The sequence below is a fragment of the Eleutherodactylus coqui genome, chromosome 2 (genome assembly GCF_035609145.1).
Source record: "Eleutherodactylus coqui strain aEleCoq1 chromosome 2, aEleCoq1.hap1, whole genome shotgun sequence".
Taxonomy (NCBI): domain Eukaryota; kingdom Metazoa; phylum Chordata; class Amphibia; order Anura; family Eleutherodactylidae; genus Eleutherodactylus; species Eleutherodactylus coqui.
The window spans coordinates 71732903-71978099 of NC_089838.1; the positions used below are offsets into that span (position 1 = coordinate 71732903).

At 43.4% G+C, this 245197-nt stretch overlaps 2 protein-coding genes across 4 annotated transcripts; one reads left to right on the forward strand and one right to left on the reverse strand.

Annotated features, from left to right (window-relative positions):
- Positions 1 to 12319: 12319 nt before the first annotated feature.
- On the forward strand, positions 12320 to 199907 carry LOC136611470 (rho GTPase-activating protein 7-like). Of its 3 annotated transcripts, none has more exons than XM_066591111.1 (14): positions 12320 to 12503; positions 176533 to 176604; positions 177933 to 178014; positions 180035 to 180098; positions 180335 to 181680; positions 182461 to 182604; positions 183058 to 183217; positions 183652 to 183850; positions 184349 to 184568; positions 187358 to 187472; positions 188296 to 188517; positions 188752 to 188972; positions 195150 to 195323; positions 196513 to 199907. In XM_066591111.1, exons 1-14 carry the CDS (start codon positions 12386 to 12388, stop codon positions 196631 to 196633), a joined length of 3258 nt encoding a protein of 1085 aa, XP_066447208.1. In that variant the 5' UTR covers positions 12320 to 12385; the 3' UTR covers positions 196634 to 199907. The 3 variants fall into 3 exon arrangements, with proteins under 3 accessions (XP_066447208.1, XP_066447210.1, XP_066447209.1); XM_066591113.1 differs by lacking the exon at positions 12320 to 12503 and adding an exon at positions 156658 to 156759; XM_066591112.1 differs by lacking the exon at positions 12320 to 12503 and adding an exon at positions 156680 to 156833.
- Positions 199908 to 205721: 5814 nt separating this feature from the next.
- Positions 205722 to 233617, reverse strand: RARS1 (arginyl-tRNA synthetase 1). The gene is made up of 15 exons (XM_066591114.1): positions 233510 to 233617; positions 229716 to 229850; positions 227960 to 228148; positions 227425 to 227533; positions 222864 to 222964; positions 220993 to 221114; positions 219926 to 220046; positions 217108 to 217237; positions 215590 to 215694; positions 213358 to 213536; positions 212108 to 212217; positions 210379 to 210484; positions 209690 to 209862; positions 208630 to 208877; positions 205722 to 205925 (listed from the first exon to the last, which is right to left on the reverse strand). The coding sequence occupies exons 1-15, from the start codon at positions 233552 to 233554 to the stop codon at positions 205816 to 205818; spliced, it is 1983 nt and encodes a 660-aa protein (XP_066447211.1). The 5' UTR covers positions 233555 to 233617; the 3' UTR covers positions 205722 to 205815.
- Between the last annotated feature and the right edge of the window lie 11580 nt (positions 233618 to 245197).

Sequence of the window (245197 nt, forward strand, 5' to 3'; positions counted from 1 at the left end):
ATACACGCTGAAAGGATGACAGGCCAGCAGCATGTCTACCCTCACCAGTGGGCCAAGCTGTGTCTTCCCCCTCCTCCTCATCTTCCTCCTCCTCCTCCTCCTCACCACGCTGAGATATAGACAGGAGGGTGCTCTGACTATCCAGCGACATACTGTCTTCCCCCGGCTCTGTTTCCGAGTGCAAAGCGTCTGCCTTTATGCTTTGCAGGGAACTTCTCAAGAGGCATAGCAGAGGAATGGTGACGCTAATGATTGCAGCATCGCCACTCACCACCTGGGTAGACTCCTCAAAGTTTCCAAGGACCTGGCAGATGTCTGCCAACCAGGCCCACTCTTCTGAAAATAATTGAGGAGGCTGACTCCCACTGTGCCGCCCATGTTGGAGTTGGTATTCCACTATAGCTCTACGCTGCTCATAGAGCCTGGCCAACATGTGGAGCGTAGAGTTCCACCGTGTGGGCACGTCGCACAGCAGTCGGTGCACTGGCAGATTAAACCGATGTTGCAGGGTGCGCAGGGTGGCAGCGTCCGTGTGGGACTTGCGGAAATGTGCGCAGAGCCGGCGCACCTTTCTGAGCAGGTCTGACAAGCGAGGGTAGCTTTTCAGAAAGCGCTGAACCACCAAATTAAAGACGTGGGCCAGGCATGGCACGTGCGTGAGGCTGCCGAGCTGCAGAGCCGCCACCAGGTTACGGCTGTTGTCACACACGACCATGCCCGGTTGGAGGCTCAGCGGCGCAAGCCAGCGGTCGGTCTGCTCTGTCAGACCCTGCAGCATTTCGTGGGCCGTGTGCCTCTTATCTCCTAAGCTGAGTAGTTTCAGCATGGCCTGCTGACGCTTGCCCACCACTGTGCTGCCACGCCGCGCGACACCAACTGCTGGCGACGTGCTGCTGCTGACACATCTTGATTGCGAGACAGAGGTTGCGGAGGAGGAGGAGGAGGGTGGTTTAGTGGAGGAAGCATACACCGCCGCAGATACCACCACCGAGCTGTGGCCCGCAATTCTGGGGGTGGGTAGGACGTGAGCGGTCCCAGGCTCTGACTCTGTCCCAGCCTCCACTAAATTCACCCAATGTGCCGTCAGGGAGATATAGTGGCCCTGCCCGCCTGTGCTTGTCCACGTGTCCGTTGTTAAGTGGACCTTGTCAGTAACCGCGTTGGTGAGGGCGCGTACAATGTTGCGGGAGACGTGGTCGTGCAGGGCTGGGACGGCACATCGGGAAAAGTAGTGGCGACTGGGAACTGAGTAGCGCGGGGCCGCCGCCGCCATCATACTTTTGAAGGACTCCGTTTCCACAACCCTATGCGGCAGCATCTCCAGGCTGATAAATTTTGCTATGTGCACGTTTAACGCTTGAGCGTGCGGGTGCGTGGCGGCGTACTTGCGCTTGCGCTCAAACACTTGCGCTAGCGACGGCTGGACGGTGCGCTGAGAGACATTGGTGGATGGGGCCGAGGACAGCGGAGATGAGGGTGTGGGTGCAGGCCAGGAGACGGTAGTGCCTGTGTCCTCAGAGAGGGGTTGGATCTCAGTGGCAGGTTGGGGCACAGGGGGAGAGGGAGCGGTGCAAACCGGAGGCGGTGAACGGCCTTCGTCCCACCTTGTGGGGTGCTTGGCCATCATATGTCTGCGCATGCTGGTGGTGGTGAGGCTGCTGGTGGTGGCTCCCCGGCTGATCTTGGCGCGACAAAGGTTGCACACCACTGTTCGTCAGTCGTCTGCACTCTCAGTGAAAAACTGCCAGACCTTTGAGCACCTCGGCCTCTGCAGGGTGGCATGGCGCGAGGGGGCGCTTTGGGAAACAGTTGGTGGATTATTCAGTCTGGCCCTGCCTCTACCCCTGGCCACCGCACTGCCTCTTGCAACCTGCCCTGCTGCTGCCCTTGCCTCCCCCTCTGAAGACCTGTCCTCAGTAGGCGTAGCAAACCAGGTGGGGTCAGTCACCTCATCGTCCTGCTGCTCTTCCTCAGAATCCTCGGTGCGCTCCTCCCTCGGACTTAATGCCCTTACTACTACCTCACTGATAGACAACTGTGTCTCATCGTCATCGGCCTCCTCACCCACTGAAAGGTCTTGAGACAGTTGCCGGAAGTCCCCAGCCTCATCCCCCGGACCCCGGGAACTTTGCAATGGTTGGGCATCAGTCACGATAAACTCCTCTGGTGGGAGAGGAACCATTGCTGCCCAATCTGAGCAGGGGCCCGAGAATAGTTCCTGGGAGTCTGCCCGCTCCTCAGAATGTCTCATTTTCATGGAGTGAGGAGGCTGGGAGAAAGGAGGAGCAGCAGCCAGAGGATTCTGAGTTGCAGCAGTGGACGGCGCAGAACTCTGGGTGGACGATAGGTTGCTGGAAGCACTTTCTGCCATCCACGACAGGACCTGCTCACACTGCTCATTTTCTAATAAGGGTCTACCGCGTGGACCCATTAAATGTGCTATGAATGTGGGGACGCCAGAAACGTGCCTCTCTCCTAATCCCGCAGCAGTCGGCTGCGATACACCTGGATCAGGAGCTCGGCCTGTGCCCACACCCGGACTAGGGCCTCCGCGTCCTCGGCCGCGCCCACGTCCTCTAGGCCTACCCCTACCCCTCAGCATGCTGTATTACCAGGAATGCAGAAACACAACACTGTAATTTAATGTGCCGCTTATTGGCCTGTGGTTGTAGGCTGAGTTCGCTTACGGAACGCCAGGAAATAATTTTGCGCAAGCCTGCTGTAACACTTAGCTGGCTGCGTATTTATTTGGAGAACTACTACCCCCAGCAGACACAGACCCAGAACACTGAGCAGAGTGACAGGCAGGCCAAATAGTTTTTTTTCAAATATTTTTTTCAAAAGGACCACTGCGTATATTCAATCTATATATGTCTTCTGGCCCTGCCTACACAATTCTGTCCCTGATGTGTGTGTCACGGAACTGCAGTGTTGCACTGTTATTAAGTGCAACAGAGCGGTGATTTCAGAGCCAGGAAATAATTTTGCGCAAGCCTGCTGTAACACTTAGCTGGCTGCGTATTTATTTGGAGAACTACAACCCGCAGCAGACACAGACCCAGAACACTGAGCAGAGTGACAGGCAGGCCAAATAGTTTTTTTTCAAATATTTTTTTCTAAAGGACCACTGCGTATATTCAATCGATAATATATGTCTTCTGGCCCTGCCTACACAATTCAATCCCTGTAGTATTACTGCAGGGCGCAATGCTCTGCACGGCCGATATACCAAAAAAAAATAAAAGCAGCCTCCACACTACTGCACACTGTTAGATGTGGCCCTAAGAAGGACCGTTGGGGTTCTTGAAGCCTACACTAACTCCTAACACTCTCCCTGCCTAACCACCACTTCTGTCCCTGTAGTATTACTGCAGGGCGCAATGCTCTGCACGGCCGATATAGCAAAAAAAAAAAAAAGTGCAACACTGCTAAAAGCAGCCTCCACACTACTGCACACTGTTAGATGTGGCCCTAAGAAGGACCGTTGGGGTTCTTGAAGCCTACACTAACTCCTAACGCTCTCCCTACAGCAGCTCCAACACTATAGCACTGTCCCTCAGCTATCTCACAACGCATCTTAGGCGAGCCGCGGGAGGGGCCGATTTTAATACTCGGGTGACACCTGATCTCGCCAGCCACTCACAGCAGGGGGTGGTATAGGGCTTGAACGACGCAGGGGGAAGTTGTAATGCCTTCCCTGTCTTTCAATTGGCCAGAAAAGCGCGATAACGTCTCAGAGATGAAAGTGAAAGTAACTCGAACATCGCGTGGTACTCGTTACGAGTAACGAGCATCTCGAACACGCTAATACTCGAACGAGTATCAAGCTCGGACGAGTACGTTCGCTCATCTCTACTGTACATCCTTAACCGAAACTGAAATAGCAAAGAATGAGATTGCAAGTGTAGTGGCCCAGAGTTAACAGGGCCGCTCCATAAGTATGAATGCATTTGTCTTGCGCCTATGTGTTGTCAGTGTCTTCTATGTTGCATGAATTTGATGTGTATTGCACCTCTGCAGCACTAAAAGGGTTACTGTCTGGATTGTGTCTGGAAAATGTATCTTGTTGTGTGTCATGTGACCATGTCATATATGTGATTGCAAGGTGGAATGCAAGGGAGAGTAGAGTCTAAGAGAGATTCTAGTAGTCTACGTAAGTCAGTCTAGCAGAAGTCTGGAGGGCTGAGAGATGTCTAGTGAGTGGGAGAACTTGTGCTTTGCGTTACGAGGCACCCCAGGATGGAAGAGGCTGAGCAATTGCCTTGTGTGTGCCCTGGGCCCAATTCACCCAGGCCTTCCTGCTATTAACTTGGAGGACTGAGAGAGTGGGAGGAACCACTATGCAGCGCTGAGTGCCCTTAAATGTGAGTGTTGACTGGCAGAGAGCGAGAGAAGGAGAGTGGCCAGGAACAGAACCCTGCAAATAACTTGGACTGTGGACTCGTCTGTTAACCTGTGAATCCTTCCTGTCACACCACTAACTTGCTAGCACCAGTGTCCTGATGGCTTGTGTAAACTGTTTGGACTGGTAATCGTTGGTACAAGTAAACGAGCTTAACCGATCATTCCCGGTTCTGCTCTAAAATGTTATTCCTGTGTGTGGACTCTTTATTAGCAATATCTGGATGCACCGCAGAGCATGGAACTCAATATATTCAATGAATTGCTGTGATTAGTTCATCGAGCGCTGGCTCTGATTGGTTCAGGTGGCACTCCTGAACCAATCAGAGTAATCGCTTGATGGAGGCCAGGTATTCAAGCCATGTCATTAACAAAGGATGCTCTGTCGGCATTGAGGACTGTACGGAAGCCTGCCAGACCGCCACAGCCCAATGGGAGGGACCTGAACGGCGCCTGCTAGGTGAGTATTGTTTTTTTTTTCATGTAGCTAGGGCTTATTTTGTGGGGAAGGGCTTATATTTTAAGCTCTCCCCAGAAATCAGGGTAGGGCTTATTATCGGGATAGGTCTCATTTTGGGGGGAAACACGGTATTAACTCAGAGGTCCGGAAATCACTAAGCTAAAACCTATGCAGGCAAAGCACACAGAAAAGCACCAGGGGCCCTTACATTAAGCAGTTAATGGGGCTCCAAGTTTGCAGGCTCCTACTGACATGTCTGTATGAAGTTTGTTAAAACCTGAGCATCATTTCTAGAGTCTGCACTACACCACTTCTCATTTTCTGTGCAGGGTCTGTTTTATGACTACACACCCTAAACTACCACCCACCCTGTTTACACATCTGTGCAACAAGTTATGCAACTGGCATATACAGTACTTCTCTTTTGCAAACAGAGACATTGTATGACAATGTTAATATATCAAGTTCTTTTGTTAGACCAAATTTATTTTACAGTCTGTTATAAAAATGGTGTCAGACACTGTAAACGAGAGAAAGTCGTGCAAAGTCCACTTTGGAGTCATGTGAAAGAATGTATTAGGGAACTGCCTAAAAGAAATTTCCTAATGTAAGGTCATAATCACAATCACACACTGATTTCTACTGATTCTGATACGAACATTTAGACTTTACATTCAAGGCCTGTTGTCAGGTTATGCTATTACTTTCTGATCTGTGGGGTCAGGACTCTTAGAAGTCAATGGAAGCCATCAATACCCGCAGCCCTTTTCTAGGAGACGGGGTGACCAAAAAAGCATAATTCTGATGTGTATATTTTTTTTCTACTGATGATGTTCACCATATGGATAAATAATGCATTACTTTGATGGATTTGTCTACGGAATCAGCGATACCAAATATGTTCTTTTTTTACTATGATTTTTTTATTATAAATATGGGAAAATATATTTTTTTTAAATTTTATTACTTTTTTTTTAATTACTAAAACTTTTTTCGTAATCACTTATACATCCTTTTTAGTCCCCATTAGGCACTTGATCTTGCAATCGTTTGATCGTTCCTGCAGTATGATGTAATAATATAGGATTACCTTATAGCACGATCTGACAGAAAGTCTATCAAGCCACACCATAGGCAATCTGCAATGGCACCTGGGCAGCGCAGAAGGCCCCTGGCTGCCATGGCAGCTGAACAGCACCCCGCAATCTCGTATGGGGGATGTTGCCTCCAGGACCACTGAACTCCGATCATGGCATTTAAATGCTGCTGTCCAAATTGACAAATTGACAGCGGCATTTAAAGGGTTATCAGCCACGATCAGCATGAACGCTGTTTGCGACTGTTGCGGGCAGGTATTGGCTGTAAGTAACAGCCAACATCCGCATTCTGTAGAGCAGCATCGACCACCAATCCCCCTCCATACAAACTCCGAATCTCCATGATGTAAACTGTACGCCATGGAGCATTAAGGGGTTAATAGAGAACAGCCTTCGCTAGCAGGAGAGACACAGTCCTTATATTACAAATGCAGACTAATAGGAGCAGGGTTCTCAGTGCAAGCTCCATCAGTCCTGTAAATTGGTCCTGTGTCGGTAACAGGGGCGTAACTATAGAGGATGCAGGGGATGCGGTTCCACCCGGGCCCAGGTGCCTTAGGGGGCCCATAAGGCCTCTCTTCTCCACATAGGTAACCCAGTACTATGAGTAAAGCGTTATATTTGGGGGCCTGTTACAAGTTTTGCATTGGGGCCAGGGAGCTTCAAGTTACGCCTCTTGTCGGTGATCTCACGCTCCCAACTCTTGAAGACCTGATACCTCTAGCTCCAGTAGCAGTCTTGATTGAGTTACCTATTGCTGTTGTAGACACTATATTCAGTCACATGCCACTCCTGGACCTGTCTGTGGTACCACTCTTCCACGGTTAGTCTAGGCACTACTACGGGATCATTATACCCAACCAACTTTTTTAAGGGGAAGGTGCATATAGGAAGGGTGATATTATCCAACAATGGCTCTGGCATCATCTAATCCTACTAGGGTTGCTGTATCACAACTACTTCTCATTGCTCTCATACACTGACTACTTGGTGGTAAATCTAACTCTCTATTATAAGTTACGCCACAGGTCCACCTGAGCTGACCACAGAGAGGTTCCTCACCAGTTATGGTGTCTATGGCCGTTATTCCTCAGTGCTAAATGGGACAGGGCATGGTCAAACTATCAATGCTGAGAACCACCGCACCCTGCAATGTAGCATTTAGCCCTGTCACATAAAAGGCATTGCACAGGCTCAATACACATAATAACTCCTGAGGACCACCTGCAATAGAAAAGACATATAAAACAAATATAGTATAACATGGTCATAAAATCAGATAAACTGTCCCAAATTTCCACGAGGGACATCTCCACCCTTGACATGCCCACCAGCTCAAGGAAAACTGATATTAGAAATGCAGTCTGACAGCTTAGTTTGAAAAGTCACCTGAAACTACATATATGCTCCATATGCTCCAACACATATTTGTTTCTGGGGTACCTTTTCCAAAATATAGTACACTTGGGTGAAAAAATGCTAAGAAAACATTGGCAGCCAATGCTTAGTAATAAAGGATGTGAGAATGCCAAATCACATTTCCTGGCTGCCGCCTTTTTAACTTATAAACAGAATTGAAGGAAAAAAGAAAACAGATTAAAAAGCCATGTTCTTCATGCTAAATCAAATCTTGTTGCAATTTTTTTTTCTTGCCCAGGGAATAGCTAAAATTGCACACAAGTAGATAAAAACTATTACACAAAGTGCAAACTTGTCCCCATATGACTGTCACTAAAACACGCAAAATCTTTGAAAAAAAGCAATAACGGAAATCGCTGCCAAGTCCCATCTGCACCATTCTACAGCAGAAGTTTCTATTCATATTCTTAGTTCACCCCCTGCTTTGAAGTTTTCTTACATTTTCCCCACCTTGAAGCCTAAAGATTTATTATATGTAGCTGAGTAAGGACACAGAATTCTCATCTTACATGTGCATTGCATTATGCCCATATGACATTTGTAGGTTTTCTTACCTTAACACAGCAATGTACGGCAAAAATGCAAGACTGTGACACATATCCTATCTACATACTGTGCTTCAATCACATTAAACTCATTGGAGGGAACTTTCAAAATTTGTGTTAAAGAGGTGTTAAAGGGAATTTATTATTGATGATCTGCATTCAGGATAGGTCATCAGTGGGGGTCCACTGCTCGGGATCCCCGCTGATCAGCTGTTCGCTGGGTCCTCCATCATCGCGGACAGAGATGAACACAGACAGCTCTGTTTACAGTGCAGTGGCCAAGGTTCCTATTGCAGGCACAGTTCCTACTAAATTCAATGGGAGCTGCACCTGCATTACCAAACTGAGCAACTGCACTGCAGACAGAACTTTCTGCTTCTGACTCTATCTGCAATGACAGATGGATAATATCAGCTGATTACCAGGGATCATGGTGGCAGACCCATACTGATCAAACAATTTGTGCTTATGCGACAGTCAATGTGTAAATCATTTTACCTAAAACATCATTTTTTGAATCAACACACTTTTTAAAGAGAGATTTGTGAAACACATTAGTTATTCTCATAAAACTAGGAATCTCCAAACAAAACTATACAGGATCAATTTTTCAATGATTTTGAAAGAGCCGATAAATCATGAGCCTAATTTGAAGGACTGTCTGAGTTTTATGTTCTTAGTTGATAACCACACCAAGTCTCCCACCAAGAAATTAGTTCCCTCAGAATGCCTATTAGCCGCTACCCGCTTGAAATTTTGAACCGTCCTCTCAAGGTACCTCTGAATAACCTCCCACACCGCCTCAATATTAGAGGAAAACTAATTTTCCTCTGATACTTCTGACAACTTCTTGGAGAAGGGACCAAATATGGATGAAACCCATAATTATAAAAGAAAGATGATGTCCCCGTAGATTCCAACAATCTATTGTTGAGTGAAAAGGTACTGTTCCAGACTCTGGTTACATCTCTCAGTTTGTCTATTAGTCTCTGGGTGATATGCCGAGGAAAAAGAGAACTGAATTCCCAACTGAGAGCAAACAAAACACCAGAACCTGGAAAAAAAATGTACCCCACAATTGGAGACGATATTTGCTGGCAACCCATGCAATCTCACAATATGAGTAATACACAATCTGGACAAGGTTTTAGCATTGGGAAGACTGGGAAGAGTCACAAAATGACACATCTTGCTAAAACAATCTATCACAATCCAGATACAGTATTACCTTCAGAAATCAGCAAATCTGTAATAAAGTCCATAGACAAATGAGTCCAAGGTCTCACTGGTATCGGCAAAGGCATCAACCTCCCAGCAGGGGCATGACGAGGCGATTTTGTTTCGGCATAAACCTCACAAGAAGAGACAAAACTGAAAACATCTTGTCGTAATGACGGCCACCAAAAAGTTCTTTTGAGTAATTTTCGGATATTATTAATCCCTGGACGACCAGCTAATATAGAACTATGTACTTCAGACAGAACCTGCAGCCTTAAATAAACAGGGATAAAAAGCTTTCCCATTGGAAGGCTCGCTGGGGCTAAATCATGTGCCCTAAAAACCTGTTCCTCCAAATCTAGTGAAACTGCTGACACTACAACCCCCTCAGAAAGAATGGCACAGTGGGTTCATCTGAAACCACCAGAACAAAGCTCCTGGAAAGCGCAGGGGCCTTAACATTTTTACTGCCAGGATGATATGTAACCATAAAGCCGAGGCACAAAAAAGACAGTGACCACCGCGCTTTTCTTGTGTTGTCTTTTAGCTAACTCTAAGTAAATCAGGTCCTTGTGGTCCGTAAAAACTGTCACCTTATGCCAAGGCTCCTCGAGAAGATGACGCCACTCCTCTAAAGACCACTTAATTGCCAATATCTCTGTGTCACCAATATCATAATTTTGCTCAGCGGTAGAAAATTTGTGTGAGAAAAATGCAAAAGGACAAAGATCTTGTAATGTACTAGTTCCCTGAGACAGCACTGCCCCAACCCCAACTTCTGAGGCATCAACCTCCACCACAAAAGCTCTGGAGGAATCTGGTTGCACCAGAACTGAAGCCGTCGCAAAACATCTCTTCAAAATCTGAAAAGATTGTAATGCACTTGGGGACCATTTAGAAGGGAATCAACCCTTCTTTGTCATATCTGTCAAATGTTTGACCCCTAATAAATTTCCAAAAATAATTGGCGAACCACAGAAACCTCTGAAGCGCCTTCACGGTCTCTGGTAGCATCCAATCGTGTACCGCCCACACCTCCTCTGGATCCATCTTGAACCCTCTTGGGGAAATAATGTGTCCCAGAAATGTGATCTCTTGTATGGAAAAAACACACTTTTCCTTTCTTCCAAACAAATTATATCATGCAAAGCTTGGAGGACCTGATGAACATGACAAATACGTGAATCAAAATCCGACAAAAAATGCAGGAGCATTTGTTAAACCAAACAGCATCACCAAGTTCTCGAAATGTCCTTCAGGGGTGTTAAATGCAGTTTTCCATTCGTCCCCCTCCTTAATCCGAATCAAGTTATATGCTCCATGTAATTCCAAGTTTGAAAAACAGTTGGCGCCATTCAACTGTGAAAACAGATTGGGAATGAGCGACAATGGGTATGGATTATGCATGGTGATTTTGTTTAGCTCTCTGAAATTAATGCAGGGCCGCAAACCCCCATCCTTTTCCTTGACAAAGAAAAACCAAGTGGGCAGTGGGGAATTTGAGGGACGTATGTGCCCCTTTTTCAAACTGTCCCGGATATCAACTTTCATATACTGTCTCTCCGGTGTAGTTAGATTGTACATATGACATTTTGGAAGTTTACACTCAGAAACAAGTTCAATAGCGCAATCCCCCTCCCTGTGAGGCGGTAACTTATCTCCCCCCACCCCCTCCCCGGAGCAAAAACATCAGCGAAACTAGCAATATATTCTGGTAATTCCTCAATTTGCACTGAAGACACCCTTACAGAGATACAAATGGAATTACAGTATGGACTCCATTTAGAGATGTCTCCCAATCTACCACAGGATTATACAAATGCAACCACAGTAGGCCTAAGACTATCTGTGTTGGAAGGGATTCCATGACATATAGAGTGCTGATCTTGGTATGGAATAATCTGATCTTCAAACATATATCCGGAACACAAAATTTCAAGCACTTCTGTGATAATGGATAGGCATCAATGGCGGACACAGGAATGGATGGATCCAGAGGTTTTACCTCCAACTGCAAGCATTTGACCGTCTCATGATGAATTAGGTTAACACCAGCTCCACAATCAAGAAAAATTGACAGACTATCAGCCTGACAGCAATCCCAAAACCGCCACAACAGCCCTTTAGTCGTTCAAGACCCTCAGCGACTCTAAAGGTGAGCTCCCTCCATGTTTTTCAATAAGAAGCAGTGCAAAACCAAAAAACATGGAGGGAGCTCTCCTTTAGACTCCCCGAGGGTCGTGAACAACTAAGTGGCAACAACAATCAGTATGGCTTTTAATGCAAGGGAGCCCTTGGTGCCAGGGTCAGTGTGGTTCACCTGTAAGGTGCAGGGCAATCCAGTGGACTAATATATGGTGTTATTACTAGGCTGTAAGCCTGCATGGTGCACTACACGTACTATGTGGCCTGACGCCCAGTATATGCTACATCTGTGTACAAGTATAGTGCTAAGCAGCCGCCCCCCTCAGTATAAGGAAGGTGTGTGCGTGGTTGTTCATCAGTACTTTGCACCTGTGCAATGCTCCTCCGTGTAGCAATAATAGTTGCCGAGAACAATTATCTAAATATCACTAAAACTATTCCTTGTGATGATTGCTCCTATGACTTATCAGCTCAGATTGTGGCTCCAATGATCATACAGGGGAACTGAGCATGTGCTTATGTCAGCAGAAAAGTTAAAGTTTGTTTGTTTTATTTACTTTTTCCCTGTGACTAACAAAAATCCTGGAGTAGGAGATGATGGGAAATTGGAAACAAGTATGATGGGCCCTTAATTGCTAATTCAGAGAGTCTAGAGCAGAGCCAACTATAAACGAGACTCGGGGTGGCATGTTCCTTCTTAGTAGTAGGATAAAAAGGACATCAGTCCTGCACTATCATCTATTCCTTCTACTGTTCAAGTTGGTAAAGCAGAAGTTCCTGAATTTATCAGATTTCCTAACACTATTATTTACGGATCTGATTGGAATATGTTTAGAATATCTGTCAGCTGAGACGCAGAGCTGCGCTGGGCAGGGGGGACCCTAGTGGGCTGCTATTTCCTTTCCAATCTGGCCTGACCCCAAACAGTTTAGAGGGAGGTTTTCTGTTAGAGAGACTCAGAGAGGGGTGTTAACAAGGCTAGCAGATCACTGGAAGAGACTCAGCCTGCATTATCCTATACACCTCTGCTTAATGCTATTGGGATTAGTCCTCTGCCTGGATTCTAATGGGATAAAGGGACTTTGGATTTTACAGAACACATGATGGCATACCCAGGGAAGTCCCGTCTGAAGAGATCTTTTAGTGAACACATCAAGGATTCCACTAACAAAGCTTGGGATGTGTTCTGGAAGAGTGCGAGAGAAAGAAGGTTATCAGGTTAGACTCAATGAAGGGACATGAATGTAATGCATGCCTTTGTCCGTCCCCAGAAGTGGTGACATGTAATGTAATGTAACATAGCTGTTTGAGATCTTACTTCTTGCTGCTGATGCTTTGGATTGACCTTTTGTAAATTGATGAAATATACAGTATGTTACGTAATAAGACTGGATACACAATGAAATACTACTGCTGCTTCTGATCTGACTGGTCCAGATCTTTAGATACCGTCATTTTCCATCAGAACAGCCTGTTGAGAAAATGTCACATAAAAAGAGTAACTTTGTGAAAAGTTTGCAGTGTCACATGTGTGACTTCTCTAACTGCAGCAGTCCCTCTTCAATATTTTGAGTTCTAATTGTGCATGCAATCCATTGCTGGGTGCAGGGAACTGGCAAAATTATAAATATGCTGCAATATGGCGGCTACCTAATTGCATTTTTTGCTTTTGAAGGTAGTAAACTGTCAGAACTGTTGGTATTTGATTATGGAAATGGTACAATTGGGACTTAAAAAAAAATTACATACTTAAAATTGTGGAATCTCGGTGTCCGCCACTAGAAGCCCTGAATAAATCGGTGGTATATGCAGTTCATTGTGTACATGACCACTCAGCCAATCATAAGCTGAAGCCTACGATTGGCTGAGGGGTGACCTGCACAATGTATGGTATGTGACCATGACGATCACCAGGGTTGCAGCACTGAACAGGGAAGTAGGTGAGTATACCATTTTGTTATTTTTGTACAGCATTTTAAGTCTGGAAAACAGTTTTGAAAATCCTAGTAAATCCCTTAAAGGGACTTTTCACATGGGACGGGATTGTCCGCAGGACGCAGCGCATATGCAGATTATGTCAATTAGTGCAGTTTTTGTTGCAAAATGTGTTCCATGGAACGTCTTGTGAAATTTCGTGCATTTTATTCTACAGACTTTAATTCTTTAATTTTGGAATTGGAAATCTGCAACAACAATTCCGCCAGACGTCCTTAAATCTGCAGCAGAAAGCTTTTCCACTGCGGAATTTAATCTTGGGATTTTGAAGTAAAGATGTGTTTATTTAGGTGCAGAATTTAAGCCCCATAGGGATTAGGGATCCTTCACATGAGCGATATGATTGTCGGCCGCAACGGAGTTGGTCGCGGCTGCATCTCCCGTTCAGACGCCCATTCAGATGGGCCAGGTGCAGTGTATATACGCTGCAGCCCTGAATACCGTTGGGCAGGGTAAGAGAGTATAGCTCTGCTAATCTCCCTCCCACTCCCCGCCCGTTGCCGGCTGCCGGCAAAGGGAGTGGATGGGACGGGGCGGGAGCGAGTATGTCAAAGTCCCACACCCATTTCTGTGTCATAATGTTATTACTATGGGGCTCGAATTCCCCACCTGTTAAAATCCGCGAGTCTTTACTGCAAAACTGCAAGAATCAATTCCACAGCAGAAAAGGTTTTTGCTGCAGAATTAATGGCATCTTGTGAAATTGTTGTTATTGATTTCTATTATACAAGAGATGTACTTTCAAAATCAAAGTCTTTGGAAGGAAATGCAAGATTTTCCGCAACTTTCTGCAGAACACATTCAATGGTTAAAAATGTAACAAAATACACAATTATTGACAAAATCTGCATCTGCACCGCATCCAACAGACAATTCCATTCCATGTGAAAGGTCCATGGTTCACAGTAAGGCGGGTTACTGGTGATTTGCAAAGTACTTCCCAATGCCTGATGTATTGCAGTTCTACCTATTACAGGGACTCTCAGAGATACCCTCATAATTGCAGGCACAGCTCTCATTGAAATCAATAAGAGCTGCACTTGTAATTGCAGGCTGGGGTCTCACTGTTTTCAATGACAGCTGCACCTGCAATTACAAGTGCCAGCCACAACACAGGGGTCGAAGCAGCAGCTTCCACTACGATCCCGGTGTAACCGGAGCACTAACAACTAGCACTACGCGGACATTTTGGTATAATTTATGCCAGTTTGTGGCTTAAATTATACAGAAATCGGTTGGTCTAGAATGGCCACGCCCTCTCCTGACAAGCCCCACACATGTTTCAGAAAAGTGGTGGGGCTAGCGCAGGAGGAAGAAAGGTTGCACAAATTTTTTGACTTTTCTGTCAGAATTGCAGCATAGATCCCTTAATAAATGTCCCTCCATATGTTCTATCTGAGTACCCTTCCAAGTCTGCCAAGAAAACATGACAATGTGACGTCACCCTAGGAGTCAGTTATGACTCGGTGCTTGCACCAAGGGACTGTACCTTACATTACTCTTCCATTTAAATGGATGAAAGCTCTGAGAGGAGGATTATGCAAGTTTGCATTCCTAGCTCCAAAGGTGCACATGGATGGTCATGTAAATGGGATGCTAATAGAGATGAGCAAGCATACTTGCTAAGGACAATTGCTCGATCAAGCATTGTTCTTAGCGAGTATTTCCCCGCTCGGAAGAAAAGGTTCGGCTGCCGGCGCGGGTGACAGGTGAGTTGTGGCCATGAGCAGGGTGGAGCCGGGGGGGAGAGAGGGAGAGAGAGATCTCCCCTCCGTTCCTCCCCGCTCTCCCCCGCTGCTCCTCGCCCGCCGCCGGCAGCCGAATCTTTGCTCCCGAGCGGGCAGGTACTCGCTAAGGGCAATGCTCGATCAAGCAATTGCCCTTAGCGAGTATGCTCGCTCATCTCTAGATGCTAATCCACATAAGCACAGTAAGCACAGAGCTGTGATAATGGAAGTAAGGTCTCTCTTATGTGGGCAGATTTTGGGCAGTATTTTGCAGAAGTATTTGAAAATCATATCTTAGGCCACTCACACATTTTTACTTAAAGCAGACAATGAACTTGAGTTACATTTACTTGCACAGTTGATGACAATTGAAATATAAAAACACTTACCTTAGATTTGAGAATTTAGAATTTGTTCTCTCCTAGTCCTTGTCCACGTGAAGCATTCACTATAGCTTTACTTAGCTGGCATGGACTGGAAAGAGTTAACCTATTACCTGCTTGCTTCTTTGCTGTAACTCCTTGTTTCTGTTTCTTTTCACTAATACTTCCTCTTCTTCTCCCTTTCTCTCTCCTCTGCTGACTCTCCAGAATAACTTGGCTTGCTACTCACACCTTTTAGATGTTCTCCTACCCACCCCACTGACTTTTGAGTAAAGATGTTCTCTTGGTTCCTCCTCGGTCTCTATCTCCAGCTCCCTTGGACCAGACTCTCTCAAGGCCTGGACTAGACTCACTAATTCCCCTCCCACACTCTACCTTTTATACCTTCATTCTCACTTAATCCTGAGCTAGTAAAAAGCTAACTAACCAATCCCTGTACTAGCTACGGGTGATTGGCAGGTGTCAGAGCAGGTTAGAGTGTATTCTACAAAGTCATGCCTGAGTAGGTTGCATTAACACACAAATGTAACATATTATTGACCACTTAAAGACATACACACACAATTAACATAAAAGGCAGTAACAGTGCTGTGGGACCCAAACTCTGGGGTACTACAATGCAAAATACTGACTACTCAAATAGAGTAAACGGTAGGGAAGATAGAGTAGGGAGGTATATGTGAATGCTGTGAGCCTACCTTGGGTGACAAAAGCTTTATCACCATGATGAATCGACTACTTCTTTCCCTTAAAAAAGTTCTTGTGTTTCTTTTGAAATACCTGCGTTAGCAAATTTTCATAATTTCCCATACAATAACAGTTTTGGGGCATGTATTCTTAGAAATCTGCATTGTAGCTCTGTCATTCCTCCTGGGATTGTATGACCAAGGGCTGGTTGTACCAACCATGCTAACGATCCAGGTTCCGTTTAACTGCGATCAGCTATTAATATTGGTTTAAGAAAAAAGTCTTGCACCAACACTTTTTGATCTAAGATTTGCAAAACCAAGTTAACTTGATCTGTGATCAAAGGTTAAACCCAGATGAAATGTATTGCACAAGGTGATTGGTGACTGTAGTCAGAAGAACTTCCCAGCATTCATAGCAATAGTAAAAACATGCAGCAAATGTGTGTGTTATTTCACAACCCACCTCAAGCTAGAAGCCTAGACCGACATCTTGAATTTCGGCTGCTAAACGAAGCTAGTTTGAGCCACAAGAGTCGGGGGGATCAAATTCAACCTAGATTAGAACCAAAATCATGGGGTAAACCACGTTGGTGCAACATTTTTCTACTTGATCTTAGATCAATTCTTGTTGATCTCATATCAAAACTTTGGTGTAACGGCACTAAATTGTCAAAGTCTAAAACTATTAAATCTGTGTCCAATCTGGCAGTTTAACAATGTCAGCTTCGTGCTGTTCTTTCTCTATCTATTTATTTGATGCTTGGAGAACCAGTAACTCAATAAAAGCAGCACTTCTTTCTCTTTAGATGTGGAAGTAAAGAAGTTATACCAGTCACATCATGTCACTGTGAAACAGCGTAGGAGGGTTTTTTACCCCTTAAGGACCAAAGCGTTTTTGTACAAAAGGACCAGACACTTTTTAAGGATTTTAGCCATGTGGTGGTTTTACAGCCCCCTTTTTTTTCTTCAGCTACCAAAATTATTTAGCTCATTTTTTTAACATCTATGTCCCCCATGACATCATAGAAGACCTCTGGGGGGTCATTTTTTTTATTTAACCCTTTCTTCACACTTTAGCTTGGGCATCCATATGAGCCCCAGTTAGGGCTCAGTCAGACCAGCAAAAGATAGGACATTCGTACCTCTCATGTGCAGCACGGACCTAACCGGCGTGCATAAAGAATCCCTGCTCTCATCACTGAACACTGTGACAGTACAGTAATGAGGGGAGACCCTGCGGAGGTTAAAGAATCCACTGCCACACCTTTCACTAGCTGTGACAGAGAATTACAATGCTAACACGTTGCTTTCAATGGGACCAGCACTGAAGCTGGCCCCTTGAAAGCAATGAGCTACAAACAACCCTCGCAGTGATTTTCAGGGAAGGGCTTGAAATATAAGCCCTTCCCTGAAAATAAGCCCAAGCTGACAGAAAAAATAAAAAATAATAATACATCACCTAGCGCTCCGGCGTGGCTTTTTTCTGCAGCTCCCCGGCATTTCTTCTTCTGTATTCTGGTAGCCAGGGATTTAAAATTCCCCGCGTCCAGAAAGCACTGCCTCTAATTGCCTGAGCACTGTGACCAGTCAGAGGCCACGCTCAGCCATTGAATGACAGCTGAGCACGGCCTCTGATTGCTATCCTGTATGGTGGGACACACCCATCTTTGGCTGACTTCTTTGGTATCGTTCACATGTGCAGGCTATGTTTGTTTGCAGTCGATCCTGCCCACTCTGGGCTGGGTTGAGTGGGTGGCTGCACATTAGTCGACATTGAACAATTTTCTCCTCCAAATTATAATCTGGCTGACTGCATTCTATTAGGGTTTACGGCAATTACGCCTGCCCTATAGCGAGTGTACCTGTGGCGACTGTACCTATCTTATGGTGATTGTGCCTGCCCTATGGCGATTGCGCCTGTGGCGACTGTGTCTGCTCTGCGGCAATTGTGCCTGCTCTGCAGCCTATCAGGTATTGCATTTTTTGGCTTTTTCAGTGAATGTCTTTGTTTTTTCTCTCACCTCTGTGATTTTAGTACAAACATTGCATTACTTTCTTGTATTGATCCTGAATGATAGTATTTATTACACTGATCTCCTATAATGCAGTGGAGGAGTTATGTTTCCTAATTCAGATTAACGTACGGTCCCTGGATGCAAATCAGCAGAACAACCTCTGTGAAGACATTCACTTGGCAAGGAACGCTGGAAGACTTTGAGCTCTTAAAACTGTAAAATTGTGAAGATAAATAATGCACTGTATTTAGAAAGTTACACAACTTTAAGGGCGGTTTAACATATTGCGCTTTTTGGTACCAAAGCCAGAAGTAGATCCAGCAGGCAGGAAAACTATAAAGAATCTTTCACATGGAACACAATAATGTTGCAGGATGCAGCAAAATCTGCAGCTGTGGCATTCCACAGCAACATGTACAAATTCTAACTGCAGATTTTGATACAGAATTGCAGGCTGGTTTTAAGTCATTTTCAATTCTGCATTAAAATCCACAGATAGCCTGTGGATTTTGGTGCAAAATTTACAGCAGCGTTCTATGATTGAACAGAAGAACAAAAATATCAATGGAAATGTGAATAGAGCCTTATAGTCATTCCTTTATATTTCTCATTCCTTTTGAATCCACTTCTGGAATTTACTTTAAAAAACGCAAGAAACTACTACAACAACTGTGGTGTATTTCCAAAAACCCTTGTTTGTGAAACCTCCCTTAGGCCCCGTTCACATTACAGATTGTGTTAAGGATTTGAAATGGAATCTGCACCAAATCAATGGCAAGGAAGCATTCAGTGCATTCTAATGGACCGGATTATGGTGTGTTATTTTCTATTGTGGCAGGGCGATACGCAGAATGGCCTGTAGGGTGCATTCCCACGAACGTATATCAGCTCGGTTTTTACGCCGAGCCAATATACGTCGTCCTCATGTGCAGGGGGGGAGGATGGAAGAGCCAGGAGCAGGAACTGAGCTCCCGCCCCCTCTCTGCCTCCTCTCCGCCCCTCTGCACTATTTGCAATGGGGAGAGGCGGAACGGGGCGGGGCTAATTCTCAGAACTTAGCCAAGCCCCGCCCCTTTCATTGCAAATAGTGCAGAGGGGCGGAGAGGGGGTGGAGAGGAGGCAGAGAGGGAGCGGGAGCTCAGTTCCTGCTCCTTGCTCTTCCATCCTCCCCCCCCCCCTGCACATGAGGATGACGTATATCGGTTCGGCGTGAAAACCGAGCCGATATACGTTCGTCTGAATGCAGCCGTAGGGAGCTGTAAATAGGCCTTCTATTTACTAGAAGGTGTGCTAATCAGCAAGGAGAACTGTACGGGTGTGTCTAGAGGAGCTAAAATCCCCAGACACATTCAGTCCATATGTGAAAGCCAGGGAGCAGCTGCTGAAAGCCAAAGGCATGCCAGGCTCTGAGAGAGAGCTGGAGCTACTACCTGAGAGGGAGGCTAAGAGAAGGCTAAAAGCTTGGTGTCTGTGGGAGACCAAGCTTTGGTATGGTCACAAGTCTGATGAGGAAGGACGCCCCCAGGCTGACACACGGTTGGGTACGTGAAGTGGCGCTAGGTCACTGTGTTGTAGTGAGTGAGGAAACTACTGTTTAGTTAGCGCCTTGACGGGCAAGTGTTTGTTATGTTTATAGCACAAAGTATATGTGCTACCAGGGGCTGCTGTGTTTCCACTTCATTTTCGTGTTACTGCTGAGTGTTCAAGAAAATAAAGTTATTCAGATTTCACTGTGGATTTATGCACAGAATCCGTGGCTAAATTATGCCATGTGAATGGGATAATTGGAGGTCTGTCTCAAAACAGCTGTCTTTGATAACATACTGCCACTGCAGGCTGATGAGTTAAATTTATTGGTGCATACTATATCTTAGTCTTTGGTTAATTCTGTAAAGTTGTCCACTCTTGTAAGCTACATGCCAACTGTATACTACATTGAAAGTATTGTGTTGTACCTAACAGTGTAACATTTGAATGCAAAAAAGTTGAAGCAGGTGGTTACTATTCTAAGCTTTCAAAGGAAAAGCAAGCCAAACTAATATCAGGCTGTAGAGTTGCTGCAGCATCAGAGAATATTACTTGACTCCGACCCCTCAGATTAGCTATCAAGTAGTTTTCATTATTGTTATTGTCCTTTCTTTGATTTCGAAATGACTCAAAAAGAAGAAGTTTACAGTCCAAAACCAGTCTACAGTTTTTTCAAAGATCTTTTTCAGTTCCTTACTAGATTTAGCTGACTACAATTCTTATAGTTACAAGAAAAAATAAGTGAACCCTTTGAAACTACCTGGATATCTGCATTGCTTACTAAAAAAATGTTTGATCTAAGTCACAATTATAGCCAAACACAAGCTAACTAATCTAGTAACACAAACCGTTTTACCGTTCTTGCCTTTTAATGAGCACAATGAGTAAACATTCATAGTGCAGGGAGAAAGAGTAGAAATTCATCAATATTTCTTGGATGCCTTGTCTGCATAGCCCTCATCAGATCATCTAATAGCATTTTGTTAGGGTCAGACCTCTTACTTTGCGATTCTAAAATACAAATCTTCTTTTTTGAGCATTCCTTAGTTCATTTTCTTGTGTGCTTTGGGTCAAGTTTCACTTTTGTCTCATCTGTCCATAGAACATTTTTCCGGAAGCATTGTGGAACATCAAGGTGGTTTTTCTTGGACAGCAGCAGTTTTGTGCTGTCCTTTCATGAACTGTAAAGATAAGCAGCAGGACTAGGGTATACCTGGCTAAATAGACAATCACCAAAAAAATTGCCAAAGGCAAGAAAATAGCCTGATGGTCATACCCTCCCAAACACAGAATGATAAAAACGTATACTTTATTAACATATGCGCTCAAAAACCACAAGGGCACTATAAAAAGGGTTGTTTTTTTTCTCTTCTCCCTCAATCACTGAGTATGTGCAGTACCTGGCACATAGGCAAAGGGGACTACATACACCCTGCCTTGCATCTTATGTGCTGGCGACCACACTCTATCTGACACACATTGTTACTATATTCTATTGGTTAGACTATTTCCTCTGAGCTGCCACTCATTACGGAACCCGTTCACAGGTAACGATTAATGCTTACTTTTGGTTGTTCGAACAAATTTTGAGTGATAATCGTTGCATGTAAAATAGCCTTTAGTCAAGATCTAGTTCAGTCACCTATTTATTTATTTTAAAGTGTCATCGTTTTTTGAGTGCATATATGTTAATAAAGTATACATTTTTATCACGCTGTGTTTTGGAGGGTATAACCATTAGGCTATTTTCTTGCCTTTGGCAATTTTGGGGGTAATTCCTTCCATGAACATCATTCTTGTTCAGTGCTTTCTCATAGTCAACACATGAACAGAGGTTTTGCAGTTTGTAGAGTCTTCTGTAGATATTTTGCTGTTACCTTTCGGTTCTTTCTCACTTCTGTTGTGCTCTTGGAATGATCTTAGCAAAACGCCAACTCCTAGGGAGAGTAGTAAGAGCCCTCCACTTTCTTCATTTTGTAATTTGTTTAACCATTGATGTACACCGAAGTCTTTAGCAATATTTTTGTAGCCTTTTCAAGTTTCATGCATCTCTATAACACATGAGGTTTGCTGAAAATTGTTTGATTCAAGGCATGACTCGCACTAACCAATCTTTCTTGAGAACAGATTTGTCAGTAACTAGGCTTTGTGTGCCTTTATTTAAGGGACAGTGCACCTGTGAAACTCACACTTCCAATCTTATCTCTTTGGTTGAAACACCTTTTGCCAATCAGCTGTTGGAGAGATCATTAATACAAAAGTTCACTTACTTTTTCTCCCTATACTCTGGATGATCACTCAATATGCTCAATAAAAGACAAGAACAGTACAAATGTGTGTGTGTTATTAGTTTAGTTAGAGTGTGTTTTCCTGTAACTGTGATTTAGATAACAATCAAACCAGCATTTATTTGTAATTAATGCAGAAATCCAGGTTTATAAAGATTTCATGTATTTTTTTTTTTAGACTACATATAGAAGGACCTAATGCTAACTATTTATCATTCAGAAAAAGCCTTATTGGATAATATCTTAGGCCCAATGCCCACTTGCACTCACGGATTCCACTGCTGAATCCCGCAGTGGAATCCAGCCGTGCCCGCAGATATGGAGAGGGAAATACATTTTGTTACCTGTCCAGATCCAGTGCAGGTCTCCTCCATGCCAGCTGGATCTTTATTCTTCAGCACGGTGGATGCATCCGTATGCGCCGCTGACGTGCCGGACGCATGCGCAGTGCAATTTTTTTTTTTTTTAAACTCCTGCTTTGCCGTGGATCCGTGGCACGTCCACAGTGACAGCTACATTGGCTTCAATGGAAACTGTCCCGCAGAAAAATGGAGTATGCTGTGATTTCTTCCCGCATGTGTGATCCGCACATCAAGGAAAAAAAATCACATCTGCATGTTTAAAGTTCTTTTGTGGATGCTAATACATCCTTATGGGCGGCTTGATTTGTGGATCTCCCTCGCTGGTTCCACAAATCAGATCCGCCCGTGGACATTGGGCCTTACACTATCATATCATTAGCTTATATAGTAAAGAATAAACTACCTATCTGCAGAGACAAATGTAACTTCAGTTTCCAGGACCCCTTATGCTGTGACAATAAAATCCCTGTTTATCCTTTGATGACCACACGCACTGTTTGCCATAGCAAGCACTTCTCTCAAGAGACCCAGTTTTCTCTTCCCCTCTGGTCATGCTATAATAGTGTAATGAGTCCAAGAAGTCTTTAGGTTTCTCATGGAAATGATAAACACAAGTCTTTAATGGAAAACATCTCTCCAAAACTCTCTGTTATATTTCTTGGTTCAGGAAAGGATTTCAAAATAATGTCTTTGAAAGTCTGTTGTGAAACAACTACCTCTTGGGCAATGGTTAATCCAGATTTATGGGGGGAATCATTTAATAGTTTTTATGCAAATTAAAGAAAATTAGGAAAAAAATCAATATTTGATACAGCAAGATATTGGAAGCATTCTGCATCCAAAAAACAGTCAAAGTATGTACCATTGGCGCTTCACCTCACCTCCTCTGTAGGCTTCCTGCTGCCAGCAATCCCCGACTTCTGGTTCCCAGCGGCCTGTAGTGGCCTCAACTGACCAGCATCACCTGACTAGCGGCGCCATACCTGACCAGGCTGCAGGCAACTGGAAGCCAGGGAGCGCTTACAGCGGTAAGGCTAGGGAGGAGGGGAGGGGAGTGCTGCATAGTATGAAATCAGCTGCAGGTAAGCAGCTGATTTCCAGTCAGAGTTTGCACCAATGGTCCAGATTTTGACAGTTTTTTTAGATGCTGAATTTGCTGCTGAAATTTCTGCTGCGGATACTCCGCAGCCTTTCTGCCATGTGTAAATGTGCCCTAAGGCCTAATGTCCACAAACGGATCTGATTTTGCGGAATCTGCACTGGTGACCCATGCGGAAGAACTGCAAATCAAGCCGCCCATAGAGATACATGGGCGTCTGCAAGTTAAATAAAGCATGTATTTATTAGTAGTAAAGCAAGTACTGTATTTAAATCTACATCTGTATTTGCTCCTCTAAATGTGTTAAAATAACAAAAAGAGCTGTACTTACCCTTCCTTCACCAAAGGCATCCAGCACTGTAGTCCTGTTGTAGTCCTGGTGGATTTGTTGTTGCTGATGATGTCATTGGAAGTCATCTGAGCCAATCAGAGGCCACAGCATCACCATTCTGAACTCCTCGCATCATGGCGCCCAGGAAGTGAGCGCTGATGCATGGAGAATAGGTAGGGATGCTAAGGCCTCTGATTGGCTCCAGCGGTCAAGTGACTTCCGATAACATCATCAGCAACAATAAACAGCAGGGCGGTGATGGGACTACAGCACTGGATCGTGGTGGCAGACGAGTGGTAAAAACTTTTCTTTTTATTAGTTTAACACAGTTGGAGCTAGAGGGGCGATGTTGTTTGGTAACCAGACTTTTACATCACATGAATAGATTTAGTACAGTTTATATTTCAACCACATCACCTTTGTTTTCACTGTTTGAAAATTAACTAATTGATATGTCCACATATGTTGAAGTACTATACATTGTATATGGGGTGTCCTTACTTTTTCATAACTGTAGATGCTTTCTTTATGTTTTTTCCATGTTTGCTCCAGGCCCCCTTAGAAGATGAAGTACCACAGAATGTTGTGATTTTTAGTAGTGCAACAAAGTTTTGTAGTTGCACATGAGTTTTGAGTTTGGCCCTCTGGAAGTAATGCTGATAATGATTGCTTCTAAAGACAAGTTTTAAGCATCTGTCTTGAATATTGCAGCAGCTCAGTCATATTACATTGCTAGATAACAAACTTCTACAGCCTATTTGTTCACTATCTACTGCCAAAAATGCAGAGAATTAAGTCTATGCTCCTTTCCCTTTGATATGATGTGTTAGAAATAACATAGAGGAACTAACAAATATGTGAAACAAATAACTGAGTCAGACAAAATAATTGGAGCTGTAAACACAGACTCAAGGATCCCTATAGGATGGCACACCGTATACTATAAAGTCATAGCCCTGCCGTGTGCCACTGTATTGTGCCTTCACATAGTCATGTGTTCTCTTCCAGAAGCAATGCTTCTAATATCTCAAGCTATGTAATCAGATGGCACATAACACTCCATAAGAAGCTGTGATTACCAAGTGCTGTGCAGATATCAGAACCTACAGAGTTTTTAATGGGTTGCTCACTTCTGAGCTACTGATGACCCATCGTCAAGATAAGTCATCGATAGTTTATTGCAAAAGGTCCACCACTCCAGACCGCTGGTGGTCAGCTGTTCGCAGCAGCCTGGTTTGGTACTGCAAGTATTATTCTGATTTAATTCAAACGGAACAGTGCCTGCAATACCAATCAGGGTCGCTGCCATTGTCTGCGTCCGGCAGCGGTCCATCAATCAACTACTGATAAAATATCCTGAAGATAGATCATCAATGGTTCAGAAGTGACCGTGCCTTTAATATGGTTGTGGGCTTTGTGCCAACAGCCAGTATCCTTAGCTTTTTTTTATCATAAAAGCAAGTATACATATTATGGTGTAAAATGACATGTTTGGATCACTATATCTTACTTAGACTGGTTGCACATTTCGGTGTGTTTGCACCTGAGCCAGCGGTCTGTGTGCTTTCCGTACATTGATACATAGTAGTATGCCCTATTTCTTATCTGTGAAACAGACAGGAATAGGACATGCGAAGAACTGCACAGCCTCATTGGCTATAATGGCAGAGGCGTAATTTGAAGCTTCTGAGCCCAAATGTAAAACCTGTAACGGGGCCCTCTAATTGTAATACTTTATTCATGGTACTGGGCTCCCTGTGGGGAGAACAGAGGCATTATGGGCCCCCCTAAGTCTCCTGGTCCCGGATGCAACTGCATCCTCTGCATACCCTATAGTTATGCCCCTGTATACTGACACCATGCAGAGGCGTAACTTTAAGCTTCTGGGCCCCAATGCAAAATCTGTAACAGGGCCCCCAATTTTAATACTTTGCTCATAGTACTGGGCTCCCTATATGGATAAGAGAGGCCTTATCGGCCCCCTAAAGTTCCTGGGCGTGGGTGCAACCGCATCCCCTGTATCCCCTATAGTTATGCCCCTGGCGCCATGAGCTGCCTGCTAATTTACAAGGACAGCACATTGCCCCAAATATGCACCTGCAGATTTTGACCCTGAATTGGAATTGACTTAAAACCTGCCTGCAATTCTGCATCAAAATCCATAGTTAGACCTGTGGAAATTGGTGTGGAATTCTGCAGCTGTAGATTTGGCTGCTTCTCTCAGAGACTTTTCACATGGGACAGAATTACACAGCAGGTTTTAAGCTTTTTTTTTTAAATTCTGCATCAAAATCTGCATTTTAGCCGTGAAATGTGGAAATATTCTGCCCTTGTCAAAGGGTGCTTAAAGTCCAAACTGCGTTCCCTGCCGCGTGAGAATCGCATCACCTTTCCAGCAGTCAAATGGTTACTGCCTGGGGTTACAACTAGAGATGAGCGAGCATACTCGTCCGAGCTTGATACTCGTTCAAGTATTAGGGTGTTCGAGATGCTCGTTACTCGAGACGAGCACCACGCGGTGTTCGAGTCACTTTCATTTTCTTCCCTGAGAAATTTGCGCGCTTTTCTGGCCAAAAGAAAGACAGGGAAGGCATTACAACTTCCCCCTGCAACGTTCAAGCCCTATACCACCCCCCTGCAGTGAGTGGCTAGCGAGATCAGGTGTCACCCAAGTATTAAAATCTGCCCGCCCGCGGCTCGCCACAGATGCATTCTGACAGAGATCAGGGACAGTGCTGCTGGTTCCGGAGCTGCTATAGGGAGAGCGTTAGGAGTTATTTTAGGCTTCAAGAACCCCAACGGTCCTTCTTAGGCCATAGTCAGAAATCGCAGATCGCACCTATCTGCGATCTGCGATTCCTGTTCTCTTCTCTATATGCGCTGAATGGGGCCGGCGGCAGCAGCGCCGACCCCATTGAGAACATATAGAAGACAAATCATTCTTCTCTGCCACAGCTGTAACAGCTGTGGCAGAGAAGAACGATGTTTGCCCATTGAATTCAATGGAGCCGGCAATACAGCAGGTTCCACTGAAAGCAATGGGCTGCCGGCGTGCGCGGGATGAATTGTAGGGAAGGGCTTAAATATAGAAGCCCTTCCCTGCAATTCATCCAGAAATGTGTTAAAATAAAAAAAATATATATACTTACCTTGTCCCGGCAGACGGGGTTCAGGCTGAGCCAATCAGGTGGCAGGTCTGACTCACACCCCCTTCACACCCACTGTAGGCCGTGCTGAACTCCGTCTGCCGGGACAAGGTAAGTATATATATATTTTTTATTTTTACACATTTCTGGATGAATTGCAGGGAATGGCTTCTATATTTAAGCCCTTCCCGACAATTCATCCCGCGCACGCCGGCAGCCCATTGCTTTCAGTGGAACCGGCTATAAGCATGTAACCCAGGAGAAGTGGCAGTGGAGTGTCATGCAGGCAGTGATTGTGCTTTGTTGGAGGTAGTGTGGTGGTTAGCTAAGGTATGCATTGCTAATGAGGGTTTTTCAGAAGTAAAAATTGTTGGGGGGGGGGGGCCCACTCTTGCCGCTATTGTGGCTTAATAGTGGGACCTGGGAACTTGAGATGCAGCCCAACATGTAGCCCCTCGCCTGCCCTATCCATTTCTGTGTCGTTCCCATCACTTTCTTGAATTGCCCAGATTTTCACAAATGAAAACCTTAGCGAGCATCGGCGATATACAAAAATGCTCGGGTCGCCCATTGACTTCAATGGGGTTCGTTACTCGAATTTACGCGATAATTTCGTCCCGAGTAACGAGCACCCGAGCATTTTGGTGCTCGCTCATCTCTAGTTACAACCGAACACATTTCATCACGAGATCAGAATGGCTATGCAAATTTATATATATGTATATATATATTCCAAGACATTACCGCAATAAATAAGGGGAAATGTCTGTTTGGCCGTGGTTCCCTCTTTTAAAATCAGCTATGTGCCAGGTGCTGGGTGATGTAACCCCTTTAAGTTTTAATTTCCCTTCATCAAGCTACTCTTTCTTTTTTTTTAGCTTTTTACTGCCAATAAAACTAAAAGAAGTCAGTGAAAAAAGACTTTAAAAAATATCTCTGTGTGTCACAGTAAAAAAAACGCAGCAAAAATAATTTTGGAAGCTTAAGAAAAAAAAATAGAGCAGTAAAACCGTCATATGGGTAAAATCCCTAGTGTCTGGTCCTTTAGGGCCAAAATACTGTAGTCTTAAGGGGTTAAGTAAAAGAAGAAACCATCTTCCGCCTTTATATTTTTTACCAATCCATCTCTGCCCATTAAATAATTTAAATGATTGTCCATCTGACAGCTGCCATGCTATACTTTAGGGACCGAGGGTGATGGGGTGTATCTGAACCCCCCCACCATGATGACTTGTTTTGCTCCTGAGCAATAAAATAAGTTAAAAGACCAGTAAGACTGTTGGGCATTATTATTGACAAACCCAAAGAACAAAACGGGACAGCAGGCGCAGAATAGTGATGGCGGTAAGTAGATGTAGCAAGCTTTTCCCCTCAGAGTCCTCCTATTATTCAATTTTGTAGTGTTCCATTTGGAAAATCTTTCATTTTCCAAGTATAAACCCTGTTGCATTGTATTATCTATTCTTGTATTGCCAACAAGCCGTCCGCTCACAAGGAGTATCAGCGTGTTTGTTGGATCACGGAGGAATTAGTAGGGCCAGCTCTGGCTAATGATTGTCTGCTATTTATTTTCTTCAGTGCTGGCAGCTTTTTAGCTCTACCCCATGAGAAAACAGCTATTACTAGTGACCTCAGCTTAGCTGTAATGGGCCTCCTATCAAAATTGGCTCGCAAAAAGGGAATTGTGTTGCCCATAACAGCCAATCAGAATTCATCTTTAATTTCCAAAATAATATTAGGAGAATAAAAGCTGGTTTACAGCCCTAGAAACAAAGGTCATGTCTTCTGTGCAAATCCATCTCATGCTGAGTCCCTTTCCCATGCTTTACACTGCAGACCAACTTACTTAGTAGCATCAATGAACACTGGCAGAGTCATCAGTTTCTCCTCCAGATTTCAATGGGCTTAGAGTGTACATTATTGGACTTAGAAGTAGTCGTCCATTTTAGTCTTTTGTAGAAATAGTAACATCTGAGGTCAGTAGTGTTATTGTCAAGCAGCACTCTCTTGTCTTGCATCACTTTGCCCACAGGTTCAGGTCCGACAGGGAAGTTTGTATGTACTTCCCATATTTGCATGCATTTCCTCTGAGTTTTCTTCTTTCCTCCCACACATCAAACACATGCTCAGGTTCATCATAGAAATGGTTGTAGGAATTTGTAAGCGAGCCAGAAGTACGTGGGAGAACTGTTGTGAGGCTCATTAGGGAGACGGATGCTTATGTAGGTGGATAAGTAACACTAAAGTACTCAATGGAAATTCCAGATAAAAGGATTGACTAGAATTAGAAAAACATGGCTGCCTTCTTCCATAAATAATGCCACACCTGTGCAGGGGTTATGCAATTGCATCTTGGCTCTAGAGCTATGCTGTAATATTAGAGGCAACCCATGGACAAAAGTTGCGCTGCTACCGGAAGAAAAGACAGCTGTATTGTTTTTTTCGCGTGCCCCTTTAATCTTCCCTAAGTAATACAGATAATAGACAATAAGGCCTGTGCCATACGGGGGCATTTGTGCATATATTTGTGCACGAAAATATTGCACACACAATACGCAGAAAATAGAACCCATTGATTTCAATGGGTTCGCTCACAAGTACATATTTGGTGCACACAATTGCGTTGGGCAAAAAAGACATCAGAATGCTGTATTCTCCCAACGCATTTGCACAGGGAATAGATAAAAGTATATATATATAGTATATATAAAGTATAAACTAGTTCGGCCATTGCAGGGCTTATTCAGATGACCGTAGACACAACTACGCTTGGCGGCACAGAGCGTAGTTGCACCTTCTCCTTTGCCGGCTTTTCGGACTCCGCACCGGAGCACATAAGTTTGAAGATAGCTGCGGGAAGACAGGTGCCGCCTGATCTTTCCAGCATGAAAGATGCCTCACATCCGCAGGTAAAACGCACGTTGACAACCGCGATATCGGGCCGTGTTTCTCAGCACGATATCACGCCTGCTTGTGTAAATGTAGCCGTATAGGTGTGTTTTTGCTGTCAAAATGCTGCAGAAGACATTGCTGCCTTCACATGATGAAGCCGTGTTTGTGCTGCTGGTTTGCAGGGGAATTCACATTAGATCTGCAGCAGACAAGTGTGCCATTCATTTGAATGGAGAGCCACACACATAGGGCAGTTTCAGACGGCCGTATGCACAATTACGCTCACCGGTACGGAAAGTAGTTGCGCCTGAACAAGTTTGCTTTCTAACCTCGCCAGCCGTTCAAACTCCACGCCATAGCATAAGAGTTTGAAAAGAATAACAGGAAGATAGGTCCTGCCCGATCTTTCCTGCACGTCGTTAATACTAGGGCAAGTCCTTGCTTTTCTTGCCCATACAATTAATGGGTGAGAATCCCGAAAGTGAAAACGAAACCATTGAAATTTAGTGATTTCATTTTGTCCTGTTATAAGGCCATGAAAAACACGTTCGTTTAAATAAGCCCATATGGCGTGTGGATTTTTTCCATGTGGGCTGAAATTTCACATTTCGGATTTTAACACCAGTTTTCTGACATTAAGAAGTTGCAAGTTTTTGCAAAGTCATGCTTGCACAAAGATCTGTGAGTTCTTAGCTTTTTTGCAGTTTTCTAAAACAGGCCTCCCCACTTGCCAGATTTACTGAAGTGAAAGAAGTCTGGACGAACTAGGACTTTGGTGTGACCTGTGCATGGATGACGGGAGAAGAAAAGCCAATGGTACAGGTGTTCATTTAGGATATAGTTTACAGAACGTGACGGATTCCTTTTAATAATCGGGCACACTGATTACAGTGATATGTCTGCTATATGTATCTATGCAGTAGGTTTGGAAAAACTTGCATTTTAGAGGACTACAGGAAGTAGTCCCTAATATTCCTGAGCTGCAGGCTAGCCATGCCCAACCTTCCCTCCAGTAACTAGATGATAGGGATCTGCTTATTATTGTGTGTAGAGAGACAGCTGTCAATTATTGGAGGGCAGGGTGGAGCTCATGAATATCCAGGACTAATTCTGTGTCTGGCTGCTCTAATAGAATGTTAGTTTCTCCCAAAATATGGCTCAGATCCACACAGCAGATGTATCACTGCAATCAATGTGACGGTCACTACCTTGTGCTGCTCTCAGAGAAGGGCGCAAAAAGATGGTGACAGAGTCTCTTTAAGAACCAGTAAGTTTTTTAATAATATATATTTTAAAAGAAAGCACACCTATACCGTCGGCTTCTATTCTCCTGTGAGCCATCACCTACCCACAGGTTACTCCAGAGCCCTGGTTCTCTGCTGAATGTATTGGTCATGTCTTACCTATACACCATCCTAGTTTTCGGGTTACTCTGCCTGTGTCTTCCTTTCTATGTCAGGATTATTGTAATTTACACCAGAAACTGGCATAAATTATGGTAGAAATCTACACAAGCACAGACTAGCAAAATGTGTCAAATGTATTCAGAAGTGTGTCCATCTTAATACATTTTACCACATCGCTCTGGGTGTTTTTTACTTAGACCGGCATATAAAACTCCAGTCTTAGGGCTCATTCACACAAGCATAGCGATTTTCAGTTGCGCTGTGTCACGGTCACAATGCAACCAAAAATCGTGTGAGCTGGCACACAAATCTGCCATGTGTGCGCCCATTCAGACCATCTGGGTCCGGTGCATATACACTGAGCCCAATTGCCGCCATGCGAGGGTGACAGTCTGGCTCTGCCTCCCCCTTTCCGCCCCCTCGCCGACTCTCGGAAAGAGAAGGGGGTGGGACAGAGAATGGCTCAAGGCTATCTCCACTGGTACCCTGCCGGCGTCCCATGTGTGCTCGGAACTCTGCTGTCATACTTCCCTTAGTAACCTTCTTACCTTGCAGCTTCGGTGCTGTGAGTTCCCTTTCCCCCTCCATTGCATTCCCCTGCTGTGAATATCCCCACCTGGCAACCCTTGAAAGCAGCACCGCTATGGCCTCCTAGCTTTGTTCTCAAACCACCCCCGGCGACCTTCTCCCCTGCCAGTGTCAGCGCTGTCATTTCCCCCCGCCCTCCGCTGCTTTTCCCCGCTGTCACTGCTCCGTCGTAGTCGGTCACCCACTGTCAGTCTCCTCGCCAGCCTCACATAATGGTTGCAATATGTGACGGCAGTGAGGAGACTCACAACGCTGGAGCCAGGAAGGAGACAAGGGACAGCAGTGGAGGGGTGAGTCAGAAATGGAACCAGAAAGGGGATAAGGGACAGCAGCGGAGGGGTGAGTGACACCAGGTGGGAGGGGAGATAAGCCTGCCAATCAAATTGTGGGTGTTGGTTGTGGGCGTGCAGCTTGTCTCCACCCATTTATCTGGTGGAGACAAGATACAACAGCACCCCTTGAATGAATGGCTGGGGGTGCTCGGGATTACAGAAACAGCCAAGCAGACTTTCCTAGGCTGTTTGCATACAGGCTTAAGCACATGGGCATGTTTATGTTTATGCGGCTTCGATAACGGGATGAAACAAAACCATTGATTTCAATGGTTTTGTTTTCATTATCGGGATTCTCGCGCATTAATACTATGTGGAGAAAAGATAGTACTTGCCCAAACTTTCTCGCACATTGTTTTCTAACATGCGAGAAAGATGGGGTACGACCTACCTTCCTGCTTTTCTTTTTTCAAATTTGCTCGCACTAGTGCAGAGCTTGAAAACTAAAAAAAAAACCTGGTTCATACGCTAATATGCTTCGTATTGTATTAACGCATGTGCTCATGTGTTTTTACCATGCCCTCAGCAAGCAGCGCTGTTCCAGCGGCTCGCTGTACTACGTTGTTCCTGTAATTCCCAATCACTTTTGCAATTACGTACATTTTATCTAGAAGGTGTCATTTTTAAACGGCTCCCTAACAGAACAGATTTTGGTACAAAATAAAAATCCCCCATTTGTAGCAGGTTTACTATTTCTCTATTGACTTCCAATAGAAGCAGAATCCAAGATTGGCAACAGCACGCAAAATAAATTTACTATCAGAGGTATATATACCTATAATCTAACCACATTAAATAATGCAAGGTTCTTAGTATGTAATTTGATCAAACTACATTGGCCCATCCACCAACGTCCAGGTGACCAAGCTCTCAGATGGGTCCTAACACTAATACCAGGTGGTTTATCTCAACCTGGGAAAGCTGAGTTCCTACCTCTCAGAATGCTCCTCTCTTGGGACTAAGCCTACAAATAAAACCAGGGAGGGTAGGATACCTTATAGATGTTTCAATAGGAGGGACAGGAGGTGAATGGGCGGCAGGTGTGCACGACCCAGTGAAGGCAGCCAAAACTTCACAATATATGTACAGAAAGGGAAAAAGGGGGTCAGCACTAACCATGGGAAATATATCCCAATAGAAATGTATAGGTGCACGTTAAACTATTGACTTCCAACTAACATCTGGTCATCGCATTTTTTGCCAAAATGAAAATAAAAGAAGAAAACACGGCAAAAACGCTAGTAAAAATGGCACTAAAAGCTGTGGCACTTTTCCTAAAAACGCTCTGTGTGAAGCCATCCTTATGATGCAAGGGACTAAAGGAAGAGTATTAGGAACTTGGCAGCAGATCAGATGCCATTCATCCCGATGGAGCAGCGCACGTCATGTCAGCTCTCTTCCCAGCACATGCCTAATAGTACATGATAATAGAATTCAGCGTTCCAGGGGTCATCCACTCATCACTTGTTAATGTCTTACAGAGTCGGGCGTTTACCATTTTGCATGTTTAATTATCTTTACAAATAAACAGAAATTCGGCCTGGAAATCTGTTCTGAATGAAAGGAAGTTTAAGCAATTTGTTTTTACTATTTGAGGGTTGTGTCATGAAACATATGCTTGCTAACAGCAAACAGCTCGGCAACACAGAACATTTTCTGGAAATGTGGTTGTACTTTGGGAAATGCAGTTTATAAAATGATGTGACGTCCAAAGTTATAAACTTTCCCACGACTGAGAAATCAAATAAACGTAATAAAAGCATTAGTATAAAAGCGCCGCTAGCAAGTCTCAACAAGGTGATTATATATCATGGGTCGCGCTCTAAATTTACGGTAACACTGGGAATTATAATGCATGCAGTTATTATGTGAACCGGATTTTCACAGCTACAAGTAGGTGGATGCGCATGTGGCATAAACATCCGGCGCAAACAAATCCACACCGAAATCCGCGGATTTTGCTTAGAATTTGATAATCATGGCCGCATAACAGGATGAAACCAAACCATTGAGAAAAGATAGGACTTGCCGTTCTTTTATTCAGACTCGCACACTACTGCGCGGAGTTTAAACAGCCCGAGAAGAAAAAAGAACGCAACTATGCTCCATAGTTGCGCACACCGCCATGTGTTTTTGCCCTTATACGGATTGCAACTGTATGTCATCAGTGTTTCACCATTGTTTAAGCTGTATTTGCTGTTGTTAGTTTTATTTTCTATAGGGCGAAAACTTATTTGTAACTTATGTGCCCAATAGAAAATAATACCAATAAAAGCAAAAATGGAGGCAAAAACCAACATAAATAGGTATTTAAACGAAAAAAACAGTTGTGTTAATAAATACATAGATTTATTTTTGCTCTTTATTATGATCCGCAAAACACAGACTACAGCGTGATTCACACGGACGTATATCAGACGGGTTTACATGCCCGGGTGATATAGGCTGCCCCTCTGATGCATTAGCTTACAATGACTCAGTGAACATGGGCATATTTCTGCAGGGTAAAAGCACCCAGCTGGCCAAGATAGGGCATTTCAGACGAGTGCTTTAACTCCGCCAGCGGCTGCATAGACTCCTATGGGAGCCTATGACAGCTGCGAAGAAGGGAAGTAGGACGGAGTTTAGCAGCGTGACTCATAAACTCCCACCCCCAGATAGGCATGTGATACAATTTGCTGCACACATTCTATGGATTTCACCCTCTGTAAGGGTGTTTTCACACGAACTGGAATATCCTGCAATACATGGGATGGAATATTCTGCTGTCAAAATCTGCACCAAAATCCACAAGTCTAAATACAGATCCTGACACGGAGTTATCGGCAAAATTCTGCCATTTTGAATTCTACATGCCTTTACCCCAAATTTTCTGCTCCATGTGAAGTAGATTTTTGGGATCTCCTCCATATGTCTTGTACTGTAAATTTCCACAGCAAAATCCACTGTGTAAATTCTACAGCGTGTCCAGCATGTGCGAAGCTGGTCTTCAAAGCAAATAAAATGGACTAGTCTGAGGATATGAGCGACTTTGACAGGGGCCAAATTTTGATGGCTAGACAACTGGATCAGAGCATCTTCAAAATTGCAGATCATCTGGGAGTGGTCATTGTATGCAGTTGATAGTATCTAATAAAAGTGGTCCAAGGAAAGACAACAGTTGAACCACTGACAAGGTCATGGATATGTTTGGTAAGCAAAGGTTGGTCCGTCTGGTCTGATCCCACAGAAAAGCCTTTGCGCGACAATTTGCTAAAAATGTTACTCTTGCCTATAATAAAATGTCAGAACACACAATGCATGGCAACTTGCTGTGTATGGGGCTGTGTGGCCAGAGACTGAGTGCCCATGCTGACTCCTGTCCAAAAGTTCCTAGAATGGGCACATGAGCATTTGAACTGGACCGTAAAGCAATAGAATATGGTGGCCTGATCTTAATGAATCATATTTTTTTATGCCATGTGGATGGTTGGGTACATTTACTTCAATAACCTAGGGGAGAGGTGTCACCTCACCAGGATGTACTATGGAGAGAAGACAAGCTGGCAGAAGCAGCATGTGCTCGGGGCACAGTTCTGCTGGGAAACCTTGGATCCTGGCATTCATATGAATGTTACTTTGGCACGTATTATCTACCAAGCAATTGTGCAGACCAAGTACACAACTTCATAGCAACAGTTTTCCCTAATGATAGTGGTTTCTGTCAGCAGGATAATGCACCCTTCCACAATGCAAAAAATCTTCACAAATGGTTTGAGGAACATGAAAAAGTTTAGGGTGATGACTTGGCCTCCAGATTACCCACTTCCCAATCCTATTGAGCATCTATGGATTGTGCTAGAATAGCAAGTGCAATCCATGTAGGCCCTATCCCAAAGGACTTAAAGGATGTGCAACTAACATCTTGGTGCCAGATACCACAAAAAACATTCAAGAGTCTTGCGGAGTCAATGGCTTGATGGGTCAGAGTTGTTTTGTCAGCACAAGAATAACACTATACAATATTAAACAGGTGGTTTTAGTGTTGTGGTCGATCTCTGTATATCTCTTAAAATGCCTAAAAGTTATTTCATATGCAGTTAATCCTAATTGTATGAAAAACATTGAGCAGATGGTTTTCAGCTCTGACAACATTCTCCTGACCGGTGTGTTGAGTACTAGCGCAGTCAGGCTCTACTCATCTGGATTGTGTCCACTTGCAAACTAATTTTCTCCTGTTTCCACCTCTTTCGTTCTGTATTATATGAAAACCTACTGAACTCTTCCGATACCTCCTCAGTGTTTATCATATCTCACAATCCTATGAACGGCGTCTGGACCATTTGTTTTATAATCTGCCGCAAGAATGTTAGTCTTATTATCTTGTAATATGCACTAGATGTCATTAACGATGGATTGATGTTGGAAGGTGACTACTTCTGACAACTCTGATCAACTCTTTTTTAGAACCAAGGTTTCAATTGTTACCTATAACTTTTTTATACCTAAATGTTCAGCTAAGGCTTATTGCTACATGGACACTGGTAGCCCTGTTGTAAATTGTGTGCAGCATTGAGCTCATCTATTGTGCCATATCAGTTGGGCAAGGATCCAAAGCTTCATTTTTTTCCTCCCACATGCAGAATCATCAAGTAACTTACTGTTTCATCCCATGGTCTTCTTATTGTTACTGTGTTGTATCCTAGATTGTAAGGGTGGCCAGTTTCCTGTTTTACATTACCCACATAAATGGTTATGAGCCTTGATCACAGAATCATGTTTGAACCATCAAACAATCTAAGAGTGTATTCACACATGCCGGTTGTCATAATTTCCACAAAATCACAGCAAAAAATGCTAAGGATTTTGCAAAATCATTCCAGAAAAAAGTGCACTCTTGCTGTTTGTTAAACTACTGCATTTTTGTCGCGAAAGCTCCGCAATATCTGAATACAACATTATACACCCAGATCCCCAAAATTAATTGAGACTCAGACCACTAAGCACTCTGCTGGTGGTGGTTTTTCATGCTCTCACCTCTGTACTATGCTACCTTCTACACCACTGTGCAAACATCACAGGCAATGACATAAGGTATTTACCAACAAGATCTCTGCAGCCAATGGGAGGCTGGCAGGGATGTCATCAGTGCCTTCTACATAGGTCAGTAATTGCAACTATCGGGTGTATCTACATCCCCCTCAGAACACCAACCAGAGCTCCATGTTTCTTCGAGACTCATTTAGTTTAAAGCGCACATGAGTCTTCAACAGGCTTTCTAAAATATACCAGGTTCTTCTTACTCTCTCATTTGCTGCTGTTTGCACCCTGTTTCATGTCTGTAAGTTCTGATTTTCAGGTTGTCTTCCCCATTTTTCTACTGTTCTGCTGTTTGCAATCCGCTTTCATGCAGGGGGCATGTAGCACACATAGCATTCTGCCAGTAATTGACTGTCCTGCACTTCCTTGCTCTGGCTTCTCATGCTGCATGCACAGTCCATGGTCCAATCAGCTGGGGGGCAGTATCTAAATGCGTGCCTCTGCTCTTCCAGGACCATTCAGGCATTCTGGCGAAACGGTGAGAAAACTCAATATAATGTGTGTATACACACACACACAGAGGAGAAGTAGAGATTTTGGAGATTGTTATCACACTGTCTAAAGATCTGTCAGCCTGCAACATCTGAGTACACGAGAGCGCCCCTGTGGAAATAACACCTCCTTTCTTTGCTAAGAAAACACCCTGTGTTCTTGTTACTATAGAAGCTCTGAACCTAACAACAGAGAGTGGATTGCAGAGAAGTTGTAAGGGAAAGGATCATTCCTTTAATGATCTCTTAAACTTTAGAAAGCAGATTACCACTACAGATAAAGTAGTGGCACCCACTGGTGGTCCTTAACTATTCAACATGTGGCGCCTCACTTCTCATGCATTTGGCTTTTCTCTTGTGGACCTGTTTGCATACACCTTTTGGAGCTGTATACTGTCTCTGCAGTAAATTCTATCACCTTCTAGCCCCAAACTTAAAGTCTTCTCTTACAATCAGAGATTACATCTGCTGCATCTCAGGCACCTTTGAATTTGTAGATCTAGTTACTAGACAGGTGATATCATCAGAAGCTGCCTCTGGGTATATATCCAGCATATCCAGTACTAGACTTTATACACTCTTTTCCTTGTATTTCTCCCTGCCACGTGTGATAGTAATAGTTTGATGATGGACACGTCTGTTTTAGTAAATAATTGTATTCCGTATAATGCCTTTTCAGCCGGCGGTGTGGGTGCACTCTCTAATAAAGATGAATGGGAGCACCAGCTAAAAAGAGTCATGCGCTAGTGTGCATGACAACTTCGAGGGGACACAGTGCTGGAACGTAGTGCTGGTGATGATGGGTTCCTCTTAGGCACATGGTACACAATAGGAATCCCCCAGAATGTCACTTAGGCCTCATTCACATCGGCGCTTGCACGAAATTATAACTTACTTGTTTTGTTCTGTTATGGGTATAGAACAAAGAAATTAACGGCGGTACCTGTCATAATACTGGACACCAGTAGCACGCGATTGAGTCTACTGATGATAATGGGGTCCCTTGGGTTCTATTATGGTGTTCTGCATGCTGTGCATATGTCCAGTATTTACAGAATGCATTTGTTAGAATCTGTGACTGATTAAGTGGGTTATCTTAAAGACAATTATCAACCACTTCACGAGTCAAAGTTTTGTCTTTCAACAGTTCATATATAAAAAAAGACTTAGATTTAGGCCGGGCTCACACGACCATATATTGTGGCATGCGACAAGAGGCACATGCACGACACCCCGGCAAATACGCAATGGCATTACATACTTGCTGGGGGCTGCCTATCGCCATCTATTCTCTTGGTGTGTATGCATGCATAATACGTACCAAGATAGAAGATGCTGCAATTTTTTTTGCATGCATATTTTGCGCAATTCGTATGAGTGGCAACATGACGGCCTATGGCAGATTGGTTTAGTGTATTTTGTGTGCAAAACCCACGTGAGATATACGCTGTACTGGCAGGATCGTGTGAGCCCGGTCTTAAAGTAGACCTACCATTTAAATAAGCAACCACATCAATATTCATAAATCTACACATAATTCACTATTAAAGCCTCACAATGTCTCCATCACAATATTGCATCTGAAAGAGTGGAATATCTTGACATCAGAATCTCTCAGCAGTCCAGCCTCTTGCTTTGATCAAGCATCTAAGGGCCTTTTTTAATTTCCAGTACCTGTCTTGTAGGACACTACATAGGTGTGAAGTAGTTGGAAGGATTACATTTAAGGCATAAATCTCCACAACTGTCCTCTTCTACAGATGCAAGGAATTCACTTAAAGGGGCAAGCCTGCATCACTATTTTTCCAAACATCCCAATTGTTCACCTAATTTCCTATTGTTATGGAGAAAATCCCCATTAAATTTGCAAATAGTCTTCATTTTAAATATCCTACTACATTGTATCTACAGCTTCTATGCAGACTCATGCATCTCCATGATAACAGACTACCAAACTTGTGTAGTCTGATCCTGTAGTCATATTGCAATAAATATGTCCTCTACTTCTTGCTAACCTAGTGAATGCCCGTGAAGACGACACGACAAATCATTTGATCTTATGAAGGTTTTGGTATGACTGTGGAATGTGTAGAAGCCTTCTACAGCTGTGCACACATTGCATCCACAAGCAATGCACAGATGTTATGGTTAAAGGGGTTGTCCAGGTCCTAAAGGGGTTGTTTGAGTTATGAAAGGAAATCTCACTGGGTCCCCCATGCTATAAAATAACAAAATAGTTGATCACCTCTCCCTGTTCCCCATTCGTCCCCCGCCACCGACTTTGGTTCCCCTGCTGATGTCATCTTTACAGGCTGAAGTCAGACTGAACCATCTACAAACAAGTTGCTGCATCCAATGACAGCGCATAGCAATTATCGCTGAGCGCTGTCATTAGCTATGGGACATAACAGGTTGACTACAGCCTGTAAAGAACACAGTAGAAACAAAGCCATCAGCTGTTTTATTTTACACCCTGTGGCGCAGAGTGTTAAGGCAGCAGGATTGCAGTCCTAAGCTGTTGCTCATAACCTGCAGGTTGCAAGTTCAATCCCTGCATGGTTCAGGTAGCTGGCTCAATGTTGACTCAGCCTTCCATTCTTCCGAGGTCGGTAAACTGAGTACCCAGCTTGCTGGGGGGTAATAAATAAATTACCTGAAAGCGCTGTGGAATAGGTTGGCGCTATACAATCAACAAGATTTGTTCATTTATAGAGAACCCCTAAGGCTGCCCTTCCAGAACTCAGACATCCCCTTGAACTATTGATGACCTATTCTCAGAATGGGTCATCAATAGTTGATTGGTCGGGATCCGTCACTCAGGACCCTAACGATCAGCTGTTATTCAAGGAGCTGTCAGTGCAGACAGAGAGAGAAGCAGATAGCTCCATACACAGTGCAGCAGCCTGGGTTGGTAATGCAGGCACAACTTCCATTAAATTCCACTTTGTGGGGGAACAGGACCTGATAGTTAGTTTACCTACTTCCTGATCAGCAGTTTTACTTTCTGGCACAGGCCACCAGGACATTTATAGTCTCTGTGCAATCAGGAAATGGTTAATTTTTCAACATTAAAAACTAAATATTTAACACATTGTTATTCTGTATATTATACCAGTGTTTCCTATCCATGTAAAAAGGGTTACATTGATATAAATATATACAGGAGCCAATCAGATCTCTTTATAAACATTCCAGCCTCTCCAAGATGTATATATGGGTGAGAAGTCATGCACTGAGGACCCTAAACCTTGGCTTGTACTTTGATGTTTTGAGTGATAGTACCATTACTTTGTACTTGTGTAACATGAGAAGTGCAAGCTTAAAGCTGAATGTACTGTCATTTAACATAATGTTTTTGGTGTAGTTCTGGAACAATATAAATGACCCAACATGTTGTACGGCATAAATCAACGCTTCATTGCTTCCTTTTCTCAGGACAAAACATGTGGCTCTTGAATACTAAAATTCCCTCCTGTGGAAGTCGTATTGCTACAAATACTTGAGGTCAAACCTTCACAAGAAGCAAATAATACCAGTTAAAGGAATGCTTTTGATGTGTACACCATGATTGTTTTCTTTACCACTGCTTTAGGGTTGGAAAAAAGGACATGGAAAGTTTAGTACCTCTACAAAAACAGTTATTGTAAAAGCAGAAGCTACATTTAGTTTTATCGAAGAGCCATAAAATAAGAAAATTGATAAAATGTTCCATTGGAGTCATACACATCAACTGTAATTACAGGCTAACTAGCTAGAGTTTAATATTATGTTTATTCATGAATTAAAAGGAATCTGTCAGCTACTTTGAGCCCTATAAGCTACGCTTATGGCTGACCCCCTAAATTCAGGATTGTAAGTTCTATACCTACCTTCTCTGCCCCCCTCAAGCCCCACCCCCCGCCGGTTTCAGTACTCAAACAAGCAGTGCAATAAGTAGTCCTCCCATGCTAAACTTAGAATGGGAGGATTATTTAGCACACCCCTCAATACTCTGACACTGGGGAAACAGCGTGGAAGGTGAGTATATAAGTTACATTCCCAGACTCATACCAAGGATGCCAGCCAGGCATAAGTGCTCCATAATATACAGGAATACAACCCCTACTAGCAAAGCAGTGGATTGTCCTGCATCACCACAGTGTGCCACACTGCCAGGGCATCCCAGGCTTCCCCAGCATCTATAGCGCACTGCATGCAAAAAAAAACACTGACAAATGCGAGTGTTAGTTTGCATTTTGGCCAAAACACGTAAGCTGGCGTCTTTTTATGTGAGTTATGCATGTGATGTTTGAGGCCAGTGATTGGTTGAGCAGGATCAGAAGCATGTGGACTGAAGCAGTGGTACTGTACGAGGGGAGGCCATCAGAGAGTTGAGTTCCTTTTTTTTTTCTCTATTTCACACTGTTATCCGCTATTTGGAATGTTATATTTTATGAAAAGGGGTTTTCCAACATTAAAAAAAATTACAATTTGTTATATCAAGTAGTTTTAATTTTTCACTGGCCCTACAGATATATGTTAAAAAAAAAATCTTTAAAGTATTCTTTCTCAGGTAAAGGGATTCAACATATTGTTTCATAAGTATTGTTCCAACTCAGTATAGGTCAACAATATCAGATCGGTTGGATCCACCCAATCAACTGTTTAAAGGCTACGGTGCTCAGGTGGGTGCTGTGACTGCTTCAGTAGGTGCCAGGAACAGTGCTGGACATTATAGACTGGCTGTGCCCGATATATTCTCTTGAATAGGACTGAGGTGTTCTTAGGCCATCCATGTGACCGATGAATGTGATATCATTGGCCTGAGAAGAAGCCGCAGTGCTCACATGTGAGCTTCTTCAAACAGCTGCAGAACCTCATCAATCTGCTATTGATGACCCACTTGAGGATAGGTCATGAATTTTTCTAGTCCTGGAAAACCCCTTTAAACTTGTCCTTTGACTTAGCACAAAGGGTTATTGTTGCAGGATGCAATTATGAAGTGGAGCTGTGGTGACATCAAGATGTTAGCCCCAGTCCACATGACCACATGACTTCAGTGCATGAACCCTGTTAATCAGCATTGGGTGTCAATGAGTGCCTTCTTCTTGTCACTGCAGAAGGTCCCTGAGTTGGCATTTGTCAGAAATTCCTCAGTGGGCTCATCACAAATCTCCTACATCTCCGGTGTTTCGCCTGGCCATCCAGTCAGCCATTATGGAAGTGTATTCATTCTAGTCCTGCCTGAGGTGTTTGGTTAGGTAGTGGACTCCTGTCAGCAAAGTACCTGTGGGTATATATTCTGTGAGGGGCTTATTGTTGTTGTTAGCCGTTTAGCGTTTCACAACCCTTGGCTACCCGAGGCCTCATGTCCACTGGTTAAATAGAATTATCAAATCCGCGCCAGTGTCCCGCACGCATGATCCGCACCCATAGGGATGCATTGGACACCTGCAGGTAAGTAAATACCTGCAGATGTCAATTTTCCCTGCCGCGTGGATCGCACGTGCAGGAAAACACACGCAGCATGCTCCATTTTAGCGCGGGTCTCCCGCGGGGACGGCTCCCGCAGGCTTCCATAGAAGCCTATGGAAGCCGTCCGGATCCGCGGTACACCCGCACCTGAATTTCTGCTCTCCGGCGCGGGAGCGCGAGAGAGCAGGAGTTAAAAAAAAAAAAAGAAGTGCACGGTGCATGCACGTGGCACGCTGCCAGCGTGCCGAGCACATCCGCCGGGCAGAGGGAATTAAGATCCGGCCGCGACGGACGGGAACCCGCAGCGTCCAGACAGGTAAGTTAAATTCAATTTTCAGGCCTCATGTCCCCGGGAAAGGAGGGACCCGCTGCAGGATTCTGCATTGAGAATCCGCACGGGCCTAAATTTCCTAGTAGACATGAGGCCTAAAGGCGAGCTCCCTCCATGTTTTTCGGTTTTGCAATGCTTCTTTCAGTTGTGTGATATCCATGCAGTATCAGCTCTGACAGTATCAGCCATCAAGTCCTTTGGCAGCCGGGTCTTCTTTTGCCACAGATCTGTCCAAGCATTATAGATTTTTCTAGCGACTCTGCTGGCATTACATGGCCAAAATATGTGAGCCTGAGCCCGGCTATCCTGCCGTCCAGTGATATATCAGGTTTTATATGATTCTGGACTTCTCTGTTTGTTACTCTTGCTGTCCAGGGGATACGCAGCAGCTTTCGCCAGTGGGGCTTATTATCTTCTACCAAATATAGTGTTATGTAAAAAAAAAAAACACAACGCTAGAATTGCGCTTTTTTTGGTTACCCCGTCTCCAAGAAAAAAATGTTTTGAAAATGATTAAAAAGTCAGGTTTGCTCGAAACTGGTACCAATAGAAGCTACAGGATTCCCCACAAAAACTAAGCCCACACACAACTATGTCAACAGGAAAATAAAAAAGTTATGACTATCAGAAGATGGCAGCAGAAAATAATATAATGTTATTCCAAAGATATTTTATTTTTTAAGAGTAGTACAGCAAAAAAAAACTATATGTATTTCATATCATTGTAAGCATACTGACCCAAAGAATAAAGTTATCATGTCCTTTTTTTCACAGTATGTACAACATAAAAACAAGACACCCCCCTCCCCACCCTACAAGATGGCAGAATTTATTTTTTTCCAATTCACGCTACTTAGAAAATTGTAAGAAAAAATTTAGTACATGATTATATGGTATCATCGAAAAATACAACTCATCCGGTAAAAAACAAGCCCTCACAAGCCACGCTGATGGATAAATAAAACAGTAATGATTTGTGAAAAGTGGAGAGCACTAACTGAAAATAAAAAAAGGCTGCGTCCCTAAGGGGTTAAAGAATCCTGCTTTCTTCCAAAGATATTGCAGCACAGACGTCCTGTGGCCCACAATGCATGGCTGTGCATATAATGTGAGAATCAAGGCAATGTATGAGATCGGTGCACATGGCTCTGAAATTCAATATGGAAGCAGAGTTAGCTCCGATTCCCTGTAATAGATGCCATACAATATGGAAGCCTGGGAGGGTGAATAGATTTGACACCGCATGCATACATTACCAAAAGACTGTCCTATGCTATGATATCATAGCAGGATGTATTAGTTTATTATCTGTATAGTGAATAATCACTCATGTTGGTCATACATTGTACAGACAGAACACGTACCATATGTTCCATCATCTCTGGGCAGACATCTGAACAATAGTTGACGGGATCCTGCTGTGGCTGGAGGGCACTTCAGAAAATGATAGACATAAGCATGTGTGTACAATCAAAGAGAAGAGTAGAACATTTCCCCTCAGGTAGCGCACATTAGGTACAGTTGTTTGAAAAAATATTTATTCCCCTTGGCAGGAGTTTATGATATTTAAACAGAGTTTAACACTAGACAAAATAGCAGGTATAGAAGAATGACTGAAGTTGCTTCAATTCACTTAAAGGGAACCCCGTTACCCTCGAAAAGCACCATAAACTAAGTTATGGTGCTGCTCTGGAAGGTGACAGGGAGTCACTTTGGGATTTATTTTTTATATCCCCCCACCCCCCTCCTTTCTCACGGTGTTCCCTTGTGAAGTTCGCACGCAGCCTGAAAATCTGACTCTTTTCAGTCTATGGGAGTGTGTGCACATGGCGGCCTGAAAAGGATTGACGATAAGTAATTGATCCCTCGGAGTTCGCCCATTCAGACCAAGAGGAATGTCATGCCCGAATCTGCAGGGTGAATGGAGCTGCAGTGCTTATGTGTGACCACTGCTCCACACATTCATATGAGTCTGATGGAGATAGCCAAGTGCTGTGATCAACTATCTTGATAGACAATGAGTGGAGCGGTGGTCACACATGCACACCCCTTCTCCATTCACTCTGGATGTGTAGTTCTTTTGATTGACCTCTGGGGATCAAACCACTGGGATTCCCCAGGGGGGAATCATTTATCACCTGTGCTGTGGATAGCTGATACATGATTTTGCTCAGCTAACCCCTTTTAAGATGTTGATTCATGAAGACAACCCTTGAACATATGTCCAGCTCGGAACCCCACTCTATGAGCCATAATGGAAATCAGTTCCCGCTCTTGCAGTTTTCCAGCCACCGCAGGAAAATGTCTGGTTTGCTGCAACCTCCTCCAGCAAAGTCAGCTGTTTGCTTGGCATGCTGTGAGCAGGATCAGAGGCCATCAGATGATCACACTGTGGAGTAGTGGGTGCATTCTAAAAGCGTACCCTTCTAAAGCATACCTCCAGCGAAAATAAAAACTTTGCAGTGCTGTTAGGCCCTCATGGGAAGCATTTTAATGGAACTTTTCCCTTCAAAGCTTAGATATTTATACTGCAGCATTCTCCTTCTTCCATAGTCAATAACGGGAAGTTGGTACAAATGTATCTTGTCTCCACCGTAAAAAGGGGTGGAGATGTGCCAAGAGACAGTGAAGGCTTGTTAACGCCCCCAAACCTCCTCATTGGCTGACGAGGGGTTGGAGGTTTTTGTAGCACGGAGCTTCCTGTGGTTGTCAGCTGCTCATGATTTATGCTGACTAAGTGCTCAGCCGACATGGCTAATAGCACGGGCAAGGGGTAGATGAAGGAGGCTGCCGGGAAACAACATCGGCATGTGTGAGAGAAGACATGGAGTGGAGATGAAGCAGTATGCCACTGTAAGCGCCGGACGTGCTTCACTAGTTTCAAAAGCCGACGTTCCTGCTCTGCCACTTAAGACACAGCCGGTGGCAGCGTCAGCCTCTGTCACTCTCAGGGACTGCATTAACACAGACGTCATAGGCTGCTTAGGGAAGGGGGAAACCTGCTGTGCTGCGAACTGTGTGCAGGCATGTCGCCGCTCCCTCACTGTCCTTCGCCACTCTGTGGTTCCAGCTGCTGTCCACTGTCACTGTCCTTCTACCTGTCAGTTGTTGTTAACAGAGACTACTCTGAGACTAGCGATTTAAGGATTCCCTTTGGGAAAGTTCATACTTTGCTCATCCTTGCTAGGGTTGTCTAGTTGTAACCCACTGATGGCCTATCCTTATGATAGGTCATCAATAGTAGATTGGTGATGGTCCATTCTCAGGGACCCCTGATAATCAGCTATTCTCTGGGCCAGTGCACTTTTACACTGAGCTGCTTTCGGCAAGAAGCAGATAGCTCCATTACCACTGCAGTGGCCAGGCTTGGTATTACAAGCCAAGTTCCCATTGAAATCAATCCCTGCAATACCAAGCTTGGTATAAACCAGAAATAGTTTAAAATTTATTGACTCAGCCTTCCATCCTTCCGAGGTCGGTAAAATTAGTACTCACCTTGCTGGGGGGTAATAAATAAAAATTATCTGAAAGCACTGCGGAATGAGTTGGCTATACAAATAACACTATTTTCATTATATATATATATATATATATATATATATATATATAGTTAATATTTTCATTTTTTGACTTATATTTTTGTAATACATGTTTAGACTCCCAGTGAAGTAATTCCCTCAGTATACCAAGGAATAGCATACTTATATAGTAAGTTGACTAGATGGCTAAATACTTTGCTTGTTTATACTTCTTTGCTGAGAAGATGGCTGTGCAGCGCTAAGCATCTCTGTAATTTTCATCTGGCTAATGTCTGAAGTGTTCGCTGCAGGGCTAGGAGTCCACATTTTCTATGCTTGCTGTAAAACATCTGACTACGGACATAAATCTAAAATGTATGCACTCATTTATTTCCACAACAGAAGTAATATCATGGACTAAGTCATATGTTAAAGTTGGACATTATCCTGCCAAGTTGCAAACCCCATCTGAATTGTGTATATGAAGAAGTGGTTTAGCTAAAGCATACTTGTTGTCTACTGCCTCCGATTTTGGAAGAAGCATGAGCTTGTTAATTTACAAGGACTGTTTACTTTCATAGTTAGTGAACCTGTTTTCACATTTCACAGCAGCATAGCACAGTTCTGTGCATGAGCCATACAAGGCAGGGATCAGATGCCCTGCAAGATCAGGAACATTTTTTTGGGAAAGGCTTTGATTGCCTAATTGATACACATCTATATAACAGTGGGTATAATAAGTCTACACACCCCTGTTAAAATGCCATGTTTTTGTAATGTTTGGGAAAAAAACTGAAATCTTTTAGGGTGCAAAAAAAATGTAGTTGCATAAATATGCACTCCCTGAAACTAATACTTTGTTGGTGCACCCTTTGACTTTATTCAGTCTTTTGGTTAGGTGTCTATCAACGTGGCACATCCTGACTTGGCAAACTTTGCCTACTCTGGCTGGCAGAAGTGCTCCAAATCTGTCAAATTACGAGAACATCTTGTGTGTATCGCCCTATTTTGGTGAACCCACAGATCTTCCATGGGATTCAGGTTTGGGCCCTGACTTGGCCATTCCAAATCTGTGTTCTTTCTGGGAAGCCATTCTTCACTTGATTTGGAAGTCTGCTTTGGGTTGTTGTTCTGATTGGCGAAATTAGTCTTCATCTTCATCTTTCTAGCAGAGGCCTGATGGTTTTGTGCCAAAATGGACTGATATTTGGAACTATTCATAATTCCCTCCACCTTGACTAAAGCCCCAGTTCCAGCAGCAGAAAAACAGCTGCAAAGCTGCCTCCACAATGTTTCACTGTGGGTATGGGGTTCTTCTGGTGATGTACGATGATGGCTTTGTGCCAAACATACCTTTTAGAATTATGGCCAAAAAGTCCAGCCTTGGTCTCCTTCATCCATAACTAGAGATGAGCGAACACCAAAATGTTCGGGTGTTCGTTATTCGGAACGAACTTCCCGCGATGCTCGAGGGTTCGTTTCGAACAACGAACCCCATTGAAGTCAATGGGCGACCAGAGCATTTTTGTATTTCGCCGATGCTCGCTAAGGTTTTCATGTGTGAAAATCTGGGCAATTCAGGAAAGTGATGGGAATGACACAGTGACGGATAGGGCAGGCGAGGGGCTACATGGTGGGCTGCATCTCAAGTTCACAGGTCCCACTATTAAGCCACAATAGCGGCAAGAGTGCCCCCCCCCCCCCACTGTCAGCATAAAGATCGTCCTCCTCTGGCACAGCTGTAACAGCTGTAGCAGAGAAGAACGATGTTTGCCCATTGAATTCAATGGAGCGGCAATACAGCATGTTCCACTGAATGCAATGGGCTGCCGGCGATCGCAGGATGAATGGTCGGAAAGGGGTTAAATATATAACCCCTTTCCTGCAATTCATCCAGAAATGTGTTACACTAAAAATATATACCGGCGTATAAGGCGACCGGGCGTATAAGACGACCCCCCAACTGTCACCTTATACGCCGGTAATACAGTGGAGCAAAGAATAAAAAGCATTACTTACGTTTTTAGATGATCTGCGGCGCTCCTGCAGGCTGTCACTCCCTCCTAATCCACGGCAGACAAGCTTTCTCTATGAAAGGCTTTAAATCCCTGCCTCCAGAAAGACACGTGCCTTCAGCCAATCACAGCCAATGACAATGATGTCATTGAATGGCTGTGATTGGCTGTGTTTCTGGAGGCGGGGATTTCAAGCCTTGAAATCCCCGCCTCCAGAAACACAGCCAATCACAGCCATTCAATGACATCATTGTCATTGGCTGTGATTGGCTGAAGGCACGTGTGCTTCTGGAGGCAGGGATTTAAAGTCTTTCGTGGAGAAAGCAATACTCTGCCGTGGACCAGGAGGGAGTGACAGCCTGCAGGAGCGCCGCAGATCATCTAAAAACGTAAGTAATGATTTTTATTCTTTGCTCCACTGTATTACTGGCGTATAAGGTGACAGTTGGGGGGTCGTCTTATACGCCCCGTCGCCTTATACGCCGGTATATATTTTTAGTGTAACACATTTCTGGATGAATTGCAGGAAAGGGGTTATATATTTAACCCCTTTCCGACCATTCATCCTGCGATCGCCGGCAGCCCATTGCATTCAGTGGAACATGCTGTATTGCCGCTCCATTGAATTCAATGGGCAAACATCGTTCTTCTCTGCTACAGCTGTTACAGCTGTGCCAGAGAAGAAGGATTTGTCTTCTATATGTTCTCAATGGGGTCAGCGCTGCTGCCGCTGGCCCCATTGAGCGCATATAGAATGCATCCATAGCGAACCGCGGGAGGGGCAGACTTTCATATCAGGCGGACACCTTATCTCCCCAGCCACTCACAGCAGGGGGGTGGTATAGGGCTTAAACGTTGCAGGGGGAAGTTGTAATGCCTTCCCTGTCTTTATATTGGCCAAAAAAAAGCGCTAACGTCTCAGGGAAGAAAGTTTAAGTAACCCGGACACCGCATGGTGTTCGTTACGGATAACGAACATACCGAACACCCTAATATTCGCACGAATATCAAGCTCGGAAGAACACGTTCGCTCATCTCTATCCATAACACATTCTCCCACAGATTTAATGTAGGTTTTGACAAAACATAGCCAGGCTTGAAAGTTTTTTTTTTTTTTTTAAAGTCTTCTGTCTTACCTCCCTACCCCACAGCCCAGACATATGTAGAATACGGGAGATGGTTATCACATGCAATGCACAACTAGTACTTGCCAGAAACGCCTGCAGCTCCTTTAATGTTGCTGTAGGCCTCTGTGAACATCCCGGGCCAATTTTCTTCTGGCCTTTTCATCAGTTTTTGAGGGACGTCCAGTTCTTGGTAATTTCACTGTTGTGCCAAATTTAATCCTCTTCATGATGGCCGTCTTCACTGTGTTCCATGTTATATGTAATGCCTTTAAAATGTTTTGGTCCCCGTCTCCTGACTGATACCCTTCAACGATCAGATTTGTTTCATTTGCTGTAAGCTCTTTACAGACCATGGCTTTTTCTGAAAAAGCAACTAAGAAACTGTCAGGAAAAGCCTGACTCAGAACCACTGTAAATAATGGCAGCCGAGTACTGACTACTATTAAACAGAAGTTTAAATGTGATTGCCTAGTTCTGAACACAACCCCATCCCCAAATATAAGAGGGTGTTCACACTTATGCAACCACATTATTGTAGTTTTGATATTTTTAATTTTCTGCCCTAAATGATTTGTTTGTTTTCCAATGGAGTTTTACAGATAACGGGTCACAATGGAGGAAATAAATTAATATAACAAAAACATGGCATTTTAACAGGGGTGTGTAGACTGTATTTCAACAGCCGGTAAAAGCTGACTGGTCAGGGTTAATGGAAAGCTGAATGGAGAAAAGTACAGAGATATTCTTAATGAAAACCTGATCCAGAGTGCAAGGGACCTCAGACTAGAGAGAGAAGGTTCACCTTCCAACAAGACAATGGTGAACACACAGCCAAGACAACACAGGAGGGGCTTAGAGACAACTCTGTGAATGTCCTTGCATGGCCCAGCCAGAGCTCTGACGTGAACCCAATCAAACAGCTCTGGAGAAAACTGAAAATGGCTATCCGTAGACAGAGAGGATCTGCAGAGAACAATGGCAGAAAATCCCCAAATCCAGGTGTACAAATCTTGTAGCATTATACGCAAAAAGACTGGAGGCTGTAATCGCTGCCAAAGGTGCTTCAACTAAGTACTGAGTATAGGGTGTGAATACTTATGTCATACCAGGCATTAGTTGACATTTTGTACAAAACGTGAAAGCTAGCAGGCCACTTCACGGCTTCTGGTTGAACTGCTAGTCCCTACACTAACCAGGAGTCCAGCAAAACCGGACAGAGTTCACACAGAACGCTGCAACAGGATAGGACACAGATAGCAGGTCACACAGCAAGCTAACACAAAACTGACAGAATATAAAAGAACAAACGGTCATGAACCAGCAAGACACAGATCACACAACAAACTTCAACAGACAAGGATTCATGACTGTTCACCCCGAACACCAGACAGAGACTCACCAGGAGCTGGGTTTATATGTGAGCACAAACTCAGGAGATTGGCTAGCAGGAAATACCACACCCAGCCAGCTCAATCAATTAACCCTGTGAGGTCTGTGCTGCTAGGAAGTTTAGAACTACAGATCCCAGCAGCACACGTAACATATTGTATCTTGATGCCACCAGGAAGTACTGGTGGAGACAAGATTGACAGGGGGTGACGCCCCCTGTACCTGATTGGCTGCATAGCTGGCTCGGCTGCAGGTCCTGGCAGCCCACTAAAGTAATCCTGCAGCTCGATTCGTTTCCATCAACTGCGGCCACTCCAGGTGTGCGTTGCCCCAGTTGAAATGGGCTGCACCTCCATTCCTTCCCATTAACGGCCCCAGCAGCAGGCGTGCATTGCCCCAGCTGAAATGGCCTTTCCCGCCAGCGACCCAGAAAGCGGCACCCTCCTCTGTGTTTAAGTGCAGAGCAGGGTCGGCATGAGGGAGGGCACACTGCCGTGAAGCGGCTTTGCCAACGGCGCACCACAAGGCGTCCCCCCCGGGAGGACACAGCGCCGGCAGGACAGTGACTCACAGATGATGGCTGCATACTATAGGGGTTACATGCATCCCCCCGCAGAGTGCATGAGCAACAGTGAAGGGGGACTGTGATTGATAGGCAGCGGCTGCATACAGCAGGGAGGCCACAGCACTGGGGCCGGGGGACAGGCAGGTAGCTGCTTTAGCTGCAGTGGAGCAGAGCTCCAGCTAACACACAGGGGGGTCAGCGCTTCAGGCAGAAATCGAGTGTAGCACCTTCTAGGACCTTGAGCTATTGAGCCACTCAGGAGCTAGGGGTGTGACAGGGATGTTTCTCCATGGAAGCCCTGTCAAACCCCTAGCTTCCGGTGGCATCAAGATACAATAATACCATTTATTCCTATATTCCTAGGAAGAATAAGAGGAACAGTACAATGCCGAGTTCTAAGAAATCATAGGCCAGAATTATTTTAATTAAGAATACTAATAATTTCGTAAAGCAGACGAGTCAGAAGAGTTCATGAGTCCTCTTTATGTAAAGTTTCTATAACAGAATATAAGGACATATGGGCTGTCAAACAATTTCTGCCAACAGGTAATGTAATGTTATTCACACTCATACATTTATATTCTGCTTTTCCCTTGGAGTTTTTAGACATAGAAGGAATCTCCTGGCAGAGCAAACACATTCCCTGCAAAACTCTGCTGCCACTAGGAGGTTCCAGCTGTATACATGTGTATATATAGCTTCTATTGAGCTCATTAGTGAGCTCCCCCTAGTGGCAGTTGTAACTGAAATTCTATGCCTATTTAAAGGGAGGCACTCTGCTGGCAGGGAGATTCTATCTGTAAGGGAGCACTCTCTTGGTGGTATTGATAATGGTGGGGCAGCCAGTGGCTATTGCTTATATAGGAGCACTCTGCTAGCATTGTTTATGCTGGATACTCTGCTGCACTACATAAGGGAGGACTATGTTGGCAGTATTGATAATGGTGTCAGCTGGTACGGTTTCTAAAAGAGCACTCTGCTGGCAATATTTATAAGGGGAGCAGACTGCCAGCACTATTTATGAGGAGTACTCTTCTGTCCCTTTTTATATGCTGGCACGCTGCTTAGTGTGAATATAGGGTTACTCTAACAGTCACTTTAGATGTGATTATGTGGAGTTGTACTTATGGGAGGCTTTACATAGGAAAAACAAATAACTGTGTCCATAAGGTTCAATTATTAGACAGATGCTATGAAGCTTACACTATTACATTGAATGGGATACTGTAAACTAACGTATTTATTTAATGGATACCATATTAACCTATAGGTCACGGATGTCACTGTATGGTGTCCATCACAGGCATCCATTAAATAGATACATCATAAGATTTTCAATAGCTTTCCAGGATGGCTCAGTTAAAGCATACCTAACTTTTCAGAATAAGCTTCTATGTGAGCTCATAACATTATTTATGGCCGTTATGTGACTAGATTTTGGTACTTTCACCAGTTTTCTCCTCTGCAGGCTCTATCTCTAATTCTCAGTTTTCCCTAAACTAATTGGTTGAAACTAGCTGCTATGATATTTCTTCTTTAAACCACACACAGAGAAGGTGAAATTAAGCTCTACTATAACAATCTTATATAAAGAAGTAACAGCAGTATGGAAGACCTTATACAGCGGTACTGAGTAGTGTAGATGTGTAGGTATAAAGTTTGGCGCATGGCTTTCGTTGGCTGACGCGGCCCTGGATTAACCAATCAGAGCATAAACTTGCTGGAGGCGGGGTATTCAAGCCCCACTTCCAGGAAGAAATGCTCTGTCGGCCATGGAGGAGGATACGGCAGCCTGCAGCAGTGCCGCAGACCATCACGAGGACCCGAATGCCAGTGGTAGGTGAGGATTGATGTTTGTTTTTTTTCAATGTAGTGTAGTTGGTTTCCCTACTGAAATGAATTGAAACGCCATTAATCCGGAACACATTACTGGCGTTTTAATTTATTTCAATGGGGAAAAGTGATTTAACATACGAGTATTTTGGGGTAAGAGCTTTGTCACGGAATGGATTACACTCGTATCCAAAGGGACTACTGTATATGGTTCTTTCTTTTAACTTGTATATTTCGCCTACATTTTATTGGATTATGGGCTAAAGCCCACGGACGGATTTCTACTGCATTTCCTATGGCATAAATCTGCAGCTATTAGGTCCTATTGAATTCCGCCATGGATTTCTACAGTGAGAAATAAGTTGCGGCATGTTAAATTTGCGGCAGATTTAAGCTGTGGGAGGTCTCCATTAATATAGCATATTAATAGATACAAACTGCAAAAGAAGACTGCCCTCGTTGATTGTGACTTTGTAAGACTCCTCTGTATGAGCTACAGTGGGTCCAGGAAAATACCCATCACTCTGCGCTCAATACCCCATAATGACAAAGTGAAAGCAGAATGGTAGAAATCTGTAAATTGTTTTACTCATGTATCGATTAATGGGGTTGTACCAAGATAACAAGGTATTCCCTATCCATAGTATAGGCGATAACATGCTGATCAGTGGGAGTCTCACTGCTGAGACTTCCACTAATCTGGAGAATGGGGCTCCTATGTGCCCCGTTCTCCTCATTGCAGGGTTACGGAACCCCTCACAGTGAGGAGGAGACTGAATGTGGCGCTGGTCGTGCATTCACTTTCAATGGGACTGTGGAGACAGGCGAGTGGCAAGCTGTTGGGTATTTCCATCAGCCCCATTGAAATGAATAGCGTTGATCATGCATGCTCGGCCAGCTTTCCCTTTATTCTGACGTCACCGCGGGGAAGAAGCGACCCCTGTTCTTGAGATTTGTGTGTTCTCCACGGTGAGACTCCCACCAATCAGTAAGTTATCCCCTATTCTGTGGATACGGCATAACTTGTAATCTTGGTACAACCCCTTTCAGTTATTTTGTTGTAAATCTTGTCCCATAATGGAACATAACTTATTCATTTGTCTCTCTCCATCTGGACTCTAACTATTGAACTCTCTAAAAGCTGTGCTGTTTGGAAGGAGATATATTGTTTGCTGGTATATACTTCTTCTGTCATGTTTTTCACTTTGTCCAAGATGACACGCCGTGTGTATTATTTCTCTAAAAGACGTTTTGTAGAACTAAATATGTTTTGTGCATACCAAACGCACACATATCTGGCCATTGCAGAGCCGACTTTTGTCTCTAGATGGTGCACTGACTTCATCTACCACAACAATGTGAATCCCTTCCAGGGATACAGAACTTTTCCAGTTAACAAATCTCACAGTCCTTTTTATTTTCTTAGTGTGAATATACATAAGCATATAGACTGAGCCTTTAAAAAAGCATGAGCTCTAGAGATGAGCGAACGTACTCGGTAAGGGCGATTTCGCAATCGAGCACCGCGAATTTCGAGTACTTCACTACTCGGGTGAAAAGTACTCGGGTGCGCTGTGGGGCGGGGGGTTGCAGAGGGGAGCGGGGGGTAGCAGCGGGGAACAGGGGGGAGCCCTCTCTCTCTCCCTCTCCCCCCACTCCCCGCTGCAACCCCCCGCTCACCCACAGCGCACCCGAGTACTTTTCACCTGAGTAGTGAAGTACTCGAAAATCGCGGTGCTCGATTGCGAAATCACCCTTACCGAGTACGTTCGCTCATCTCTAATGAGCTCATTTTTCCGCAAATACAAAAAATGCCGTCAAGTGCTTAAAGGGGTTGTTCAAAAAAAAAAAGTAAACAGCTGACCATGACTATGAGTCAAAATAACAAAGTAAACTGTAATTGCATCTCTTCTTCCCTAGGAAAAGTGTGTGGCAGCTCCCACAACAATTCCAGTCTCTGCTGACTGCAGAAGTCAGGTGACCACTGCAGCCAATCAGAAGTCATAACATCACTTTTCTGAACTCTTGGCATCATGGTATCATGTGAGTGCTGAGGCTGGCAGAACAGGTATTGGCATAGGCATAGTGTCAGGGGTCGCCGTGGTGACCCGGCCCTTGCGCTCAGGGGGCCCCTCCGCCGCCCTCCGCCATCCATATATGCACTTTCAGTGCATTAATGGTTGACCGCTCTGTCTGCCGCACGGCACAGATTACGTGGCAGTCAGAGCGGCCAACCCCAGAGGAAGCGGGAAAGAGCAGGGGGGAGGAGGAGAAAGGCAGTCACATGGGCTGGCAGGGACTGATCATGTGCTGCCCCTCCCTCCTGCTGAACGGAAGCTGCTGTGTCTCCCTACTGCTACCACATGGAGGAGAAGTGGTCTGGCCCCGGGGTATGTGTATATCTGCATGTGTGTGTGTGTATATGAGTGTGTGTATCTGTCTGTGTCTATCTATCTATCTCATATCTATCTATCTATCTATCTATGTCATTTCTATCTATCTATCTCATATCTATCTATCTCATATCTATCACATATCTATCTATCGCATATCTATCTATCGCATATCTATCTATCGCATATCTATCGCATATTTATCTATCTATCACATATCTATCTATCTATCGCATGTCTATCTATCGCATATCATTTCTATCTATCTATCTCATATCTATCTATCTATCTATCTATCTCATATCTATCTATCTCGTATCTATCTATCTATCTATCTTATATCTATCTATCTATCTATCTATCTCATATCTATCTCATATCTATCTCATATCTATCTATCTCATATCTATCTATCTCATATCTATCTATCTATCTATCTCATATCTATCTATCTACCTCACATCTATCTATCTATCTCATATCTATCTATCTATCTATCTATCTATTAAAAACATGAACACACCCCAAGGCCACTCTCACACATGTTTAGAAAACACAGCTTGTAATCGTGGCATTTTTACCGGAATTTCCAGCAGCGATTTTGAACACATGGTGCAGAGTTTGACAGCGCTTTTTAATGCACCCCATCATTGCGATAGGTGAGGAGGTGTGTTAAAAACCACGAAAACACAAAAATAGAACAGACGGCTCTTGAAAATTGCGTTAATAGCCGTAAAAAGCGATGTGTGTGAGAGTGGCCTGCAGGGCTACAAATTTTAATGTAGTGCAGGAAATGCGTCATGTTTGGAAAGATTACACCAAGGGGCAGATCAAGTATGCAGCACGAGTTAGGTATGGATACGGGGGAGTGTGGGGTAGAGGCCCAGGGGGGCCCCGAGCTGAATTTTTGCACCTGAGCCTTTAGGTATGCCCCTGGGTATTGGCACTTATGATGTTGGCAAAGACCGGGATCACAGCAGGAGCCAGTACTCTACATGTTAAGAGTGTTCTCTTGGCGAAGTTCCCGACATACTAACTAAGCTTATCTATAAGGTTCAGTTAGCCTAGCGGACGCTAAAAGAATGTCTTTTCATCTTCTATAATGCCAGCATATATCATTATAATGGAATAAAAGGTATTGTTACAGGATGACAGGAGTCGTATGCAAAGTATATTTCTACCAGACTCCAATCATTCTGTGCAGCAGGGAGCAGGCTCACCTGCTAATTAATTAATGGCCGGCTCAAGAGGAAACGTGCAGTCTCTCTCTATAAACCTGGAGAATCAGACACCCAAAGTTGTTGAAGTTGTTATGCCCTGAAAACTTTTGTGAGTACAGAACTTGTGTTGCCTATGTATTTTGGCTTGGAGAGAGTAGCCCACCAGTTAGGGCCAATTTATGTACAGTTAGAGTCAGACAGGCAGATTCTTATTTTGTGTTACTATCAGAAGTGGCTGATATCTGTAAAGCTGCACTTTAAGTTAAAGAACTTTCCTTTGAGTTTGAAGACCCAACTCCAAGCTGCTTGAATTGAAGGTAATCCCGGGTAATCCCTAGCTAATTCCCTCACAGTGTAGTAGACTATCATAATACATACACAATGGTATCCAGTAAAATATATACCACATGGTATAGGTTTTTCAACATGGGAGCCTATGGATGGTGGATGCCACTCTATGCTATCCAGACCAAAAGAACATGATAATGTCAGCATATCCTTGTTTCAATTTTATCCTTTATCCCATATTATATAAAAGTTGTGCTGTTGATGCCTCTCTTAAGGGGAGTTTTTCTGGAACTCCACTATTAATGACCTACCGCCAGCATAGTTAATCAACATCTGATAAATGGGGGTCTCCTGCTCAGGACCCTGCCACTCAGGGTTTAAAGAGACTGCAGTACTTGGTTGAGCGCCACTGCCTCTTCTCAGCCAGTGATATCATGTTCATTTGTCACATGGCCTGAAAGAGCTCAGTGCCATTCAAAACATGATGCATATTGATTCAGGTGTATAGTTTGGACTTGTGTTGCGCAGCCAACAAGTAGAGTGGTTGTAAGTCATAGAAAGGCAAAAAGATACTGTTTACTATCATATAAAACATATCAAATATTTTTGGCTTTAGCTCCATGAAACATGCGCTCTGTGCCAACGCAGATAAATATTACATTCTTGTATACACTATTAAAGCAACTATCAAAATAAAATAAGCAATTAAAATATTTCTTTATCTCGTGCTGCACCCAAATTTAGTAATATTTGCTTATCGACCTAGAGATGACTACCATTGGCTGAAGCAGGGATTATTGGACTCTGATGTAATCCCATAGCAACAGTAAATATTTTATGAAGTTAAATATATTATTTATGAAGCATGAAGTATTGCATGTGTAGAATACCAAATCACACATTTGTGTCTTTTCCCTGTTTGATTTAGACTTCAGAGCTTCAAGTGATCTTCTATTTGATCTGAAAAGAGTCAGAAGTGTTGCCAAAGTTTAGCTTCTTGCAAAATTGTTTTAGGTCTGTAAAAAATACTCAAATATCAAATGACAACCGGCCATCTATATTTTACATTTTTTGCTATTACATATCTTCTTAGCAATAAATATACTGTGTTCTGTCTTTATTGCTGAACATCACTTTGATTTCCTGCAGAGAAACTCTTGCCACTAGGGTCCAAATGTCCTTATTAGTTCCATGGAGTGGGCAGCACACACAGCAGTGACACATATGACTCATACCAAAAAAGCTCAAGTTATGCCTAGACTAAGGATCCCTTGTCATGGGCAGATAAACTGCTTGGAACAAGCGCCGATCAACAAGTCGATCAGCGCTTGTTACTTCCATTTTCATGTAGCAATGATGGCAAGGAGTTTGTATGAACACTACATTATTGTCAGTAGCACATCCCCTGTTTACATGAGCAGATGCGTTGCCAAAAATCGCATTTTTTTAACCTATAACTGTCTATTTATTACACCCATTCTAAGGAACACACAACTTTTTCTATCACCCAAAACTTTAATCCCCTTGGGGAACTGCCATGAACTTTTTTGAAATGAAGTAAAATGCTATTCGTTTCCAATCCAACATGAATATTTTACATGTTTTCTTCCACTCTAACCTTCAGTTTATGAAGAAAGCGTTCCACTTACTGGAAGCCACAAGGGCACTCCAGCATGTAGATGACACCCTACATCTCACACGATGTGTTAACCCTAAAACTCCACAGAAAAAGTAGAAGTAACAAAGTTAGTCATCTTAAAAGGCAAGTTTTTTCCGTATGTTCTTCCCACCTTTACAAAAACCACACTGTGGAAAGAGGTCTTTGCACAATAGGGGATTTTAGTAGAAATGAAACTAGATGCTAATCTGTCTTTCAAATTAGGAGCTCGACGAAAAACAAAAAGTAGCATTTTGGGAAAAACCTTCCCCAACATAGGATCACCTCGTAAAATGTCCCTCTTCTCTTCAGTTTGTACTTTCTTCTCCTTTCTTCTCTTCCTAATTCCTCTAGCTTCAATTTCTCATATTGTTTCTACAAACTTTCCCTTAATAAACAAATTCTATTGAAGGAGATTTTCTCATTCTTACTACAATTATGCTTAATTTTGCTCATTTGATTTTTTTGGAATGTTATTAATCCAAGGTTGGTGATTGCAGCTATTCCTTTCTATATAAACACTATAATCAGTAGGCTTGAAAAACTTTTCAAGTTTATTCCCCTCAGCAAAAATCGTAAAATTTAAAAAAAATGAACACTGTGCTGAATATAAGTATAATTTATAGTCTACTCACTATCATTCAGAATTGTCATCCAATCCTTCAGGAAATTTTTATCCCATCTCCACACAAACAGGCAGTTTTCTATGTATGTTTTTCATGGCCTCCTTCACCCCAAGGGACAAACTTATCCTTGATATATGAGTCTTCCCAATGTGCCATAAAAACATTGGCACAACTGGGGACATATTTTACCCCCATTACAGTCCCAATTTAATGTAAAAAATATGAATTGTCATACCAAAAATAATTATGAGAAAAATTAAGTAACTCCGTAAGGAATTCCTACTGTATAATTGGCAGCCTCTCATCAGATTCTAGAAAATGTCTAATGGACTCAATCCCTTTTATCCTGGGAAATAATTACGTAGAAAGAACTGACATCTGCAGTAACAATAAAACATTCTGAATAATATTGCCCATGTTGCAATTTCTCAATAACGTGACCAGAATCATGCAAATATGATGGTATATCTTGAACATATTTCTGGAGACAAAAATCAATATATTCCCCCATTCTGGATGTCAAAGACAAAATGCCCAATATTACATGGGATGACCAAGTGGTTTTACAACATTTTTATGAACCTTTGGTAAATAATATATCACAGGTTTTTTTGCATGTTCTATCCTCATATATTCATATTCCTTGTAGTCAATATCATCTTCTCAAAACCCATCAAAATAATAGTCAATAGTCTTTGTTATATCTCCCAGTGGGATCCTCCTGCAAGCTAACATAGATAAGGAGGTCATCTAGAATCTTTTTCATTTCTTGATGGTAGTCAGAGCAATTTAGCTTCCCGAACATATAAACTAAAATCCAGAATATCCATTTCTCCATATCATCAGAGAACTTTTATTCCTGCATCATACTTTCCAGCGACCTAAATATCACATCCAGAATGAAAGCACTGGATTTATGAAGAACATACAAAATTTGGGTTAACATTATAATTTGAATTAGTTAAATTTTGCACTGAGCAAGATTGGAAAGCACCGCCAAGTAGATTGCGTAACTAGAAGAAACATGTCCTGTCTTAGTTGGATTGAAGCAACATCATATATCCAATCCATCCAACGTCCGTTAAAATTTAGTCAGCTATGTCCCACCAGAGACCAAGATGCCTGCATTTGTGTTAGATTATCTGTCAAGCGCTGTCTCTATGACTTTATTATAGCCGCCTAACCTAAACAGACTGCAGGGAAACCGATTATCCACAAACCTCTGAAGGTAAGTAATAGGGAAATAAGGGTCAAAGGCAGCAAGGAAACAAAAAGAAACACTCTATGGACTTGTGTTTCTTTAAATGGCAGAATTTAGCCAGTTTTAGGACTCCTATGAATTCACGAATCAGATCTTTGTAAATAATATGCTGTATAAGAAACAACGTGCTGCATTCTATTTTCACCACTCAGTCTGCTTTTAACTTAAAAGACGGATACCCTCTTCTTCTGAGTTGCAGCAGCAGAGTCTGAGTATATACTGTATTTATTTTTTAATCCGAATGTGATAGGTCCATGCTCATAGAACATTGCAAAGTAAAGTCTCTGTCCATAAATGACAAACACTTTTCAAGTATTGTGTGCGCTTTCCCACCCGGCGGGGTAGGGGGATGAATTGAACTTTCAATGTGAAGGTAGTTGAGTCACGCAATGGAACTTTGAAAATTGTTTTGTAATAGTCTCCTAATCTGCGCCAATTCCTTCTTTTCCAAGGGTCATTGCCCTGTCAGCTAAAGTTCTTTGTTGGTCTTCTGCTGGTCAGGAAAACACATCAAGTAGTGTTTCCTCCACCCTTTCCTGCCTATACACTATTTTAAGTGCGAACATGCATCATGATTACAATTTCCATTTTAAACTATGATTTGACAGCCATGTGTTAAACTCGCAACCTTGAGATGGAAAAGAAGTAACACACTGATGCTCGTTCTCATTAGCACTAATAATAACCCAGTACTGAGAAAAAAAATCTGTTTCCAAATGTGCTTCTATTTCTCCTTTTAATGACTGCTAAAGTAATGGCAAAGTACACTTTTTGGTATTTCCTTTCAATGAGAATCATTTCAAAGTTAGTCAAAGGATCACTTGAGCAATCAGACAATGCTACAGCGGGTTTCCTTCTGAAATTAGCTTCCAGTGGCAGCGTTGCCAAGATGTGCCCAGTGAGAATTCAATGATCAGGCTTATAAATTGCAGAGGCATCAAGTTGGAGCCACTGTGTCTGTAAATAGGCGGTTACAGCTGCAAGAAAAAGTAGGTGAGCCGTTTGGAATTACCTGGCATTTTGCATTGATTATTAACAAATATAGTGTAGTACAATCTAAAGACCCATTTACATAGGCTGATGGTCAGGTCAGAACATTTGTAGAAAACATTCGTTTGCCTGTTCAGTGTCCAGATCCTGAGGCCGCAAAACAGCCCCAAACCACGATGCACCCTCCACCATGCTTCACAGTTGGGGTAAGATTTTAGTGTTTGAAGTCTTCTCTTCCCTCCACAGCACTGTGCATTTGTGCTAAAAAAATTCAATTTTTGTCTCCTTTGTCTGTAAAATATTTTCCAAAAACCATTATGGAACATCCAAATGGTCTCAGTCAAATGAAACAGCTGTGGCAGAGGAGTTCATGCTATCCCATTGCTTTCACTGGGGCCGGCGCTGCTGCTGCCCTATTAAAAGCAATGAGATGAAGGCAACCTCCGCAGCAATGAATTTTGGTGCGGTGGAGGGAGGCTTGAAATATAAGGCCTACCCCGAAAATCATCCCTAGCTGTAGAAAAAAAAAGTAAACTCACCTAGAAGTGCTGTTTGGCTCTTCTCCCTGGTCCCCAGCAGTCTTCTTGTGTCTGTCTGGTGGCCAGGGATTGAAAAATCCCTGCCTCTTGAAAGTGCTGGGTCTGATTGGCTAAGCGCTGTGTCCAATCAGAGGCAGCGCTCAGCCGTTCATTGAATGACAGACGAGCGCTGCCTGTGATTGGTCACAGTGCTCAGCCATTCATTGAATTCAATGAATCACAAAATGGTGGTCAGCAGCACAATCCTTTCCTCTCACCTAGATAAGACAGGGAACCTGCACGCCTGCTTTCAGTCAGGATCCAATTCAGACCGTCAATGCATATTCCAAGAAAGAAATAGTGGAGGCAGCAGTTGATACAAAAAGTAGAGAGATTTTTATTCCTCCCACATCTGTGTGGGAGGAATAAAAATCTCTCTACTTTTTGCATCAACTGCTGCCTCCACTATTTCTTTCTTGAATTCAATGAATGGCTGGCACTGCCTCTGAATGGCTGAGCGCTGCCTCTGATTGGTGACTTGGCTCAGCCAATCAGAGCCAGCGCTTTCAGGATGCAGGGATTTTTCAATCCCCAGTCATTGAATTCAATTTTAAAAAAATGTAATTCCTCTAATGTCTAATAAAGGTATTGTTTTCAAAGGGCTACACTTTTGTAAAACAAAGTCATGGGTTTATGTTATCTAACTCCTCACATTCAGTTGTGTTCACTGGTAGAAACCATACCTGACCAGACAAAGTCTTCTGCAAGGGCCTGTAGCACTGCGAAACAACCATTCAAATAAATAACTTCCCATGTAATACAAGTAAGGGCCAGGGACTCGTTTCACGATGAACACATTCTCCAATAGGGCAAATAGACAGGGCTTGTGTAATCTGTATCACCCCTTGTTTAACGAAGGGCATCTCGACAATAAGCTGATCGCTGAGTATCTAGCAGCAGAAACTCCTGCAATCAGCTGTTATTGCTGGGAGATGCTGTCGGATTCTTCAGGTGAAAAGTGTCTATGGTTGCCATAAATCTTAAATCTGTCCGCTCTGATTTTACCTTTATGACATCTGGCATTTGGACCGGGTTGTTGTAATAAAGATGACCCTTAGGGTGGCCTGTAGAGATATGGGAAAAAATAATGTGGCAGCTATACATTAAGACACCTTCCCAATTAGTTACATCTGCTAATAGTAATGTTAGGGTAAAGTTTTAACTTTACATTCCAACTGCAAAATGGAGCTCAAAGCTTATGTGTATTATGAGAAATGGCGCTTACGTTCAAGATTTCCAATTACATAAGCTACAGCATTAATATCAACAATTTGCTTTTACAAAAGAACCGCTATACTTTAAAACATTAAGTACTGACAATCGTATTTGTCCCGACAATCTACACATTTGTGCTGTTTCTACAAAAATACCTCCAATGAAGGAGGACATTACTACTGATCATAGCTGAACCATCATTTTCCTAGGCATAACCTAGCCTTATATCTAGGTAACATTTGAATATGTTATAAATGTCGCTGTCAATTCATTTTGTTATTTCAGTCGGTGATTGTGTGTCATGAATGACACTCATTTCATGAGATTCAACCCTTTTCTTGGGTCTGAAAAAACATAGCTAGCTACTGCAGCAAAATCTTCTATCTTTACTTGGTACACATGGCATTTGCTGAACAATCTGTACCTTCTAAAAACTCTTTTGTATATATCCAAGTTATTTATGCTAGTTGTATTATTTAAGGCCCTGATGGTAGGACGCTGTGCTCGCGAATATAAATAATGTTTCCTGTGTTCTGACCCCTCTGTTTATTTACATATGACATACCATACAACAGTCATTTTCTAACCCATAGTTACATTTTTATTTTCAGGAAGCTTCTTAAAAATGATCCGAGAATAAAACATACACGACACATTCTGTATAAACAAGAAAGTTCTAAACCTAGCAATTAACTTTCAAAAAGGGTGTTACCTGGAAGATAAAAATAAAGAGTGCACATAGAAGCGGTTAGTTATGGAAATTTATGGTCTTCCAAAGTGGGAATCAAAAGGAAACCAGTGGAATGTTGTGTCTATTATTTAACTAGTAATTTCCTCTAAGTGTTTGTTAAATGCACTTCTGCTCCCTGGAGAGTGGCAGTGTTTAATGGGAACAGTGAGAAGTGGAATTATCCAAGATGATTCATAATTCTTATTCAATGTTGTAGACTGTGATCTAAGCCAGTAACCTTGTATCCAAGGTCTCCTTTAAAAAATAAATATTTTATTTTTTTTTCTTGTGGAATCATCAAGAAAATATATCTCACATTAATAATGGGGGTATAGAGGTCTTTTCTTATCCTAATAGAAATTTAAAGGGGATATATAATTAAAAAATGTTTTGAATTAATTAAAACCAAATAGAGAAACAGGCTCGGCAGTGGCTACCACCCCCAAACCGAAGCTACAGATTGGGTGAGTGGAAAGCCTGTAAAGGGGTTGCTATTACTACTGGAGCCACTATGGGGGTCATATTACAACTAGGCCACTATAGGGGTCACTATTACTACTGGGAAAATAAATTAATTGTAAAAAACCTTTCTTGCGCTTCTCAGGATTTGGCACAGAATTGCAATTTTTACGGGTATTACTGTCACTCCAAGACACTTACTTCGGAGGAGGGGGATATGAAGTCCACAGCACCCCCTCCTGTTTTAAATACCGCCGAAGATTTACCCCGATCAGAGTAGAGTGTAAGGTAGATTCTCCTTTATTCCGGTAATCATAAACAGTGTAGGGCAACGCGTTTCGGTGCTACATGCACCTTCTTAATATCCCCCTCCTTCGAAGTAAGTATCTTGAAGTGACATTAATACCCATAAAAATTGCAATTCTGTGCAAAATCCTATGAGCACAAGAAATGTTTTTTTACAATTAATTTATTTTCTCATTTTACATATGGGGGGTATCCTCTTTGGGAGGACCCCTACAACCCTTGCAGCTCTCCCGTGATCCAGTGGATGCCATAGGGCATAGGAATAGCACAGAAGGAATATCCTCATAATAAAGGTGAGGCAGCCGGTACCTTAGAGTGCTGTGCTGTCCACACCAGGTGAGAACATATTAAGAATAGAGATGAGCGAACTTACTCGTTTAGGGCATTTTTGCACTCGAGCACCGCTTTTTCCGAGTGACTGACTACTCGGACGAAAAGAATCGGGGGGCGGCGTGGTGGAGCGTGAGGTAGCAGGGGGGAACAGGGGGGCAGGGGGGAGCTCTCTCTCTCCCCCCCCCCCCCCACTCCCCTCTGCAACCCCCCGCTCACCCCCGGCGCCCCCCGAATCTTTTCGCCCGAATAGTCAGTTACTTGGAAAAAGCGGTGCTCGAGTGCAAAAATGCCCTAAACGAGTAAGTTCGCTCATCTCTAATTAAGAACTTGCTTTATCTTTGCCGCTCTCCTTTTTTTTCTGAAGACTATTACTACTGAGGCTACTATGGGAGTCACTGTTACCACTACGGCCTCTATGGGTGTCACTATTTGGAGTCATTCACAAAGGTGCGAGCACATTTCAGTGGTGCAAATACGCTGCGCATTTGCGCAATCGAAAATCACGCCCATGTTTTTTGGCTGTGTGGCATGTTTAATTTGCACAAATGCACTGCTTATTCGCACACACAAAAGAGAACACAGACAAGCCAATTGAAGTGTTGCGCAAATACGCAGGTTTATCGCATATCCACTCCCATATATTTGCACCCGCCCATTCACTTCAATGGCCTATTATAGAGAATATAATAGAGAACATGAGAACAGTTGAAAGTATAAAATGTCACACATGTAGGTCATGGCGATCGATCATGGGAGCCTACTATTGGCAAACAGTGGGGCTCCTGCTATAATAACCAGGGTCAGAAATAACATTCAGTGCTGATTGTGGCATCTAAAGGATTTAAAGAGGAAACATTTACTCCATCGCCCTCCATGATGCGGGATGCTGATGATTGGTATAGTAGCTAAGGCGTAATAATGACTCACAGGTCTGCCATCTTGATGCACCTGTTATGCCCATTTGGGAAGACAGGCATTATACATTGCAACACAAAAGTATTGCGGCATATTATAAAAGTCCATCAAACAATTGCATGGTCAAGTCTCGTAGTGGTACTCAAAAAACATTTAAAAGAGTTTAATAAAATGTTAGAAAATATGCACAAAAAACATTTCCTGCCTTACTAAAAAAAAAATATAAACAGTAAAAAATAGCACATAATTGGTCATCGCCACATCCATAACAGCCAGAACTATAATGCCGTTTTCATGTTATTTAACCCATGTAGTGAGCAAAATAAAATAAAAAAATCCTTACATCCCCATCGACAGAAAAATGTTATGGGTCGTTGAATGTGACAACATGGTTTTTAAGGGTTTTTATTGTACAAAGGTAGTCAAACAAAAATATAAATTTTGTAAGTAAAGTTAACATGTCATTCAGACATCGCAGTAAACAGTGCAAGAAAGAAGATTGTAGAACAGCTGTTGGGTTTTTTTTCTCTCCAAGAAAGAGTTGATAAAACTTAATTAATATATTATATATATACCAAAATGGCGCTCACCCTTCAAAAATTCAAAGGTGAACATACCTCCTTTTATTATTTTACAGCTGTGCCTGCATGCAAGAAAAAAAGAAATACTGACAGACAACCTCTGTATTTGCTCAAGGCCGAATTTTTAACAGCCACTCCAATGAAACTGCAGCCATAGGGTTAAAGTGAGGTACCCAGCAATTAAATGTTCATCTATCCTGTGGATATCACCCAGTGTACATGGTATTGAGTTATATTTCAAATCTTTCCACAGCAGATGGCTGGTAGTCTAAACCAGAGGCGTGGCTAAAGGCTCATGGGCCCAGGTGCAAAAGTTTATCTTGGAGCCCCCTAACTTCTCTTAACCCCTTAATGCAGAGGCATAACTTGCAGCTCCTGGGCCCCAATGCCAAACTTGTAACCGGGCCCCCAACTATAATACTTTATTCATAGTACTGGGCTCCCTATATGGAGAAGAGAGGCCTTATGGGCCCCCTAGGGCTCCTGGGCCTGGGTGCAAACGCATCCCCTGCATGCCTATAGTTACTCCAGTGATCCAAAGGGTTTCTACCACTTTATTTTTGGAATCAGAGGTTTGACTGTCACTGAACTTGCAGTTACAGCATATGGTAACAATAAGCCATGACAGTATGCGATGAAAATACACCTTTAATTCTAGTCTTGCATGTAAAACAAGTGCAAATACAACATGGTTAATATGATTCTACTGTCTTTGGGAATTTATTTTATTAATATTGCTGATTAGGCTTATCTTTATATATAAAAATAAATTTCTGTTGCTCTTCTGTTGTACGGCCCAACGACTGGACCATCAGCACCCAATTCACCATATACGTATATCAAGAGCTTCAGAAGGTTTTACACTGGGTTTCGGCTCTAGGATCTACTGTTCTTGACATACTCACAAAAAATTGGAGTACAAATGCAAATAGTAAAAGCTGTTGTGCAGTTACTGGACAACCCCGCTTCAGTAGGACCCCCTGCATTAAAATAATACAGGGAACTATATGTACCCCTCTATGGCTGGATTCAGCGCTGCAGCCTTGCTGTGGTCCTGGTGATTGTTCTGCCAGATGATTTAACATGAAATTAGATGACCGCTATAGCCAATAAAAGGCTGCAGCATCATGATCCTGAACTTCTGGCTTCATGGCGCTCAGGATGTGAGTGGTTGCAGTGGTCGTCAGTTTTCCTGTGCCATCATCTGTCACAGCAGTCAGTGGGGCCAGAGCGGGACTGCAGCACTGGATCCTCGTGACCACATAGGGGTAGGTATTGTTCAATTTATTATTTTAATACAGGGGTCCTATAAAAGCGGGGTTTTCCAGTAACTGGACAACGCATTTAATGAAAAACTCTTCACGTCGCTACTGGCGAGATGCCAAGTTTCTGCACATAACAGCCCAGCCATTTTTCTTTACACACCGTGAACGGACTTTATTTTATTATATTTATTATGTTGGCTTTAGATTAGTAGCAAACAAAGTTTTTAACAATACACAAACAAATTCAAAGAACCTACATGAAATAGACACGCGCGAAGACAGAGCTTTCTACTATTACAAATATAAAACAGAAAACATTGTGTATTCTACTGTACTGGGTGCTATGATGTTATTCTATATTCATTTCCTATTATAGGTTACTTGGATTACAATTTAAGGAAACTGCATTGTCTCTCATGTACATAACGTGTAGCATCTTGCAATGTTGGCCCAAAGTGCTGTGTGCTATCCCCTAAATAGCATTTTGGCATCTGGTGAGGATGGAACATTAGGTAGTATAAAGCACGGATTGTACGCCGCGTGAGTACTGCTAATTACACATTCCATGTGGGATGGTAAAGATTAAGGAAATGTTGACACTTTATAATTTATTTCATCACCTGAATAATAATGACGAGGGTTTGAAATATTTAATAAATAGCCAAAAGGGAAAACTTATAGGAAAGTACGATGTACTTATGTGTAATAAATCTGGTCCCGCTGTGGTGGAAGTACTAAATGTCCTTCTGTTTTGCTCTACTATTTTTCAATAGTTACTTTAAGGTGGCCTGTAAACTATACGGGTTGTCCATTTTAAAGGATTAGGCAGATTTTTAATAACCAGTGACCTTTTTGAGGTGTCGCCAAACTTTTTTTACAACTTTTTTACAATATTCTGCATTATCTGCCTTAAAATTAAGCGCTGTAAAAAACAGTTTCTTAATGTAATTTTTCATCATTCGGCAGAAGTACATACGTTTGCTTGTGGATGAGTGAGACTACCACCCAGTGGTCTAGCACTCCCTCGTATACATGACTGGTCTGATAGTTCATCAAATGGCTCACTGCTTGCCCTGCAACAACCATACCAACACACTCCCCCTTGTTCTCTGTATAAATTTGAAGCAATTGTTTGACTGCTGTCTTACCATAAAAAATAAAATATAGTGCGAGCGCGGGATGAATTTTCGGGAAGGGCTTAAAAATATAAGCCCTTCCCTGAAATTCATCCAGAAATGTGTAAAAAGTAAAAAAAATATATACTCACCTTGTCCCAGCAGACGGAGTTCAGCCGCGGCCGGCCGGCAGTTCTCCTGAACTGCTGTGAGTAGTATTCAGCAGCCGGGGATTTAAAATCCCCACCTGCTGAATGAGCTGCCTCTGATTGGTCACAGCCTCACCAATCAGAGGCAGCTCTCACTCACCCATTCATGAATTTATGAATGGGTGAGTGAGTGCTGCCTCTGATTGGCTCAGCGCAGGGACCAATCAGGGGCAGCTCTCAGCTGTCATGCAGCTGAGAGCTGCCCCTGATTGGTCCCTGCGCTGAGCTCTGAGTGAGAGCTGCCTCTGATTGGTGAAGCTGTGACCAATCAGAGGCAGCTCATTCAGCAGGCGGGGATTTTAAATCCCCACCTGCTGAATACTACAGAAAGCAGTTCAGGAGAACTGCCGGCCAGACGCGGCTGAACTCCGGCTGCAGTGGAAAGGTGAGTATACATTTTTTTTTATTTTTACACATTTTTGGATGATTTTCAGGTAAGGGCTTATATTTTTAAGCCCTTCCTGAAAATTCATCCCACGCTCGCCGGCAGCCCATTGCTTTCAATGGAGCCGGCTGTATTGCCGGCTCCATTGAATTCAATGGGCTAACATCATTCTTCTCTGCCAGACACGGAGAACGATCTTTATGCTGACAGTGCGGGGGGGGGGGGGGGGCTCACTCTTGCCACTATTGTGGCTTAATAGTGAGACCTCGGAGCCCGAAATGCAGCCCTGCATGTTGCTCCCCGCCTGCCCTATCCATTTCTGTGTTTTTTACATGACTTTGGTGATTTGCTAAGATTTTCACAAATGAAAACCTTAGCGGAGCACCAGTCATATACAAAAATGCTCGAGTCGCCCATTGACTTCAATGGGGTTCGTTACTCGAAACGAACTCTCGAGCATCACTGAAAGTTCGACTCGAGTAACGAGCACTCGAGCATTTTGGTGCTCGCTCATCTCTACAAGTGACATCTTCCTTCAGTTCTGCTACACTACTTAGCTCAATGCCCTTTCAGTATTTTGAAGAGAACATATTGGCAAATACCCTGGAAAGCTTTTCCTCCAGAATGATACTCCTCTCCCTTACTAGCCATTAAAATTGAGACCGAATCCTGCAATATTCAAATTGATGGGGACTAATAATTTTGTAGTGTCTTCTACAGATTGGGGCAGATTAACTACCATGATTGGGCCTAGAACATGTCCTAAAATGCATGAAAATGTGACACAATTCTCACATATAATGATGCATCCAGTTTTAGATCTAGTTAGAAAGAAAATACACAAAAAAGAATAATTCATGGGGACTTACTCGAAAAGGGGGCATGGCTTACTGAGAAAGGGTGCATAACTTAAATGTGACTATGTGCTCCAAACTTGTGGCACAAACGTTTGGTGCAATGTGAGACACTGTAAACTTAAGACTAGGGAGTCTAAAAATGTGCCAAATTTATCACAGTGGTTCATGCTGGATGATATATTTGGCACCTCTTAAAGGGGTCATATCAAAACTGCAAATTACTTCCTATCCACAGTATAGGGGATTACTTGCTGATCGGTGGGGGTCTCAGATACATACTATATGAAACAAGGGAAAAGAAATTTGCACACTACAAAAAAGTCCAAATTCATATACACAGTGAACGATCATTTTCTTCATTTATGTACTATATGATGAAGCTACTTTGATATAAGATATATGAAGAGAGTAATCATAAGGGTTCTCTGAATGAAGCAAAATACTCTGAATTCTAAACATTTCCCATGCCCTGTTTTAACCAGGATTAACCAGACAGCTAAAATGTAAATGACAAGAATACAATTTGGTAAGAGACAAATATATAATTGTTTTACTACAGACTTGATAGAAAAACATCCAATTAAAGAAGCTTGAAGTGTTATCACTCAACAACCAGATCCGTGTCCAGCCGGTGGCTCTATAAAGGCGTACCTGGATATTTGAGAAGACCCTCCGGTCTTCTCACAGAAAGTAAATTAAAAAATTCTATCGTACTACCCGCTTGCTCTTTTATCTCCTCGCACAGCAGGAGCGCAGGAACTTTTTAGAATTTATTTCCTGCATCCCTCGTATTTTTAGTAGCTGACCAGAGTGTCTTTCAACTTTGACTTGCCACTTTCTTAAATATTAACTTTATTTGAACCTAAATTGCTGTCCTTCTTATCTTAAGAAAAGGAAGCTCCCAAAGTTCTAAATAAATCCCAGGAAGTTCATGAGTTGATGCTTTACGTGTAACGTATACAGTTTACAAATGTTCGGAGACCAGTACAGGGGAAAGAGTACACGGTCTCTGGCTACTGAAACACCCATTATGCTGCTCCGTTCCTTTAGAGAAAGCCACAACTCACAGCAACTGCAATCTATGGCTTCATGTCCACGGCCGTACCAGTAAAACACTGTGGGTGTCCCCACAGCATTTTACGGGTGTTCGTAAATATCGGGGTTTGCCAGCCGAGACCACATATGGGCAGCGGGTGTACTGCACATGCCCGCGTATCTCATGCACACGGTCATGCACAGTGTAACTATGTCTTTTCTTTATAAAATTCCCCCATCTGTTTCACAGTGGGGTTGCGTATGAAATTGCCGCCAATATGTAATGTACGGCTTATGGACATTGTGTGGTACGCCGAGTAATAGAGCATGCTGTGATCTATTTCTCGTGCGTATCTACACTCAATGTCTACAAGCACATGTGCATGGATCAATGAAAGCCCATTGACTTGACTCCATTCACCAGGTATCACGCAGCTGTGCATCGCATGCGTAATATGCGGTGAAAAAAAGCCTGTGGATATGAGCCCTAAGTCTGCAAAAAGATCAATTAAATGGGTTAACTGAGATAATTTTTTTTTTCAAAAACATGTTCCCCATGCAACAGTCTAACAAACAGTAATTTACTCACCTCTTCCGGCTCCCCATTGTGTTCTGCACTGCCGCTGTCAGGTTTCTTTCATGATATCATGTTTACAGGCTGCAGCAGCCTGTTCACAGGACACCATAGGCTGCTGCAGTCTGAATGCATCCGTTTTGTATATGTAAATAAGTAAAGGTAGACACATGATTAACTTTTACTTGAAAGGCAACTTACTCACCATTGTCAGCTTCCTAATAGCATTGCTCTACCTCGCTCCTGCATGTGTAGCTCACGCCTTTCGGAAGTCTGTCATGAAGCTTTGTAGGTTTAGATAACAGACTGTTTATAGACAGAAAACTTTAGCTAAGGATAATGAGTTGCTGGAAAAAATAGCACATTCATTGGCAAATTGTAGGTTATCACTCTATTTCCCTCTCCATAATTGTGTATGTGACCTCCTTGGGTTGTGAGGAAATATGAAAAGAATAATTGATAAGTGATTTATGTGTTTTTTCCTACTCAGATCACATTATAAAGGGATAATGTTAAGTTCAAGAGCAGTTTCATTCGAAGTAAAAACATAATTCTGGATCCAAATTTAGACTTTGTACCTATTTAAAGGTACCAAACACGGAACCTTTTTTTGAGGAATGAAAGGGTTGGGCTTCATTTCATTCCAAAAGTCCTCCATTAAAGGAGATGTCTCGAGGAAGCAGTGAATTTTTTTTTTTGCCCAGTCCCCCTAATTAAGCAAACATTACTAATTACCCCTGTAAATGACATTTCTAGCTGGTTTGTACTTACCGTTCCAGCGTTTCAGCAACTTATAAAAGTTTCCCCAAGATGGCAGCCGGCTCTTTTCCCTTCGCTCGCTGCAGCCCGACGTGCGCGCTCCCGAGACGCTACCAGCTGTGTCTCCATGGCAACCAGACGCCCCGCAGCCGCCGACCGGACCCCTGGAGTGAACACGGCCGACCAGTCACCCACCGCCAGGCAGAAGGTAACCGGCGCAGCGCGCCCCCCCCCCCCATCACAGCGGCAGCCCCCCCGGCCCAGCGACAGCCCCCCCCGGCCCAGCGACAGCCCCCCCATCGCAGCGACAGCCCCCCCGGCACAGCGACGACAGCCCCCCGGCACAGCGACGACAGCCCCCCCCCCCCGGCGCAGCGACGACAGCCCCCCCCCCGGCGCAGCGGCAGCCCCCCCCGGCCCATCACTTACCAGGACGGCAGGACAGCTGGGCGGCAGGACAGCTGGGCGGCTTCTCCGGACAGCGGGGCGGCTCTGCACCTTCCTCTAACAGAGGATGGTACAGAATGGCCGCTCCAGCGCGCTCCCGAGCAGTGACAGCTCATCTGCGCATGCGCAGAAGAGCTGTAGCGGGGAGCACACTGAAGCGGCTCGTGCTGAAAGGAGAAGACCGGACTGCGCAAGCGCGTCTAAAAAAGCAAGCTGCCAGCGAATTTAGACGGAACCATGGAGACGAGGACGCTAGCAACGGAGCAGGTAAGTGAAATAACTTCTGTATGGCTCATATTTAATGCACGATGTATATTACAAAGTGCATTAATATGGCCATACGGAAGTGTATAACCCCATTTGATTTTGCGAGACAACCCCTTTAAGCAATAGATGCCAAATAAGTAAAGCAGTAGGCAGTTAACTAGTCTGAAAGTGAACATCAAAGATAACCACTCAGCTTTGCAGTGCGCCTTTCCTCCGTTTTTTTCATGGTAATGAATGAAAAAATTCACAGCTATGTGTTATTTCCCTGTCTGCACAGCCATTCCCCTAAGACTCCTTTTACACGGAGTGATTTAGTGTTCGCACGATTGAACAATTACAGCATTCGCTCATTCTCTCATGCAGCCTGTTTATACAGGCAGATAAATAGTTTGTTCATTCACTCGTATAATGTTCATTCATTCCCATTCACTCTGCCAGTGAATGTGAATAACTAAATGATCACTGTTTACACGCAACGACATGAACGACGAACAAGAAGTAAATTGATTCTCATTTGTCGTTCAATTATTGGCTAGGTTTACACTGAACGATTATCATTCATCTAGACACAAGCCTACGATTTTCTTTGGATGATAATCGTGTTTTTTGTATAAGGACCCTCACAAGGGTCCTCTTGAATACATTTAGTAGACCATCTAAATGAACCTCGGCCCAGGGGTGTGCTACCTGCATCTTATGATGCTATTCTTTGTGCCCCATCTACCTACCATATGGACACAGAAATGCTTCACTGCTCACATATTCAGTTACGTGTAAAAGTTGTACGCAGGTGTGAAAAAAATCCTGCAAAGTAAGAATGCTTTCAAAAATAGAAGGGTTAGTATAACTACCCTGTGTCTTGTTGCTGTGCTCAGTCTTGCCATTGTTTATATCCTGTGACATGATACTGTCTTCCACAACCTCACCTTTGCAGCAGAGTTTGGCTGTTCCTCACCCAGTTTTAAGCCTCCTAAAAGGCTGTTTATTAGAGATGAGCGAGCACCAAAATGCTCGGGTGCTTGTTACTCGAGTCGAACTTTCAGTGATGCTTGAGAGTTCGTTTCGAGTAACGAACCCCATTGAAGTCAATGGGCGACTTGAGCATTTTTGTATATGACTGGTGCTCCGCTAAGGTTTTCATTTGTGAAAATCTTAGCAAATCACCAAAGTCATGTAAAAAACACAGAAATGGATAGGGCAGGCGAGGAGCAACATGCAGGGCTGCATTTCGGGCTCCGAGGTCTCACTATTAAGCCACAATAGTGGCAAGAGTGAGACACCCCCCCCCCCCCGCACTGTCAGCATAACGGTCGTTCTCCTCTGCCACAGCTGTGGCAGAGAAGAACGATGTTAGCCCATTGAATTCAATGGAGCCGGCAATACAGCCGGCTCCATTGGAAGCAATGGGCTGCCGGCGAGTGCGGGATTAATTTTCGGGAAGGGCTTAAAAATATAAGCCCTTACCTGAAAAAGAGAGATTTTAGTGTAAAAAAGAATAAAAATGCAGGCATTCTCTTCAATGGAGCCGCTGCTGCTGCCGGCGACTCCATTGAAGACAATGGTCCGCTGGCACACCTGAATTCTTTTTCAGGGAAGGGCTTTACATATAAGCCATTCCCTGAAAATGAATTAAAAGTGATTTAAAAAACAAAAAAAATAGATACTCACCTCCCTTCAGCTGCCGGGGCACAGCCGAGTGTTCTCCTGCTGTCCCCTGCACTGTGGTGCTGAACTGCTGTCATTCAGCTGAGAGCTGCTCTGAGCCAATCAGAGGCAACACTCACTCACCCATTCATGAATTCATGAATGGGTGTGAGTGAGATCTGCCTCTGATTGGCTCAGCGCTGAGCCAATCAGGGGGCAGGTCTGACTCACACCCCCTTCACACCCACTGCAGGCCAGCCGCGCTGAACTCCATCTGCCGGGACAAGGTGAGTATATATATATTTTTTATTTTTACACATTTCTGGATGAATTGCAGGGAAGGGCTTATATATTTAAACCCTTCCCGACAATTCATCCCGCGATCGCCAGCAGCCCATTGCTTTCATTGGAGATGGCTGTATTGCCGGCTCCATTGAATTCAATGGGCTAACATCGTTCTGCCCGGACAAGGTGAGTATATTTATTTTTTATTTTTACACATTTCTGGATGAATTGTAGGGAAGGGCTTATATATTTAAGCCCTTCCCGACAATTCATCCCGCGATCGCCGGCAGCCCATTGCTTTCAATGGAGCCGGCTGTATTGCTGGCTCCATTGAATTCAATGGGCTGACATCGTTCTGCCGGGACAAGGTGAGTATATTTATTTTTTATCTTTACACATTTCTGGATGAATTGTAGGGAAGGGCTTATATATTTAAGCCCTTCCCGACAATTCATCCCGCGATCGCCGGCAGCCCATTGCTTTCAATGGAGCCGGCTGTATTGCCGGCTCCATTGAATTCAATGGGCTAACATCGTTCTGCCGGGACAAGGTGAGTATATTTATTTTTTATTTTTACACATTTCTGGATGAATTGTAGGGAAGGGCTTATATATTTAAGCCCTTCCCGACAATTCATCCCGCGATCGCCGGCAGCCCATTGCTTTCAATGGAGCCGGCTGTATTGCCGGCTCCATTGAATTCAATGGGCTGACATCGTTCTGCCGGGACAAGGTGAGTATATTTATTTTTTATTTTTACACATTTCTGGATGAATTGTAGGGAAGGGCTTATATATTTAAGCCCTTCCCGACAATTCATCCTGCGATCGCCGGCAGCCCATTGCTTTCAATGGAGCCGGCTGTATTGCTGGCTCCATTGAATTCAATGGTCAGTGCTCGTTTAATCGAGACGAGTACCGCGTGGTGCTCGTCTCGAGTAACGAGCATCTCGAGCACCCTAATACTCGAACGAGCATCAAGCTCGGACGAGTATGCTCGCTCATCTCTACTGTTTATGTTAATGACTGTATTTCAACCTCCATATGAAAATTATAACCATTATCACCTGTTTCATATAACTGGTTAGTCATACACCTGACTATAATCCTACAAAATCTCAAGTGTACCTAGAAGAGTTTATGATCTATTGAAGACAAAAGGTGATCACACTAGATATTTGATTTATATTTCTCTCGTTCATATACTGATCTACATTGGAGAAAGCCTTTTCATGCCGTTTCAGAGGGAAGGCACTTAATAGGTGGTAGTTAAGAAAGTAGAACCTGCAATACAGCCGGCTCCATTGAAAGCAATGGGCTGCCGGCGAGTGCGGGATTAATTTTCGGGAAGGGCTTAAAAATATAAGCCCTTACCTGAAAAAGAGAGATTTTAGTGTAAAAAAGAATAAAAATGCAGGCATTCTCTTCAATGGAGCCGCTGCTGCTGCCGGCGACTCCATTGAAGACAATGGTCCGCTGGCACACCTGAATTCTTTTTCAGGGAAGGGCTTTACATATAAGCCATTCCCTGAAAATGAATTAAAAGTGATTTAAAAAACAAAAAAAATAGATACTCACCTCCCTTCAGCTTCCGGGGCACAGCCGAGTGTTCTCCTGCTGTCCCCTGCACTGTGGTGCTGAACTGCTGTCATTCAGCTGAGAGCTGCTCTGAGCCAATCAGAGGCAACACTCACTCACCCATTCATGAATTCATGAATGGGTGTGAGTGAGATCTGCCTCTGATTGGCTCAGCGCTGAGCCAATCAGGGGGCAGGTCTGACTCACACCCCCTTCACACCCACTGCAGGCCAGCCGCGCTGAACTCCATCTGCCGGGACAAGGTGAGTATATATATATATTTTATTTTTACACATTTCTGGATGAATTGTAGGGAAGGGCTTATATATTTAAGCCCTTCCCGACAATTCATCCCGCGATCGCCGGCAGCCCAGTGCTTTCAATGGAGCCGGCTGTATTGCCGGCTTCATTGAATTCAATGGGCTGACATCGTTCTGCCGGGACAAGGTGAGTATATTTATTTTTTATTTTTACACATTTCTGGATGAATTGTAGGGAAGGGCTTATATATTTAAGCCCTTCCCGACAATTCATCCCACGATCGCCGGCAGCCCATTGCTTTCAATGGAGCCGGCTGTATTGCCGGCTCCATTGAATTCAATGGGCTAACATCGTTCTGCCGGGACAAGGTGAGTATATTTATTTTTTATTTTTACACATTTCTGGATGAATTGTAGGGAAGGGCTTATATATTTAAGCCCTTCCCGACAATTCATCCCGCGATCGCCGGCAGCCCATTGCTTTCAATGGAGCCGGCTGTATTGCTGGCTCCATTGAATTCAATGGTCAGTGCTCGTTTAATCGAGACGAGTACCGCGTGGTGCTCGTCTCGAGTAACGAGCATCTCGAGCACCCTAATACTCGAACGAGCATCAAGCTCGGACGAGTATGCTCGCTCATCTCTACTGTTTATGTTAATGACTGTATTTCAACCTCCATATGAAAATTATGACCATTATCACCTGTTTCATATAACTGGTTAGTCATACATCTGACTATAATCCTACAAAATCTCAAGTGTACCTAGAAGAGTTTATGATCTATTGAAGACAAAAGGTGATCACACTAGATATTTGATTTATATTTCTCTCGTTCATATACTGATCTACATTGGAGAAAGCCTTTTCATGCCGTTTCAGAGGGAAGGCACTTAATAGGTGGTAGTTAAGAAAGTAGAACCTGCACCTGTCACACATCTACGGCATATACTCCACTTTTCAAAAGTGCCTAGAAAAAAATTATCACAATCCAGAGGCGTTACTTGAAGCTCCTGGCCCCCAACTATAATGCTTTATTCATAGTACTGGGCTCCCTATATGGAGAAGAGAGGCTTTATGGGTCCCCCAAGGCTCCTGGGCCTGGGTGCAACTGCATCCCCTGCATCCTCCATAGTTACGCCCCTGTCACAATCTCACTCCAGTAGCTGTGTGGGGTACAAAGTGACTACATACTCCAGATGATGTGATTAAATTATCAACATCCTGCAACATTTTGTTTGTTAATTTGTCACATTTTAAACTGAAAAAGGTAAAAAAAAGGATGCTAGACAAGTGTGATCACAAATTCCCCTGATGATAAATTCAACCCATTCTGTCCACCATTAGATCTCACAACGCGGTTCTCACTTAATCTGCCTAAATGAGCAGCTGTACAGCAGGAGGTGTATCTGTTCCTGACTAAACAGATTGTTCACCAGAAGGCTGGAATAAGTGATGACTCAAGTAGTAATTGATAAATTCTACAATATAAAGTAATCGAGTCTTCAGCAGTTCCCAATTTTCCCGAACATCCAATGTTTTTTTCATTGTATTTTTGGGTTTCCCTGAATTGCACCATCAGGGAAATATAAATGTAAATTTAGAAACCTACATTACATTGAAAACATCATCTCAAGTGCTGCAGAATATGACTTCCTTTCTGGTCTTATGTGGCGCCAGATCAAGGTACTCCCACAGAGACTCCACAGTCATATCCCAGCAGTCACTCATTCATCACATTGCAAGTTTTAACATTAATTGCAGTTTTACAATTAAGTACTGGAATACTGAGTGGACAAAATGTGTTCAAATCATTACGTGATTTTGAAATTTTTATACAGTATATTAGGACAAGTTAGAGGAAATTAGCACACAGGGTTCTCCTGGAAGAAGAATTTAGGTCCCATGCAGTTAAAACTGGCCTTAATGAGCCTTATGTCTTTATATATGGCAAAGTAGTGCAAAGATAAAGACTAGTGTCCAGCACATATAGTGTCACTATTAAGCTCGCAGCCTACCACCCAGTACCTCAAAATAAATACAGTTTATACCATTCTCATTGGGAGTGATTCCCACAGGCCTGGCACAGCCTGTCCTTCCACAACAAGGGGCACGGTGGGAAAAGCTGATCATCTTCTCATTAAGCTCCTACCCATGGCTCTTAATGAGTGTTACTGGCCAGTTTAAAGCATGGATCAATAATGTGGGAGCCTACCTTCTCTACCACATCTTGAACAACCAGGCCTTATTCTGGGGTTCAAATTCAACCCACATCTCAGAGAAATGCCTTTTTATCTAAGCTACATACCCTGCTTACAAGAAATACATCATTTTAGGGATGAAATGTGATACTCTTGGCTTATTTCAAAGTTTAACTCCGTATCTCCTTTCCAAAGTTAAATGGTCACCCACTTTGAGACAACTTTTGTTAACACTGAGGCTAATGTGATAACCAGGAAAAGTGCAAATCACTTTACTTGCCTAAAATGTTGGAGTTTTTTTCTGGAAAATCACTCTAAATTACAGACCAGTAAGGGGATTCCCTTATGACTTATTGTCTATTGCCTGCTGTCAAGTGAAGGCCATCACCAGTAACAGAGATACAGTGATGGATTACAGGAAGTGGAGGTAGAAGAGGAGAGGGGGAGGAGTCTGCTGCAGAGGGAGAGATAAGCAGAGAGACTCACCTAGATGTGGCTACTGCTAATAGTACATGATTTGCAGCTACTGACATCACATCTACACTGCTCAGGATTGTTGTATACTATCCTCCATGTTGCTGTTATTTTGTGGGTGCTGTAAAGAGTAGGAGATTGGAATCCGCTGTTTTTCCCATGTGTTGTGTATAGAAGATATCATATCAGCTAGTCTCCATATACTAGCTCAGATAAAACTGAAAATGTGAACTAGAGCCTGCTGAGGGGAAAACTGGTGATAAATGCCACATACAAATCACATAGTGGCTAGAAATAGTGCTGTTCCTCAGGTCTACACACATGGTAGCTTATTCTGAAAAGTAATCTTAAAGTGCGGGTACATTTTAAGGTTCTAGTATAAGGCTATATTTCAAAGGGGTTGTTCCAAAAAGACAATCCCCACTCATATGCCTTTTAGGGCATATGAATGTTACAGAGCAGGTTTCCCCACTTCAGACCATCCTCTATGAACCACAGTGTTCTGGTGGACTTTGAGCCATAGTTGGTATTCATCTGAATGGCTGCCATGTAATTTCACATGGGAAAATAAATGTTCATCTTCAGCTTCTCCTGGCAAAATCACCTGTTTGCTGGGGGAGCCCGCAGCAGGGGCATTCAAGTGTTTGTCCCGGGGACCACATTCTGAAAGCTGTTTTAGAGATCCAATTTAGGTGTCTTGCATGCAGTCCTATGATGGCTCCATACTACCTCCAAGTAGTGTTGAACTGTAATACAGACCCTTACAAGTCTATGCAGTCAGGTTGTATCTCAGTATGTGTCCAATTTCCTATGGAAGCATACAATTTTCTTTTCTGTTGGAGTCATACAGAATATGGCGCCTCCAAAACATAGCATCATGGCGTGCTCAACATGGTGCTATATGGTGGAGGGGTTCTTTCTTAGAAGTATTACTATAACATTATAGTAGGTTATGTATCTAATCTATACAAAGTGAATTCAAATATTATAAAGGGCCAGCTATGTTTATTGCTTTGTGACACACTGCCAGGTACTATTTCACATAATTTCATTGACCCTCATGCATAAAAAGTTCTTCCTATTTTTCCAGGACAGGGTTGAGTTGATTCCTACTGGTAACACCAACAGTGGTGGCCGAGTTTTTCTTTGTAGGAGACCCACTAAATCTTGTTGTTTTCCGTACATCCTTGATGAAGTTATTCACTTCATGTCACTAAATGATCTCATGTGGGATACATGGGAAAGAATTTCTGTTGTTTACATTGACCTTTATATGTCAATATAACCACACGTGGGAAAATCCTACTATCTAGATGTAGATGAACCATGTGCTTCTTTTTCCTACATTTACTGCTCATTTTCTTGTTGACTGAATCTTTTCTAGGATTGTATTATAAAATACTCCCCACTTGATCTATGCTACGATACTGGAAGGATATGAACCATTTGTATTTGGGGTAAAGTTACAAAACCTTGCTTAGTGGTCAACAGGAATTTTCTGCAATGCAATGTCATAGTCAAGAAAGGAATTACAACCGCAACACTTCTCAGAAATATGTTTAGGGCAAATATACTAAAAGTAATGCTTGTCTGCATATCTGAAGACAGATGGTGTACTCAGAATTCTTGGTATTTTGGGTACATCTCAATCTCTCCAAGACCACAGTTTCACTGTGTATTACTGTTCCCATTTAAGATTTACTGAAGTAGAATTATAACAAAGGTAACTAGAGATGAGCGAGCACACTTGGTAAGGTCAGTTACTCAGGCGAGCCTCGCTCATCTCGAGTAACTGCCTTCTCCTCCGAGCGTGCTCGGGGGGGTGGGGGGTGGGGGGGCGTCGGGGGGCGTCGGGGAAGAGAGGAGGGGAACGGGGGGGGGGGAGTGAGAGAGATCTTTCTCTCCCCCCAGCTACACCCCGCCGCCCCCCCCCGAGCACGCTCGGAGGAGAAGGCAGTTACTCGAGATGAGCGAGGCTCGCTCAAGTAACTGACCTTACCATGCGTGCTCGCTTATCTCTAAAGGTAACCAGAGTAGATTAGATTTTTTTCTGTATGCCATCAACAGTATGGATTAGTATTTGTTTCTGCAATATACGAGGAAAAATCCTCTATAGGAGGTATCTACTAAGTCTAGAGTGAAGAAGGTTTCACCATCATTATGGAGGAGGATTCTTTACTGTTAGAGCAGTGAGACTATAGAATTCTCTGCCAGGTTATGGGTATCATGATCCAGGAAAATAATCTAATCTCCCTCAATCTAATCAGATATTTAACAATGGAGAAAGTACTGATTACAATTCAGATATAAATATGTTAGTGTGCAGTTTTCCTGCTTTTGGAGGAAAACTACAGAGATGATGTAACTCAGACATCTCCAACACATATAGATGAAGGAGCTGCCCTAAAGACTTGAGTCCTATGGAGATAGAAAACCTAGGGTTGTAGTGACCTCTAGTCATCAGTTTGAAAAGCCACACACATGCTTGGATCCATGGAGAGGAACTGTTCAGGGAGAATGCAGGATTATGCTGCATTCTCAGTTTGTTATACTGAGTTATACGTAAGTGAGGCTGGCCTCAGTAAATTCACTGGGTCTGCACACCACTGGGAAACAAATAGAAGGTCTACTGCATATAGGGACAAAGACAATCATGGTTATTGGGTTACAGCAGTGCTTCTAAACTCCAGTCCTCAGGGATCCCCTGTTTTCAGAATCTCCTATAGTAAGAACACCTGTGGCAATCCCTGAGGCACTGACAATAATTAAAACACCTGTGCAATACTGCGGAAATTCTGAAAACATGACCTGTTGGGGGTCCCTGAAGACTGGAGTTGAGAAACACTGAGTTACAGCATTATTGATACTGTTTTATGGGTATTGATATTATTTCATACTACGCATAAAGTTGTATTGCTTCTTATTGTGCAAAAAGTATAATTAGCTCCAAGATTTAGGTTGCCATATATTGCATTAAGTTGATCTATGGTAAAGGTTACATCGCTTCGGCGCCCGTGTTACTGCGCGGAGAAGACAACGGCATTTCAGGATGGACGTCTCTCTGCAACGCCGGAAGAAAGAACACATGACCGGAATGGAGCCAGTCACATGTTCTTTCTTCCAGCACTGCAGAGATTCGTCCACATCTGCAGTGCGTCCATCTTTTAGTGCAGGAACACGGGCGCCAATGCAGCTGTGTGACTAAGCCCTTATTATGATTCCCAGTTACATTCACAAGTTTGCAGGCTACAGAGCTCAAATCTCCTATCCCTCTTTGCTTGCTCAATGTTTGCACCACAGTGGGGACTTTTTATACCTATATAGTTATATGACATAGGACACACCAATTCTACCTGAATACAGTGCCTCAAAGGAGAAATTTTAGCTCAACTAAGCTATTAGAGGGTTGTCTGTCCCAATAAAAACAAGCAAAACTGTAAATGCAGATGTGGATTATAAGGTCACATTCAGAAGATGCTTATTTATAACAGGTTTTTGGTGTGGATTACACATGAAAGCATGGAGCAAACTATATCACAACACATTTTAATATTGTTTGTTTTAAACAGCATCCACATGTAGCAGACAAAAAAGTCAGTACTGAATTCCAGGCATGCAGCAAATTTGCAGCTTTACAAGATTTCTGTTCTTTTTACAGAATTGCTGAGGATTTTCACAGTACTGTTGTATCTTGTCTCCACCAGAAGAATGGGTGGAGACAAGATGCACACCCACAAGCAACATCCCCAACTAGATTGGCTGGGCAGGAGATTGGGTGGACCTCATCTTCCCTGACGACTCCTGTCAATCACCCCTCCGCTGCTCGGCATTGCCCCCTTCCCAGCTTATGCGCTGTGAGTCCCCTTGCTGCCGTCACATATGCCTGGCATAATGCAAGGGTGGCGAGGAGACTGACAGCGGCTGAGCAAATGCGGTGGGGCACGAAGGGCTGAAGGCAGAGCAGCGGGGCCACTGACACCTAAGGCCATGGAAGTGTCAAAGTGCCACAGATTTTGGAGTGCTGATGGGAGGCTTGCAGGGACAGTCTGCATGGGGGAGGCGCTGCCCCGGAGCTGGTAGGTGACAGCTTCCAGGAGGGGGCATGAGGTCACAGTGTTGGAAATGCAACCGTGTGGGGGGTGGGGAACGACAATTACAGTGCCGGAGGCAGGAGGGGAGATGACAGAGCTGAAGCCAACAAGCTACAAATGGTAGAGCATCCACAGCAGTCACAGGGAGGTGCTGTTGTATCTACCGGCGCAGATGAAATTCTTAGTGGTGATCTTGCATGCCAGAGAGGCGTGTACAGCTGTCACACTGACCCTTCTCTACTTGTGTACCTAGCCAACCCATGTCTCCACCCCTAGTTCCGGTGGAGACAAGATACAACACTACCGATTTCACTGCAGATTTCACTCTTTGCAATGCAAAAGGTGAAATCCATTGCAAAATGCATACCAGAATCCCCACCAGAGAATTGCGCCTTATCTAAATGCACACTTATATAGACTATAACTCAATATAAAGAAACGGCCCATTTACACGAATTTGAGTGATAATCGTTCAGTGTAAATGTGAAAAATTCGCTCCCCATTCCTTCACGGTAGTTTATCGCCTGATTGCGGACTTCTCATTACGTGTAAATGCTTCCCACTCAACTCTTTATATAGAAGGTGAAGAACTGAGGGGAAAGCCAGCAAGAAGCCTGCGATCCAGTGATAAGTCTCTCAGTGTAAACGCTCTGCACGAGCGCTGACGACCTTAGTGGTGACATCAGCGCTCGTGCAGTCGTTTCAATGAAAAAGGGCCATAAGTCTGTCAGGTCTTTTTAGCAATATAAATCCTATAAACTGTAATATGTGGCAATGTATAATGAATAATACGATACCTTTATTTTCCGCGTCAGAAGCTCTCATCTGGAGAAATAACCTTCTAAGAATTTCCTGCACTGTATACTAATTAATGGTGGACCGCCTGATGGGCGTTCTCCTCATGTTGCGGTCTGGGCTCTCTCTCCCTCCTAAAAACACCCTCTTCACTGCTGATTGACGTCTACAGCAGTGACCACTAAAGACATGATACGTTCCATCTTCAGTGTGTGCCTGAGCTGCACTTCGGATGGCGCATGCACGTGACCTCATTCCAGACGAGCAAAAGTCACAGCACATGCGCTCGATCCCTCAGTGTTGCTCAGGCACGCTATAGTGGCACATATGATGTCTCCGATAGCCATTGCCTGAGGTGTCAATCAGCAATAAAAATGCAAGAGGGGGATAAAGGGGATGCTTTTAGGAGGGAGAGAGAGAGTCTAGACTGCAGTGCAGGGTGAACAGCATACAACACCATTGCTTTGCATTTAATTCAATGGCAGTATAAAACAAACAGAGAGAATATGGATGTTACATGTGTATTCACTGTGTGCTTCATGAATGTTGCTAGGAGTGCGCACTCTTTTTTTTTTTATTATGCGTGTCAAAATTCACAGTAAATATGAATGCAACTCGCATAAAAAAATGCATATGCATGTAAAAAGCACATACACATGCAGTAAATATTGTGCGTTTTTCATGGATTAAAAACACATACATCTCTGTGAACGAGCCTAAGGGCTTATTCACATGAGCGTATATCAGAAGGAGTTTTCACGGACGGCTGATATACGCTACCATCTGATACATTGGATTCCAATGCATCAGATCACACAGGCATATTCCTGCAGTGTAAAAGCGCCAAGCTGGGTGCTTTATGCTGGGCAGGAAGCCCTCTCCCTGGCCTGACTACAGCCGCTGCCATTGACTCCTATGGGAGTCAATGACAGCGGGTGGAGAAGGGAGGTGGGAGGAAGTTTAGCAGCTTAACTGCTAAACTCCCTCCCCGTTCACTTCTCCTTTCCGCCTCTTGCCGCTGTTTGTAATGGGAGGGGGTGGGGTAGAGCTGACAAGGGGCGGGGAGGAGTGGGGTATTCGCTCCACCCCCATCCCGCCCACTCTCATTGCAAACAGCTGGAGGGTAGGAGAGAGGAGGTGAGCCGGCAAGGGGAAGGGGGAAACAGCTTAGCATGGCTAAGCTGTCTACCCCAGTCCCACGGCATATACGCCGAGCCCGTGCATCACATGGTAGCGTAAATCGGCCGGCCATGAAAACGCCGGTTGATATACACTTGTGTGAATAATCCCTAAGACTGATTACTGTGCATCACTGTGGGCCTTTTTCTGTATTTGAGATACAGAAGTTGCAGCTGCACCCAGGTCCAATTGATAATAATGTATTTTTGCAGTCTTTTGCCTCTACTAAAATCATTACAGATTCTTGATTTCACTTTTTAATCCAAAGCCAGAAGGGGATCTGTAAGGAAAAAGAATAAACGAAAGACTGATATTTCCCTTTTTTGTATCCACTCTTGTGTTTGTGTAAAAAAAACAGCAACAAAAATTGCCACAAAAACCCTGCGTGTGTGATTCCAGTCTAATGTCATAGTGAGAAACTAATGATACAGTGTATTCTTCTTTTTAAACTTTGGTGTCAGTTTTTTTAGTATAGCCACATTCACGTATTCTACATACATGACATCTGCAAAGTCGCTTTTGTATATAGAATCCCAATGTTGTTTCTGCACTACCATGACACATTTGTAATTTCTGTGGCTTTTTTATAGTCTTCTGTATGGCTACACAGCTTAACTGCAAACAGTGTGGAGGCTCAAGTTACTTACGACTATTCAGAACATAAATCAAGGCTTCCTACTTTCCCAAGTGCAGATTAAGTGCTGTCACATCACAACAAAAAGGAGGTTGAAATTATATTTTAAGGGCTATCAAAAGTTAACATTTTAAGTTTGGTGTTCTGTAGTTTACTGTCATTCTATTTTCTCACTGGATTGTACAGATCAACCTTTTATGCCTCTTATGTCACCCTGTTTCCTCATAGTTCGTAAACTGTTGCAAGCCGGGCCCTCACTCCTACTGTTCAAACTGTTTATGGGTTTAACATTGTATGTAGTGTGTGTTCCCTCTAACTTGTAAAGTGCTGGTGAATATGTTGGCTAGGGTGGCCCTTAGCTATCGGTAATTTTCCTAAAGTTAAACTTTTGCTACTCCCACCCCTTAATCTTGTTCCAATCAACAAAAAATGGGATGTGCACAACTTCAGCTCAATCGGACAACAGCTAGACGACCCTCAAACGCCTTGAAGTTGGTACATACAGTAGTATACGCATTACGCAATGATTCATTCTGTTCAAAAGCCGTATACTCTTCCCTCTCTCGACCATTTTCTTTTTTCTTCTTAGAGAAGACACACCCAGGCAACCCCAGCAATTAAGTTACTATTATTGCCAGTCTATCAACCTTTTCACCACCTGTGAGTGCTGGGAGCGGGTTCCCATCCCGGTGCAACATTGATTCTGGCCAGTTGTTTAGGTTAAATTTGTGCTGAATTGCTGTGTGTCTCACTTCTCTAAATTGTTTTCTAAGGCATTGAGAAGAAGTGCGATTTATTACCAGGTTTTGAGTATCATACCCGAAAGCTTCTGCTGCAGCCATTAATATGGAAACCCCATTTCTGTGAGTGATCTGCACTATTGCTGAGGTTGTTGCTGTTGCTGATATTTGCTGAACCACCATCACTACTTTGCCGGCTTGATGTTGAAACATCAGTTCTGTTGAACCTAATAGCTCAATGTACACGCTGCGAAATTCCACAGCATGAAATTACTCGCGTCATGTCCTATTTGCCGCTGCAATACGCGCGGACAGCTTCCATTGTAGTCAATGGAAGCTGCCCGTTACGCTATACTTCCGCTGTAGCACAGCGGAAGTATAGCGTGAATACGCAACCTGCCTGCCGGCCGCATCATACGAGCCCTAAATTAATAAAACTTGCATTCATTTCCATTACTAGTGCCTGTAATTATAAATAAAATAACCCCCCAAAAAATTGAATGTCACAATGTCCAATGACACACATTTTAGGGACAATTTTCAGGGAAGGGCTTGTATTTATAACCCTTCCCCGAAAATTACTGCAGGACTTGCCGGCAGCCGATTGCTTTCAATGGAGCTGACTCTAGCGCCGGCTCCATTGAATTCAAAGGGATAGCATTGCGGTCCTCTCCTACAGCTGTGACAGCTGTGGCAGAGGATTTCTTCATCTCCGCAGGGAGTCCCCTTGTCACTGGACACTGTGACAATGCGATCTTCACTGTATGTTCTAAATGGGGTCAGCACTGCTGCCGCCGGCCCCATTGACCGCAAGGTGAAACCCCTGGATATGACAGCATGCAAGATTTGCACATCCAAAAAATGCGGAATGCCACAGGTATTTGCGTTTTCAAATCTGCTTCCCTATATTTACCGCTGCTTGTTTTTGTGCCATTGGAAAGCATTGGTTCTAATAGATGCAGGTTGCAAACGCAATTTAACTTGCACAGCCCTCATATAGCTGCATTAATAAAGGAGTTACAATTTTTTAAAAGCGGGGAGGAAAAAACAAAAATGTGAAAAAAACAGAAAAGTGTGGTCACTAAGGGGTTAAGTGTTTTCTTAATTTTTTTTTAACAACATTTTTTGAGCTGTGAAGCCAAACAATGCTTTGCTCCTTTGGGTCATCTGGGTGTTGTACCTGACCATGGAAAACACAGAAATTGCAGTTGTAATGTAAGGAGCATGTTCCCAGATTTCACTTCAACTCTTGACTGAAGAATGCAGCATATCTTCATACTGTTTGCACAACAGCGGTCACGTTTTATTTGAATAATCTTTATACAGTTAAAATGCATTTCAGTTGCTGTAAACACTTATAACCAATGGAGCCCATAGATGGATTTTCAGAAATTCTTGGCATTCAGTTGAGATGACTGTGTTGCAATTTTGAACTCTGGCTTACATTTTAATGGTAGATTTTAAGTATTATTAAAAATTACACAAGAGGCAGTTAATACGTCTGAAAAATAAATCCAAGTAGTGTTGACGAAACATGGAGAATTTAGAAACTGTTCCAAAGTTTAAAGGGTAACTAAGGGTAGTTCCCATGGATAGATACTGTGTATTAATGAAACACAATAATAATATCAAACAAAGTCACAAGTTTCTGGCTAAGATGATTAATTGGAACCTCTGCAAGAACTACCATCTGCCCACAACGAAGAGTTGGTGGGACCATAAGCCAAAAAAATGGCTCAAAATGAAGCAGTAAAAAATTGTGGGATTTATATGTACGAACAGATTAAGTCTTGGCCCATAACATGCCCAATTTGATCATCATTAAAAAGAAAAGGGTGTGGCTCGTCAACATTGCTCTACCTGCTGGTGGCAGGGTTGATGAAAATGATCAAATATGAAGATTTAACGGTTGAAATACAGTGCCTCTTGCACAAAGCGGCAGTGGTAGTTCCAGTGGTAATCAGCACACTGGGTGTTGTGCCTAAAAACCTAGACTGTCCCTTGAAACAACTCAATATTGTCAAAATTAACTTTTTTTAGTTCCAAAGGCCACACTGCTTGGTTCTGCACACATTTTATGCCAATACATAATGCCATCCTAGGTTCCTAGGTGCGCTATGAAGACAAACTACCAAGCTGTGATCTTGTGCTTATGCTATACTGCTTTTTGTTTATAAAAAATACTTATAGAGTGCCAACATTAGGGTGGCCTTTACTTTTCAACTTTCAAAAAGTTTAGCTCCCACCCTCTTATCTCGTTCCAATCAACAAAAACACGATCTGTGAAAAATTTTAGCTCAATCAGACAACTGCGAGGCGACCCTCATCAACCATGAAGTTTTGAAACGTTTGCCCGGAAATTCATTTTTGTAATGCTATAGCATTATACCATACTGCATTCTGACAGGCAGTCTATCAAGCTACCCCACAGGAATGACTTGATAGGCATTCTGCCATGACAGACCTGGGGCCTTTCAGAAGGACCCCCGACTGCCATAACACCCGCACGGCTTTCCCAATCTCATCGCAGAGGGGATGTACGGGAACACTGAACATTGTTCGGGGGAATTGAATTCCGCTACCAGATTCGACAGCGGCATTTAAAGCGTTAACAGCCCCGATCGGCCGTGTGGCTTGTCGGGGCTGTTGTGCACGGGTGTGCTCCCACTGTTCTTTCTCAGACAAAAGCAGCAGATATTGGCCATGATGCTAGCTTGATGCCCTTCTATGGCCCTGTCCAGCTCTCTTTATGTAACAGCCCATGTTCTGGTACCTGCTCCATGCTTTAGAGACTATGTTGGGAGACACAGCAAACCTTCTGGTGACAGCACTTATGGATGTGCCACCCTGGAGGAGTAGGACAATAGCAAAATACAAAACTAGAAAAGAATGGGCCAGGAAGGATAAGGAGAGTAATTGTCTGCGGCCACCAACTACAAAACTATTTCCTTTTTGGGGGTTGACTTACTGTTGACTCTTCAGTGCACCTGTTGTCACTTTCATTTGAACCAAAGCTGGTGAAATTGATTCACAATTGCCTTGGGGTCACTATGAGGCTGTGATTGATCGCTGAGATCAGTCATTGGCTGCAGCAGCCTGTAATGCCCCCATACACAGGCTACTGCAGCCTGCAAACATTACGTCAACAAGTAGAGTCAAAGCCGTCGGTGGGGGACTTGTGGGGGATGGGGTGTTAGGCAAGTATATGTTTTATATTGTTTTTGACACATGAGAGCCATTTTCACATAAGTTTTATCTCGGTCAACCCTTTTAATATAATTTGTACATCATTTTCTCACAGTTTTCAAGCTCTCAACTTTCTGTGTGGTCAGTTTTGCTGTAATGACCTATTCTTTGGCTTGTCTTTTGCCTCATATGGCCCTTATTAATAGATACTGAATAGACTGTGTATAATAATTCTGCCTCTTTTTGAGACTTTATACAGTTTCTAAATATTCTGTATTGACCAAACAACTCTTTCCGTAGACCATTAGCCCAATAGTATGAAGCAAATGGAATGAGAAGCATATCAGTCGTATAAAGTTATTTTTATCAACTTGGGACTAGGTTTAACACGCTCACAGTGATTTGTCCAGAGTTCACACAAAACTGATATGGTTATTGTCACTATCCAACATAATGCTGACCAGACAAAGAAAAAACTGAGAACATTCCAAGATTCTCAAGAGTGTCTAATATGAAATCAACAAAATGTGAATCAAAGGCTAACCTTCATTTCTTGTTTAGCTCAAATCTTGTGTGTATGAAATTTACCCCGTTTTATATGTGCGCTGTAGAAACCTGCTTGGGGCACTCTGTCCCCACAATTGTAGCAGACATTTTTTGTTACTACCGATTGGCTGCAGGATCTTCTTCCTGGTAGACTAATTTTTACATCAATAATAATCCATACCATACTAATAGTTTATGAGAAAATAAGTAGACCTACACATGTCCCAGTTATTGTTGAGACAGGGCAAATAGTGAGGTAGACTTCACATCATTGCTGATGCCGTTGAGCCATTAAATTCAAGTAGTCTAAAGCACTATGCTGGGTGATGGGCTTGTTTCTACCAAGCCTGGAATCCAATCAAGTTCCCCTGCTGCCTAGTTAAACTAGTCCCTCCCTAGGAAAGACGATGGTCATAGTCTTAGGACATGCCTGGTTCTTGTACTTTACACTGTCCTCTGTTATCTACTGGCTCACTTTGTTCCTCTAGCCTTGGTCATCAGTTGTCAACTACGCTTCTAATACATCCTGCTGGGATTGCCATTTCTGGTGTGGGCGTTCTGCTGTGCGGTGGAGTGGATGGTGCTATGACAAACCGTAATTAATGACATACACCAACACAGGGTTACACAATCTCCCTAATAAGTTATGGCAATTGTGAAGGAAATACCAGAAGGGCACAACAAGTGTTTGGAGAATTGTATCTGAATCTTCCAAGAATATGACAGATGTTTATCTACTGACTTATCTGAAAAGTCAACCTGACAGGAGAAGTTGTTCTGTATTGCGCCGTAAACCTAAAAAGACGGCAACGGCAATGACATGGCTATGCAGTTGCAAAGGCTACAGTTTTAACTCTCTTCAATCAAAATCCCACGTCCGGCGTTTGGGCAGAGCAAGATATTCAGGTTTTCCACATTCCAAATTGAATCATATTGTGAAGAGAAACAATCTTTATCCATATAAAAAAAAACACCACAGTAGCAACTTTATCCTGGAGTTGCACTATTTATTCTGACTAGCTGTTATGGAAGGGAGAACAGCATCCAGATTTCACAACCTTCATCATATGAATGGATGAGTCGAAATTCAACCGTGATGGGCTATTCAAGATGCATAATCAACATGTTTGGGCAAGACGGAACCCATGGGCCGCTAGGGCATGCTGCAACCAGTGACAGTTCAGCATTAATGTCTAGCTAGAGATGTTTGGCCAACAGCTAATCGATCTGGTCCTTTATGAGGATAATCACACTGGAGAACAATATCTGCACCTCATTCAGTAACACGTTGAAAATTTTATTGTGTTATATACCATAATTTCCAGCGTATAAAATTACTTTTTAACCCCTGAAAATCTTCTCAAAAGTCGGGGGTCGTCTTATAGGGCGCCGCATACAGTGGGGGGAGCTCAAAAATGGCCGCATCCCCGACGTATGCGGTGACCGTATGAAAGCAGCAAGTGCTGCGCTGTGCAAGGGTGGCACTAAGTCTCAGGGAAGAAAGCCTATACTCACCTTCTGCAAGGTGTCTTCCTCCCAATGGTCAGCGGCGCTGCTGCAAGCTGTCGCTCCCTCCTGTGATTGGTTAACGCAGCGCTGGCTTTCATTGGCTGACGCCACACTGAGTTAGCCAATCAGAGCATTAGCTTTCTGGAGGTGGGGCATTCAAGCCCTGCATCCAGAAAGCAATGCTCTGTCGGCATGGATGAGGGAGCAACAGCCTGCACCAGCCCCGCAGATCATCACAGAACGCCGCGGGAGGTAAGTATTGAATTTTTTTCCCCTGTATTTTAACTGGAAAAGTTGGGGGTTGTCTTATACGCCAGAAAATATGGTGTATATATATATCACTGTTCAGACAGTGAATATGGCTGTAGGTAGTTTAGGCGTATAATATGTGTGCATTGCTGAAGACTTCGGAATACCTTGTGCTGCTCTGGTAAACATGCCTCTTATACTTGTTACCACAGATCTGGATACAGACAATCTGTCACTATTTCAGAGTACTTCTTCTGTTCCAGGCATATTAATCAACACCTCTGTTCTCATAAACCTGTTATTTAACAAGGTGAGGTTGTTACGCTTCTGTTAGCACAGTATCTATTTTGAGTATAAAACCATTTTTGTTGTGCCAGCGGTGATACTTAATTCTTAAAAAAACCCACAGTAAGGTGCCTGCCGGTCAGGTAACCACATTTACAGGGGTTATAAAAAGTCTATGCACCCCTGTTACAATGCCAGGGTTTTCTCATGTAAAAAAATCTGACAAAGATTTATCATTTCAGATTTGTTTCCAGCTTCAGTGTGCCGCATCATCTGTACAATACCATTAAAAAACAAACTGAAATATTTTAAGGAGAAGTCAGACGACCGTTTTTTTTGCGCGTGCCTATGTGCACAAAAAAAGCGCGTCTGATAGAACCATTGGTTTCCTATGGTGTGTTCACATGTCTGTCTTTTATAGGCGCAAAATACTCGCACATGCAAAAGATAGGACATTCATGCGTTGGGATGGTCCGTGCTGCACGTAAAGATTCCCCGTGGGGAGTCCCCTCATCACTGAACACACTGACCGCACTGAGATGTAGGCAACCCCCGCTGTTATTTTCAGGGAAGGGCTTAAATTATAAGCCCTTCCCTGAAAAATCATTCCTATCTGCTGTAAAAAAATTTTAAAATATATACATCACCTGTCTGCCACTGTCAGGGCTCCAGCACATCTCCTCACTGGCTGCCAGCACTGCTCTGAAGTACTTTCGGCTGACTGGGGATTTAAAAATCCCCGCCTCCTGAAAGTGCTGTGTTTGCTTGGCTGAGCACTCAGCCAATCACAGGTAGTGCTCAGTCATTCATTCAATGACAGCTGAGCGCTGCCAGTGATTGGTCACAGCACTCAGCCAATTAGAGGCAGCGCTCAGCCATTCATTGAATTCAAATGAAAGTGCTTCAGAGCAATGCTGGCAGCCAGTAAGAAGACGCGCCGGAGCCCATACAGCGGCGGAGAGGTGATGTATATTTTTTTTTTATTTTTTACAGTAGTTAGGGATGATTTTCAGGGAAGGGCTTATATTTCAAACCCTTCCCCAAAAATCACTGCAGGGCTTGCCTGCATCCCATTGCTTTCAATGAGGTCAATGGTCGTAGTGCAGGCCCAATTCAAAGCAATGGGCACGGAGCTACGGTTAGGCGCATTTCAACATCCACGCAGCGCTGTTTTTTTGCGCACATAGCTGCGTAAAAAAAATGCTTGTCTGACTGAGCCCTTAGGGTGGAAAAAACTTTAATAATGTAGTTGCATAAATATGCACACCCTCTAACCAATACTTTGTTGATGTGCCCTTTTTCGTTATGACAGCATTCGGTCTTTTTGTATAGGTGTCTATCAGCATGGCACATCTTGACATAGAAATCTTTTTCCACTCTTCCTTGCAAACGTGCTTAAAATCTGTCAGATTGTGGTGGCATCTCATGTGTAGCGCCCTCTTCAGGTCAATCCACAGATTTTCAATGGTCTATTCCAAAACTTCCATCTTCTTCTGGTGAAGCCATTCTCTTGGTGATTTGGAGGTATGCTTTGTATTGTTCTCATGCTGAAAGGTGAAATTCATCTTCAGCTTCAGCCTTTTAGAGGAGGCCTGAAGGTTTTGTGCCAAAATGGACTGATATTTGGAACTGTTCACAATTCCCTCCACCTTGACTAAAGCCCCAGTTCCAGCTGCAGAAAAACATCCCATAAGCATAATGCTGCCTCCACCATCTTCACTGTGGCTACAGTGTTCTTTTGGTACTTAGCAGTGTTGGCTTTGCACTAAACATACCTTTAGGAATTATGGCCAAAAAGTCTCATCAGACCATAACAGGTTCTCCCACGTGCTTTTGGTAGACTTGATGTAGGTTTTGGCAAAACATAGCTCTTAGGCAAAGTAATACACCAGTTTTACAGGTATTGGTGAAGTACTAGTTTGGTTTGAACTAATTCGGACTAATTCAAAGTCTGTATTTATCCATCACAGATTTGTGGTACAAACCACACTATGACAGACTGCGTTTTTGACAGTCTCTGCCACTGTATCTTCAAGATCATGATGCAACTGCTGGAATAGGAAAAAGCTTTACTTTAACCCAGTCCCATGTGATTCAGTAGTTTTTTCATAGAATGCCCTAATAGAATTTTATGCCAACTATGCCAGCAGAGCTGTACTGCCCATTTGGCAATTCTGGCAAATAGTAGTCAAGCTGGAGTGCTTCTTGTTCTGTCAGAAAAAATGGTGATGAAGATCTTACACAGATGTCACCATCATGTGACCAACCATGACACAGTGCCTATTCAAAACATTGAGTTGTATAATGCAGGACAGGACAAGTCCTCCAGTGAAAGAAAGTTACGTTTTTATAATTTGTTTTCCACTTTGGCCAGTAGACAAGTATCCTGAACAGAGAACCCAGGAAATAAGTTCTCTAAACACGGCGATCGTCAGGGCCCAAACCAAGCCTGAATTCGTCACTGAAGACAACTCTGTTCCACTCCGTAGCAGTCCAGTGACATTGTTCATGACACAACTACAAATGGTGCCGATGGTGGGTAGGTGTCATAGGCGGTACACGTGAGACCAATGTCCCTCAGCCAAGCACCTGGAAAAGATTCGGAAAGCCACAGGGGTCTAAAATGATCGTGCAACCTATCTCTGGTTGGTGGACAATGAATCAGTTGGAGCAGCTCATGCTTGTTGGACAATCAGATGATCCTCTCTACTTTTGTTCTGTAGAGGTTGCCCTGTGTATATGCCCTCACGCATCAATTGATCCAACACCTCCTAACTGTCTGGTCAGAACGGCCCAGGTGGTGGGCAATTCATTGATACGACCATCAGCTTCTTGCACTGCAGTAATGTGCCCCCTCTTAAACTCTTTTAAGCCCTCCTGTCCACGGCCGAGGCAGAATATCGCTAACAATATTACGCCGTGGGGGAGGAGGGAGAGCGCTGACAGGTCTCTGAGGTAAGCCTATCTGGTAGATAGGCTCACCACGGAGAATCGTGGCAATCGCAGCATGCTGCGATTTAAATCCTGCAAGTGGAGAATCGCTCGTGGACGCCGGTGCTGCGCTTTCCATAGCAACCCTATAAAAAAGCTTTACAGATCGTGATCCACGGGCGATTTATCACCCGTGGACAGGCAGCCTAACTGGGCAAAATCTATTTGATCACGTCGTAGAGGCGTCTAGTGGTCAACTAGCTCTACACAAGTGGATAAAGGGGTCACTACACACAAGATATGAACGAGGAGTAAAGAGAGGGGTGGAGCAAAACCCATACAGTCGTGTTTGTTGTGAACAATGAAACTACATACGTGGTGAAGAGAGTGGAGTGGTAACATCAATAGTGGAGGTGCTGCCTGACCAGATGACGCACCACCCGGGTGGGTGCGATAGAGCAAGAGAATAGGACTAAAAACTGGCAGTGGAGAAGGTGCAACACTCCAGGATAAAGCAAGTAGGAAGTGATTCTCCTGCTCCTGCCCTGGCTGACCCTCACTACACAGGCAAACAGGATCTCATTATTAACCCTTTTTGGGAACCACCAATTGCTTGTATATTTTAAACACCAGCCGAACTGATGAAGGGGTTATCCCCGAAACGCGTTTTCATAAGCTGATCACGTACTTTATTAAATAAAAGGAGACGTTTTCCACACCTTTGGTCACTTCCTACTTGCTTTAACCTGGAGTGTTGCACCTCCTCCACTGCCAGTTTTTAGTCCTATTCTCTTACTACACACAAGTACAGGTGGTCCCCGACTTGCGAACAGGTTCCGTTCCAGGAGCCTGTTCGCAAGTCCATTTTGTTCGCAAGTCGAACAAATGGTTATATGGAGCGGGATCGCGGGTGGATCCCGCTCCATACAACGTCGGGTGCAGGCTGTTTCTTACAGCGGGCACCCGGCGGCAGCAGTTCCGACGAGCCGCGCCGCTTGTCGAAACTGTTAACACTTTAAATACCGCTCTGACAGCGGTATTTAAAGTGTTAACAGTTCTGACAAGTGGCGTGGCTTGTCGGAACTGCTGCCGCCGGGTGCCCGCTGTAAGAAACAGCCTGCACCCGACGTTCAGGGGGCCCGTACAGCGTCCCACGATGAGATCACGGGACGCTGTGTGGTTGCTAGGCAGCCGGGGACCTTCTGAAAGGCCCCAGGGCTGCCTATGCAGAGTGCCCATCAAGCGCACGGCTTGATAGGCACTCTTCATAGACAGCCCTAGGGCCTTTCAGAAGGCCCCCCGGCTGCCTAGCAACCGCGATCTGACCGGACAGACTTCTATCAGGCTTGATAGAAGCTTGTCTGGTCCCTGCACAGTATGATGTAATGCCATAGCATTACATCATACTGTGCAGAACAGATAGTTCGTATCTTCCAAAATTCGTAACTCGAATGTTCGCAAGTCGGGGACTATCTGTATCCTCTTAGAGCCTTTTTATAGACCAAGGGGGGAACCACTTGAAGATTCTCAGATGACAAGACTGCTCATCTAATCACCCAACAATTTTAATCAATTACATACCTTCCTGAGATGCAATTGCATGCCGAGTTTTGCAGCAAAACGACAACTTCTTCTAGAGGTTTGATTATTTTTGACAGAGAGTGTAAATGGACATCTGGAAAGGAGGCAACTACTATTTCACAAACTCAGCCCTACAGCTAGGATTACATCATTAATGTCTTGCTGCTAGTTTAAAGATGTGAGAGTATGTCCGCTATCGTATGCCGGCCCTATTTTTATTTTTATGTGTGGTTTTACAAAATTCAGGGTTAAAAGTCACAAATTCACTTGCTATTACTGAAATGAAACAGTAAGTACAATGGGTCACTCACAAATCATAAATAATCACAGGAGAACATAAAATATAACTAAATATCCCACACAAATATGGCAAAACTTTTAAGGCGGGCAGAGGGGGTGGCAGATAGAAGCCGTATGCCTCTTATAGATGTTCACTATGAAGTGCATGAAGCTTGCTGTAACCACATCTATCCTGAGTGCGGATATAACAGTCATGGAAATGTAAACAGACCATCGGAAATGCCACTCCGAGGACGGCAGCCTCCGACCACTCTGGAAATAGTATTTGTTTTTCCATAACTCCAGATGATAAGGAAGAGCCTGCAAAGCCTAATCCTGTCTTCTTTAGCATCCACGCTTTATTAATATTAAAGGGAATGTGTCATCAGAAAATGACCTATTTATATGAATCACATTTTTGTTCTAAAAATATTTTTTTAAGAACTTTTGGTGTTTTTTTTTAATTTTCGGGCACAATCTGTATTTTTACAAAACAGATCCTAAAATCCTGAATTTCTCACACTGACCACAAAGACTAATAATAGGCTGACACTTCCTGATCTGTATAAAAGGCTTTTCAGCAGTCATCTCACTAAGGCTGCCTTCACATGAGTATGAAAGGGTCCTAAAATTTCAAGAAGGATTAAACTGGTAGATAAACACGTATATGTTGATAACACAGGATCCAACATCCATAATATATGATCAGCTGGGACTATCTGCGCCCCCTCCCTGCAAAATGACCTCTGCACAGATCACCGATCATGTCTCGAACAGTCTCCTATACAAGTAAATGGGTCCCCACCTGTCCATTGTGTGAATGGCCCATGAAGCTGCTGTAAAGCATAACTAATAAATGCTGTTAAATGCAAGTCAGGCAATATGGCAGCCCGCATAGTCATGTATAGATAACACAACTGTAAAAATTCTACAATCAGAAAGTTAAAACAGAGAAACATGTTACATCAGAAAAAATATGCAATGCCAGAATTACGCTTTTTTGGGTCACCCTGTCTCCAAGAAAAAAGTTCTCGAAGAATAGAATAAGGAACCAAAAAGTCTTATTAACCCCAAAATGGTAACAATAGAACTTGCAGGTCACCATGCAAAAAAAATGAGCTCTCACACAGCTCTACTGATAGAAAAATAAAAACCATTATAGGGGTCAAAATATATATATTTTAAGGTATTTTATTTTTTAAGAAGAACAACATTAAAAAAATCTCTAAATTTAGTATATCTGTAAATGTACTGCCCCACAAAATAAAGACATAATGGTGTAATTGCAAATTTTTTCCCATATTGACCCACATAGACATTTGTAAAAGTCTTTCATTACATTACAAGATATGTTAAATAGTGCCATTGAAAAATACAACTTGTCCTGCAAAAAAGAAGGGCTCATGTAGATATGTCACCCGAAAAATAAAAAAGTTATGACTTTTTAAAAGTGTGAATAACAGATTTAGTGCATCAATGACCCTTGGTTCATCAGAGTAGACGTCTTATTACTTGTTTTACCTCCTGCTTCTTGTTTGGTGAAATTCAGAATTATCATTTATTTCTGCCCATAATTTCTGAAATATTAGAAACGCATAAAAATAATTCCTCTATAGTGGTTGGACTTCATCAGTTAGGGAGGTAGTTAGATTTCAGCTGCCCATTTCCAGCGTTCACCATCCTGTATCAAACTAAACTAAGACTTTCCTACATAAAAGTAGATTTGTGCTTCCTGTTACAGTACATTCAGTACCGCTATCCGCTACTTTTTATGTCGTCATAATCTGGTGTAATATTGTGGTTCTTCCACAAACTTATGTTTTGTTGTAACCAAGGTTAAAAACAAAGGGAAGTATGGCTTCACTGTGAATAGGCTCCTTTCAGACCTTGCCGAACACACGTGAGTGCATACACTGACATTTGATACATTGCCAACTTTTTTTAGAATGAATGTGTATTAAACTAATACCTTGGGGGCCGTGCACTCATGGAAAGGATGCTTTAAAGCATATAAAATGTGTCTGTCACAGGGATGATTGAGGCACATGTCAAGGCTGCTTCCTCACAAGGACTTGTAGTCTGTCTGAAGACATAGGCCAGGAACAGTCAGTATGATATTCTTGGCAATTATTGTTGAACTGGATATATACTTTCAATAGCTGTTGGCAGGACACTTGTTCAGTTGTTCTCTCGTTCCTGACTCCCCCCTATATATGCATGCTCAGTTCGGTCAAGCATGCATGAGTTTTCAATGGGAGAGGGGAATAAGCCATTTCCAGACAATTCTGGCAGTGGCTTATCTCCCATGATAACAAATGATCAGACATGTTTCATCTGACATCATCCAGAAATAGATATATAATGGCACGAAAGTATGGCAAGTAGCTAATTTACTTATCAATCTGTGAAGTTCTAAAAAAAGTCCTGTTACATCCAAGTCCCCTCTGATAGGTCACATTCACACGAACGACAAGTTTACAGAACATGGTGACCATAATCACTTGCTCACATGAACCTGTGCCAGTGAGTCCTGGGAAGTGTGGCATGTTGTTCCATCTTGTTGGAAAAAGCAGTACATTTTCTTCTTCTGGTTTTTAGAAGGTTGTAAAACTGTTTGAATATGTCCAGATAAACTGCAGTTATCCTTACAGTTGACTCGACGTCAGCCATGTAAGAAGTGCTTGTTTGGCGTTCACACAGGCTGACTTAGAATGTATGAGAGAGGAACAATTATTTGTGCAATCATTCGTCTCCCATATAGCTTCATCATTGTTGGTAGCACATCACATGTTCAAATGAAGAGATGTGCTGCCAACGATGGTTTTTGCCTCCACATGAAAGCTATGAACATCCAACGAATGAGCGTCCTGACGATCGAGCAAATGAATGTTTCCATGAACGTTCTTGTCCGAACATCAGGCTGTCTAAGAGGCCCTTTAGTTATAGAACCATCAAAAGAAATCTAATGACGGTACATGAAATAATGACGGCTCCAAAAAGTGAGTCTTTTCCAAACCCCTCTTGAAGTGCACTTCAAAGTTCAGGTAGTTCTTGACAAAAGTGTATAATTAGTTAACATTTGATAAAAGGGTCAGGGGTCCACTGCTGGCTACTGTTACATGTTCTGTAATTCTTTGACTTTAATAGAAGTTGCCTTCAAAACAGAGAGTACATTTTATCTTACTTCTTAAGGAAATACTTACTCAATGGCTAACAATAGAGGTTATCTTTTTATGTAATCTGGGGCTTTTGATTATGCGCAAGGTTTATCTTTGAAAATGCCAAGAGTTTATTTGATTTCCTATTAATGTACTATTAATGTACAGCTACAATACTTCTCAGCAGTGAAAAGCCATTTAGTTCAAACTCATGTTTTATCACAAAGTTCTCTGAATAGCCGATATCTTAACTGGTGCCAGAAAGTCGAAAGGAAATCTGTTTTTAATTGAAGTATTTTTATTAATATTTTCGAAAATGTATTACTCCCTTTGACAGCTTAAAAAAATCAGTTTTTAAAAACACTTTCACGTTACTTTGTATTTATCTAAGGTGGGTATACAAAAGCATGAACTACCTGCTTTGCTATTTTATCCATGGCTAACTCAACAGCTATCTTGTATGACATGCTCAGAATGTGCACAAAGCTTACAGTAAAACGGTAGTTCTACAAGCAGTTGACGACACAACTCCATCCGTTATTTAAGAGGATCTCCACTCAAAATTTGAAAAAAGTGAAATGATAGTCAATGAGATGTTAAAGCCAGAGCCAAAATTATTAAAGCACCCATGTGGTTCACAGCAAATAATTCACTCTCGGATGGGCCAGAGCTGATGACTTTAGCTGCTGTCCATCTTCTATCTTTCCCTGCAGGTCCATTGCCCTAGAAGTAGGAGAGAATGTCTCAGACTACTGAATACGCAATATATAGCATAGTTTGAGAATCTTGTAACTATTGTACATGGGTGTTGGAATGGGATAAACCATTGCAGCAACATTGAAAAGGAGACCTTTGAGTATGTTAACTATACATTTTGCATGTACAGGGTGAGGTAAAAGTTAGGACACATTCGTTCAACTGGTATAGTAATGAGAAAATTGACTTCCAATGTGTGAATAATTGAGAGAGAGGCCCTTTTTTGCGGGAGAGTGTTTTGGATGGCCATTTTGAATTCTGCCATATTGAATTCAGCTTAGGTTTTTCAAATGGGAAGTGGGTCATGTGATATATCAATCTCTGCTAGAATTGACTTGGAAACACACTGGAAGTATTAATTTTGACCTATATTTACTTGTTTAGGAGTAAGGGAAAAGTTTCACAAATTGCTTTATATGACGTGCTCAATGTGTCCAGTTTTCTGCCACATGGTTAAACTTTAAGCCAGTCTTTGTGGATATGCTGAAGAACTACAGGTGATATTTCTTCACTGCACTGTAGGATTTGCTGTCTCAGGAAAAGCATATTGTGTATTTTTTCTGCAAACACTTTGAAAGTGCCATTTGAAAAGTCTGAGCTGAATTCAAAATGGCAGATTTCAAAAATTGCCACCAAAATTGTCTGCTGTCCCAGATTAATACTTTCATACATTGGAAGTCAATTTTCTCATTATTACATCAGTTAAATGGGTATGTCCAGACTTTTGCCTTACCCTGTATAATAAATTTAGTACTGTGAATTGGGGGGGGGGGCAATATTGGTGATTTTCTATTGTGTTGTTGTTTGGTTTTTTTTTTATCAAAATAGCATACTGTAGTTCCAAAAATAAATCACATTCGAAATCGTTTCGCAATAAATCCCGCCCACTTGCCGCTTTATCAATATGAATTAATAATACATTTACAGTATGTTTTTAGCTGCTACGAGTTAATATAAAAATAACAAACAATATGAAGACAAGTTTTGTTTTCTGTTGGAAATGGATTAAAGGAGACACTATAAAGATACGTTAACCATCTAAACCTTCATTTGGCTTTATAGACCATATGGAACAGACAGTCCGATGTTTATGCAGTACCCATACAAATTATAATTTGTCAAACAATTAGAATTTTTTAAAATTGTTTCTGATGAAAATTTCTATTTGTATAATGATCATACATAGGGTGTCATTTTCTAATATTAGTCAGAACAAGCAATATTTAATTATAACTTTTCTGTATGCTGTAATAGCTATGATTGCAATGAATATTGCTACATATGATTGTTTTTTCTACTCTGACCATCAATGAAACTTGAATTGAAACAATGAAGTTTCCTGCAATACAATATTTCCTCTGCAGCATGTGGTGCTGCAGGGAAAATATGTGGCTGACTGTAACTTCCCCCTGCAAAATCAGCAGTTCTCCCAGGGGTAGAAAGGGCATATGATGAGGGGCAATAAGCTGTTTGTCCCATGCAGCTGCACTACAGGGAAAATTAATGAAGTATTTCATTGAAATTAATGGGCTATCCAATGTGTATACATGCCAGGTCCTCCAGATTGAGGGACACGTTTTGTAGTAGTAGAATGTTTGCACTATTAACCCCTTCCCGCTGCAGGGCGTAAGTTTACGTCCTGGCAGCCTGGTACTTCCCGCAACAGGACGTAAACTTACGTCCTGGAGATAGCGCGGGATCACATAAGATCCCGCGCTCTCTGGCAGCGGGAGCCGGCTGTCAGTCACAGCCGGCGTCCCGCTGCAACAGCGGGGGGGGCATCGGAGATGCGCCCCCCGCTGTTAACCCCTCCCCTGCCGCGATCTAAGTAGATCGCGGCAGGGAAAGAGTTCACAGAGGGAGCGCGGCTCCCTCTGTGTCTCCGGCCGGAACTCGCAATGTCATCGCAAGAGCCCGGCCTGTCACCATGGCAACAGGACGCCAGACACTGGCGTCCTGTATTGCCTATGCCTATAATCGCTGTACAAGCGATAAGGCATGGCAGAGCAGTAGCTCTGCCATGCCTTATACCAGCGATCATCAGGGCAGTGGTTAAAGTCCCTCAGAGGGACTCAAATAGTGTAAAAAAACAAAGATTAAAAAAAGAATTTAAAAAAATGTAAAAAAAGTTAAAAAAACAATTTTTTAATGCTTTTTCTCAGATTAGCATAAAAAAAGGTAAAAAAAAAATTAAATCCCACATATTTGGTATTGTCGCGTCCGTAATGATGTGTACAATAAGTTGCACATGCTTTTGACTGTGCATGGAAAAAAACGCAAAAAAAACGCTAAAAAACTGAGGCAAAATGCTAATTTTTAGCATTTTGCCTCACTAAAAACGCAATAAAAGTGATCAAAAAAGCCGTATGTACCCCAAAATGGTACCAATAAAATCTACAGCTCGTCTCGCAAAAAATAAGCCCTCATAGAGTGCCATACATCCAAAAATAAAAAAGTTACAGGACTTTGAATGCAGCAATTTAGAAGAAAAAAAAAGATTACCCAGAAAAAGGGTTTTTATTGCAGAAAAGTGGGAAAACCTAAAAAAAATGTAAGAATTTTGGTATCGTTGTAACCGTACCGGTCTGCAGAAAAAATGGAATGTCTCATTTATGCTGCATGAGTACCGCTGTAAAAAAAAAATAAAAAAATCTATGGCAGAATTGATGCGTTTTCTCTCCCTGCTATCATTAAAAAAAAAAAAGTTTTACCATATAGTCTATGTACCGAAAAGTGGCACCGATAAAAACTACAGTTCGCCACGCAAAAAACAAGCCCTCATACGGCCGCGTCGACGGAAAAATAAAAAAGTTATGACTTTTGATAAACGGAGAAGAAAATCCGCCAAAAATTGTTGCGTCCTTAAGCTCAAAATAGGCCATGTCATGAAGGGGTTAATACTTAATTCATGATTTGCTTAGAGTTCATTAAAAGGGTTTTTGAAAATGTTTTAGTTTTTCCCATACACCAGACAACACATTTAGGTTTAAAGCCCCATTTACACTGGACGGGTGTCGGGCATCTGCATCAGATAAGTAAATCAAACTGTACAGTTAAGCCCCATTTACACGGGAGGACTGTTGGGCAAGCGATGTCCGACATTCGTCCTCGCATGTACTCACTTCTGTGCTGTTGCACAGGAGTGAGTATCATTGGCTCGCAGCGGGACGGTTGGAGGAGTTTTCACTCCTTGCTCTCACCTGTCCCTCTACATTTACTCAATACAGTGGCTGTTCAGTACTGAACCTCTGCTGTTTACATTGAATGATCATCGTTCAGGATTTTAAGCTGCATAAAATCCTGAACGATGATCGTTCAGTTTAAATAGCAGACGTTCAGTACTGAACAGCCACTGTATTGAGTGAATGGAGAGGGATGGGTGAGAGCGAGGAGTGAAAACTCCTCCAGCCGCCCTGTTGCATGCCAACGATACTCGCTCCTGTGCAACAGCACGGAAGCGAGTACATGCGAGGACGAGTGTCGGGCATCGTTTGCCCAACAGTCGTCCCGTGTAAATGGGGCTTAACTGTACAGTTTGATTTATTTATCTGATGCAGGTGCAGGTTTATGCAAACTGTTGATAGAATAGCTCTTCATGAATAGTGTTCAGCAAATGAAAACAATTGTACCCTATTTCAAGTCAAACTTTAGCAAAACTCTGGTTCTGCACCAATCCAACCTCGCGTGGTTCGGCATGGCCAATCTACTAAAATTCTTCTTCTTTTTTTTTAAAAGAAGAAAAAAAAGAAAGAAGGAAAAAGAAGATGGAAAAGTAGGAAAAAGGATAAAATTGTGTGTGGGAAATACATAGCTACATGATACTGTGGTATTTTGGATCCCATTACTTATGAATTGCTTGTCAGTAATATTTTGGCATCACGTGGCTCTGTTATGTGGGCATTGCATACAATTTATTATTTGTCCATCTTCTCCTTCATTAACTTTGCCTTAAAAACTGCTCAAAGGTACTTAGATACCCTCCTAGACAACCTAAAAGTGTTATACAGGGTTTTGATGGCTCTTAGACAGTGTGATACACCAGTCATTGGTGAAATTGTGGTTTGGTTCGAACTGGGTTTTTTTGCCAAAATTTGGTAAACTGGACGATCTGACCTTTTGAAAAGTTCGCTCATCACTATTCATCAATTACTGAGTGGTAAATGAGTTTAGCCATGAGGTTGTCCCTGTTTATCACTAGACTTCAAAACTCATGTTATGAAAGTACCAGAAAGTCATGAAAATACCATTAAAAAATAATTTCTGTACTTATTTGTAAGTGTAAAACTCTTAAGTACTTAGGAATTTGGACAAGTGTACAGGAGTGGTAAATTATTACACAATGAGAAAAATGCACCTTTATCTGTATTTAACGGTAGAGTAGAAAAAATGTATCTCTAATTCTTAGAATTCTTCTCACATCGCACTACCCACTTGTAATGTAGTACTTGTTCAAGAGATGTGCTAATGTATCATTTGATCTCTCAGTGTTTTAGATAGTAAAGCACTGCACTTCTTGCCTTCAGCCAAGTTTTCCTGGCACCCTGCACCTAGCACATAATGCAATATCTCATGATTCATTTATAGGATCTGTTCATCCAAGTTTGAAATCTGGAGAACATATCTGTACTTGTTTTAAGAGGCACAATGAGCTTTTTTTTTTTAAATCCTAAGAAAAGATTTTATCAACTTGGTTTTCAACCTTCCTAAATATTTTTTGACCATATGCAACAGCAATCACAAAGCAGTGTAGAATACACAGAACTTTAATTGTTAATGGGGTATCACAGTGTCAGCAAATAAAAGTTATTTTTTTGTCTCACGAAGAAGTTATAAAAGTTTACAATATACTTTCTGTTGTATATTTGTCATGGTTTGAAGATTTCTGCTTGCTGTCATTCAATAGAAAACTTCTTTATTTACTTCCAGGGGTCAAAAATATGCTGGATGTGCACAAGTGCAGCACTGATTACAGTTACATTGTGCCTTTTATCACCTAGAAAGTATATCACCCAGAAATAAAAGTATTGGATGATGCAGACAATGATTTTAATGATGCATCATACAATGAATAACATTTATAAAAACTTTACCAGTGTGATTAGTGAATTTTAGTGAGATCTACAGACAATCAAATATCTATGTATTGGATACTTCCAGCTGTCTTCCCAATGTCTATGTTGAGGAAAACAAAGATTTGCCATGTTCAATTTCAACATGTTGAATCCCTCTGGTGATAACACAACCCCTTTAAGGCCTCGTTATTAAAAGCCAAGTTAAACACTTATTACATATCCACATAACAGAGAATAAGTGCCTGATTGATGGGGATTTGACCGCTGGAATTCCCAGAACAGGGGTCTCACGCACCCCCAAATCAATGGAGCTGCTATTCAGTATGTGCAGTGCTGGTCCAGGTGAGCATGTTGTTTTTTCTTATTTTATCACCCACCCAGTCATTTTTTTCTTTTCTTTTAATCACACAACACTTAAGGAAATCTTCAACCCCTTAAACACCAGGCTGTTGTGTACCTTAAGGACCAGACACTTTTTAGGGATTTTACCCATGTGGAGGTTTTACTGGACTATTTTTTTCCATTAGCTACCAAAATTATTTTTGCTGCATTTTTTTCCGTGACATATAGGGCGATTTTTAAAAAATATATCTTTCTCACTGCCTTCCCCCCCCCCCCCCCATTTTTTATTTTTATTGGGGGTAAAAAGCTAAAAAAAGAGATTTTTTAACATTTTTTTTTTCAATTGGTATATTTACACTAAAATAAAGTATGGGAACGGGTTCCTCATTTTGTTTCGGATGTTTTGATATATAATACGTATGGTTTTGGATTACAGAGCGGTTATAGCGACAGCTTTGATTGACGTCGGTTTGGGGTCATTTTCTTTCTTATGTATATATTATTGTTTTATTCTGTAATTGTTTTACTTATTTATGTAATTGTTTTTTACTATCTATGTTCCCATGACGTCACATAAGACCTCTGGGGGACATTCACATGTTTTTTGATAATTTAATACTTTCCCACTGTAGCTGGGGCATTCGTAGGAGCCCCAGTTACAGGTGAAAACATCCCCTGCAGTGACATTAGTCACTGGCAGAGCTGATCAGGGTCTACTACGACCCTGCAGCTCTGCTATAGCAGGGAATCCCGGCGGACATGTGACCCCCGGGATCGTGTGGTGAAAGAAACACTTCCACTTTCACTTTTAGTACATATCGCTCATTGAGCAATGTGTACTGAAGAAATGAGGAGGCAGAAAGGGTTAAAACCCACTTATCCCTCCTCCTCCGGGTTATCAGCTTTGACTAACAGCTGACAACCCCTCCTGCTTCTGATTTATTACAGAAGCAGGAGACTTTAATCCCTGCCATAATTTTACATACGGCTGGGTTTAAAGCCCGAGACCAGGCGCTGTAAATTTATAGTGCTTGGTCCTAAATGGGTTAAATTGCATCCTATAAAACGATAGGTATAGTTGCATCTTTGCTGTCATCTGAAACTATTGTGTTTTCCGTGGTCCAGCTACCGTCTCCCAGTTGAACTGCTTGTCCTTGCCTTTTCACAAAGTCCGTGTACTGACATTACTCTGAGAACGGCTATTTTAATTTGTGTTCAAGAACCTCGGTTAGGGAAGAGTTTAACTTAGGCTTTCTTTTTACAACATTTGGTTCCTATAATTCTGAATGAATTGATTGTAAGAAGCTCTTTTTGTCCTGCCAACATGAATTTCTTTGTTCTTGTCAAATCCGTTTGTGAAAGACTCCAAACAAAACATTTGGATCCAGGGCTGTGGTTACATAATACCTATTGGAAAGGAGATTAAGTGGAACGCTACGTGAATATTCCTTTAATGCTAAGACTTTGTTGATTTCCATTCATTATGTAACTTGACCTAAATGCATACAAAATGTGGTTATGTATTTGGATTCATAACTACAACCAGTATTTATTACATGGATCCTAGGAAATCTTGTGAATGAGGGATAGGAGAGGATGGTAATGGAGAGTGGGGTTTATTCTCCAAGTCATGTTCACATGGAGTGGATTTTCCATGCGGACCCTTCACACAGACAATCCACAGCATTTATAGTAATGAGCAAACTGGATGAGATTTTTCAAAATCTCGCTGTGTGGGAATTGACGGGGTGCAGATTTTAAATCTACAGCATGTCAATTATAGCATCAGATTTTTGGTGCAGATTTCACCACTTCTAATGAGAAACCACATTAAAATCCACGTCAAAATTTGCACCAAATGTTACAGATTTTTATGCAAATTTTCACTGTGGATCTCATGTGGAATGTCTGCTGAGGAAGCTCGGCAGCAAATTCCACCCCATGTGAACATAGCCTTATGGGTTAATGGTAAAGTGATACAGGGCAGTGAAGGTTTAGACACTCCATTTTCATGTTGTTCATGGATGTCCAGTACTGAGCATGCCCTTAAGAAATGGGGGGCTATGCAATTACCTGTTTACCACTTCCTAAAACTGTCACTGCCAGTAAATCCAGTTAAAGAGCCAATCATAGAGCTAAAAGCAGATTTACTCATCCTGTCTTATATTTAGACATTGTATACTTTGAGCAGGCATTTCAAACAGGCATCAAATTTATCACAGTGGGTTGCGGTAAATGATAAATTTGGTATATCTTTAGGCATCAGGGTTTTTTTGCACAAATTGAGGCAGACTTCTGGTGCAATTAGCTCAGTAAATCTCCCTCAGTGTACTTTATACCATGGGAACCGAACAATGTACAGTGCAGAATTACTTGCTTAAAGGGGTTGCACCACAATTACAAGTTATCCCCTATCTACATAATAGGGGATAAGGACCCTTTTAGACGGGACGACCTGTTGGACGCAGATGCCTGACAGGTCGACCCAACAATATCATTCCTGTGCTTTAACACAGGAATGAGCATTTCTCAATGAATGGAGGTGGAGCGGTCCGGGGATTATTCATAAGCAAACAATTGTCTGTTTACATGGATCAATCTATTGTTCAGTTTTCTGCATGAAAACTGAATGACGAATGAGAAGCGAATGTTTAGTCGGGGCATGCATTTATACTGAATGATAATCGTTCAGATTCCCACCAAATGCGGGAATCGTTATTTGTGAATTGTGTCTCCTAATACATTTCTCAGGCATCGGTAGTGTTGGCCAACAGATTTAACGAACAGTATTTTTTACGCTTTCCACATGACCTGTGGGCAAAATCCACCATGAAAGAGCCGTTTCGGTGTGCAGCATCCTGCTCTGCCAGGGCATACGGCAATAAAGCCAGAAATATGCTCATAAAATTAGCACTCGGATAGTCCTATGGGACTTGTCAATAAGGAAGGCATGATGGGAATTTCTAGTGAAAGCATTTTACAGCTGCCATTAAAAGCTTTTCTTCTATCATCGGTCCCTATAAATGTAACTGCCTATGTCACAGCTATGTATTTCAGTTACATTTGTGTTGGAAGTTAACCTCCATGCTTTTACAGTTTCCTTCTTCAAGTTTAGTAGGATTGTAAGAGAAGGAGAAGCAAATGATAATAAAACCTCACCTCAAGTCTTGAAAACTTGCAGTCTTAAATAATTCCGGTCACCAATAAGCTATCATTATTTAGCTACTCGCTTCAGCTTCAATGAAGAACAGACTCCTATTGAGGAGTTAGTGCCATATTTATTCAGAAGACTTTTAATGTTTATTCATTGATGATACTTTAGAATCCTACTAGCCCGAATGTAATTTAGCATTAAACCTCATACAGTTGCAAGAACAAGTAAGTGAACCCTTTGGAATTACCTGGATTTCTGCATTGATTACTAATAAATGTGATCTCATTATTATCTAAATCACCTATTATAGACAAACATAATCTAATTAAACTATTGACAAACAAACAGCTGTGAAGCCTGGTTTAGACACGATTATCGCACAAAAAATCTATTGAGTGATTTTTGAGCAATAATCATTATGTTCTTTACAGCGCAAGATGATCGCTCAAACATTGAGTGATCACCTTGCGCTCTGAGCGGGAGATGCAGAAAACAAGTGAGGATGCTTGTCTTCTGCATCTAGCTGTTCCCTGCTCGGAGCGCCCGGCTGTTATACAGCTGAGCGCTCCAAGCAGGGGATGTAGAAGACAAGCGGGGCCGCTTGTCTTCTGCATCCAGCTGTTCCCCGCTCGGAACAGTTGAGTGCTCCAAGGCTGGGTATGAAGAATGCTCTGTTCTTCATACCTAGCCTATTTTCAGGGAGCGGGATACAGCTGAAACAAAAGTATCAGCTGTATCCCGCTGTGAATTCCTGATAACTGATGAGTGACGGCTTAATGGAAGCTGCACAATGTCAGTGCAGTTAGACACAAAGATTATCGCTCAAAAGATGGCTTTGAGTGATTTTTGAGTGAAAATTGTTGTGTCTAAAAGGGCCTTAAGATTCATTTCTTTTAGTAAGCGACCCCAGTGTAGAGAGAAAGTAAGTGAACCCTTGAATTTAATAACTTCTAGTTCTTCCTTCAGCAACAATCATCTCCATCAAACGTTTCTTGTAGCAACAAATAAAATTTGCACTGTGTTCAAGAGGAATTTTGGACCAATCCTCCCAGGATATGGGTTTCGTTACATTAGTTTTTTCTGGAATGTCTTGCATGCTTAACCATCTTCAGGCCCTGCCACAGCATTTCGATAAAGTTAAGATTAGGACCAAAACACAAATCTTCTTTTTCAGACATTCCTTAGTTCATTTACTTGTGTGCTTTTGGTCATTGTCTTGGTGCATTACCCAACATCACTTCAATTTGGGGGCATGGACTGTTTTGATTGCAAGACATCCAGCGCAGAGTTCGCAAAACAGCCCCAGACTATAATACTTACACTACCATGCTTCACAGTTGGGATGAGGTGTTGGCGTTCTTTTTCCTCCAAACATAAGTTTGTGCATTTGTGCTAAAAATTTCACTTTTGTCTCATTTGTCCATGAAGCATTTTTCCAAAAGCATCGTCGAACATTCAGGTGTTCTCGGGCAAACTTGAGATAGGACAGTATTTTTTTGGACAGCAGTGGCTTCCTTCACGATGTCCTTCAATGAACACCATTCTTATTTAATGTTTTCTAATAGTGGACACATAAACAGAGGTTTTTGTAGTTTGTTGTGTCTCCTTTAGGTCTTTTGCTGTTACCCTTGGCTACTGTATTTCGCTACAAATCAGGCACAATTCAGGATGAAAATGTAAGAGAATTTCCATCATGTGTGAACACACCCTTAGGCTATCTATGTACATCAATGACACAAATACTTACTTTGGTTAAGCTGAGAATTAAATGAGTACGGGAGTCTCTCACTTCTCCTCCAATGTTTGCATTTGAAGCTATTCCTGAATCTTCATGGCTCTGGCAGTGGCTTATCCCTATCTACCTATTGAACTCGGCATAGGATTTCACTAATTCGAGCATGCATGTTCATAGGGAGATCAGGAAGAGGAACGTCAACTGGAAAAGGGTTATACGAGTAGGGTATAACAGGCACTGACCATGTCCTAATTTGAATGTGCAGGTTCTGGGGACCTGTTCATAAAAATAGTATAATGGAACCAAATAAAGTGCAATACTGTAAATCAAAAAGGAGTATTTAAAAGAAAATCTCAAATATGAAGATAGTTTATTGAAATCGGTGAATAAATGGAAATATGTTATTGTTATACAACATGCTACAGAAAAAGGCACACAACACCTTAATAAAGCATAGTCAAATTTTAGTTCTTTCGAAGCATACAAAGTTCCCGGTGTAAACAATGTACAATGTTGATCCAGGGATTTGTCGGGTTGCCAGCAGGGGTCAGGAGGAAATTATATTGACTTTAAAAGAGATTATTGTCTTCATCTGGATCAACCGAGAATTTGATAATTTGAACTTTGTGGACATGTGTCTTCTCTATCAACCCACTAACTATAGTTCAGCATAGAGACTATGAGCAAGAGCCACACTCAAAAAACAAAGTGTCCTGTTCTTTTTCCTAAAACTGCTGCTTCTCAGTAACAAGGTTATGACAAGATACTTGTCATCTTGTTTAGACTGGCAGCTAAAATATGACATAAGGGAATTTCTGAGAACAACAAACACGCAGCAGTCTTCAAATTATACAGGAGCCCTGAATTGTTTTGTTTAGTACAAAACAAAACATCAGTCAAAGACCGTACGCTTCGGGCCAGAAATAGTTAGCACCATTTACTTCTCTAACACACGTTACAAATTGCAATGTTCCAAAGAGATACTTTTGAATCTCTCCCAATTTTTTTCTACATGGCGCAGTGGCGGACATAGAAGAGATGGACCCCCTATTATGGTGGCCATTTTTGCCACCCCACCCAGTACAGGAGGGTCTGGCCTTGTGTTTGCTACTTGTTTGCTAACAATGCAGTTCCTCTTTGGAATAAGGTCTTGGCCCTATATATGTTCTCACTATCCAGTATTAGAGGAGATCGTGCAATCAGAGCTGGGACGCCCTTTCTACATGGGCCCCAGAGCAGTCGCATGGTCTGCCTCTATCATACGTATGTCCCTGATGGTGTGGAAAAATAACTGAGCTAAAGTCAGAGTAGTGCACGGAGTCCTTTCGGATTCACCCCTTGCCTTAATACTGGTTCATCAAAACTGTGACGGTGACAAAGTTAACATAATATATATTGCAAAGTGAGAATACTACAGATATCTCTTATAAGGCTCTGCAGTCTGATCTTGCAGTCATACTCCCTACCAAAGATGCCCTATTCACTGCTGCGAAGCGTATTAGCACATGAACCAAGTCAAATTCTTTTTTGTGAGGGGGTAAAAAAAAAAGCAGTCAGATAGGTTCTGCCTTATCTTTTATCGCACGTAGGAAAAGTATATGTGAGAAAGATATGGCAAGTCTTAGCTTTTCTCACACATAGTATCAATGCGTGAGAATTCCGCTTGTCTAATCAAAATAATTGAAATCAATGGTTTCGCTTTGTCATGTTTTGACATGACAAAAACAAGGCCATGTGAAGAAGCCATTAAGATGACTTTTCAGCATAGGATGCTGTGTGCGGGCATGAAGAGTAGAAGTAGTTCTGGGCATTGTATGATTTGTACATGGACTTTTTCCCCTCTACAGACTGTATCTCAGAGCTGGTAGGTGGAAACTAGCTGATAGGATGTTTCCCAAACACAGCAAACATAGAAAAGAAGACATCCTGCTCCCCCTATCTCTGTGTAGCAAAAAAAAAAAAAGCAGCATTGCCTAGTTAGCCTATGGAGATTTAACCCCTTCCAAACCAATTTGTATTCTGGTTTTCCTAGGAGGCTTACTTTTTTTCTGCTGTTATAAAACGGCGCTATATGCTGGCTAAAGCCAGTACTGCATTAGGATAGGCTCCGACAGCAGAGAGGCTGGCAATATACAGTAAGAGTACCCCGATGGACGTCTTCCAACATCAGCGCTTAAATCATAATGTCTTTAGACGTCAGACAGTGGATTGGAAAGGGTTAAAATATGCACCAAATATTGCAGATACATATACACACACATATATATATATCTATATATATCTATATATATGCGTATTTGCTCTGAACTGTCTATTATGACTCAAACAGATGGTCACATGTGCAAATACTCTCGCCACTACGGGTGTATCTGCGCATGCACCAGTCTTTTTTTTATAATTTTGACTATTCAAACTCTGCGCTATTGCGTGAGTTTGAGAGAAAAAAAGCAGGAAGATAGGCCATGCCCTATCTTTTCTTGAACTTAGGGTGAGCACCCACTGGCGTTTGCGTTTTCCGCGGGATAAAAACGCAGCGTTTTCGCCGCGTTTCCCGCGATTTTTCCGCGTGTTTTTTGCGGCGTTTTTCGCGGCGTTTTCGCGGCTTTTCCATTAATTTCCATTGACTTTCATGGGTGCATTAGGAGAAAAATAAGGACACATATGCAACTGACAGTTCCTATGTTAAAAACGCAAACGCAACGCAAAAAAAACGCCAGTGGACAGGAACACATGTTATCTCTATGCCTGTGCAGGAAAAACGCAAAACGCAAAACGCAGGTAAAAAAACGCCAGTGGGTGCTCGCCCTTAGAAAGACTACGTTCGAGGAAGATAGGGCAAGTCCTATCTTTTCTCATGCGTAGTATTAATGTGCGAGGATCACGCTGGTCAAAACGAAACCATTGGAATCAATGGTTTAAGTTTGTCCTGTTTTATGGCTGTAATTTTCAAGGCCGCAAAACAGGATGAAATCACGGCCGTCTGAGGAAACTCTTACATGGGACACATACGCCTGTATGAGTGAGCCCCAAGGCCGCTCTCACACTAGCATGTGCCTGGGTCTTCCACGTGCGAATTTCCCACACTGGAAGCATGCAGAAGTACACAGTACACTACGTACTGCTAAACGCCGGAAAATCCACATACACTATCTTGGCGCCTAATATGCTCCAAAGTAGAGCATGTCCCTTTTTTTTTGGTGTGTGCGTATTTCACGTGCTGGGTGAGAGGCACCATTGCCGGTAATATAAAGTTAGTTATTGCGTATTGCATGTGTAAGTGATACGCGGTAAACACTAGTGTGAGAGCGGCCTAAGGGTAGCAAATTCCAAATCAGTGATGTGCAAACATTCTCCCCTAACTCCCACTGCAGCATCTCGGTGTATTCCTATGTGATGCAGCTTCACACTGCTCTCCCCTGCCTCCTGCTTGTGCTAGCTATCTTCCTGTCAGCTCTTACAAGCAGGAGTCTGGGGAAAGCAGTATGAAAGCTGCATCTTATGAAAATACACAGGAGATTATGCACACACCACTCATAGATAGTATAGACTGTAAGGGCTTAGTCACACAGGCACATTGGCACCCGTTAACGAGCGCCGATGCGCCTGTGTGACTGAGCCCTTACTGCAGGAAGAAGACGGCCGTACCTCAAGACGGACGACTCCCCGCAGCACTGAAGAAGGAAGACATGACCGGCAATGAAGCCGGTCACATGTTCTTTTTCCCGGCGCTGCAGAGAGCCGTCCGTCGTGAAGTGCGGCGGTATTCTTCCTGCAGTAACACGGGCACCGATGCGCCCGTGTGACTAAGCCCTTAGGCCTAATGTCCACATGTGGATGTTATTTATAAAATCTGCGCTTGGCCCCTGCACAGGAGATCCATGCATCTTGCTGTCCATAGGGATGCATTGGCATCCGTAGGGCAGCTAAAAGCATGCAGATGGGATTTCTTCCCGGCGTGCGGGTCGCACGCACGGGAAGAAATCACAGCATGCTCCATTTTGTTGCAGATCTCCCGTACGGATGGCTCCTGCAACATTCATTGAAACCCATGGAAGCTGTCCGTATCCGCGACACAGCCGCAGCTGTTTGTGTGCTGGGCCGCAGATATGTGGGAGAGCAGGAGTTTTAAAAAAACGGCGCATGGTTGCGGCACGCTGCCGGCGTACTGAGCACATCCGCCGGCCGGAAGAAAGAAGATCCGGCCTGCACTAAGGAGAACCCCGCAGCGTCCAGAGAGGTAAGTATAATGTCTTATCCCTTAACATGGCCGCAGGCACGCACAAATTTCACTACGGGATTTAGCAGTGAGATCCGTGCGTGCAAGTGGACATGAGGCCTTAGTGTGAGTCAGGGCAGTTTTATGACTCGCAGCTAATGACTGTATGCACTCATCTAATATATCACTGCTTTCCCCGTCCCTTAATGACTATTTACACACAAAGATAATTATTCAAAAGATAGGTTTTGAGCAATTGTTTTGCATAAAAGTCTAATGGACACTAATGTCCAATAACAGCTTATCACCTTCATTTGCATTTAAATGAGCCTTGAGGACCTGTATGCAGAGAACAGCAAGTGGTCTGTTCTTTGCACTCAGTTCCTTTGTTCTGCCAAGGGGCTGTAAGCTGAATACAATGTAATCAGTGCTCCCGTGGAGAATACAGCACCATGGACAGCAAACACAGAATGCAGTCTGTGTTATCTTCTCTCTGGCTGAACGATGGATTTTATGCTCAGCTAAAAATCATAATTCAGCTGAAGAGTAAAAGATGGGAGCATTTACACACAACGATTATACCGTAGCTTTTGCGTGAATTTTGAGCGACAATCGTTGCATACAAATAGGCTTTTGGCTATAGCAAAAATGATATATTTAGAAGCACTGCAGGGATAAATAGAAAAACAAAAATGGTGAGCCTTGGAGGGTAGGCGAGGTGTCTGAGAGCTGACAAGAGGGATTTGAATGATGCTGATATAATCCTGTAGTTCAGAGGAAATCAGCCATACAGGTGACAGAGCAGTCTATACAGGAGAGTAAGCCCTAGCTGGCGATTCTGATCGTGATCACATGATACAGCTGCCCTTAATGAAAGGGTTTAAATTGTATGGATGTTGGTGTGAAACAAATTACACTGCTGGAATGTTACTGGTGAATTAGAATTACATGTGCAGAATAATTCCTGGAGCGCTCCTCTAACGTCCAATGGAAGTAAAAGCAATGGCCAAATCACATTGTAATCACTTTTTAGACCATTATGACAAAACGCAGATAAGGAGCTATTGAGAAAATATTTACTTTCCACTTCTAAGTATATTCTCTTTGTTGAATATCTCTTAGATAAGCCATGACGTCTGCCTCATAACATCAGTTTTTGCAGTCAGAGATGTTTGTATTCCTTTCAGAAATTGAAAAGACTAATCTGTCAAAAGGGCTTAATAGAATGAAAGGAAACAAAAACTAATGTAACGTCTCTAAGAACTATGAATTTTCCTTCTAAAGTGTTGCATAGTTGTATTGTGCAAGCAAAAGACGCCAATTATGACTGATTATCTAAAATGATCAGTTATTCCTACTATGGCTTCCTTTACAGACATTGTTTTTCTGTGATTCTAATATCTTTTTAAAAAATGTAATATTGTTTTATATGCATTTTTGGTGGCATTTTTATTTGTGACATGTGTTTTTCATGGTATTTTGGAAATCCTATAGAGAAGTCTATGGAGAAAAACCAGAAAAAAACACAATGCCCAGAATATTCTGCATTTTGATAAAAACTGCACTAACCCAAATATGACATCAATATCTGTTATCACCACGCCATTGAAACAGTATTAATTCTTCTTGGTACATTTGCACAAAGTTAAGGATTTTGCAGGATTAAAGTCAGGTATATGAGTAACCAATTGTGCCAAACAGGTGATAAAGATCATCATTTTCATATGTAAGTTGAATTACAGTCATTAACTGAAACTGAAACAGCTGTAGAGGAGGCTTAAAATTAGGTGAGGAATAACCGAACTCTGCTACAAAGGTGAGGTTGTGAAAGACAGTTTCATGTCACAAGTCATAGGAAGACTGGAAACAACAAGACACAGGGTAATTATGATGTATCAGCAAGGTGTTTGGCCCCCTGCACACGGGTGGAAATTCGGCAGGGGGATTTCCCGCAGAATTTCCGCCCGTGCCCGCCTGCATAGGATTGCATTAGATAACACAATCCTAGGCAGATGGTCGTGATTTGTCCGCGTAAAAAACACACACGGAAAACAAATCACGGCATGTTCTACTTTTGTGCGGGTCTCGCAGAGGCCTGTACAGAAATGGCAGTGGTGATGGGCCGGCTCCTCTCTGCTCATGCACCGGCTGCCGGCCAGCCGGCGCATAGCAGAGAATGCAGACACCCAGATCGGGTGAGCCGTAGGCCTCTGCAGGGGCTCGGGACCGCATCCCGCTGTGAGAATTCTCGCAGCGGGATCAGACCTGGCCGTCTGCAGGCAGCCTTTCTCAGGCAAAGATTTCAAAGCAGACTTGGGTTTCAAGATGTGCTGTTCAAGCTTATTTGAAGAAGCACAAAGAAATGGGTAACACTGGGGATCAGAGATGTAGTAGTCATGCTAGGAAACTTATTACAGCAGATGAAAGGCACATCATACTTCCTTTCAAAATCAAATAATATCCAGCAGTGCCATCAGCTGAGAACTGGCAGAAACTAGTGTGACCCAACAACACCCATCTACTGTTCAGAAAACTCTGGCTAAAAATGGTCTTTATGGAAAAATTGTAGCTAAAAAGTCATACCATCCATATAAACACAAGACCACGCTATTCAATTATGCATGAAAACATAGGAATTGGGATGCAGAAAAAGGCAGCAGGCGCTCTGGACTGATGAGTCAAAATTTGAAATATTTGTAACAGAAGGCAGTTTGTTCTCTGAAAGGTTGGAGAGCGACATCATAATGAGTGTCTGCAGGCAACAGTGAAGCATGGTGGAGGGTGCTTGCAAGTTTGTGGCTGCATTTCAGCAAATGCAGCTGGGGATTTGGTCAACATTAATAGCGTCCTCAATGCCGCGAAATACAGGCAGATACTTATCCATCATGCAATATCATCAGGGAGGCATCTGATTGGTTCTGAATTTAGTTTTGCCGCAGAATCACAACCCCAAACATACAGCTAATGTCATTAATAATCACATCAACATCCAGTCTGTCTGGGATTACAAGAAGAGACAGAAGGATTTCAGCAAGCTACATCCACAAAAAATCTGTCGCTACTTCTCCAAAATGTTTGGAAGAACCTCCCTGCAAGGTTTTTTTTGTTTTGAAGACAAAGGGCGATCATGCCAAATATTGATTTGATTTAGATTTTTCTTTTGTTCATTCACTCTGAGTTTTGTTAATTGAAAAAAATACACCATTAACACTTCTATTTCTGAAAGCATTCTTACTTTGCAGCATTTTTGCACACCTGCCTAAAATGGCTGCATAGTATTATATATGCGTGCAGTATAATGGGGGACATCTTAATGTTTGGCCCAAGAAGAATTGTGTAGCCACAGCTCTAGCTTTAGGCCGAATGCCCACAGACGGATAATCGCTGCCGGATTCGCAGTCAGACCCCCGTCGCGAATCCCGCAGCAATAGCTGTCGTTAGACATGCTATGGCAATAGATTGTCTCCTGCCCACAAGTGGAAATCAACTGCGATTTTCCGATCGCGGGAGAGAATTGCAGCATGTCCTATTCATCGCGGAAAATCGCACGGACAGCTTCCATTGCAGTCAATGGAAGCCGTCTCTCCCGCGATTCTCTGCGCTGTGAGCACAGCGGAAGTATCGCAGGGCATGTACACCGACTTGCCGACAGAGACTCTCGCTGCGGATCCGGAGAGGTGAGTATGGGGTGGCGGGCACCGGGTCTGATTCTACTGGGGGATTTCGCAGGTGGAATCCAACCTGGCAGTGGGCATGAGGCTTAAGATTGGTCATTTCACTCATTTCCACTTTTCAGCCCTGATGTCTGTGCTAGAATGTTAGTCATGCCTCAGTATGTATGGCAAGTGACATCACATAGTAAAATCCTATTGCGCTTCATACAAATGCATTTCACCAGGAAAGCATTTAGTTAGTCAATATTTTCCATAGACTTCTCACTAAATATTTCCCAAAGGAAAACCCAAATTTGTGATTCATGACCCTGTTTCTCATGATTTATGAAAGCATCCTTTTACATTTTTTTAACCTTGTTCTCATCATTAAATGAGTGATGAATGGCTAACTATCAGACTGAAAACAGAACACATCCTCCAAGGAATAGAATGAATTAGGTTGATATTAAATATATTTGGAGCCAGAAAAATACTAATTCCAATCTGCTCATAAAACATGATGTAATATCCACCACCCAGCTGTTGTTAGGCTGCAGTGATCAGAATAGTTCCATAGTGTCGTGACAAATTTATATTTTCCTGCTTAAAGAATAAAAAAAAAACTGCCAAATTCACTATAACTCAAATTCCTACAAACTGGGAGGATTTTTGGAATTACAGTATCTCAGTTTCCTCCCTGATACAGTTCTGCAAATGTGGGCGTATTAGAAAAAAAAAAGAAAGAAAAACATCTGTGGGATCGTTGGTGGTTACAAGTTTACGTGGGAACATGTCCAATGACATGGAAGCAGAAGTATGCACAGGGTTCTCTTTAATCAGCCATGACTCTATTTGTTGGAAAGTTGCCAGTCTGAAGTCCTAAAAAAATGTCCCTGTAGTTTTCATTAAGATTTTCCAGATTGAGTTCATAGAAATATGTACATTATATGTCAGTCATTTTATGCTTTTCATGTATTTTAATTGGTTTCAAATGTGCTCATAGGGGAATGAACAATAAGTCACCGGAGATGTGAGAAATAAGGGAGGTCTTTTCAGGACTTCGGCGTGAACTATAAAACGAAGCAGCAGCCATGAGTGAAGAATATCTTTTGGTACCTTTAATTGCTAATGGAAATGCTTGCAAAATCCATAAAAAAAATACTCTACTGCGTTTAATGTAAAATTATTTTTTATGCTGTAATGGCTCATTGTTACCTGGTGGCTCTGTGTACAAAAGTCCAAATTTGTCAGAGGAGTGTACCTTAGTGACTACCAACCAACCTCCTACACAATTAATCAAACACAGGGCAGATATGTAGCAAAATAAATCTGTGACTCATGGAGCGTAACTATTTCCTGCTGACTTGGCCTCCTACTTTAAACAACCCACCTTGTACTTCCCACTATGCTACCAGCGAATCCCCTGTGGCCTCTTACCCACCCTTACATCCCTGACACTGCTATGTACACACCTACTAAGCTGACAAATACCCCCCACCAGTCTCCACTTGTAGTCCTAATGTCACAGACCGTAAGGATGAATGCGGTTGCAAATGGATCTGGATAAGCTAGGGTTTGGGCAAAAAGGTGGCAAATGAGGTTTAACACTGATGTAAGCGCTGCAGAATAAGTTGGGGCTATACAAATAAAGATGATTATTATTATATTATTATGTAAGGTAATGCACATGGGCATGTTTGGATGACTGTACGAGTGCTGACGTCACCGCTAAGGTTGTCAGCGCTCATGCAGAGTATTCAAACAGAAAGACTTGCTGGCCGTTCGCGGGCTTGTCGTTCACTTCTCGCTCAGCGCTTCACCTACTATGGGAAAAGGAAAACTCAGCTTAAACAACCACAAATGACAAGTGAGCGATTTTTTGGCATTCACACTTAACGATTATCGCTCAAATTCGTTCGAATTCTGAGTGATAATCGTTACATGTAAATGGGTCTTAACTGGAACAACCAGTTGCGGACTACAATACCCAGAGAAGTTATCACAATTGGGATTATTTAGTTTAGAAAAAAGTCAACTGAGACACAACCTAATAACTGTGTATAAATATATCAGGGGGCAATACAGAGCTCTCTCCCATCATCTAATCGTACCCAGGACAGTGACTGTAACAAGGGGGCACCTTCTACATCTAGGAGAAAGAAGATTTCTACACCGATATAGAACCTGGTTCTTTACTGTAAAAGCAGTGAGACTATGGAACTCTCTGCCTGACGAGGGGCCTGGACGCCTTTCTTGAGCGTTACAATTACATGTTATAGTCACTGATTACTTCAGAAGGGTTGCTGATCCAGGGATTATTCTGATTACCAGACTTGGAGTTAGAAAGGAATTTTTTCCCCTTAAATTAGGAAAGTTGGCTTCTACCTCATTGTTTTTTAAATCTTTCCTCTGGGTCAACATGAGGGGGTGTAATAGGTTGAACTGGATGGACATATGTCTTCTTTTCGTTCTAACATACTATGTTACTATGATAATGCCATCCTTTGTACTCTCCTTTATGCTTCCCTACTGTGCCCCCTGTGCTAGGGCTGCAGGGCCTCTTTAATAGTTCCTTAATCTGAGCATCTTTTAGTTTGCTGAAAACAGGCATTGCAGGCCAACTTATGTTATTACTGCACAGATGATGCAAAGTATAGAAGTAATAAGAAACCTATTGTATCCATGAGAATTATTGGCGGGATTACTTTTAGAATGACAGATGTTGTGTTGGAAGAATATCCTATACATAAATAACGGTTGTTTTTTTCTTTGCACATTGTCATGTTGGGTCTAATGTCATATATCAGATGGGATATTTTGGTGCATGTATATAGGCAGCATTCCATAAATTGAATATACTGACTTCTTGGCAACATTGGGAGCCAAGACTTCCACAGTAATTTTTCATTTCATGATTTTATTTTGTTATACAGACTGCTCTTTAGCTTTTCTCAGCTGAGCTCTTCCTGAACATCTGCAATTCCTTAAGGAATTTTGTTCCTGCAAATATTTCATACAGGAAGTCTCTTTTGCATGTTTCCCTTAAAATAACCTTTGCACAGTAGAGATTTTGTGAAGAATAAGACAAATAACAACTTTATGTTGAATCATGTTGTAGAAAAATTCTGTAGATAAAAGTAACGACAATCTATCACCGACACAAACAATCCTTTGGGACCAAGGCATCAGGCATTGGAGGGAGCAAAAAGAATGAGATGTGTTCTCTCTAGGCTGGAACCAATAAAATATACTTAAAATGTACCTGAGTAAAAAAATTCAAAAGCAGTCCAGGTCTTCAGTGGCTGCTGCTTTGCTGCTTTTTGCACCCATTTAGATTTCTATCATTTCAGTTTTCCTATTTTTTGCTGCCTTGTTATTTGCAATTCACTTACAGTTGAGGGGTGTCCAAAGCCAGCCTTTCTGCCTGTACTGTACTGGCCGGGACTTCCTCTTCCACACTTCTCATGTTACCTTCTATAGCCCTACTCCAAACAGATGAAAGGCATCATGCTCCTCTACTGCATGTAGTAACTAGCAATGTCCCCAAGTCCCTGTTACTTGAGACACCAAATGCCTAACAACAGGCAGTGGATTTCAAAGCTGTTGGAAGGGAGGCCCCTAATAGCAGGCGCTTCAAATTTGATTCTCAGTGGTGAAACAAAAATTTTTTAATACAAGTATATTACAAGATTGATGATCCACACAGACTAATAGATGAGCATAAGTCATGAAAAATTAGTGTCCATTTAAAGGCGTTATATGTGACTAATATATTAATGACCTATTCTCAGGATATCTCATCAATATCAGATCGGTGGGGGTCTGACTCCTAGCACCTTCACCAATTAGCTGTTTGAAAGGGCCACGGTGCTCAAGTGCAGCTCAGTCCAATTTAAGTGAATAGTATTGATGTATGGCACACAGTGAAAAGGCTGCAGCCAATGATGGATTATAATGGGGGCAGTAGGGTTGGCCACCATGGGCCTGATGCTCTGGGGGGCCCACAGCCATCTAAACTGCACCAGCCCCTAAAGCTCGATTACCTTGCTCATCAGCTGGCAACATCAGGTGCAAGTGAACCAGCGAGACAGCCTGCCAGCTGGCTGTGTGTGTAGAATGCCGGGGTAGTGGGGATAACAGAGGAGGACATAGATCTGGCTGAGTCACGCTGGCCACTGAGAGAGGAGACTGCACGGAGGACACCTGGATGACTGGTGCTGCAGAACTGTCCCTTGTGTCGCTGACTATGTAGGTCTGTTTTATACATGTATGTGTGAGTTTGTGTCTGTGTACTTGTGAATAGCTGAATGTGTAAAAGTAGACTGTGCATGTTTATAAGTATGTAAAAGCGTACCTACGTGGTGGCCAGTCACATGAAAAAGACACTGGCTACTTAGTTAAAAATACATGCAGTGTGTGGAAATATCAGGGAAAGATAGGCAGAAGGGTTAATGCTACTAAAAGAAAGATAGTTTGGGAAATTTCAGTATGCTGAGGCATGAGGAAAACCCCTTAAAAGTAATTTAAAGGCTATGTAGACCTTTGCATTTTTTTAAATTAATGTTTTTGGAAATTAAGATTTTTTGTGATTGGTTTTCATTAAAAATTTCTGATTGTTTGATTGTTAGGTTTGTATTGTTTTCCAAGGCATTACTGACTGGAGGACTGAAATTTTACAAATTCTGTCAGAGTAAACTGATGGGTTGTTTCTCACCTCCTCCCCTAGCCTGCTTCCATGTTGTGAACATGCATTTACTGCCTTTCCACTGCATTATTACAGAGGCATGTATGACAGTGCCGGGGCATGGTGGAGGAGATCATGTGGACTGGGAGCAGAGCAGAGAGACCTACTAATATAGAGGGCTATAATTCACTCTGGGTGAATTTTCTTCTCTTATCAGCAGTTAAGGGGAACACACCAGCATATACTCAGAAAAGTGATGAGAGATAGCTGTGTAGTATTGAGTGGGCGTGGTTATGCTACTCAGCCTCTGAATGAGGAGATGGAAGGAGGAACTGAGCTTGTGCACATTCAGGAGAGAGACCAGCTGACCAGCTGTTCTCTGGGCTGCTCTGCTTGTACACTGAGATGATTTTTGCAGGAAGCTGACAGTTCAGTTCCCACTACAGTGCCCAGGCTTGGTATTTCAAGCCAAGTTGCCACTGAAGTGGATAGAAACTTTGCCTGTAACATCAAGTCAAGCCACTGCAGTGGAAATAGAGCTGTTAGCTGATTTCTGCAGGAAGCAAAGTGCACAAGCACACTGGCCATGCAAATAGCTGATTGTGAGGGTCCCGGGTGATGGATCCCTGCTGAAGTACTATATGTGACCTATCCTAAGTATAGAACATCAATACTTTACAGCTGAACCACCCCATTAAAGAAGAAAAGACTGCCAGGAAAAGATAATTTCATGCTGAAAAATCCAAGAATTAAAAAGTATAATTTTCACAAAATGTTCTTTTCTTTTACAGCATACCTAACTTTTTAGGTGACTTTTTAGAATAAGCTGCCCCGTGTGTACATGAGGAATAACATTATTTATGGCCATTACATGTCTTATATTGAATTTATCATCAGTTTTCCTCCTGTAGATTGTATCTGTAATCCTGTTTTCTCTGAGTTGGTGGATGGAGACTGCTATTATGATCTTTTCGATGCAGTGCACATGGAGATAACACCACATCTCTGCAGCACACACACTTAAACAACTGCATCAGGGAGGACAGTAGAGAAGCACTAAACAGTCTATATATGATTTCACTAGCTGTGGGATAGGAAATCACTTACCAGTTAGCTCCAGCGGAATGTGTATGAGAGTTTCTGCTTCTGTCTCCTTTCTTCTCTCCCCCTCTTCTATACATAGACTTCTACGGGCAACATGAGTCATCACCCTCCTTCACTTCCTATTATCTATCTTGCTATCTGTGTTAGGGCTTATTCAGACGACAGTATATCGGCCGGGTATTCACACCGGTCGATATACGGCGTCCCACTCTGTAGGGGGAGGAGGCTGGAAGAGCTAGGAGCAGTGTACTGAGCTCCCGCCCCCTCTCCGCCTCCTTCCACCCCCGCTCTGCCCCTCTGCACTATTTGCAATGAGAGGAGGTGGGACAGGGCAGGGCTAAGTTGCATGAATTAGTGAGGGTGGAAGGAGGCAGAGAAGGGGCGGGAGCTCAGTCTACTGCTCCCAGCTCTTCCAGCCTCCTCCCCCCGCAGAGAGGGACGCCGTATATCAGCCGGTGTGAATACGTGGCCGATATGCAGTCGTCTGAATAAGCCCTTAGGCTGCATGTCCTTGGCTGAGGTGGAATATCGCTAGCGTTAATAGAGACAGACTTGACATGTCAACAGGCATTGGACAGCATATTACAAGGAAGGAAACCCCCTGGGGGCCAGCACTTAGGGGGAATTTTTCAGGCCAAAAACATCATTATGTAAATTAAGAGATTTGCACTTTTCCTAGTTATCGACATTGGCTATCACATAAGCACAAGTTGTTTAAAAAGTTACTGACTATATAAATGCTCAAAATTGGTCTAAAGGGTTATCCAAGTTTTAGAAAAATTTTGACAAAGGGTGGCTCATGTTCAAAAATAATAACCTACTAACTTATACTCACCCCTCTGATCCCCCGCCAGTCTGGTGCTACTGGTGTCCTCCCTGCCTGTCTTTGTTTACTAGGCTGCATATACACACGTTATCACTGCAGCCAATCACAGGTCACAGTGATATACCGCTTGAGATCTCAGAAGCTTGTGATTGGCTGCTACGGCCACGTCTGCTTACAGATACAGCATGTAAACAAAGCTTGTCGGGAAGGAGTTGCTGGACCAGCAGGGGATTGGAGTGTGAGTGTAACTTAATGTGTAACTTTTTAACACATCTTTCCTACTTTCAAAATTTTCTACAACCCCTTTAAAATACTTTTACATTCCTTTATAAAGCAGGAACAAAATTTGACATGCTGCTCAGCTTCTCACAGGCTTCAGCAGCCATAAAAGAAGCCTGTGAGGGGCTGAGGAGTCACGTATACAATGAATGGCACATGACTGCCCGCCACTTCTTCTGGGTTCCGCATGGTGGATGCTGGATCTGTAGCGCTGGATGGAGAGCTGTAGGGATAGGTGAGTATTCAATTTTTGTTCATTTTAAGCCCCTTTAACTTATTTTTTTGCCTCAGAAAACCCCTTTCAGTGACATCACCAACGAGGAAAAGCAGGGAGTAAAAAGCATCTTGTTGAGACACGTGTAAAGATTCGCACAGAAATGGAAATAAAAAAAGAATGAGGGGTTCCCTGAACAAACCGTCCAAGGAACAAGAATTCTAAAAACAATGCCAAATCCGTGAGTTGGCAGAACATCAGCATTGTGAGCATTCTGCACAGGCAGCGAGACAAGTTAGCAGTACAATCATTGGACTTCATTTGACCACAATCTGGATGCTTGGCGCTGTAGCTTGGCATAGTAATTCAAGGTGAGATAATACATCTGAAAAATGTAATAAATAGATTACAAAGGTACTTCAGTTTTTCGCTCTTCCGAAACCATATGCACAGGTAGACAAACAGTATGACTTCTGAATTAGATTATTTAGGCTGCTCTCACACATAACATTAGTACTGCTAGTTTTTGGCACATTATTTTTTGATCTGAAGCCCTGCAGTCAGGTGCTTAGCAGTGTGTCTAAATGTATTCAAGTGTGTGATACATCAAGATAAAAACTGACTTACTTCACAATGGGGGTATACGAAATTTTCCCTCCCCTCCTTCCCCTAAAGTGCTTGTAAAGTATTCAAGGGTGTTGTGTAGAGATGAGCGAGCGTACTCGCTAAGGCTAACTACTCGAGCCAGTAGTGCCTTAGTCGAGTATCTGCCCGCTCGTGTCTAAAGATTCGGCTGCCGGTGGGGGGCGGGAAGCAGCGGGGGAGAGTGGGGAGGAATGGAGGGGAGATCCCTCTCTTCCCCCGGCTCCCCCTGCTCACCGCCGAAACTCACCTGTCACCCGCGCCAGCAGCTGAATCTTTAGAGACAAGCGGGCAGATACTCAACTGAGGCACTACTCGCTCGAGTAGTTAGCCTTAGTGAGTATGCTCACTCATCACTAGTGCTGTGCCATAATACAAAGTTTACTCCAAAATTGTGCCATAATACACGGAGAATCATATGTCGATCCAGCTGAAAGGTCTAAAAATAGTGTTAAGTAAACTCGAAAAGTTGGGCTCAGCTGATTCATCAATCGTCTGAAAAAGGTTTGGTTTGGTCCAAATTAGTTCGGACCAAACAGGAACTTCATCAATTAAGGTGATTATTATGAAGAGGATACCCACACAAACACAAGGCGAGCACCCAAACTCCATGCAGATGTTGTTTTTAAGTAGATTCATAATTCAGAAAGTGTTGAACGGACTAAAAGTGGTTGTCCAGTTGTAAACAACTGATGGCCTATTTCTAGGACAGGCCTCCAATAGTAGATTGGTGGTGGGCCACTACCTGGGATCCCTGTTAATGCACTGTTAGCCTGGTCGGTTTGCACATGCACTGAGCTTATTTGTGCAGGAGCAGACAGCTCCCTTCTCACTTAAGTGGCCAGGCTTGGTGTTACTGGCATAATTTCCATTCACTTCAATGGGAACTTTGGCTACAATACCAAACCTGGCCACTACAGAGACAACAGAGCTGTCTGCTTCCTGCAGAAATCATTTCAGTGCACAAACACAGAGACCTAGTGAAGAGCTCATCAGCGGGATTCCTGGGCAGCAGACCTCCGCTCATCTACTATTGATGGCTTATCCTGCAGATAGGCTATCAATGCTTTACACCTGAATAACCCCTTTAATGCCCTTGTTGTAGTATATAAAGCCATTATGTCTAGAGAAATGGAAACAATTCAGAAAAAAAAGTCAGCGCTTGTAGGAAGAATTTGGTAATCAAAAAAAGTTTCTTACTAGGTGGGAGGGGAATCTATTGCCCATAGAATTGTCAAAGTGGATCCAAGCAGTAAATGTTGAAGAAACAAGAAGGTTTTATTCTTTAAAACACAGATTAGGTAGTAAGGGGTGTTCCTGACAGGTGGTCACCGTTAGCAAGCATAACCATATCTAGCAAAGTACAACATATAGAACCATGGAGAAAATGCAATACGCATAATACTCATATTTGTCCCCTGTTGCTCCCTTTCCCAATGGCCCATTGTCACTCAAAATTTGTTTAAATAAACGAAAGTGTGCAATAATCGTTGCATCTACATGCAAAGCCATTGCGCACTTTTTGTTCACTTTATGTTTAACCCTTTCCAATCCACTGTCTGATGTCTGAAGACATTATGATTTAAGGCTGTACAGCTCCGATGTTGGAAGACATCCGTTGGGGTTCTCTTACTGTATATTGCCAGTCTCTCTGCTGTCGGAGCCTATTAAACGTGTCACCTCATGCAGTACTGGCTTTAGTCAGCATACAGCACTGTAGTATAATGGCAGAAAAAGAGTAAGCCCCCTAGAAATACCAGAATACAAATTGGATTGGAAAAGGTTAAGGCTCAGTTTCAGCCTGCATAATAATCAGCACTGGTTCGCTCACTTCTTGTTGCGTCTAAACACTCCCCCGCTCAGTGTGTCACATGGGAATGTGAAGCACTAAGCAAGAAGTTAGCGACTGTCAGCGATGATCTACCTGTTTAAACATTCTGTATGAGCTTGAACAACTAGCGCTTACATCACTCACTCCTGCGCTCGTTTAAACCAGAATCGCCCTGCATAAAAGGGGTATTATTCCTAGAATACGTTTCATACAGGAAAAATTATAAAAAAGTATTGCTATAAAAAAATTAAAGGCAGAAAAAAAATCATTTAAATTTATAAATTGTGGCTTCCTCAATGACATTTTAGAAGACTGCCTATTCCAGCTATCCCATGACCCGCCACCACTAGTTATTGCCAACAAACATCTTGAAAGTAACAAAAAGAATCCAACATTTTTCTAATTGGGGCAAATCTTCCTGTAGTTTGCAATTAAGGCAGACATTAAAGGGGTTGTCTCATGAACACAACTCTTGTGCAGTTTCCCTTTTAATGCATATGGACATAATAGAGGGAGAACTCCACTCACAATCCTCCACTATGAGCCAGAACAGATAGCCAAGCCATTCTCTACAACTGGTTGTCATTCTGGTTGACATAGGTCATCTTTGTATCACATGCACAGTTATTCATCAGCATGGGCGCCATATAATACTACACTTTCCCTGCAGTGCCCTGGCTGGCTGCCACTTCCCTTGCAAAATCAGCTATTGCTGTGATTAGAGAACTCCTTTAAAGGAAATGTGTCATCCGGTTCATGTTGCCTGAACCACAGATATGCACAGTGCCCCCATGTAAGTAATATCCTGAAACACTGTAGCGTTTGAGAATAAAAACACTTTGAAGTTTGATTGTTTGACAGGCTACATCGGCCTCTCCCCACCCACAACATGTTGACTGACAGCTCTCTTCTTGCTTGTGTATAGGGAGGGAGTTGTCAGTCAACAAAAAATCATAGAATGGTATAGTTGGAAGGAACCTCCAGGGTCATCGGATCCAATCCCCTGCTCAGTGCAGGATTCACTAAATCATCCCAGACAGATGTCTGTCCAGCCTCTGTTTGAAGACTTCCATTGAAGGAGAACTCCCCACCTCCCGTGGTAACCTGTTCCACTCATTGATCACCCTCACTGTCAGAAAGGTTTTTCTAATATCTAATCTGTGTCTCCTCCCTTTCAGTTTCTAGTCCTTTCTTGTACAAATGAAATTAGGGCTGATACCTCTGCACAGTGGACAAAATATAAAAGAGCCCTGCGCTTCTATGCACTTAGGATAGTGTGGATGATACAGGTCTAGTGAAGGGTATGACTTACTTTGTTGAGGAGCCCTATACACACACAGGACTCCTCTCAATCCAGGAACGTCCTTAGTAAGGCAGAGGGAGTCATGGGAGATTTTAACTTTTTATTGGTGGAGAGACAAACAATTGCAGACACAAGCAACAATAGAGGGAAAACCAATGGAGTGCAATCATATTGCTGGTTGCTAGTGGTGTAGCCCTCTGGCTTACTAAGGATGTTCCTGGATTGAGAGAATTGAGAGGAGTCCTGTAAGTACCTTTCACTAGACCTGTATCATTCACACTATTCTAAGTGCATAGAAGCACGGGGTTCTTTTCTATTTTGTCCACTGTGTTCTTTACTGAGGTCCTCCCACCTGCGGGCTCTCCCAGAGACGCTCTCCCTAAGGCCTAGGGATCTTGCTCTTCTGGATATTTTATCAAGTCTCTCAAGACTGACGGTGTGGATGCCTGTCATCTGATGGGCGCTCTATACCAGGTAAGTCCCATCTCTTAGATTTTTACACACTTACGCATTATTCATTAGCCACCTTCTTGAAGGAATCCCGTAGATTGGAGCCCTAGTCCGCTGATTCTCTCATTTGTTCCCTCTGCACTGTGACAGCCCTTCAAATATTTGTAAATGGCTATTAAGTCTCCTCTCAGCCTTCTTTTTTGCAAGCTAAACATTCCCAGATCCTTTAACTGTTCTTCACAGGACAAGATTTGCAGAGCGCTCACTATCTTGGTAACATGCTGTAGGCAGTGACTCGAAGGTTCCCTTCCTGATACAAATAGGGAGACTTCAAAGTGTGTTCATTCTGAAACCCTGTAGCATTTCAGAACAACACTTACATGGGGGCACAATGCACACCTGTCCTGGTTTCTTGCTTCCCATGATTTGGGCACTATGAACTCAGTGACAGATTCCCTTTGAATAAACTAAAAAAGATTATCATCATATTGGATGATGACCAAATTACCTGTTAAGGAGTATATGCAAGAAATTTCCTATTCCTCAGCCTAATTACTTAAAGTTACATGCTAACTTTTTTGAGCAGTTAGATATTTTCGGACAGAGATAAGCTCTAAAAAGGGAAATTAACATTCACCAGAGTCAAATGCGGAAAGAACACCAATGTGCTCCCCATTCATGGTATTTAGACCAAAGCCATGGGGCTTTGTTCTTATTACCATCACTGGAGAGCACATTGGTGAATTTTCTGGAAGTCTTATCTCTCTACCAGGCCACTAAATATGTTGTGTTTCACGGATGTAGCATACCCTGGATGGTGAACTGCTTTAATAATAATAATAATAATAATAATCTTTGTTTGTATAGCGCCAACTTATTCTGCAGCGGAAAGTTGGAAAGTTGAACAGCCTTTTGTATTCATTTTGGTTGCACAATCCTGAAATACTATCCAAGGAAGCGCTCTGCCCCATTCTTGTTTTTCAGGTTAATATTAGAGATGAGCGAGCACCAAAATGCTCGGGTGCTCGTTACTCGGGACGAACTTTTCGCGATGCTCGAGGGTTCGTTTCGAGTAACGAACCCCATTGAAGTCAATGGGCGACCCGAGCATTTTTGTATTTCGCCGATGCTCGCTAAGGTTTCCTTGTGTGAAAATCTGGGCAATTCAAGAAAGTGATGGGAACGACACAGCAACGGATAGGGCAGGCGAGGGGCTACATGTTGGGCTGCATCTCAAGTTCACAGGTCCCACTATTAAGCCACAATAGCGGCAAGAGTGGGCCCCCCCCCTCCCAAAAACTTTTACTTCTGAAAAGCCCTCATTAGCATGGCATACCTTAGCTAAGCACCACACTACCTCCAACAAAGCACAATCACTGCCTGCATGACACTCCACTGCCACTTCTCCTGGCTTACATGCTGCCCAACCGCCCCCACTCCCCCCCCCCCCACAGCGCACACCAAAGTGTCCCTGCGCAGCCTTCAGCTGTCCTAATGCCACACCACCCTCATGTCTATTTAGAAGTGCGTCTGCCATGAGGAGGAACCGCAGGCACACACTGCAGAGGTTGGCACGGCTAGGCAGCGACCCTCTTTAAAAGGGGCGGGGCGATAGCCCACAATGCTGTACAGAAGCAATGAGAAATAGAATCCTGTGCCACCGCCATCAGGAGCTGCACACGTGGGCATAGCAATGGGGAACCTATGTGCCACACACTATTCATTCTGTCAAGGTGTCTCTGCATGCCCCAGTCAGACCGGGCTTTTTAATTCATAGACACAGGCAGGTACAACTCCCTATTGTGAAGTCCCTGTCGACCGACAGCATGGGTGGCTCCCTGGAACCCACCGGCGATACACAAAAATATCCCATTGCAGTGCCCAACACAGCTGAGGTAGTAATGTCGTGCTTAATGCAGGTGGGCTTCGGCCCACACTGCATGCCCCAGTCAGACTGGGGTTCTTTACAAGTGGAAACAGATGCATTTATAATTCCATGTGGACCCACAGCATGGGTGGGTGCCAGGAAGCCACCGGCGGTACATAGAAATATCCCATTGCAGTGCCCAACACAGCTGAGGTAGTAATGTCGTGCTTAATGCAGGTGGGCTTCGGCCCACACTGCATGCCCCAGTCAGACTGGGGTTTTTGTGGAAACAGATGCATTTATAATTCCCTGTGGACCCACAGCATGGGTGGGTGCCAGGAAGCCACCGGCGGTACATAGAAATATCCCATTGCAGTACCCAACACAGCTGAGGTAGTAATGTCGTGCTTAATGCAGGTGGGCTTCGGCCCACACTGCATGCCCCAGTCAGACTGGGGTTCTTTACAAGTGGAAACAGATGCATTTATAATTCCCTGTGGACCCACAGCATGGGTGGGTGCCAGGAAGCCACTGGCGGTACATAGAAATATCCCATTGCAGTGCCCAACACAGCTGAGGTAGTAATGTCGTGCTTAATGCAGGTGGGCTTCGGCCAACACTGCATGCCCCAGTCAGACTGGGGTTCTTTACAAGTGGAAACAGATGCATTTATAATTCCCTGTGGACCCACAGCATGGGTGGGTGCCAGGAAGCCACCGGCGGTACATAAATATATCCCATTGCATTGCCCATCACAGCTGAGGTAATGTCATGTTTAATGCAAGTGGGCTTCGGCCCACACTGCATGCCCCAGTCAGACTGGGGCTCTTTAGAAGTGGACATATGTAGTTACAACTCCGTGTGGACCCACGGCATGGGTGGCTCCCTGGAACCCACCGGCGGTACATAAATATATCCCATTGCAGTGCCCAACACAGCTGATGTAACGTCAGCTGTAATGCAGGTGGGCAAAAAATTAATTGGATTACACTGTAGGCGAGGGCCAACAAAAATTGGTGTACAAACAGTACTATTGTACCTCAGAAAAATTGCCCATGCCCAACCAAGATGGCAGGTGAAACCTATTAATCGCTTTGGTTAATGTGGCTTAAGTGGTAACTAGGCCTGGAGGCAGTCCAGTTTAACGAAAAATTGGTTCAAGTTAAACTTTCAACGCTTTTAAGAGCTTTGAAACGTATAAAAATTGTTTAGAAAAATTATATGAGTGAGCCTTGTGGCCCTAAGAAAAATTGCCCGTTCGGCGTGATTACGTGAGGTTTCAGGAGGAGGAGCAGGAGGAGGAGGAGGAGGAGGAGGAGGAATATTATACACAGATTGATGAAGCAGAAATGTCCCCGTTTTGGATGGTGAGAGAGAACGATGCTTCCATCCGCGGGTGCAGCCTACGTATTGCTTAGGTATCGCTGCTGTCCGCTGGTGCAGAAGAGAAGTCTGGGGAAATCCAGGCTTTGTTCATCTTGATGAGTGTAAGCCTGTCGGCACTGTCGGTTGACAGGTGGGTATGCTTATCCGTGATGATTCCCCCAGCCACACTAAACACACTCTCTGACAAGACGCTAGCCGCAGGACAAGCAAGCACCTCCAGGGCATACAGCGCGAGTTCAGGCCACGTGTCCAGCTTCGACACCCAGTAGTTGTAGGGGGCAGAGGCGTCACGGAGGACAGTCGTGCGATCGGCTACGTACTCCCTCACCATCCTTTTACAGTGCTCCCGCCGACTCAGCCGTGACTGGGGAGCGGTGACACAGTCTTGCTGGGGAGCCATAAAGCTGGCAAAGGCCTTGGAGAATGTTCCCCTGCCTGCGCTGTACATGCTGCCTGATCTCTGCGCCTCCCCTGCTACCTGGCCCTCGGAACTGCGCTTTCTGCCACTAGCGCTGTCGGATGGGAAGTTTACCATCAGTTTGTCCACCAGCGCCCTGTGTTACAGCATCATTCTCGAACCCCTTTCCTCTTCGGGAATGAGAGTGCAAAGGCTCTCCTTATACCGTGGGTCGAGCAGTGTGTACACCCAGTAATCCGTAGTGGCCAGAATGCGTGTAACGCTAGGGTCACGAGAAAGGCATCCTAACATGAAGTCAGCCATGTGTGCCAGGGTACCTGTACGCAACACATGGCTGTCCTCACTAGGAAGATCACTTTCAGGATCCTCCTCCTCCTCCTCCTCCTCCTCCTCCTCAGGCCATACACGCTGAAATGATGACAGGCAAGCAGCATGGGTACCGTCAGCAGTGGGCCAAGCTGTCTCTTCCCCCTCCTCCTCATCCTCCTCATGCTCCTCCTCCTCCTCCTGAACGCGCTGAGATATAGACAGGAGGGTGCTCTGACTATCCAGCGACATACTGTCTTCCCCCGGCTCTGTTTCCGAGCGCAAAGCGTCTGCCTTTATGCTTTGCAGGGAACTTCTCAAGATGCATAGCAGAGGAATGGTGACGCTAATGATTGCAGCATCGCCGCTCACCACCTGGGTAGACTCCTCAAATTTTCCAAGGACCTGGCAGATGGCTGCCAACCAGGGCCACTCTTCTGTAAATAATTGAGGAGGCTGACTCACACTGCGCCGCGCAAGTTGGAGTTGGTATTCCACTATAGCTCTACGCTGCTCATAGAGTCTGGCCAACATGTGGAGCGTAGAGTTCCACTGTGTGGGCACGTCGCACAGCAGTCGGTGCACTGGCAGATTAAACCGATGTTGCAGTGTCCGCAGGGTGGCAGCGTGCATGTGGGATTTGCGGAAATGTGCGCAGAGCTGGCGCACCTTTCCGAGCAGGTATGACAAGTGGGGGTAGCTTTTCAGAAAGCGCTGAACCACCAAATTAAAGACATGGGCCAGGCATGGCACGTGCGTGAGGCTGCCGAGCTGCAGAGCCGCCACCAGCTTACGGCCGTTGTCACACACGACCATGCCCGGTTGGAGGCTCAGCGGCGCAAGCCAGTGGTCGGTCTGCTCTGTCAGACCCTGCAGCAGTTCGTGGGCCGTGTGCCTCTTCTCTCCTAAGCTGAGTAGTTTCAGCACGGCCTGCTGACGCTTGCCCACCGCTGTGCTGCCACGCCGCGTTACACCGACTGCTGGCGACGTGCTGCTGCTGACACATCTTGATTGCGAGACAGAGGTTGCGTTGGAGGAGGAGGAGTGTGGTTTAGTGGAGGAAGCATACACTGCCGCAGATACCACCACTGAGCTGTGGCCCGCAATTCTGGGGGTGGGTAGGACGTGAGCGGTCCCAGGCTCTGACTCTGTCCCAGCCTCCACTAAATTCACCCAATGTGCCGTCAGGGAGATATAGTGGCCCTGCCCACCTGTGCTTGTCCACATGTCTGTTGTTAAGTGGACCTTGGCATTAACCGCGTTGGTGAGGGCGCGTACAATGTTGCGGGAGACGTGGTCGTGCAGGCCTGGGACGGCACATCGGGAAAAGTAGTGGCGACTGGGAACCGAGTAGCGCGGGGCCGCCGCCGCCATCATGCTTTTGAAAGCCTCCCTTTCCACAAGCCTATTCGGCAGCATCTCTAGGCTGATCAATTTTGCAATGTGCACGTTTAACGCTTGAGCGTGCGGGTGCATGGCGTCGTACTTGCGCTTGCGCTCAAACTGTGGCGCTAGCGACGTCTGGACGCTACGCTGAGAGACATTGCTGGATGGGGCCGAGGACAGCGGAGGTGAGGGTGTGGGTGCAGGCCGGGAGACGGTAGTGCCTGTGTCCTCAGAGGGGGGTTGGATCTCAGTGGCAGGTTGGGGCACAGGGGGAGAGGCAGTGGTGCAAACCGGAGGCGGTGAACGGGCATCGTCCCACCTTGTGGGGTGCTTGGCCATCATATGCCTGCGCATGCTGTTGGTGGTGCCTCCCCAGCTGATCTTGGCGCGACAAAGGTTGCACACCACTGTTCGTCGGTCGTCAGGCGTCTCTGTGAAAAACTGCCACACCGTAGAGCACCTTGACCTGTGCAGGGTGGCATGGCGCTAGGGGGCGCTTTGGGAAACAGTTGGTGGATTATTCGGTCTGGCCCTGCCTCTACCCCTGGCCACCACACTGGCTCGGCCTGTGCCCACACTCTGACTTGGGCCTCCGCGTCCTCGCCCGCGTCCACGTCCTATAGGCCTACCCCTACCCCTCAGCATGGTGTATTACCAGTGATTTGATTTCCCAGGCAGGAAAGAAAGTGGCGCAAGCCTGCAGCCAAAATACAATTTTTTCCCTTGTTTTTCAAAGGACAAGCCACACTGTGTGTATTCAATGAATACTACTAAGTTTAGTAACTGTGTTGCGGCCCTGCAAAACTGTCACAGAACTTTACTGTTGCAGAGTTGCTAACTGTGGCAGAGCAGGTATTTCCCAGGCAAGAAAGAAATTGGCGCAAGGCTGCACTCAACCGTAGCTGGTTGCGTCTGATTTTTTCTGAACGTTCAGCGCACAGCACACACGTACACAGAGCCCTGAGTACTGTAAGAGGCAGGCCAAATAGAATTTTTTGCCTGCTTTTTACAAGGAACACCCACACTGCGTGTATTCAATGAATAATGTATGTCTTCTGGCCCTGCCTACACAATTCTATCCCTGTAGTATTAATGCCGGGTGCAATGCTCTGCACAGCCGGTTTTGAGAAAGAAAAAAAATATGCAACACTGCTAACAGCAGCCTGGACAGTACTGCACACGGATAGATGTGGCCCTAGAAAGGACCGTTGGGGTTCTTGAAGCCTACACTAACTCCTAACACTCTCCCTGCCTAACCCCCACTTCTGTCCCTATTGCAGGGCGCACTGCTCTGCAGATCCAATTTTGGAGAAAAAAAAAATACTGTGCTAACACAGTACTGCACACTAGTAGATGTGGCCCTAAGAAGGGCCGTTGGGGTTCTTGAAGCCTACACTAACTCCTAACGCTCTCCCTACAGCAGCTCCAGCACGATAGCACTTTCCCTCAGCTAACTCACAAGGCATGTGTGGCGAGCTGCGGGAGGGGCCGATTTTTATACTCGGGTGACATCTGATCGCCCCAGCCACTCACAGCAGGGGGGTGGTATAGGACTTGAACATCACAGGGGGAAGTTGTAATGCCTTCCCTGTCTTTCAATTGGCCAGAAAAGCGCGCTAACGTCTCAGAGAGGAAACTGAAAGTAACCGGAACACCGCGTGGTATTCGTTTCGAGTAACGAGCATCCCGAACACCCTAATATTCGCACGAATATCAAGCTCGGACGAGTACGTTCGCTCATCTCTAGTTAATATAAATGCAGAAATTTTTTTTAGTTATGCATGTGTGTTTTATATAAACCATTATCTAGTTTCAAAACATGCAGAAAAATAAAAAAAAGTGATAATGTCATACAAACTGATCCCAAAAGGCCTCTTACAAAAGGTCATTATAGATACAGTTTGTGAAAATCACCAGTCCAGGGCAGATTTTTCAGACATGTATAAAATTGGTATTTTAACTTGTTTTCACTAGATAATGACTTTGCATCTGGTTGCACATCCTAGCACTTGGCACAACAACATTCTTGTGGATAGTCCATATATGCCTTCTAGTCAATTGCTCAAACCACAATTAGGGTGTGCACAGTCACAACCACAGTGGAAATTAACCTAATAATATTTCAAGAATGGTACTGAAAATGTTTTCCCGGATACCTCTAAGTTTGTAACATTGCATGTCAAGTTTTAGATTTTATAGCAGGTTTTTATCAGATAGGATTGGTTGTAATTGTGCTAACTTATTAACAATATTGTTCCACTAAAATTGCAGGGACTTTCCAGGCATCGTTTTTTTAAGCATAAGAAGTCCCAGAACATCACAGTACATTTACGGGAGTAACTAAATATAATCATGCCCACAGAAAAGCTGGAACCACCATCGGCTCTTTGAGAAAAGTTACTGACAGTATGGGAAATATATTCCCCTTGATTTTCCAATACCTAGTAGTACAAAACCCCAAAGAGCAGTATAGTGGCCCAAAACACCATCCTGGTCCCCTGAATAAATGTCATACATGTTTTGTCCTATGTAGATGCACTGTGCAAGCTTGTCCTGTTATATCCTGTGTGTGTGTTGCACAGCTGCGGCGCTTGAGAGGTTAATAGTAATAAAATCATTGCCTGCATCTAAATGTACCAGTTTGTCTTGTCATGTGGTACAAGTGAAGTTATAAATGGCAGAGTTTGAGAGCGGGAAAAGCGATCCATCTTGTCTACTTAAGAGTGCTAACACAGAGCCACATGGAAGCACCTTCAGCTTCCATGTAGGTGAAGATGGAGGAAGAGGAGCGACATCCCGTAGCGTATGGAGTGTGGATGTGAGAGGAGTGAGTCCCTGCAACAGAGAGAGAGAGAGAGAGAGTACTACCTAAGTTCCTGAACAGGTACCCGTTCACACTACAGACTTTTCCTGAGATCACCGCACAGAGGTACTTTATTGTGACACCCACGCGTCTGCAGTGTGGGGTGTTTATTGGCTAAGCCTTCTTTAGTAATTGTCTGCCAGAGTATCTGCGGAGTGACCCCTACCCCCCTTCCTCCTCTATAGTGCTCCCAATCCAGGACAGGGACATACAGATAACGTGGACTGTAGGACAGTATTGATCCTGTGTATCCTCCCTACCACTGAGCTATAGCCTGTCACAGTTTAAAATTAATTGTACCTGCATAACCTGTTGTAAGAAGCTTATTATTACCAAGTGAAAGTTATACCGGGCCTTAACCGTTCCTAGGGACCTGAGGTACTACGCACAAGTCTGCATGTTCATTACTCCGCCGCATAGAATACCAGTGTGTAGGAACGGTGGCATCACGAGTGATTTGTACTACTACTCCCCCATACTGTTTATTGGCATTCCCTATCATAGGGGTATCGAAGGTAGCCTGCGATCCTGCTCTGGCCTTGGCTACATGTCATCCCTCAGGGACCAGAGCCTGGTAAGTGCCACCATGACAAGACAGCACTTATCCCTCCCAGCTCTTCACGTTAGCCAGGTGCCCAGGGTCATCCCTCTGGGATGCTACAGCAGCAAAAAGTCAAATGCTGAAGTTAGCATTTCTCTTGTAACTAATGTCACTGATCAGTCAATAGTGATACAAGTAATCATTATATAGACGCTTTTTGAAAGCAATCAATTTTCTACATTTCACAACTAAAATCCACATAATATGAACTGAATTCGGTAACTTTTCTAAATATTTTGCTTTACTTGCAGTATGTTGAACCACTACTGTTACCAGTTGTCACCATTCTTTTGTACAGTTAAATCGAAAACTTTGCTGGTTCCCTATTACCAGAGAGTAATACATTGCAGGCGCTTAAAGGGGTTGGTCACTCTTATAATATTATCAGGAAATCAGGGCTGTTGTCTTCATTTGTAGAAGTTTGTCTCCTTGCTCAATACAAACTCCTTCACAGACTGTATGGCACTCCTGTCCATAACATGGCCACTGATGGAGAGGCGCATGACCTGACATGTCCATCAACAGTCTCCGTTAAATAACATTGTACAAAGCATCTGCTAGTTACCCTTGTCATCCCCATTGTTATTCAAAGGAGGTTACTGATGTGTATCCAGTCACATGCCCATTCATCAGTGTTCATGTTCATACAGTTAGTTAAGACCTCTGTAATGAACAATAGGCAGCCATTTAAAAGAAAAAAAGGAATCAGCACTGATTCCCTAATAACATTATGTGTATAAATGTCCATTTAGACACAACGATTATTGCTCAAAATTCGCTCAAAAGCCATCTTTTGCGCGGTAATCATTGTGTCTAAATGTGCCCATCTTTTACTTTTCGGCCAAATGACGGTTTTCAACTCTGCCTGAAAACCGTCTTTCAGCAGAACAGCTGATAAGCAGGACTGCACACTGTGTTCTGACTGTGGAGAGCTGATTACAGCTGATAACATTATTACAGCTGTTCTCAGTTCTCAGCCCCACCAGCAGAACAGCTGATAAGCAAGACTGCATGCTGTGTCTGCTGTGGACGGTGCTAAATTCTTCACAGGGAGCCCGTGGCTGAACAATGGGGCTCATTACAAAGCTCAGACCTCCTGCTGAGTTCTGTAACAGCTCTCAGAAGCTCATTTGCATGCAAATGAAGCTGATAAAGTACTTATAGCAATTAGTGCCTATTAGTATTTTATGCAAAACGATCGCTGGTCTTTCAATCTTTTGAAAAATACCTGTGTGTGTAAATGGGCCTTAAGTGACTTATAGAGTAAAGGCTTATTTACACACAAAAACAATCATTCAAGCGATTGAAAGAGTGACAGTTTTTAAGCTATCATTTTGCATAAAGTACTAATAGGCACTAATGCCCATTAGCAGTTTATCAACTTCATTTGCGTGCTAATGAGCCCCCGGGAGCTGTTCGCAGAACTTAGCAGGTTGCCTGAGTTCTGCACACAGCTCCTTTGTTCTCACAGGGGCTGTCTGCTGAATACAATGTAATTTCCAACAGCTCTTGGAGAACACAGCCTGTGGTCCGTGTTATCTACTCTTCGGCGGAACAATAGATTTTAAGCTTACTTTAAAATCATCATTCAGCCGAAGAGTAAACAATGGTAGCATTCACATGCAATGCTTATCGCTCATATGTCATCGTTTGAATGAATTTTGAGTAATAATCGTTGCATGTAAATGGGGATAAAGTTATGGAAAGAGATGAGCCTGTCAGGTATTTATGGAATGTACTGTAGATATGCCCTAAATACATAGATACCTTTATATGTTTAATACTGTACGTGATTGGGGGAGTTTATTTCTTTGTTTCTTAAAGGGTTTTTCTGGGTAAATACTATCCATGACTTATTGTCAGGATGGCTCATCAATAGTCTATCACTGGTGGTCCACCACTTGGGTCCAGAGGATAGGTCATCAATAGTGCCCGGAAAACCCCTTTAAATAAATGTAATAACTTGAAAACGAATTTATTACATTTTGTTTAAAATCAGAAACCATATTACCTATATTGCACAATATTGGAGACCGCTGGAAGGGTACATTTTCATAGCACCATATGCTTAGTTTAAGCTTTGAGAGGAAATGATCTTTGCTCTGGTCTCAGTCATTTGAGCTCTCGGGTGCATTGTTTTTTCTTTTTGGTTTTCAATTCTAGGTACCATGTGAATAGAATTTTATTTTCTCACCTAGTTTATTTTGTTCTGTTGGCTTTGAGTCACTCGGTTGTTTTCCTCAGTACATGAAATGAAGCAATTAGATTGGGCACTTAAGGCTTCTATTCAGTTGCCAGATGTTTTAGGGAAAGAAAACTCCAATGTAAGTAAACAATGTACAGTATTACTTTCCAGAAATATGTACGACAATTTCAGATACGCAGCACAGAGGATGTAAATCTGCCAGGTGCTTGGCCTTTTACAGGCAAAGAATTTAAAGTCTAAAAGAGAAAACTAATCTCCAAGTAATGGAAAGTATTTTATTCTGTGTGTGCTAATTTATTTACACAGCAAAAGTTCTTAGAGGAAACATCTGTTTTTAAGTCCTGTATTCACCCAATTTTACTGCTAGAAAGCCTGACCTTGTGGAAAGGTTGAACTCACTTCCAGAGGCCACACACAGTGCTGTTCACAGGCAGTTTCCCAACGAACTGACACTTCCCTGTGGCTCCTACTTGTTAAATGGAAATAGCATAATGCCATCCGGTCTAAGTATTACTTGGTCTTCGTTTGACAATTCTTACCTGTGCTCAATACGAAAGAATATGCCTCTACTCAAAGACTATTTCTGCAAATTGGCTTGTATTTATTATTACATTTATGCCGAGTTTCATTTCTACAAGATTACTTGGTTTCTCTTTCTTTTAATTTTAGGGTGTATACGCAATGATTATCGCTCCAAATGCGTTCAAACGACAGCGAACGAGCGATAATTGTTGCGTGTAAACGCTAACATCATGCACTTTTCATCTGTACAATGATTTTAAGGTGAATTTAAAATCCATTGTTCAGCCACAGAGCAATAAAGCATCTCTCAACAGACCACATGCTGTGTTCCCAGCGAGAGACAGAAGATTACATTGTATTCTGCCGACAGCCCTGAGGAGAACAATGCAGCTGTGTGCAGAGCCCAACCAAAATGCTGGGCTCTTGAAACAGCCCCCGGAGGCCCTTTTACATGCAAATGAAGATGGTAAATCGTTGATTGACATTAATGTCCATTAACACTTGATGCAAAATGATTGCTAAAACTTTCAATCGTTTGAAAGATCATCTTTGCGTGTAAATGGGCCGTTAGGTTGAATTCATATCTCAGTTATTGTTTCCATCCAGCTTTCCACCATGGCTTCCATTTAAGTATCTGAAAATTGTATTCAAATCTAAACGACAATGGAGCCATTAACTGTACTGATGAAAATGGAGATCAAAGGTGCAAACATTGGTCTACATTTGACCTGGTTTTCGTTCATTTCTATCTTTTGTGGAGGACACAGTAGCATAGAACTTGAACAGTGTACAATGATATTTCAGTTATACCACAATACAGATATAAGGGACACAATCATGTGAGAGGACTGTTATAAAGACAGTAACAGAAACACATGCCCTAGCAATCATACACATCAAATATTTAATAATAAAATTCCACAGCTGTTGTTTATACTAACCCCATAAAAATGCAAGGTTCTTAGCTCATATTTTGATCAAAGCATTTGGGCCCATCTGCCATGTCCAGGCGAACCTAATTGGACAGATATCTAGCTCTAAAAGACACCTCTCCTTGATTCAAAGGCCTTAAATTGACTCAGGGAAAGCTAATATCTGGCTATATACTTCCATTAAGCCACCTGGGGCAGATGGGTGAATGGAGTTCAAGACAAAAATGATTGCAGTCACTCCCCCATCAATGCAATTGTTATAAAAACAGTATGATGTCACAATACAGAGCTAATAAACAGTGATATCCCTGCTCAAGAATAGTAAACATAGTGTTGTCACTGAACAGGGGTAGTGACAAATGTGAAGTGACAGCACCAAAATAATAATCTTTGTGATGTCAGAGTCCCAGGACGATGCATAAAAAAGAAATACCAAAGAGTAATGTCACAGTATACAGATAGGAAGCACTGTGAAGTTATAGAAATGGGTTATTGCATAGTGTTGTTGTTAAATAATAAGCACAGAGACGTCACAAAGCAGGGAAGACATCATAGAACAAGAATGATAAACAGCAATGTCCAATATCATAGCAAAGGACCACAGTGATTTCACAGGAATAATACAGACAGCATCATAATACAGGGATAATGCACACAGTGGTGTCACAGTACAGGGATAATTACTGCAGTGATGTCATAGCATTGAATAATAAGCATTATCACAAGTCTTTAAAGGGATATTCCCATCTCGGCTTTTGTTACCCAAGATGGCAATCCGCTGCTATAGTTACTGGCCAACTGGCCTTTAACTACAGAAACAGCCGAGTGCTTCAGTGCAGAGCTGTTTGCATAACTCCCGCTGAAGTGGCACAGAGCGCCACACTGTTTCTGTAACTAAGGAAGTTTATTGAACAGTGTAGCACGCTGTGGTATGCTGATTCTGTTGCTCCCATTGACTTCAATAAGAGCTATGCAAACAGTGCTGCACTGGACGCTTGGCTGTTTCCAATGGGTGGTCAGTAACAGAAGGTCAGGTTTTCCCCCATGAAAATTCAAGTTGGGAACACCCCTTTTAAATTAAAGGTCTGCCGGAGCCGGAAGCCCGCAGGGTGGTAGGAGGAAGGCGGCATGATAGGGTTAACGGGGAGGAGGGGGTTAATTAGAGTAGAGAATGCCGGGAGGAGGCGGGGCCTAGTAAGAGGGGTTAAAAAGAGCGGTAGAGCAGGAAAAGGCCATTACAGCGAAAAGAAGAAGAGGAAGAAAGAAGCAGAAGTTAGAAGAGTCCCGCCCGCCCGCCCGACCTAGAGGAAACCCGGGGGGGGAGGGGACCACGGGAGACGGTTTTCGTCATAGCAGCAGGGGAAGGGGAGGGGCCCTTGGAGCCCGTGTAGAAGGTTAGTGGGGGAAGGCAGGGGCTACATAGCCCCTTCCCCCCTTTTTGTGTTTGGTGAATCGTGGCCTGTCGCCTCCTGGGTTACAGGGCGGAGCCCTGATAGTTGGTGGGAGAGGCTAGCCAGGGGTGGCTAGCCGGCCTCAGGGTCGGGAAGAAACGGCGGCCGGAGGTTAATTGGGAGTTTGGTTGGTCTCCCGAGTCTGCCACCTGCGGCGGAAGGAAAAAGGTTTATGAAAAAGGTTTATGGAAATAGCGTCGCCTGAGTCAGCCAAGTTGCGGTGGGTGACCGGGACAGCTATTTCCTTGTTGGTCTGAGGCGACAGGATATTTTAGAGGTGGGAGGGGCTCCAAGGTCCTCTTCTCAGGTTTTCATTGGGGGAATGTTTAGAATGTTTAGAATGTTTAGGATGTGTATAATGTTGGGATATATATTTTAAAAGGAAAATGCGTTTAAAATGTATGTTAATGTTGTTTGTTTTAATAAATGGCTGCTGTGGCCAAATTTTATCCAACAGATGGTGTCGGTGGTCTGTACGGGTAATGGTAGGTGGGGGGGGATGTAATGGGAGGGTCATAGCAGCGACGACTCCGTTATACCCGGGTCATGCACATAGTCATGTCAAAATACCGGGGTAGCAAACATTGATGTCATAGTACAAAGGATGAACACCAGTACTCCTTTTTAATGGTCGAGTGGTTGTGGGGCCCGTCACTCCATAGGGTGCTACTGCAAGCTCCGCATACCCAATAATTACACACGTGGTCATAGTCACCCCCATGTCTATACAGGGGAGAGGCCCTGTCCACGGTTTATGACACATATGATGTGGGCAAGGCTTCAGAGAAATGTTGTTTCGCCTGTGTGCCATATTTTTCAGCTTAAATACATTGATAAATTTGTGCCAGTGCATTGATGCACATTATGTGAATGTATAGGTCATGTGTATTTGTAGCATGCTCTAGGTGTGGCATTTTTTGGTTAGCACTTCGAATATTCTAGCAACCAGCAATGAAACATTGCTGGACACTATATGGGGCTGGGTGATAATAAAATTGCGGTTATCTGCTGGCACTTTATTTGGGTTGTTTCTGGTGTGGGTGGGACCACTGGTTTAACTATAGGGGATGCAGTGGATGTGGTTGCACCCGGTCCCAGGAGCCTTAGGGGGCTCATAAGGCTTCTCTTCTTCATATAGGGAGCCCAGTACTATGAATAAAGCATTATAGTTGGGGGCCCTGTTACAGGTTTTGCATTGGGGCTCAGGAGCTTCAAGTTATGCCTCTGCATAAAGGGGTTAAGAGAAGTTGGGGGGGCCCTAAGAAAAAGTGTTGCACCAGGGCCCATGAGCTATTAACTACGCCCCTGGTTGGGACTACTGGTGCTTTTAAGAGGGCTAACACACATTGGCTGCAGTTTTGGATGGCACACGCTGTGACAGGGGCACCTGTGGCTGGCACATGAATATAGGAGCACCTATGGCTGGCACACACTTGGGGCTGAAATGCACTGTTGTAAGGGTACCTGTGGCTGGCACTGTACTGCTCTCACCGCAGCCCTTGCAATACCTTTAACATCCCCACAATTTGTTGTGACAGCTACTTTAATTCCTTAGTTTTCAGTTGTTAGTACAAACGAGTACATGAAAGCATTAAATTATTTCTTTCCAGACTGCATCATGGTTCTCATAAAAAAATCCATAAATGTGAGTTGATGTTCTTCTGCAGCTCAAAAATGCATTCAGTGTTCCTCTATTTGCTTGTTAAATATTGATGCATGGCCAAAGAATGACACCTATGCACTTGTCAGAGTGATGTCATCTGAAGGCTTGTGATAAAGGAGGACTCGCTGTACTGAAACGCCTCAACATTGTTCTCCGAATGACCCCAATTATGTTGCAACATGCAATGTTCATGCAAGAAGATCAGTGCCATAGAGACATTACCATAACAGCAGACTAAGAGGAACACATTGACGTTCCCACTTTTTACTAACGCATATAAATTTACACATAATTGTATTACATTGCAAGATTAAAGTATGAAAATTCTTACCATTAATTAAAAAAAAAGTGCACACTGAAATGTTATCACTGTTAAACCCTTAAAGGGGTTGTCTCGCGGCAGCAAGTGGGGTTATATACTTCTGTATAGCCATATTAATGCACTTTGTAATATACATCGCGCATTAAATATGAGCCATACAGAAGTTATTCACTTACCTGCTCCGTTGCTGGCGTCCCCGTCTCCATGGATCCGTCTAATTCTACTGTCTTCTGGCGTTTTTAGAAGCGCTTGCGCAGAAGGATCTTCTGGCTTCTCTTCGGTCCGGCACGAGCGGCGTTCTGGCTCCGCCCCCTTCTATGCATCATCACGTAGCTCTGCCCCCGTCAGGTGTGCCGATTCCAGCCAATCAGGAGGCTGGAATCGGCAATGGAACGCACAGAGCCCATGGTGCACCATGGGAGAAGACCCGCGGTGCACCATGGGAGAAAACAGCAGTGCATCCCTGGGAAAGGACCGGCGGCCATCTTAGGCAGAAGATTTTTTAAAGTTCATATTTCGTCGGATCGGTGAGTAGCAAGCGGCTTAAAAACCGCTTTAAATTGCTATTTTATGCCAGGGGGGTGACAGGGGGAATGGGGGAATGTAAAATTTTGATGTTTGCCGCGAGACAACCCCTTTAAGGCCAGACATATATTTCATTGTTTTCTTGTCCCTGCATTCCTAGAGCTATAACGTTTTCATTTTCCCATTGACACGGCTATATGCGGGCTTGTTTTTTGTGGGACGAGTTATATTTTTTAATCTACCAAATAATGTGCTGGAAACTTTTAAATAAGTGAGGTGAAATTAAAAAAAAAATGCAATTGTGCTTTTTTTGGGGGGGGGGGCAGGGAGGAGGTGCTGTTAGTTTTTACAGCATGCATGGAGCAGTAAAGATGACGTGTGAACTTTGTTCCGTGGGTCAGTATAATTACAGCAATATAAAATGTATACAGTTTTTTATGTTATACTACTTTTAAAAACTAAAACTTTTTGTAAAAGAAAAATTGCTTTCCATCGTCATTTTCTGAGACCCCAAACTTTTTAATCTTTCATTGATTGGGCTGTGTGAGGGCTCTTTTTTGCAGAGCAAGCTGTAGTTTTTATTAGTACCGTTTGGGGGAGCAGGCATCTTTTTGATCACATTGTATTCATTTTTTGGGGAGCCAAGGTACCCCAAAACACTCCACATTTCTGGCATTCTGTATTTTTTTTATGGTGTTCAGCATGCAATATTTTAAGAGTTCAGACACAGCAATGCTAAATATGTGGGTCTTCTTTGTTATTTATATGTGCTTGGGAGAAATGAGAAAAGGGGGTGTTGAATTTATAATATTTTTATCTTTTTTTTACTGTTCTATGACGGCTTATGCACATGACATCAGTCCAGCTGAGAAAGTGTCACAGCACATGCGCCTGTTCACTCGGTGCAGTGCAAGAGCCGTGACGCTGGATCGCATGACATCTCCAGCAGGCAGAGCTGAAGATGTGACGAAGGACTAAATGGGGGTGGTTTTTACATGAATGGGCAGGAAGAGAGCCGGACCACAGGCACAAAGGGCAAGCCCATCAGATGTTTGCACAATTTGCACAATTACTCGGCTATATTTGGAGAGTGGAGACGCATTGTAACTAGAGATAAGCGAGTATACTCGCTAAGGCACTACTCGCTCGAGTAATGTGCCTTAGACGAGTATCTCCCCGCTCGTCCCTAAAGATTCAGGGGCCGCCGCAGCTGACCAAGTGAGTTGCGGCGGGGAGCAGGGGAGAGCGGGCGGGAGAGAGGGAGAGAAAGATCTCCCCTCCGTTCCTCCCTGCTCTCCCCCGCAGCTCCCCACCCCACGGCGGCACCCGAATCTTTCGGGACGAGCGGGGAGATACTCGGCTAAGGCACATTACTCAAGCAAGTAGTGCCTTAGCGAGTATACTCGTTCATCTCTAATTGTAACACAAAAAAGTAACAATATGTTTTTTATTTCATCAGATATCTGCCAGTATATTTGGTTGGTAACCCCAAAAAAGTATGTGACAAACTTTCTTTTTTTTCTACATTTTTTTGAGTCCCACTAAAGGACTTGAACTGGCAAACACTTGATCTCGTAATACTTCTGTATGCTGTGTTTTAGAAAACCATGTGCGGCATTGGACCTGTGTTTGTTTATTCTGCATCCCAACTTCTGCGTAGTCCCCCCACCTACCAAAGGTGGATGGAACATTTTAGCATTTATGTGTATTGTAAAACTGGAGGAACAATTAATAAAGGACTTTATCTGGAAGCTTTCTTTCATAATATAGCTGGTATGACTGCTTTATTCTATTTGCGATATTGTGGCAACATTTCCAGTTCTTCGCCTTGCACTTAAAGCAGTCCACTATGTTGTCCACTATAGCTGCTGAGGACAAGTTTCATTCGTTTCAGCCCTTTTAAACCTGCTGGGTACTGGGATATATTTTAAAGAATTTCCCCTTTCTTAATATGATATGTGATGTGGGTGGGATGTTCTATGTAAGATAGGGATGTTGTAACAGAATCGGCCAATATTTACTCAAAAGGCCCAGACCATTGAACACGAGGGATTGTACGTTGTAATAGAACTGAGACTAAGGCCCCCTGCACACTGCAGAGCCGGACTCTGCATGTGGAATCCTGCAGCGGAAATCGGTTCTGCCAGCAGCGGGGTCCCCACGTACCTTCTCTGTCACCAGAAAATCGGTACTGTTGATGGATCCAGTCGGCTCGCCGTCACACATGAGCAGTACAGATTTTTTTTTTAAATTCCCCATGATGTTGCTAGGCAACTAAGCGGAATCCACGACCTGTCCACAATGTTCGTTGTGGATGGGCCACAGTTCGGACAACTTCCATTGACTTCAATGGAAGCCGTATATGCGGAATCCACGCAAAAATGGAGCATGCTGCGATTTTTCCTCCGCAAGCGGAAATTGCAGTTAATTTCAACTCGTGTGGAGGAAGCAACGAATCTCCATAGTAAGTAATGGACGGGATTTGCAGCGGATACGCCCACTGCGGATTCCGCAGCAAATATCTGCCTGTGAGCAAGAGCCCTAAGTTAGTGGGGGTTCTTTTATCTTTTTAACTTTTATTTGAGACTTGTATATAGGGGAACGTGTCTGCTTTGTTAAACACTAACATAATTAGGTTATGTGTACACCCCCTTTGAATGAATCTTTATTTAATGATGTAGGTTTGAAAAACTAAGTTTTCAATTTTAGTGAAATTGTATCAGAGTCTGCTAAATTGTGCAAGGTATATATTTTTTCCATTTTTTTATGATGTGGGCTTTTAGAGTCTAAAAGAGTATTGGTATCTGTATGTTTAATATATATCTTAGTAGTGATTATACTGTTCTCATGACTTAGAACAAGAGGCAGTAGAAGAATCAAATTCTTCCCCCGAGCCTTTCCCATACAAAAATCAAATAATCTACATAATGTTTGCTTATTGTATTGTTTTTCACATTCAACTACATATACATTCATGAAACTCAATGTAAACCTCATTCCCATTGCAGTACCTATAAATTTGTTTAAAAAGGCAAAAGTTAAAAGAAAATCGTTATTTTTTTAAGATGAGATCAATGTCTTCTATAATACAAGTCTTCTGGTTAGTCGGTAGAGTAGATTTTTGTTCAAAGCTAGAAGTAATGGTATTTTTTGCCAAATTGTGTGAAATGTTAGAGTGCAGAGAAGTTATATCAAGTGTCGCCGTCCAATCAGATGGCTGCCATTGTGTATCCGCTACGATAGTGAACAGAAATGGATTATCTTTAAGCCGCCTGCAGACGGGCGGGTTGGATTCGGCTGGGAGGATTCTCGCCGCGGGACCCGACCCAAGCACCTGCAGAGAGCAGCGCGTACTCACCCGCGGCTCCGGCTGTTTGATGTGCCGGCTTGCTGGGCAATCGGCGCATGCGCAGACCGGAGCTGGCGGCCGGGCACTGACGTTTCTGTGAGGGGCTCTGTGAGCCCCGCAGAAAAATAGAACATGCTGCGGTTTGTTTGCCACGCGAGATTTCGCGTGGACAAACCGCGGCGTCTGCCTAGGATTGCGTTTGCTAATGCAATCCTATGGCAGCTTCCAATGGCAGAAATTCTGCGGGAAATCCCGCCGCGGAATTTCCGCCCATCTGCAGGCGGCCTTAAGATAAGATTCAACGTATATTTATAATGTATCTTTGAGTAGGATGCCAATATAATGGGAGAGGTTACCAGTTATGGAGTTGATGCCTGATATAATTGGTCTACTGGGTGACATTTCTTCATCTTTATGGATTTTTGGTAGATGGTAAAAAAGGGGTAGTCTTGGACCTGATTATCATAACAGTCTTGGACTAGATTGCTAAGAGCTTTTTTTGCATTTTCAGTTGGATCTGTTGGAATTGGAACACAGTATGTGGTGTCAGAAAGGATCCCCATGGCTTCACCTACATAAATAGAGCAGTCTTATAGCACCATGCCACCTTCTTTATCTACATTATGAATTATAATGTATGGATTGCTCATTAGGGCTTTTACAGCGTTCATTGTTGCTCCAGTTATGTTTTCTTTGGAACTCTTTCTCTCTAGATTCAGTACTAAACAATGTGAAGAAAGTTCCAATGTTGTTATCTCTGTGGTGGATGGGGTAGAATCTGGATTTGGGGTTTAATTCGGAGTGGAGGAGAGGCGGCGATAGCAGCAGTTCTTGGTTGGCTCCTGCTAAACTGCTATAAAGTGGTGTGCTGAGTGGATGTTCTTTTATTTTCTCCAATATCTGGTGAATGTCAATTTTCTGATAAAATTGTTAATGTCAATAAACAGGTTACATTTTTCACTGGAACAAAAAGAGAGGCCTTTATGTAAAAACTCATGTTCTGTTTGAGAAAACATATGGCTGGAAAGTTGAAAATCTTTATTGTGTTGCTTTGTTTCTTTTGGCGTTGGGTCATTTTTTCTTCTGCTTTTAGTTTCTCTTTAAACGTAACTTTCTCTTCTGTTCTATAGGATTGAAGAACTTTGTGATCCTGGTGGTTTTGGGACTTACTTTACTTTGTTGCCTCAGGGTTGGGATTAGTGATGGGGAAGTTCCTGAAGGGGTTTTTCAGGACATGCCCCAGAAAACCCCTTTAAAAAGAAAAAACTAAATAAATGAAAAAAATCCAGTGCTCATAACGAAATGGAGAATGGGATTAAGTTAAAGGTAACTTATAGAGTTGAGCGAACGTACTCTTCTGAGCTTGATGCTCGTTCGATTATTAGCATACTCGATGGTGCTCGCTACTCGAGCGAGCATCACGCCGTATTCGACACCGCCCCAGTTTTTTGCCCCTCCCCGCTGTGACGTGTCAGTTTTGGCCCCTCCCCGCTGGCTGGGGGAGAGAGAGAGAGAAAACACACGAACCCAAAAAAAAAAAAAAAGGTCGGCGCCCAGCGTTCCACATACAAAAATGCTCAAGTCTCCCATTGTAGCCAATGGGGTTCATTACTCAAGTACAGCTCTCGGATTTTACGAAAAGCTCGACTCGAATAACGAGGACCCGAGCACTTGGGTGCTTGCTCATCTCTAGTAACTTACTTAAAGAGACCCTCACTTAAGTAAGTTACCTTTAACTTATTCCAATTCTCCCATTTCCTTATGAGTGCTGGATTTTTTTTACATTTCTTTCGTTTTATTCCATCCTGAATTTTTTCTACGTCTTTTGGTAAAATCCTGGACTCTCTCCCTGCCATGTGGATAAGGATTGGTTGTTGTATTTGCCTCCAGGGACGGTCAGATGTTGTGGATGGCCTATTTTCTAGGTCAGGCTGCTAATACCAGGTGAGTCCTTTTTTGTTTTATTCCCAATTGTTTCTTTTTCCAAAGCGCTGTCCCTCATTTCTGTTCTTTAAAAAGATAAGGAATGGTTGGACTGACTGTTTGTGGGCAGATCAGGAGGAAATAACGTGGGATTGTTGTCTTGTATTGGTGGGATTGTATTTGGGTGTATAGTAAACGGTAATCAAAAATTCTGTATGCAGAATTGTTGGATTTGGGCCCGATCCTATCAGGCTGGCGTCCTCGGAGAGATCACCTGCTCCACCAAATGATTGGTGTCTTCATGTGAGTGCTGCTAGCCTTACTCTATTTTTGGACTATACGGTAATCAAAAATTCTTCTGAAGTAGCTGCTGTTGAGTGGGAGGATAGATCTGGCTGATGCTCCTCTGGTTTAGATATGTTCGCCTCATGTGCTATAGGGGTAGGGGTCTTGCTTTGAATTGTTGCCATTGGTGTCATAACAGTCTGTAGCTTAGTGCTCGGAATTCTAGCTCTTTTTGGTGAGCTGGATAATTTGGCTTAGCTCACCAAAAAGAGTCGACTCTTTTTCTCCCAAACAGCTCTTTCGATTCTTCATTTAATACTAATGCTGTTCTGCCCTCCTTTCTGCTTCACGTCCTCCTCTGTTGATACCGAAACAGACCTTCTAGGCAAGGTCCTCTAAGGGGAGAGATTCCCACAAGGGAATACAGGCGGAAGCACCCTTTCCAGCTGCGGAAATCTTGCAGAATTTCCGTGTGGGCCCATTCCAGACATTCCATGACACTTCCGTCCTGTGGAAACCAAGCCTCAGAGACATTGTCTGATTTTTTTTACGTTTTGAGCCCCCTGCTCAAAAACATATTTTATCCAAATACTTTCTGCAGCACAGGATCTGACCGGTGACGTCACCGCTTTTATGTCCAGTAAAATGCCAGACAGCTGAGCAGAAATCAAATGGAATCCATTATAGTCAATGGGGTCCCTTTGGTTCCGTCATAAGACGGATCCGTTCGGCCAGGGGATTCGGCCGAACTCAGCAGGAAAACAGAACAGTGGTGGCGGATGGGAAAGCAACCTTATGCCTGCTACAGGGCTCAGCGCAAGGTTCACATCAGGGTTTCCCAAACGCCAGTCCTCACGATCCCCAACAGGATTTCCATAGTATTACACGGGTGATGTCATCATTGTCAGGACCTCAGATAGGCATTATATCTATAAGATAGGCCGCCTGCAGACGAGCGGAAATCCCGCCGCGGGATTTCCCGCGGGATTTCCGCCGCTGAAAGTCTGCATAGGAGTGCATTACAATACGCACTCCTATGCAGACGGCCGCGGTTTGGCCGTGCGAAGTCTCGCGCGGCAAACAAACCGCGGCATGTTCTAATTTTCTGCGGGGCACGCACTCACCTGGCCGCCGGCTCCGGTCTGCGCATGCGCCGGCTGCGCGGCAGCCGGCACATCAAAGAGCCGGGGCCGCCAGGCGCGGGTGAGTACGCGCTCGTCCCTGCAGGCTCTGGGGTCGGATCACGCGGCGAGATTTCTCGCTGCCGGATCCGACCCGCTCGTCTGCAGGCGGCCATATCCTGAAAACCAGACCTGTTGGGGGTTGTGAGGACTGGGAAACACTGGCATACTTTGAAAGGCACATTCACATGGCTTCAGCTGCGTAAAAACACAACGTTTATACGGATGTGCGTGCGTTTTTACACAGCGTATTTACGTGCTCCACATAGTTTATTCAGTATTTCGGTATAAAGAACATAGGTCGCGCTGTGGTTTTTTTTACGTTTTTGAAAATCTGCAAACGTGAATGAAGCCACTGAAATCAATGGGTTCTATAGGCAGGTATTATGGCTCTGAAGACCGTGCAGAATTGTGAAGGAGCCCTAAAATTGTCCCCATTGCTCCACCTCTATGTGAGGAGCGCAGGTCAGCTCTCCAGGAGTGGAAGGGTTACAGGAGTCCTTTCTGGAGACTCCAGCCAGCTGAAGCACACAGAGGGAATAGATAGATAGATAGATAGATAGATAGATAGATAGATAGATAGATAGATAGATAGATAGATAGATAGATAGATAGATAGATAGATAGATAGATAGATAGATAGATAGATAGATAGATAGATAGATAGATAGATAGATAGATAGATAGATAGATAGATAGATAGATAGATAGATAGATAGATAGATAGATAGATAGATAGATAGATAGATAGATAGATAGATAGATAGATAGATAGATAGATAGATAGATAGATAGATAGATAGATAGATAGATAGATAGATAGATAGATAGATAGATAGATAGATAGATAGATAGATAGATAGATAGATAGATAGATAGATAGATAGATAGATAGATAGATAGATAGATAGATAGATAGATAGATAGATAGATAGATAGATAGATAGATAGATAGATAGATAGATAGATAGATAGATAGATAGATAGATAGATAGATAGATAGATAGATAGATAGATAGATAGATAGATAGATAGATAGATAGATAGATAGATTAGATAGATATGAGATAGATAGAGTGAGTATGTAGTCCTGAGTGGGCAGAGGAAGGAAGAGTAGTGTTAGTATTTACTAAAGGGCCATTTGGGCGTCGCCGCCCATCTCTAGTGAGCGGAGGGCTCGCCACTAGCGCGCTGTCTGCTAGAAGCCCCGCCCCCTCCTCCGCACGCGTGCACTGGCCCCGCCCCCGGCCTCTTCCCCTCTGCTTCGGGGCTGCGGGGCTCAGTATGGGCTGTGCGGCTGCCGGGAGAGGATTGGGATCGCGATGAGCCGGAGCTGACCCCCCGGAGGGGCGGACGTGTTCCCGGGATATATGGATACCAGTGAGGATCTTGTTTGACACCTCTTACTACTTTATGCTTTAACTGGGGAGGATTGAGCAAAATGATAGTAACACGTGAGTGCATCAGACTTCTTTTCTCATTTAAGGCTGTGTGCAGGAGGGCAGTGCCAGGCTGGTGCCAGGGCAGAGGGCATGCACGTCTGTAGGAAGCTGCATCCTGGAAATGTACTAATGTCTATTAATATGTGCCGGGCGCCTGAGAAGTGGAGCGATGTCTATGGGAACTCCGCGGCCAGAAGGTTCATTGAGCGGTGCTGCAGCAGCTGTGCCCGAGCCGCCCCCTGGACTACAGGCAGTACTGGGGGCTGCAGGAGGGTCTCCTTTGGTTAGACTTGTTCTGCAGGTATAATGTGGTCATCTGGAGCCCCTGGTGCACCGGCTAAAGCCCTGTCATCACTGGTGGCTGCAGCTTATGACACAAGTGACAGCAGGGGCGGCAGTCTGTAGAGTGAAAACTACTAGAATAGTTTATACACTCCTTGTCCAAAAAGAGTCAAGCATCTAGAAGTTGTCGGGATTGTAGGAAACTTCCTATGTGTGATTGAAGAGTTGACATATAAGTGATACTTATTATATACAGTATCGGAGCAAAAGGATATTTATTGCCAAAAACTGAACATTGAAGTGAGGCTCTAGCACCCTGTTGTATCACCTCTAGCTTGGATACAAGGTGTGATATGGATAGGCACAGAGGCTCTAGTACCCTGTTGTACTGCCTCTAGCTTGGATACAAGATGTGATATGGTTTGGCATGGAGGCTCTAGTACCCTATTGTACTGCCTCTTGCTTGGATACAAGGTGTGATATGGTTGGACATGGAGGCTCTTAATACCCTGTTGTACAACCTCTAGCTTGGATGTAAAATGCGATATGGATGGGGGAGCATGGAGATTCTAGTACCCTGTTGGGCCACCTCTAGCTTGAATGCAAGATGTGATACGGGTGGACATGGAGGCTCTAGTACCCTGTTGAATTGCCTCTAGCTTGGATATAAAATGCGATACGGATGGGGGTGGGGGGGTGGGCATGGAGATTCGAGTACCCTGTTGGGTCGCCTCTAGCTTGGATACCAGATGTGATGCGGGTGGGCATGGAGGCTCTAGTATCTCGTGGCCTGCCTCTAGCTTGGAGGGAAGATTTGATACGGGCACGCATGGAGGCTCTAGGGCCCTGCTGTACCACCTCTAGCTTGGATACAAGATGTGATACATGCGGGCATGGAGGCTACAGTACCCTGTTGGGCCGCCTCTGACTTGGATGCCAGATGTGATATAGGTGGGCATGGAGGCATACAGGTTTGGTATGGTATCCATATCAGTCCACATTTGCTGTAACTGAGCCTTTGGCTTGTGCAAGCTCATAGATTATCGAAGTTGGCATCCCAGATGGTCCCTTACATCTTCTATTGGTGATTAAATTAGGCAGACCGCAGAAGTGTGACAATGTTGTGGGGACATTCCTATGAGACACTTGTGTTTATGGCCGAGTATTAGCCTGCTAGAAAATGCCTCTTGGATGCTCTGCCATGAGAGGATCACATGTGACTGCAGGATGTCCTGAACATATAGCTGAGCTGTCAATGTCCCTCATACCACTACTAGGGGTGACCGACTGTCATATGCAATGGCCCCCCAGACCATCACACCAGCAGGGGGCAATGTGCTGATCCACAGCGAAGGCAGGATTGAGGTGCTTACCCCTGGGTCTCCAGATATGAACACAACCATTGTCCGTGCCCAAACTAAACCTGGCTTAATCGCTGAAGGCAATCCAGTTCCACTTCGTAGCGGCCAGTTTCATCGTTTATGACACCAATGCAAATGGAGGAAACGGTGGGTGTCAGAGGCAGTACAAGTGATGGGTGTCATGAGACCAAATATCCTTCAGCCAGACACCTGGAAATGGTTCCGACAGACACAGTGGCCTGTAAGGCTGGGTTCACGTGGGGCGGATTTCCAGTGGAATTCCCATGGTTTGGCCCGACCGAAAAACTGTGGGAATTCTGCTGGAAAAGTGCAGCTCCAAAACTCGCGGCATTTCGCCGCAGGTTTTGAAGCGGTTCAGCCGCCGACATTCCACTGCAGTTTTTTCTTACCATAGAGAGGAGCGAGGCCGCAAAAAAAATTGACATGCTGCATGTTTCTAATCTGCGCCGCTTCCGCCCGGTTTTTCTGCGATGGATTGGTTGCCTTGTGTGGACGAGAATTTTGCAAATTCTCACCCGCATGGCTGGATAATCCCGAGATTAGTGGCTGCAGCAATTTCCGTGGCAAATCCGCCGCATGTGAACCTAGCCTAACAATGGTGCCTCCTGTCTCTGGATGCGGACAACTAAATAGTTGGAGTTGCTTGTGCTTGTTAGATGATCCTCTCTACTGGTGGTCTGTCGAGGGCGTCTTGAACTCGGTTTCCTTGTGTGCCCCCACACATCCACTGGATCCAACACCTCCTAATAGTCTGGTCAGGTAGGAGGCAAGTCGTGAATACGACCATGCAGCTTCTGGCATTCCACTAATGCACCCCTCTCATACTCTGACTGGGTGAAATCTCTTCTCTGCATCGTAGAGGTGTCTAGTGGTCAACAAGCTCTACACAAGTGGCAAAAAAGGGTCCCTACTAGAGATGAGCGAGTATACTAGCTAAAGTCAATTGCTCGAGCGAGCATTGCCTTTAGCGAGTACCTGCCCGCTCGAGGCGAAAGGTTCGGGTGCCGGCGGCGGGTAGGGAGCTGCGGGGGAGAGCAGAACGGAGGGGAGATCTCTCTCTCCCTCTCTCCCCCCGCTCCCTCCTGCTGATAGCTGCTACTCACCGCTCCCCCGCGCCGGCACCCGAACCTTTCATCTCGAGCGGGCAGGTACTCGCTAAAGGCAATGCTCGCTCGAGCAATTGCCTTTACCGAGTATACTTGCTCATCTCTAGTCCCTACACAAAGGAACCACCAAGAGCCTCTTTATAGGTGAAACCTCTTCTAGGGTCTTGGGTGGCAAGACCATTCATCTAATCACACCACAATTCTAATCATTTCCATATCCGCCTGAGATGTAACTGCATGCTGAGTTTTGCGACAAAACGACAACTTCTTCTCGGTGCTTGTTTTTTCTTGATAAAGCATGTATTCTAGTTTGCATGTCTCAAGCATCCGCTATGTCTAGATACTAATCTGTACTTACAGTAGAGTCTATCATTGGACTCCTGAATGTTACAGGCTCCGGGAATCCTAGTATGACATGATGATACTTGTCGCTGTGATCTGTGATGCTCCTGCTTGGAACTCTGCAGTTGTACCGCTGGACCTGTTGTGTAGGGACGGAGTTGGTAGTATCTGCCGGTGACTATGGTTCAGCCTCTTGCACTTTGTCTTGTCAGTGGAGTTAACAGGTAAAAGGACCGTGTGATAACCATCATCCTCTATTCAGATTCATCGTCTTCATTATCTTAGTTTCCCCATGATGCCACTTCAGATAGGAACGCTAGTAATAATTAGATCTATGTCCCCTCTGGGGTAAATGCCTCACAAGGACCCTTGGTTCTGAATAGTACTTGTCTAACACAGTGGAGTAGGACAATATCCCAGTACAATGCAGCAGTGCCTTGTGCTTCTCACTGCAACCCAGGGCAGAGCAAGTATTGGGCATGTCTGTCTGCAGAATATTGCAGATGGCGTACTGTGGGGGCTCTTTTAGTATTTATAAAGTAGGATTTGTTTTTTTTTTCTCTTTTTCCAAAGTTTTAACTGTTGTAGTTACCTAACTTATTCTATGGCTAATATAATTTTTTTTTTTTGCTTCCTTTTTTTATATAGTGAATGCAGATACAGTACCACACATTTCCTTTTCCTAGAACAGCTTTGAATTTTGACCCCTGTTGTAATTTTTGGAACCCCTCAATGATATGGTCCATTTGGTCCTAAGGACGCAACATTTTTTGGGGGGGGAGGGGTGGGAATTTTCATCTCAACTTTTCAAAAGAGATTGATATATTACATTTTTTTAAATATAAATTTTTATTTTCAGTTTTCTTTTTCATTTTAGAGGGCAAAGGGGAGAAAAAAACATTATTTTACAGCATTTAATCATGCAGTATAAAGACACGACACATCTTGCTTTTTTTCTGATGGTATTTTTAGGTTTTTCAACCTATGCACGGCAAAAAGAAATAAATTTTATGTATATATAATAATTTTTATTTTTTGCATGGCTGCGTTTAAAGTAACTATTTTTCTATGGAGTGTCCTCTGAGTACTTGTTTTTTTTGTGCAATGAACTATAGTTTTTATTGATAGTGTTTTGGCCTCCATTTCCCTTTTTTGATTACTACTTTTGCATTTTTTGGGGGGGAGCAGGGGAGGCAAAATTAAATATTTTTTTCCCATCTCAGCAATCCTATTTCAATATGTTAAAATAATGCACTCGTTCTTAAGACGCTTAATTCAAAAATGCTCCGTTCTCTAGATATTGAGTCCTCTGGCTGTTTACTGCTCATTGCCAGGGAAACCGACCCCCTCTATTACAGAAAGAGAGCAGGGCACAACGGCAACTGGTGGCCGGCCCTAGCAAGAAGCAGTAAGCAACAAGAGGGCTGAGGAATCAACATCTGGAGAATGGAGCATTTGGGAAATAGATTGTGGCGATAGAGACTGAAACTGTTGCTGGATTGTCACACTTCTACAAGCTTCTTATACAAGGATAGTAAGAACCTACACGTTCTTGAATTCCTTGCACCGCATTGAGTTGTATTGTCAGTTGCTGCCCTAAGAGGTACAGCAGGAAGTAATTCAAAATCCCCAGTTGTGTATAAATCCATTTTAGAACAGTCTCCAGTAGTTTCATAGCCTAACAATGGATAGGATGAAGTTGCCGTGCTTCCCTGAAAATAAGACCCTGTCTGATAATTTTTGCACTAAAAGATATGCTAGGTCTTCTTTTCAGAGGATGTCTTATTATACTTGCCTAGCAGGCCCTGACCAGGTCCCTCCCTCTGCTCTCTGGAGCTCTAACGCTCTGAGCCACGGCAATGATTGGCCAATTCATAAATCCCACCTGCACAACACAATGGCTGTGATTGGTTCTTCCACGGCTGCTCAGCCAATCAATGCAGCGCTCGTTGAACCATTCACAGCCATCGCATTGGTTCATTGAGCGCTGCATTGATTGGCTGAACAGCACTCAAGAATCTATCGCTTCCTGGAGGTGATTTTTGAATCCCGTAACCTGGAGGCGATCTTCCGTGGGTAAACAAGGACTGCAGGATGTGGAGTTCTAGACAGCAGTACGAGGACCTTGACCAAACCTGCTAGGTAAGTATTCCTTTTTTTATAATTTAATGCAGCTAGGGTTTTTTTCCCCCAAAAAATCAAGGTAAGGCTTATTTTCAGGGTAGGTCATATACTCAGGGAAACAGGGTATCAATGTTTAGTGTATTCTGATTGTCATGTACATGTCTCGGGGGCCCATATTCAGCGTTTCAGTACTTTTTGGTGTGTGGTTACTCTATTTCCTTAGTCAACTGTGGGGGATTTAATTGCCCAATCTGGTGACTTGCTATTTATGTAACATGTCAGCAGTGAAGAGTCATTAGATTCTTCCTTTAATGACCCTGTCCACAGATCAGACAGTGTGGCAACAATGAATGAATGAAAGGAATGTCTCTTGTACTGAAATGAAGCAAATCGCCCTAGAACAATAAAACTGCCATGGTGACATTTGTACAGGATGGCCGTGAAAGTGAAAGGGTGTGAGGGACGGCACCTTTCATTGAGGTGAATTGGAGGAAACCATGGCATCCGGTTCCCAAGTGGCTGCAGTTCAAATGTGTGCGAGAATGGCCAGCTGTGATTGACAGAACACGGGTCTTGGAGAGAAATCCTGCGCAATCCAATGAATCATGTATAATGGTGCTGACGCAAGGGGGAGGGCTCTGTAGTAGTCAACATCCTGGACGTCTGCGTAGAAACGGATAGCTGAACGCTCTGCATCATTTAGAATGGACAATGTGTGTATGATGGGTTACAGAAGCAGAACGCCACATCTGGGGACATTATGTTAAAAGTTAGGAGGTTTCTGTCTACTTTCTTTTAAAGGGCTGTTCTCACGTTGACAAAACATGGCTGAGATGGGAACCCCGTTGACTGAGGTGGCTGGAATGATGGAAATGGCCAAGCTTGGTGGAGCTAAGCAGTTTCTGCAGCTCCGGAGTTACAGAAATGGTGTAGCTTGTTTTGGATGTGATATAAAACATCTGCAGCTGGCGGCCATTGAGATGCATGGCCATGTAACCGATGGATGGATCAATGAGGCTGATACTTGGTGGCTCCCCACTTCATAGTGTATATGAGGCTGATACTTGGTGGCTCCCCACTTCATAGTGTATATGCAAAGGCAAGCTTCACATGGGCAAGTTTGCTCTCGCGATACACAGAGAATAGGACTTGTTGTTTTTCAATGGGTTTGTTCACACTTCCGTTGCACAGAAAAAAATACAGCATGCTCCATTTTTCTGCGTATTTGTCCACCAAAGGTCCCAAAAGAAGTTAATGTGGGTGTGCAAAAGGATGCACTATACACAAAGAGATTCGTGAAACGCTGTGTAATTCCGCTGGATAAAACACTTAAGGGACTCGTTAAGCTTTGCCATTTCAATGGTTGTCTTTGCCGCTCACAAATGAATATGCCCTGTGGGTGGGAAAAGTACAGTAAAATACGCCAATACATGTCCAAAAAGCCTCATTCAGTGCGCAAATTTTTTGGTGTGATGAGACATATGCATTGCTGCGCTTATGATTTTTAACACGTGAAAATCCTATGAAAGTTGCTATTGAGTCCGATGCTCCCTCGTTGCTATTGAGTCCGTTGCTCCCTCGTTGCTATTGAGTCCGTTGCTCCCTCGTTGCTATTGAGTCCGTTGCTCCCTCGTTGCTATTGAGTCCGTTGCTCCCTCGTTGCTATTGAGTCCGTTGCTCCCTCGTTGCTATTGAGTCCGTTGCTCCCTCGTTGCTATTGAGTCCGTTGCTCCCTCGTTGCTATTGAGTCCGTTGCTCCCTCGTTGCTATTGAGTCCGTTGCTCCCTCGTTGCTATTGAGTCCGTTGCTCCCTCGTTGCTATTGAGTCCGTTGCTCCCTCGTTGCTATTGAGTCCGTTGCTCCCTCGTTGCTATTGAGTCCGTTGCTCCCTCGTTGCTATTGAGTCCGTTGCTCCCTCGTTGCTATTGAGTCCGTTGCTCCCTCGTTGCTATTGAGTCCGTTGCTCCCTCGTTGCTATTGAGTCCGTTGCTCCCTCGTTGCTATTGAGTCCGTTGCTCCCTCGTTGCTATTGAGTCCGTTGCTCCCTCGTTGCTATTGAGTCCGTTGCTCCCTCGTTGCTATTGAGTCCGTTGCTCCCTCGTTGCTATTGAGTCCGTTGCTCCCTCGTTGCTATTGAGTCCGATGCTCCCTCGTTGCTATTGAGTCCGATGCTCCCTCGTTGCTATTGAGTCCGATGCTCCCTCGTTGCTATTGAGTCCGATGCTCCCTCGTTGCTATTGAGTCCGATGCTCCCTCGTTGCTATTGAGTCCGATGCTCCCTCGTTGCTATTGAGTCCGATGCTCCCTCGTTGCTATTGAGTCCGATGCTCCCTCGTTGCTATTGAGTCCGATGCTCCCTCGTTGCTATTGAGTCCGATGCTCCCTCGTTGCTATTGAGTCCGATGCTCCCTCGTTGCTATTGAGTCCGATGCTCCCTCGTTGCTATTGAGTCCGATGCTCCCTCGTTGCTATTGAGTCCGATGCTCCCTCGTTGCTATTGAGTCCGATGCTCCATCAGTTCATCGCATTTGCATGAAATTCAAATTTATACAAGTGATGTGATATTTTTAGTTTTGCTCATTTGGGAATTATGGGCATTTCTTGAAGAGAACCGCCCACAAATGGAACCTGTAGCTACCCGTCTTGCAGCATCGCTGTAAGATTAAAATCGCCCATGTAAATTAACTCATTTCAAATAATGGCTTCTTTCCATGAGCGATTTCCGTGCGTCTCAATACACAGAAACCATGTGTGACAATTGCCCCTTAGCGAGACAACGCCATGTAGGGGAAAAGGATGACTGCTAGATATTTTCAATTTAACCCATAGCCAGGGCGTTCCAGCTGCCAAAGATAGCCGTACCCAAGTGGATGCTCTTGGCAAGGACAGTGTTTACTCACACAGATGTCCTTGATGGATGCCCTCTCCATGCCCTGCTTTGTACTGTTGGCTTTGTCCTCATCACTACCCCGCTCAGCAATGCCACTAAATTACATCCACAAGTCCTTCTACAAACAGTATTCTTCACTTTCACATGGTGCTTGGCCGATTTTCTTATGTTGGTGGTATAGTTGAGCACTGTAGTACTATTCGAAGATCATCCCAAGTTGGCCCGGGGACTCCTTATCCCAGTTCTCTAGATGCCAAGCACAGTCAAAATATAATACAATACGGCAAATCAAAGAAAAATCTATTATTGTACAAAAGATTTAAAATGTATCAGGCATATAAAATCAGTGGAATGCCAAATGCCAGCCTGACCCTAGGTCTCATCGTTGACTCCTTCTTGGTTATCCTTTCTAATGGATTTTTCCAATAAGTTATACTCACGTGGCATATTCGTAAGAGCACTTCCTGTGACAATCCCAAACGTATATATTGGCCACCAAAGGCAGCCCATTCAAATGAACACCACTGAATATGTTGCTGAAATCACTGCCTGTGAATAGATCCTTTTAAAAGGGGGACTCATACTTTTATGGCATATCCACAGGATAGTCATAAAAAGTTAAATGGGTGTGAGTCTCGCCTCTGAGACTCGCACCTATCGCTAGTTGTGGCACCAGCTGTACAAGGTAGCTTGGATTACACAAACACTCAAGCAGGCTTTACTACACTGTTTACCTCCCCTAGAAGTCAATGGGACTTGCGCAAACAGCATAGTCTAGTGAGCTACGCTTCTTTGTAACTCTTGTTGACTTCTAGAATGGCTATGGAAACTATTTAGTGAAGCCCGCATTGTTGTTGCCATCCTCACAGCTACCTTTTACAGAGCAGGGTTCCCATTGTAGCCATGTTTGGCCAACCTTTGGAACACCACTTTAAGGGCAATGCGTGGCTCAATAAAAGCAAGTGGATCTTCATTTTAAGAGAGTTCATCAAAAGCTTCTTGTTTATGACATTTGGCATGTCTTTGGAGGATTTATTCCTTTCTATTCTTCACTATTAATCTACTTTTTGAAGTCCATATTTTAGTCATAAATAACATTTTAGTACACTAGAATCCGATTATTAATCTATCTTGGCTAAAAAGCAGTCAGTCCAGATAACAAACGTCTGCAGATGTGTACTGACTATACTCCAAACCGTTTCTATAGTAGAACTTAAGAGTTGATTACTGGAATTTGACAGGGAGAGGCTGAAGTCACATAACATGAATGTCTACTCCGATCATAGACTCCATAAACGATGGGTAGCCGAAAATGACTGCATAGTCCCTCCAGTCTGCCCTTAAACTTTTACCTTTCATTTATATCTTGGACATGTGCTCCAAGCATCTACCAGGCCTTCATTGAAATCCTATTTAGCTTAATACGAAGTAAAACCAGATAGTGAAATTTAATCCTTTTCCCTAATCTGTTTTTAATTTCTGGTGGTGGATTTCATTGTCTATTTAACTTTTTAAAATTTTCGGTAAATGATGAATAGGCGCTGCCATCTTGCTTGAGCTGCTCAAAACTGCATCCAGAGCTTTTATTTACAGCAGCAACATAGGTCATATAGTCAAATTGCTGCTGCTGCTTACTTTTTTGAGTGTCCTCTATTGAGACCTATAGAATGGTCTAATTGTATCTCGAATTCTTTGATAATTAGTCCACTATAAAGGCATTGGGTTTTCTAGGCAAAAACTACTGATGAACTATCCTCAGGATAGGTCATCAGTAGTTAATCACTGGAGCCTGCCACTCGGGAACCCTGGTGATCAGCTGATCGTCCAGCCCTCTGTCAGTGGAGTCCGACAGTCATTGGGGATGGGAGCAAAACCAATGGGAGCTGAAGCGGCTACTACACTTTCAACACTTGTACCTCCGACACCTGAGTTGGGTGCAGAAATTTTAACAGAAGGCTTCAGTTCCCATTGATTTCAATAGGAGTGAAGCCAGCTCTGGCACTTCTTTCCTCTTCCCCGGTGATGTCTTGGAAAATCTCTAAGTGACAATTTTGCAGTGGATAGTTTTTGCAAGTTGCAAGCAATGTATTGAGGCCCCCTTGGAGGGGTTGTCTCACAAAGGCAACCCCTGTTTAGAAAGAAATCAGCTTCTCCAGCCTTGGGTGGGCAGCTGCTGTGGCTGCCAGCCATTGTAATGCATGGACATACGGAGTCCGCCAGAGCTCCTTGTAAGCTAGTTCATTGACTTATAAGTACCTCCCCCTTCTGCTGCTACTTCTATATACCCTAATAGGACACATGGTTAGGTGTTGACATTGTGAGGCAATCTCTATAGTAAAAAGTGCTTACCACTATTTTACAAGGGTTCTCCACAAAGAACCCTTTCCATCTATCCACAGCTGTTTTCCATCTGCCAATGACCGTTGAATGGGAAGGCAGGGCACCTGTGTGACCATCAGTCCATTCAAACTTGTTGAGGAGAAATGAAGGGGATGGCAGTTCAGGGCCGCAGATCTAATGATTGATGGTACACAACAGTTGGGCATTATCCTGTTCTGTGGCTAGGTGATAAATGTTCTCCGTGGGGCAATCCTGCTGACCTATATCTGTTACTGGCGTTAAAAATTAATACTGATGTGTTCACAATGATCTCAGAGCACTTGCATTAGTAGATCGCCTTCTGTCAAACTTCAGCTTGTGTTGTGCACATGGGGGACAAGGTCCATAGTTATCTTTCATTGTAATCCTGCCAATTGATGAGGTGTTATTTCCGCCGCTCCAGCTTTGTTTTAACAGGGGATAACGTTGTTGACGAGGTGATGGGGACATCTCGCGTCCTCGCCTTCCCTCTCCGCACGTCATATGTGTCCATCTCTAGACAACTTGGCTCAGCATGGTTGCTGCTAGACTACTGTGATAATGGTTTCATCGGCAGCAGAAGGGTATTTGGGCATGTTGATCCAACATGACTGATGCTGCTTTGCCATGATACCTGCCTTTGGTGGAGTGTTGGGTGGCATAAACTTTAGATCATCATCCGATCCTGTTAAAATCAGTGGATTTTGATGACGGATCTAATGTGTAGGCCAAGGTTTAGATCTTGATGCCAAGACTGCAACTGCTGGAGCCTCCAGACCATTGGGTATTTGCTGCAGGACTAGACTGGATAGATATGGCGAATTCCTGCTGTGATTGAGAGAGGAAAAAACAAAAAAGCGCAAAGTGAAAAGTAGATACGTCAAGTGATTTAAAAAATTTATACAATAAAAATTGAGGCTGTTAGTACTTGAGCAGGTTATTATGTACAATTAGCATAATTTTACAAATCAGTAAATATTGGTAAAGAGTTCATATCAGTTTCTGACCTATAGGCATGTATCTCTTATCTATATCCATTATGATTTTCCAATGTGTCTATAAAATATCTTGGCTATCCATGCCTTTTTTTAATTTTTACTTGTACATAAAGAAAAAAAAATCAGTCTGACAACCCTGCTAGAAGGACTGTAACACTTGAAATAGCCTTATGAAGGTGCACCTTCAAAGTAATGGGCAAAAATTGTTGTTTTTTAATGGGGTTGTCCTACTTCTAGCAACTTACTGTAGGAAGCAGACAGCTCCATACGTTGTGCAGTGGCCTGGGTTGGTACTGCAGGCTAAGTCCTACTCGACTAAGTGGAAGTCAGCCTGCAGTACCAACCCAGGCCACTGCACAATGTACAGAATTGCCTGCTTCCTGCAGAAAAACAGATCTAAGTGGGATAATTCCTTTTAATGTCTATTAATGCTTTGACTGGTCAATTTTACATGTTTGTTAACATAGAGGTAGTATAACCGCTTTCGGACCCCTCTGGCAGCGCTAACTTCCCAGAGATCCAAAGATTGGGGAAGTTGAAATCCAACATAACAATTAACCTTATTTCTAATGTCCGGAAAAGCTCTGGACTGAATTGGACACTACATTGCCATATAATTTGGGTTTCCTTATATTATGTGCCACAAAGAGAAATTGGTTTGTGATTATTTGGTGTTTTTGTCTCCGAGCAGATGTTCTGCATTATTGGGTGGGACTGGTTACGTTTCCGTTACACATTCATTTCCAAAAACCTGGGTGACTGTTTGCTAACAGATTCCTGGCTCACTAGCCGATACATTCTGTTTGGCAGGCGGGACAGGTTTGTGTTTGCTCCGAAATGTAGATTTCACTATGGAGCTGTAATTTGTAATGGAACAGCCAGCTCCTGTGGGTGTGTGCTAAAGCCTCTTCAAGCTTCTCGCCAATGGCCCAAATACACAGCCGGCTCTGAAGAGGGCTCGGCAAAGGCAATTCTGAAAGATCAGTGTTATTAATGACTTTATAAGGCCGGGCAATCACGGGCAGATTTGAATTGAGGATTCCACGATCCCTATTCATGTGGGCCATTTGCAGTAAAACACGGGCATAAAAAGGCCTGCATTTTTGCTTTTTTTTTTTTTTTTGTGTTCACCCTCTTGGATATAAATTGCGTATACTGCGAGTGGAAGAAAAACTGCAGCATGCTCCATTTTAGCGCAGATGACCCCCATTGAAGTCAGTGGATGCGAATGTTCCGTTGCCCATACACAATTAACATTGCATATGAGTGGTGGAAACTCTCAACCTCAAAGGAAAATTGATAGAAAAACCGGCGGGGAGGGGAGTGAGGGCTTTCTTCCACGTGGACAAAACACTCATTCGTAATTACTTTCAGTGAATGATCGCAGGTTATTGCTGTGGAATTCTGCATGCAGAATCCGACCTGTTCGTGTGAGCCCAGCCTAACTCTATTTGTACACGAACAGTTGATTTTTGACTATAATGGGGTCTGTTCGGTTTCTACTCGGCTGCCTGGCTTTTAGTTGGAAGAAAAAGCGTTGCATGCAACGCTATTTCTTCCGGTATTTTGTGCCGGATCTGCGACGGAACCTCCGGTTGGAGGGTCCAACACAGATGTGAAGCCACCCTAATCCATTGTAAACTCTGACGCAGCATAGAGGACTCCTGTCTATTAACTTCAAAACATCCTATTATAGTATGGCCAGCACACGGGCAGGTCAGACCCCGCATGCGGGATTCCTGCAGCAGAGTTTGACCCAGTGGCCCCAAGCTTACCGTCTGGCACTCCATTGTGCATGCACAGTAGCCGCCGGCACTGAGGGGTGATGCATATCCCGTGATACTTCCTCAGTGCTCACTGTGAAAGTGCCGCGGGACGAACTCCTTCCATTGACTTCAACCCGCACAAAATGGCGGCATGCTGCGAATTATTCTCCATGAGCCGAAAATGGTAATCTATTTCTGCCCGTGGAGATGTAATAGCGTTTTGCTATTGAATACTATGGGCTGTATTTGCTCCGGTGGCGGACGCCTGCCGCGGACTCTGCAAAGCAAATTTGCCTGTGTGCAGGAGGCCTATGGGAAAATGGAATCTCTAAACTGGACAACTTGTCAAGTTATACTTTTGCATAATTGAAATTCCAGTTTTTTGGGGGGTTTTTTCCCCGCAAATCCCTCCCCTCTGCCTGATTAATGAGTTAGTTTTTTTTTATGAACTAATCATTTACTGTATTCTGATCAGTTTCAGTTGTGTAATTCCTCATCTGTAGAAGTGTTTCCCTTTCCTCTTTGTGCATTAGTGCTCAGCAGAGCTCGGGCCTATTCTGGTTTGTTTCTGCATAGCAGATTGTTGCCGTACATTGTTCTCTGCAGTACTGTACATGCCTTCTTGTAAGGTCAGTTACCCCTTACTTAATCTTGACAGAGGAGTATGCCAAAGTCTGCACGTAGGATTAGATACTTGAGTTCATGCCAACTGTTCGAGAGATGTTGTATTAAGGTTAAGGAAAGGCTGATTGCCCCACCCAACAAACAATCTGACCATCTCTAGAGAAAACATCCTATGTTCTGACAGCTGATTGGCTCATTGTTCAATAAAGCATGGAGAGCTGTACGATACAAGTCAATCGTAGTTGTACTGTGTAATATATTTATACAAGCATGTGTGTACAGATTACTGCCAGGTGCCGGATCACATCTAGATGGTTGGTACCATACAGACAAATGGTGAACATGGTGGAATACTCTTCCCGAATAAGAGAGTTCTTTGCCCTGACAAATGGTGCCCAGTACCCACTGCACAATCCCAGAGCCCCTACTACAGCTAGGTATGGATTACCGTTGCACACTCCTATGCCAAGTCTGAATGTTCCTACTTTTAACATTGTATTGCTGACTTCTGTTGGTCTCATTGGTTTTGATATGAGACTGTTGCGACCATCTGACTCGGAACCAATAATGTTAATATTGTAGGCGTAGGATATGACTTGCAGTTACAAAAGTTTTCTTGGTTGTGACCAATAGGAATCCAGGGACAGTACCCAGAATCGGCTCACGGCTATTAGAAGTGTTAGGGGTGCAGTACCACTTAGAATTCTGGTATATTTGTTAATGTTCCAATAAAGGAGTACATGTTTTATTTCTTACACTTTACATGAGCCTGTAGGTCTCTTCTAATGTCTGTACACTTTCAGAGTGAAGGATAATGCTTTAATGTGCTTGTATGAAGAACCCACTCGTCGTCCTGCCCTGTGAGAACTGCGGCCATGCAAACTTTTTTTCCCACCTAGTAAACTCCTTCAATGGAGCCACTAGTAGCTCAGCCGCACATTGGCGGTTTTTAAAAGCCGCGTTAAAAAATGGTTTTTCGAAAGCTGTATATTTTTAAACACCCACATGTGGTTTAAAAAAAAAAAAAAAGGTTTTAGACAATACAATGCATGTTTGTTTTAAATGGAGTTTTTGTTCCAATTAAAAACCAGGTATGTGAACAGTCTTAGAAAAATTTTCAAGCATGGATGATGTAGCTCCTTCTGGGCATCTGGGATGAGTCCTTCTGAGATTTGCCTAGCATTAGGCGCATCTGCAATATGTGGGAGATCATCATTTTCTTTCACATATTCTCAATCAGCGGCAGGGCTGGTCACAAATGGCGACAATATTGAAAAATCTTGGGCACGTTGACGACCAATTTGGTCACCATATGGAGCCCTGCACGCCGCTTGCTATGTTTTATAACTTGAAGTGTGCTGCAACCAAGAGTATATAATGGTTTAACCCTTTCCAATCCAATTTTGGATTCAGGGTTTCCTAAAAGGCTTTCTCTTTTTGCTGTTATACAATGGTGCCATCTGCTGGATAAAGCCAGAGTGTGTGCGCCAGAGAGGCTCCGACAGCAGAGTAGCTGACAATAGACGGTAAGAATACCCTGTTGGACGTCTTCTGACATTGGAGCTGTACAAGCTTCAATTAGAATGTAGGAAGAAGTCAGACAGTGGATTGGAAAGGGTTAAACCTAACCATAACTTGGTTCATCGAGGATTGGCTGAGTAGCGTTCAGCCAAATTGGGCAGCATTTCCTGGAGGCTGGGATTTTCCACTTCCTGACCAGAAGAGATACCTGAAGACAAGTTTGTGTGTTTGTGTGTGTGTTGTTTTTTTATGCAGCTAGGGCTTATTTTAGGGCTTTGACTGTAGAATTTCCTACGGTCAAAGTTGCACCACAAAGGAAGGTTCCATAGGAAAACAAGCTGCAAAATATTGCAAATTGGGGCTATACAGAGCATGTCGCGATTCTGTATTCTCGCAGTGTCGCAGGGTACAAAACATTGCTTGTGCGGAAGAACCCATAGGAAAGCATGGGCTCCACATGCATGCGATTTGTCGCATTGCACCAAAATTGCCCTTGCGGAAGTGGCCTGAATATGATTGATTTTTTCTTTTTTCTTACATAGGTGAGCACCATTGCATCTCACTTCTCGATATTATACTGATCTGTATTTGGCTGGAAATTTCCCATAATGTTTAGCAATAATATCTCCCTGAGACTTATGGCTCCACGCAGTGAGGACCAACTGGGGTGGTGGTGTTCCTGCCGCTGTAGAAACAAGTTCTGGTGCCATGCAAAAAAAATCACTGCTTGTTACATACAACTTCACGACCAATGAGAAATATCTGTCATACTTAAGATGGTGATAAGTGGGACACATGTTCTTCATAACGGAGCTTCACTTCTGTAACACCAAATGCCATCTTTAGAAATTGATAAATCTTCCTGCCATATTCTAGTAGATCGGAATAAAGTGAGGGCGTATTTACACGGGCACATTTCATATTGTGAATTGTGTATTTAGGTGTGCAATTGTCTCTCTCAATGGTACCATACGATAGAACATGCTGCAAGTTTTCTATTTTTGGGCAATTTTGTTCAAGAATTGACCATTAATCCCAATGGGAGCAAAGAAAAAAAATTGCATCGCATTCGCATGTAAATGTGGGTTATATGCAAGTTCGATGGGACTTTCTATTTTTACTATTGGAACAGCAGGTGATTTTTCACGCAGAATACAATGTGGTTTTCTCGCAAAAGGCATTGTAATAAATAACAAGTTGCGAGTTTCCAAGTGCGATATCTGTCGGTGTAAATGTACCCTTAAGTATAGTTGTAGAGCGGAGACCCAGCGATACATCTACGGCGCGGTACTGGGATACGTTTTTGCTACCAGCAGATAAAGGGGAACGGTTTAGTGTATTGTACAAGAACAAAATGCTCTTCACTCAAATAGCTATTGACGTTTCGGCCTGGCTCCTCTTCTTCTGCTGGGCTCAGTTCACATGTGCGTTAGGGACTCTGTCATAATTCCATTGCTCCTCTTTTGGAGCAGAGAAACGAAACCAACAGATCCATCCCCACACCCCATTAATTTCAATAGGTCTTTTTAAAAACTGAACACGAACAGAAAGCTTCCATCCATTTAACTTTCCATGTTTTAAGCAAAAGGCACATCCTTCAGCGTTATTTGATCCTAACGCCAATGTGAACAGAGCCCATGCTGTCCGCTGTCATATACATCATTTCCCTGTGGGGGTGCTGGACTTTGGACTCCAGAACATAGTGGTGGCAACAGCACCTTCTCCTAATTCTCCTGCCACTTCATTGTTGAGCTCTCTCTGGTCTAGTGGAGCCTACTGCTGTCAGCTTTTGCATATTTATTCTGGACGGTCATCTTGGAAAGTGTGCGTAAGATGATATACTAGTAAAGTCAAGCCAATTACATGCAACCCTTACATTCCAAGAGTACTACCCCTGTCCAGATGCCTTATTGTGGCATATGAAGAGCACAGAATGGGTCTCCCATTTGGAACTCCACATTACGAACCACAACAGAAAGCCACTTGGCAAGAGCTGCTCCCATTCTGGCGGACCTTGTTCCATCCGGTTATCACAGGACCACCAATCATCTGATAGGCCATCCCATAATACTACACTTTTACAGAGGAAATGCTTGGATGCTGCAGCTTTCCCCAGTAATATCAGCTGATTGCCCGGGTTGCTGAGAGCAGGACTGGGAGGATCAGCATCCAAGGAGGGGATGTGCAGGTTGGCACTACCCCTTTTTAGTGCCTTTTACATGTGGTGATCCCCTGAATGATCATCTCCAATCATTATCTAGTGTAAACATGTGCAGCAATTGAAGAATAATCTGTTTGTTGGTGACATCTCTTAGGGGGTTTTTAAGGTACTTTTGCACTAGCCGATAGTTGCCCAAATCGCTCAACAGAGCGAGAAGTAGCTCAGTTGTCACTCGTCATTCTGTTCCAGCTCACGGTTTCTCGCTCGATATGAGCAACTCCTGTTTTTTTTTCTGTGACTGGTGGTGGGCATCCCAGAACAGTATCTGGCCCACTCCGCCTCCATTCGCCTGAACGCCAATTGCTTCTGTGTAAGACACTGGAATAAAAGTTGCTAGTATGGCTGTCTGATGCTTATGCCTTTCCACATGTGCAATTAACACATGCGATAGTGCTAATCGCTGGGCTGTGCATGTGCTGGCAGGTTCAGCTCAGCAATTGTTGGGAAAACTCGAGTGCTAGCAGCAGCCACTAGCACTTATCTAATTGCCCAGGGTGGAACCTTGCACTGCTGGCTACATTTGGCGACTCACCTGCATCAGCCACTGGCAGCATGACTTGCTGATAAGTAGTACTGTGTTAACAAATATGGCTTGAGCATGTTTGTGTGACTAGTTGCACCGTGTGCTCTTACTCTAGTGCTGACCTACAAATAATTGTTGGCATAACATCCATCCACCAGTCGCACCAACAATTGCCGGCAGGAAAATACAAGTGTTGCAATTCTAAACTACTTGCGATATCAATTGGTGCTCAGTATCTGCAATCTATCTGTGTATGGCTGCTTCAACCCCATTAGTATAATTGCTTTAGGACCACTTTTATAATGAGATCTACTTTCTGATGTGGTCCGTGGTGTTTCTAAGAGTTTATAGGCTTTGTGCTTATACGTCGGCCATGTTCTCTGTTTGACAGAATAGAGCTTATATAGTCTTGTAGTGAAGTGTGTGGGAAGATTTTGCTGCTTGATGGCAGATACAGAACATATCAGGTGTTACATATTTTGAATGGCTACAAAAAATAGTTGTTTCCTTCCTCCAAATCCACTTTCACAGCTGACATCTGTATAAGTTTTCCCATTGCCAGGAAGCTGAGAGCTCACAGGCCGTTCAATCTGTAGGTCTTCCTTTCATCCCCTCTTTCGGGCCCCTGTGAAACATCTTGAAATTTGTGTTGCACCCGTTGGCCTTCAGTGGTGTGCTATGCCGCTAAGACCTACTAAACATGTTTACATTTTTCAGGCATCTGGTGAGTGTTCTGTAACTCTGGAAGGTTTGACTTTGACCCCGCTCCTGTGGGAATGTAAAAGTATTGGCTCTAGAGTTTTATTAATTGCCACAAAATGAGCACTTAATTCTCAACATCTGTTGCCTGTTGGCCAGAAAGCAAGTACGAGAATGACGTGATGGTTGACTCGGAAGATGTTGCTGAGAACGTCAGTAGGATGTTGCAGTTATAACCACATCTGTTTTTTATGCTTTGCTTTGTAGTAATAGCGTCACAATATAATCAGATGTAGCATAGTGATCTGACCAGTTAGTTGTCTGAGACCCCAAAGCACGCTTTCTTCCTCTGTTGCAGTAACTCAATTCCGAGATGGTAACTGTAACAAATGTGCACTTTTGCATAGCCAGACTATAGTCACATTCCCCCGCTGACACATCCACTGAACTTCTGCTGACGTCACATTACCAACCCTTGCGCCTTTAAGGTTGGGTGTATGGGTACATCAGCAGCAGCTACGTCACTAGCGGTGGGCCATCCTTGCCATCGGATGAATGAGTCCATGTAGACTGAAGAACACGGCACATGCAGTTTAACGAACACAAAGGCTCATGGGTATGTACATGACAGTGAATTGGTGGCCATTGTAACATAAATGGAGGACTAAAGAATGGTCTGGGACAACCCCTTAGCTTAATTTAAAAGGAATTCTAGAAAAGTATACCTTTTTATCTATGCTTCCTATCTTTTCTGGTAAACGGCAAATAAAAAAAAAACTTGTAATGCCGGGTTGGTTTTATACAGGGATTTAATTGGTAGTTTAGTCACTTTAATCAACAAATGGTAATGTGATGTTTTTCTTTCTTCCAATCAGAAATTGAAGCCAAGGAAGCCTGTGACTGGCTCCGAGCTGCAGGATTCCCACAGTATGCACAGTTGTTTGAAGGTAATAACTGGTGAGACTAGCCAATTTTTTTGATGCTTCTCATTTTTATTTTTGAAATCCTGGATTCCTTTGTGCCAGAAGGCCCATTTATACACAACGCTCAAAATTTGTTCAAGCGATGGCTTTTGAGCGATAATTGTTGTGTGTAAATGCTACCATCATTTGCTTTTCTGCTGAGCAATGATTTTTAACACAGCATAAGAACCATCCTTGGGCCGGCCAGCTGATAGCAGGGACCGCACGCTGTGATTCTCCGCATGGAGCGCTGATAACCTTGTTTCAGCTGCTGTCCCGCTGGAGAACAATGCAGCGGTATGCAGATAACAGACCACCTGTTATCTGCCTACAGCAAATGGAGGTTCATTTGCACACAAATGAAGCTACTAATCAGCATTAGTGCCCTTTAGTAGCTTATGCCAAATGATCTCTCAATTGTCATTCACGCTATCACAAATTTTGAGCGATCATCTTTGCTTCTAAACGGGGCTTTACCTACATATACCCTGTTGGCGTAGATGAGAAAAGCTCTTATTTTTGCTATTTAACAATAGGACATGAAGGAAACCTCAATAACCTCATTGGCTGGGGTTTCTTCAGTAATTGGCTTTCTTCACTAATGGTGCTTGCAATTAAAGATGTATTTTTCCAGGACTGCAATACTGATTACCTTTAGTATTAGCCATCAGTATCTGATCCCTGTGGTCTGCTGCTTGGATGAGCGCCACAGCTTCTTCTCATGTCAATGATGTCATGTTCATTTGACATGTGGCCTTGGAATGCCTCAGTCCTATTGGATTATTGAGCTGCTTTACCAGGCACTGCTATTAGAAAATGTATAGCATTGTACCTGCTATGCAGTGAAGAGGTCATCCGAGCGCTGCTACCTCTTCAAACAGCTGATCAAATATTGGTGACCTATGCTGAGGATCGGTCATCAACATTGGAATCTCAGAAAACCCCTTTAAGGCATAGCTTGGCCAGTGCTATGTCGCCATAGTACCCCAACCTTGTGTACAAAGGACTATAAGATGAGAGATTCAAGATGTATGAACTGGTTTTTATATGGGATTTGGTGCTGGAACATAGGAGCTTGGTTGCTATGGGTAGTAGCACTGTTGAGAATTTTACTGCAATTCTGGCTCTTCCTGTTAATGTGACATTGGTGCTACATCATCCTTTTCCAGCATTGCCCAACGCCCTATCTGAGACAACCTGAGCAATACTGTGATGCACCAAATTTTATGATCGTTGGGTTGTTTTTTAGAGTCGATGGACACCTGCATGCTTGAATGGTAGTTCACCTTATTGGTATTTTTCTGTCATTTTAGATTTGCAGTTCCCAATTGATATAGCAACCGTCAAGAATGACCATGAATTCCTTGATCGAGATGCCATGGAATCCCTGTTCAGGTAATGGTCAATAAAATAAAATCTGTTTTAACACTTATACATTAGTAACATATTAGCATTTTTAACTATTTTTAGGCTCTATAGGGAATGTTGTGTTTTTTTTGGGTGGTGGGGTGTTATAGGGAGTTAAATTTAAATCCTGCTCTGTTAATTGGGTTGTCTCTTGATTTAAATGGTTAAAAAAAACAATACTTCTGTGACTAAATATTGCTCTTGGGCTGTATTTACATGGCCGATAGTGACTCATGGCTGAGATTCTCGGGCACGACTTGAGTTGCATTCGCTGCATGTAGACACCCCATCTGTGTGCTGTTCGGGACACCGTACATTTGCATGTACTACTCCAAACATAGAGCCATTGTAAACAGTGGAGTCTATTTTTGTGCTTCTCGGAATGCACAAAAGTGGTGCAAGAATATTGGCCGTGTAAATATGGCCTTATGTACATATTATGGTCGACACTCATGGTCTGTAGCTCAGTTCAGTTCCACCACTTGCATCCTCTTGTACACAGGCTACATAGTGATTTCTGCTATTGGACAGCCCACCCAATATGAAGCGGCCATAAACACAGGAACACTTCTTTATTTTATGTTCCAAATGGAAATTGTCTAGCATTATCTGATTGAGTAATGTATTAGTCATGTTGAATTCTAACACTGTTTGCTAGTTCACCTTACAAAGCATGATGCATCAATGTTTGCAGAACTTTGTGGCCCCTCAGCCTAGTCGCCTTTCTGGATCGTGGAGCACTTTCAAATTTGGGTCTCTGGAGATTTCTGAATCCCTCCAACAAAAGTGTAATCTTCAGCTCCTAGAAAGTATAGGTTCTCTAGTGGAGATCCAGTTGGTGTACAAGCATGCCCACTGGGAATAAGTATGCAAATTAGTTCTCCTGAAGGTAGAAAAGGATTAATCTCTCTAGTGCCACCTATAGGTAGCTACTCTGTAAATGAATGTCCATCGTTTTGCCCATTTTAATAAGTGATTGCATTTCTTACAATGTAATAATTCTGGAGGATCTTTTCTTGGAACTCTGCATTGTAACATTTCTCTGTCATTCCACCTAGAAAGTCATGAATATTTTGACAAATGGGTGCTATCAGTTTGAAGGTCTATCTGTACACCATCTAACATTGTTCTATCGGTGCTTGCTGTGCATGGACTGTTAATAGTAACACCCACCTGTCAATTTATATTCATGCATTTCTAGCAGAAATAATAGGAACAGCCTAGTGCAGAGTTATGAGAAAAGTTGCTTCAAAATTTATACTTCATGACAAATACAAGTATTTCTGAAAATGGGCATGTGAGGGGAGATTGTAGGGCTTCTTTTTAAACAGCCTTGAAATATGACTAAGGGGATATTGGGCAAACCAAAGACATTGGGATATATTGACCTCACTGGTTCAGCGGTCTTGCTTATTGCCCTTTATGGAGTAGGATTCTGGTTGAGTAAGATACCTTCGACGCTCTTGGAAGGTGCTGGTTCTTGCTACTTTAGGAGAGCTAATTTTCAACTTGGTACATTTCTCATTAAGTTTTGGTTTAGCAGTCAATGAATATAGTTTTCTATGGTCCATGTACTACTGTAAAGCATATCTCTAAATGCTCTTAATAGCGGCTCAAGCAACATGACAGCCCCCGTAGTGTACAGACAATAGAATAAAAAGTCTACAATCAGAAAAATTTATAACTGATGGAAAAGAAAAACAAGAAAAAAACCGTAATCCAGCTTTAGTTTGTGTAATGAGTAGTTTTGTTTTGCTATTCCATCAGGTATTTCAGCTCAGAAATGAAGGTCTGGGTGCAACATTACATCACTTTGCACACACTGTTGCCTATCTTTCCTTACGTTGTCCATAATACGGTAATGGGCAGCACCCAGATCATTTGACTCTTATGTAAGATTTGGGCTCACAATATTCTGTGGAGAAGTAAAATTAAAGTTTTGCTAGCATTTTCTGCTTAATGTCCTGAAAGAAGAAGAATTTATGCATTATCTTTTTTTATTATAAAGACGCCTGAACACCCTGAACAAATGCGCATCTATGAAAGTGGAAATAAGTCGTCATCGTAAAAAGGTATGTGTATTTATCCTAAGACAAAATTTTTAAAACCTGTAGTGTTTTTCTAATTCATGCTTTCCCTTGGCATGTGGATGAGACTTGTAAAATCCCCATCTACTTGCTGCTACCGTTTTACACTGAGGACTGAGTAGTGAATATACGTATTAAAAACTTTTTAGTGTCTTTGTTTTGAAAACCCAAGTAGTAAAAACAAACCCAATAACCTTTTTTTTAAATATTTTTTTTCGAAGAGTGATGACTCAGAAGAGGATGAGCCTTGTGCAATCAGCAACAAATGGTCTTATCAGAGGCAAAGCAGGCGTTGGTCACGTCTGGAAGATTTTGATTGTTCTATACATGATGAAGCCGCAAGCCTTTCTACACCAATTATCAAGAGTGAAAGAGAAGATCCTTCAGAGCCCGGAGAAAGAAATGATGCATCTTCACTGCATAGCTCCAGCAGTGGTGAGAGTGACTGTTTCCCTAAAACATATGAAGATCTGGAAACTAGTAGAAGTTCTTCAAGGTGCTCCTCAGTGAAACTTGTTTCACCAGATTCTACACTTAGCGTTTCCCCTTCTCCAAGTGAGATGCTAAATGTAATAGGTGAGGAAAAGTTGACCGATAAACCACCTAGCAAGAAAGGTAGTCTTCTTAGGAAAATGGAAAAGCTTCGTCTCAGAAGCTCAACTGTTAAGAAAAATCTCCACCCAAAGGATAAACCTATAATTGGTAGTCCAGTTCTGCTTGATGGTTTTGGTGACGAGAAACTGCGCAACCTCAACTGTGTCAACATTTCAGATCTAGCAGAAACCCAAAGTAAAGCAACTTTTTCTAGTTCTTCACAAACCTGCAGCAGTAGTAGTCCATCTGAAAACAGCAGCACTGTGAGTACCCCAAGCCCAGTTATTCGCGTCAGAAGCCATATGAAGAGGGGTGGAATGTATGTTGAAGACTTTGACCCCACCAAGTTATCCATTTGGAATGATATTTCTGAGCAGAACTTTAGAAATGAAAGACATTTGCATGAAACCCAATTGTTTCAGATCCCACATGGCCACAAACCTGGGACATTCCCTAAAGCACTTACTGGCGGTATTTTATCACCTGTAGATAACACCTCCGTAAACTGGAGAACTGGAAGTTTTCATGGCTGTAATCGAAACAGAATGAGATCTAGTGGCTCCAGGGATACTGAAGCACCTCCAAGCCCACTGTCACTTGTGGACAATCGGTTAAGCATTTATGATAATGTGCCAAATCTTCCCTTCCATTTTAATAGACTTGGATCACCTAGTGATGATGTCTTTTCAGAACTAGAGAATGTAATGGAACATGTGAATGGACTTCAAAAAATGGTCAGTTCATGGTCTGAAAAGCTCTCCGATGATGGGGACTCTGACTTTGCTAATGACTCCGCTTCACCATGTCCGTCATCCCCAAAAACGTTTCATCTTGAAGTGAATGAACATTTACACAAATCAAAATCGGACCATACCGATCCTGAATGTGCTAAACCGTGCACAGATGGCGACTCTCCAATTCTGCCGTACATAACCATTTCAGAAATTGAGGAGTCCTTAACAGACTGTAGCAGGTTGGTTATCAGTCAATAATGGCATTCATGGTTGTGTCACTAGAAGGGTCATTTGCTGCATTTCTTTATATGGGCTTAAACTTTACACATTAAGGAAGATTTACTGTAACATAGCTTTGGCGCCAGTTGTGAAATGTCATAATAAGAGCAGATGTTTGTGTCATGCTTGATACTTATCAAAAGTGTCTAAAAGAGGCGGCATGGATTTGTTGAGTTGTAAAATGGAGGCATGTGGACGGAGTGATCTACATCCCGCTTCGCCTCCGTTCACTAAATGATCCTCGCTCATGTGTTAAAGCGCTGGGGCGACTGTCGGGCACTAGAGCTCCTGACAGTCGTGCCATGTAAAAGGACTCTTAAGTCTACGCTGTCTAAATATTGGACTAGATTATTAAATCTGCCCCATTGTTTTTTCTTTCGAAATGTTGGAAGTTTAAGGAAGGGTCTTAATTCTCATTCTTTGATGTGAAACCAAGGGTGTGACCACGATGTGAGAGCTACAAATTGTTTAGTTAAAAAAAGTTACTATATGAAACTGGCTTAAATTGTGAATCTTAAGAGTTTGTAATTTTTTAAAATTAATTTATTTAATTTTTTTAATTCCCCTATATAGCAATGTTCTCAGGTCACATGTATTAAACTAGTGTAACTAAAGATGGTCCTATATCGTACCGGATTATTGAAGCATTCCCCAGTGTAGCTAGTCTATAAACTAATGCATGGAAAGTTATGTCCATATACTGCAGAACTTCAAAGGCTTTCTATTTGTTGAATTTGCAGACAAAGTCCAGAGCCTGAAGATCTTTCCTTACAAGTTGACAGGCAGTCAGCAGCCCACCTCAACCGGATCCAGAAACTGTCTTTGTTAAAACTCACAGCGTTGATGGATAAATACTCCCCTTCCAGCAAACAGGGATGGAATTGGTAAGAATGATTAAATGACCAAATCTTTCCCAACAAAGCTAGCACTGAATAAAGACAAACCGCGTTACCCACTACCCCCCCCCCCCCTAACTTTTAACAATACTATGACATTTTAAGACTACATGGTCTCTCAGACAGATTAGCTATAGCAGCAACCTGGTAGTTTTATTGTAAGTTGTTGTGGCGCTTTGTCACTTCTCCTGCCCAACACAGGAGTGCAGATGGCAGGGGGGGTGGCGGCTAAAAGTGGTTTGACTATCGGTTTGCTAGGTTTAGGTGTAAACCTGCCAATTGGAAATAGTAAATAATACACTGGACAGCAACATTAATGGATGGCCAACGTCTACTGATGACCATGCATTACAATATAGGTTTACTGATCCTTGATGATTTTGACATGAGTTATCAACACCTAAACAGTAAAATGCTTTAAATACGACATTCTCTTTAAAGGACTGTTCCAAAATTCATCCGTAAAATCAGAGCTCCAGACTACAAGGATAAGAACGTGTTTGGAGTTCCGCTCCTCCTGAATGTTCAGAGGACAGACTACCCTATACCGAAGAGCATCCTTCTAGCTATGGATTATTTGCGCATCCACTTCCTTGATCAGGTATGTAGTGCATTGTATTTCTTTCTGTTACATATACTCCTAGTACTAGAATTATCAGGTGTTTGAGTAGATGCGTAGACATGCATGAGTCGATAAGTTGGCAATGTGTTACAGCATGTTGTGTCTATGGATGTTTTTATGCTGAAATCATAGGACTGATGTACTGCATAGCTATGGAAATGGAGATTAAATGCTTTTTCATGATGATGAATGAACCTTAAAAACACTTACATGATATTGTATCAGTCTTAGTTGTTTAAAAGAGAAATGACTCTGGATTTATTACATTGATAGTGTAGGTACAATGTATGAAACTCGCATGTTCGCACCTTTCTCTTCTCTATGTCTCCATGAAGACTAATTGTAACTAGTATAGAAGAATAACTAAAATTGCTGAAGAAAAATCAATTTAAAAAAAAAATTTTTTATTCAAGGTTGGTCTTTTCCGAAAGTCTGGTGTGAAGTCTAGAATACAGGCCCTTAGAGAAATGAATGAACTGGACCCCAACTATGTGAATTATGACGGCCAGTCTGCTTTTGATGTGGCAGACATGGTAAAGCAGTATTTCCGGGATCTGCCTGAACCTATCTTCACAAGCAAATTATGTGAATCCTTCCTGCACATTTATCAGTGTAAGAGTTTATCCTTTTACTAGACATGTTCTTATCTCTAAATATGGAGACGTCCTTTTTAATGCCTCTGAGAATTATCCAAAACTCTGAGACTTTAGACTGTATCCTTGAAGGGATTGTCCATGTGTCAAAATGGCAATAGAGACTCTGTGTGTCCGTGGTATAGCCAGAACTCAACCAGGGCTCAACCATCAAGCGTGGATCTCTGTTGTTGGCTGCAGCAGCCTGTGATGTCTCGCACACAGGCTGCTGTAGCATGTAAACAATACGTCACAAGGTAGACCAATGACTGCAGCTTTAGACACAATGGGGAGCTGGGACAGATGATCTGACAACCCCTTGAAATGTCAGCCAGCTTTTTACTGTAATATCCTAAATGTACAGAACATTAGTTGATAAAGGGTATATAAATTGAGGATTTTGATGTTACACCTTGCTGCTCTAAATGGGCTCACCGAGTTGTTGCCTATTTTAACATGTATGTAATTTCTTGTACAGATGTGCCAAAGGATCAACAGTTTTATGCTGCTCAGGCGGCCATACTGTTGCTGCCAGACGAAAACCGTGAGGCTCTTAAAATGCTTCTCTACTTCTTCAGAGATGTGGTTGCTTGCGCAAATGAAAACCAAATGACTCAGACCAACATTGCAGTGTGTCTTGCACCTAGCTTGTTCCATTTAAACTCTCTGCGTCGGGAGAGCACTTCGTCATCGAGTAGGTGAGTTTAAACCGGATGTTGGTGTTTCTGTGTGTTGTGAGGTGCAACTTTTGTATTTTTACAAGAAATTACTTGTGTTTTTCCGAAAGGCATAACATGATATTCCTATTTTTTCTCCTTGAGGTTGCAGCATTGCCTCATTAGGTTTAGTCTTGGACTATGAGTCGTAATTAAAATGTCAAATTTTTGCCATACAAGTCTAAGGCAAAGAAACTCATTATAGTTTCTATATGTTTCAAAATAATGTATGAGACGTGAATGGAGTAGTTTTTGAAGTGGCATAGTGCACTTGTTGGTGTCTGTGCTCCTGTACCTGGATTTCTACTTCTGCATTTCTTTTCTTTATTGCATTCATTATACAGGGTGCAGTCGGAAAGACTCAGCGCTAGATGTCAATACTAGTGTCCTATATTGAAGCAGGATACAATAATAGAAGGGTATGGATGTGCAACATGATGGTATGGCACACACGCCCCTGGGGGCCCAGAACATGGGTTTAAACTTTGTTTTATGGTTCCTGTAAGAAATGGAGAGTATAACCTAAATTGCAAAGTTGAAGAGTATGTCTCAAGTGTTAAGTGCTATGGGACCGTTGCGTCACTAAAATAAGGAAATGTAAGTTCTAGTAGTATGGCCTATACGAAAGTATACTTAAAATGACTGCCTTCTGCTAGGATAGGGGCTGATCATCCAGAAAGCCATCCACCGGTGTCTGCAGGAGATTCAGGTCTAACGAAGCGATTGCAGCAAATTCCCACCCAAACATTCACAGTGAAATTTGCATTGTTTTCTGCTTGTCATCTTCTTACTAGTAATTTGCATTTCATCTGCACTGAATCAGTGCTTTGCTGTTCACTAACACGGTCCCACAACGATGGTGTCAGCCCTGAGCTGCACTGGCAAACTGCTCCATGCATGAATTGTATCAGAAGGCCGCCACTTCGAGTATTCTTTTTTTACTTCAATCGTGGCAGCGGTCCCACAGGACTTAAAGACATGCAAAGGGGATTTCTGCTTCTCACATGTTACTCTTCAACATTGCAATCAGGTTTATATCACAAAATTGAAATCCACATTTTGGGGCCACCAGTGAGCTGTGCGCCATACCATTGTGTAGCGCATCCATGACTTCCTATTCAAGTACACTATTGTTTTTAATATAAGACCCCAATATTGACATCTAGCGATGGATCCGTCTTTCTGACTACAGGTAGAATAGAATTGTTAATTCAGCGTTCCCACAATGGAGCCTCTAAAAGTTTGTTTAGCAGAGCTGCAGCCAGTAATGGGTTAAGAGTGTCAATGTTTGGAGGACATTTTATTTATTTAATTGAGCTGCCTAACTTGATGATGGAGAGGGATGTCCGTTATCTCATCCTAGTTGGATTCTACATAAAAATGCAATAATCCAGCAAGGTTTTCAGGCCGCTCAAAGGCCTCAAGACCCTCGCGGTGTCCTTCCTGCAAGCGGAGGACTGGCAGCAACTATAGGCAGATCACAAACTTTCTGTGGTTCTGTTTAAGCGTGTATCATTGTTCGGCAGTCTGACAGCGCTCTGATTTAGTATGTGTGACGGCTGGTTACCATTTCTGCCGGAAGTCCTTTTACAAGGATTAGCATCTTTATTTTTTCAGCTAATTCCATGCCCTAACAGAGCTCCTTTGGATGCGGCATGAGTGCTTCATTGTTTTTGTTTAATAAAGGCTTCTCAACCACCAAAAAAGCCTACTTGGAACAAGATTGCAGACATATAGATGTTAATGTTCTACTTTGATTGAAACTTCAAAGACCTGTAATCTGAATGGCCTAGCTCCAAGGATTAATGTCTTATCAGCCGCTGCTTTGTGCGGCATCCTTCATTGGAGTGTTCTGTAGATAATTGGGCAGGAAATGTCGTGTAATGACTTAAACCTGTATGTTAACGTGGAAACTGTTTACAATAACCAGTCATGTCAAAAGTCTAATACCCCAAGAAATGGTTTTATCAGTAGGCCTCTGCAGAATCCTAATGTGTGCTACTAGACAGAGGTTTCACTGAAGCCCCTTTTACACACAACGGTTATCGCTCAAAATTCTCTCAAACAAGCAAAAGTGAGTGACAATCGTTCAGTGTGAAAGCAATACTATCACTCATTTTTCATTGGCGGTTGTTCGGTCAGCTTTAACAACCTCTTTAGCATTCGCTGGCTTCTCGTCCTTTGTGAAAGCTCCCCGCACAGCGCTGAGCGAGCTGCCGGCAGGACTTTTAGTTTGAATGCTCTGCATGAGCGCTAACTACCTTAGAGGTGACAGCTCTCGTGCAGTCGCTGAAACTGTTGGCCCATGTAAAAGGGCCTTTAGAGTTTTGGGGTCCCAATGCCAAATTTCTACTAGGACCCCTCCAAGTGTGGCATACTAGTAAGGCCTCATGTCCACTGGTGGATCGGATTCCGCATGCGGGACCCCGCAGCAAAAGCCGAGCCTGCCTGCGGCCAAGGACAGTGTATACCCGTCTGGGTCTTCTGTTTTCTTCACTGCGGATGTGTGTGGAAGCGCCGACCGGCACCCCGCAGCACATGCACAGTAGTGTTTGTGTGTTTTTCACGGACCAAAATTGCATACACCTTTTATAAATGAAGCCATGCATGACTGTACTGTGTACATTGTTTGCTTAAGGATTATAAATGGACAGTGCAGAAGATTCTGTCATTCACAAGTACAAAGCTGAGTTCTGTATTTCAACCCTATGCAAAATCTGATATCACTAGTAAGTAACATGTTGAATGATCAAATACCTGCTTTTCTTTAGGTCAAGCCAGAGAAAGTATAGTCTTGGAAAACCAGACCAGAAAGATCTAAGTGAGAATTTGGCAGCAACTCAAGGATTGGCTCATATGATTTCTGAGTGCAACAGACTATTTCAGGTATAAATTGACCTGCAATGCAAAACTTACATGTGATAGTCCTTCAGTAAATGAAGGCGGAGCGAGCCAGAGATCTCTTCCGGTCGCCCTCCTCCATTCACTGAACAGGCAATCGTTGCCTACTCCCATTGAGCAAGAACTCACTAGTCTTCACTCAGTAGTTGCTGATGACTTTGTTTCAGCTCACTGAGATGGTTTCTCGCTCAGTACCCTCTGGGGCCCTGTGCTTACATGGACAACTGTCCCTGAAAATAGCTCGTTTTTAGTTTTATCTATTTTTTGCCCAATATTTGGCCCACAGACACCCCCAGGCTACTTTTCTCATATTTTGAGGTCTTATTAAAACATCCTGCCTGTTTAAATTATTCCTACCACACTGCCCCCACCGAACAGTTCAGGTAAAGGATTCACTAGTTTTCAATAGAACTTTGTTTCTGTTGCAGTGGTTCAGGCAAAATGGCTGACTTTTTATACTCCTGCGAAAAAATAGAATAAGAAATGTATACAACTTTATAACTTTTTTTTTTTTTTTTTAATTAATTTATTTTTTCCTCACTGCCTTCTTGCATATAAATGACATTTCCTTTTAAATGAACTATAGTGAAATACAACCAATAAGGCTTTTTTGCTGGACTGCCTTGGGGCCTTAATGACATGGCAATCTTACATATTCACTTTAGGTAAACAATATATATATATATTTTTTTTAGACTGCATACACAATTGAAACGGGCGGTGATTAAATTGCAGTAATTTAGGATTCAAGTACGAGGAAGTATTTTATATTTCTGGAACTATTTTAACTTTGTCTATTCCTGTGTAGGTGCCAGACTATTGCCATGACCTCTGTCTGAATATCTGTAAGCCACTGTCCAACACTTCAGAAGTGACCATGAACACCTCCACAACTTCCCTGGCAGCACACTCCAATACCCTAATATCCCTGGAAAACTCTATGCAGAATCTTCTCCGAGATGCCAAGGACAAATATCGAAGTTGGGCGCCTTGTGCAGGGTTTGAACACGTTGAACTAGCTTACAAAAAGGTAAACGTGTGCTTCCGTTTTCCATTCCATGCTAGTTTTGCATGGATCAATAAGAATATTATTGTATTTCCATTTGGTTTGTGGGCACAGTGGTGGTAAATTTTATTTTATTTTTTTAAATATTGCACCTTATGTTGATATCATAGTTTCCAGCCATGACTCAAAAAAATGTTTTTAGGAGCAGCGAAATAACATCTAAAATGACTCAATTATTGCACATTTCTGTTTTCGTAGGTAGAAAATGATGAGTATCCAATTAGGTTATGGAAAGTTTCCATTGAACTTGAAGCCACACCACAAATGGTTTTGCAACATATACTAAGGGAACAACACACCTGGGACCCAAACCTTCAGCAGTCTAAGATCATAGAGACACTAGATGAAGATACTGAAATCTATCACTATTCAGAAGAGAGTATGTCTCCCTTACCACTCAAGGAATATGTAGTTTTAAGGTAAGGATTTTATACCTTTTTTTGTTTTAAAGCGAATGTGCAGTTAGGAGCTCAATGACACTTTAGTACCTATCGGTAGTAGTGACCGATTAGTGGAATAATCGTTCTTGACGCCATCTTGCAGTTTTCATGAAAATGCTTGTGAATCGGGACAGTCAATTCCAACTCCCATTAAAGTCAATGGGAGTAAAAATCGTGGTCACCAATTTGTTCTCCAGAAGATCCCTCAATGCAGCCAAAGCTTCAAAATATTGCATGGGACTACAGCCACACATCTGGCGAGCACTGTACTCCTTCCAAAAATTGGTTAAAATAGTGTACAATGGTGTAGGGAGGGGTCAATTGTAGCACCAGATTGTCACTGAAAGCAGAAGGCCCACAGAGGGTATCCTAGATCAAAAATTGTGCCAATGAGGACAGTTGGTGGGCTGCTTGTTTTAAAAGGAATGTCATAAATTTTACAAGACCAAATTCTGCATGATAAAGACAACACTTAAGCACGGAGCTTCTCCAAGGAACAGCTGTTAATAAAACAAGATGTCAGCTCTGCTGCCTGCAAACTTTATGACTTTGCTTTTAAAACGGGCAGCATGCCTGCTATCATGTTTTTATATATGGCTGTTCCTTGGAGAAGGGACTTTTTATTTGTATAGTGCAAAATTATTCCGCAGCACTTTCAGTTAATTTATTTATTACCCCCGCCCCCCCCCCCCCCCAAGCTGCTATCATGACTCTCCCTGTCTGTCCATGTGTGGTTAAGCACCTCATTATCTTCAATCTGTTTGTCATCCTCCTGAGTAGACTGTCACAGTGAGCACTGGGAGCTGGCACCTCCATTCCCTCAAGTACACATTGCCTGTGGAGGGCTGACCGCATTTTTGAAGAAAAATTCTTACTTTGCAGCATTTTTTGCTCATCTGCCTAAAACTTTTACACAGGACTGTAGACTCATACTTTCACATCTCAGCTGATTCAGAAATGGGCAGAATAGCAATGTCCAGTGGACTGGAAAGTCCTTCTCTATACTCCCTCCCATTTACTGGTAATAGGCAATTGGATAGGTTGAAATTCGTCTCATTTCGCCTGTAAATTCTGTTCACCCCTTTTTTTCAGAAAAGTAACTGGTCCACATTTTGAGATTTCAAACTTTTTAGTCAACAGGGCTGGCCTTGAGCTATGTCCTGGGTCATATGATACATAATATCAAAAGTTTAGCACGTTTCTAAATTTCTTAAAGCACTTGGGTGCAAACCATTAGGTTCAGTGATTCTCTTCAGCTTAGTCTTTTATAACCCCTTTGGAACAAGCAGACATGTATTGTGTAAATGAACAGTTCTTTTAATGTAAACCTTTTAACCCCTTAACGACGGCCCCATCGGGAAACTACGTCCTCAGAAAGTGGGCCTTAATCCTAGAGGACGTAGTTTTATGCATCCTCCTTTGGATTGATGCCCACTGGCCTGAGGACGTGACAGCTCCATGCTGTCGGTGCCCGCAGGTAGCCGACAGCATGGAGCTGTCATCCCAGGATGCGGGCAGTCCCCCCCCCGGCATTGCGATCGGCGCTATAAAATGAATAGCGCCGATCGCAAAAAAGTAAAGAAAACAGTGTTAAAAAGTAGTAATTCAGCTGGTATGATGGATCGGATCCATCACGGCAGCTGAAAATACTCACACGGCTTGTCGGCGGTGTCCCCCGGAGATCTGGTCCTCCCGGACCCGCCGGCGGCCTTCTGCGCATGCGCGCCTGACGATGACGTCACGCGCACGCGCAAAAGCCCGGGTGTCCCCGGCAAATTTAAAATCTCCTGGCTCCCGGCTCCTGAAGGTAGCCGGGAACCAGGAGGTGTTACCGGGGACCACTGTGAGTGGTCCCCGGGCCCGCGATCACCGCTATCCATTGCGATAGCGGTGATCGCGAAAAAGTTGAAAAAGTAAAACAAAAGTAAAGTTTCACCTCCCCTCATGGATCGGATCCATGAGGGGAGGTGAAGATACTCACCCCCGGTCCTCTGCGATGTCCCGGGACCCGAAATCCCCGTCTGCGCATGCGCGCCCGATGATTGACATCGGGCGCGTGCACAGAGGGGCTCGAGCCCCGGGAAATTCAAAATTGCTCTGCTCCTGGCTGCCATGTGTAGCCAAGAGCAGAGGGATGTCACCAGGGACATGATCACTGTCATCCAATGGATGACAGTGATCATGTAAAGTAAAAAAAAAAGTGCAAAAAGTAAAAAAAAAATAAATAAAAAAAGGGGTAAAAGGTTAAAAAAAAAAAAGTGCAAAAAGTAAAAAGAAGTTTTAAAAAGTTAAAAAAAGCTTGCGTTTCATCTCCCCCCACGGATCATATCCGTGAGGGAGGATGAAATGACGTACCTAAGGCCTGCGGATTTATCCGTGGACCTCACCCCAGCTTCTGCGCACGCGCCCGTCACCAATGTGGCAGGCGCATGCGCAAAAGCCGTGGTTTTTTAAAATCTCCCTGCTCCTGGCTACAAAACTTAGCCGAGAGCCTGGAGATTTCACGGAGGGCCGCGGTGAGCGGTTCCTGGTCACGTGTTCGCCGTTATCCAAAGAATAATGGCGATCATGTAAAAGTTAAAAAAAGGTGAAGCTTCATCTCCCCTCACCGATGCGATCGGTGAGAGGAGATGAAACTTTTTACCGGAGGTCTCCATATTTACACCCCGACGCAATCTTCTTCCGTGAACTTTCCCGTATTCTGCGCATGCGACCGCCGGCAAAACACCGGACACATGCGCAGGAGATCGGGGAGCCCAGGAAACTTAATATCTCCTTGCTCTCGGCGACCAACGGTCACAGAGAGCCTGGAGCAGTGACGGGTGGCCTCGTTGAGCGGTCCCCAGTCACGTGAAAAAATGGTAGCGATCTACCTTTGGCCGGTCTCACATGACCGGATAGGAATTACGGATTCCGCATGCGTCTGATTAGCGGTAATACGCAGATCAATCGCATTGGATTACACAATTCCGCTCACATTAGCGGGTTGGAATTGCGTAATCCACTCGCAGAAAAGAGAACGCAGCAGGTTCTATTTTACCGCGGATATCAGCAACATAGAGCCCATTGTGCTCCATGGTCATGGATATACCCGCAGCCCATATGCAACTACGTTGTATACGGGCTGCGGGTACCCGCGTCATCGCTAAGCGACGGTGCGGGAAATACAAACAACAAAAAAAAAAGTGTACTGCGCATGACCGCCCGTGTAAGTATGCAGTTATGCGCAGTACATTACGCGGCCGTACGCAGGGTCACAGTCGGGCTCACAGCCGGGATCCACCTACGGCTGTGTGAGCCCGGCGTTATTCAGACCGCTACCTGTAATACGCAATTTACAAGAAGCCCCGGGAACGCCCGCCTTCATGCAGTTCCAGGAGCACCTTGTTGAGCGCCTTCTGTGTGAGACCGCCGCACCTCATCAAGCTTACGGAGACTCAGAGCGCCACTTTTTACACCCCATCCCCGCCGCTGAGGTCAAAAAATGACTCCCAAAAAGCATGAGAGGAGGGGGGATACACGGTTTTATTGCCCCATGTGCTCATCCCAACCAGCCTCCATAATTACCCGTCTTTGGAAATACTACACAGTTCACATTATTACTTTTATCTAAGATTTGGGGAACGCCGAAAAGGGCGTGGGGGGGGGGGGGGATTTTAGGGAGTCAATTTTTATTCCGTACAAATGAGCAATGGGGCCTGGAATTTATTCAGTTATGCCCTGCAATCCAACTGGTGTTCCCTCCATTACAGGCCTTGCCATGTTTCCTGTAAGTAGATTAGGGCCACAATGGGTATGTTTTTGAACACGGGACAAACGGGGGGATCCATTTGGGGGTGAACGTCTTCATTCCTATGTAAACTGTACAAAAAAAAAGTTTTTAAATTGACAAAATTGCCAAAAAAATGAAAATTGTAATTTTTTTCTTCTGCTTTGCTGAAATTTATTCAAATACTGTGTGGTCAAAATACGCAGTACACCCCTAGATGAATTCGTTAAGGGGTCTAGTTTTTAAAATGGGGTCATTTGTGGGGGTCTTTATAGTTTTGGACGCTCAATGACTCTATAAGTGGGCAATGGGGCCTGGAATTTATTCCGTTGTACCCTAAAATCCAACGGGTGCTCCTTCCATTATAGGCCTAGCCATGCGTCCTTTAAGTAGATTAGGGCCACAAGGGGTATGGTTCTGAACACGGGACAAACAGGGGTATCCATTTTGGGGTGAAAGTCTTCATTCCTATGTGTGCTGTACAAAAAAAAAACAGTTTTTAAATTGATACAACTGCCAAAAAAATGAAAATTGTATTTTTTTTCCTACTGCTTTGCTTAGATTTATTCAAAAATTGTAGGGTAAAAATACACAGTACACCCCTAGATTAATTCGTTATGGGTCTAGTTTTCAAAATGGGATCATTTGTGGGGGTTCTCTGTCGTTTTGGCCGCTCAAGGGCTCTACAAGTGTGCAATGGGGTCTAAATCACCTTCATGCTAAATTTCTGTTCTGAAAGCCACCGACTACTCCTTTCATTTTGCGCCCCGTTGTGCATCCAGACAAAAGATTAGGGCCACAATGGGTATGTCTCTGAACATGGGACAAACAGGGGTATCCACTTTGGGGTGCAAGTCTTCATTCATGTGTGTGCTGTACCAAAAAAGCAGTTTTTAAAACGACAGAATTGCCAAAAAAACGAAAATCACAATTTTTTCCTTTTGCTTTGCTTCAATTCATTCAAAAACTGTGGGCTCAAAATGGGCAGTACACCCCTAGATAAATTCATTAAGGGGTCTAGTTTTCAAAATGGGGTCACTTGTGGGGGTTCTCTTTGATTTTGGCCGCTCAAGAGCTCTACAAAAGTGCTATGGGCCTAAAACTCCTTCAAGGAAAATCTATGTTCTTAAAGCCACCGACTACTCCTTTCGTTTTGGGCCACATTGTGCATCCAGACATAAGATTAGGGCCACAATGGGTATGTCTCTGAACACGGGAGAAACAGGGGTATCCATTTTGGGATGAAAGGCTCCATTCATGCGTGTGCTGTACAAAAAAAGCAGTTTTTAAAATGACAGAATTGACAAAAAAATGAAAATCACAATTTTTTCCTTTTGCTTGGCTTGAATTCATTCAAAAACTGTGGGGTCAAAATGGTCAGTACACCCCTAGATAAATTCGTTAAGTGGTCTACTTTTCAAAATGGGGTCACTTGTGGGGGTTCTTTTTTGGTTTTGGCCACTCAAGAGCTCTACAAAAGTGCTATGGGGCCTAAAACGCCTTCAAGCAAAATTTATGTTCTGAAAGACACCGACTACTCCTTTCATTTTGGCTCCCGTTATGCATCCAGACATAAGATTAGGGCCACAATGGGTATGTTTCTGAACACGGGAGAAACGGGGGTATCCATTTTGGTGTGTAAATCCTCATTTTCATGGGCTCTATAGGAAAAAAATATGTCTTTAAAATGACATATTTGCAAAAATATGAAATTTTATTTTTTGTCCCCTAAATTGAACTAATTCCTGAAAAGAACTGGTGGGGTCAAAATACTCATGACACCCCTCAGTGAATACATTAAGGGGTGTAGTTTTTAAAATGGGGTCATTTGTGGGTGTATCTATTATTCTGACACTTATGAGCCTCTGCAAACTTGGCTTGGTGCAGGAAAACAAAGTGCTCCTCAAAATGCTGAAAAGTAATGTTAAATTTGTACGTCCTCTAAATGGTTAAAAAAAACACAAAAGTTTTTCAAGTGTGCATTCAGAATAAAGTAAACAGATGGAAATACATATCTTATCAAAAATTTGTACAGTATGTTTGGACATATTTGAGATATTACGGTTGAAAATGTGAAAAAATGACAATTTTTTTCAAAATTTTTCCAATATTGGTACTTTTAATAAATATACACAAATTATATCGGTCTCTTTTTACAATCTAAATGAAGTACAACATGTGGCGAAAAAACAATGTCAGAATCACTGGGATATGTAAAGCCTTTACGGAGTTATGCCCCGTTGAACGACGCATGTCAGATTTCCAAAATTTGGCTCCGTCACTAAGGCGCAAACAGGCTTCGTCACTAAGGGGTTAAAGGACTGGAATGGCTCACCAAGTATATGTGTGAGGCAGTCTGCTACATAACAGACTCTCTCTTTTTTTAGAACATGGAGAACTGATCCACAAAGTGGCACCTGCATTTTGGCAGCTACTTCTATTGAATGTGAAGATGTTCTGGTCACTGGGACCTTGGGGCATGTGATTTTGTGTGAATATCTCATAGAAAACCTTGGAAATCAGAGGAGTAAAGTCACTCATGCCTGTAGGACAGATACAAGGTGAGTTGAGGGGGGAATACTTGAACTGGGGTGTGAAGCTCTCGAATTGTTGTGTTAGAACCCCATTCTTAGTCTACAACTAGAGATGAGCAAACTTTTTTGAAAACTTTGCTCATTTTTTGGTTCAAACCAAAAGTTTATAAAATCCCCTACAAGTAGTACTGAACACTTTCTGTGGGCCCTGAAATGGTTGTGGTGGTCCTTCTATGGATGTAGCTCAGTAGTTAGCACTGCTGCCTTACAGTGCTGGGGTGCTAGGTTTGAAAAATTCCATGCAGATGTTGTCCTCAGTCATATCTGAACCTAGGATTCCAGCACTGCAGGGCAAACACTAATTTCTGAGCCACCACACTTCTGTTTCCTCCTTCTGAGGAAGAGAAGGAGAAAAATAAACACAACCAATACAGGCAAACTCCATACAGATGTCCTTGGTGAGCGTTGAACCTAGGACTCTAGCACTGCAAGGCAACAGCACTAACCTCTGAGCCACCACACCTATTTGGAAGAAAAAAGACAAGTAGTAAAAACATGGAACATGCAAACTCCATACAGAGGTTGTCCTTTGTCTGATTTTGAACTTGGGACTCCAGTGCTGTTCTATTTTTTTTTTTCTTCTCCTCCAGAAGGGAAAAAGTATGGCTCAGATGCTGGTGTTTTTGTCTTACAATGCTGGAGTTCTAGACTGCTGCTCTTCCTCCCAGTTTACACATCTGCTTCAGTGAAATATTCCAATATTCATGCTCAGCAATGGGCCATTAATACTATTATCTAGGCCTTTCAATGCTCAAAGGGGTTCTCCAGGCAGCATCAGCTGTCAGTGCCGGGCTAAACAAACGGCTTCTACTCCAATACTTGTGTAGTGGCTGGCACTTGTATTTGCAGCTGCAGCTCTTATTTAAATCAATGGGTGCTGCACTTGCAATTAAGAGCAGTGGCTGGAGCAACGCCTTTTTGTTCTGACCCTGGTGTAGCCCAGCACTGACACTTGGCGCTGCCTGGAAAACCCCATTAATAAGTTTCAAACACATATATGTGTAAAACCCACTGCAGACTGGAGCCCACTATGTTCATTCAAGAGTCTTAGAATATACCATTGAACTGTGTTCACTATGCTTATTCAGTAATATGCATTGCTGTATATTTGCTACTGCTACAATGGCATCTTACGCGCTGTTCTTATCTTCTCTAGGGGGCGCACTAGTGAATGGTACAACAGAGTATTTGGTCATATGTGTGCTGCTGAAATACAAAGAATAAAAGACTCCATCAACAAGACTAAGGCAATGAAGTGTGCAGCCATTGTGTCTTAGGTGGACTGTGGACTTTTTGGCGGAGGGAATGCAGAACCATGCCAACTTCTCAGCAAATGCCAACTATGAATAAGCAGCCCTGCTCATTTTTTTTTTTTTTTCTTTTATACAAATCATCATTTCTACAGTTATTCTTTGGACTGTTTTTAACATGTAGTAAATGGTACTTGAATCAGTAGTATTCCTTTATTTATGTAAGAAATGTTATTTTATACATAGAGCTAGTTAATATCCATTGTAAATATTACATATAGCATTATTTATATTTTAATTCTAAAGAGGACAGAGTGCTCCCCAATATAGGATGAGTGGGAGGGCACACTATATATTGCACAGACTTGTACATAAGGGGGTTTAGTTTGTTTTTTAACTTGGGAATTGGGGAATCTGACAAACTATGGCTGCTGGGTAATAGTAACTCCTATAGTGTCACTGGGAGTCCTTCCCTGTTCTTGAAGAATTACCTAAAGGTTGGGAGTACCGGCTATCCATATGCCCCCTCAATGAATGCGATGTACAGTTTTTAAACTTGTGGGCTACAGGTAACTGCTCAAACCTTCGTGACATTGTAGTGGATGGGTGCTGTACAGTGCAGAATTAGTTTTCCTGCAGTGGATTAGAAGATGGAATTGTAGAGGTTCCTGTCAGCAGATCTATGCCATCAGCACACTAGCGGGGAAGCCCTGAAGAAGAGAGGCTGCCACACAGGGGATCCCTTTTGTAATCTTGGTTAAAGAAACTAAATATTACACCAGGTGCTTTTTGTGTGGGTTTACGATCTACTTAAAATAACATGCAAAATACTGCCAAAATGAGTTAGACCTAAAGCCCAGTTTAGAAAAACTCAACAGTGGTGTTTTTTGTTCTTATGTGACTGTTGCAACACAGCCCCATTGACAATCATTGAATGCAAGTTCACAATGCCACACTGAGAGCTTCATATTGGGTGACCCAAAGTTGCTGTATAGCCCTAAACTGAATGACTGTTCTATATACCCTTTGCAGCCATATAGATTGGATACACTTGTTTTGTGTGACCGAAATGAAAATTACATTTGTTTCCCTTAATGGCAGTTTCTCTAAAAGGCGACTTCTGGAGTACAGCTATAGTTTGAGAATTTTTTTGCTCTCTTCTAACAGTATTATTCCAAAGGACATGCCTCAGAATCTGTGTATGCTGCTATTCTGGACATTTTTCGACACCAAAGGGACCCATGGAAAATGTCGCACAGCCATCCAGTGTATCTTTCAGTATTTTAGCACTGCAGTGTAGATGTTCTGAAATAGCAGACGTACTTACTGTGCCACTTTATTTTCAAGAATAAGAAGGCCCTTGTGTAAATGATTGCAATAGCTGCATTTATTAGGAAAGTTACACCAGTAATTCTACAAACGACCAGTGGACTATGGGCTTCAGTAACGAATGTATGCGTCCCATTTGTTTTTTGATGCCATCATGAAGGAATGTTGCAGACAGGAATTTCCTAAAGGGGTTTGTCCAGGATTGGACAAAGGATCTCCTCCCTTCTAGAGAATGACCGCTTTTGCCCATTGGCTGTAACTGTTGCAGCTCCTCTAAGTGAATGATCCTACAACACTTGGACAGATGTGCAGTTTCTGGAGGGGAAAGGGATCTCCTTCTCATCCTCGACTATCTCTTTCTAAATGGTTATCCAGGCAGAAAAGAAAATTGAAATTTGCTTGGTGCTGGAAAAAATTCCTCCTTCCTCACGTGGTCACCTGCTGCTCTTTACTTCTTCTGGTTACAGAGAGCCAGTGATTATTTAAACACCATGTGACTCCTGCAGCCAATCACAGCTCACTTCAGACAGTGATTAGCAGCAGTGGTTACATATCCCATTTTTGGTGACATCATCCTTGCTACAGCTAGAAGTGAAGAGCCGTGGGGTACTAGTGGAAGATGAGCAAGTGGGGATCAGGCGGGTGAGGCTTTTTTGTTTTTTCAGCACCCTGTGCTGCTTTCAAATTAAATTCCCTCTCCCCCTTCCTCCCAATATCAGATAACCCTTTTTAACTTTATGGTTTTATTCCCAAGAAGACATCTGGCACTGCCAATATGTCTAAACCTACCCAAATTCCCTATTTAACCCTTTCCAATCCACTGTCTGACGTCTGAAGACATTCTGAGTAAAGGCTGTACAGCTCCAATGTCGGAAGACGTCGGCAGGATATTCTTGCTGTATATTGCTGGCCGCTCTGTTTTCAGGGGACTCTCTAGCATGTCTCATACCGCAGTACTGGCTCTAGCCAGCAGATGACGCCATTGTATAAAGGCAGAAAGAGAGCCCCCTAGGAAATCCTGAATCCAAAATTGGATTGCAAAGGGTTAAAGGTGTTTTCCAGTTGCCACACAATCTTTTAGATATAGACTGAAATGTGCTAAAATAATACAAGCACCAGTACTTGCCCATCTTTTGCCCTGGTGCATTCCTGCAATCCTCCTGATCTTTGTTGTGAAATGGGTACCACCTCACTGCTGCAGCCGTTAGGTGCTAATTCCCCCTGGCATCATGGCTCCCAGTATCTGAGTGGTGATGCCAGGAGAATGGCACCTGACTGCTGTGGTTGCTAAATGGCTGCAGCTGTCAGGTGGTACCTGCTCCACAAGGGCAGGGGATGAGCAAGTACCACTGTTCTTGCTATTTTAACACACATGAGCCTATACAGGAACCGGACATCCCTTTTTAAACTTTTTTTTTTTTTCTTGGATGAGTGATAAAAAGTGGCCTATCCACATGGCTGTTACAAGGTCATTGGGTGAGCTTAGTTTTTGATTTTATTTTGTGGGTATTTCATTGTCCACTGTAGGATGACTCATTTTTTTACTTCTACGTTTGCTTCAATTTTGGATAAAACTATAGCTCACTTACGATAACGGTGAGATCTTTGTGGACTATGATGTGCTGGACACTACCATTTCCCAAATGAAAACTTCCTTGGCTCAGACGCTGTGAACCATCCACTTCAGGATTGCACAGTATATAATCTGAACCCAAAAGGTTAATTCAATGTTGAAATTTCCATTGTTCTGTAATTCTTTACAGTTGCAGAATTTACTCAATATATTATATATTTTTATAATCTAAAGATGTATATTTTGCACAAAGATTAAAATGTAAATGTTTTTTTTTCCCTCCACAACTTGATATGTATAATTTCCAGTTACACTTGTTGCCTGTAGACAAACTATGTAACTGTTCACTGTTTTGCTACAGACAATGTACAATAAATGGTACAGCACTTGGAAAATGAACCTTTTGTAAGACTTTTCGTTATCTGGTGTTCCTTTTCACTGTAGCGCTTTTTGTTAGATGACCCTGCATTGTAAATTGCCCTTAGATACATTGTAGCCATGCACGTCCTATCTTTGATTGGTGTGAGTATTTAGCAAGTCTAAAATTCCGTTGTGAACGCTTCTATAGGAACCAATGGTTTTCTATAGAAGTGCTTTTTTCACACACCTCTTATGTGTGAAAACAGCTCTCGTGTGAGCGAGGCCTAAAGATGTCAGGGTGGTTGGGTTCACACCTGCACCCGGGGTTTCGCTTTCTTGCGGAGTTTGGAGAACAGGAAAGGGGAATCACCACTTTGGGCCGGAACTGAACTGCGCCAGATGGACCCCAATTACTATAATGGGGTCCACTTGCTTTCCGTTCAGCTGCCCAGCTTTTAGCCAGAAGAGAAAGTTCTGCGTGTAGTGCTTTTTCTTCTGGTATTTTGTGAAACTCCCCCCAGGCTATTGTAAAGGTTGGATACCTGAATGGACTGTGACACTAGAACAGTACAATTCAATTAAGCACCTGATGCCATAAGTGGTTAGGGATGCTGACGTCTGCGTATGATAAGTATTGTTCATTCTGCAATGTTTCTCATGGAGATAAATAGGTAATGAGCTGCTGTGTTCACACTACTAACAAGCTCATCAAACTAATGCCCCTTTTACACGGGACTATTCATGCTTGAATGAGCGCATGAGCGACTGACGTCCCAGCTAGTTTGCACTGTTGCAGTATGTTTAGACAGGTGGATCACTCAGAATAGTCCACTTCTCATTTAGTGCTCATATGGCCTGCTTCCTTCTAAACATCTCCATTGGTTACAGCGGGTTGGCGCTCTGCTGCTTGGGACCTGACACTAGCAGATTCATGGTTGCACACTTTCAACAGTTATGCCTGTTAGTCCTCAAGGTTAGCGTCTCTCTACTTCTCCATGACCTTCGTGCCATTACTCAAGTAAAACACAGATTAGGCTCCCTAGTTTTCTACAATTCATAAACCCTCACTTATTGGAGCAGATTTATCCATTTTGTCTAATAAAATGTCCCAGGCTTATCACAGTGATTCACGTTGGATGATAAATCTGTTTGTAGACACTTCTAACTTTTAGATCACTTGTTAGTTGGCTTAGTTTATACCAGTTCTTGCATTAAAGGTTTTGGCACATGATGCCAGATGTTGGCCATGCCCTCTTGTTCAGACACTCTCTACTACAAAAATGTCTCTAAAACCCAATGTGGTGCAAAGAGTGCAAAAGACAACTGGTGCTGTCAATTGTAAATCTGCCCCATTGAGTTAGTTTAGTTTTGTAATGCGAGTCCCACTGCATTCAGCACACAACACATGCAGCTCTGCCCAGCTGCATTTGGCTGGTCTAGAAAAGTGAAGACCTGTCACTGGAGGGCTCCCCTGACCCTAACATTTTCCTACTAATATGCATTGGTGAACTGAAATATGAAGTATTAGGATATGTTCACAGTGGATATTTATGCACCCAACCATTTTGTAATGAGGTAGGTTAAGCGCAAAAACGTGGTAACATAGAGCAGACAGCACTTAAAAATTGCAGTGTTTTCGCATGTCTGCAAGGCCCCCATGGGAGTGGCTTTAAATATCCCAGATGGACTGCCGCAGATGTATGACAATATTGTGTGAGGCGCTCCTTTTTACTGTTTCCGAGCATTGTCCTACTGGATAATGCCTCTTGGAAGCCCCACTATGAGTGGAACACACGTGGCTGCAGGATGTCCTGAACATATTGCTGCGCTGTCATTGTCCCTTGTACCACTACTAGGCGTGACCAACTGTCATGTGTGATAGCCCCCGTGGCCAGTAATGGCGAACCTTTTAGAGACTGAATGCTCAAACTGCAACCCAAAACCCACTTATTTATCGCAAAGTGCCAACACATCAGGGGGCGGGGCTTACCATGACATATGATTTTACCCCCGTCGTTCTAAAAAGGACAGAGCGGCTTCAAAATGGACAACGTGCAGATTCTGACTGCTTTTGGATGTGGAAATACTGCAGAATGTCCTCAGCAGAAATTTCTGTGAAAATTCTGGAGCACTTCAGCATCCAAAAAGCAGTCAAAATCCGCACCCTGTCTATTTTGAAACAGCCCAGCCCATTTCTACCACCTGTAAACATACCCCAGCGGTAGTAGTGAGCAGCAAAATGACAACTTCTAGGCGCTTTTTTTTTTTTTACATCGGGTAGTAATAAAACCCCACATGAATGAACTCTGCTGCCTCACTACAAGCATGGCCCTGCACCACTCTCACCTGTATGCATTTCCTTAGCGTGCCCACACTTATACCGGTAGTGTTTTTGTTTTGTTTTTCATATACAGGAGCATTGTGTAACACCAAAATGGCTCTCAGGTGCCACAAGATAGACTGATAAAATACAATTTTGACCAGGGGGGCTCAACGTTTAAAAATAAAACGTTGGACAACTCCCTAGTTTTGGGGGGGGGGGTTTCCCCTTCCTACTTTCACTAGTGCATTTGTTAAATGCCAAATCTACAGGCATGCACAAAACTAATTTTTTTTGTGCAAATTAAATTGGGGATTATATAGATATTTTCCTTCCCTCTATACAAACTGTAACCCTGAAAATCCCAAAACCTAACAGTCTTCTTACCTATGGGCACTTTCAAGAGTGGGTAAAGCATGTGCCTTTTTTGCTCCCATACTATAGGCCCAACTTCCAAATTTCTTGCATTTATCAGAACCAGACTTGGAACACAATTCTGGTTCTGATAGAAGGTTGGAAACTTGGAAGGTTCAAGTGTTTGTGATACAAGTGTAAGAAGACCTGCATCAGAATCTAGCCAAATACTATTTTTTTTGTGGAGCCAGTTGAATACTATGGTGACACTGGGTGAGAATGCCTTTTCTGACTGCTGGAAATTGTTTTTCATCTGTGTAATAAACATTCCTCTATTGATGATCTCTATTACTATGACTGTTGCATGTAAGGGGCATTTTATGCTACAGTTCATGTAGCTGCACTGACTGGGGTAGGGGCAGTCTGAAATGTATAAACTCTTAAGGCATGCAACTTATTTGAGGGTACGATCAGGCCAATGGTAAACATCTGATGCATGGAATCAAACAGCCCAATTAGACACAGTGCGGTAATTAATTAATCGTCTTTCTGAAAGTAACAAACTCCCTCATATACTCTTGATTGAGGGCTCATTCCCACAGGCGCATATCAGCCGGCTGATATACCCTTCCATCTAAACAGTCCTCTTCCCTCCCACTCACCAGGTCTCTGCCTCTCCTCTCTACTCCTGCGTTTGCAATGGGAGGGGGTGGGATGGGGGCAGAGCCAAGCTCTGCTCTGTCCTACCCACTCCCATTGCTGGCTATGGACAGGGAGCAGGGAGGGGGTGGGAGCTTGGCTCCACCCTCATTGCAAATCGCTCGGAGAGGAGTAGAGAGCCAAAGCGGGAGGGACAGCGTATATTGGCTGGGTGTGAAAACCTGGCCGATATACGCATGTCTGAAGAAGCCCTGACAAAGAAGGGTGGGGGTGATGACATGAAGAAAAGTCAATGTCACCCCCCCCCCTCTCCTGGGGTTATTCTGTTTGGAGGGTATGTCACTTCAACTTGGTATGGTTTTAAAACTATGACTTGGGCCATGATGAATGCACTAGGAGCAACAAAGAAATATTGCTTGTAGAAATGTCAGGAATGAGAGCTGTAGGTATGTGCAGCTGTCACATCATCTCCCATATCAACCTCCTATCTTAGGCTCTGTTGTAAGTAGCAAGCAAATTCCAGTTTTTGATTAAAAGTAAACAGCTTTTGCATTAAAACCAGCCTAAAGTTGATGGTGTAGTCAAATATAGCCTGAGATACAGCCATTGGTATCAAGGACATTCCTCATGTTGTAAGTGTCTCCCTCCCTGCAGGGATGCAGTATATGTGGTTAGTTAAAACATTGTAACTTTGTTTTGCCACATGTTTGTATGTATTGCAAAAATGGTAAACACCCACGGAGTGGAATCACTATAGGACCTAATTAGGCACAGATGGGTGATGGGACTATTAGATAGGCATTAGATGGGTGATGAGACTTATTGCTTAATAAGTTTAAAAAAAAAAAAACGGATAGTACTTACCCGAATCCCCGCGCTCCGGTGACTTCTTACTTACCTTGCGAAGATGGCCGCCGGGCTCTTCACCCTCGGTGGACCGCAGGTCTTCTGTGCGGTCCATTGCCGATTCCAGCCTCCTGCTTGGCTGGAATCGGCACACGTGATGGGGCAGAGCTACGAGGAGCAGCTCTCCAGCACGAGCGGCCCCATTCAGAAAAGAAGACCGGACTGCGCAAGCGCGTCTAATCAGGCGATTAGACGCTGAAAATTAGACGGCACCATGGAGACAGGGACGCCAGCAACGGAACAGGTAAGTGAATAACTTCTGTATGGCTCATAATTAATGCACAATGTATATTACAAAGTGCATTAATATGGCCATACAGAAGTGTATACCCCAACTTTGTTTCGTGGGACAACCCCTTTAAAATTTGTTCAAATGAACAAAAATCATCTTGTCCAAATGCAAAAAGAAAAAGTTTACTGTTTTGTTCACTTTTCGTTATCATTGACTTTCAGTCAGAAAAAAATCATCACTGGCTGCTTGTTGCGTGTAAAACACTCAGTGCTTCACATAGAATGTGAAGCGCTGAGCGAGAAGCCAGCAATCCAGCAGTGAAGTCTGCCTGTCTAAATGATCTGCACGACCATCAACAATCTTAACTGTGATGTCAGCGCATGTGCAGTTGTTTAGAGGACTCTTGTCATCTCCAGTTTTCCTCCACCATGTTGAAAGCCAGAGCTGCAAGTATATACAGTTCACACTTCAGCATTCCCTAGCTCAGGCTGAATCTTGACTTTAACACATTTCCTGCCCAATATCTCACACATCCTTGCAAGGAGGCACTGCAGTAGCTAACAATGTCCCTTCCAGGGCTTTGGTCTGGTTCTTGTTTTAAAGACTTTCCAGGATCTGTCTTAATTTATTTAGTATACAGTATGTGTGGCAGTACCCTGATAGTTTTCTCACTGGTAGTTTAGTCACCTGTACTTTAGAGAGATTTAGTCCTTGTTTATTAGATACAGCTCTCCATGCATTGAGTTCCTCAAGAACCTATGATAAATTTATAATTCTACACAGCAGCCTGATCCAATGAAGAGACAGGGGGTGTGTCTTAGACTTCCTACAGCCACTGTAGATAACCTGGAGTCTCAGATCACTGATTTGCCCTAATGCAGCTGAGCTAAAAAAAACCACAGCCAAGGAGCAAACGCTGAGTAAAGTAAATAGCGGTTAACCATGACCTATAGGTATGGAGTTAAGTGTAGTTTTTAAACTCACAACTGGACACTAACTTTTACAATTAAAATGACTGTCTGTAAGAGCAGCTCCACGGTGGACCTTCACTTTCATAGCTTTTAACTTGTGCTGTGCCTCTGTGCATTAGTGAATATTCTCTTAAGATTACAGTAGGAAATAGTTTTTGGAATCTTAAGTAGATGTGATGCCAGTAAGTTTCCAGCACCAGAAGAGAATGATGCCTGTAGTCTGCTGGTGTCTGTAGGACTATCATATGGAATGTACGCTCCCCATAGTATATATTTTGTAGAAGGCCTAATAATGAATTTCCCTGATGTAAACATTCATGTGCACAGACATGTCCTTGATATCTAGCAGCGCCGTGATCAGCCAAGTGGAGACAAATCTCTAAAGAGAAACGCAGGCTGAATAGTATAAATATTGCATTCTCCAGATTATTTTATTTTAGAAAAGTAAAAGCAATTTTTTTTTTCAAACATGGGAGAACAGGAGCGCGGAAGGCCATTAAAAGGTTACATCCTCTGTACAGGTTTGATTCCTAGAATATCAAATCCTTTAGCCATTACAGCAGCTGTAGCATCGCAGAGCAGCATTCTGCTCATGTTCACCTTGACAATCTGACCTGCAGAATTAAACCGAACGGTTAAACCAATGCATCACCATTTGGGGTATGTACATTTCACACACAGGAAGAAAAAGGAAATATCTCCCACCCTCAAGCCAGCTGATTCGGGGTGATTAGACAATCAGAACCCAATGGAGAAACAATAAAAACTTTAAGATATGTGGGGGCTCTAATTATTACTTTTTAATGGCTTTAAATGATCAAAACTGGTTGATCAATATGTAAAAGCTCTGCTTCAATCAAGGCCACCCAGCGGGATGATCGCTGACCAGGGCCATACATCTACAAGGGTAATATAGTACTAAATGGCATGCAAAGTTCTGACTTCAGCAGAAAAGGGGATGGGAGGTAACTCCTGATGGGACAAGCTCATTTCATTAAAAAAAAACAAAAAACATTTTCTTAGTTGGTTGCTACCTGGAAACTATTTTTTTTTCCTGTTTTGCATTTTATGTTTAATTATGCTCAAAATAGGACCCTAAAAATAAGCAGAATATAGGGGCACCAATGCTCGACTACAGGTGCTTTTACACAATACAGCGAGAATCTGAACGCTAATCAGTGTAAATGCATGCACCGACTGAACGTCAAGTCGTTTGGTTCTCGTTCAAATACTGCATACAGAAAACTGAAGAACGTATCGTTCAGTGTAAACAGGCAGTCATTCGCTTATGAAAGACTGCCTGCTTAAAAATGAATAGAAGTGGATGGCTGGAACTATTCCCGTCCCACAACACCTTCATTCAGCCAGTAATGTCCGATCCTGTGTAAAAGCACATGAATGTTGGGACAAGCTGTCTGGCATCTGTTGCCCGACACAGCATTTCATGTTAACCCTTTGCAGTCCAATTTTGGATTCAGGTTTTCCTAGGGGGTTCTCGCTTTCTGCCATTATACAATGGCGCCATCTGCTGACTAGAGACAGTACTGCGGTATGTGATATGCTGAAGAGGCCCCTGACAACAGAGCGGCCAGTAATATACAGTAAGAGTACCATGCCGAACGTCTTCTGACATCAGAGCTGTACAGCCTTCAATCAGAATGTCTTTAGATGTCAGACAGTGGATTGGAAAGGGTTAAAGCAATCCAAGCTTTTTTTGTTGCAGTACTAGCATACGGGGACGTGCATACTACTGTGTTTAGTAAGAGAAACCAAGTAATCTTGCCAATATGATACCTTTTAATGGTTAATAAAAATACATGATGTTACAGCGAGCTTTCAGGTCTTCTATCGACCCTTCATCAGGCCTGATGAAGGGTCGAAGAAGACCCGAAAGCTTGCTATATCATCCTATATTTTTGTTAGCCATTAACAGGTATATCTACAAGATTACTTGGTTTCTCTTGCTGAGAACAAATCACACTTTGCTCTACTGGCTAATACAGTACCAAACCCCCTTTTTTCGTTTTTACTATGGTGTCTCAAACATTCTTTTGAATGGAGGTTGCCATTTCAAGTACTCCAGTGCTTCAGTGAGAGTTAATGCCCCCATGTTTGCTCATTAGTGTAACCCACTGTGATCACGCAATAGATTATATCAAAGTAAAAGCCTCAAACAAGGCAAACATCTGCTTTGACAGAATCCAACTATATCTTTACTGACATTTTAACTTTGATGAAGCTTTTATGAAGAACCAGAAAGTTTGCTGTAGATGGCTTTCAGTTAGCAACTGTAGATCCCCCACCCTATTACAGCGCAATAACCCATAGAGAGACTGAATACAGTGTGCAAAAATTTAGCAACTTTACATTTTTGGCAGCGTAGACAAGTTTCCTTTAAAGGAGGCATGGTTTGTTGGGAGGGAGTGTGGCTGCTCCAGCTTGACAGTGTTACGTTTAATTTACATCAGAAGCTAAATTCTACTAGTAATCTGCTCCAGCTCATAGCTTATGTAGATTTATGTGCAGGCGCACAAAAAGTCCGAGGTGAGCGCCTCCTTAAACATTAGGCACATAGTGCACTAGTGGGGATCATGTTAAAGGGGTTGTCCCGCAAAATGAAGTAAAGGTAAACACTTCTGTATGGCCATATACATGCACTTTGTAATATACATCGTGCATTAAATATTGGCCATACAGAAGTTCTATACTTACCCCCCTGTGTTGGCGTTCCCGTCTCCATGGCGCCGACCGAAGCCTTCTTCTGCCTCGATTAGACGCGCTTGCGCAGTCTGCCTCTTCTGTCCCGTTGAAGGGGCCGCTCCAGCGTGCTCGCGCCGCACAGCTGGTCTATGCATGCGCAGAAGACCTGTGCGGCGCGAGCACGCTGGAGCGGCCCCTTCAACGGGACAGAAGAGGCAGACTGCGCAAGCGCGTCTAATCGAGGCAGAAGAAGGCTTCGGTCGGCGCCATGGAGACGGGGACGCCAACACAGGGGGGTAAGTATAGAACTTCTGTATGGCCAATATTTAATGCACAATGTATATTTCAAAGTGCATTAATATGGCCATACAGAAGTGTTTACCTTTACTTCATTTTGCGGGACAACCCCTTTAAGCCTGATGTTAGGAACTCCGGTCTTAATAAAAAAAAATCTCCCTGTAGGGCCAATATTATGGAGCTTTCTTTTTGAAGCTCAATGAATAGGCTACATTATATTTTGGGTCTTATATAACTTTTCTTCTATTAGTTGTGTGTAACGTCATTGAGAGCATCGCCACGGTCCTCGGTTGCTTAAACCTGTGATAAACGTGCAATTACCAGTTTGTCTGTCCTTTTCCACACAGTAGCAGTTATCATAGAACTCTGTGAAGGTGGTGGCCAATTCATAGAGGTAATCACATAGAGTGTGTAGCAAGAGGTCCTCCAAGATCTTCTGTAGGATCTCAGGAAACCGAAGGATGCATTTGCCAAGTTTCCACTCCTTCTCATGTTGTAAATCTATCTCTGTTTCCTGAGCTGCTTTGCGCAGTTGTGCGTCACTGATATTCGCCAACCTTGCAATAGACCTAATGAACAAAGATAATAAAGAGCATATATGTCCTTTTAGTTAAAAAGGTTGTCTAAACTGGGAAATCTCTTCTTAAAATGAATCCAGCTGATCGCCAGTGATTGCAGAGTAAATTCACGTCCCACTATATATGTCCTTTAGAAATGTGACAATACATGCACAGCCATTCAAACGCATGGCCAATCATGGACGGCCCAGGTCTGCCAGAGCGGAAGTGGATTTCTATTCTTAGGAAAACCCAGACAACCATTTTCCCCCTCCTTGTCATAGGATGAACCACTCCAAGAAAAAGATTAGCACAAGGCCATAAACTGAATGTAATGCAGCACAATATCCCCCTCTCCATTACGAATATACAGGTTTATTACAACAGAGCCGAGATGTTCCCTCTCATCACCCAAGGAAATCTGTGGGTCAGCTGACTTTAATGTAATGTGTATGGCCAGCTCTAGACTGCATTACATGGCTTAGAAAGAGGCATAAATTCATCAAGCTCAGCCCTTTCTATTAACCATCCTGAGTTGATCCAGAGGACGACAATCACCACCTGGAGAATTTCCTCCTGATCCTAGAGATTTTTGGACAAATCCCCAGATTGCTCTTCTACATAAATACCAGTAACCTTGTATCCACCTGTATTCTATAGTGAACTAGCAGCTTACCTGCTGATCTGTCGCTCAGCAATAAAGAGCTAATAGAAACTCATGAAGGGGGTTATGATTTTTGGGTGCAGTCACACATTTTAGTGAGATGCAAGAAAGAAAAGTGAATGAAATGCAAAATCAATGATTAGCTGCAGGTTGTCTGTACCTTATCCTGGTAAAGGCATACAGCAGATAGGCAGCGGTGTTCCCTCGATCATCCAACATTTTGTCAAATGAGAAAATATAGTCATTCATTCTGTTGTGGGACAAATCGGCATATTTGATGCACCCAAAGGCCACAGCTTTCTGCGCAGCTTCCAACTCCTCAGGAGTCAGCACCTTCAAAACAGAAAAAAAATTATATTCATGCATGTAGTTCAACCCATTACTCTTCTGTACTGATCCAGAGGAAAGAAAAAACAACCCATATGAGGTGATGACATTGTCCTCAAATGAATGAGAATCATGCGATCGTTCACTTCTCGTTCTATTTAAACAGCGCTCCTTCAGTCTTTCACATTTGCTAAGGTGAAGGACTAAACTATTCCTGTTGAACGAGTCAACGGTGAATCTGTCTAAACAGGCTGCACAAGAGTAAACAAGCTAACGGTGATGTCACTCCATGGTGCAAATGAGAATCGGCTTGTCTAGAGCAGGGGTCCCCAACTCCAGTCCTCAGGGACCGCCAACAGGTCATGTTTTCAGGATTTCCTCAGTGTTGCACAGGTGATGTAATTATTATCGGTGCTCAGACATTGCCACAGGTGTTCTTACCATAGGAGATCCTGAGAACATGACCTGTTGGTGGTCCCTGAGGACTGTAGTTGGGGACCCCTGGTCTAGAGGGAGCCTTACCTTATCTCTCTCTTTGTCCTTTAGCTTGTCCATGGAGCGCTTCAACCCTTCTTCCAGCAAGTCAATCAATCTAACCGTGTCGCCTGACCTGGTCTTAAATTTTTTCCTGAAATACACAAATGTTTGAGTAGAACGCGGATCTGAATCCCACCTGAGATTAGAAGCAATCTTTAGAATTAAAAAAGATGCAACAACAAGACAGTTTGGATTCTTGGGACAACTGTAATTGTAAGAAAATGAAATCCTCTAAATTTTCTTCAAGTATTCAAAAGTTTCCCAAGTTAGTATGTATTAACCCCTTCCCACCACAATGGAAACTTTTTCACATTAATCCCTTCTGCTGTGTGGCAACTTTTTCATTTTATTTAATCCCGGCCTTCTAAGAGTCATAGCTTTTACTTTTTTAATTTTCCCATTAGCATAGCTACATGAGGGCTTGTTTTTGTGGAACAAGTTATAAGGGGATTTTTATTACAGTAAAATCCATTTCTTGTCACATTCTTTGGGAAACACAACAAAAGCTTGGGGTATAAACTCCTGCCACTAGGAGGTGGACATCAAGTACAAAGAGCATTGAGCTAAATCAGTTCACAGAGGAGTAAAGCCCCATTTACACACAAAGATGATTGCTCAACATTTGTTCAAAAGATAAGGGGAATGACAGTTTTGAGCAATCATTTTGCATAAAGTACTAATGGGCACTTATATGCCTATTAGTACTTTATCATCTTCATTTGCATGCAAATGAGCCTCCAGGAGCTGTTGCAGAACTCAGCAGGAGGTCTGAGCTCTGTTATTAGCTCTATTGTTCAGCCATGAGTTGCTAAGCTACGGGCTGCACAGAGAATACAATAATATCTCTAGTTCTCAGTGTGCGGTCTCTAAATGATTATTTTTATGCTTTACTAAAAATCATTTTTCAAATGAAAATTGCCGGATGGTGGCATTTACCCACAATAATTATCGCTCAAAGGCCATAGTTTTAACAAATTTTGAAAGATAATCAGTGTGGGTTGAGATCTTGGTTTACAAGCAGCCAGCATTTGACCGCTGCAGCCAATCAGCAGCCCTAGCAGTCACATGTTGTACTACTGGCATCACTGCTCAAATATGGGATGTCACGAATACAGCATGTAACCTCTGCAGTCACCAGCAATATGAAAGATCACTGCTGCCAGACTGTAAGATAGCATCAGGTAGCGCTTCAGCGCTGGTTTATCAGGGAAGAGAAGAGGAAAGTGCTGTCTTTCTTCTTTTTTTAATGATTCATACCAATTTCAGCTGGTTTAGTCCTTTTTAGATCACATAACACTTGGATGTTTTCTTCTATATTTTTTTTGTAAAATGCTACAAAACTTCAGGGACCATAGTCTTCTTGGGATAATGAAATATGGAATGGAATTCCCTCAATCTAACAATTTAGTTGTAGCGGTTGCTATGGACCTTGGCATCAGAAAGCTTAACCTGCTGGGATTGGCGTTATCCCCGATTTTGGCTATTCCAGCATTTATATAACACAGTTGGCTCCTGCTGCTTATGGGCCAGTTCCATGCACTCCCTGTGACGTCTGACATATTTACGTCAAATGTCAAGTAGGATTAAAATGCAAATCACATAGCAATAGAGGGATAAAGTTATGTAAAATGTCCTTCTTACTGGTACTCAACAGATGAAGGACTTCAGACTTTAAATTAAATCCAATCTTTTCTTTTTGTTTTGCATTACTCACTTGTCTTCTCCTAGGACAACACCAAATCCAGCGTGTTCTACTCTGATCACTTTTGGATCATACCAACCAATCATCTGGGCAGCTGCATACACATTCTGTAAGTGAATGCCCTGAAAAAAAGAACGCAACATCAAATAATTTACCACAAGGAAAAACACAATAAAATGGATTTGGGGAAATTACATTAATTATATAGTATTTACTTCAAGTCTGTGCAGCTTTACTGTCCAAACATATTGAGCTTATCCATTTAGGCCTCAGGTCCACGGGCAAAATAATAATTAAAATGCACCCCTACATGCTATTGCTCTTATGTTTGTCTTCTCCCTTCCCTCTACATATCTACTAATGTAATAATAGTTCTCACATTCGTTTTTTTTTTACATTTTAAGCTCTTTATTACTGCAGTAATTAACTAAATCATAAACCTATGATAATAATCGGCACAGCTACTAGTCAATGGTTGCAGTGCAATCCCTAGCATCTATTAACCCTTTCCAATACAGTGGCAGCCCTTGTCCGATTTGAAGATTTCCCTGCATAGCTCCGATGTCGGAGGCTGTTCTGAATATGTAACAGCATACAGGACAGCCCTCCAATAGATCCCCTGCATACTGTGTTTCAGCCCTTGTCCGACATTGGATCTATGCGGAGAAATCTTAATGCCAGATGAGGGTTAACACTGGATTGGAAAGGGTTAAGGTTCAAAATATTGCTAATAAATCATGACAATGTGTTTATGTGTTTCTGTTGAGTAATTCCAAGGAATCCACAATATGCTTTCCCACCAAAAATAAATACGAGCAGGGGAGGGTGTGGGTGGCAGGGAGATTGGATTGGAAAGGGTTAAAGTGACCTTAGATCGCCGTTGGCCAAATGAGCAGCTGATAAATGTGCATGTGTTCTCAGTAGGGAGAGGGGACGCTGCCAGATTACCATACATATTAGATTGCCGACAGGGTCTGGAAACGTTCATCTAATGTATATGGTGACCTTCAGGCAGTGCACTACATACAAAGTGAAAAATAACAGCACCAGGTTTGTATTCTCTGGGACAATAAACTAGTGTTCTATAAATATGAAGAGAAAAACAAACGAGGCGCAGCACTGAAAAAAATCTTCGAAAAAAAAAAAAGTTTCTTTATTAGATCTTGTGTGACTTTTGTGGGGTCATTTTCAAGTCCAAATAGATATGAAACCCTGAATATTTCCAAATTGTCTGTTTAATATTTCCAAGTTTAAGGTCTCACCTGTCCATTGTCCACAACATAAATAATGATATCTGCCCTCTCTTCAACTAATCTCTGCTTTATAGCAGCCAGGTCTGAAGTATCATAGGTGAAACCCCCATCTGACTTCTGAATGGTTAGAGGTATTGAGCATCCAGGAGGAAATACAACTTTTCTTCCTTCATCCACTTCAACCAAACCTACAAAATGGACAAAACAACTGGAATAAATCCCAAAACACAGTTTTATATGAGGTTACCTTATGAAAATTATTTGGCACCTATTCACAAGTTGGATGATAAACAATTGATTGCTGGGGGTCCGAGTGCTGCGACCTATAGCGATCAGGAGAATCGTGCACCCTGGGTGTATGGAGCGGTGGTGGACATGTATGACCACAACGCCATTCACCTCTATGGAACTGACAGATAGTCAAGAGTTTGTACTCTTATCTTCGGCAGTCCCACTTTAATGTATGGGCTTCTCCTCAATGTGGGGGGGTGCAGTAAAGAGGACAGGGAACCTGGACCCCTGTTTGCTCTATCATTTGAGGTCTCAGCCTTGGGAATACCCCTTTAAACTAAAGCACTCATCTTAAGCATTACTGTTGAAATAAATGTCATTAATTATATTTATATGTAATGACATAACATTCCCGCCGTGTATAAACTTACCAGATAACTACTGCTATGTATAAATAAAGGTAAAGCCATGAAATGCTTCATACACAGTGTCTGTGGAAAATATGTATGTCTTGTAGCAAAAACAAATACAGTATCACAGATGACTGTTTTTGGCATAAACTATATAAGCATTTGCAAGGACTGCTCCATATGGGTGGGATTTGCTAAGGAAAGTCCGCCGCAGCAGATCTAAACTCAATTGTGCCGATTTGGTTCCAAATTTTGCTGTAGTTAATCCACTGCAAATTCCAAAAGCTGATTGTCTAAAACAATACACTTACACTTATACACATCTAATTATCTGCTCCCTGGTGGTCTTGGCCCACCCCTTCCCTTCCCACCCCACCACCGGTCTCTGTAGTTCTGGCTCCAGCAATAATATGTCAACATGTGACCACTGAAACAGTCACATGTTAACCCTTTCCAATCCACTGTCTGACCTCTGAAGACATTATGATTTAAGGCTGTACAGCTCCGATGTTGGAAGACATCCATCGGGGGTTCTCTTACTGTATATTGCCAGCCTCTCTGCTGTCGGAGCCTATCCAACGTGTCACCTCATGCAGTACTGGCTTTAGCCAGCAGATAGTGCTGTTTAACGGCAGAAAAAGAGTAAGCCCCCTAGGAAAACCAGGATACAAATTGGATTGGAAAGGGTTAACAGAACATTGTGGAGGCCGAAAACAGATCACCACGGGATCAGGGAAGCCTGGGCACAGGAGCAGCACTGATGGATGTTGTGGTGAATCTGCAGGTAAAGTGCAGCAAAATAACCAACACTGGGATTTGTTTGTGGACTTTTACTTCCCCATTTAAGGCAACGGGGAATGTCTGCAACAGAAACGGACATGCTTTGAATTAAAAAAATCTGCAATGCAGGTCAATTTCAATGTGGAAAAAACCTGCAGCACGTGGATGAGAGTTCTGCAGCTCCTCCACCTGTCTGCTACTGTATGCTGATGCAGATATTCTGCCAGCAAATCCACACACACAAAATAAATAAATCAGCATTTCTGTAAGCCTAGGTGAACGCCAGCCACAATGCGCGTTGGTCCAGAGAGACTCAAAGACAACAACTCCCATCAGACAGCCCAACTGCACCAGCAGGTACTGTAAGGCTGGGGTCACAAGGGACGGAATTCCAGCTAAATGGCCGCACTGAAAAACCGCGAGAATTCCGCTGGAAAAGTGCAGCTTCAAAACCCGCGACCTTTAGATGCAGGTTTTGGAGCGATTTTGCTGTCGGCATTCCACTGCGGCCTTCTATCCTCATAGAGAGGAGAGGCGCCGCTGCGGAAAGGAGAAAGGAATTGACATGCTGCAGAATTCAATGCCGCACCGCATGTCAGTTTTGTGACAAAATCTCGTCCACTTTGCTGGCTATTCTCGGGATTAGGAGCCGCGGCCGGAATTGACATGCGGGGTTTCAGCACAGAAATTCTGCCCCGCGTGAACCCAGCCTTGGTGTGCATACACTAGATTTCATTGTGTACAAGCATATAAATGCTATGTGATTTCGTATGAGATAGTGAATGCAACACGATGCACAAACACAAACAAGTATATCCACCTCTCTCCTCATATTCTTTCACCACCAGGATCATTTGGTCTTGATAGTAAGATTCTCCTCTATCGATGATGCGAATATCCAGACAATCATAAATTTTCTGAAATTCTTAAAGTAAAACAGAGAAAGTTAGTGTAAAATAAGACATCTGAAGGACATGGGGAAAAAACTAAACAAAGGGTCTTTTTGTCTATTCTGTTCCTTGCCCCAACTAATAGTGTCAAGGACCGCACTCACTCTCTATATTGTGACAGAAACACAGGTGTCCTTACACCTTAAATCGCGGACCTCCTGCCCAGACACTTGCATGTTTGGTGGGATGTGTTTTTACTGGGGAAAGGCTAAAAGCCGCAGCTAGACTCCTCTGGCAGCATCCTATCTTCTGTATGAAATCCAACATGAACCATCTTTGCTCAGATACCTACTGTTAGAACAACCCCAAACACATTAGATATTCGGCCGTTCCTATTGAAAACGATAGATGCAGCCATCTTACATCTAATATGTATGAGCACCTTAAAGGGGTTGTCGGACTTAAACAATTTTCAACCTCGTTAGCTTGTTGTTCGGAGTGACTGCTTCAAGCTCAGCGCTTTCTATAGGAGGGGGAAACGCTGAGTGAAAAGCGGACGAGAAGTCAGTGAGCCGACGCGAGGACCTGCACGAGCGCCAACAACCTTAGTGGTGACGTCAGCGCTCGTGCATTCGTCCAAATGACTGTTGGCCCCTGTAAAAGGGCCTTAAAGGGGTTGTCCTGCGATAGCAAGTGGGGGTATACACTTCTGTATGGCCATATTAATGCACTTTGTAATATACATCGTGCATTAATTATGAGCCATACAGAAGTTATTCACTTACCTGCTCCGTTGCTAGCGTCCCCGTCGCCATGGTGCCGTCTAATTTCAGCGTCTAATCGCCCGATTAGACGCGCTTGCGCAGATGGGTCTTTTCCCTTTGGCTTGGCAGCAGCGGCGTTCTGGTCCCGCCCCCTTGTACGCATCATCGCGTAGCTCCGCCCCGTCACATGTGCTGATTCCAGCCAATCAGGAGGCTGGAATCGGCACATGTGACGGGGCGGAGCTACGCGTCACATGTGTATAACCCCACTTGCTGCCGCGGGACAACCCCTTTAAGTAACAGAGAAGACCGAAAGCTGCGGCACTAGACTCAGCGGGGATCTGGGAGCGAAGAGTATAGTCTGGTTTGTTATTTTAACACATGACGTACCAGTTTGATGAAAACTGTTTTCTAACTCTTTTTCCGTTTGACACGTCTGTTTTATTAACACCTGTATTTCCCATATTAGTTATCTGCTCATATTGAAAAATTATCTGCTCAACAACAAGAAAAAACTCAGTTGATTTTTCCTCATTGAAAGCCTCAGGATCTGATGAAGGAGCATTACAAAGTAGCGATAACACATAACACAGTATAGCTTGTAACAACCTGAAGGACAAAATACATTTCAAGTGGTAATGGTATTCCTCATAGCCACATTTATATAACATCGTGTAAACCCACCTTTTCTGGATACATCACAGATCAGGGTCCAGGCTTTGAGGATATTCGGGCTCTTGCTTTGCAGCTGCACTACACACTGATAAGCCCTCTTTTTAAATTCCTCATCTTCATCAAACCTCTTCTTAGATTCCTTGTAACACAAGTGCAAACATTTTACATCTTAGCAAAATACACCGGGCTTCATTAACACTTGCATTTCACATGCCGGTCTAAAGCCCCATTTACACTGGACGAGTGTCGGGCAAATGATGCCCGACACTTGTCCCTGTGCCCCTGCACGGGAGCTAGAACAGCTGGCAAGCACACGGAGAGGCCATCAGGGCAGTGCAGGAGATTTCTCTCCTCTCGCTCCCCCGCCCCTCTCCATTGAGATACACAGCGTCTGTTGGCTATGGAACGGCAGCTGTTTAAACTTAACGATGAGCAATGAGCTCCATCACTCATCTTTTATGCTGTATAAAAGATGAGCGATGAAGCTCATCGTTAAGTTTAAACAGCCGCCGTTCCATAGCGAACAGGTGCTGTGTATCTCAATGGAGAGGGGCGGGGGAGCGAGAGGAGAGAAATCTCCTGCACTACCCAGCCCCCCCTGCTGGCCGCCCCGTGTGCGAGCATGCATTTGTTTCCTAAACAGTTGGTACAAATTCCTAGCACTACCACAGGCATTTGTCAGTAAGCACACGTACCAGAAGGGACACAGCTGAAAGCCGCACCACTGCTGGGCTGCAAAAAATATGTCAATAAATATGCAGATATATGAAGTTGTTGGGGTACTTTAAAGAAGTTGTCGCTCTCTCACTCATACAGCATGAGCCAGAGGCAAGACATTGCTGATGTGGGTATAGGAATACATCACCCCTGCGGCCACGAAAACAAAGCCCACCAGCGAGGACTGCAACAGTAGGGAAAGTACAGTATCCATTTATTATAGCATTCCCTACATTTAGAAAAGAAGGTTGTGTACCCCTACAAAGTCCGTGTAGAGTGTAGTAGAACGGATGCTAATCCGCACCAAAACCACCAAGTTGTATTTGCAATGGGTCTATTTACATTTTTCTTTTGCAGCATTGCTACCATAGAAAAATCGTACAATGTCCTATTTTTGGGGTGCAAAAAAATTTCTTAAAAATCACATTGCACTTGGCATGCAGTTGCGATTTTCAGGCAAATGCGATTTTTTATTTTTCTTATTGAAACGTGATTTTGACGTGTGAAAAACACGCATGAAAAAAAAAAAAATCAGATGTTTCAGTGATGTGATGTGTTTTTCTTGTAAAGTGCATGACACTCACAGCAGAAATAGCAGGATTTAAGGTACCGTATCAGTCGAAGTTTCTCGGAGTGATATCGCAGTCGCCGGTGTGAATGCACCCTGAGGCTACACATGGTCTTAAAAAAAGATTGCAGCATGTCTTGAATGAGTGTGGTTTTTTTTTTTTCAATAATGTAACAGCCATCTGCTGCAAAACTACTGAATATGAACGCTAAAGGTTGATCTTGATAATGTAACGCCTCATGTACAAGGCCGTCACAGTTAACCATTTGTAAACTCTTGCCAAGGGCACACCCCATAGCCTCCATAACATGGAGCAGGAGACAGTCTGTGTTTTTCCATATGGTACTTTGGCTATGCACATGGATAGGAGAAACGGATGTCACCAATATACACTTAATGGGGCACTGCTAGGGAAAAGTGATATGGAAAAAGACCTGGGGGTACTAGAGGATTGTAGACTTAACTGGAGCAATCAATGCCAGTCAGCTGCAGCAAAAGCTAATAAAGTCTTGGGGTGCATTAACAGAGGTATAGGGGCGAAGGACATGAACATTATTCTTCCACTATATAAGGCACTTGTCAGGCCTCACATGGAATACTGTGTACAGTTCTGGACTCCGCTGCTCAGGAAAGATATTGCAGTGCTTGAGGCGGTTCAAAGAAGGACAACTAAACTAATAAACAAAATGGGAAGACTGGAATACCCAGAGAGGCTATCAACATTGGGACTTTTCACCGTGGAAAAAAGACGGCTAAGAGGTGATCAAATAACCATGTATAAATACATGAGGGGACAATACAAGGATCTCTCCCAAGATCTGTTTATATCCAGGACTGCGACGCTGACAAGAGGGCATCCGCTACGTCTAGAGGAAAGCAGGTTTCATCACCAACACAGAAAGGGGTTCTTTACTGTAAGAGCAGTTAGACTGTGGAACTCTCTGCCAGAGGACGTGGTGATGGCAAAATCCATAGAGGAGTTTAAGAAGGGACTAGATAGCTTTCTAGAGTGGAAGGATATTACAGGATATAGACATTAGGTGACCAGCGGGGTTGTAGTTAAGGGTCTCATATTTAGGTAGGAACTATTAAAGGTTGATCCAGGGATTATTCAGATTACCATTATGGAGTCGGGAAAGAATTTTCCCCCAAATGGGCTAATTGGCTTCTGCTCTTGGGGTTTTTGCCTTACTCTGGATCAACAACATAGGAGGATAAACAGGCTGAACTAGATGGACATTGTCTTCATTCAGCCTAACATACTATGTTACTCAAACACTGTTTTACATGTTATTCTCCTCTCGAAGCAAAGTTTCTAAGGAAGAATATCCCCATAATCTACTATCAGATGTCGCATCAGAAGCATAAGGCGGTACAACAAGGCTAAACACGTTTGAACTATAGAGTGTACCTTGGGAGCTTCCAATTGGGGGCCAGAGTGAATGAATTAACAGCCCTGGTAGGTCTATTTTACTACCTATTAATGAGCATTGTAAGTGTGTGGTACAGGTAAACCTTAAAAAGAGAGAAAAAAAAAAGTACCTTGTAAAAGGACTGGAGATCTCCGATAGGTGGTGAGACAGAGAGATAGTTGGGAAATTTATCTTGTAAGTGAGCAATCAACATGCCAAACTGGGTCCCCCAATCTCCTAAGTGATTTATCCTGTAAGTAGAATAAAACAAGTCTGTATTTCTGGAGATAAAGGCATTCGTTAATCATTGTACACTAAACATCTTATTTCTACTCTAAAGAGATTGTACAGGAATGCCACAAGATGTCTGCAGTCAGTGCAGCCTGAAGCAACCTGTACTATGAAGAGCAAATGTATGTCCAGAGCAGAGGAGGCGGGCCTATGGGCGGGGCCTAACACCAAACAGTTTATAACCGTGGAATGTTAGGCTCCGCCCCCACCCCTTGTCTGTCCTGTCTGCACAGCACAGGATTTTGGTGTAAAAACTGCAAATGCAAGAGTTGAAATGAATAAGAATGGTGGCAACTTTATTTTTAAAACCAGCAGAGGGTCAGCGAGCCGCCTAATAATAATCCCATATATTTTGCTTGACCATTTAAAATTTTTTTTTTAACAACTAGTAGTCAGAGTTTATGGTTGATGAACTATTATCTTCATATACTATATAAGTATATTTCTACATGGATTCTGTGATTTCAAATGGATCGTGTAGTACGTCTGTTTACTTGATACTTTCCATTTGCGTTACCTATCATGATTACTGTATATGCAATTCACTACCCAGCTGTTAAAGAAAGAGACATTGTCTTGAAATACATCACATCCGCTGGTTTTAAACATAAAGTTATCATGCTTATTAATTTCACTTCTTGCATTTGCGGTTATTGCGCCAAAGTCCTAGCTGTTATGTCTTTGCACTCTCTGACACCCCTGCAGCTGCCAGGCCTACAGTGTCACTAGGTTGGCAGCACCTTCATGGAATATACCACATAGCTCTGCCCACCCTGCTTTTCCTTCATTTCCTACTTCTAGACTATATATTATGAATATTACGAACTGGGAGCATTTGTTGTCCACATCGGTGAGCTTTGTTACAAGACAGAACATCCCACTAAGTCATTGACCAAAGAATCTTACCGGAGTACATGGTGTCCAACAAACTCAAACAATCGGCATATGCTGTCGCCTATGATGGTTGAGCGCAGATGACCCACATGCATTTCTTTGGCAATATTTGGAGAAGAGAAATCAACTACAACCTGAAATACAAGTTTTGCCTGAGTTAGTTTGTGGGCGTCATATCCAGACACCATATATTAGATGTTCACAATCCCTTCCTCAGCATAAATAGTCCTGTATGGCCTCACATACATAATGGACAAGTGGTGATTATATGGTGCCTAACTAATGGTTACAATCACATAACAGCAGCACATCCAGTGGCAGCAGTTGTTGAACACATCCATTAACAAAGCACTGCAATAAAACTTTATGGCTTTCCTCACACAATGCAAGTGTAGATCCAACAGCAAGAAGTAAAATGGGCTAAGGCTCATTTACACACGAAGATCGCTCAAAAATTGCTAAAAAGCGATCATTTTAGGGATAATCGTTGCGTCTAAACGCATGGTCATCCTGCACTTTTTGTGCACTGCTAGCTGATCGTTAAATTCAGTTCAACCTAAAAATCATCCTCTAGCCTTATCAGCAGTTCTCCGCGGGTAGTGTTGATAGCATTGTTTCTAGAGATGAGCGAACGTACTCGTTTCGAGTAATTACTTGATCGAGCACCGCGATTTTCGTGTACTTCCGTACTTGGGTGAAAAGATTCGGGGGGCGCCGGGGGAGGTGTGGCGGAGCGGGGGTAGCAGCGGGGAACAGGGGGGAGCCCTCTCTCTCTACCTCTCCCCCCCACTCCTCGCTGCAACCCCCCACTCACCCACGGCGCCCCCGAATCTTTTCGCCCGAGTACGGAAGTACTCGAAAATCGCAGTGCTTGGGCGAAAAAGGGGCGTGGCCGAGTAGGTTTGCTCATCTCTAATTGTTTCCCTTCAGAGAACAAAGGATCTGAATGCAGGTAAGAGCCCACGGGCTATTAACTGCATTCAGCTAAGGCTTCATTTGCACACATAATTGCTATGAAGTAGCTGAGTAGCTACTTAATAGTTTATGCAAAATCATCGCTCAAAGCTGTCGCTCAGAATGTCGTTTGAGCGATCGTTGCTCTGTGTAATTGGGCCATTACTCAAAGTTTACAAATGACTGATGAAAGAAATCTAGAAGAACTTTCTAAATTTTGCATACATATCACTTTTCTGCTAAAACCTTTTTCAGTGGACAGACAGGAGGATGCTTTTGAGTAAGGCTCCTTTTACACTAAACGATTTTGAACGAGAATCACTTGCACGTGTGAACGAGGCGGTGACATCATCACCAGCGCATTCGCGGAGCCTATTTAGACAGGCATATTTATTGTAAAGAATCGTTCACTACTCATTCGCGGTTTCCCATTTCTATGTGGAACACTGAATGAAAAGAGTTTAAACCCAAAAACAAGTGAATGAGCCAACGATGATTTTCATGCCGGCTGAAACTGAACGATGAATGAAAAGCGAATGGTCCTCATTCAGTGTTCAGTTGTTGGGTCGTGTTTATACTTAACGATTATCATTCACTTTCACGCATTTGAACGCTAATCATTCTATCTAAATGCAACATAGCTGGTGTCCTGAGTCACAGACTGAAAGACACTTTACATTTCTCACAGTTCTGATCACAATGTGAGGCAAAATAGGATGAAAAGAGAAGAGAATATTAAGGGAGGAAATGCTGAGCTTGTTAGATTTTGCTGTACGTTCTAGTATTCCTTAAATATTTATTCCAAGTTTTGATCAAAACTAAGACATGTGTGACTGCTAGGTGTGATAAAGGCACATGAAGAATCAAATATATACAATTATATATACACACACACACACGTTAAGACATGTATGTGGAAGAATGCCTACCCTTTTCTTCTCTCCAACTCCAGGGGGTTGCACACCATTCACCAGAAGCTTGGTCAGCTGTTTTGATATGAAATTCTTCTGTATATGTACATTGATGAAGCCTGTTAAGGCAGATGTGTTACAACGTTAAAAGTCATGTGGGGTAAATGAAAAGAAGCGATCAGAATAATCTTGAGTAGGAGCTGCTGTCCTAGCACACTGGTCGACCTAAAGTTCTATTCGAGCTATAAGGCTGGGTTCACACAGGGCGGAATTGCAATGCGGAGTTTCTGGCAATGTTAAGCTCAAGCGTAACCAGCAAAGTGGACGAGATTTGCAAAAATCTTGTCCACATGCTGCGTAGAAGCCGTTGCGGCCAGGCCGCGCTGAAATTGACGTGCCGCACAGAATTCAAAGCCGCTGCATGTCAATTGTATTGCTATTTCCATGGCGGCCTCTCTCCTCTTTATAGGGAGAGATGGCCGCAGCGGAATACAGGAAGCAAAGCAGTTTCAAAACCCACTGAAGCTGCAATTCTGCCGCGGAAATCTTGCAGTATTTTTGTGCGGACTTGCTGCGGTCATATCGTGAGATTTCCGTCCCGTATAACCGCAGCCTTAGACAGGGTAACGCAAGGTTTAGAAGAGCTGAGGCCGCCGGTGGGTTGTAACTTTGATAATATAGGTGTTCACTTGTATTCACAGCCAGCAAGTATAATGCATTTTGAGATCGCAGACCTCTTCAGCAGACGTCTGAATTGTATACTAAAAACTGTTACAATTAGTGATATAGCAAAATTCAAAGTCAGGATAAAAATGTGAGAAAGGCTAAGGAAGACAACGTTAAAGACACAAAAATATAAACAAAGCAAAAAAAGAGCACAAAAGAAGTTTAATGTATATACATACACACATACATATATGCAGTATGTATAGCTGCACTGCAAACATCACCTGACTTGGTCATATGATGCTACTTCCAAATCACGTGACCAGCAGCTTAGCGCTCACTAGAGGCTGCCGGGTGATGTGCGACATGGTGAGGGGGAACACCAAAATCAGCCGCGGATACACACCTATTCCGAGTCAAAATCCACACCGATGGTGGATTGTTTTTTTATGCAGAGATGCTGCACTACTTGCCAATCCCCCAGCATTTATGCTACGTGTGAATGTACCCTAAGGGCGCCCACCCACTAGCAATATGTTTTCTTGCGATGCGAGAGCGAGTGAAAACACCCGATTATGAAACCAATGATTTCATACTCATTTGCAATGCTTTCACTGAAGCCGCACAGCGCTAAGAAAAATCTGCGCTATCGACCATTGAATTCAATGACTGGCTGAGGTGCTGCCTGTGATTGGCTGAATGCCATTCAATGATGGCTGGGCGCTGCCTCCAATTGGTCACAGCGCTCAGCCAGAGGAAGTGCTTTCTGGAGGCGGGGATTTTTCAATCCCCGGTCTCCGGAAGACGACTGCCGGGCCGGAGAGAAGAGCTGAATAGCTCTTCTAGGTGAGTAAAAAAAATTTTTTACAGCCAAGGCTGATTTTCAGGCAAGGGTTTATATTTTAAGCCCTTCCCCAAAAATCATTGCTGTGGTGTTCGCCAGCAACCCATTGCAGTCAATGGGGGGCAGTACCGCCGGCGCTATTGAAAGCAATGGGATAGCAACGCGGACCTCTGCCACAGCTGTGGCAGAGGAATCCCCACGGTCCTAGCAGTTGCCGTCCAGGTTCCTCCCACTGGGCCGCGGCGCTCCTGTGGGCTTCCATGTAGTCCTCAATGCCAACGGAGCATCTCTTGCTGGGGACAGGGCTTGAATACAATCAAGGCCGGCGCTCGATGAAACAATGACAGCCATTCAATGATGTCAGTCAATGAATGGTTGATATTGGCTCAGGCGGCGCTCCTGGACCATTTAGTGCAATCGCTTACTGGAGGCAGGGTATTCAAGCCCCATCACAAACAAGACATGCTCCATCGGCATTGAAGACTGCATGGAAGCCTGCAGTAGAGCTGCAGCCCAGCAGGAGGGACCCGAACAGCAACTGCTAGGGGAGTGTTTTTTTTTCATGTAGTATATCTAGAGATGTAGCTTTTTGGGGTAGGGCTTATATATCAAGCCGATGCCATACATTTCTGGTAGACGAGTGGTATCACTGTTCTGCCAGATATCGCATCGGCTTCATCAGCGTTTTCCCACTGGGATAAACATGGACACTAGGCATCTTCCCATTGAATAATCATGCATGCTTAGCAAGGTAGAGCATGCGTGTTTATGGGAGGACCTGGAGAGATAGAAGTTGGTGTTGTGTTTCTTTAGATTTATTTAACCATATTAATAGGAAAACCTCAAAGATATTTTTGCTAGAAGCTACACAAGTCCAATTTTTCAAGCCTTTCATTACAGGAAGGACCACCCATCACGTTCATTAATCAAGTTGCCTGCTTTTACATCATCACCAGCACTGCTGTATTGTTATTAGTGTCGACTTCAAAACTGCACCACATAATCATGAGGCCTTGAGAAGAGAGGACTTTCATTATAAAAGAGGGACCACCTATTTATTGACCTAGCTGCCCGTCGAGAATTTCCACAGCCACTGCAGCAGTGCTCTAAGACAGCCTTCATGTTACTTTTGGGGGACCCATTTTGTTATATGCCCTTTTTTAACCTCTTCCCGTAAGGGTACGTCATGGAGCGTCAGGGTATGTATGCAGAGAGGTCGCGGGGCGACCTCTCTTTATACAGCATGGGCGTCAGCTGTTTATTACAGTTGACACCCGCGGGCAATAGCCGCTATCGGCCGTTCGAGGCTATTAACCCTTTAAATGCCGTTGTCAGTTCCGTGGGGTGGCATGATAGACTGCCTGTCAAATGGCAGTATGACGTAATGCTATAGCATTATGTCATACTGCAGGAGCGATCAAAGCATCGCATATTGTAGTCCCCCAGGGGGACTTTAAAGTAAAGTAAAAAAAATAATAATAAAGTTTTATTAATTGCTTAAAAAAAAAAAAAAAAGTTATTAAAGTTTAAATCACCCCCCTTTTGCCATATCTACTATTAAAAAATCTAAATCATAAACTAAAGAGAAGTGAAACAGCACTCCAGGGAATTTACAAAAATATGAAAAACTTTATTGTGCCCAAGACGATCCTCCCTGCTTACATAAGGTTTGGTGTGTGCTGTGACCTGTACATTTGTTTGTTAAATCATAAACTAAAATATTTGGTATCGCCGCATCCATAAAAGTCCTATCTATCAAAGTAGCCATTATTATTCACACACGGTGAACATCGTCCGAAAAAAAAGAACGTCAGAAATGCACTTTCAGTCACCCTGTCTCCCAGAAAAAACGCAATAAAAAGCGATCAAAAAAAAAAAAAAAAAAAAAGTTACATGTATTCCGAATTGGTATTATCCGAAACTACAGGACATCCCGCAAAAAATGAGCCCATGCTCAACTACGTCAATAGAATAATAAAAAAGTTATTGCGCGCACAAAATGACCGCAGAAAATAATTGAAAAAAAATTATACTAGTTTGGTATGGTAGCAATTAGAGATGAGCGAACGTGCTTGGCCACGCCCCTTTTTCGCCCGAATACCGCGATTTTCGAGTACTTCACTACTCGGGCGAAAAAATTCGGGGGTCGCCGTGGCGGCGCAGGGGGTTGCAGCGGGGAGTGGGGGGGAGAGGGAGAGAGAGAGGGCTCCCCCCTGTTCCCCGCTGCTACCCCCACGCCGCCACGCCTCTCCCCGCCCCCCGGCGCACCCGAGTACTTTTCACCCGAGTAGTGAAGTACTCGAAAATCGCTGTATTCGGGCGAAAAAGGGGCGTGGCCGAGCACGTTCGCTCATCTCTAGTAGCAATCGTACTGACCCATAGAATAAAGTTATTATGTCCCTTTTGTTGCAGTTTGTGCGCCGTAGAAACAAGACGCACTGAAAGATGGAGGAATGTCGCTTTTTTTTCATTTTACTCCACTAAGAATTTTTAAAAGTTTTTCAGTACATTATATGGTACATTAAATAGCACCATTGAAAAATACAACTTATCCCACAAAAAACAAGATCTCATACAGCGACGTAGATGGATAAATAAAATTTTTTTGAAGGGGGGGGGGGGGGGGGGAGGAAAAAATGAAAATGGAAAAAGAAAAAGGGGCCGCGTCATTAAGGAGTTAATTAAAGGTGGAAGCTAATCCTAGTAGAAAGGGGAAGAGAAACATTTATAAACCTGTCCTTAGGAAAATATTTTACTTTGCTGTTGTACTGTACTGGAATCTGTTCCCAAAGGGCGTAGATCCCCAAAAGGGTGGGAAGACAGCCTTCAGGTGCATTCTCATGTAGCTGATTTGCTGCGGATTTTGGTGTGAATGTCCAACAGATTTCATCCTTTCAACTGAATTCTATTCAATGGGTGAAATCTGCTGCAGATCTGCACTCAATCAGCTGTGTGTGAATGCACCATTATTCTGCAAGCAGCGCATAAACTGGAACCAGGCAAATAAATATAGATATTGTATCTTATCTGCTTGTGTGAGAAGCATGTTGGATTTTATAGGTATATTACCTGGACCGGCAATTTCCGTTTTCCCAATTAAGTGATTTTCAGGAAGGTTTTTAACAATTTTATTTGCAATCTCAATTGGGCTCACTTTTTCACCTCTTGCTTTGAGCATCTAAAAGAAAGACAATACACGTGTAACAACTTCTATATTTCATGTATGATATACATATGATGCTAGTCTACAGGTGTTAGTGTTACTTGTTCTGAAGTTACCTTTAGCCATCACACTGCACATCCTTATCCTTGTGTGACGGATGTATTATGACAATAACATGCCAATTCTTAGCATTTCTATTGAATATCATATAATTTTAGTAGCACACCAGCAATAACGCAGCGGATTTCTGCCACGTGAAACGCGACAGGAATCGGTCCGTGGGAATTAGGCCTAAATGTCTACATAAGCTAAAAAAAAAATCATGATGCAGTCATCTTCTTTCTTTATCGTAAAATAAAATTAACTGTCTGCTGCTGTTTATTTTCCTTAGGCAAAAGAAAATAATGGAGAAGTAAAATACGATTCATTGCTGGCGTTTACCTGGGTCATCGCCATTGCGCTGTTGCACTGGTAGTCACCAAACTTTGGCTGCTGACTTGGAGTGACTGCCAACGGTGCATTTACCAATTCAGGATATGATGCTCTAATAGCTCGGCCGAATATCTCCTGGAGCTGGACATTGATGTTAATCATGCTTTTTACGGATCTGTCTTTTTCTTCCTGAAGACTCTGTCAGAGAATTACAAAAAAAATGTAAAAAAAATTCCTTTTTTTTTTTTATTAATACTCTTCCATTATTTTAAGTCTCAACTAACTGGGTATGAAAATATAACATAATTATCACAATAATAATAATCATCACATGAATCACCAAAATATCACGGTAACAGTTTAGGAGCCCGAAAAAGACATATGTCCATCAAGTTCAGCCTAATGGCCTGCAATGTTGATCCAGAGGAAGGCAGAAAATCCCCAATGAGGTAGAAGCCAATTTTCCTGATTTTAGGGGGAAAAAAAAAAAAAAAGAACTTTCCAACTCTGAATCTGGCAATCAGAATAAATCCCTGGATCAATGGCCTATCCCCAATAATCTGGTACCCATAACGTATGACACTTAAGACGGACAAATGGGTGCAGGGAGACAGCAATTACCCCCACCAGAGCTAAATGACCACTGTAGCCAATCACTGGCTTCCTTCAGCCAGGTATCAGCTCCAGTGGTCATATGACCTGGGTTTTTTTTCTGGATATTGATGACTGAGTCTCAGAATTGGTCATCAGTATTGGATCGGTGTGGATCTGCCTCTTGGGACTCTTGCCAGTCAGCTGATTGAAGAGGCGGTAGCGGTAAGGTGAACACTGCGGCCTTTTTTCAGGCTTGTGGCATGATCATTTAAATGAATGGGACTGAGCTGCAATACAAGACGCAGCCTCTCTGAAATGTACCGCGCTGTACCCAGTATGCAGTCAAGTTAGGGCGGCACTCACCAGAGTGCTGCGGCCACCTCAATCAGTTGATTGGTGGAGTGCTAAGCGGCGGACACCATCGATTGATATTGATAACGTATCCTGAAGATACGTCATCAATATCTTCGTTCTGGAAAACCCCTTTAAGAATAACATTTTAGCCACTAAATTTAAATATATACCTAAAGTCATATAAAAATGAAGACGTAGTGCCCCACACCTCTATCCGAGTCCTCTTCTTCTACTTCTTCCAGCCGACAGTTGGCGTTTTAAATTGACTACTAAAGTGCCTCTATATCCCAGTATGGTGAACTATAGGCGTAATTTGAGGCACCATTGCAAAATCTGTAATAAGCCTCCGACATCCCATGAGCCATTTATAATACTGGTGTCTTCCTCTGTGGCACAGGAGCCTTCCACGCTCTCAAGCACCAGTGCCAGAGTCCCACTTCTACTGCTACACCCCCCCTATACCTGCATCCCTGGAGAGCAGCTATTCACCACCTTCTTGGCATCTTTACACCTTGCAATGTAGACCAAGTTTGCCTGTAAAGATTGGCATAAAACGCAAAAACCATGCCCGCACTGCACAAGTGACCGTGTCTGATTTTTGTGTTCAAGTTCATGTTTCAAATGTATAATCCAGCGACTACTTCAACGACATGTTACCCTATAAAGTGGCGCACGAAGCCATGAATGTGATAACATAGGAGAAAAATGCCCATACTCGCCTTCCACATCCCTCACCACGCGATGGGCACAGCATATAAACAAGTAACATCTCTTCCATACCATTACACAACCAAGCAGACGCTCTGCCAGTAGATACCTTACGCAGGATGTTCAGTCGATACTTCAGCTTGGAGTTCTCGTCCCTCAGTCCCTCCAAGCTCAGGGAGTCCCCGACAAATGCGAAGTGTCTTAGGGCATCTATCTCAGCAGTCAGAGATTTAATCTCCGCTTCCTAATTAGGAAAGGAGACACAAAAATAATTAGCTTTACAATGCAAGAAAATAAATTAAAAAAACAAATTATATATATGGAACGTTTTCTTGCGTATCTATATCACACATGTCACAACTTTTTCTAACAGAGTCTTTACAACTGATTTCCAACCTTTTCTGCACAGAACATCTGATACAATTCAGCAGCCGCAGCACAAACCTCAGCAGGGGGGGGCGCCATCGCGGGGAATATGGTGGATGCTACAGTCAATACATAGTTACACTGCTGGGATACTAAATCTATACAAAAGTCTAAAAGCTACAACTATGGCTGGATTCACACGAACGTATGTCGACTTGGTTTTCACGCCGAGCCGATATACGGTGTCCTCATCTGCAGGGGGGAGATGGAAGAACCAGGAGCAGGAACTGAGCTCCCGCCTCCTCTCTGCCCCCTCTCCACCCCTCTGCACTATTTGCAATGAAGGGAGGCGAGACGGGGCGAAGTTTCGTGAATTAGCTCCGCCTAAGTCCCGCCTCTCCTCATTAAAAATAGTGCAGGGGGGTGGAGCTCAGAGCACTGTTCCTGGCTCTTCCATCCTCCCCCCCCCCCCCCCCCCCTCCCTGCAAAGAGAGACGACGTATATCGGCTCGGCGTGAAAGCCCAGCCGATATACGTTCGTGTGAATCCAGCCTACAGCAGATGAGTAAATGCAGGATGATATAAGGAGAGAGATCCAGGTGTGTTATCAGGGTGGGGGGCTGAGATTGTCCTCAGGGTGCTCCTCCACGGGCCGATGCGCTGGGCAACAGATGTCCGACCGCTCGTTCCAGCGGTAATCCTTCCAGCTTTACACAGGAACAAGCAGCTCTGACTGAACGCCATCATCCCGTCCCGCTCGCCTCCATTCACAGTGAACAGGCAGTCGTTCATAAGTGAGCGGCTGCCTGTTGACACGGCACGATATGCTGTTCAGTTTTCTCTATGCAGAAACTGAATGATAAACGTCAAGCAAACAACTTCTCAGTAAACGCATTCACACTGAACGATTAGGCTAGGGTCACACAGGGCGGATTTGCCGCGGTTTTGCCGCAGCAGATCCGCCCGCGGCAAAACCGCCCGCGGCCCCAAACCCCGGGATTAGCCAGCCATGTGGATGAGATTGCTCAGAAATCTCGTCCACACGGGACGGCTAATCCGCTGCGGTAAATCCGGTGGAAACCGCGGCTGCGGTTTCAAAAGAAGCAGCATGTCCATTCTTCGCTGCAGCCGCGCTCTCCTCTATGGGAGCGCCGGCCGCAGCGCGGCCGGGCCGCTTCAAAACCGCCGCGGCTTAAACCGCGGCGGTTCTCCCGGCGGAAATCTCGCGGTTTTTGCTGCGGCCAAACCGCGAGATTTCCGACAAAAATCCGCCCTGTGTGACCCTAGCCTTAGCGTTAAGATTCTCTCCGGATTGCCGGAATCCGAATGATAATCATTCCGTGTAAAAGCACCTCAATAAACAGGTGGGGCGGTCAGTCTGCGCTGAGACCTCCGGTTTGGGTTTCCAATGCAGATCCGGCACAAAATACCGGAAGATATAACAGTGCATGCAACGCTATTTCTTCTGGTGAAGTTTTGGGCAGCTGAGCGGAAACTGGAGGGACCCCATTATAGTCAATGGCGTCCGTTCGGGGCTATTCGCTTCCATCATAAGACTCGTTTGGGCATGGGATTCAACTTTCCTGCTCCCCGAATGGAACAGAATCGCCTCTACAGATGTGAAACCCCCTTACAGGCTTCATAGGAAGGTGGGATATTCAATACTGTCCCATTGTATCACAGTATATTGACCATTACAACCATACGGGCCTCATTTATCAGAGCTAGCAGGCCTCCCCGGGGAGCGACGGTGACTTATCAGAGGAGCGCCGGGGAAGAGGTCACCAGGACATACGCCTGCAATACCGCTAGCTACTGCGGGAACATTCCATACTAGAATGATGGTGGACAAACGAAATAAGTGACTTCTGTAAATATTACATCTCACTTCCCATATGTTCTCACCATTTATGGGAGTTCTTTGTTCCTATACATCTGCGTTGATCTAACGTCCCCTTATAACTGCATGTTACCCGCTCAGGAGTCACTGCTTAGGAGGACATTAATCAAGCAGATTTAATTAGAATTAGATCTACACTTTTACTTTCTTCTACCGGTTATTGTCTGTAAATCTGTTCCTGAGAGTCAAAATCTGAGCACATATTTGGAATCGGCACCCAAAGCTCTGGAAGAAACACAAATATTTCCAGAAAAACTAAAATTTTTGTAACACGGTGTAACACATTGCAGCGTGGTCCACCGCTAGGACCCCCGGGGATCACTAGAATAAGAAGCACAGGTGACTGAAGGCACGGTCCGCAGGGGTGACCGACGCTCCATTCATTTCTATATAGGGAGATAGTGGAGCGCAGAGCTCAGTTTTCAACATAGTCAGGGAATGGCACGATGGTCACATATGTGCGCGACCACGCCATTCACTATGGCCAGCTGCACATACATGCCCGACCACGCCATTCACTATGGCCAGCTGCACATACATGCCCGACCACGCCATTCACTATGGCCAGCTGCACATACATGCCCGACCACGCCATTCACTATGGCCAGCTGCACATACATGCCCGACCACGCCATTCACTATGGCCAGCTGCACATACATGCCCGACCACGCCATTCACTATGGCCAGCTGCACATACATGCCCAACCACGCCATTCACTATGGCCAGCTGCACATACATGCCCAACCACGCCATTCACTATGGCCAGCTGCACACGAGCGATCCGGATTCCACCTGCAGGAACCCGCAACGGAATCTGTCTGGCGACCCCGCGTACCTGCCGTATCTGTACTGCGGATGACCGCAGACCCTCGCCATCGGTCATGTGCAGTGCAGATTTTTCCCCCAATATTTGTATTTTCGGCACCGTCGCCAGACGATGACATGTCAATTATGGATGTGCTGCCGGTCGGACGGCCTCCACTGACTAAGAAATAGAGAATTCTGCGATTTTTCCTTTGTTTGCAGAATGCGCAATTTGTTTCCATGTGAAGGAAAAAGCAAAAGTCCATCTTTCGATGTGTGCGATTTGCTGCAGATGCTCCGTGCGGGCGCCGACCGCGAATTCAGCAATAGGAATCCGATCGTGTGAGGCCGCCCTGACGGAGACGTGGGGTCACCGTTCTCGTGATCCCTGCAGTCTCCAATGGTCAGGCCCCCAGGGGTCAGCCATGTATCCTGTGGAGGGTACAACTAGCTGATTGGAGGGGTCTGACCGCTGGGGACCCCAGTCATCGCCAGAACAGGGTCTGCGTCCCATAGGGGGCTGATGAAACAAATGGTGTGCCAGTGTGCATGCCCACCACCACTCCATGCAGGTCCATGGGGGCACCGAGAAGAGGCCGGAAGTCTCCAGCAGTCCCCATGAAACGCATGGCCCACCGCTACGTCCGTGCGGGACAGTAATGTCCCCTGTTCTACGTGTTCAAGCAGGGACACGGCGGACACCGGCAGCTCCTCCTTACAACTAGTGGGAAGTGATGGCCGCTGGGGCGCCGGTGTACGGCTGTATACATGTCCCTGTATATAAAGTACATGGCGCCCTCACTAGACACCCCCGTGTCCCGTCCGCCTGACCTGCTGCCGCAGCCTCTCCTCATAGCGGCCGACCAGTCCCTCCATGCTCCGCTCACACCGGGGGAAGAGGCGGCACAGGAAGCCGCGTCATGGCTACGACACGGCGGGAGGAGGGAATGGCCTGAAATAACCGAGTGCGGCCGGCGCCTTAGAGGGAAGGAGCCGCCATTGTGAAGGAGCTGTGAGGTGGCCCCGGTTATAATGTCATGTGAGACAGCTGTATCTGAGGGACAGTTCCGGAGGGCCCAGCAACATGGAGGCCTGCAGAGCTAACCCTGTAGTTGCCGAGCAGTAATTCCCCTCAAGTTTTGGGGTCGCAGTTCCACAGACAACATGGGGCCGCAGACTCCTCTCTAATACTCGGGGGTCTCCGGTACTCAGGACTCCTCTCTAATACTCGGGGGTCTCCGGTACTCAGGACCCCTCTCTAGTACTCGGGGGTCTCCGGTACTCAGGACCCCTCTGTAGTACTCGGGGGTCTCCAGTTCAAAGGGCCCCTCTCTGTACTCAGGACCCCTCTCTAGTACTCATGGGTCTCCAGTTCAAAGGGCCCCTCTCTAGTACTCGTGGGCTTCTGGTACTCAGGACCCCTCTTTAGTACTCAGGGGGGTCTCTGGTACTCAGGACCCCTCTCTAATACTCGGGGGGGGGAGGGGGGGGGTCTTTAGAACTCAGGGGGTCTCTAGTACTCAGGGGTCTTAGTACTTGGGACACCTCTTTAGTACTCGGGGGGGGGTCTCCTGTACGCAGGACCCCACTCTAGTACTCGTGGGTCTCCTGTACTCAGGACCCCTCTCTAGTACTCAGGGGGGGGGGGGGGGGGGGGTTCTCTGGTACTCAGGACCCCTCTCTAATACTCGGGGGTCTCAGCACTCGACCCCTCTCTAGTACTCGGGGGGGGGGGGGGGGTCTCCAGTACTCAGGACCCCTCTCTAGTACTCGGAGGGGTCTCCTGTACTCAGGACCCCTCTCTAGTACTCCGGGGGGTTCTCCAGTACTCAGGATCCCTGTCTAGTACTCGGAGGTCACCTATACTCAGGACCCTTCTCTAGTACTTGGCGGGTCTCCAGTACTTAGAATCCCTCTCTAGTACTCAGGGGTCTCCGTACTCAGGATCCCTCTCTAGTACTCGGTGGTCTCCTGTACTTAGGATCCCTCTCTAGTACTCACGGGTCTCCGTACTCAGGATCCCTCTCTAGTAATTCGGAGGTCTCCTGTACTCAGGATCTCTCTCTAGTACTCGGTGGTCTCCTGTACTCAGGACCCTTCTCTAGTACTCGGGGGGGGGGGGGGGGGTCTCCAGTACTCAGGAGTCTCAGTACTCAGGACCCCTCTCTAGTACTCAAGGGTCTCAGTACTCAGGACCCCTTTCTAGTACTCAGGGGTCTCAGTACTCAGGACCCCTCTCTAGTACTCGGTGGTCCCCTGTACTCAGGATCCCTTTCTAGTACTCAGGACCCCCTCGTACTTGGGGTTTCCAATACTCAAGACCCAGTACTCAGTCAATTGAAGACGTCCAATCTGCGGCCTGCCTGCAATTCAATTGCGGACGGGGTGCGGATTCCGCTGGAAAGCAGGAGTCCAAAAAAATGTGCTGCTGATGCTCGCCAGGTGATGCTTCCGCAGACCTGGAGATAGAAGAGCCGGACAGGTAACGCAGTGTCCTTGGCTGCAGGCAGGGTCGTAATCTGATCCACCCATGGACATTGGGTCTTAGACTGCGTTCACACATGGCATTCTTCCACTATTAGGGCTCATTCACAAGACCGTGATTTCACCGCATATTATGCACACCGGTGTGACGCGATGGAGTCAGTGGATGTACATTGACTTGTATCGATCCATTCCCAACATGTAAAAAAGATCGCAGCATGCTCTATTGCACCACATATCACGCCCTATACTCTATGGGTAGCATATGCTAAGCTGTGCAGACGCAATACGTTGTATACGGCGACGTTGTATGAGCGCCGCCGCTATGAGACAGAGCAGAGAATTATAACAAATGGGAGATACGCTGTAACGCGCAGTGCGCCCGCTGTCATACGCAGCGATAGCCGCCCCCCACGCTGTGTTATGTATGCTCCTGTGTGAATGAGCCCTAAAACAATCCAAAAAAATGCATCCGGTTTTCAAAAACTGCATGTACTATTAACCCCTTAACTTATTTTTTTTAGGATTTTCATCTCCTTTTTGTGCAATGTGAGATGCACAAATATGAACCCCATTCTTTTGTATAGGGTCCTGCAATATTTTCTGTATGTCAATGCGATGCAGGGAACAAATCGCGGCACGTTCTATCTTGTGCGCGCTATCGCATCGCAGCGCCCATTGTTCTCAGTGAGGCCGGCGGCAGCATCACAAAGTCTGCCATAGAAAGTAATTGAAGGATTGCTTCTTCCCCGAAGTGATGCGATGCTGTTTTGACATGAAGATGACTCATATCCTCGTGGATTTCACATGGCGGGGAGCGCGATACGGGGGCAGGATTCATTACAGTCACCCAAACTGTACAAACACCCCACAATAACCCCAACAGTGGAGTCCATATGCCTGGACTTGATCACTGAATGGTTTGCACTAACAGCTACCTTCAGGAAACTTTGTATTAAACAGTTTTGTGTAAAAGCTGCACAGGTATTTGTGTATAAATGTCTCAGCCAACTTGATCTGCATGTAAAAAAAAAAACTCCAAAAAAAGAGAGTTCAGGGTGTTAAGAGCTCCCACATACATAGATACACATGTCTGGGGCTTTTTCTATTGATATATCCCAAGGATAGGCCAGCATCCCTGCTGATCAGCGGATTCCCCCGTCATTGTGTGCAGTACAGGAAGCAGATAGCACTGTTCATATTGTAGTGGCCCAGTGTGATACTGCACACACAGCTCTCAGTGAATTCAGCAGGAGCTGTGCCATCGTGCTAAATGTAGACAGCGCTATCTGCTTCCAGTTGTGTCCACACTGATAGCTTGTCCAGCGATCAGTTGATCAGCAGAGATCCCAGTCGGCGGACCCCCACTGATTAACAATTGATGGGCTATTGTGAGAATAACTCATCAATAGTGAATGCTGGGACAAACCCATAAAGAGGTGGTAAGCAGGGGCGTACCTAAAGGCTCAGGGGCCCGGGTGCAAAAGTTCAGCTCGGGGCCCCCCCACCCCGGGCCTCCACCCCACACGCCCCCGTACCCATACCTAGATCGTGCTGCATACATGATCTGCCCCTTGGCGTAATCTTTCCAAACATGACGCATTTCCTGAACATGAAAATTTGCAGCCCCGCAGGCCACTCTCACACACGCCGCTTTTTACCGCTATTAGCACAGCGCCCCGAGTGCCGTACTAACTGCGGTACAACACTCCCAGAGATTTTAATGAGCTTACTTAAACCTGCGCTCCAACACGGTGTTTCTAACGCTGTGATTTTCGAGAGCTGTCTGTTCTATTTTTGTGGTTTTTAACACATCTCCTAACCCTTCACAATGATGGGGTGCATCAAAAAGTGCTGTCAGACGCTGTAAACTGTGTATGAAAACGCTGCTCGAAATTCCGGTAAAAATGCCACGATTTCAAGCTGCGTTTCCTGAACACGTGTGTGAGAGCGGCCTCAGGGGGGTCACTTTTTTTTGTTGTACTTTAGAACCACAAATAAGACACATAAAAAACCTGCATGCAGTATTTAAAGACCGCGTACGGTATTAGGGTGACTGCCCACTACAGCTTTTTTTCACCGCGAAATTCGCAGCGTTTTTTTTCCTGCAGGGGTCTGTGGGACTTGTAATGTTAAAATCGCTATTTTAACATTACATGTCCCTTGGCCCCTGGAGAGAAAAAACGCTGTGAATTTCGCCGTGAAAAAAAACTGTAGTGGGCAGTCACCCTAAAGGAGCCGCAGACACAATTAATAAACTCATGCGGTTTTGATGCATTTTTTAATTGTGTGTAAAGGGTGCAAATAAATACAGTAAATCCGAGATGTATAACTTATGAGAGAGAGAAAGAATAGATAGATAGATATGTGATAGATAGATAGATAGATAGATAGATAGATAGATAGATAGATAGATAGATATGATAGGATATGAGATAGATAGATGGATAGATATGAGATAGATAGATATGAGATAGATATATAGTTATGGGATAGAAAGGATATAGATAGACAGATAGATAGATAGATAGATAGATAGATAGATAGATAGATAGATAGATAGATAGATAGATAGATATGAGATAGATATATAGTTATGGGATAGAAAGGATATAGATAGACAGATAGATAGATAGATAGATAGATAGATAGATAGATAGATAGATATGGGATAGATAGATAGATAGATATGAGATAGATATGAGATAGATAGTATATAGATAGATAGATATGAGACAGATAGATAGATATGGGATAGATAGATACGAGATAGATAGATAGATAGATATGAGATAGATAGATATAAGATAGATAGATATGAGATAGATAGATAGATAGATATGAGATAGATAGATATGAGACAGATAGATAGATATGGGATAGATAGATACGAGATAGATAGATAGATAGATAGATAGATAGATATGATAGGATATGAGATAGATAGATGGATAGATACGAGATAGATAGATAAATATGAGATAGATAGATATGAGATAGATAGATAGATAGATATGAGATAGATAGATATGAGACAGATAGATAGATATGGGATAGATAGATACGAGATAGATAGATAGATAGATAGATAGATATGATAGGATATGAGATAGATAGATGGATAGATACGAGATAGATAGATAAATATGGGATAGATAGATAGATAGATAGATAAAGGAGGGAGACAGACAGACAGATACACACATATATACACTTACCACAGGGCTCGGTCCACTTCTCCTCCATGTGACAGCAGCAGCAGGAGAGGCAAACTCAGAAGCTTCCCGTTTAGCAGGAAGCAGGGGGGCAGCACATGATCACTGTGCTCTGCCGATCCCATTGAAAGCCATGAGATATCATTCTGCACTCCTGCCACAGCTGTGGCAGAAGTCCGCAGCATTCTCCATATCTTTTCAATGGGGCTAGCGCTGCTCCTGCTGGCCCCATTGTAAAGACAGGCGATATCCCGGCGTGATCCCGTTTTTTTTCTCGCACTGCGCTGCGAGACTTTTCATTTACTCTCGCAGTGCAGTGGAGAAAAAAACGCCAGTGGGTGTCTGCCCTTACACAACCAGTACATGCCAGAAATTCCTGCAGCTCCTTTAATGTTGCTGTAAACCTCTTGGCAGCTTCCCAGATCAATTTTTTTCATAGATTTTTGAGGGACGTCCAGTTCTTGGTGATGTCACTGTTGTGCCAAATTTAACACACTTCTTGATGACCGTCTTCACTGTGCTCCATGGTATATGTAACACTTTGGTCCCTGTATCCTGACTGATACCTTACAATGATCAGATCCCTTTGATGTGCTGTAAGCTCTTTACGGCTTTTGCTGAAATATGCAGCTAAGAAGATATCAGGAAAATCCTAGAAGAGCTGAACTTTATATGGGGGTAAATCAGGATCACTGCAAAAGTTACCGCTGATCGGTGAGAGTTTCGCTGATGGGACCCCCACCGATCCTGAGAAGTGGGGTCCCGTTTCCCCAGTACTCCTGACTGGGAACTTACTGCATCCCCCAATGTGATGAGGAGACTGGAGCACTGACACTCCATTCACTTCTAGTGGGGCTGTGTAAATAGATGACTGGCAAGTGCTCAGATAATTCTTCCCCATTGAAGCGAATGAAGTGGCGACCATACCTGCTCGGCCAGCGCTGCATTCATTCATAGCGGAAGTCTATTATCGGGCTGCAACATGCAAAAACTAAATTTACTATTTCGATTGTACAGTCATGGCCAAAAGTTTTTAGATTGGCACAAATTTTGGTTCTCACAAAGTTTGCTGCGTCAGTGTTTTTCAGCCTCTGTAGGCGACATTCACAGGAGTGTGATTCTCGCATGACTTTTGCGCGTTGCGAGTCACGGGAGCTGTGGGATTTTGGACAAGGATGATTTGGTTGTCCCAACAACAGAATGTTATGACTCTCAGTAAGAGGAACAAAGTAACAAAGAGATCCTACTGATACATTTTAATGGTAAGGCCGGTTTCACATCTGCGTCGCCGGAGCGAGAAAGCAGAATCCCCAATGCAGATGTGAAACCAGCCTAACAAAAGGAAATCATGTTACTGCAAAATTTCAAGGCTCCTCGCCTTCTTCATCAGCTCGCTGTAACATCATTTCTTTTAGAGAGCCATTACAAGGTATCTGCGAGATTACATTGTTTCTCTTACTGAGAGCAATTACATTTTGTTCCACTGGCTAACACCGTAGCAGACTTCTTTAGTCCCCACAGCCAAATGTCCCAGATTATATGGACTTCACCACCTTCCTACATAAGTTACATTGGTTTAGTAATAGTCCTGTCATACCTCTGATGGTCTGGAGGGATTTAGTGGTTAATGCCCAATATCTCTCGCACTCTAGGGTGAAGAAGGGGTTAATATTGACAGTCATTATACATAGTGCTTATGGGTTACTATCTAATATCTGTGGGTGTCTAGTGGTTAACAGCATTTATTGTAATTATGTTACATAATGTATGTTGTGAGGTTGGGCCCTGGGGCAGGGAAGTTTGCCGATGATTCAATAAACAGGTCGCTGCTCTGTGGAAGTTTTGTGTTCTTTTTTTTTCAAGTAGAGATCCAGATCCCCTGGTTCCCTTCACACATGTGTAGTGTGTCATACTGTTACAGTGCCACTAGGGGAGTTCACCTCCATGTGATCTTTACACTATAAAACGTAAGCAGAGAGCTCCTCCTGGTGGTGGAAAGGAGAATTTCAGCTTTTATTTTCCCCATAACTTCTCAGAGGGGAGTTTTCTAGAAACCCACAACTTGTAAGTATCCTCCTTGTCTCTGCCTGTCCTGAAAACCAAGTGCTACCTGTACATAATATGCCCTTTTCAACAGCATTACACACAGACTGCTTGCAATAAAACAGAAAGAGAGTGCCAAGGAAGTATTCACAATGCTGTGAGTGCACAAGGGGAGGTTTTATCCTTGTGGACATCCCTTTATGTACAGTGCAGTGTTTCTGCTTCGCTGAAAATCCACACCAAAAATCTGTCCCTGGGTATTGGGATACTTTCACATGGCGGAATTCACTACAGTTTTTGTTGCAGACCCGCTTAAGAATTTAACCCTGTCAATAGGCAAAATCCGCACGTGCAATTCTGATGCGTCTACGTGTGAAGAAGTGGCATGTTTGAATTCCGCACGCAGATTTTTCTTATTGATGGCTAAGTCCATAGGTGGATCCACAGCAGAAAGATGCGAATTTTGAAGCCGTGTTTAGGGGTGGAATTTATATGCAAAATTCAGAACGACTTCCGCCTTGTGGACATCATTGTACTCTCTGCGCTGATAGAAGGCAGTCCCCCACTCACTTATACAAAGTCACATAGCTCAACTGTCTTGCAACTTTCCAATTTTACAGGTTGCAGGAAGTGCTGATATAAGAAGCCAGTGTGTACCCCATGGATCACGGACCCCCGGGGAATCCCTGTACTATGACTGAGGCAGTGAAAGGCATAGGCATAACTACTATGCATAGCAGCGGCTACGGGGTCCAACTAATAGGATTCATTTGTATTCCAAATGTGCAGTTAATGATGGTCAGATTATAGAAGAGGGCATTAAAAGTGAATGTGGCTTCCATTCAGTTTACCCGTATACAATAACACTTTTGACCAGCGTTACTGGGAGTTACTGTCGCCTAGAAGTAAGGCCCACGGAGCATGCCATGTGCTGTTTTCAATAGAGTTCATACAGAATGGATGTGAGAAGTCGGAAGCATAGAAAAGTACAACCAGAGGTTACATGAAGACATGAGGTTTTCTCCTAGGATTTCCTAATGCTAGATTGACTCCATCTTTCCCTCCACATGCTGCGGGTTCTGTAGTGCCAGAGGAAGCACAGCAGCCCCATAGCACCACCGAGCCACCGCCATGCTTCTCTGTACTCAGGGGGGTATTTTCAGCGTATGCTTCCTTCTTCGGACACATCGCCGATCCATAGGTCCGAAAAGTTACACTTTTATTTCATCGCTCCATAGAGCAGAATCGCAAAGCTTCTGTGATTGAGTTATATGGTTTTGGGCATATTGGAGCGGACTTTTCTTGTACTTTCGTGGCAGCAGAGATTTCCGTCTTCTCATACTGTTTTCTTCCATGTAACAGGTCCTTTTAATCCAACCGCACATGCGCATTTGTAAAATACAGCCTCATATCAAACATTGGATTCTAAATCCGCAGCATGTCTATTTATCTGCGAGATTCAACCTTTGGCGCACAAGGCTTAAGATCCACAGCATTTATGTGCAGATTTCGCCCCTTCGAGTTTCCTGTTGGGGAAAATCCACAGTGGATACGGCCCGCGTGAAGGCGGCCTTAGAAACGACCTGTTAATAACCGATGAAGGATTGCTGAACCGATCCCAGTATTACATGTAGTATTACTAGAGATGAGCCATAGAGCCTCAGATTTAGGCCTCTTTCACACAGGCGACAGCGATATCGCCAATACAAAATCGTGCTGATATCGCAGTTGTGTTCCTGCTATTTTGTAGTGTCGGCGATTACATTTTCTTGTGAAAAATCATGCATCGCTCTGCTAGGGGAAGGTTAAGCCCTACCTGCATTCCCTGAAAAAAAAAAAAAGAATGAACTTACCTAAAAGGCTCAGTCCGGGTCTTCCTGCTGCTCTCCTGAGCTCCATCGTACGTCCTGCATCCCTCATTCGCCCACAGAAGATCACTTCCTGGGTGGATTCATAAATCCCACCTCCAGGAAGCGATGGCTCTGATTGGCTGAGTAGTGCTGAATGAACCAATCAGAGCCATTATTTCCTGCAGGCCGGATTTAGGAATCCCTCCACCAGGAAGTACTCTTCTGTGGGTAAACAAGGACTGCAGGATGAGCGGTGGAGCTCCAGACAGCAGTAGGACTGAGTCTTTTAGGTCAGCATGCCTTTTTTCCCCCCATGGAATGCAGCTAGGGCTTATTTTAGGGGTATGGAAATATATCGCATCGCACAAAAATCACAAGTTCGGGAGATGCAATAAACCAGGAGGCTCCATAGGGAAACGGGCTGCAAAAAAAAAAAATTAATAAAATTGTAAATCGCTCAAATATTGAGCACGCCACGATTTTTTTTCCTCGCAATATAGAATCAGAGAAAACATTGCTAATGTGGGGGAATCCATTGAAAAGCATGGGCTTCACCTACATGTGATCTGTAGCACTGTCACATCACAGGACAATCGTGGGATTTTGTTGCCTGTGTGAAAGTACATTTCTGTGTAAGGAATTCATCCTTCCCATATGAGGCACATGACAAGTCCCTTGTTTGTTTTTTTCGGCTTTCCCTCAATCAATACTGGGATTATAGGTTGAACTTTCAGTCGGGCCAAGTTAGTTAGTTCTTCAGTTTTCTTTTTCTTACATTGTGCCACCAGAGGGCACTCACATCCTGAAAGACCATACTGATGCATTCTCTGCACCTCAGGAATAGTTTATGGGATTTGGATTCTAGCATAAAATATACCGCATTCACCCAAACGGTCCATACATGTGTACTGTGCAGAATACAAACATGTCTGAATATGGTGTAAGAACACTGTTCATGATGCACTACAAAGAGCATCTAGTTCTGGACAATAGTATGCTGCCCATGGCGGTTACAGTGCGAGCTGCCACACGTGGGTGATTGGCAGTTCTGTGCCACAGCCGTCGTGTGCTGGGAACACAGAGGGTCACACAGCCAGCAGCACTGGGGTGCAGTGTACATTTGTAGCAAGCAGAATGTGAGGGTGTGCCACAGAAATGTACACTGGCACATCCCCCCTATTGTATTGTACTGGGAGGAACTGGTACAGCAGTAGTGTGTTGATACTTCAGTTCACTTTTTCATTGAGCTACTGTGTGTGGTACATGCTCATCAGTTCTAGCTCTTCAGAGGAAATCCTGTTTTTTGTTATTATGAAATCTCTAGTATTTTATATTGAGTTTTTATTATAATAATCAGCAAGTATTATAGACGAGTTTTTTGTTAATATCTACGAAGTAGTGGTAAGAATGCCATAACAGCCTGGAACGTAAAAGGCAATGTCCAGTGAGTTTTATTTCCCCACAGGCTGGCACAGGGGTAAAAGAAATGAAGCTATTCAGTCCTATGCCCCTACCACGCCAGTCCTCTCTGACCTCCACATACTTCCAGGTAGCATGGTCTCATTCTGCCTAGATCTGTGACTGCTGCAGCGGATCACTGGCCTCTACATAGGTATGACTGGGGATTGGGCTTGTGACCCCGCTGTCTGGACGTATGCACGGGACAGATGAGCAGAGCTTCGTTTTATTAGTTGCAGGAAAACATAATTACCACTGCATAGCCCCTTTAAAGGGGTTCTCTGGGACTTTAAATGGATTCTCTTTTAGCCCTATAAGTTCAGCTTATTGGCTGGAACAGGTGACTTGTGGAGTCTGGAGATGAACGTTTGATACTTACCTTTCCCATTGCTGCTGCTGAATGCATTGAGCGGTGCCACTCAGTAGTCCGCGCATTATAAAATTAGCATGAGTGGACTATTTAGCATCTCTATTCAACGCATTCAGCAGCAGTGATGGGAAAGGTACGTATAAAACTCACATCCATGAACTCCAGGGGTCACCATACATAAGCTTAGCTTATAGAGCTAAAAGTAGGTGACACATTCCCTTCAAGGCTGATGGACTAGACTTAGGATAGGCCACCACTATCGTATTCTCTGGTACTCCCACCGATGAGCTGATTTGAAGAGGTTGATTGAATGGGTCCGAGCTGCAGAGCATGATATAGTTGGGTGTGGATATATTACCAGTACATCTATTAGAAGATTTAGTTCTATACATCCTGACAGACTGTAAGGGCTCATTCACATGAGCAGAAATATGCACTGAATAAAGCCCATTGCCTTCTATGGGTTTATGCACATGGGCGTATTTCGGTCACGTTAAAAAAAAAAAATGCAGTATGTCCTATTTTGGTGCGTATTACATATTAAAGTCAGTTACCCATTGAAATCAATGGCAATTCAATACGAAGAGTATATGCGTATTTGTGTTGTGTAAATGCACTGCATATTGACACAAGTGAAACATGTATATGCCTCGGTGAATGATCCCCAAGTAGGAGAGCTATGGGCACAGAAGAGGCTGTAAGCCTTGTGGTGTGTAGCAGCAGAACTTCATTCTATGTCAGGCTAGCAACAGCCCTACATTGTCTACAGGGAACAGGGAGACTAACGGACAGAACAGTCTTCGTGTCTCAGGCCAGCATCGGCCCATCCACTCTGAACTAGCAGGAAGGAAAAGGAGATGATTGCACTGGAGAACAAGTGAGCATTTTTGATTCTTATCAGTTGCCCGAGTAATTAATGCATCCCATCTCTAAGTCCATGACTGATTATAAGTGAATAATGACACTATGCTAACACTATGAAACAAACACCATGGGGCAAAAAAAACCAAAACAACAAAAGTGCGAAAAAAGCCCTTTAAAAAAGTTTTACTACTGGCCTAGATGTAGGGCTTTGCTGAAAAAGTGCAGCTATCAAAAG

Bases quoted from the DNA above. Each gene is read 5' to 3' on its own strand.
- LOC136611470 (XM_066591111.1), top strand. From the start codon at position 12,386: ATGATGGCATACCCAGGGAAGTCCCGTCTGAAGAGATCTTTTAGTGAA. The intron at 178,015-180,034 runs GTAATGGTCAAT...TTTATTATAAAG, and splicing joins GCCATGGAATCCCTGTTCAG to ACGCCTGAACACCCTGAACA. The intron at 188,518-188,751 runs GTAAACGTGTGC...CTGTTTTCGTAG, and splicing joins TTGAACTAGCTTACAAAAAG to GTAGAAAATGATGAGTATCC.
- RARS1 (XM_066591114.1), bottom strand. From the start codon at position 233,554: ATGGAGGGACTGGTCGGCCGCTATGAGGAGAGGCTGCGGCAGCAG. The intron at 210,485-212,107 runs GTGAGTAATGCA...TGTGTATTTCAG, and splicing joins GTTGTCCTAGGAGAAGACAA to GAAAAAATTTAAGACCAGGT. The intron at 209,863-210,378 runs GTAAGGCTCCCT...TCTGTTTTGAAG, and splicing joins AGGACAAAGAGAGAGATAAG to GTGCTGACTCCTGAGGAGTT.